Raw genomic sequence first — 245480 nt, 5'->3', positions numbered from 1 at the left:
TGGAGCGTGCGTGGGAGGCAGTTATAAAGGAGACTTGGCCCAGGTACCCCACAGCAGGCCAGAAAAACCCCTGCAAGCACCATCCTCCCAGGTGATCTTTGTTAAAAACAAGCTCTTGTTGTAAATGCAAAATGTACACCACTGAGTTTCCTTAAGGGAATACTGCATTTTTCTCTTTTAAAAATAGCTGAGCCCAATGTCCCAGGAAATCCGTCAATGTTTTGTTCCAAGTAACCAGTAGTGGGTCCCAGAACCAGCATGTAACGTATAATACACAGAGAAATGGAAAAGGAGTTGATAACGTGTGAGGAGAGATATACGGATTTTCAAGAAGGAAAGCAGGCACCAATCCTAAGAGGAACACGAATCAGTCCCTCAGGGAATCACAGTTTGCTCAGTCACTGAGTTGAGCAGTATTTGTGGGTCCCTAGATAACCTGTAAGTAGGCAAAAATGGGCCAGAATTTATCTTCTTATTTTTAAAAATGGTGTGTTAATTCATTTGGCTAATTTATTAGACTAACTCTTAGACCACAATAATTTAAAATAAATAAGTATAAAGTAGATGATCCTTAACCAAAACTAAAGAAAATATCCCTTTTCCCTTCTGCTAACTGGTTGAAAAAATTTGCCTAGGTGACAAACTACGGCATGAACACCTTCATTCAAACATAGACTCAGTGTAACTGTCTTAGGTGAGATTTCATAAACACGCGAGACCTGCAACACAGCGTCACATTTAACTCCGCATTTAGACTGCGTGAGTTTGAATTCCGGCTGTGCCACAAGCTGTGTGATCTTGGTCAAGTTACTCAATTCTTTGAGTGAAGACTTCTTTATGAGAAAAATGGGAAAAATAATACTGATATGAGGTTACTCACAGGCATCAGATAAATTGATCCCATGTAAAATATTCAGCATGATGCTATCGTCTTAAAATTACTAATACTTAGTAGCACCTTCAAGTATGTTTCTAAGTTCCAGTCCTCAGAATAACATGATAAAATACATTTTTCCCTGCTAGCTTCTATCACACCCTCATTTTCTTTTTAGAACGAGTCTGGACTTACGCGAAATTCTGGGAGCTGTTTCAGAGCTATTGATGGAGCAGTGACTCAAAGAGAATCAGATACCTGCTCAAAGCACCGTGCCTTGGACATCGAATCACTCAGGGCGGGTCCTCCTCATCCTATGCATAAAGAAGAAACGTTGACACGCACCAGCCTCACGACAGCAGCATGAATAGCACAGGAAAGGCACAGGATGCTGGGTGGAGCACCACAAAACATCCATACAGTTAATCTCACTACGTGAGCTAAGGGTGACCTTAGAAGCAGAAATTGTAGACTTATATATTTATACTTAATACTTTGAAAAACATGTCGCAAACACAGGTCCACACCAGTGAAGGGAACGCTAACTCTAAAACTAGGTGTGATCAGCTATTTTCAAGTTTTTAAAATTAATGTTTGATTGGTATTTCTTTGTTAATTGGGGAGGATTGTCTGGGAGGTGTTTCTGAGGACCCAAGCCAGAGTTTTAAAATAATAGAGAGAAAAATCTATTTCCTAAGCACTGGGAGAAGACCCACATTTCTCCCCTCTTCAGGGACAGCGACGGTGTGTGGCTCACGGCAGGCACAGGCCACAGCGGCGCACAGAGACGTTCGCTGTGTCCCCTTCCCTGTGTCCCCTTCCCTGTGTGGGGGCCCAGGAAAATACCCGTGAACAACAGTTACTGTTTCTATGCTGCTTGCGATGGGGAGACAGAGTGTGAGCAAGGGATGTTAGCTGTGGCAAATGCCATGAAAGGAAGGTGCAGGTGGGGGACGTGGCGAGTATGATGGGGGTGGTTAGCCTAGCCCAGGCCACCGGGAGGGATTCCCCAAGGACGTCACACTGGCCTTGAGTCCTGGTAAGTGAGAGTTAATCAGGGAAGAAACCAGTGGGCCGGGGTTGACTGTGGAGGCCAGAGGTGTAGGTACTGGCTATGCCATGACCCGATGGAAACTGCTCCAGAAACTGAACCCGACCCCCAGCCTTTGTGAAATCCGGTGACCTAACTCAGAACAATAAGCATCTCTCCCCTGGAAATTTAAATCTTAAGAAGAGCCAAGAGTGGTGCAACCCAAGTCCAGTCATCCGTGGAGATGGCTGTGCCCAGGAAACAGGATGTCCTGCTGCTGAGATGCCCAGAGCCCCCGGGAACCTGGTGGTCTACCTCTCCCCACCTCCGTGAGGGACCAAGCGTCCTCCAGTAAATGGCAGGGTGGGTTTCTGTTGCTTGTGATCCAAGAACTCTGACGTTTCCAGGCAGGGTGCCGGGTGAGCTATACGATAATTCACCTAATTTGACACTCGCAACAGCCTTGGAAGGTTGGCATCATAATCCCCATTTTACACAGAAGCAAAGTGGGGCTCACTGGGTTGCAGTAGCTGGAGCACAGACACACAGCTGTAGGTGCTGACGTGTGACGAGGGCCTGAGTCTCCACCCCGAATGCCAAAGTCTGCGCCTGCCCTTCCACCTCACAAAGTAACAGCGATATGAAAACGTTTTCCTTCGTTGCCACAGGAGTTGAACATTTCCGATGCATGTTGCTTTAAATGACCTCACCAGGAATCGGCAGATACAATAAATTACAACATTCTGTATGATGTTGTATGTATGTATGTGTGTTTATTTCCGTACTTAAAATATCTCATAATCACATAAAACTCAGAGCTTTTATTCTCCTTTCTTTTGTGTCCTAAGTTCTTTTTTATTCCATAATAACAATAATACTGTGCTTGCGTGCAGTTTCGCAATGATTGTAAGTCTGCTTGTGACTGCAAGAGTGTGTTTAGTAGCCACGGTGTTGGAGCTAGAACACAAAAGTCAGTAAAGACTGTGTATGTAAGGAACTGCACTAAATGTCATGGGGGAAACAAAGTATCACAAGTGAGAATTTTCTTCATGACACGCTCTAATTGGACAGACAAAAACTAAAGACATGAAAAATAAAATAATAGATGGCAGTGGAAGGAAGATGCAAAGGTAGTATGCGATTCAGCATAAAACAATGTTTTAAGAGAGATGACTATAAAGTCCTATGAAGGACCAAGAAGGAAAGTGCTCAGATTCGGGGACATAGGACATGAAGAACTGTATGCCTGTTTCTGTCCACAGGAAAAATGTCTTATGTCTAAATACCAACCTAAAATAACACGGGGTCTCCACGATGCATGGCTGACATGCAGTGTATCTTCATCTCAGGGGAGAACTTCCAGAAGTCGGTTTCCAGATTTATAGAACACAACTTCTGAGTGGTCACTGTGGCAACCGTGTCATTTCTCCACTGCTTCTGGCTGAGCCGGTGACAAGTTACACCACTAATCCCGAGTTTATTAAGAAGTGTCATCGTCTCATGTTAGAAATCTCTCCGGAGGGTTTGGTGCTGTTCCCTCAGGTTGATTATTTAAGATTTATGACCTGAAATGGCAAACTGCATTTTTAATCTATCATCAGAGTAGATGATCAGACCAGAAATGACAAGATTTAACACATGGTTTTTCATGCCTAGGACTAACAGCGAAAACTGCGATGCGTTTCGCCACATTCAAAATAAACATGATACATTAATGAATGGGTTTTCTTCTGTCACTGAATAATTGCATGTTCCTTCTTACTAAAAACAAATTATTTTTACTTCCCTTAAGAAGGCTGTGATTAATTGCACAAAATTACACTTGCCTTTAATTGACTAGATCTCCTCCTTTCCCCTGGATTAGTGGGATATTACGTACTACTCAATAGCTTGGGGAAACCGGAAGAAGGAAATCGTCCTCAGGACTGAAGCTAGGTCATGATGGCTAATCTGGACCTGCAGGTGAGGGCCGACAAGGCCTCCTTCCCTTGTTAAAAATCACCTATGGCAAACTGAGCTAACAGTTTCTGTTAGTTCTAATTTATTGGAAGCACATTGGTAAGCCCAAACCTCTAGTCTTGGAAATTTTCACAGAAAAGCACAAAATAAAGGCCAACATTATGAACATGTGGTGGGCCAAGGCTTCGTAAAGACAGACCCCTAAGGCAGTTTCCCACCTTAGCACTGCTGACAATGCAGCCTGGGTTGTTTGGCTGCTGTTGACGGGGCCTGCCCGTGCGTTGTAGGACATTTATCAGCACCCACCCACTGTGTGTCAGCACACAGCCTCCCAGCGGTGACAGCTAGGGACATCTCCAGACATTGCCAAATGTCTCCTGGGGGACAAAACTGCCCTGGTTGAAAACCACCACCCTAAACTGTAGCACTCCCACCCAGCCCCAAATCTAAAGGACACTGTGCCTGGTTCGGTTAGTTGCTCCCCGGCATCTATAATCCTGCTCTGACAATAGAAGCTCCAGCTAATCACGTGGCTACCTAAGGACCGTACTCCCCAGCCTCCCTTGCAGCTAGGTGGGGCAATGCTGCTAAGGTTAGGTTAGTAAGATTTAAGCAAAAAACATGTGGGTAACTTCCTGATTGTGCCCATAAAAGGGAAGGAGATGCCATCCTATTCTAGTTCCGCCTTCCTGCTGGCTGGGTATGAAGATGCTGGTGGGCGCTGGGGCAGCCACGTGGACACGGGAAGGAGCCACTGGCCGCTGAGTGTGGCAGAGCAGCTGGAGCAAAAGCCCCACGCAGCTCTGAGCCCTGAGAGGGAAATAAACGTCTCTCGTGCTCAGCCCACTGTCGGACCGGGGTCTGTGTTACAGCAGCTGGCACTGCATCTTAACAAATGCAAATCCCAACTACGGCTGCATGTGCTGAGTCAGAAAGGCAGCAGTTAAAACAGGAGGAATCGCTTCTTGTCCTTTTGGCTAAGATCGAGAGTAAAATAGGAGGAATTCTTTGCCCCACTGGAATTTAAAGAAGGCTCTACCAGAGTCTTCATCCTTGATTGGAAAACGGTCCTTTTTCAGTCCAGCGCTGCCACCAGGGGAAGAAACCTTGAGCGATTCAGCCTGTCAGAGCAGGCGAATTAACACAGATGATCATGTAGGAAGACAGTGTGCATGGGTGGTCCTTTCTCAGCTTCAGCTGGGACCATGTCTGGGCAGGAGGCCTGCTGGCATGAGCGGATTTGGCACAGCAAGGGCATGCTGGATGCACTCTTCCGTGGGAGAATGAGAAAGACCTGTCAGGGGAGAGGAGGAGCTGGTGTCTGGTCCCCTGCCCAGCCCCACGGACAAGGTCTGACCAACGGAGAGTGAAGGTTCGCAGGCCCCCGTGAGGAAATGGGTGGGGGGTGGTAGTCAGGAAACACAAGACGCACGGGTGACAAAGTGTGCACAACGCAGGGAGGGCGAGTTCCCTCTCTACTGTGGCAAGGAGCACGGCCCTGGCTGCCGTGACGGCTCTAGGTCCTCGATGGTGCAGAAGCCGAGGGAAGACAGGGCCCTGTGGATGTCACTGTGCCTCGCAGGGACCTGCCAGAGAACAGCAGTGCCGGTAGCGCTGGTGAGAATGACTTTTCTTATAAGCACAAATGAGAGATCCCCATGGAAACACCCAAAACGCTGGAGGGCGGGGGCCATCGCGAGGATGAGGCCGCGCATGGTCGGGGGACCCTCACACTGGCCATGAACGCCGACTGTCCCTGCGGCAGACGCCAGGGGACACCTGGGCCGGCCAGCGTTCCAAGCCCCGTCCCCTGCAACGTTCCAGCCGTGACGAGAGTCCAGGCAGTGTTCCGGGCAACGTGACAAAAGCGGAAGACTGTTGTGTTCCTGGGAAAACATTTATCTTTTCCTGATCCAGACGCAGCCTTTCCTCCCTCTCTCTTCCTCCTGAAGGACTGCGGACCCCATTGCTGAAGCCACCGCGGGCCCTGAGCCTCTGCAACCACGGGATTCTGGACCGCTTGTTCCCTGAGGAACGTCGCCGCCCTGTGCTGCAGTGGCTGCGGCTGGGTTTCCTGTCACTCGCAGCCGTGGCTGCCTGACGTGTGGCTACGAGATGACAAGGCCTGGGAATTTATATGACAACAACAACTGTTGCTGTCAGCCCTCCTGAAAGAGCCATCGGAGGCTCGTGCACAAGCAAAGCTCGCTTTTTACACGCTTTGCTCAGCTGCACGTGGCCTCTGCGCCACGTCTCAGGATGTTCTGATGCCCATTTACCCACCTAACGACACTTGTCCTGGCAACACGCAGAGCTACGATGCCCCCCTACTGCTGGGGGAAACCTAAGATGTACACTCACCCTGGAAAATTGCTGGGCAGTCTCGTACAGAACTAAACATGCATTTCCCATACAACCTGGCTGGCATGTGCTCGCAGGCACTAATGCCAGAGAAATGAAAACTTATGTTCACACACACACAAAATAAACCTGTACCTGAATGTTGATGGCAGCTTTCTGTTTATGCGTAAGAGCAAGGGCAAGAACCCAGGAACAGGCAAATGTCTTTCAAAGGCTGGATGGTTAAACAAGCCCTGCACGTCCACACAGTGGAATACTACTCTGCAGTGAAAAGGAAGAAGCTACTGATACACGCAACGGCCTGGAGGGATCTCAAGGACAGTGTGTCAAGTGAGAAAAGTCAATCCCAAAAGGTCACATACGGTGTGATTCCGTTTATGTAACGTTCTGGGAATAACAAAAGGATAGAGGTGGAGAACAGATTAGTGGTCGCCAGGAGCTAGGAACGGGGCGGGAGGCGTAGGATGAGGGAGCTGCCCCGTGGGGATGAATAATTCCGTACCTAACTGTGGTGGTGGTCACACACGTGTACAGCCGGGATGGAGTTGCACAGTGCTGTGAGCTCACACAAACGCGTGCACGTGGCCACGCTGGATGCGGAGTAAGGTCTGCAGTCTGGCTACCAGCGTCATCCTGTGTCTACCTACTGGTATAATATCATACGACAGTTACGTAAGATGTCACCACTGGAGGAAGCAGGGTGGAAAGTACATGAATCTCCCTCGAGAACTGTGAGAAATAAATGTTTGTTGTTTAAGCTAAAAAGGGCACATGGATCTCTACATATTAGCATTGCAAGTTTCTGTGAGTCTACAATTATTTCAAAATAAAGTTTTTTTTTCAAGTCAGTCTTAATCAGAAAAAGGAGATAACCATCCAGAGCACCTTTTCTGAATGGAATGTACAATCACTTTCCTTAAAATTTCCCATGGAGTTTTTTTGGTTTTTCTGTTTTGTTTTGTTTTGAGACAGAGTCTCGCTCTGTTGCCAGGGCTAGAGTGAGTGCCGTGGCATCAGCCTAGCTCACAGCAACCTCAAACTCCTGGGCTTAAGCGATCCTACTGCCTCAGCCTCCCGAGTTGCTGGGACTACAGGCAAGTGCCACCATGCCCGGCTAATTTTTTCTATATATATTTTTAGTTGGCCAGATAATTTCTTTCTATTTTTTTTAGTAGAGACGGGGCCTCACTCTTGCTCAGGCTGGTCTTGAACTCCTGACCTGGAGCGATCCACCTGCCTCGGCCTCCCAGAGTGCTAGGATTACAGGTGTGAGCCCCCACGCCCGGCCTCCCACAGAGTTTTAAGCTAGATAGATATTTTGCCTCATCACCAAAGCTAACGTGACGTAACTACGGGAAGAGAACCGCTGGGCTGGGAGAAAGCAAGCGGGAACAGCACGTGTCCCGTGGACTTGGCAATGAACGGCAGTGAGAGAACAGAAATGTCTGCACAAATGTTTGGTTACCCGTTCAAGCACAGGCCATGAGTCCAAAGGGAAGGTGACTATGAACACAGTGCAGATGTCAATGTTTGCGTCAGTAACATTGTTTTGGGAAACTCTTGATCTAATTACCCTTTACGTATGGTCTGAAGAAAGGCTCTCTGTCGCCCACCACACATCATTCATTTTCCTCTACTGCTCTTGGGAAAAACAAATGAAATTAACAAATCGTGACTACTAAGCAAGTTACACAAATGCCAGATGCACTTTCCCCAGGAAGACAAATTGCACACGGTCACAAGTAAAACAGCAAATGCTCGCAAAGTTCTTAAACTCTTTTTGAGGAGAATAACAGAGAAACTGTTCATTGAGGCGTCCTGGTTCCCTCAAATGAGGTCGCGAGTTGTGACTGAATGTACCAGTTGCCCTTAAATGTTATCACAATCCTCATCTTCATCCAGACGAGGTAATAAAAGGTGTCAGAAAGTTTTCCCTTCTGAAGGAGTCCTCTGGTTATTCATAGAAGTAGCTGTGGATTAGGGATAAATCCCAGTATCAAAGAAAAAGGGGAGTGCAGAGAACTACAGCCTTGAAAACGTTACTGCTGTTTGAGCAGGTGGGTGTTACATAGACGGGCAGCTTTGTCTCGGCAGAACACAGAGGACCCAGCACACAAACCAGTGTCAGTCATCTGCTGTCATAAAGCTTCCGGCTCATTGCTTATTAAAAAACAAAACAAAACAAAACAAAAACTGATGTCAGCCCCACAAGGAAGGGACACATCCCTGATTTTGGCAAAGCCCTGACGTAATTATGAGCTCTCATATGTTTTTAAGTTTCACCTGTGACCTCTGGTAGTTTGCAAACATACAGAGACATGGAAAATATTCTGGAAGCACTAACTGGATTACACGACTTGAAAAACCACATGTATCTCTCCGCTGATCATGGCCTCCCAACATGAGACACACATTAAAATCATGACAAATATTGGCTGGTGAATGAATACCTGAGCAAATGAGATTTCACAGAAACCTCTAGTTTCCACTCTAACTTTAAACTCTACCTTGGGCTTACTACATCATTAAATTGAAATTTCAACGGTAATTTTCAGAGAATGTGAGACATAAAATGGGAAATGCCAGCAGATACGTCACAATGGTTTGAAATTATTTATTAGAATTAAACCTTCGGGGAAAAGGAGAGGGTCGTTTGGGGGGTTTGTTTGTTTAGCATCACGTCTGCAGGAGAACTGCATTTTATAAAAGATGAATTATGACATCAATTTAAGGGCCCAGGGTATCCAACTGTTAGGAGAGACTGGATCAGGGAAGACTATAATTGTGACCATAATTCATATTGTACAAACTGGTCAATTCTTTTATCTTTAGCAGCGGCTGCAGAAAACATCAAAGCTCAATTTCTTTTTCTCCTCCGACTCTTTCCTGTTTTGCTGTGTGACTCATGTGCTGTAGTAACTCCTGGCAGACTTGAAAGCCTTTCTAGGACATCAATTCCCAGGACTCAATTTTCTCTATCAGATTGTTGCAAATAAATCTCATTTTATATCTCAGCTCATAAGAGCAGTGAGAATGCTTCCCTGCGCCTCTGTTTCCCGCCGCTGTGGTTAAGGCTGCGGCCGGGGACCTGATTGTCCTGCCAGGAGACCCAAGAGGGGACATGCTTTCCCTTCCCCCACCCCTCAGCGCCAGTGACAACTGGCTTCGAGGTAGTAAGTCACCATCATAATTGTCTAGCTAGATCCAGCCAACTGGCTTAATGAGACGGAAGTAGGTTGCTGGGGAAGAGGAATGACATTTTAACAAGACGACTCGTGTCAAACTATAATTTATCCTTCACAACACATTTGATTTTTCTGGAAAGTTATCAGAAGCAAAATCGCCATTTCGAAGATGCCAAACACTGTTTGACCCTTTTGAATCACTTCATTACGTCAACACAAAGGTAGGAAACATTCTTAAAATATTTGAAAAGACATGCTAGCAAAGTGCCGTCTAGCTGCCTCGTTCCTGATGGCTCTGCAGCATTTGAGATTTAAAACACTCTCTTTGGAAAGACAGAGTCCGCCGCAGCCTGCCCGCCTGCGACACCGTGCAGCCTGGGACACCGCGCAGCCTGGGACAGCGCAGCCTGGGACAACTGTGCAGCCTGGGACAGCGCAGCCTGGGACACCGCGCAGCCTGGGACAGCGCAGCCTGGGACACCGCGCAGCCTGGGACAGCGCAGCCTGGGACACCGCGCAGCCTGGGACAACTATGCAGCCTGCGACAACTGTGCAGCCTGGGACAGCGCATCCTGGGACACCGTGCAGCCTGGGACAACTGTGCAGCCTGGGACGCCGCGCAGCCTGGGACACCGAGCAGCCTGCGACACCGCCCGCGCCCGCGTCCCCGCCTCGGCAGAGAAGGAAAGGCCCGGACTGCGCCGTCCGTTCGCTCGCTACAAACCTGCTTGACGATTTAAGTGAATCAGCTACTGACATTGCCATCTGACACTGCCACATGTCTCCCCGCCAAGGCCGTGCCGGCGTGCACCTTGCCTGGGAATCTCCGCGGGAGACAGGTCCTGAATGCCCAGCGGGTCTCCGCGGCCGCAGGTTGAAACACAGCACGTGCCCCCGGCGCCACTGTCACCCGGACGTCAGGCGGGCCCTGCGACCCCGCGCCCTGCCCAGCCCCAGCTTCCGGCCTCGAGACCTGCACCCGCCTGGGCTCAGCCCTGCGCTCCGCAGAGCCACCCTCACCGGTTTCCAAATCGCATCTATTCCCACCGAGCATTTTGTCCGTTGGGGACCATTCTGCGGATTGGGAGAGCCAGGGGCAGCGGCCACATAGCGCGTGGACGGCGCTCGGTCACCGCACGAGGCCCCCTGGGGCTTCCTCTGTCTCCTGTCCCCTTCCCAGGTCCCACTGTCTGGGCGAAGTCGCCGCACCCAGGCCGGGAGAGCAGGGCCTCGGCCTCGCCAGGGGGCTCAGCTCCCACCCGGGGGCTCCGGGGCGATTCCCCGAGCCGGCTCCCCGGGGGTTCTCACAGCCCGGTGCCCGCGCTGTGCGACCCCAACCCCGGCCCTGCGCTGCGGGTTCGCCCGGACGCCAGCGCTGCCCCCTCCAGGAGCCCACGCCCTGCCTCGCGTCCCCTCCTGCCCACGCGGCCGCGGGGACTCCTGTTTCCCGGCCCTGCACACTCGGGCTCTGAATTAACTCCGTCACCTTGTCCTTCATCGCTGTAATAGCGTCGTCCTGGCATGAACACGGCTAAGGCCTCTCGGCAGGTAAAATGGGAAAACCGCTCACCTTTGCCCTGCCTGGCTGCCTCCCTGCTCGCCCCGGGCCAACCACGCTGTCCCCACTGGCTGCCAAGACCACACGTCACCCCTCCCAGCAAGGCCCAGCCACCTCCCCGCTGTTCTCAGTGTCCTAGGAATGAGGTTAAGGGACAGAAAAAGACAGTTTCCTCTCCCTCACCTACTTTAGGAAATGACGCATCTTAGTTCTTGCCTGTTCTCAGAAAGAGAAGGGATTTTCCTTTGACAGAAAACACCCCAGGAAGTCCGTCCGTGGCGGAATCTTGCAGAAGCGTCTTCCAAGAATGCAATTATGCAGGTTCTCTCCGACTGGGGATCCTTCACTCTCCGGGGCCTGGGTTTGCCCTGCGGGCCCAGCAGCCGGAAATGAGAGCCTAGAAGGAGCCCGCGGGTTCCCAGGGGACAGCAGACACCTGTCGCAGGCGAGCCCCACAAGCACAGAGGCTGTCCTCTCATTTTCTGAGAGCTAATTGTTCCAAGGCCCAAAGGGCCCCTCCACTTAATCAGTTTCTGCAGAGACTTCATTCCCTGGTAGGAATAGCCTTTTCCTTTGAATTTTTCTTTTCTGATGAGCTTAACTCATTTGATTCCATCTAATTCTTTAATGAAGTTCCATATGGACGCTCGCATTTTCAAACATACCGTCCACTTCTTTTCTGTAAGCGTTGACAAGATCGTCTGGCTCGCTCAGTGAGAGCTGTGCCTACACAACGTCAAAGTAAAACACGAAAACACACAACCAAAACAAGTGCAGCTAGTTGATTTCATCATCACCTGGACAATTAGCTGAGTGCTTTACTGAACCAGCTCGTGGTTTGGTCAGTGTGATCAGCTGAGTCGCTTAAAACCGTCCAACCACACAGATAGCCAAGTTCCAGAAACTCGTCCAGGTGATTTCTGAGTTCTCTTCCTTGAAAAGTAAGCAGAAACAAGGCTCCTCTGAGTTGGGGGGTTGCGGGGACTTCTGCCAACTCCTGATGAAGGTCATATGGCTGAGAGTTGTGCAAAGGCACGTGTCACCAGAATCGAGCAACCCATCTCAGGTACTCACACTGCAGTAAAGGATCTCTGGAAATATAAATATCCAGTCTCCTGAGGAACGTTTAGCTTGTCTTCTTGGAAATTCTGCAGTTGCAGATTCCTATGTATGAATTTCAAATGGATTCAATTTTTTTTTTTTTAAATGGCAAAGGGTAACAAGCTGATTTTTCAATGAGGCCTCAGAGGGCTGTCTTGGTGGCAGGCAGCACAACCTCCGATGAAAAATTAATTGTGAATTGCCATTCTGGGCAGCAGTAGGACCCAGGTGGGGGGCCTGGATTAACTAATAAGCAGGGGTTTTTTTAATTCTAAAATATCTTATTCCAAGGGAACTCTGATCTGACAGAACTGTAACGTAGGTGACTTTTCGTGACTCCCCTCCAGCCCAGCCCTGGAGCTGGTGGCTGCAGCCTTTGCTCAGGGCAGGGACTCCAGGGGTCAGTGGCTGCGGTGAAATGGCCTCGCCTCTTACCACGGTTCCGTCCTTATTGTGTCCTGACCCCACAAACAACACATGCTCAAACGTGGACACACACACGTGTGTGCACACACATAGGCCTCATTTTAAAATTATTTTAAGAAGTTGGCAGCTTAGAAAAGTAACAGCTCACCTCCTCCTTCACAGCCTTCTGTTAATTAATTTCTCCTCTTTTTGGTGGGTTTTCAAATACAGGTATTAGAGCAGTTGAGGGTAGAGGCATAAAAGTCCCTGGCTAGGATGACAGCTGAGCCTTTCAATATGCCGCTGAGAACAGAAACGCCCATCTGCCTGCACCTCAGTTTCCCCTTTTGGAAAAGGAGGGCAGCGGTCTACGCCGGTGGTTTGAGAGGGATGAATAGGATCATGTTTTCAAAATCTCTTTAAGCTTCTCTCTACAATGGTGCCAGCAAAGAACAAAGTATCGTTTTTCTCCGGGCAGAATAATTAAAACAAAATCTCATGAGCCCCATCTCTGCGCACGTCTCTCAAATTGATCACACAGTGATTTTTAAGAACAGAGTGGCTCTGTGTCATTTATTTATAATCGGTTTTCATTGTTACGGTGGGGCTTTCATACCCGTCACCTTCGGGCTCCAGGGGACTGTTCACATTCATTAGGGAAAGGAAAGAGTCTTTCTTTCAAATAAGCAATTTGATTGCTTCAGGAATAGGTCTGTAATTACTGGAGCGCTGGGATGTGTTATTGTTAATAAGATAAAGAAACCAGGCTTTCTCCAAATCAGAGGGGGTTCGGCCTCTTCTTCCAGAGACTGTAATTAAAAGAGGTGGCAGAGATTCCCTGTGCCCCGTGGCAGGGCTGGCCCAGCCTGCAGCCCCCAGGCCGGAGGCGCTTCCTCCAGGCTCGCCCTTGGCAGAATTGGACGGCCCTAGTGCAGCGGCCATTCGAGTATCAGGGGTGGTCACGGGGTAGAGTGAACCCCCACCCCGTTCACATATACGGTGGCCAGGTCAGGGTCTTTGGGTTGTGACTTACCTCTACATTCAAAACAGCGTAAGAGCATTAACCGTGAGACCAGATAAGTCCTTAGAATTTTACTCTTTACATCCAGAGGGATTCAGATTCTAACTGGGTGGACAAAGTCAGGAGGATTTAATATTTTAAATTCAAGAGCAACAAACGTGTGTCCTATTAGCAACGGGCAATACAGTCTTCTGGCTTTGCTTTTGTCTAGTCGTTAGCGGAGGCTGCATGGCTGCCTCTCTGTTCCTACTTCTGGGAGGAAGAACCTGATCGGCCCTGCTTGAATCAAGCGTTCACCTTCTGTCCAATCACCTGCGGCCAGAGAGGGGTCGCATCATACCCTGGGCAGAGCCCGTCTGTGTGGGTCAGCGGCGCTTCTCAAAGGTGTTATGGTTTGAGAGCCGGAATGTTGAGTTTTGGTAAAGATACCCCAAAAAGTGTCTCCAGAGTAGCCACCAAATTCTGGAAACACAGGTAGACACATCATAAATGGTTTATTAATAGCCCAAGATAAAATAGTATTATCTGTGTCTCCAGACTTGGTGGCCGCCTTGTGCGGTAAGGAAGGGAGCGTCTAGCCCTGGAGAAGAGGGCCCGGCAGGGCACGAAGCCATGGCACTGTCATCAGCCGGCGTGGCCATTTATCTGTGCTAACCAGTCACGAATGCCCATGTGGATCATGTAAATAAGACTTAGACATAATAAAGAGATAATTACCTGAGCTTTGCAGTTGCGGCCACATCTCCTCTAGCTACGGAGAATGCTTAGCAGGCTAATTAATAGCACTCATTATCCCGCCCCTGGTCCCCCAGGAAGGATTCCTGTTAAATCCTAAGCAATCCAAATCCTAGTGCTCTGATTTGGAACAAAAGGAACGGAGAGCTAGAGGAGGACCCCAGAAGGAGGGCTGTGCGGCGGCTGCAGCCGGCCGAGAGGGGCCTTCATTAATGACACCTGTTTGAAATAACACACAGGACATGTCCGGCTTCATCTTTAAACTGTCTGCATCCTGATGCTCCTTCCGTTTCTTCTCCAAATACCATAAACAAAGGCCCAGGAGACATTTGGATTGGTGCACCCAAATGACGACAAAACCATCGAGTTTCACATAAATTAATAATTAGCCTTTCTAGTTGATGTGGCAATCCATCAGCACTCTATCAGCAATTGCCATCAGCTCTCTTTCAAAACATGCCCCATCCGTCCACAGTGTCATAGCTCCGCCCCACCTCCACTGCCAACTTGTCACCAGGCTGCCGTCACCCCTCCCCGGTTCCGGAGCAGCCCTCTGGCCCAGCTCCCTGTTTCACCCTTGCCCCTCCCCACGCCACTCTCCAGTGTGATCACTTAAAAATCAGGCCTGGTGCAGTGGCTCAGGCCTGTAATCCCAGCACTTTGGGAGGCCAAAGCAGGATTGCCTGAGGCTAGAAGTTCAAGACCAGCCTAGGCAACATAGTGAGACTCCTCCCCCCCATCCCATCGCTACAAAAAAAAAAAAAATTAGCAGGGCATCATGACATAGCTCACTGCAACCTCAAACTCCTGGGCTCAAGTGATCCTCCTGCCTCAGCCTCCCGAGTAGCTGAGACTACAGGACTGTGCCACTACATCTGGCTAATTTTTCTATTTTTAGTAGAGATGGGGTCTCGCTCTTGCTCAGGCTGATCTCAAACTCCTGAGCTCAAGCAATCTTCTGGCCTCAGCCTCCCAGAGTGCTGGGATTACAGGTGTGAGCCACCACACCTGGCCTAATTTTTATTTTTTATATTTTTAGAGACAGAGTCTCACTCTGTCACCCAGGCTGGAGTGCAGTGGTGCAATCATAGCTCACAGCAACCTTGAATACCTAGCTCACGCTATGCTGGGACTATAGGTGAGAGCCACCACACCCAGCTAATTTTTCCTCTCTTTTTTGGTAGACTCAGAGGTCTCACTATGTTGCTCAGGCTGATCTTGAACTCCTGGGTTCAAATAACCCTCCTGCCTCGGCCTCCACAAGTGCTGGGATTACAGGTGTGAGACACCATGCCCACCTGGGTATATTTTTTAATCACCATAAGAAGTTTATTTTTCTTGCACAAGAAGAAGTACAAAGATATCCTGAGCCTATTGCAGTGGCTCGATAATGTTAGCAAGAACCCAGGCTCTTTTGACCTTTCTTCTCGGCATCTTTATTTAGGATCTTGGCTTATCACATTGTGCTCATACAATGGCTGCTGCATCTCCAGCCATCACACCTGTCATCTAGGTGGGACAGAGGCAGAATGTCATTTGTTCTCCAGCCCCAGCCCCTTACAAACCATGCAGCTGACTTCCTCTTAGATGAAATTGCCCCAAATTGCAGTGCATGGCTCTGCCAGGAGCTCAGTTGACCCGAGAGGGCTGCCAGGCGTCAGAGTAGCTAATTAAAGCAACAACAAGCCAAACCAAAGGCGCAGTGGAGACTTAACCGCACTGGTACCGGCAACAGCCTACGGCTGTGCGATGTGCTGACTCCCAGGGACCGGAGCACCCGCAGGGACGAGGGCCAGCTGGGTCAGCACAGACATGGGGCTCGTGAAGTTTTACAGACCTGGGGCAGGGGGTGGGTGGTGGGTAGCGTGAGGGGGAAGGGCTAAGAGTGGGAAAGGACTGAGTCAGGGTGGAGAAGTGTCTTCCCTACAAGGTTCTCTGCGGCCCCACAGGGAGCCGGAGTGCAGGTGTGCGCGAGGGGGCGATGGCCGGCCCTGCCCAGGACAGACGCGCCTTTCCCTGCGGCCTGCAGGGTAAAGCCTTTGTCACCACCTTAGGTCGGGCCTGGAAACTCACACGTGGGTTTTGACCAGGAGCCAGATTCCTCAGGTGCCACCCGGGCACCTGAAGTGGGAAGTTGGGATCTTTCTTTCTGGCCCCCACGGTAAAGGGAGACAAGAGCACACAGGTGGCCACGAGTGCTGGGGACAGCCCACACCGTCTGTCAAGCAGCACAACTTCCCACAAAGAATGCTGTGCCGTTACAGAGTCAGATGTTTGATGACTCAAGGATACATTTTAAAATTATTTTACATTAGATATGTAATAGACATCAGGTAGGAGAAAGAAGAAATGTGAGCCGGAGCAGAGAAAAAGTTAGGAAAAAGCTCGGGAGGGAGGACGTTGGAGGAGTGGGTGGGGACAGGGACGGATCCTCTGGAGTCCCCAGGAGGTGAGGGAGACGCCAGGCCCTCCCGTGCCGCCCCTCAGCGCTCACAGGGCCACAGCATTGGTTCGGCTGATTTTGGCAGCGGCAGGACAACTCCCTTGTCAGCATCAAAGATTCATAATCCAAAATGAATCTTGCAGTTGTCCAGACTCCTCTTCAAGCAGAAAGTTCTGAAAATGAACGCACCCCACTTCACGTGTTCGTGTACCACCCTGTGCTAGGCTTCGACACGGAGGATCCTGCTCATGAGAGGAAAGGAGAGGGGAGGGGAGGGGGGAGAGGAGAGGAGGAAAGAAAGAAGTTTAACATTTAATTTTTTTCCTGCCAGCCAGAGATGAATTCGCAATTACTTGGCAGACACTTAACATGCACAGTAAGCTATTCTCTGACCCTTGGGTCAGAAACAAATTTCCTATAAACCTGAGGAGGGTCTCTCTCCTGGGTTTTGGCGGGTGAGAAGAGTCCATACCCTGTGCTCCAGGTCTCATTCCTGGCGCAGGGTGGCGGCGGCCAGCGAGCTCCCGAGGTGGCGCCTGTGCAACCTGGAGACGACTCCATTCCCTGCCCAGGTCTTTCTCTGTGATGTGGAGGGAAGAGCTGTGCCACAGCTGCCGGCGAGCGCGTCTCAGCTGCGACTCTGCCTAAGTTGTGAATAGGAAGAGACGCGAAGAGAGTTCGAGTCAAGGCCGTCTGTTTCCCAGCCCTGAGACTCGATCATCTGCAGAGCAGACCACAGCAACACGTGCGGCGGCAGTGCCAGGTGTCTCATGGTGTAAAACGTGCTGACGTTGAGGTCCTGCCCTCCGTGGGGCAGGGACACGACTGTGTGGTTTAGGGTCTGTGAGTGACTCTGTACAAATGGAAAAGTCCATTTCACAATGTTTAGAACTTCCCGTTCTAGCAGAATTAGAAAACTCTCACATTCTTAGTAGCTGACAGATATTTTTTGTTGATGATCATTCCACCGAGAAAAAAAACAATCTTCGGGTTGAGCCATTAAAAAGGCTTGGGTACACGGGAACTGTCCCTTTGTGTCTGTGTATTTGTGTAAGAGCAAACGCTGTCCAACGCGGGCATATGTGAAGGTAACCTGCCGTTTCTGACACTAAGCTGTCAGGGGGACAGAAGAAAAAAGACTTCTTCGAAAAGAAATGCAAATGCAGCCAGCTCGAAGCCAGGGGAGACTTGCATTAAACTGATCTTCACAGTGGCTAAAAACCCGACAAGGGAAATACAAATTTTAACTAGCTGCCAAGCGATTGTTTATTCATGCATGACACAAAAAAACAGGGGAAACTTTCATTTTCTCCTGGTCAGTTTTGAACAGAGAGGCTGTCGGCCCAGCAAGTGCGGCTGCCACACTGCAGGGCCCCATCCTACGGACACCCGGCCTGCACGCGCCACCAGGCTGCCACCCTCCGTCCCGTTCCAGCCAGCCCTGCCCCGTAATTGGTAGCACCTGTTCCCTGGGCCCTGCCATCACCCTGTACTTCCAGTAAGGAAATGTGGAATGACGATGGCAATTTTAACAGGCCACCGTCATGAACTCCTCTTCCTGGGTCACTCACTGTCTGGTGCCAATCAGTAGGATTCTTGGGTCCCATGGGATTTTTCCCATCACTGGTCTGGTGCTAATTTAGTTGAAGTCACTTTAACAAAAAATATTAAGCACTTTGTTAATACGAGGTTCTAGGGCTCTGTGTCAAGGACCATGTTGTCGAATATGATTTAAAAAGTGATGTCAAACCAATGCCAGTCTGGTGACAGTCGTACACATCCCCAGAGCACCTCTGGGTGTCTGGTAACTGTGATGCATATTAATTCATTCAGCAAATATGTGTTTCCATAAATTGCTACGATATTGCTGCCAGGAAGAATGTAAATTGTGCTAAGGAGATAAAGAGATGCTGTGGGGGAAAAGATACGGAAAGATCGGCCAGGAAGGGCCTCCCTGGGGACATATTTAAACTGAGCTCTGAAAAGCGCGCCAGGCCAGCCACGATAAGGCTGAAGGAGTCTCAGGTGGACGCGGACGCCAAGACAGGCTTCCAGACAAGTCAGAGACGCAGCGTGGGCCAGACCCAAGGGCTGCGGAGATCCCGGTGAGGAGAGGGAATTTTATTCGAATTGCAACAGAAAGCCGTCAGAGGGCTTTTAACCAAGACATGATAAAATGCTTTGGCTGCGGTGTGGGAATAGACTCGGCAGAACATGCTGGAAGCCAGGGTCCCGGGTCAAAGGCGTTGCAGCAGCCCAGGCAAGCGACAAGACTGTTCTTCACAAAGGAGCCCCCTGTCCTGCCAGGTTCACACTGAAATCTGGATCAGACGCTAGTGTGTGTGTCGCTGGTGATTTTCAGTCGTAACTTAGCTCACCATGTCCTTAGAACAGCGGGCTCCCTCGACCCACCGTTGGGAACTCTTGAAGGATTTACTCTGATCTACCCACTTTGATTGTGCCCTTTGGGAACAACAGCAGGTATTCAAGAAATACCTGACTAGGGCCAGAATCTGAGGCCATGAAACGGAAAACAATTCGCTGATGACGGTGACGTAGTGCCTAGTTCAGTCCCTGCTCATGGCTGTACCCCCAGCACGCAGCACGAGGCTGACGCACAAATATGTGTTGAAGGTGTTAACGTATTTATCTAGTAAGAGCTCAACAAATACTGCAATTAAACCTGAGTCATCGGCACCGCGACCCACTGAGCTAAGGAGCTTGGACACTGACCCTGGTGTTGGAGACTGTTTTTGTGGCAGGGTGGGAACCCCGCCACGTCTCCTCCAACCTGGGCAGCCTGCAGCCGGAGCTGGCTGCTGCTAGAAGCTTCCTGAACCGCCTGACCTCGGGCAACTCCACCTCTAGCTGGTCACCCTCTCCCAGCCCCCATCCTCCAGAGAGGCCTGCGGCCCAGCCCCCGCTGTCTCTGTCCCCCCCACCCCTCCCCCAGCCCCTGCTCCCCCCCAGTGTCCCCGACCCCGCGACGCCCGCCCCTCTCCCAGCCCCCGCGACCTCTCCCTCTGCCCACCCCCCCCCCGACTCCGCACCAAAACAGGGGACCCTTTGTGGGAGCAATCAAGCCCTAAATCACTATTTATATTTCTTAGAGTAAACTTAACGCTGAGAAAAGGTTCTGGAATGACTGCCCTGGGGACTACAACCCATCTGGAAACATGAATAATGTGAAATTTATCCCTCCACGGATCCCCCACAAGACCAATTACAATATCATCCTTTCCGAGAATTTCTGCCAATTTTTTATGGGGTCACCAGAAAGTTATATCTGAAGTGAAAACTGCGCAGATGTATCCAGGGGCAGTTCTCCGGTGGGGACGGGGACGGGGGGAGTGAGCCCCAGACGGACGTGTGTGGACCCGGGGAGTGAGCCCCAGACGGACCTGTGTGGACCCGGGGAGTGAGCCCCAGACGGACCTGTGTGGACCCGGGGAGTGAGCCCCAGACGGACGTGTGTAGACCCACGGAGTGAGCCCCGGACGGACGTGTGTAGACCTGGGAGTGAGCCACAGACGGACGTGTGTAGACCCGGGAGTGAGCCATGGATGGACGTGTGCGGACCCGGGGAGTGAGCCACAGACGGACGTGTGTGGACCCAGGGAGTGAGCCCCAGACGGACGTGTGTAGACCCAGGGAGTGAGCCACAGACAGACGTGTGTAGACCCGGGGAGTGAGCCACAGACGGACGTGTGCGGACCGGGGAGTGAGCCACAGACGGGTGCCTGGCTCATACTGTGTAGATCGGTTAGTTCAGTGCAAGTGTGGAAGGAAGACTCAGACAGACAACATAACTGAACAGGAATCAGAGAATTGGGGAGGGCAAGTGGCCCCGTGCATGAGCCTGGGGCAGAGGTTTCCGTGGGTAATCACGTGGGATGTGTCTAGAAAGGTACATGTATATAAACATTGCAGAAAACACCGACGCTTCTGGATTTTAAAAAACTTGTCTGTGGTAGGCTGTCTGTGAAACACTGGATTACGTTGAGCAGAATGGCACAAAATGCCTCTTCCAGGAGACCGATCTGACAGTGATAATGGATTAAAACGAGAATGAGGAAGGCAGACTGCCGCAGTAGCCTAAGCATAGGGATGGAAAACATCTATGCTGTGTGTAGAAACTAAAATTTATTTTAAAAGAAAAAAAAGGTGAAAAATATTTCCCAGCTTGAATGGCGACAGGGGGTTGGAATGGAGTAAACGGATGTGGGAACATTCGAGGGAGACGCGACAGGACTCAGTGCACACCTGGGTGTTAGAGGCCAAGGACACGAGGGAGGGAAGCTCCGGGCTGCACAGCCGGGGCCGGAAGGACAATGGTGACTCTAATGAAAAAAGGGGGAAATTGGAAAGAGGATATAATTGGATGGAAAGAAACTAAGTTTGCCTTCAGGCACTTCAAGCTTGAAACACTCACAGAACATTCTAGTGGAAATGAACTGAATTGGAAATTTAAGACTAAAATTCAGCAGCGATGCCTTTCTGTAGAGCCTCGGCCAGGCTGCGGCCTCCGTAACACCAGCTGGATTAACGCGCAGCCTTCCCCGTGTGGCTGTTGCGGACACTGAGAGATTTTGAACATTGTTTCAAGGGTTGTTTAACTTTCCAGAATCATTCAGTAATCCGTTCTTATTTAATGGGCAGAACTCTGAACAGGGTGGGGTGTGCTGTCTCATGTCTGCGGCCTGTGGAGCCCAGTGCTTCTTACTGTAACACGTGCGGCTGGAAGGGTATTGGCCTGTGGGCACTCGGCAAACGGGTGACGGAAGACACACAAGGGAAGTTTGAGAAAATTTGAGTACGGAGACGAACACTTTACTGGCAGTCTCTCTGGTTTGGACGTCAGTGTTGTGCACAAATCCACAAGATTTCCATTATCTGAAGACTCAAAGGAAGCTGCTGTGTTTAGCCAACAACTTACTAGGATTAAATTTGTTTATTATTTTCTCTCTACTAAAAATAGATAGGCAAGTTTTTAATTCTAGCTGCAATTTTTGAAAATACCTGATACAGATGGAGCAAAATGCTAGTGTCTGTCCAACCTTGGTGGAGATGCACAGATATTTGTTATGTTATTTTCCATTCCCCTTCTATGTGCTTGAAGCATGGTATTTCATTTTTTTTTTTTAACTTTCAAAAAAAGATGTGCAGAACAGAGCGGAAGATTGAGATTCAGAGGCTCAGGCAAGTCTGGGAAGATGACCTTCAGAGGTGACAGAGTGACCCCACTTCCTGAAGTCCCTGTCCTCTCCAAGAACAAAAGGCCGTGGTGGTCACCAGGTCACTTGGCCTGTCCAAGGTCCTGGGATGCAGAGGGAGGCAGCGATTCTTTTCTCAGGCTGTGGGTCCCACGATGTCTGTGACAGTCCTCTGAGGTCAGCCACCAGCTTGGGCATCACAGTCCACTGCTGGTGGTCAGAAGTCACCATGCTCCCATGTGGAGAATTACTTGCAACCAAAGCACAGTGACAGAGGAGCCTCCTTTATGTCCCCCCCCGACATGGTGCCCCGGGCTCAGGCTTGGTTTCTAGGACAAGGTCCCTATGTCACTTAATACCATAGTGCTTTTCTGAGCAAAAATACCGCAGCACGCTGTGAGTCTCAGGGACCGCCATTCTCCCTCCAAGGCTGTGTATGTGCCTGAGTGACAAGGAGAAGGGGGAAGAGCTCCCGGTGACAATTCCTCCAAGTCCCCCAGAGGTTTCTAGCTCTCTGCTCCCTTGGTCTGGGCAAGTCGAGAGTCTCTTTCTGCAGACTTTTTTTTTTTTTTTTGAGACAGAGTCTCACTCCCTTTCCCTGAGTCCTGGGCTCAAGCGATCCTCCTGCCTCAGCCTCCCAAGTAGCTGGGACTACAGGCATGCACCACCACACCTGGCTAATTATTTTAAACATTTCTCATAGAGATGGGGTCTTGCTATGTTGCCCAGGCTGGTCTCCAACTCCTGGGCTCAAGCAATCCTCCTGCCTGAGCCTCCCAAAGTGCTGGGATTACCGGCGTGAGCGCCGCGCCCGGCCTTCTGCAGGCCCTTGACAGTCTCTCTCTGACTCACACTCTGGAAACGCGGCACTTCCCAAAGCTGACACCCGTCTCCCTCCGATGTCAGTGTCTCCGTCCCTTCCTGCCCGTCGTGGAATCACCACCATCCCATAACCATCAGCCTCACCAACTGCCTGGCAGCCACACGGGCCACAGCACCGATCCGGCAGGTCGGCTTTCAGACCGAACAGACCTGTTGTCCCACGGGAAAGAAATGCGTCCCGAGGACAACCTGGGGCCGGCAGACTTGTGTAAGGAGAAGCAGTTGTGACAGGGAGGAAGAGGGGACCTTTCGCTCAAGCTGGAACCGCAGGGGTAGCCCTCTCTGATAAAGTGTCCTTTAATAAGGTAAGGCAAACCCGCGTCGGGCTTTCGAGCCTGTGAGAACAGACAGCATCTCGCCCACAGCCCGCCCGCTGGGACCGAGAAGCCCCCTGGGGTCCCATGAGAGGCTCTGGGCTCCCACCCAGCGCCCGGCGAGGAATGAAACCCACTGCTCTCGCCCTGCAGATTGGGCCCGTCTGTCCCGCCGCGACCCGCCCGGCCCAGCCAGCCCGCAGCGCAGTCAGGAACCGCGTCAGCATTCCCGCTCTTCCTTCCCGTGCCTGTCACCTCCCCACTAACACAGCTGCTCTGCAGTCCCAGCCGCCGCACGGCACCGGCTCTGCACTGATCAAATGTGCTGTGCCAAGTTGCCGGGCTTTTCTGGAACAAATGCAATTTAACATTCAGCTCTTGGAGCACCCCCGAAACCAGCCCCCCTGAAGTCTGCCTCATTTCCGTCAAAGCTCTTCAGCCCCACACTCCGCTCTGGGAGGTGAGAGATCAGAGGTGGCAAAAGGCCACCCTCACTGGATCCCTCGTTTCCAGCCTCCTGGGACCGCTGGCCCCCCGGCGCCTCCCGGGGCCTCGGGCTGTGAAGGCCACAGCGGCGAGTTCTCCCCAGGGACAGTCACCGGCGCGTCTCCACTCCCGCAGGAGCCCGCTACCTGCGACTGCCCTGCATCTCCCTTCACGGGCACCTTATGCGGAGACACGGGTGTCCTCTTCCCCGTGCCCAGCGTGTGTCCAGCGGAGCAGGCGGAAGGACCTGGGTCTCCCTGAGGTTGTGACTGGAGCCTGTCACCGGCACAAACCAACTACACGGCCTCCCATCCAAGTCCTAACCAGGCCTGATCCTGCTTAACTTCCGAGATCAGACGAGACTGGACGGACACACACAGGGTAGGATGTCCACAGCCCCACTGCACGGATCTATATTGACTGTCAAAACAACAGAGATAACCTTCTCAGTGTCGCTGCTGCTTATTTTAGAGGCAGGGCACAGGGACGGAGCCCAGGCCAGGCCTGGCCATACGTAGAGCAGAAGAGGACACGAGGTCTCTCTGAAAAATTGTTAAAAGTCTTCCTGGGTTTAGGGGAGAACGAAAGTGCCTCCCGCAGCACCCAGCCTGCAGAGCACAGAGGAACATTCCAGAGATGTGTTCTATGAGCTAAACCAAAGCATTTACAGTCTTGGGCATTGAGGTTGAAAACGTGTCATATCCCCGCGTATGTTCATCGCTTAGTCGTGGCTGAGGTTTCCAATGCCAGTTATGCAAATGTCCGAGTTGAAACAGCGAGCAGCATCGGATCCCGTGCTTCAGCCTGGCCGTGCAATCCGAGCCCCACCCCAGTCGTAGGTTTTGGTAAGTAGCATTTGGGGGACAAAAAGAGGGTGCCAGATCAAAATCCATGTTCGGACAAAATAATAGGAAGAAAAGACCGCAGGTGAAATACCCAAAGGTGGTTGTTTACGGATGTCTCAGATTCTCAAAGCCCCCTCCTGGCAGCTGTCCCTCCCAGACCCCAGACAGCACGGTAAAAACTGCCGGTTAAATCTTGGAGTGTCGCAGGACTTGTAAACTGCACGATTTGTTTAGCATCAAATAAAAACCAGAGCTTTTCTAAATTAAACCAACACTCCTTTCCCTGAGTTTCATCTTGTTTATGTGGGGCATGGAAAGTTGTAGCCTTTCCAACACAAACTCTGCCAGCACCAGCTAATATTAAGTAAATGTGTGGGATCAACAACTGAGTGTTGTTCACATTTTTTCAAGTCCCTCCTGTGCACGGTTCATCAGAATCCAACCCTCTCTCCCTGACTCCCAGCTCAAATTATACGACTCTAGTTTCTTTGGCCACGATTCAGAGGAAAGAGAAACTCCAGAGGAAGGAGGAAAAGAGATAATTACCTAAGCATCGCCCCTAAAATTCCGGTGGTGTTGAATAGGAAGGGCATTTATTATTAAAAAACAGCCCTGATCACACCAGGCACACAGGGCAGGGGCAGGACAAGCATCGTGTGACAGCCACTGATGTTCACTCCTCCTACGACTTCTCCGTTGCCGTAATGGCCCCAGTGATCGCACCACGATGTTTCTGAAGCAAGAGGTCCCAGGGCTGTGTGGGTTTATCTCCTCCCTCCTGCGTGGGCGGGAGAAAGGGCAGCCCCACGCCCAGCTCTGGGTGTTTCTTGCTGTGTTCCCTAGCGGTTCCTAAGGTGGCCACGAGGACAGTGACTCTGTTACTTAAGATGGTCACTGTTGAACCAAGGTCTCCCAGGGCCCAAGGCCTTCCCTGGGAGCAACCGTGACACATGGGGACTTCCCAGGCAGCGTGAAATAGACCCTCATGGGTGACAGCTGTGGCCCCTCAGCTCTCGCTGCCTTTGTGGCTTTAAGTCAGTGCCTCCCCCATGAGACTCCAGCGCGTGGGTGAAGCATCACTGCATTCGGGGGTCCCGAAGTGAACCCCTTGTTTGCAGATGCATGGCTGACACCACCTCCGTCCAGCCATTTGAGGCAGAAACAGAGCGGTAACAAAGACAGAAGAAAAACAGTGATGATAAAAATCACACTTCAATGTCCAAAATGTTAAGAGAGTAGAGATGTCGCTTAAATCTCTCTTGAAATGCCTCGCGATGAGGCCGAGCCAGGGTCAAGTCCACCACGGACCGGGGCAGGCAGGGGCCCGCAGGGAGCCTCATCACCCCCAGAGCCTCAGCGTCCCCAGCGCTCCCCTCTGCTTCAGAGAGATGCAGTCGTCTAGCACAGACCTGACACACCCCGTCAGACGCGGCTGTGCCGTGACCCGCCGGGGGGGGGGGGGGGGGGAGCTTCTGCACCAGCTCCTTCCAGGGCCATGAGAGGAGCCCTGGCCGTGGGTTTGCGTGTGTAGCATTTCCGAAAGGAAGCGATTTTCACTTCACATGGCTGTGACCATTCTCGCTCCACACTCACACCCTGGCTGGGGGCACAGGCTTGGTCTTGCACATCACGGGGACTCGGGGGAAGGGGAGAGGAGTTAGGGACACACACAGGTGGACTTGGTGGCACACGCTCATCTGGTTCGCAGAGTGTGTGTGTGTGCGGTAACCGCCAGTCATCCTGACACAGGAACGGCTTCTGGAAACAGTACTGCCACCCTCGGGGCCACCCGCCCGGCCCAGGCCAGTCACCGCATAGCGATGCGAGTGTGGACCTAAAACACAGGGTAGCGTTCGCAGCCAGAAGCTGGGCTGCGGAAACAAACGTTCTGTCCAGTTTTCCAGCTTCTGTGTAAAGAGAACTTGATGGAGATTGTCCCAAATTTAACAGCCTTAGAAAGCTAAATGACGTTACTAAAGACAACTTTCAGACTTCACATAAGTGAATTTCAATCAACCATGCGAGCGAAAGATGGAATTATTCTATTCTCTCTAGAGAATGAAATTATGAAATTATTTTCTTTAAAAAGGCAACCAAAAATACACAGCCAGACAGTATGGGGGGAGAATGGTGGAAGTATAGCGGGGGTGAGTGAATGAAATGTTATTTTTCTGGGTTTTATGATTTTGCATTATTTGTTAGCTTTTTATAACATGTAATTTGTTGTGAATTCTTTACACATTGTGTCCTAAATACTTTTACGTACGTAACTTTGTAGTCTTTTGCTTGAAGGGGGCTCCCCCAGATTGTGTCAACTTCAGGCCCCAAGAAACCCGACCTGGCTCTGCCCCGACGGCCCGTGCAGCGGTGCCGGGTCAAGCGTTGGGAGAGGGACACCCTGAACGCTGTGAACCCAACGCTGCTCCGCCTTCCTCGTTAGGAAGCGTTTCCTCTGTGTTTGAACCTCTGCCTGCTGCGCCCGCAAGCCCCGCCTCAGCGGCGTCGGCTCGCACGGTCCTTGGTCCTCTCGCCCCTAGAGCCGCCTGGTCCTGGCCCTTCCCCACCGGCCCCACATCGTCCGCCTGACGCTCATCAGCTCCAGCGTGACGTCCACCAGCAGCACGAGTCCAGCAGCTGGACAGGGACGGGGCTCGTGGAGGAAGAGAGGACGGTCACCGGAACTGAGGGGACACCGGTGATGCCTGTTTTGGCAGCCACACGGCCACCAAAGGCCCAGGGGCAGAGCAGCCATTGCGGCCATCGCTGGGACTGTCCTTGCACGGAACCGTCATTTCCACAAAAGAAACTGGCAAAAATGACACCAGAGACCACGTAAAACCAGTCCAAGGCAGACTCGGACAGAAGCCTCGTTCCCCTCTAAGACACGAAGCCCTTAGACGACAGGCTACGGAACAAATGCGACCACTGCGCTCGTTTTAAAATCTATCAGTTCTTGGAGGGGGGGACGGGAACCACAGCTCTTGGCTGCTGACACTGTCTGACCCCGCCTTGGCGCCCCCCGTCGCAGACCATGCTGGCCCTGTGGGCACTGCCACTCCCTCCGCCGCTGGTCCGACGCTGCCGACCCTCCCGCTGCCCCCGAACGCCCTCCGCCCGGCCTGCCGGGTCCTCTGTCACCTGTGGCGCTGTCGCTGGCACCCGTCCAGTGCAGGATGAGGCGGAGGTTTTGTTCCAGACACCCCACAGCTGCAGTGCGCCGAGATCTCACTGGCTTTCTTGGCAGCCACACTAAACTGCGGCTTTTTTCTTAGCAACGACGACATACTTACATGGCTGGATTTTATAGCTCCAAACCCCTTCCGTTTACCACAGATGGACGTTATCTTGTAACGTGGGCTGATTAGTTCAGACTTTCACAGATCTTTCGGGATTCCCGCCCGTGTTGCCCGTGCATGTGTTAGTTAGTATTCCACCCGTGCTCGGTGTCACCTGCAGATACAATAAGCTCACTTTTGGTCGTCAGCCAAGCCACTGATTAAAAAAAACAGAAAGAAAAAAGAAAAGAAAGAAACCCACAAAATGCTCATGTGGCACAAAACTGCAGGGTCCTGTGGTAGACCAATAAAAACCTTCTCTGGATTAAAAAGAGTCAACTAATTAGCAACCTTTGGTTGTCACCCTTCAACTGGTAATAAACCTACCCAACTACCCTGTCCCCAACCCCTGTGAGGAGGGACTGGCCCTCCTTTACGGCAGCCCGTCCCTGAGCCCCCTTTCTAGTTAGAGAATTACGTACTGTGAGTCTCTACTGAGGCCGAGACCACCTCCCACCACGAGAGGTGACAATGCAGCTGCTGCGCCCCCAGGCCCTCTGTACAAGGTGTGGGCAGGCGATCGGCCCCACCACACAGAGGCGTCGTGTTGAGCTCTGACTCAGGAGCCAGACATGCAAAAGCTTTGGGATTTACAGACTCTGTTCTTGCAGAGGGTGGGGACGGCTTCCTACCCCTTCCGGGACACCAGGGTTGGTGGTGTCGGCCGTGCAAGCCTTGGTGTTTCTGAAGGCAGACAGGCGTCCACCTGCCTCACGCACAGCTTCCCCAGTGGGGCGGTCCCGTCAGAAAGGGGATGAATCCATCCGATGCAGTGTGTTTTGGACCCCATGCTGGCTCCTCATACGCACGGCTCCCCTGCTCGGAGCTCAGAGACCCTCTTCCAGTCTTCCCTTCAGGACTCCCTCCGAGGGGCAGCATCAAGCTCACTGATCCGTTGTTCACAGCACCTGCCTTCTGTCTCTTTTTGAAAATTAGAATTACATTTTTCCCATCTCTGTGGGTATTTTTCATAATTCCTCAGAGATCATCCAAACGATTTCTCAATCACATCCGCAATTCTTTCAACATCCTGGGATCCAATTTTCCTCACTATGAAAATACTCTCAATCTCCTCATATATTGGATCTGCTCTTCCTGGTTTGAAGAACGTTCTTTTTTGAGAAGACAGAAAGAAGTGAAGCAAGGGTTGAGGAATTCCACATTGTGTTATTTTTGAATACCACACCACCCCGTTTACACTGCAGCATTTCTCTTTTTTGTTTTTGAGACAGAGTCTCTCTCTGTCACCCAGGCTAGAGTGCAGTGGTGCCATCATAGCTCACAGCAACCTCAAACTCCTGGGCACCAGTGATCCTCCTGCCTCAGCCTCCCGAGTAGCTGGGACTACAGGCATGCGCCACCATGCCCGGCTAATTTTTCTATTTTTAGTAGAGACAGAGTCTCCCTCTTGCTCAGGCTGGTCTCGAACTCCTGAGCTCAAATGATCCTCCCACCTCCGCCTCCCAGAGTCCTGGGATGACAGTCGTGAGCCACCGCGCCCGGCCTGCACTGCAGAATTTCCCCAAAGCCTGTCCACAGCCCTGAAGACCAAGGCAAGGTGCCGTCCCTCTGTCTCTCTGTGATGTCAAATATCTGAACCAAAGGCCCAAGTCCTCAAGCGTAAATACACTGATTATCTCAATCCATTCCGGCTGCTGTAACAAACCCCTGCGTAAGGAACAAAAGATGGAGTCGCACTGTTCACAGCTGTGGGGCGGGAAGCCCAGCGTCTGGGCAGCAGAGGCCACGTCGGGTGAGGGAGTCTGTGCCTCACAGGCGGCGCTGTCCTGCTGCGCTCGCACGCGGCCGATGAGAAAAGGGGACACCATGTCCCTCGGGCTGCTGTTACGAGGGCACCGACCCCACTCACCAGGGCTCGGCCCCCCGACCCAGTCAGCTCCCAAAGGCCCCACCTCTTACTGACAAATCGCTGGGGGTTAGATGTCAACCCATGGATCTTAGAGGGACACAGACATTGGGACCGTAGCGCTTCCTTGGACGTAGCAAGTGCCTCGTGAATGTTGGTGGAATAAATCTAACGAGACCATAACTTAACCCAGACAAACCTTGGCTTCTGAACCTATCAGTCCTGCTTAATATAACTCATTTGTATCTGTCCAGAAAAAGCCTTGCCAGATTATTCTGTTTCTTAAGTTCACGAGTCTTAAAATCATAATATTAAGCTCAATTAATTTGTGTATAAATCTTCACTACTCAGTTTATGAACTGCTCAGCCCTTTAGCAATAGAGTTGGAGGCGAGAAAGGGAAAATGTCCAAGAAAGGAAGAGGAGAGTGAGGACCACGAGAAGACGGAGTGGGAGGAGAGGTGCAACAGTATTTCTCGAATGTTTTTATATCACCCGTAATTCCTGCAAAACCTGTTTAAGCTGCAAGCAGCGACTGGAACTCGGAATTGCAGGGAGGGGGTGAGGCGGGGAGGCTGAGTGGGGTCAGCCCAGGTGGCAGGTGTAGATGGGGCAGGTGAGCGAGGAGGAGGAGGAGGAGGAAGGAGGAGAAGGTGAGATCTCAGGGAAGACAGAAACACGCAGCACCTGGCCCCCTCCTGCCCGCCCACCGCTCTCTTCATGCCCGTGGGAAAACACTTTTCAAAAACTTATTTTTTAGTTCTAAAACGTGCACATGTTCACTACCCACCCAGTGGCTTTAACTGGGCGTTTCCCTTCTCTGTTTACTCAGACAAGATCCCCGAGGGCCACTCCGCAGGCCGAGCCGCCTCTCTGATCCGGCCTGCCCAGCTCAGCCCGGAGCAACCTGTCGGGAGGGTCCTCCAAGAACTCAGGGGTTTGCACCCGGCACCCTGGGGGCGGCACGGAGAGGTCCACCGGTCGGAGGAACCGAAGAGGCCAGGAAGGGCCCAGGGCTCCCTGGCAGAGCCGGGACGTTCCCGTGCGGGAGAGAAGCGGGTCCCTAGAGCACCGCCCACGCCTGGTGCCCACAGCCCTCGTTGTCTTCTAACTTCTCACTGCAGTGACCTGAAGAAAGCGGCATGGTGACGACGCACAGCCTACACATTTTGCTGTAAATGATCCAAAGTGTTAAAATCTCAACAACAGAAACGTACACAGCTCCCGTTAGGTGACAGAGAGCCGTGCACGTGCCAACACCTCAGAGCCATCCCTGTGGCCGGACCGCGGGGAGGAACGGAGGGAGAAGGACCCGGCACGACCCCCCAGGAGGGGGCCCGGTGGGGCTGGCAGCCTCTCTGGCCGGGACGGTGGGGGCAGCTGGCGCTGGGGCCGCTGTGACGGGACAGGCCCAGCTGTCCCCGGACGCTCCGACTCCCGGACGCGGGACCCCCGCCAGGGCCGCGCTGCGGTGACCCGGCTCCCGCGAGGGCGGCGGCGAAGCCACGGGAAGGGCAGCGCCCGGGCACCTGCGGGTGGCCGTGACGCGAGCGCGCTGTGCTGCCCAGCGGGAGCGCCGAGTGTCGCCTCTCCTGCGTGGGGAGAGGAGACCCTCCCTGGGGAGAGGAGTTTGCCCACGTTTTCTGGAGAAAAGGGGCAAACTCGCGGGACACTTTGGCTTTGAGGGTTTAAAGGACGTCCGTGCCATGCCCAGGACGGCAGGTCCCGGAGAGCAGGGTCCGTGACGGTCTGGGGCGCGGGGTGGTGACAATCAGCGGGAATCGTCCCCAGCCAGGCGGGGCCGCACTGCCGCACGCGCAGCGTCAGGGGCGTCGGTCCTACGAGACGCGGTGACCGGGGTCCTCTGCAGCGGCGCGGAGCCGGGCCCCCAGGGCGAATGTCCTTGTCGTGAGGGAGATGACCACGGACCCGCTGGCTGGGGCCTCGCAGGGCGGGTGGTCCCAGCAATCGGGCCTGGCTCTGGGGGGTCGGCGCTCCCAGAACTGCTGCCCCCGGGCTTGGCTCTAGCCTCGGGGGCACAGCAGGGACAGAGGACACAAAATCCGGGACAGGTGCATTCCCTACCCCGTCCTGTTCTACTGCGCAGACCCGCCACTCCCGGGTCCTCACCCGCCGCACCCACCGCTGCCCTGCGCGCCACAGCAGGGGCTGACAAGGGACTGAGGGGCTTCACCCACAGCCAGGGCCGCTGGCCTCGTCCTCCCTGCCTGAGAGGAAGGTAGAGGAAGGCCTTTCACCCAAAGGCCAGCGGGTCGGGAAGAGATGGTGGTACAACCGCTGAGACCCATTTCCACAGGGGACAGGCCCCTCTCCTGGATACCCTTGGCCACTAGGTGTGTTCGGGGCTCTGTCCAGCCCTGGGCTCTGGGTGTGACTTGGCCACACCAGGCTCTGTGTGCCAGCTCCCCCCACCCTAACTGCATGTTGACACGGGACCAAGCCCATCCAGACCCGCCCAAGGGACAAGGAAAGGCATAGACAGGAAGAGGGGGTGGGGCATTTCAGCAAGACTGACCTCTGAACCCCCGGCCCCGTGGGAAGTCGGCGCTTGAACACCTGCTCTCTGGGGCGGAATGGTCACACTGTTCCCACGAGAGACCCTGACACCCAAAGGGTGTGTCCACCTTTCGCATCGTCCACTCTCCACCTGCTCCCATCCTTATCTGTGAGATGTCAAAGAAAAATGCAGTAAATCTAGATATCTCCTTCCTCCCAAAGGCTGGCAGCAGAATCCACACTCTTCTAAAAGGACACATACTAATCCTCATTACCAGATACACGCCGACCTTCTCTGAGGACAAGCAAGACCACGAGAGAAAACCCTCACCAGACACAGTAAAGGACTGAACAGCGCACAGGGGTCCAGTCTGAGACGGTGACACCAGACCAGGTGGCCCTGCCACCACACGGCAGGAACCGCAGAGGCCTCAGACGGGGCTCAGCTTGTGCTCGTCGCGAATCTTGACAGACAGACGCAGCCTTCCTCGCAGACACCTGCCCTGGCCGCGGCCGTGGGCGCAGCTGGGCCGGGCGCGGGTGGGGGGCTGCGGGTTGGCGCCCGTCGTCCAAGCTGCGCACTGCGCAAGTCGGGACCCTGTGGCTTCTCTGACTGTCCCTCTCTTTTTCTGGGCTGTGTGTGATGACTGGTCAGCCCAGGGCAGACGCCTGGGTCGCCGGGGGGCTCTGGAGTCTCACCAGATACCCCGGCCCCACCCCGGGTCTCCCCGCCGTGGGGAGGCCGGAACCGGCCTGGCATCTGCGCTGCGCCGCAGCGTCTGGCATTGCCGTCTGCGGGGTCCGCTCAGGACGTTCCCTCGCGGGAGGGAGAAGCAGACGGTGCCGGTGCCTCGCCTCCGTGTTGTCCTGTCGGGAAAGAAACACGTTTTAAAGTCACCCGGTGTTCTCGATCCCGGGAAATCCCCAGCAGGGTTGACAGACGCCCCGCGCGGCAGAATCGACGGCCCTGTGGGCTCTGTCCTCCCCGCGCCCGGAGCGAGAGATGCAACACGAGAACAGAGAAAATTACTAGAGATGGAAAATCGCATGAAGGGAACAGCCGGCCAAGACGCGGATCCGCAGAGCGACGCAGCAGCCGGTCGGGGCTCGCAGCAGCCCGGGCCGCACCGCGCTGTCCCGGGACGCGAGTCCCGCACACGACCGCGTGACAGCACCGCAGGCAGGGCTGGGGCTGTTCCCGCAAAGGATCTGCCCTCACTGTGCACGGGAAACATCCAGGAAAACATTGTCGTATTTGTACAGCAGCTATCACGCAGTGTTCAGTGAGATTTTTACATGTCAGTCCCCATGTGATCTGCCGGCAGGATCTACACGTCACTGCACACGTTACGGCAAGAACAGAATTTTATTCCAACTTTGATTGGGTCTACAAGATCTTCGCATTCTCTTCCTGAAGAGGAATAGCTTTTTTTTTTTTTTTTAAACAGAAGAGGAAAAAGGGTCAGGACGGCTGCCAAGAACGCCCTGGTTTGCTTCCAAAGCATCTGAGCAGCATCTCGCAGGATGTCAGATGCAGCGTCCCATTCCGGGATTCGGTGGGTTGCTGGTGATGTGAGAAGAGATCGGGAAATATACAGTTCTCCTCGGTTCCTCTCCCTGCTGCAGCAGAGCTGAATCTACTTTCAGAAACTCCTCTCTTGGCGTCTGTGATATGTGACTTATCCTGACCTTCTCTTCCTGTCCTTTTTTTTTTTTTTTTTTTTTTGAGACAGAGTCTCGCTCTGTTGCCAGGGCTAGAGTGAGTGTCATGGCGTCAGCCTCGCTCACAGCAACCTCAAACTCCTGTGCTTAAGCGATCCTCCTGCCTCAGCCTCCCGAGTAGCTGGGACTACAGGCACGGGCCACCACGCCTGGCTAAAATTTTTTCTATATATATATTTTAGTTGGCCAGATAATTTCTTTCTATTTTTAGTAGACACGAGGTCTCACTCTTGCTCAGGCTGGTCTCGAACTCCTGACCTCGAGCGATCCACCCGTCTCGGCCTCCCAGAGGGCTAGGATTACAGGCGTGAGCCACCGTGCCCGGCCTCTTCCTGTCCTTGTTACAAAAAAAAAAATAATAAGTTCTGTAATGGTCCTTTTCATGCAGTTGGTTCCCTGTGGAAGTTTCCAAACTGCAGCCCTTTTCCTCCCAGGTAAGGAGTTCGAGATCACCCAACTGACACTTTTCTGTCACCCCACTTGAACTTAAATTTCGTATTTTCAGCTGCCTGGAAGACAGTTACAGTTTAAATTCCTGGCATCATTTCAAACTCAGCATTTCCAAAATATAACTTACTGTCTTGCCCTGGAAATGCACTTCCCGTAGGACTCCTGCGTCCCCGTCCCCAGCCTCTGCCACGGCCTCGGCCATCCCGATAAGTCGTAGGTGTTATTTCTGTCTTCTGTTTCCTGTGCTCGTCCAGCCACCCGTCCCTGCCGGCTCTTTCCTAAGACGGACCTTGCAGCTCCGCTTCTCCACGTCCCGGCCACCCCCCGCGGTGTGACCCTCCCTGCCTGCCCGGCTTCTCTCCGTGACACTCACCTTGCGCAGCGCGGCCTGTCCGATCTTTGCTCCATGTCACTCCAGTGCTCGGGAACCTTAGCAGCATCAAGGCAAAGATGCCGGGCTCTCAGGACTTGCCACTGCGGCGCCCGGCCCTGCGCTCACCGCAGAACACACGTGTGCTGCCTCGGTCCTGGGTCTTCCGTCTCCTGGCAAAGGCCTGCCTGCCACCCACAGCCTGCCACCCACAGCCCGCCGCCCACTGCCCGCCACCCAACGTTCGTGGCCCCATCCCAGCTCGGCCTTTGCTTTCTCTGAGACTATTCGAAGTTTCTCCATTGCTCGTGGTCTGGGTCTTACAGGCTTCTTGTCTAGAACATACTCCTGTCCTCCTCGACCTTCCCCTCCTCTGAGCTCACACCGACTTGTCGTCTCTGCCTCAGATTATCACAGCGATGCGCCGTCTCCAGTACTTCCTGTAATGCTGACTTTGAATTTTCTCCCCAACCAGACTTGAGGGCAGGGACAACGTCTTTGATTTCTTCCTGCCTCTTGTCCTCTCCTCTTGCTGTCCTATTCATTCTCCACGATCCCACATTTTGTCTCTGTTTATTGTCTATGTTCTTGTAAGCCGTCCCCAAATACTGACGTTGTAAAAAGGTGTTTCCTCTGTATCTCTCACAACACCTATTGTTGTGTTGGCCAAACACCTAGAGGGTTGTGAGAACCCACTCAATAACTATGTAATGGGTTGTGAAATCTAGTAGGACACGTGTGTATTAATTTCAGGTAAATAAAAGGTATGTTTCAGCTCCTTTAAGAATCTGAATCTAAATGGAATCATTGAAGTCTCCCTGTCCCCCCAGTTTAGCTGTGACATCTTCTATCGTCTCCCAGAACCCTGACTATGACTTGATACAACTACAACTAAAGAGAGAGAAAAAAGGAAAAACAAACAAACTGAAAAGACAAGCCGGGCGCGGTGGCTCACGCCTGTGATCCCAGCACTCCGGGAGGCCAAGGCGGGAGGATCGCTGGAGGCCAGGAGCTCAAGACCAGCCTGGGCAACACAGCGAGATCCCACCTGTACAAAAAACATAAAAAATTAGGGGTGCCTGGTCGTGCACAGCAGTCGTCCCAGCTACTCCAGAGAGTGAGGCGGGAGGATGGCTTGAGCCCAGGAGTTCGGGGCTGCAGTGAGCTGTGACCCGGACACAGCACTCTAGCCTGGGCAACAGAGCGAGACTCTGTCTTAACAACAAAAAAACTCCCCAAAACAAACAAAGGGCTTTTTAAATGGACATTTACAGGGAGTAGCTGGTGCTACTCCATTTCTGGAAGAGGAAATGGAATATTCCACCAGGCTCCAGGCTCCACTGCGGGGCAGGAGAGAAGCGGGGCCGGCAGAGATGGGGACACAGGCCAGAGAGGGTGAAGTGAGAGAGAAATGGAAGCAATAACCCAAAACATTGGATTCTTTTCTTTAGAAGAAAAGGAAAAAAAGTGCATTCTCTGGCATATGGAATGATTCAGGATCAAAGGCTGCGACTGATTTTGAGCGTGTTGAGTCTGCTTTCTGGAGGCCTGAGCCACCGGGTGCACTTGGACGGCGGGAGAGGTTATTACAGCCTTGCTCGTGGGAGCCTCGCTCCCTCTGCTTATTACAGGGGCTGCGCATACGCCAATCCCACACGTCTGTCTCCGCGGGGAAATAAATCACAGGAGAGGAGCCTTTCAGTTTAAAGGGTAGAAATTCAAGCCTGACTTTGATTTCTGCAGCCATCACCACATCACAGGAATCCCACAATTGCTACCCCGGGAGCACAGGCTCCGGCTGCACACGGAGACCGCCCTGTTGCCGGGTGGCCGGGCCCGGAGGGACGCAGGCGGCTGGTCTCACGTCCTCCTTCCCGTCCAGGCAGGAACGAGGGAAGAGCTCCTCACTCCTTGCCTCGGGCTTGTGTCCGCGCAGGTTGCCATCGGCCACAGGCTTGACGCTTGGGCACCACGGGGCCAACGTCACACTTGAGCACCGTGTCTCTTAGACTATCTTTTGTGTCCGTCTTCACTTACTGCCCACAGAAGGTCTCAGCAGCCCAGGTGGGCTCATCTGATATGGACTGGTTTACAGCCAGCAGCTGTTTAGCACAGAAGACGCACAAGATTTGGTGCTCTTCTGGCATCTAAAACCTAGAAACAGTGGCTGTGCTCGGCGGCTCACGCCTGCAATCCCAGCTCTTTGGGAGGCCGAGGCGGGAGGATCCCTTAAGGCCCAGAGTTTGAGACCAGCCTGAGCAACACAGTGAGCCCCTGTCTCTGCTAAACAAATAAATAAAACCTAAAAAGGAGTTTTAAAATCAGTTCCTAGCAGGAGATCTTACTAAACCTTGGTAAGAAGGGGAAAAGAAGAAAAGGGAGTTCAAATTAAGACTACGGGGGCGTCGGCTGAATTAGCCCACAGGGACAGTGAGCGGCAGTGAGGAACTTCACTTTGTTCCTGCCTTAGGGAGAGTATCGAATGTGCTTTTGCGATATAATTTATAAGGAAATTGGTTTTACTCAAAAGGACATTTTTGCTTTATGTCTTGTAGCGCCCACGTGCTTTAAAAAAAAAAAAGAGAGAGAGAAGGTAATTCCGTTAAGCTTTCAATTTTCACTGGCAGAAGAAATGAACTCGATGTGATCGGAAAGGTAAGGCGTCGCCTTCGCTGGAACTGACCCTGCTCCCGGGGTCGGGGAATAAGAAGCGCGGTCTTTGTTCCAGAGATGTCATTTCACGTTTAATTAGAGGGCCAGTGTGCCCTTGCTTCTCGCTCTGTAAACCCCAATCTCACCGTGCTGGGAAGACTGTCCATTAGGCTGGCTGTGGGCAGATCATCTGGCGGTCGCCCGGCAGCTTTGGGAGTCACGCGTTGGTGCCAGAGACGCTCGGGACTGGAGATCGGGCGGGTGTCGAATCCACGAGGCCCCAGCAGAGAGGAGCCTGGACGCTGGGGTCACCCCCACGCCCCGCCGCGGGGGACGCGGCAGCCCGTTCAGCCAAACCAAACAGCTGCGGCAGAATTCAGCTCTCTTCTCCAATCTCATCACTTCATCGATGTTTCTGGGGGGCGTGGGAAGGAAGGAACTACTCAAAATGAAAGAAATAATTTCTACTGCTCAAAGTTAAGACGTTTTCACGTATCTGGCAGGGTTTCTAACACAGTCAGGTTCTGTGACCCTTACAAGTGGGTGCGTCCAAACGAGAAGCTGGAAACAGTGTAGCAATGCCACATTCTTGTTTTTGTGTTCTCCTTTTTTGGCTGATCACTTAAAAATAGAGTTTTATTCTCTAAAATGACACTGTCCGATACCGTACTCATTAGCCACCGTGGCAATTTACATTTAAGTTAACTGAAGTTAAATCCAATGAAAACTCCACTTCAGTCACAGCAGCCGCACGGCCAGGGGTCGGTAGCCGCACGCGGCTGGTGGCTGCCGTGGGGACAGCACAGACACGGAACGTTCCCATTTCTTTTCAGGGCAGAAGTTCTGTTGGTCAGTGCAGCTCCAGACAGTACATATGGATGACGCTGCCGTCTCGTGCCCACAGTCACGTGTTCGGAGTGCCCAAACCTCTCCGCAGCGATTCAAGCGTAATTTTAAAACTGCCGCGAGACAGTCTTAGCTACCAATTAGGTCTCGTGATTTGACGGCCAGCTGGGTGCTGACAGATCAATCTCCTTCAGTAGTGGGTCCTTCAGAGACTCCGTCTTCAAATAGAATTGAATTCTTTGAAAGGTAAACTTAAGACTCTGCAGAAAGAGCTGGAAAAAGCCTGTGGTCATAGTGCCAGCAGGGACCCTACGAATTTCACAATCTGTCTTGTTCGCTTTCTGCTCTGTGAGAGGAGATTGGGGTTTTTGTTTTTGCTCATCCTCTTGCCTACAGAAGCTCTACTGAGGGGCTGGCACGAAGGTTAAAAGGCCACTTTGTTCTGCATGAACCAGCGGGAGTGGGTGAGGTCTACGAGCTCAAATCTGCAGAGCAGATACCCCCTTGCTCTCGCCCCTCCTCTGCAAACACCCGCGTGGTGAGCCCGGTGTTCAGCATCTGCGTCTGTTTCCACGGATGGCAGGTCATGTGCTCGACCAGAACTGCTGACAACTCCTGGCAGTTTCCACTCCAGGGGACGCAGAGGTGACAACAACCAGCCCAAGTCCTGCCTTGTCTTGCATTTGTCCTCAGATGAGACCCCAGTTTGGACGCCTGCACCAAAATATCCACCCTCAGCTGATGCTTCCCTTAGCTGCCCCCACGGAAGGAGTCTCTTCGGGGTTCTGCTCCGTGGGAATGCGTGCAGGGGCCCCGGTAAGCTTGTTATGGATCTACATGCGTCTCCCATTTATATCGGAAGGTCTTTCTCATGGGATCCATTGCACCATAAAACAAGCCATTGGTTCTCAATTCCTCAGCGTAACGGTGGAGAAGTCAAAGTCAACTCTTTGTGGAAAGTCAACCCGAGGGCGACCTTGGTTTTAAAGATGCTGTGAACTCTCATAGGAGTCAGCACGTGGAATGACGCTTTCTAAACGATGCCATTTTTTCTGTCTGCTCTTGAACTCAGTGCTGAACTGATTCATCATTCTTACTAAAGTGGGTGTCCCTTGCTAACTTAATTTCAAAAGTCTCATTTTCCTAAAAAATTTTACATATTTTGTCTTCTCCCTTCTTTACTCTTTCCCTTCCAAATATATTACATGGCTTCCGTAGGCGGCCAGGGGCTTTCATTTGTTGTATCTCTTTCTGATGAGACTTTAATGTACGCTAAGTCAGTCCGAGTAAGGGTCTATCTTCAGTGGCGAAGGCAACCACCCTTCCAGTTTCTTGGATTAATATATCTTTTCAGATACCGTGTTCATATGCAAGCTAATAGTGTATTATATATATTCATTCCCCTCTGGATGTTAGCACACTCTACCTTATTTTTTGTTTAACTATGTATCTCAGAGATGTTTCCATGTCTACATATAACTTTCCCACTCCCTTTTACGGTTACACAGTATTCTGCTGCACAGATTTACCATAATTCATTGAACAGTTCCATATCGATGAACATTTAGGTTGTTTCCAATATTTGGCTATTATAAACAATACTGCAAGAATATGGTACTGTCATTTTATATTTGATGATTAAGTATGTCTGGAGGACAAATTCTTAAAAGTAGAATGGATAAATGCATTTGTAGTTTTGCTATTTTCTATATTGCTTTCCCTATATGTTTTATCAAATTACATTCTCATCAGCAAATATTGAGTGCTTCTCATTTTGTCAACACAATGATTTCAAATTTTTTCACTTTCCCAGTTTTATAGATGAAGATCATATTTCACTGCTGTTAATGTGCATTTACATTAGGAATGAGGGGAAATATCTTTTAGTTTGTTTGAATTTCCTTTTTGATGAACTGCCTGGTTGTGGGCAAGCGATCGGACTCCTGTGGGGGCTTCAGCTCAAGGGTGTGTGGTCACGTGAGTCACGCCTGGACACGCGTGGTTCAGGCTGCCATGAAGGCCGCAAATCTCCCAGGGCTCAGCCTCCTCCTTCCTTCTTCCCCGAATCAGTACGTGTCTCCCACCATAAAGGTCACCTGTGGCTTGGACTGGAAATATTTTAACATTTTCTGTATGTTATGATGCTTTGACATATTAAAAAAAAAATCAAAACCTTTCTGACTGGGGAGAGGCTCCTTCAGGGGCCGGCCCATTCTTACAGATGACAAAGGCCCAGTGGGAACATGCCCTTGATATGCAAACGAGTCACAGCTCCTCCACCTGGCCTGGGCACCCCAGGGGACATCCCTGGGCCCTAACCGCCCCAGGGCCAGGTGCCAGGCACCTAGGGACCACCCTACAGCCAGAGCCTGGCGCCATTATTCACACTAGCCAGTCCCCAACTGTTCACCCCGCTCTGCTGGGCCCCCCTGTGGACACGCCAGTGAAGGCAGCAGCCTAAGCCTTTCCTTTGCTCCTGTGTTCTGCCTCCCGGCCACCCCGGTGTCCTTCCCCCATGGCCGTGCGCGGCGCACTGTGCCTTCTGTGTCCAGGGCCCGTGAGTGTAACACGGGTTGTTTCTCCCGAGCTTCTCCTCTGATGGCCACACCTGACTGACCATCTCGTAACATCCAGTAATGGCTCAAGGCAGCTGCCGCCCTCCTGCACTGCAGCCTGGAGCGGGCTGCTTCCTCCTCCTAAAAAGCTCTGCCACAAGTTCCCTTTAACATTTCAGCTTCTATCTCAGCAAGAATTTACCTAGCGGCACGGCTGCACTTAACCTTAAGGGAGACTGGAAAATGAGCTGCTTAACTGAGCACCTTGCCCTGAGATCAGTTTAGGAGAGAAGAGGAAAATGAATATATTATTGAGAGGCAATTCACAAATCTGTCAGTTTTACTTTTGAGTTCTTGTTCTTATGTGTAGAAGCTTTTTATATGTAAAGGAAATCACCTCTTTGCTACAGGAGTTACAAAGAATTTTCTGTTATTCTTTTGACCTTGATTATGGTATTTTGTCATGTAAGTATTTTTCTATAGCTGGATTTATCAGCATTTTTTTATATAGTTTCTGGATTTGGGTTATATTATATTTAGGAAGGCCTTCCTATGCCAAAGCCTCCCATCGTTTCTTCTAGTACTTCTATAAGGATTCAGACTGTGAACGATTTAACTCCAAGGCGGAAGACCTCTTGGAACCAAACTTCTACCTAAGCTGTGAGCGAGAGCGGTGGCGGCTGGGTCCCCAGCACTGGCTGGGACAGTCTGACCCTGCAACAGCAGTATTGAAGGTGGCTCAAAGACTAAGGGCCATCTAGGCCCCTTTAGCTACTGAGTGGATCGTTGCAGTCCAGTAAGAATTTACACTGAGTGAGATCTGAGATGCAAATCTAAACAGCCGTGGCAGAAAGTTATTAGTAGGAAACCAAAGAAATCAAAGAAATGTTCATTCATAAACCAGAGAGAGGGTATTTTTAAACTGTCACATTCACACTGGCAGGTCACTGCTCAGTTCAGTAGCTCCTTCCTGCCCCTGGTGATAATCACTAACGGGCAAAGCTCCTCACTAAGCCCTGGAGTCACGGGAGTTAGGGCCATTCCCTTTTGCTGAGCCTGGACATTGGCTAACCTATAAATATCCTCGCTTATTTTGGTAGGACGGCAAATTCTTTTTCTCAGAAAGGAGTAATTGTAATAGGATGCTACATTAATTTGATTGGTTCAAAACACATTTTGTCTTTTTTTTATATTTACTTTATAAGAGACAGTGTCTTGCCCTGTTGCTCAGGCTGGAGTGCAGTGGTGCAATCATAGCTCACTGCAGCCTCCAACTCCTCGGCTCAAGCGATCCTCCTGCCTCAGCCTCCCAAATAGCTGGGACTACAGGTGCACGCCACAATGCCCAGCTAATTTTTTTATTTTTTGTAGAGACAGGGTCTCACTATGTTGCCCAGCCTGGTCTCAAACTCCTGGACTCTAGTGATCCTCCCACCTTGGCCTCCCAGAGTGCTGGGATTACAGACATGAGGCACCACGCCTGGTCAAAAGTTCACATGGATACACACAAAGAGTTGGAAACATCACCTTAATTTGTTCCTTCTAAATCTAATTAGACCCCGAAAGGCACCATGTCCCAGACTCCAAGAAGCGAGATGAGATGTTTGAAACCAGAGAACGAGGACTGCTACGCGTGCAAACAGCACTTTCCAGAGCAGCGACTCCATCTCCTCCTCTCCACCCGGTGCGGCAGACAAGGCAGAAACAGCAGCAAACTATTAATAATCACCTTGCCCAGGTGACCACAAAGGTAGTATTTGGCAGAGCTACGGTGCAACCTAGAATTCATGAGTTTTAATTTTGATAAGTAATTTGATAGTAACCAAAAGTTAACAGGAAAATATTTTTTAACACGACTTACATGGTCCTTTCATTTCATGGAAGCTTAACGTTGTGGTGAGTCTGCAGACCGTGAGCCCAGCTGAGCTGAGACCCGGGACTCTCACAGGGCAGGTCACAGGCCCGCCACTCCCGCGTGAGGCAACCCCAGCACCCACCTTGGTAGCCTGAGGGGAGACAAGGGAGCGGAGCGTCACAGCACCTCGTGAGACGATTCCACAAACTCTTTCGAGAAGACTTTAAGCTTCTTGGAGAACTGAACAAATAAGGTTTATTAGCTGGAGAGAGAAAATGTGTCACAGTCTCCAAACTGATTCTTGTAGGCACCTTCTGTTGGAGGCACATGCACAGAATTTTTATGAAGTAAAAATTGGGTCAAATGTGTGCCAGGTTAAAAAAAAAAAAGCAAAATTTTAAGGACTGACACAAGGGACACATAAAGGTTGAACATCAAATTTTAATCTCAAAACCTTTTATCCAGTCCTCAAATTATTAACATGAAAAGGAATGATAAGCTGCGATTTTATCATTACCATATCACTGCGTAACAAGCCCTTGTTACAAAATCTCCATCTACTGTCTCCAAAAACCAATAGAAAACCCAGACATTATATTACCTAATGATCTATTAACAGATGAAATTTTAACCAACTTTATACCAGGAAACTATTAACAGAGGTACTTCAATCACATAGCTTAAAATATGGAGAAAAGACAGGTAAAAAATTATCTTAACCTGTAGTAGTCTTTTTACTTTTTAAAATTTTTATAAAATACACTAATTTCCCAAAATAAAGAATATTATGACACATTGGTGTCAACTTACACAGATGAAAGCTGATGCCAGCTTTTTTTTCTAACTAAAGTTCATTTCACCAAACTTTTATATATTACATGAATATCCAAGTATTTTAAAAAAATTCAACACACAGGAACATAATGTACAGTGTTTTATTTTTTATAAAAAGGTTAATTTAGGAATGATTTTATTTTCAACCACACAATGTATCTTTTTAAGACCATGAAGCCTCTTGTCATTGCAAGAAGACTTTAGTTCATATTTCTATCTCCCAGTTTCAATTCTTAAAAGTAAAAAAAGAAAAGGTTTATTTATTTATTGATTGGCCATGAGAAAACCGTGGTAACGACCTTATTCACCACCAGCTGTCTTCCTTCCTTCTGTTTTCAGGACTACCCGGACCCACGACTGCGTGGCCCTGCGATGACACTGGTCGGGGAGGCCAATGACATCAAAGAGCGGATAGAAAAAGACGGGCTCAGATGGATCCGACCACAATTGTAAGGTGTGGGCAGAGTCACTCGCGCCAAGCCCTGCAGAGCTTCGGCACGACAGCCACAGGAGTGGCCCCCGGATAAACCCGTCCCTGCCATCTGTCTGCGGGGAGGGCATGAAAGGGCATTTTCACCCCTGACTCGCGTCATGGCCAAGGGACGCCTTAGCCAGAGGGGCAGCTGCGTGCACGCAGGAGACCTTGGTCAGCAGTGGCTTCGGAGTCGGTGAGAGAACACTGTTTATTTTACACCTCCTGCCTTGGTCGACTCTGGGCACAGACCAACCTCCACAGGAAACGGCAATGAAGCACACGCCATGCACAGTCCACGTGACCGCGGAATCCAGTTGCGCATGCAAGAGGCGGGGAGAGTCACAATGGATGAATGGAAACTTTTCACAGTGTTTCTTACAGCCTTTGACTTTACACGAGCACATCACTAACCACCACTATCTCACAAACGTGTCCCGGGCATGCAGATGGCTCGGGGTAAAACGGGAAATGACGTTTCACAGTCACTCTCAGACAGTGAGTACAACTGCAGTTTTCTCGACTTTCCAACAAATGAATTGAGCTGCTTCTGCTATAAAACTAGATATATTTCTGGATACATTTCTTCAAGGGTTGTGCTTTATTCTTCCCTAATCACTTCACTGATTTCATTCTAGGAAACCTAAAAACCCACAAAATGAAATTGAGGACTAGGTCTTAAGGGTGATTCCTGACCAAACTAGAAAGACGGGGAGTCACTAACCTCTCTCGTCTTGAGTTTCTGTCTCCCTACCCCAGGCCCTTAAGCATACTGACTCAGCTGAGTGTTCCGTTTCCCAAAGAAGGAAACCAAATTAGAGGACTGGCGTTTCTGTCTTAAAGAAGCAAAACATAACCCCAAACTATAATGGTGAGGGGCCGGGGGCCGGGGGCGCGGAAGATGCAGTCTACGTCAAAACGAACCTCTTGCTCTCAACAGGAGATAATCCAGCTTCTCCTTAGCTATCATTTCATAAATTAATAATTTCTTAAGATCATAATCTGAAGAATTTATCTATTATAAGAAAAGTTCAAGTTTAAAAAAGCAAATAAATTAGTTAAGCCTTGTAAACAATTGTCCATTTTAGTTATGTATCTTTAAAAACAGAAGTTTCTCTGTATAGTAAATCAGACAGTACAAGGCACACCTTACACGCCAGATCCCCGGGCGACCAACGCACACAACACCCTCCCCACCTCGCTGGCCGGTGTGACCGTGCCGGGCACCGGGGTCACTCGCTAATCCTCCGCTCGGTGCCCGACCGTCTGCAAGCCCGCACGTGTGCCCTTTCCGTTGCGTTGCGTTGCGCCAGTCTGCTGTGTGGTGTGACGGCCAAGCCTTCCCCCTGCTGGCTCCTCAGATGTTCTCCACAAAGCTTCCCGGGAAGAGGCCGGTCTTCCCGTTACGCTGCAAGGTGCCCTTGAACCAGCCATCCTCTCGCTTCTTATGCACGAACACAATGTCTCCTTCTTTGAGTTCGAGTTCTGCCTCGCTCTGGGGAGGGTAGGAAACCACCACCCTGTGCCTGAGAGAGAGAGAGAGAGAGAGAGAGAGAGAGAGAGAGAGAGAGAGAGAGAGAGAGAGAGGTTTCTGTTAAGCCTGTTCGAAGCGGCGATTGAAAACAGTGAGGCGCTATCGGTCTGCACGAGCCTTCGCCATACACAGACCAGAACCAGCCCGGACCCGTTCATAGACGCTCGTAAAACGACTCAAAACGCAGCCGTTTGCTGCTGAGCAGAGACCGGCGTGACAAAGACGGGGCTGGGATGTGCACATCGGCCCACCGCTGACGGCCCAGACCGGATCCTCTGCGTGACCCGTACGGGGGGAGCCATCCCTGCCCCTTCCTCATGTTCGTGTCTTCGCCACACGGAAGGAAGAGCCGTGTTCCGTTTTCCAGGAGGGGAACCATTTCTGTCATCTCCCAGAAGAGAGGGTGAACTAACTTGCTGGTGCAGCTGGGTTCGGCCCTCTCTGAGCTGCTGCCTCTGTGTTCTTAGCACAGAGAGGTCAGGGGTCAGGGGTCAGGGCTGCCTGCTGGAGGTGAGTCTGGGAGTCTGTCTCTGTCCCTTACGCTGGAGTTGGACACGGGTGAGCAGCAATTCTGAGGACGCTCATCGGCCCCATGTGCCCCATTCTGCCTGAGGCCGGTGGCTCTCCGGCCCTCGGGGGTCAGTGGGAAGCGGCAACCACCACTCAGCACCGCAGACGCCCTGTTAGTTCAACACTGTTTGTCCCGCTGTCCCCGCGCCCTTCCTCCAAAGGCAGAGTCACGTTTCTATGTCCCGCATCCTGTTATCCTCCTCTATCACTTCTCTCCATTACTGCCCTCCTGCTGTTCCCGGCCAAAGGAGACAAGAACGGTGTCCGGCAGCCCAGCTCCGCCACGGCCAGCGGCCCACGGCCCTGGCGTCCAGGCTCCTGGGCAGGCTCCTGCCGCAAGGCTCGGGGACGACCCACGTGACCAACCGACGCCACTGAAAGGACAGCGTGTGATTTCCGCAGCTGGGTCCTAACAGGCAGTGTGGCTTCCACGTCACTTTCCCTTGGATCAGCCACGCTGGGGAGATGAGCCGAGTGATGACGACATCTCTGTGGGGAGCACCAGGAGGGCGCCGGGCCTCCTCCCAACCCCGACCCCGACCCCGACCCCGACCCCGACCCGACCCCGACCCCGACACAGCGAGCGAGTTGGCTCCGCGGAAGTGGCCCCTCCAGCCCAGCCAGGCCCCAGCCGGGCCGACGTCCTGACTGCGACCTCAAGGAATACCCTGAGCCACAGTCACCCAGGTGAGCTGCTCCCCAGTGACTTGACCCACCGACACTGTGAAATAATAAATGTTTACTATTGTTGTAAGCCACTGAGTTTGGGGAGTGATTTGTCACACAGCAATAGGTAGCTAACAAATGACGCGACATCTTTCTCTGTGTGATGCTAATGGGTATTTAGTCACAAAGGTGATTCAGTTCTATTTTTATTTGGTTCTCAAAGTCAGAAAATGAGTTTATAGCCTCCCAAGGATCCACCCTGGACTGAAAGTGAGGGAGGTTATGGCTTGACAATGAGAGCCGGACAAACTCTACACAATTCCCCAAAACTTCGGAAACGCATCAGAGCCTCATCCTTTCACCTCTCCCCGTGCCATAAACACCAGCATGCGAGGCCCGGCCCAGCGGCTCAGCCTGTGCTCCCGGTGCTTGGGGAGGCCGCGGCGGGAGGATCACTCGAGCTGAGGAGTTCAAGGCTGCAGTGAGCCAGGATCGGGCCACTGCTCTCCAGCCTGGGCAACAGGGCGAGACCTTGTCTCTTAAAAAAACAACAAAAAACCAGAACCCACTCATATTAAGAAACACCACAGCAAGAGTTCCAGATTATTACACTACAAAAAGCGCATCTCTGCAGAGGCTAAGTGGCTGCCCAAGCAATTCCTGAGCTCCTCTGGGCACAGGGACCAAATTACACGCCAAGATCCGAAGGCAAAGCACATCGCAGAGGCTGGCTTATCATTTCCAAGGACGGCCCAGCCAATTCAAACATGAACATTCACAGGGCACAGGCTGGGGGTCCCACCGAGCATGGGAGGAGGGGGGTGCCGCAGTGTGGGAGCAGCTCTGGCCTGGGGTGGCTCAGCCTTTGCAGCCAGTCAGAGCGGTTTACTTTGGGGCTGGTTACCTCGGCCCTCTTGGTCTCAGCTTCCTCATCTGTAGGACAGGACCACAGTGGGTTAAAGTATTTAACACGTAGCGTAGTGACACTGTAAGAATTATGCTCTTAAAACAGTGTTTGGCACATAGTTCAATCCCACCATGCTACCCCCCGTTACTGTCATGTGGCTCAGGCAGGCGGGCAGGGTCCTGGCATTGCAGGGAGGGGCCGGGCAGGGACTGGCCACTTCCAACCAGGAAACAAACTCCGGCCACAGCCTGAACAACTTCCTGATAAGACTTGACAAACGTGAGAATGACACGGTTAGGGTTTTGCAATCCATTCTCTGATATCTTTAAAAGCAAGACAAATAATTTCATCATGGATTTATCTGAAGGAAGGATCTAGATGAGAAGATTTCTCAAGTCTGATGTCAACATGCCAAAAATCCGTGTAAAAAAGTAATGATGCAGTTGCCATTTGGGGCAAGTTAAAATTTAAAGCAAAGCTTTACAATTCTGGGGAAAAAATGTACGAGTGACTCAAAACATATTCAGAGTAGATCTCTCATGAGATGTATTCCCTACTGGTTCTCGGCGAGCTGCCTTGAAGGTGAAATGGAACAAAAATAGTTCTTGAAAAACTTGAAGTGAATTAGATTAATATATGCATTTTATAAAACGTACTAAACCAATTTTGTCAAAAAAAATTTTTTTGAGCTATATCTGCTGCTAGGCTAAGAACATAATCTTCCTGCCAAGTTCCCAGTGGGAGCAAATTTTCACTGCTGAGTTTTATAAACCTCTGGGGGCGTGGAATGAGAACCCGTGCGCATAATGGAAACTGTGACACAGGCGCGATCACATGCAGACTGCCAGGTGCGCCAGTAACAGCCTCCACCAGAAACCTGCCAGCTCAGACCCTGGGCTCCAGCCTCGGGAGGTGGTTCACACAGGAATTTCTAATACAGATGCGAGCGGCCAAATACCGGCGCAACTGGCCAACTATTCCAGGCATGGAAAGGCTTTGCCAAGTCGAATGGCTCCAGACCAGCCGGCAGATGTGAGGCACAGCTGCAGGGCCCCTGCCTCCGCTTCTCCACCCTCTGCCTCACGCGGATCGTGCTAGTCTTTACGCGAATAGGGCTTTGGAGACGCTCTGAACCTTAGGAGTCAAAGACGGCTCTCCCACGATCACCGTGCTCCTGCTGATCCACTCCTCTTCACTGTCACTGTCACCATCCTGGATGACGACCTCATTACCAGTCACCTGGTCAAGTCATCTGCCTGCCCTTCCTGCCTCCAGTCTCCTCCTGTCCCCAATCCAGTCTACACAGACCCACGTGAACATGTTCTTAAGTGGCAGCTCTATCTGCAGGTCCCCACTGCTAAACACCACCATTAACAGCTCCCAGTGCCATGTGTGAGGTTACTCTCAGCCTGGTGCGCAAAGCCTGAGATGACCGGGCCTTAACCTCTCTCTAGAGGTGCAGCTACTAGTCTCACCTCGAGCACACCAAACAATCCCCGAAGCCAGAAAATGTCCCCCGAACCAGGACGTCACTTCTCCCTCGCAGCCCCTGGCTCACACAGTTCCCTCCACTGGGACTTTCCCGTGACGATCTCTCTGCCCACCCTCTCAAGGCCTGGCTCCAGTCCCCCTGCGCAATCTGCAGCCCCAGGGCTGGAGGTGATGTCGTGCTTTATTGATCCCAGAGGCCTCCACGTCCATTTCTTACGGCACTTAGCACAGTCTACACTGTACTGCTGCGGTCTGTGTCCCTGCCTCGGTTATTCTGCTGGACCATAAGCTGCGCGAAGGGTGAGATGATGCCAAATGCACTTTCTATGCCTCGTACCACTTAGCACAGCACATACAATACTTCTTAATAAGCATGCCAAGTGACAAAAACAAAAGGCCTAATCGTATAGTAAATCTGTTAAAATGTACAAAGCTCCTTAAAAAGGGATGGAATTCCGACACACGCTACAACATGGATGAACCTTAGAAACACGGTGCTAAGTGAAATAAGCCCCCCCCCCACACACACACGGGCAAATACTGTATGGGTCCATTTATGAGGTACCCAGAACTGTCACTCACAGACAGAACGTAGAACCGCAGCTCCCCGGCCTGGGGAGAGGGGATGAGGAGTTGGTGTGTAATGCACACAGAAGTTCTGAAGATGGACAGTGGGGAACGGCTGCACAACAAGGTGAATGTACTTGATGCTACTGAACTGCACACTTGAAAAAATGGTAAATTTTATGTATGTTTTACCACAATTAAAAAAATAAGATGAGCCAATGAATGAATAAAATGGAAAGATTTTTAAAAGCAGAGAAAAAATGTGCAAAGCTGACTGGGACCTTGGTGGCTGGACAGCCCCCTCCCCCTGTGCACAAGGCACAGAGCTGTGAGGGGACAGCGCGGCCCCCACACTCGGCCCGCAATGGGCCTCTGCCTCTCGGCAGCTGTGCGACCCCGACTCAGCTTTTGTGGCGGTTACCAGGGTGGAATTCGAGGAACCGTCTTGGCACAGAAGGAAGTTCCACTGACATCTGATGCCAACCTGCTTGGTTTGGGCTACGGTATCCCAGCTTCCATCTGAATGGTCACTTGCAATCTTTTACTAGTATAAATCTTCTATTTCCTTAATTTTTCTGGCCTCTCTGGTGTTCTCTGTAATTCACATGTTCTTGTTTCCAATCTCCCCTGGTGTGGCTCTGGGAGGCACCGGTCCCTCGCTCTGGCCTGGGTGAGCGACCACATGCCGCTGTCTGCCACCTGCCGCAGCCACCTCATGTCTGGTTCAATGTCTCACTGGCGAAACCAGCTTGCTCGAGTCCAAGTGAATTACGTCCATCGCTTTGCCCACTGGGTTCATTGTCACCGACTCAAAGAAATTAATCACGCTGGTTAAGCCCGACCGCCTTTCTGTGAATCCATCTCTATCCAATTTGTATGTTTCCCGTGTTCTTTCTAGCTTAATCCCCGACCAAAGATCACAGGTTCTTTTCCAGTTTAGGGGATGGGCTTATAGGTATGTGGTTAACAATTTAATTCCTAAATTAAAAAATACACACAGATATAGATGACTTGCTGTGTCTCCCTAAGTCCTTTATTTTTTTTTTTTAGGAGGAAACAAACAGACCCTGTCACACATACTTTCTTTGATTTGCCATCCCTTCTGAAATATTTTATTTCCACTTTCTCTTTGCAACTGCCTAATCATTTTTTCTCAATCCCTCTAAAATAGAGCCAAATATATTTGTTCTATTATTTCTGCTGTCATCAATTATACATTTTCTGCCTCCAGGATACAGCGCTATTTCTTGCTTGTTTTCTTCAGCCTCTAACACACACAAAGAATCTTCTTGATCCCCGGAGGATTCTCTGGGCTGACACAGACTCGTCGGCTCACTTCAAGGCTCGTCCTGCCCTATGACGAGGCTGCTGAAGTCTCTATACCACGTGGATGCTTCTTTCCACTGACGCGCTGGCTGTCCTGGTCACATCCTCCTGCCTTGGAAATACGTGACAGGGTCACGGCTAGAGAGGAGACCGCAGGCTTGTTCTCATCACAGGCTGTAGATGAATCCCATCTCACACTGTCCCAACAGTACACACCGAAAAATATTTCCAAGACATTCTAGCAGTGAAAGTTCTGCCAAAAGCGCCCCAGGCTTCCTCGATGCGCCGGGGCAAGAGTTGTTGGCGTCTGTGTTGTGAATTGAGGGGCTGTAAGATTCTGAAATGCTTCCTGAATCACACTGATGTGACAGTTAATCTTTCCTTCATTTTTAGCATTAAGTACTTTTCATTGTGTTGAAATGTTTGAAATACAAAAACAGGTAATCCTTAAACTATATATGCTTGGTAGCTTTTAATTAACCGAAAAACTCATTCCCAGTGAGTAACAGAACATTTTCCTGTATGTTTGCTCACGTTTTTCCTGTTGTTTTTACAGTCAGATCTACGAATCCAAGTTCAATGAACACCGCTGCCGCCACTGTACGAAAGAGCTGGGGGAAGCTGCTCTGGCTGGCAATTATGTGTGATATTCCATCGAACATATGGATTATAAAAACATAAGCTTGGGCAGAGATCTTCTCCGAAGAACCCTTTCCCACTTGGAAAAACCGGAATGGTGCATAGAAAACCCGCCGGAGCATCCTGGAGTGCCTGGCCCACCTCTCCCGCCATCAAACCCTCCGCGTTCCCACCCCACGCACACCCCTCGCTCCCCGAACCGTCGTCACCCATCTGCGCCAGCGATTCCGCCCGCTCAGATGATCTGAACCGCGGGAGCCGCTGCTAGAAACGCCGCTCTAAGAGGAAGGGCCCGGAATGCAGCAGCCACAGGGACGAGGACAGCTGGCAACTGAGAAGGAATGCGTGGGGGGACAGGGAGAGTCTGGGCAGAGTGACCGTCACGCACAGCAGTCACACAAATACCACGGGTGACAGGGAACGCAACAGAGGGCCCCTCGGGGCACGAGGGAGAAAGTGCGGATGACCGTCTGGAGGGACAGCGCGAGCCTCTGTGACCAGGAGAAAGACAAGGAGCTAGAATGAGTCCGGGCAGCAGGACGTCCCTGGAGAGCAGGCCGACGCCGCGGGACAGAGGCCGACACCCAGAGCTGAGGGTTAAGTGAATTCTGGACAAAATTTCAGAGCTTGCCCGAGAGCACAGTGGACGAGAGGAAAGATGGAATGATTTCATTTGTAGAAAGCGAACACTTTTTTTAGGGTGATGTCTTATTTCAAAACAGACTTTATAAGGCTTAAACTCCAAAAAATTATTTCACCTCACTATAAGAATACATAATGAATCATGCACTTTGTACACAGGGTACATAGGTTACTGGAGGTTTATTCTTTTCTATTTTTCATAGTTTAAGAAAAAAGTATGCCAAAAAATCACACAGACGGAGGCCTCAGATGTGGTGGATACAGATGTCACATGGCGCCACCTGACACGCAGAGGTCAGGTGAATTTAAGTCACTTGGAAGTGTAATGCTTCAGTAAGATTTCACATCCGCAACACAGGAAATGCCACCAAAAAGGCAATACCTCCACAAATGAGAAATCTGCTTTATTTATAAAATTCGGGTACCGAGGAAACAAAGCTGATAGAAAGAATAAAACAGATGCTACTTGAAACAAATTTATATGTTTATATGTTATGTGAAAATAGTCCACTTAGTGCACTTCAGGGTGTCTTCTTGTGTAACAAACAGTATTGCATTTTTCGGTTTCTATAATCCAAGTACGGATTTGTCTTATTAAATATATTTTCCTTCTTAACACACCCCGAGCACCGAGTATCAGTGTCAAACAACGGCTCCCTTCTCGAGGCCAGAGTCGCCCGAACAGGCCCTGCCCCTGCCGGGCCTGGAGGGGAGTCAGGCTGTGGCTGGGAACTCGCCGCCACACCCCTGGCTCAGGGACAACAAGGAGACCCCCCTCAGCGGACCCCTCTCATGCTCCAGCCCTTCACAGCCAGCGGGCAACGATGTCAACCTTTAATAAAAACGGAAAGGACAGAAAAAGGGAGCGGCTGCTGACGACGGCAGAGGCGAGGAGGAGGACGTGAATACGAGCCCGTTTCTAGCGACTGACAGGTTTCCTCTGGATGTAATTCCGAGCGGCTGACTGAAGACGATAAAGGAGAAGAAGGCTGGGGGGGGGGGACCTCACCCACATAAGAAATGGGAGGAAAAGGGAGGACAGAGGATGCTGTAGCAAGTGTAAAAGAAAGTCAGTGCTTGGTGGTGGCTACAAATTCAGTTCAAAAACATGCAGGAGGATGTGGACCTGTATCTCAATATCAGAAAGAACACCCGGCACACAGCGCCACGCAGTTCTAGCTGTCTGCTGCAATGACACAGGACTCACCTTTCGCAAACGACGGGCCTGGGCTCGCCCACGACGGGGCCGAGGGAGGAGCACGCCTGCCGGGGCGGGGGGGGCGATGGGCACGGCCGAGTCCAGGGAACTCGCCTTCCGGTGGAACGCGTCCTGCGCCAGGGCCGCTCCTGCCGCCACCGCTGCCACTGGGCCGTCCCCGTCCGTGGGGCAGGAGCTGGCCCTGCCGTGGCCACCGCCGAGGGGCGGCTCTGGACCCACCGCTCCCTGCAGAGGCAGCTCGCTGCCACCCAGCTCCATCTCCAGGGTGGGTGACGCTGGAGGCGACACTCGGGGCTTACGTTTGGTGGAGGCGCCAGAGAGCAACTTCAACAAACCCTTTTTCTCTTTCTAGAAAGAAAATAAAAGAATATGAGTTGGAGACGGACAGTACTATCGCGGCGGTAATCTACAGGGCCTTACAGTTTCAATGTTTGATTTGATCTTTTAAAATTATCTCTGTTGATATTTGATTACTCGTAACCTGGCTAGCGATTTCTGGGTGGTGTGACCGCGACCTGCTGCCACGCCTTCTGCCTTTCCGCCTGCACGTTTTTGTTGGTTTTGGACATTCCACTGTTCGTTACTCTCTTTTGCTGAGGCGGGACAGGAAGATAAAAAGGACATAAAACAAAAACCCCACTGATCCACCAATTCACATTTCAGGTTTGGTAAAAGCAGAAGCAGACATTTTAGGATGCAATGGAACTTTCAGATTCTGGACTCGATTTCAAGACATTGTGCCCCCTGCTCTCTAACCACGCAGGGGCTGTCCGTGCTGGAGGAGACGAAAGCCCAGCCTCACGCACGGCTCTCCGAGCCTCAGCCCTGTCACCCACGGCAGTGGCCGGAGTCAAGGGCTAAACCACTTCTCACATGTCACCACCTCGATTAAACTTAACACGCCAATAACAACGGAAGTCAAACCGTTTCTATTGTGCCAGAACCTCCTTGATCAGAAACCCAAAAATAACTCCACAAAATTTTAACAAACAACTTCAGTATATTCATAAACAATTTGATATCCCTTTTTGCAAGCAAATGCACAAGTAAGAGTTGTCCCCAGAAATCTCATTCTGCAGAAGCCATCTCTTAAAGTTTCGTCTCTTGTGATACTTCCCTCTCTTTGCTCTGCTAGGGAAACCAGATCTCCCAAACCCCAGGAGCCAAACCGAGATTACAGACATCATCACTGTTTCGCTCAGATGCCAACTATAACATTAAGTCCTCTGAGTGGAAACACTGCTTGAAAAGGAAACACTTCCCAGAGAACTATCTCTTTAGAAAACTCTACAGGCAAATGGGAATTATTAAGGCCCACTAATAGGGAAACAGAATTATGAGGGACCCACTAAGGAATTTTTCTTGGGAATATAATTTTGTTCAGACTCAGTAAACCCCTTGTGGAAACGACTCTAAATCCACAACACCATAGTTCCAGTAGCGACAGTGTGGCAGAAAAAGGGAAGAGACAAAAGCAATGACTTGCCAGACAAGCAGGCGTCCCAGGGAAACCACACCAGTCGCCACGTACCTACGGCTGCTCACGGCAGTGTGAGCCCCCGGGCCGATCCTGGCAGAGGGCTGGGGGTGCTGGGCAGCAGGTGCCAAGGTCTCCTCTGTGCCTGTGCAGCCTGGCCCCAGAGGACATTTCTCCTCGAGGCCTGGCCTCAGCTGACCTTGCTGGCTTTTGCTTCACCCATCTGAGGCCCCGTTTTCCGAGGGGCTGCTACGTGCGTTCCAACAAATGCCCCCACAAACCTGGGCTCCCTGCTTGAGTGCAGCCACCACACCTGTGACCTCCGTATCCCACCCAGCACCGAGTGCAGAGCCCTGTACAGCCTGGAGACCAAGAAAATAGTGGAAGAGGATGAGACCAACAGGAGGAAGAAAAAGTATTTAGCTAGTGCCAGGGCTAAGGAAATAAAAAGGGGTAATCTGGATTCCCCAAATCCAGAGGAAATATAGCCTTTCTTCCACACGACGGCCAGTGAAGGGGTTGGCCCGGACACCTGCCAGGGCTGCTGCCTCACCCCTTGCCGAGAGCCTGACGTCTGGAGGGCCAAGAAATGAGCTAGCAAAGAATAGTGCCCCACAGTTTCTGCTTCTAGGGTAACAGTCAGCTGTAACTTGAGCTACTCCTGCCATGAGCTAAGAAAGCACATCCTAATCCCTGGAACCCCACCGGTCCAGTGAGAACATCAAGCCCATTGATAAATTACAATCTCAGCAAGCTATGGCTAAAGACATCGCTTAAAAGCTCAGGTCTGAGCACTCATAAAAAAATATCAGATAACTGAATGGCACACAGGGAACAGTCTTTAAAGTGGTTAAGAAGAAAGATGACTTGGTGGATGTAAAATGATTAAAGACATTAAATACAGCGTGCTTTAGTGACTTCTAAGGTTGTGTTATCACCATCAACCGATGCCGACTCTTCATGGAGCAGGAGGCAGAGGATTAGGTACTGGTGGGTGCAGGGGTGGGGGTGGGGGGGCCGACACAGGAGAGACGCCACCCTCGGTTTAAGGAACTCTGCTTTTAGTATCATATTCCGATGTGGTTTTTTTTCCTCGCCACCCTCTAGAATTCCTATTCTGATGTTTTCTATGTTAGCAGAACAATGTGCCACATGAGACAGATAATTTTCAAAATCAAACACTTATGATCTAAAAGCACCTTTGTTTTTTCAAAATCCAACAGCAGAAATGAAAACTATGGATGAATTAATAAAGATTACACTTCAGCAAAGCAATTTTAAAAATGTAATGTTAGCATACATGAAAAGGGGGCATACCTTTTAACATAAACTTCAATAATTCGTCTCTTGTGAGTTTTCTAAGAAATTATTCCCAGATGAAATAACGTTTTATGGTCATAATTTTCTCTTCAGAAGATTTGATGATTTAAAACAGCATCACATATTAAAAAAAAGAACTATCTGGGTCATAAAATGATCAACAGATAACCAAAAGGAATAATTTGTACATACAGAATCATTTCCGAACATCAACTTAATACCTTCCTATCAGTTGCATAACAGAGGATAAGCCCAATATAGAAAATGTCAAGTCAGAGCTCCTTCCCAAGCAAAAATGAACTTTATTTAAGCGACTCACAATTAACAACATTCTACACATCGAGTCTTCCTCCCTACTCCTCTCTTTGCCCTCACGTGTATACGGAAATTAACCAAAGACAGTCTTCCCGGGGCACAGGTCATCAACAATCTACACAGTCAGGCTCCCAGTAATCACAGTCATCGTTCTTAGGTGAGAAATCTAAATAAGTTAATGCATGTGATTGTCTAATAATAATCACTCATACGTTCAACAAATATTTGTTGAAGGTCTAATATAAACAATGAGCTAGGCTCTGGGAATACAGCAGTGAATAAATAGTTCACTTTCTCTAGCAGGAACACAAACGTAGCTATACAGTAGGTGCTCAGCAGAAAAATAAAGCCGGCGAGGGCAGAGAGAAGGACCGGGCGATGCTGTCTGCACCAGAGGGGTCAGGAAAGGCTGCTTTAAGGAAGTGCATGGAGGGAGTGGCCTTGGGGAATTCTAGACAAGGTTCAACACCACCAGGTTCAAGAATCTTGTTAAATGCTTTTACAAGGATTTCCATATTTATTCCTGGCAGCAATGTGATGAGATGGGAATCAATTATTATTCTTATTGCCTAAAATCACACTGCTAGTAAGGGTGCAAGTGGGATATGAACCAAGCCCACACACTTCTCCCGTGAGCTCAGCACAGGCAGCACTTGTAGGTAGGAGCACATCTCAGGGGAGCACTCAGCAGACGCAGGTACCCAACGACGGCGGGTCAGGAAGACTGCTCCCAGCCAAGTCTGTGTGCGGATCTGCACGGCCGAGACCTGACGCGGATCCAGGTGGGGCAGGGGCAGGGGCAGGGGCAGGGGCAGTGACTGAGTCCACTTGACAGGGAGGGTGGGCTTCTCCTTAAGAAAATTAACACAGTGACTAGAAAAAAAAATTCTCCTTGGGGCCACAGTGTCTTATTATGAAAACAGAATAAAAACTTTGAAAACAAAATGATCCTTTCTAATTTAATGAAAAATTTGTTATTTCTTATTGTTTTCTGTGCATGAGTTGTATGCAATTAAACTGTCAATATTAACTGTAAGGATGAGAACATCAACAATAAAATTTTCACGAACTAACTGCAGGCTTTTACCCAGGGGGCCACCTGTTGCATAACACGTATGCTACGGGCATGGCAGCGTGAGTTGCCTGTGCACCATGTGGCTCCCAAGGTCAAGAGACGTGCAAGTTACATATGCCTCACAAGGCCCCGTGCTCAAAACCAGCATGAGTTGAATACAACTCACACGGCAGTTAATGTGTTAAATGGTGAAACACACAATCTTGTTTCCAACAGCAAAGTAAGAACTGGGAGGAAGGAAAATCATTTGAGCAAAGAAAATGATCAGTAAAGACTTTAGGAAAAGTGTTCGGAACAGGAGAGAATGAATAGGACCCTCTGCTTCAGAAAATCAAGATTAACAGGAAAGGTCCTCAAATAGCTCATTAACTGAAGAAAACCTGTGGCTGGCTCCTTAATGGAGAGAGTCATCACAGATTTGGGGGTGGGGGGTTGGGGGCCCACCTGCAGGACGCTGTCTTGGAGGCACACCCAGGACAGGGCAGACTGCGCCAGCCGCTCCTGCTGACGCACTGAAATGCAGGGAAGAGACCTGCACAGCCTCTCTGGAGACCACAAAGTCAGGGGTGGGGAAGGGAGGCACACGGGGTCAGGAGGCACCAGGGGCGGCTGCTCCTCCTTCTCTGGGGTGAGGGTAAAAACTTAGAGAATGTGAGAACAATTACACAATTGTCCTGAACAAAAGGATTCCTTTTCCTGAATGAAAACTCAATATACCAAAATAATATGTTGTATTTTGGTATATAGGGGAAAAACCATATACACTGTAATATTAGTGGTTTTCTTTGAAATCTCAGATCATATTTAGGCCTTCTGTTTGGACATCTGGATTTTCTCTAACTTCTAACTAAATATGTATACTCTAAAAATTTGTCTAAGAAAACACATAAAAATATGTATCTATACACCCATACTAAATATCTCACCAAGACTGGCAAACACATTGCCTAGGAACTAGCTGATCACATAACGAAGCCTTTGCACTGAGCGTGAAGTTAGAGAAACGCCCAGATGAAGCTGTTAAACTGACCGTGGGCCGGTGGCAGAAAGGCCCAGGATTCCAAACAAGTTACAGCCGAGATGCAACACGGCATTTCAGGTGCCTGTTCATCAAACCGCAGGGCGCAGACGCCAAAGCTAGCTACAGACTGTGACTCCGGGACAAAAACCTAGCTTCTGGAGATCCCTGAGACTCTGTGAGACAGGACTTCCAAATAAAATGTCACTGAAAGGGAACAGCCCAGTTAAGCAGCTGCAGCAGCCCGATGTGTACACGGAAAAGCTGAACACGTCTGTGGAATACAGGCAGCGGTCCACAGCAGAGAGTCTGGGGCAGCAGACACGCCGTCATCCGGGGGGTCTACCAGGCGCTGCTGGTGGGTCTGAGTACATGGGTGACGATCACAAAATGACGAGGGAAGACAGGAATCATGAGGGCATTGTCAAATACCAAGATATCTGCTGGAACTCTCAACTAAACTTAGAATCTGACGCATTTTTCCTTGACATGCTGATGGTTTAATCTCACGGAAAGTTGAGAGGCTGCAACTTTGGATCTCATTCTGATCAACCAGGGGGAAAGGCAGAGCTCGACGGGGGTGGCGACGTTCGGCTGGTGAAGCAGAAATATCGAGAACGTGGAAGAAAGCACTGAAACAGAAGCTGGCGACAGTCAGGTTTGAACTCTGAAGTTTAAAAGAGCTGATTTTAAATGTTCAAAGAAAATATATGCATGACCTGAAGCTCAAAAGGGAAGACGCTTCAAGAGGAATGGGAGGGCTCTCAAAAATGAAATTCTAACCACACAATTGCAGATTATCCCTGCAGAGGAAAAAACGTGGAGGTATCTAAAGGTACTGATGTGATCCCCCGGGGGGGGCAGCCTAATGGCTCAAGTTTTTAAAGCACAAGCACAAAAGATCAAGAGAAGAGTCCCTAACAAAGAATGTCACATGGCCCACAGCAATCCAAGAAAGCTAGAGATCAGAATGAGGTTAAACTTGCAAAAATGCTAAAGACAAAAAAAATTTTTTAAAGAGCTGTTTTAAGGTTATGTTTGAAACAGGAAGAACAAGAAACGCAGACCTGCTGGGAAGGATGGTGGTTCTCAGATGGCCAGAAGAAAGGGAGGGACAGTCTTCAGACCGGCTGTGGGGGGAAGAGATTGGGATTGCGAGATCAAAGGACTACTTCTAGCAGGTCGAATGCACCCCAGCGTACGGAGAAGGTTAACAGCCAACATGCAACCAATAGTCTGCAGAGATCCTGGCAAATCCGGGATCTGGGTCAACTCCACAGACAAAGGAGGGCACACGTAGTCCCAGTGTTCAACAAGATGCCAACAAAGCACTTTGCAGACCACGCTGGAAATCCTAGAACAGCATTAAATGAAAGGCTTGTGAGCACTCAAGAGAAGGCGGCGAGACCCTGAGGAGGGGACTCTCTCGGGAGACGCTTGCTGACGGTAAGTAACAGAACTGTGTGGACGGGAGGTCATGAAGGACATGTGGGTCTCCACGTGGCATCTGGCAAGTTCTCCCCTGATATCTCTGCAGGTGCGATGGAGAAATGGAGGCTAAATAACACTCCAGTCATGAGGATTCAAGGTGCTTGAAGTGATAATAATCATGGAATTATGGAATTTATATCAGCCAGAACAAGTCTCTTTAGTGGACTTGGAACATCAAATGAGGTAGTGGATTTAGGAAGGGAAAATCTGAATCCTGTGACATGAAGAAGAGGTGAAAAAAACTTCAAGAATATAGCCCAGCACTCTGGGAGGCCAAGGCGGGAGGATCGCTTGAGCTCAGCGGTTAGAAACCAGACTGAGCAAGATCGAGATCCCATCTCTACTACAAATAGAAAAAATTAGCTGCATAGGGAAAAAAAAAAAAAAATTAGCCGGGCGTGGTGGCGTGCCTGTAGTCCCAGCCACTGGGGAGGCTGAGGCAGGAGGATCGCTTGAGCCCAGGAGTGTGAGGTTGCTGTGAGCTAGGCTGATACCACGGCACTCTAGCCTGGGCAACAGAGTGAGACTCTGTCTAAAAACAAACCAAATAGCCTTAGAACAAAGAAGACACAAGGGGACAGCCCCGCAAATACCTCATGGCATCACACAGAAAGGAGATCAATGCTTTCTACGTGGTCCCTTGAAATAAAGAACAAGGGCTGGAAGGCTGAGCTGAGAGGCCGTCGTCTGGGGCATCTGGGGAGGCTGGGGGTGGGGGCACTCGCGAGGTCGGAGGGGCGCCCAAGCAGAGGCCAGCGGCCAGCGGTTGGGGTGGGTGCCACCGGGATGACCCGCAAGGGCCTGCATTAGCCAGTGCTGTAACAAACCACCTCCAACATGTGGTGAGAGTCGGGTCCCAGGACCCCGGAGTTGGCAGCGTCACCTTCCTTCCGGAGGCCGCTGGGGAGAATGTTTCCTTGCCGTTTCCAGGTTCCTGCACTCGTTGGCTCGCAGCCCCTTTCTCCCATCGTTCCCACCTCTGGCCCTTCCCTGGCCGGACCCTCCTGCCTTTGATGAAGCGCTTTGAGATTACACTGGGCCCACCCGGCTAATCCAGAACAACCCTTTGTCTTGGGCTCTTAATTTAATCCCATCTCCGAGGTCCCCCTGCCATGTAATGAAACATATTTGAAGTTTCCAGGGATCGAGAGGTGGCGTCTTGGGGAGCCAACATCCTGCCTCCCACGGGGACCTTTCCAGCCTCAGAGATGCAGTGGATTCCACACGGGGAGGCTGGGGCCGAGAGCCCTGTCCTCACCAGTGAAACGGGCTCCGGGCACATTGTCCCAAAGCCTTAAAATCTAAACTATAAAAATAAGTCTTTAAAAGATATTAATAAAGTGGGACATGTCAGCTTGAGTACAAGTTCAACGTAGTTAATTATAAACACTGAAAAGATATTAATCTTTTTCAAAAAGTCTCACGTTAACCCAACAATTAAATATTAACTTTTTGGTAGGCTGTAAAGTTTATTTCCTTATAAACTCCTGTTTACAGGCTTGCCCAACCATTTACACGGAGCAACACACATTGCCACTGAACCAGGTGGCTACGAGTTCATGATTACCCTAAGACTCCCCAGTTCTGGTCTAGAGCTTGAGGGGAAATGCACGAAATATTGAGGAAAAAGTCATGATTACAATAAAATCACCCAGACCTATTATCTATCATCTCTTCTCTTTCTGCTCACATTTAATCACCTGTACTTTCTCTTGCCTCCAACTATCTGTCTCCACTCCAACCATAGGTCAGTCTTCCAAACATAGCTTTCTATTTATATTTTCTTTAAAATTTAGCCCCAAATAAGAGATTTCCAAAAAAATCTATGGAATTAGAAAATAACTTTTCCCTGAATTTTAAGTCTTATCTCTCAAGGAACCACGCTGATTATGGTCCGATGTACTGTAAAAAAAATTACCACAGATAACACTCAGCATTAACAGTCTCAACCTCTTCATTTATCAAAGGTTTTGTTTTGTTTTTTTCCAGAACTGTTAACAAGCAAGACTGAACACAGGAAGAGGTGACGACAGCAAAACGGTGAAAGAACGAGTGACCAAAGGGGAAATTCCTCCGTGCAACTGTCGGGGCGAGGAGGAGTGACGTCTCCTTCTCCAGTTTCCCTGACAGTCGACCCCAGGCCTGGCGACCGGGGGACGCTTGAAGGCAGAGGAACACGGATCAAGGTCAGGGGACAGGGTGGTGCCACGTTTGCTCCCCACCGTCCCTCACACCCGGCAGTGACTCCCGTGTGGGGAGCACTTGAAGGACTTGGACGAGGAGTCCTTTCACGGCTGGAAGGGCAGGGAGACAGGAACTCATCTTACTTTACTGTCCTTGTCCGCTCTGCACGCGGAGCTGCTCCCGCAGGCCGGCGAAGCACTGTCAGCAGACGTGGGGAGTCCGGGGAGGATGGTCACCGTCCGGCCACCGGGCTCGTTCTCCAGAGAGGCGGCAGCGATGCTTGACGAGGTCAGGGACGCAGCCGCCATGCAGGCCAGGGAGGCGCTGGCTCGACTGACGCCCGCGGCGTGGGGGGCAGAGCCCGCCGTGGGGGGCGGGGGCTGCGGGGAGGCCAGCGAGGGATGGGGCAGCCCCGCGGCCGCAGGGCCGAGGCAGGTGGCGTTCTGCGCCTGGATGGGCATCACTGCTGCCGTAGGGCGCTCCTGGCTGTGTGCCGCCACTGGTGGGTGACAGGAGGGAACACGGCAAGACTCAACTTTCTAATAAACGCTACTCACCGAAGCACGAGTCATTTCACTGCGTCAGACCCTAATGACAGGTTGCGCTTGCGTTTAGCACGATAAAGAACAGACGGTGGCGGTCTAAAAGCACTCAGTCTTAGCGGGGTTCCCAGGTACCATTTTCCTGCCAGGTCGGCCCTCTAGCCTGTTGAGTGCCTGGAAGCTCCGCTCTGACCTCAGGGCCCCTGGGGGGAGACAGCCTTCCACAGCGCTCAGCACTGAGCCACTTCCTGATGGTACTAGATGTCAGCGTCGCCCTCCTGTCCTTTCCCTTTTCATTCATTCCCGTTCCTTATTAACTATTTCCTCCCTTTTTGTTTGTTTTTCTGGTAGAACTCACGAGCCTTTAGAACTAAGAAAGCTGTCTGAGATCCCACTGGGTCTAGAGCAGACATGTGATTAAGTCCATTAGAAATAACCAGCATGCTGGTTAGCAGAGTGTCACGCCATGGTCACACAGCTAGCAGCAGTGGGACTGACCACAGAAGTCACTTTCCAGTACTGCTGACACGCATAGGATCAGCCCAGTTTCTTTCAGTCATGAGATCTACAGATCAAGCTTGAATTAACGCGCGGGGCGGGCTTAGCCCAAATAAGCAGATATCAAGTGCCACCGACTAGACTGTGCCTGTTTCTATTTCCCAGCGTTGCTCACTGTTTTAATATCACATCTGCTTTCCTCAACAGCTGTCATAAACGGTCTATGTTAGGTCGGTAACCCCTTTTCCCAGCACGTTCCCGTCTGGCTTCCTCCTTACCTGTCCTCACTGCACTGCGGGCCTGGCTGACAGTCATCTGCCCCGTCATGTGCAGCAAGACCTTGGCCGGAGGGCTCGTCTGGATGTGAGCTGCCGAAACCACGGCGGTGGGGACCACACTGGGACTCCCGGCCACGCCATTTCCCTGGAGCTTCTGGGCAGGCCCTCCTGCGGCGGAAGGACTGACCATGGTCACCCCCCGCCCTGTCTGGCCAGCAGTAGACATAGGGACTTTAGCTTGGGAAGCGTTTGTCACCGCCCTGCCAAGACAGAAACAGAGACGGGAAGCCCCATCCATCAGCAAAGCGGGAGACAGAACAATTAATGCAAGAAAAATGACTCAGAGCTTTAAAGACAGAACGTTTTAAAAAATGAATGGAATTATTTTTACAAAGCTTAAGAATAGAAAATCCAAAGTAGTGATGGCCCCGAGGCAGAGAAAGGTCTTGAAATGCCTTCTGAGTCACCAGAAACCACACACCACGCTCTGCTCAAGTTCAACTTTCCAGCCCAAGGCCAACTGTCTCCACCGACTTTCCGGCCCTGGTTCTGCTGCTTCATCTGTGGGACAAGCCAGCGTGTCCCTCACGACACCCAGACTCCGACGGCTTCGCTGCCGTTTCCCACAGTCTTCCTACCTGCCTCCATCCCACCCCACACAGCTCCGGGGTATGTGCACACATGGGTGCACACGCGCGCGCGCACACACACACACACACACACACACACACGCTACTGGAATGTCCTTTCTGGCTTTCAGTGACCTGTCTTAATTTCCTTTATGTTTCAAGATCCGGCACAAATCCTGCCATTCAAGAAGCTTTGCCTAAGGTTCAGGTTTAAGAACTTACGATTATACTGTTTCACATGGATTTTGTCCTTTGTTCTGTTTCTATCACAGTTGTTTATGCTTTGGCTCTTGATCATAAAATGTGGCATATTACTTTTTAATAAATTCCTTATTAAATACTGCTGACTCGGTAAACACTCCTTGAAGGCAGGGCCAGTGTACAACGGTTCTTTCCTGTCCATCCTGTATTTGCTACTTAGTAGAGTCAGCCCTGAACAGCTATTTACTGGTTGAATTTAATTCAATTAGGTCCAACGTAGCTTGGTGTAATGTATTTTTTTATATTCTAAGTTCACTTATGTGGCAACAATTCTGTATACAGTGACTTTCTACTGAGTCAAATACCTCATTAATTTGAACATCCTTAGTATTTACCATGATGCATAACAGAGTTTACTGTGAGCAAGCATCGCTCCAGAGTTAAACAAGAACAGACTTCCAATAATTTGTTTTTGAATCTTATAAAAATGTTTTCCTCCATTATATTCATTTTTTGTTGCTGTTGTTTGTTGTACTTCTCTTATTTATTATTATTACTATTATTATTTTGCACCAAGGAGGATCTATCTGCTGTTTTCTGGATGGGCTGGATCCTGAATGTAGATTTTTAACGTATACAGAAAAGAAGGTTTATATTGATTAAAAATTTGCAAGTCAAATGAAAGCTAACATTCTGTCCCCATCTGCAACAACAGTGATTTTCATTTGATTAGGCGGCTGGCCAACCTACAAATCAAGGCCAACAGCTGACAAACATGTCAGTTCATTAAGCTGTTTGTTTAAAATCAGGGGGTTTGAGGAATGATTTAACAGTTAAACCTGGACCATTAATTAATGGTCAGTGGTCAAAAACCAGGGCTCCCTCAGTGTTGAGTTCATCACAGGTCATTTCACTCTGTTTGCAAAGCTACTTTCCTTAGGGAGCAGTAGGTGGGTTATCTTGAAATAAAGTAAAGAAAATTTTATATATCTAGAGCTCCAATCACCCTATAACAGGATCTCTCAACTCTGGGGACATTTTAGGCCAGATTATTCTTTATTGTGGGCGGCTGCCCTTTGTATTGCAGGAGGTGTAGCAGCATCCCTGGCTTCTACCCACACGTGTCAGCGGCACCCCCACTCCAGAGTGACAATCACCAACACATCCAGATACGGCCCGTGGGGAGGAAAATCGCCCTCAGTAGAGAAGGATCTATGCTATCTTTAAAAGTTCATTTTTGACCTATTATAGAATTACTTGCCAGAATTCAGAGTAATCACCGCATTAATGGAATAAAATATGGATCTAGACCACCTGGAGATTGAGCACTTCTTCACTGTGTGATCTCAGATAAGTTATTTCATCTCTGTGTGCCTCGATTTCCTCATCTATTAAGGGGGTTATGACAGCAGCGGCATCAGTGAATTGCTGAAGGAGTTGCAGTTAATCATTGTGACGCACTCAGAGGTCTGCCTGCCCGGCACGCAGTGAGCATCATATAAACATGTGAGTATTAATTTGCTCTGTTTATGTTAAATACCATGCTTTTTAGTTTCTATAGTAGAAAAATATTGAAAATGGTATAGTTGAGTCTTCTTACAGATAAATTCAAGCAAATAACTTAAAACCCAGTATATTTATTGGTAGAAATCTATAATATCACATATATCCATGTGAACAGTAAGCTAAGAATTTGAGAGTTAGAAGGGATTTTAGCAGATAGAGATAAGGATTTTAAAAAACTCTGGCTACTTAACAGGCAATCATAATGTGAGAAGGAGTCTGCATAGGCTGAAAACCATGGGAAAGAACAAAGCTTTCTGCTTAGAACTTAGGAAACCATCTGTTCTGAGCCGTACCTTGTGACTGGGGCCACGTAATTGCCGGGGAAAACCCCTATCTTGCTGGTGTGCATTGATGTTCCTTTGAACCAGCCATCCTGGCAACGCTCAAACACCAAAAACATCTCCCCTTTCCTCAGCTCTAGTTCATCCTCTTTCCGGGGAGTGTATGGATATATAGCAACATACCTAGAACAGAAAAGAATATTTGATTGCAGGCTGAGTAACAGATGAACCCCAAGATGTTCAAAACTCTTCCCTGGTACAAAGTCTTGAACATTTTGTACAAAAGCAAACAGAGAGTATAATCCTTTAACCTGTAAGCAGCACTGGCACTTCTCCACTGAAGGAGGTTTTGCTGTCTGCATTCTAAACGCAGGAAAAGGCCTTCCTGGTTAGTAGCTGCCGAACCCACCCCTGCCAGTGTGGCAGTGAGGGTCCCCCCAAACGGTGTCTGCGCGGTGTGAAGAATGGATGCAGCTTCCAGCAGTGCCTGACTTGCTGCTAGGGATTATGCACCTACTGGGAAAATTAAGCTCTTCAAATGGCACTTGTTAGACTTGGGAAGTAGCCCCAGTGAGGACATATGGCAGGAAACCCCCCTGGGAGGCGCAACACGCTGCCTTCTACACTCAAGCCGCACCCAGAGGCTTGCGCTGCACCTGCTTTGTGTGCTCAGCCAGGAAGGAGACCGAATTTGAAGAAGTCAAAGGAAAAGAGGGTCTAGATCACAGAGAGTACAAAACAACTCCACAATGCAAGGCGATTGTACCCATGAACACATGGAAACCAGGCAGGCAGCACTAACCTACAGTTCTTACCAGTGCTCTAAGCTGCGTATAAACTCACACAATGCAGGGTCCACAAGAATCTAGTTGTATTCCGCCATCAATAAACTCTCAACAAGATAATTAGACTTTTCTGGATACCTACTGCTGGGGACTTACAGCTTTTTACATTCACCTGCCAACTAGATCTACACCTCATTTGTGTGGAATACCTCTCTGTTCATTACTATCCTAATTCAAGAAATGAAAATGAAGATAAAAGGCTTGAACAGGAGTTGTACAAAAAGTGCAGTTCCATAGACATATACTATCATACCGAAGCAACTAGTGTGTTTCCCTAAACTAAGGAAAGCCTTCATTCAGCAGGATTGCTACCCGGCAAATTCAGGTATTAGGCCCATTCGGTTTCAGCTGTTTCCTAATTATATGCACCACCAGGCAGAAGCTTGAAGAACATAAACCACTTGGGGACCTTAAGCCTGTCACCAGCTCATAGGAGAAAGGTCTTTCTCTGCCTCTGCTGTTTGGACTCAGTTTTAAATCTAGACTTAAGCAGTGATAATCGAGACCCCCACTTACACACTGGGGCGAGTCTGAGGCCGTAAATGTGTGATCTGGTCAGCGGATCCTGCCCCGGGCCGTGGTCCCATTCCAGCAGCAGCAGCAGCGCCTGGTGGGGTGGAGGTGAGGACGGTGGCCGCCAGGAGAGGCGGTGGGGGAAGAGGAGGATTCAGAGTCTGATACAGAAAAAAATAAAGAGGGGGGAAAAAGGGAAGAAAACACTGATTTACATCTTCGATGGAAGGTGGGAGGGAAAGGGAATCAGAAATCCACAGAGCAAGACTTTCCTGGAATACACACAGAGCAGAATCAGCAGGCTACCTTGTATGAAAGTCCCCCTTTAAAAATTCATCTCTTGTTCTCCTTTAAGATCTTAAAGCCACAGCAACCTTTTTAGCAAACAGGTAAGTACTCACCCCTGGGAGGAGGGAAAGAAAAAAATGAAACGACGGCATGTAATTTTAAGATTAATAGCACTTTTTAAGTATGGATATGGACAAGAATCCTTTTGAGGGGGCAGCTGTAATGTCTCGCTGCTTGCTAGCAATTAATCTGTGATTGTTTCTGTAACCTGAAACTTAAACATGACACAAAACAATCTTGCTGCACTGTATCTCAAATCATCCCTTCTAAAGAAAATTTGCTTTGATGCCTGGTCTCCAAAAAGCCCAAACAATAGCAAGCCACAGTCACTGGGCTATTGTTGCTTCTTTTTGCTTATTCTTTTCTTAACTTTGCCAGCTTTTGAAATTTGGTACTATCAAGGCTGGTAATCTTTAACAAGTATACCAGCGAAAAGCTGCTGGTTCCTTTATGGGCACAGCCTAATGGGGTTCTGCCTACAGGATTCCATGCCTTTTGAAAATCAATGGAGCAATTGTTACCTTCTCATCTATAAACCCCAGATAATTCTTCAGGGTCTGTATACTGAAACTCCTGGGAAAACAGGCACACAAAGACCGCCTGAATCCCCACCTCGCCCTCCCCAACACTTTGAACCACTAGATGTAAAAACAAACTCAAAGGAGAAATAAGGAGACTAAAGAATGCACCTAGGAAAGTATATAAATGGCTTCTATGCATCAGCATATTAACAAAAAAACCCCAATGATTTTGAAACATAGCTCGTTATAACCATTTTATTTCTATTTTCTATAATAAAAATTTGAATCTCAACATTTCCTTCATCTGTTAATATACATAGCTCCAGAAATACAGTAAACAGAGTAGAAAAAAATTTCAAATTTCTAGACATATGTTCCAACTGTTTCACATATTAAATTTTTTGCTAAAGTGACTTTCAGTAAGGATTTTTTTCCCACGCTGCAGCTGAAGTTGTTGCAGAAATAAATGAGGTGCCGAGCTGCTTACAGAGTGCTAACCTGGATGGGGAAGAGGTCGGTTCAAAGTTAGAATGTCATGAAAACATCACTCACACTCTCCATACACAACGTGGCAGCATCGGGATTTGTTACAGCTCTGGAATTTGCATGTCCCGGGGTTTAGAGCCTCCCAAACCCCTAAACAGGAGAAGGTCAAGCACTCATCCCATCAGGCCGCCTTCCAGTGACAAAGCGGAGATAAAGATAATCCTAGTAAAACACTCCGCAAATGTGACCCGGCAGTTCACGGACAATAACGCATCCGCGGCTTGACAGGTGAGATAACAAGTCCACACTGTACATGGAGTAGTACACAGAGAAACTGTAAAATTACCACTTAAGTGATGTCCACTTAAATCGTTCTAAACCCAGCCTCAAAACAGTGTGGCTGTGGGAAGGCAAAAGACAAATGGCACATGCTCAAAAAGAAAATTAAAATTGTCCATTGTAGCCTAATATCGTTAAAACAGAGGCTGTAAAAATCGGCCCTAAGAAGAAAAAAGCAGAAAATATCTATGGGCCTGATAAAAACACATTTCATGTTTTGTTAATACAATCTAAAGAAAGATCACTTATCATGACAAAATACACGAAGCCAACGTTTCACGTACATTACTTTTGCGGAGTGAGAGAGATGTTGAGATGCGGCATCAAAGAGGATGCTCCGCAAGATCCTGAGGGATCCTGGGCCTGAGAGAAAACAGTTCTCTACAGTTCTCTCTTTTTGACGTTGAAACATAGATGGTCTTTTTTTTTTTTTTTTTGAGACAGAGTCTCACTCTGTTGCCTGGGCTAGAGTGAGTGCCGTGGCGTCAGCCTAGCTCACAGCAACCTCAAACTCCTGGGCTCAAGCGATCCTCCTGCCTCAGCCTCCCCAGTAGCTGGGACTACAGGCATGCGCCACCATGCCCGGCTAATTTTTTCTATATAGATTTTTAGCTGTCCAAATCATTTCTTTTTTATTTTTGGTAGAGACGGGGTCTCACTCTTGCTCAGGCTGGTCTTGAACTCCTGACCTCAAGCGATCCACCCGCCTCGGCCTCCCAGAGTGCTAGGATTACAGGCGTGAGCCACCGTGCCCGGCCTGAAACATAGATGGTCTTAATAAAACCAGGCAGATTTTTTCCCAGTGCTGGGTAAATGTGCATATGTGTTTGCATGTGTATTAGCACGTGTGTGAGCACACAAAGATAAGAGAGAAAGTCTGATTAAACTCAGATTCCTAGACGTTGCTTGGTCCTGCGGGGCAGGTAAAATGACAGGGCCCTGGTGAGTGCAGGGCTGTGACAGAGTAGGAAGTTCTGCAGTTGCTTTATAAACAGCCTAAACCCAAATAATCTGATGATACGGAAGTTTAAAAGGTGATCCACTGGATATGGTGCTTCAGGCAGTCTGCTACCCTGCAAGACCTGAAATTTCAACAGAGCAAATCGCACGGCCTTTCATTCGCCCCGAGGTGGCCTGGATACCAGCCTATTATTGCATAGCCTGGGCCAGCCCAGATACCAGAGGCCAAGATGCACTCTCCACTAGCAAAAAACATCTATGGACCTGCTATTGTCACATTTTGTTAACAATATTTTGTTCAAAAAACCAGCTTAGAAATGGCCTGCTAAAGGGAAATGGTCATATTCCACCATGCCCAGGTTTTATTCTCCTGACCACTGATCCTGAAAGGTGAGGCAGCACTGTGCTGTAGAAGCAGCATGGGCGTTGGGGTCAGAAAAACACAGACTCTAACTCTGACCCAGCCTCTCCAGCAGCCCTGACTTCCCTCCTTTGCTAGAGCGAGCGCGCAGCGTTTCAGGACATTGACAGGCTGCACTGGCCAGTGGACACTCAGTAACAACTTCAAGTCCATGGGTACGAAACCCCTCCTTTCTGGCGACTCTTTCCTCCTCTCGCCCTTTCGTGCAACCAGCCCAGATAGTGGTTAGATCTGGATTTGGCTGAGAATAGGGAAATAATCCAGTGTGTCTCAAGCCTGGGCCAAGGGCTACCGGCCAGCTTACCAGCAAAGTGCTTTGCATTGGAGTTTTGGGCACAAGTTCAACTGACAATAAAGGGTTTGTTTCCTTCCCAACTGTCCTAACGTGTCCACCTCCCTCACACACCTCCCGGGGCAGAAAAGCAACTGGCAGGATAGACTGAGCATCTGCGGGTCCCTTGGGCAGATTTCATTTAATATTCCCCAGCCCCTCATCATTTCCTTCTAAACATCTGCTTTCCAATCAGCTCACTTTCAACCCTAAACATCAGCATCTCTCAACGGTCTCTCTTTGCACTGAACTCAGGTGCACGTACAGTGGGGATGAGGAAACGTTCCCTCCACTGCGTGGGGGTGCCCGCCCAAGTCAGCAGTGCCAGCAACTCCGGCAGCACGACCACCCATGCGCACAAACTGTAGATTTCCCCTGCCACATTCGATCTGTAAGGAGACAGGCATCTCTACTAGTTAATTGTGTAAATTCTGTACAGTCTCTATGCCTCGCCATCCCAGTCTGAGAGATGGACTTAACGTTAATAATCAGAAATAGTTCCTGCAGCTGCCTTTCCCAGCGCCCGGGAACACGGTAGCAGCTCGGTAACGGAGGCCACTGTCATGCTTCCTGAGACAGGGAAGGCAGAGACCGTCCTCGTCTTCATACGGCTGGCACCTTGCGTTGCAGCCAGAAGATGACAGATCCTGAATGAGAGTTTCATGAGTGAGAAAACTCTCTGTGATTCTACATCCCCATTAGAACAATATGATACAGACCAAGAGGGTCAGTTCCTGAGAGGCTAGAGTCCTTATCTGTTGTTGCCATCAAAGTTTTGACCATATCCTAATCCTTGTTCTGATTTTCAGATCTCTTGCCAATTCCAAAGGCTCCACTTCTACCTCTCAAACTACCAAGGTTGGCGGTCCCAGCCCCCACTTCCAGAGCCTGTCCCTGAACCTGCTGCCAGCATTCGATTCTGCTTAGCTTCCACCATGGGCTACGGTGGACTCGCTACATATTGGTTATTCTGAGAACCTGACATCATTAAACTTTGTTTCTTTAAATAAACACACAAGTTGTGTGTGTGTGTGTGTATAAAATTTTTAAATCAGGGTTAGACATTTTTGGAATGCAATTTGTTTGTAAGTTGGCCATGGGTGGTATCTGGACTCTATTGACCTGGCTACCTTATAACAGCTTGCAGCTAAACACCTCTTGGCTGATATGGAGGATCTGGAATTATTAATCACTTATTTTAAAAGTTCTTCTGCCATTGTATAGAAGATATAAGACTAAGATCTTCTTCATCCTCACCAACAAAATGAGTAAAAAAAAAAATTCACTACTACTCATAGTCTTGAGTTAGATACATATAATGTTAGTTTTATTCATAATGTTAGATATTTAAAATTTTAACTGTTACATGTGAAATGTATGGGTAAATATGCCCATAACTTCATTCTGCGTAAAAGATTAAAAAGTCTCAATTCACAAAAAAAGCACTAGAAATAATTATCATTTTCTATTCTAGTGGTGGCATTTATTACCTATAAATCTGCACCAAGAAAAGCCTGGTTTCTTTTCTAAGCTGCCTTCTATTGCTATCATGGTATTCAAAGTCTTCAGAAACATCTCAAATTTTAAATAGAACACTTGCCACAATTAACATAAGAAGCAGAGGGCACATACTACTGAGATTTTTCCACTTAAATCTAACATATTAAATCCAAAACATTTCTATCAACCTATCAGGGACTAAGTTCTAGACATCTCCTGGGATGACAGATAGCTCTGTTTATAATTAGTTTTTCATTAAATGGAATTGGCACAGTAGACATACTGTTTAATAAACCTTCCTCTTGCTTAACATGCAAGCTTTCATATATAATCCTAGCTACAATGGTTGAATATAAGTTAATTTTTGAATATCCATGCTCTCTTGGGACCTGTCCCATTGATCTGCCCTGCAGTGAGCCCTCAGCTAAAAGCAACTGGCCATTTACTATATTGTAAAATGATTTTCAGCGTATAATGGCTGAAATTCAGCCAGTCTTACATCTTCTCCACCACAGGTTGAATCTTCCTTATCCAAAATGCTTGAGACCAGAAGTATTTTGGATTTTTTTTTTTTTCTGATTTTGGAAAATTTGCGTTACTGGTTGAACATCTCAAATCTGAAAATCCAAAACTGACATGCTTCAATGAACATGTCATTTGAATGTCATGTTGGTGCTTAAAAAGTTTTGGATTTTAGAGCATTTCATTTTTTAGATTTAGGATGCTCGGCTTATAATTAATTTTTCTATTATCAGAAAAGTCAGTCTTTTTTTTCCCCTTAAGAAATCAAGTAGAACTTTTCTATGCAAGGTAGTCATCTGGAAATGGAAATAGCAACTAGTTGTGTGTATAAACTGGGGGTGGGGAGGAGAAGAGAGAGTTTCCCCTGGAGACGAGAGGACAGGATGGTAGTGGGTCTTGGCTCAGGGTCAAACACTTGGGGCGAACAGAATCTCATGGAAATCAAATTGCAATAAAAGTTAACTGAAATGCATCTTTTCCCCAGATGAATCAAGGCAACCTCTCCTTCACCAAACACTTGTACTATCAAGGAAGCTGTAATCGTTCAGGGAACATTTAAAAAAAAAAAAAAAAAAAACAACTTTGGCCTCTAACTACAACATTATTAACTTCCATTTAAATACAAGAACATGCTTAACTCTGAAGGTTTTTAAACATCTAAATTAAGCCAGGCAATAATTCGGCGTTTACTTAAATCCCACCTTGTTTCAAAAACAGTTTTCAGTTATTTATAAAACGTATCAAGACAAAATAAATAAGAAATAAGAAAAAAGAGGCAAATGGAAAATGAGGACAGTAAAACTAGATGGAGTCAACGTTTTGACTAATTACGTTGTGAGCTCCTTGCTGGAGGGGCTACAAATCTGCTGTGAGCATTCTGGCAGAGGGAAATAAAATCTTTACAACACGGATAAAATCCACAACCTAAAAACAAACCAGCTGCTGGGAAGCCTCACCATTCCTGGAACAGACAGCAGAGGAAACCGTAACAAAGAAACCCGGCCCTCCAGGGCATCGCCCGTTACAGGCCCAGCTCGCAACAGCCCTCAACAGAAGGCCCATGATGAGATCAACGATGGTCATGGCTTTCAGTGCCCTAACTCTGGACAGATACTGTAAATCTCACGTTAGAGGCGGGATGCTGAGGCTCACAGAGGCTGAGAGCCTTTCCACGGTCACACAACACGTAAGTGGCTGAACTGGGCTTCCCACTCCGGCCTGCTACTCCCTCACCAGGACACACGGTTTCCCCGAGAGCACCAGCACTCCCAGGCGTGGTGGGCAGGGTGATGCAATGGTCCAGGGACTGGGGCGATCTGATTTAACAACTTTATTTGGTGAGGGGGGGGGGGGTGCTCCAAGCGAGGCCTAATAATGATCTTTTCTGTCTTCATTCGACTCGGTGCTGAAAAAAATAGTCTGAAAATATGAGCCAAGGTGCTGGCCTGGGTGAGTGAAGTCTCACAACTGCTAGTTCCTTGCCAACAATTTTAGGAAGCAGTGACCAAAACTGTTGTGCTTCTCTACCACCTAAACTTGCACTCTCTTGCTTCTTCTTTTTTAGTTTTCTCTGCACGGCGGTCCTCGTCTTTGTGTATATCTCTCTTGGCTGTCCTGACCCTCCATGTTATTTTCCCCTGTTTGGATGTTGTAAAGCAATTAGTGTTTAGACTCTACCTGTAGGACGTTACGTTTTCAAAAGGAAAATCAACATAATGTAAGGGAGCCTCTTCCCAGACAGCAGGGACCTTCAGGGAGCTGCAGCCACAGGCTGTGCCAATAGAAGAAATTAAGGGATGAAACCTCAATGTAGAGATTTGGCATCAGTTTATCCTGTGACTCAAAGCAAACCATTGGCCTTTAGGACCCATTTTCTCAGTATTTCTGTAAAGGTGTCTTTATAAGAAATAAGCAGGATCCAGAAACTCAAAAGAAATAAAGGTTAAGCCTTCAGAAAATCAGATTGCACTTTAATGAAAATTGAATGTATTTCTCAGAGTTCTTCTAATAGCTTCAGGCCACTGATCCTCACTGTCAAAAACTCTGCAGGCTGCAGGCAAGGGGCTGTTTGCTAAAATTAACAGAGATAGCAGATGAAAGACAGAGATCCACCTCCCTCAGCAAGTGCCAACGTAAAGGCAGGTGTCAGGAGGTGGAATGTGCCAGACTTACGTGACCAGACGCCCAAGAGGGAAACACAGACGGGAGAAGCTATACTCACGCCGAGGGCAGCCTGGTACGGAGCCTCTGACGGGAAGGTAAACGAGGGGCCGGTCGTCACGGGGCTGCTCGGGGGCGGGGTCACAATTAGCCCGGTGGTGCTTATGTGAACCTGCCAAGAAGAAAAAAGTTATTAAAGGAAGACTGTATTTAACAGAACAGATTACACTGGCTAACCCTTGGGAAGGCAAGTCACATTAACAATGAAACCCTAAAGTTTCTGTTAATTTGGAGAGTAGAATCCCTTTCAGTTTATTTCACCCAAATTTACTGGTTACCTAATTGGTACCAGGCAATTTTGCTAGACGCTGGGGAGTCGTACGCTGAATGCTGGTCCCTGTGAGGCTTCGCACACAGTGGGCGACCGCTGCTGGCCTTCACAGCGACACCCTGCCTCCTTTGTGCGGCACCACGACTCGAACTGACCTCTCAGACGCTCAGCCCGGTGCTCACTAGCGTCCTAGCCGTGTCCCTGAAGACCCTGTGAAGGTAGGTTTGCCTAAACACTCGCCTGTCTGTCAATACGTTAAATCTACGTGAAAGTCTCCCGGTGTTTGGCTGTCGTCAGGATCATTTTCAGGACTTCCACCTTTCAGTGGGGACGCACGATTAAAACGCAGCTGCCTAGACATGCCTACAGCAGCCAGTTGCTTACCCAACCTTTACAGGAACTATGTCAAGCCAAATTAGTTGTTTTCAAAGGTGTCTTATCCATGATACCACCCAAGATCAATTTACTTGAAAGAAATTGAGTTGTTCAGGTCATTTCATGGCCTGTGTTCAGCTGTTCGGTCAGTTTCGCTCAGGGTGCAAAGCAGGCCCAGCCGCAGGACGCCGGGTGTCACTCGGGGCCGCAGAGCAGGGCAGGGCTCCTGCAGGACCGGCTCCTCCCCCGCTGGGAAGAGAAGCACTGTGGTTGGCTAGTACCTTGTTTCCCCAAGGAAACGATGACACACCAAAAAAATGCAGGTTTTTAATAATAAAAATCTGATCCCAAACAGTCCCCTCAATTCCCATAAATTAAGAAAAAGATTATCAGGACAAGAAAAGCTCAGAGATTAGTTCCCAGATGGCCTGAAGGAAGCTGTCAGTGTCCCCCTGGGGCAGGCCCTACCAAGGCCAGGTAATCTGCATCACAGCGTGTAATTTATTCTCACAAAGAACTCCGTGGTGTTGTGCATGGAATCCACCACCTTCTACAACACGGCTCTATCTATTAGTCTACGTATTGACTGAACCTAAGACTTGAACCCTGGTGGATCCAGCAGGGGCCACTAACTAGGCTTCTCCCCAAACCCTCACCTTCTGCCTCTCCTGGGAACCAAAGTCCATTTCCAATCTAATTTCTAATGGGAAGCGAGGGTTTTCATTCTGGCCTTTAGCTACTTTACCAGTGACTCCATCTACACACACACGCCAAGGACAACCGTAAGTCGGCACCACACGAAAGAGGAAGCCTTTCTCACAAGACACAGTGAAGCTCCCCTCAAAGTGGACATCCCCCTCAAGGAAACTTTCGGGCAGAAAAAACGTACCAAAATACAGCTTCCTGGGCCTGACCCTACAAACATCTGAGCGAGATTTCGTAACTGACTGATGATTCTCCAAAAGCCCCAGGGTGGCAGTCAGAATGATGCGTCTCTAGGCCCCCGAGCAGCTGGGCCAGAGGCTCCCCAGTCACTGCCACCCCGACACAGGAGGGAAGCACTGAGCCCGGGGAATCCTGCGAGTGCCACCTAACGTGGGCTGTCCCTAGCGCCGCAGCAAGGGAAGGGATGACGTCACCAAAGAATGACTGAAAGCAGAAGCACAAGAAACGGGAGTAAACTGAGGCTAAGCAGGTCCCGAATAAACGCCCTGGATGGGGACAACTTAAGTTTCGGTTGGGCTCACCCTTCCCTCATGGAATTGCGAAAATCAGTTCAGTCTGCTCGACAAGAAAGGCGCGCGAAGAGAGGAAAGAGCTGGGAGAGCAAGGGAGAGGCTGGGTGGGCCTGCTTGCTTCCCTTGAGGGGATGCAAAGACGCAGCAGCAACACTTAATGTTACGAATCACTCCTCCACCTGGCAGAGGCCAAAAACACCGCAGGTGTGGTCAGAGGAGCGCCTGAGACGTCCTGGTTACCTGTACTACCATGTGCACTTACAGATGTCAATCACAGGCACCCACGCATGACTCTGATCTGGTGACCCCCCTGGAGAACACAGGCTAGAACTCATCTTCCGATTTGTGTGTCTGAGAGTTCAGCCACCACCCGATACCCACTAACTATCACAGCAGGCCCTGCGCTCCCTTCTTCGGTCCCGTCACCAACCTGCTGCCTGGAGTTTGGATGTGACAGTGAGATCGCTAACTGCCACACAGAAACGTGAGCACGAGAAACTCTCCGCGTGGCGGAGAGGAGGGTGGAAGGCGCCTACGTCCCCAAGGCCTCTGTGGTACCACCCTATCAGCACCCGCCTCCCTCTGGCTGGATTCCACGGGGATGAGAGAAAAATGAATACTAACTTCTTGAGGCCCCTTACTTTTGATTTTATAATAAATGCAACCAAACCTAATCCTAACTGATACATGAAGAGAAAAAAAAAATAAATGGGAATAAAACTGAGGGTAAAGGTCAGCATGAGTAAGGAAAGGAAAACAGCAAAGCGGCAGATCACAGGGGACAGTTCCGCGCGGGGCCGCGGGGCCCCGTTAAATCCGCAGGCAGGTCCGTGGCTGGCGAGGGGAAGAGGAGAGCCCTTCTCAGCCGTCTCACAGGAGCCATTTTCCCAAACACAGGATCTCCACGGTTGCGAGAGTGTGCACTCGCATGCGCTACACATGCTCAAAGCTTTACTGTGGACTGTGCTTCCCTTCAACGTACACAGTGCCCTCGATAAGTGGTGTTTTCTGTAAACGCAGGCTGGGGAAACCAGGCAGCACTTCAAACAGCTCCCATCCTCTTCCAGAAATAACTTCCCCCTGAGGCAAAACCCCAGCACTGAACACAGAGTGAACCACGGGGAGGAGGGTGGGATGGCTGGAGGGGAAACCTTCCCGATGGAGCACAGAAAGGCCTTGTCTCCAAGCCACTCAGACCCAAACACAAACAGCTCTGCTTTCCGGCTCCGTTCCCAGCGTGGGGCGGCCGCGGCGGTGTGCTCACACCTGACGCCCTCAGTTTATCCTCCTCTCTCTTTTAATTTTCTCTGCCGCCAAAAAATCACTGTTCATTCTTTTGAAGCTATTCCCATTCTAAATTGTCACTATTCTTAGCAGAAGCTTGTCTTTTATTTCAAGAAGATATCATTGTGCAAAATGTTGCTAGGCCGCCCGATGAAACGTCACAGTTAAACGACTGCGTTTCCCGTCCGTGGATGGCCATCTTTATTAACCGCTCCCTCCCCCAGCACCCCATGCAAAACCTTCAGTTTCTAACGTCTAACTCAGATCTATAACCCACATCTATTTCTCACACGAGCAGGATTAGTTACGTGTAAAATAACATGGCTCCCTTTCTACCCATTTTTCAAGTGACTCATTCACTCAACAAGTACTTACTGAGCACTTACTGTATGTTTGCCATTCGGAATATCATCAGGGAACAGAACAAAGACTCCTGCCTTCCTCACACTCATGCTCCAGTCCTGTGTGTGCGTGCGTGTGTGTCCTGTTTTCCTCAATAAGATCAAGAGTTTCATGGCCCTACCACCAAAAAAGTGCCATCAGACCACACTGCCATTCTGAAGTGAAGGTGTGTGACTTGAAACATGCCGTCTGAACCTCAAGGAGCAGTGTCAAACAAATGAGGCTCAGAAAGAAATAATTTTTAATACAATTGTCACGGAATATCAAAAACTATATAGTAAATTTTTATTCTGTGGTCCAAAACAGGCACTTGTTAAACCATAAACTTCCTGAGGACCAGGACCATATCTTTCCGCCTCTTTTTCTTTGAAGGGGAAATAACTTCATTTTTATATTTAAAGGAAAAAAACCCACAGCTATACGGTGAAGTACAATGTAAAATCTGAATGAATTTTAGCAACGAAACATGAGATTGGAAAGAAATTTCTTCTTGCAGCAGGCTGCTCTGAATGAGGCTGCCCTTTGAGTGAGGAAAATACAGCCATCACCGAAGTGGATAATGACTGCAGTCCTGTGACTCGGGCAGGGCTACAATCAGGCTTGTTTTAGCCCAGAATCAAAGCCTAACACAGAGGTCCTGTAGCTTACCCATCTTGGCTACACGCTGCCTGGAAGGCTCTAATAGCAAGGCGCTCAATCAACGTGTGCCAGAGAATGAACGACTGTTCCAAGTCACCCGTGCTCTGGTAATAACAAAAGAACAATGTGTGGCTATATTTTAAGACAGTTCAAAGTCCTGATGAACTCAGGAGCTTAAAAAAAAAAACACGCAAGGCCAATTTCTAATCTAAATTAAATGTTTCTTTCCCCCCTTTCTCCGTAACTCTGACCGGGAGGCCCACCTGCCAAGGCCACACGTGCAAGCAGCTGCGAACACCGTGAGTCCGGGTCACAGCTTCTCGACCGAGTCTAGCCTGCCAGGTCCCCCAGAACAGCACGGTGAGTTGTCCCGTAAGACGGAGCGAGGGGCTTGGTGAAACCGGTTGGCGAGTTGGCCCTTCTGTGGCCGAGCCGCTGTCCCTGTGCCAGGACCTACCTGAGAGGGGGCACTGCAGGACAGCCCAGACAGCTCACTGATGCGCGCGGCGGCCGTGGGGTTGCTGGAGCTGATGAGGACCGGGGGGCTGATCTCCATGGAGTGGCGGTTCTGGGACGCCTGGGAGGACTTGTTGGCCATGGTGAGAGACGTGAAGGAATGCCGCTTTTTGGTGTTCTTCTTGGTGTCGGTGTGCTTTGGGGCCGTGCTGCTCTGGGCTGCTGCCGAGGGACAGTCCCCAGCGTCAACGCCTGGCACAGGAGGCTTGTCCCACTCTATCAGCTGCTTGGCAGCCGAGTTAAACTGCAAAAGCAATGACAAACCGACACAGGAAAGTTAGACAATTCCCAAGGATTCACTGAGGTTTATTTTCAACATGATTTTATCCAAAATTTAAAGTTACCACTTTAAAGTTTGCCTGTGCAAATATGTGTTTATTCCATGTGAGATGTCTTTTCCCTCCATACTGGAGTTTCACTGTATCTATCTCACAGGTAGGTATTAAACCAAGAATAAATAATTCCAATGCGAGACTGAAAAGATAAAAAGAAAACATTTAATGAGAATGTTCAGAATGCCTAATTTGAAAACTTGCCAGTGACAAATGAAGATTTTAGCCCCCTGATGAAACTGAGAGAAGAGCAGTCGAAAGGGTGTATTTGCCTGAAAATCCTGGTGCCCAGTAATGGCTGGGTATTTGCTCAGAGCACGACTGAACATTGAAGGGGCAACTTTTGGGTTTGGTAAAAATGAGCAAGAAGACAAAGTATGAAACTACTCCACATGCACTTCCATGTAAATTAACCACCTGCCTCTCTGTAAGCATTTTGGGGAACCTCATAAAATAGTTGATAGAAATTCTAAATCTGTTTTTGTCATATCATTGCATCAGTTATCTTCACATGCACTCAAACTTTAAATCATAACAAGGTAAGACGTGAAATTCAAGTCCTGTTGGCAAGCTAGCTCAGTTTCTTTGAAAAGTCCCAGTGTAGAGGACAAGGGGTCAAAAATCTGTGCACTGCACTGATAGTATCAGCAAGAAAGGAAAGAACACAAGCCTTTTGTTTTCCCCAAGGTAAAATAAAACATTTCCGGCAAGCTTCAACGATAACAAACTGCATGAAACTTACCTAGATATTACAATAATGGGAAAACATTGAGCACATAGCTTAACTTCTCATAAAAAATTGAGATGAAAAATAATAAACTTCTCAAAGGTAATTTAGGTAATACTAAGGAAAAATAGAGATTTTTTTTTTTACCCTTTCAGCATTATACACTCAGCACTTCACAAATGCCTTTATATAAAATAACACCATCCCGTGTTTTTTTCTATCTACCTAAATTGCTTGGACCATGTCTTCTCGCTGTCTCGATGAGACCACCCTACTAGGAGCGCAGAAATCCTGTCCGTCGATGTTTTATGAAATGAACCCGCTTGGGCACAACCAGCTCCTCCGAAGCTGTGCCAACTGCAACTCAGCAGCCAGTGCTTCTGCAGGTGACTGCAAATTGACTGACAGTTTGCTCCTGCGGCTCCCTGGGGGCTTGAATTCAGGTGGCTCGTATGATCTATAATTAGTAGGATAAATCTTTTCCAAAAATGAACCTATCTCCTCTTCAGACTTCAAGGAGTTTTTCCATGGGATAAACTTTCAGAAATAACAGGCAGTAATGCCAGATAACACCCATCAATGCCTGAAGTACCAACGGTCAGAGAGAGAGGATGATGCAGACTCCTTGCAGTACGTGTTTGGGGATCATGGAATGAGCAAGAAGACAAAGAATGAAACCATTCAACAGGCACTTCCATGTACATTAGCCACCTCCCTCTCTATATATATATTCTGGGGCAACCTCATAAAAAAGTTGATAGAAATTCTTAGTATGTTTTTGTTATATCATTGTGTCAGCTACCGGTATTAAAGGCTGGCTCTATTAGAGCATTATAATGGCGTTTGGCCAGGAGATCCAGAAGTAACAAATCCTACCTTGGTCTAGGAGAATCCAATGCCCCAAAGCAGAAAAGTAATGAGCCGTGGTGGGAGTGGCCCTGACTTGCAGTGAGCTGCGTAGGGAGAGTCTCTTTCCCATATGGGCTGGGCATAAGGAGTCTGCAACACTGAAGAGACTGCATTTCCCTGGCCCAAACCCAGCACCCTCATGAAAGGAAGGGCCAGTGCGCCCCACAATGCGGGAGAATAGGAGCCAAAGAACACCTCCTCCACTGTGAGCTCATCTAGACCCCCAGGGACAAATCCTCACAAGCATGAACCTAATCAGTGTGCTGGAATCTGACCATCAACTCCGCACACCTGTTCCGTGGAGTAAGCAGGAGGGACAGGAGTTGAGAAGACTTCCTCCTCATGGAGGCCAAAAATATAAACAGAGGAAGCTATCACATCTACTTGATATCGTGTTTAGATTAATTCTGGGGTCAAACAATAGGCTCCATCAGCTGTGCCTATCTTGAAAGATTCTGAACTATTACCACAGTCTCGTCATGGTCATACCTAGCCAAGTGTCAGTTATAGTTAATACTGTGTTGATATTTCAGGGTTCCTTATGCTGTGCTCTGGTAGAAACATCTGAGCATTAAAGTGTTGTTCCCTATATTTTCTGCTGTTTTTCTTATTAGAAAAATACTGACGCTTCCCTTGTGTCTTTTTCCATATCATATACTTGCCATTAAAATAAATACACATGGAGCACCTATTATGTGCTAGGTGCTGGAGATCTATGGAGGCAGAGAAATGGTCTCTGCCCTTAAGTAGCTTATAAACAGACATAAAAATAACAGCATTTTCCATAATTTCTTACATCTGGCTACTTTTGCTCAATAACATGCTTTTTGAGATTTAGCCACATTGCTCCATGAGTCGGTAGTTCTTCTTAATTGCTGTGTAATATTCTACAGTGTGAATATACTATAATTTATTTATCAGTCTATTGCTGATTGACCGTGGGTTTTCATTCCTTCCTTCCTACAGGTTTTGGTCATTGAGAAAGTGCTGCTGGGAATAAAATGCCTTCTGGTGGACAGAAGCACTCATCTGAATACTGGGGGTATGTCCCGGAGTGGAAGTGCTGGACCACAGAGCTGGCATGCTTAGAAAAATACAGTCCCATGCAGAGGCACGTGTGTGCAAGCAGACAGATCTCAGTGTGGCAGAACTGCTGGCAGACAGAAGACCACAGCTCTAGTTTTAGCACAGCCATTAACTACCTTTGCGACCTTAAGGAGCCACTTTACTGCTATTGCTCACAGCTTCCTCGTCTGTACACTAGGTAGGTTGGAGCCCATGATTTTTACGGTTTTTTAGCTCCCCACATGTATAATGCGTAATCTCACTTTAAACGGACATAGTTCATTTTTCTATTTCTAGTCCTCTACATAGCCTCATATATTGTTTCTGCATTTCATTTTTATGCATGGACAGTAATATTTGTAAAGACGTTATTATATTTTAGATTTCTTCTGAAGCAGGATAGGTAGTATTAAAAACTACTGCTCCTTGCTTCCTTTATAAGTCCCAGAGAAAATCATAAAGTTAAGACTATTTGGTACAGGCATTAAGTAAGTCTGGAGGAAACTTAAAGAGGCTTTAAGTGTAACTTAACCTTTGGGTACAATAGGAAAGCAAAGATCTGACAGTTTTTAATGGAATTTTGATAAAATTCACTTATGAATGTTTGTTTGGGCTCAATAGTGTGGGCTTTCTGTGACATTTATCTAACCATGACCTTTAATGTTAGCACTGCACTCATCAACTGCAAAATAAATTTGTATCCTAAAATACCTTCTTCCAAGCATTTGGTAAGGAACTCTGATAAGACTCCAGTTGGATACAGGGTAAAATTCAGTATACTGGAGCTAAAAGCAGGGACTAAAGGGATTTATTCTTAAAATTCTTATGTGCCTTTTTGAGGAAAAGCCTAAAATTTAGAAAGAATTTGTTTTTGGGAGTTATCAGAAGTATAAAAAAACATGAGAGGAAATACTGACAAAATAATAATTAACAAGGCAGCTTAACAAATAATAAAATAAAACATTTTGTGTGCAGTTGCCCTCTTTGCTGAAGAGAATATGGCCTTTTTAAAAGACAGAGCTTATACTTTTTTAAAGAGAAAAAAATTTCTTAATGAGAACTAAGTTGAACAGGAAGCTTTACAGATGAATCAGTCTCTAGCTTTTGAGCACTAAAGAAAACAAACCATAGGTTTGAGAGGAAACTATTTTGATTCACAAGCCTCTAGAGTATCTCTGAAGTAATCTTTTTTTTTTATAAAAAGCAAATACTTTAAAAATGTATTTTAAAAGTAATGTATGTTGATTATTTTTAAAAGGGAAACAAATAAATAGTGCAGAGCATCACGAAGTACAAAGTAAAAGGTTTTGGCCGGTTCCCCACTTCCGTCTCTCCAAATCCGTTTCTCCAGATGTAATCTGTAATCCCAGATGAACAGCTTAGAACAGACCCTTCTATATATTTCCTGTGTAGATGCTGTTATACATGTATTTACTTTATTAATTTTTAACACAAATGAAACCAAGCAATGCATACTATTCTCTCCCTTAACAATATTTCATAAGCATCTTCCCATGTCAATAGGGACAGGCTGACAGCACGGTATTCCATTGCACAGAGATGTCGTCACTTATTACAGACATCCTGGCATGCTTGTGCAAGCCCATCCATAGGGGAAACTCCTGACAGTGAAATTGTCAAATCAAAATGTAAGCTTGAAAATATCTTTTTTTGAAGAATACTGCCAAATTGCACTCCCAAAAAGCATTGATTTTCATCGTCCCCAGCAGTGTATAAAAGTTCCTATCTTCCCAAGCTGTTAACTGTATTAGGTATTATCAATAATTTTTAAGTCTCTAATTAGTTGGAGAAGAAACTATGTTATGTTTTAATTTGTATTTCTCTTTGTATTAATGAGATTAAGCATCTATTTTTCTTTTTTCTATGATTTACTTATTCTTACACTGTATCCGTATTTCCATTGGGTTGTTGGTATTTTTCTTATAGATTGATATAAATATTCCTTTTATATTACATAAAGTGCTCTTTATATAATATGTATATATATATTCACGTCTATCGAATCAAAAATATTGCCCCAATTTGTTTTTTAATTTTTTTTTTTAGGCAGAGTCTCACTCTGTTGCCCGGGCTAGAGTGCCGTGGTGTCAGCCTAGCTCACAGCAACCTCACACTCCTGGGCTCAAGCGATCCTCCTGCCTCAGCCTCCCGAGTAGCTGGGACTACAGGCATGCGCCACCATGCCCGGCTAATTTTTTCTATATATATATTTTTAGCTATCCATATAGTTTCTTTCTACTTTTAGTAGAGATGGGGTCTCGCTCTTGCTCAGGCTGGTCTCGAACTCCTGAGCTCAAACAATCCGCCCGCCTCGGCCTCCCAAGTGCTAGGATTACAGGCTTGAGCCACCACGCCTGGCCTGTTTTTTAATTTAATGTACGTTTGTTATAAATATTTATTTTATGCATCAATACACCAATCTTTTCCATTACAGCACCTTAAGTTAACATCATACTTTAAAAATCCTCTTATTCCACAATTACCTATTTTTTTCCCTACTATTTTGATGGTATCTTCTTCCTGCCCTTTCTTTTTCCATCTCAGTCTGTGGACCATATGACCATCTGGTTTTGTGTGAAGAGTAAGGTAGATCCAGCACTTAGCACTTTGTTTTTCCTCATGACTCAGCAGTTGTCCTATCACCGTTTAAATAACAGTCCATCTTCTCCTCACGGGGTTGAAATGCCTCCTTTATAAAGCTGTGTTTTAAAGGTAGCACTTCAACATTCTACTGCAACCCTAGGTCCGGGGTTCCTTCCCCCGGTAAGTCAGACACTTTGAAGAGCTACGTGACAGAAATGCATGCCTGTTTACATCCTCTTAGCAGAAATGAGAATATTTTGCCTCACGTTATAGTCCTTTGTAAAATGCTTTTTATATATAATGGCAATGAGGAATTGGTATTCCCACTAGTCTTCTATTCTTCCCTGCAATTTAGGTAACAAGGTTTTTGTTTGGGGATGACCTGAATATAAAAGCAAGCTCAGTCTTCACTTACAACACAAGACTTAGCCACAGAAGAGGAATAACTGGAGAGATTGAGGAGTTTACTCAAGAGTCTTTTAAAATTGATATGAAAGCCTTCTTCAGGCAGCAGCTCCATTTACGTCTCCGCAAATATTTGTTAAGTGAATAAAAATGTTTGTCTCTTAGAAATACTGAGGGAAGACAGTGCAGCCTCTGGACCAGCACTGTGCAACTGAAATACAACACGGGCCACACGGGCCATCTTAAAGTTTCTAGTAGCCACATTTAAACAGATAAAAAGGAATCGGTAAAATTAATTTTAATAATACATTTTATTTAGCCCCATATATCCAACATGTTATCACGTCAACATGTACTCAGTATAAAAAAATCACTGAGACAGTCACATTCTTTTTCCATACCACGTGTTTCAAACCCAGTGTGTACTGTGTATGTAACATCCTAACTCCGTGTGGACGGGCCACATGTCACGTTGCTCAGTGACGACATGTGTACTGGATCTCACAGCTCTGGGCCCCCAGTGGCTCGAGAGGGGAAGGAGGCTGTCCCACGAGGTGGCTGTCTGCCCGAGGCTCACAAAGCAGGAAAACGTTGCTGACCAGAGAAAAGGCGACTGAAGCTACTCCCCGGACCCCTGAGGGCCCAGCTTTCTGAGGCCTCCTAGGCCGTCAACAGTTCACTGGGAGCAGCGCCAGCGTCACTCACTGAAGCAGCAGGACAGCGAGGGACACAGACTCCTGATACCAACCTCACTGCAGCCTACCAGGGAAAAAGGACTTTCAAAGCAGCCATCTCACCACGCTAGTTCAGGAAGGTGAAACATCACTAACTGAGCTCCTTGTTTATTTTCGCCGTCTTCATCTCTGTCCGCCCTGGCTGTTAAAAAATAAATAAATAAGCTAGAACTTTCCTTTTCAGGTTTCTGATTTTGAAATGGAAGGCACAAAGGGAGGGTGCATGTCACTGAGAGCCTAAAAAGAGTTTCAGCTTAGGAAGCTGAACAAAGAACTGTCAGAGGAAACCACAGGAAAAGCCCTGCACTTCACGTGGAAAGCTTTGGGTTAGAGTCGGGTCTGCCCTCGCTGGTTGAGTGACCTCGGCTGAACCACGCAAATCCCACAATGTCAGTTTCCCCAGCCATGTGAAACGGGACGGCAGCGTCAATTCTGCATGCCTCAGGTAGAAATACGCATGGGTTAAAGTGCTTTGTACCCTCCCAAGTGCTACAGGAACCTGAGTTATTCTCACTACTCAGAGGAGTCCCAGCTCGTCAGTACTTGCTCTGTTGCCCGGGGCGAGTCGCTTGGTCTTGTGCGTGCCTGTTTCTCACATGCAACATGAAGTTGGACTTAACGATCTGCAAAGTTTTATGCCTTGGTAAAGTGCAAATACCTTTTCTCAACCCCATACAAAAACATCCCATTCAAAACACTCAACAGGCAGAGACCTCTGTGTCAGGTATAGAGCCCTCAGGTCCCTGGTGACTGGACTCAAGCCTACGGGAACCTCTTACTCATCCAAATGTTTTTTGAGTGATTATTACGAGTCAGGCACAGTACCGGATGGGGGAGAGAGGGAAACACACACGTGCTCTCTGACTGAGAAAAGAGGACCTAGGACATAGCATGATGGATTTCTAAGACTAAGGGTAGGAGACACAAATTCACACGTCTGCAGAGCTCGGGCAGGGGAAGTCAATGAATGAGGAAGGCCGGATGCCACCCACAGTGAGTGCTGGGCACACTCTGGTGACCTGGGAGCCTCTGCCCTCTCTCAAGGGACAACTGCTTGGCAGTGTCAGCTGATTTTTTTTCTTTTTAAGGAAAGCTAGAAATTAGGCTGACATAAATGTCCTGATTTTATATCTTAACAACTAATTAAAACAAAATCACTCTGCAAGCTAAGCATAAAAGTCATCTGGAATCACACTGGCTGGCAGTCTCTGATTTAGGTAGGAAAAAACAGAGAAGAAAATAGCAGGGTAAGAGGAAAAGCAAAAGGTCCTCAGAGTCTACAAAGAGACCTTGCAAAGCCTCCCAGACCAACCATCCAGCCAATGCCCCAGAAATAAAAAAAAAAAAAAAAAGCAAAGAGATTCAGGGAGAGTAAGAATAGTGGTAGACATTATTAGGAAGACAAAATGACAAAAAACTAAGAAAAAGCAGTTAGTGGTACATGGGAGGGCAGTTTCAGGGACTGGAGGGGCCAGAGGTTAACTGCAGGGAGTAAGAAGGCAGAGGCAGCGGGTGGGGCAAAGGATTCTCTTAAGAGTTTTGTCAGGGAAAGGAAGAAACGAGGTAGAACCATAACTTGAGGGCAGTGCGGTCAAAGGATACATTTATGAGGGAAGCAAAAGGAAGGTCATTTTCCTGTATTAAGGGGGAACCAGGGGAAAGGGAATCACTGACACTTAAAACAGAAAAGATATAAATGAGGTGACCAAGTTCCCGGAGGGTGGAAGGCCTGGGAGGAGAAGATATTAACAGCAATTGCAAAGGAGGAGAAACCCTTCATCAAAGTGAACCATGAATGTGCAGAAAAATGTAAAAGAGAAAAGTTCAACCCTGAATGCTAAGGCTAAAGAGGTACTAAACCTGTTACTTCTGGAGCAACAGATGTACAATCTATTAAATAATTATGCTGCTGGGGAGAGAGACCAATGGATATTTTAAAATCGGCCTCTAGGTTCACTTCATCGTGCTTACTGCATCTGACAATACATGAGGTTTTATATGCATGTTTCTTCCTATTTCATATTTGTGCACTAAATGCACATCATAAATCAGAAATGCCCATTAACCGAAAGTATATATTCCAATGACACATTTTATTTTCCAGAACCTGATTACCAGATGTAGGAATACTATGGAAGAAATATACACGTATCTCCAGGGGTTAAATAAGAATATGGAATTGTCATTAAATTCTAAGTAAAAATTTGTCAATGTGAAATGATACACTGACAGCAATTCCACAGTAATGTGTAATCAGTTAATAAATCAGTGAACAGGCATGCCCCTGCCTCAGATACCCAACGGGTGTCTGGGCGTGTACAGGGGCTGTAACAGGGCGACCGCCGGGAAGGAACCCCACACGGAAAGAATATTGTACTGGGGATATTGACCTTCATGACTGCACTTTTAAGATGTTCCATCTTCTCAGCATGTAGAGAAATTTTTGCTCACATGCGTATATGAAGCGTAAGAGAAACAATGCCATTAAACTTTATCCTAAAAACCAACACTTAGGAAAAATTATCCTAAAACTCAGTCCCTTTTCATTATAGAGAAGCTTGTTCCCCATTGATTTAATAATTAAGATGCTTCTGTTCAAGCCATTTAGATGCCACGTATGGACACACATGTCCAGAGCAGTACAAAATATTCATTCAGTCTTCCTCACAGGACAAAAGAAATGACTTAACACTGGTTTATTAAACCGAAACAACACTGCTGATTAAAACCTTAGTTAGTAAGCAAAATTTAGAATGTATTTAACAACATAATATTTAAATAATAAAACTTAAAGGACGTGAAAAGATTATGGTTTTGAGTAATTTTAGATTTTTCTCTTTAAAAAGGCAACTTCAGATATTTGAAATTGTTGAGTATGAATCATTTCTGAAAATTAACCTCTGTGTTAGAACTTGAAGTTTTCATAATTTTTTATGAAAAATGAAAATGGCCTATACACTTTTGAAGCACAGCTGGATAATTATGGCGACTCTGTACCACCCTCAGGGATACCAGTCCCTGTGGGCTCTGAGGCCAGTGCAGGTGGGAGTGCAGAGCAGCCTGGGACAGCAGGAAAGAGACTGTGATTCACTTCTCAAATCCTGGCTATGCCTCCCCCTAAACAAGACTCTTGTCTAAAAAATGGTAAAAATAATTAACTAAATTATGGTTTAGCCACTAGAGTGTTTATTATGTAGTCATAAGAACGGATGGTACTACAATTTGTGGAGAAAGGCAAAATCATGTATGTAATATCATTAAAGCATAAGGGAAAAAATGGAAGCACATTTACCAAAATTACATGTGATGAGATTTAGCGATATTTTGTTTCCTTTCCAAACTTCCTGGAATGTGATTATATTATAGAAATAAAATGATTAAAAATATTCTTTATATAAGCTATGGCTCCTGAGGAATACAAGAAAACAATAAATCATCTACAAACATAACTGCACTCTTAGCACATGCAAGGTCTATAAGAATGGTGCAAACAGGGTATTGTAGAAGTTCAAAGCAAGGAGGAGGGTTCTTTGTGTGTTTGTTTGTTTCATAGAATTTGTTTTGCTGCATAGGAAAATTAGGAAAGAAAGGCTTCATGAGAAATGATAGTATTTATTTAGACCTTGAAGAAAGGGTGAGCTTTCTATGTGGACAGAGAAATATCCCTGAAGAGCTGTAAAGGCAGCAGTCCCAAGGTATGTTTTCCAGGAATGACCAGTAAACTTAGCCAGGACCCTGGGTGCGTGTAGGAAAATGTGGCCAGGTTAAAGAATTTGGGAACCCTACGCGAAGTCACTGTGGATGTTAGATACCATTTGGTCATTATTGTAGGCCTCTGACCAAGGCCATGGAGGAAATCTGCATTTTTATGTTCTATGAAACTACCTAGAATACCGGAAACTGTCCATTCATGCAGTGAGAACTCAATAAACATTAACTGATCTTTACAATCTCAGCTCCCAGAATGTTTTCCTGATAGAAAAGAAAGGAAACTCTTAAATTAGAAAGAGGCTGCTGGCCAGGCGCAGTAGCTCACGCCTGTAATCCTAGCCCTCTGGGAGGCCGAGGCAGGTGGATCGCTCGAGGTCAGGAGTTCGAGACCAGCCTGAGCAAGACCCCGTCTCTACTAAAAATAGAAAGAAAAATTATCTGGACAGCTAAAAATATATATAGAAAAAATTAGCCAGGCATGGTGGCGCATGCCTGTAGTCCCAGCTACTCGGGAGGCTGAGGCAGTAGGATCACTTAAGCCCAGGAGTTTGAGGTTGCTGTGAGCTAGGCTGACGCCACGGCACTCACTCTAGCCTGGGCAACAAAGTGAGACTCTGTCTCAAATAAAAAAAAAAAAAAAAAAAAGAGGCTGCTGAATAGTAGATGGACTATAAATTGACCCCGATAAAGTTCCATACCTAATCTCAACAGCTCCTTTCCAGACTGACTCTCAGCCACATAGATTAAGCAGCTGCCCCTGGAGCTCGGAGCAGCCTTTGCTCTCTTCCCTTCTGTCATTCATCGTGGCAGAAGGAAAAGCAACAATTACTTGTATCAAGCTGGTAACATTCGGAAGATACAAAAACCTGCACCATGGGACGCAGACCACAGTGTTTTAAAAACAAAAAAACTACTCAAAAGCAGACCCCATGTCTTTAGTCAGAATTAAGGATGAAAGTACGGTGCTAAGCAACAGAGCAATGCTCCCTGATTTCTCGACAATATCTCTAAATGCCACTTACAAAAAGTAATTTACTTCAGGTTTGAAGTGGAAATTTGGATGCTAAACAATATAGTAATTATCTTGTTCCAACTTCCCTACAATTTTCCTAAATGTCTTTTATAAACATTGATTTAATATTTTAATTTTAAAGGAAAGGAACACATCCAGAAATATAAATGACACAATATCTTTTTATACAGTTCAATCAACTCTTTGATTGTTAGATCAAAGATTATTATTTTGTCCTTCCGCTATCACTATTCTCTAGAGGAAAGAAAGGCTTTAAGTTAAAAAATAAAGTTAACACCACTATTCTTAGCTCCTCCAAGGGTCACCTTGGCAACTTCAAACTATGTACCTAAAGTTCCACTTCTCATTCTTTGGGACACAGAGAATCTCTTCCAAGTCCTCACTCCACAGAGGAAGGAGCCAGCTCCAGCTTTAAGGCCAGGGTGCACCCTAAGTCTACACATTGATTTCCCATTGTCGAGCCTGATAACATTCTCTATTTTGTAGCCAGAGAAATGTCTCCTACGGTTTACCTATGGATTGATTCTAAAAGCTGAAAACAACAAAGCATACCTCATCAAACCGTACACTTAAATATATTGTATGTAGCTTATAACTCAATAAGATTATTTTTAAAATGGGGATCCTGGACAATAAGGCTACCTACCTCCACTCTAAGCAACCCAAAGGAATAATCTTAAACAGGTGAAAATTCATCTCAGAAAGTAACAAGAAATCTTTTTTTTCTTAACATTTTATTTTTTAGTTGACAAAACTGTATATATTTATCATGTATGATATGATGTTTTAAAATATATATATATTGTGGAATGGGAAATTGAGCTAGTTAACATACTTATTACTTCACACAGTTATTTTTGTGGTGAGAACATTAAAACCTACTCTCCACATTTTTCAAGAATACAATATATTATTATTAAATACAGTCACCATGTTGTTTTGAATTTATTCCCCCTGTGTAACTAAAATTTTGCATCCTTCGACCAACAGCTCCCCAACCCCATCCCCAGGGATTCTCTAGGCAGCCAGCCCTGCGCATCCCCCGGTCCTACCCCCGGTCAGAGAGGGCAGACTGTGCTACCCATCTTATGCAAGGGATTGGAGCACCTGTGGAATTAGTCTGGGAAAATTCTAAACTAGGCATATCCAAATAACTAGTCTAGTTAATAAAAAATCTCACTAAGATCACGCAGCCCCGCCAGCTTTGAGGAACATGACTTTCTGGTGTAAAATATACACCTAGGTAGTGAGTGATGGGAGTACTAGCTGAAAAATTTAAAAGTCAGCAAAATTTACAGTTTGTTTTTAGTTTAGAACTTTTTGTTCTAAGAGTTCACAGGTCGCTGATTCATTCATTGAAGCAGCATTTACTGAGAACCTACTAGGGCAGGCACTGTGCCCGGACCTCAGGACCTCAGGCAAGGAGGCAAACCGGCAAGACCGGGTCCTGGCCCCAGCCCACATTCTGACGGGGGCAGGGAGGGCGGCAGCTGCAAACCACATCAGCAAGTAACTTAAAACAGCTAAAACAGATAGGAAAGAGTGCTGAGAGGAGCAACAAGAACAAGCACAGCCATCATTTACACAGCTCTTGGGAGGTGCCAGGCATTACTCTTCAGTGTCACTGGAATTCATTCACCCTGTGAACAAGTTCTGTACTTCACAAGTGAGGACACCAGGCCCAAAGGCACCCAGATAATTAGTAGGAGAGCCAAGACTCGAATTTGCCGCTATCACAGCCCCACGTGCTTGCAGCAAGGCCAGTGGCAGGAGGCATGACCACAGATAAGGCAAGAGGGGAGTCTGTCAGGACTGACATCGGGGGTGAGACTGAGGAACGGGACGTGCAGCCTTGCTTCCTGGCAGTGACTAAGGAGCAGGACAGCTGTCTGTTAGGCCACTCCTACTTCATGCCGTCTGCACATTATATTATCTATAGCAGAGGAGCAAGTTGCTAAATAACTTTTTTGTTGCTGGAAAAACTGAGTGAGTGATATTTCAAATAAATGACTAAGAATCAAAATAAAATGAGAAACTTAATGAAAATTTATAGTTCACCATAAGCATACAATAACGTCTGAAAAACATCCCAAATCCCATATTTAGCACTTACTTCATTCAGACTTTTTGCTTGCTAGGAATCATGTCATCCTTGTCCAAATGACTGTTAAACTTGCATGAGTCAGCTCCAAATTAATGGGGTTAAAATCTTCCATTGTATTTTATAAAAAACTGGTGTTCTTGAACAAAGAAAGAAGCAGGCTACTAATTTCTTTTTTTAACTGCATTCAGTCCTAACAAAAACTCCCTTTTATACACATCCTGGCATGGTGTCTTCAAGAATTCCCTCGGGCTTCCCCACAAAACTCTTAACCTTTACTACTTGCCAGTTTACTTGAGTGAAGGAAGAGCCTGTCTCCTCTAAGGCTTGACCAGAGAGGGGTCTGAGGAGAGAGTCTCCAGAGAAGAAGGGTGCATGTGATCACAGCAAGAGAGCCCTTGTCTTACGAGCTGGACAAGGACTCCAAGGGACAGAATTCAGGGCCATTGATATAGCCGTTCTTTCCCCTACTGACTTCCCCCAACCACATTATCCTCCGTGCAAGCCTCAGAGAATTCTGTGCTTTACTGTAATAAGCAGAGTGTTTTGCTTTAGTAAGAGGCTTGCTGGCAAGTCCACATAGTACCACCATTGTTTATCACCTTACTGCAGCGCATGTGGGGCCTGCAGTCCAGTCACAGGGTGTCGAGGGAGAACAGGTAACTGAAGACAGAGGGCAGGCAAACCCCAGCAGCGTTTCTCACCAGCTCAGTCCTCCCACTCAGTCCTCTCTCGACCCGCTCCCAGCGCTTAGCTCCTATCAAGTCACGGTACCCACCTACCTCCATAGCTCCGTGTTTGAACCTCTGACCCAGAGATTCTACTCCAGGTCCACAATCCTACCCCAGGCCCACTCTGTTTAGAGTTTCTGCCACAATCATGTTCCTTGGGCATTGCCATTGCCAAAGCCAAGCAGCAGGTGTGAAGGAGGAGCTTCAGCCTCCCTCATTATGCACGGTGGTGAGGCTCCTTTGTTTGATCACTACTCTACTCTACTCTCCTCTACTCTGGGTTATGGTCTAACCTGAGTTCCACACCACTGTGCATGGCAGTGCCAGACCCTTTGAGACATACCATCTCACTCCATCTTCTCAAAACTTCTGGCAGGTAACAGTTTTTGGCAGCACAATGAAAAAAAAAGCAAAAGCACCTAACACTGATGGAGATTTCAATGTTTGTTTACAAGATATAAGAAAGTTATTTACAAATGAATTTTTGTGATACAGGCTGTCTTTATATTGGAGACCGGGCCCTAACACGGGCCAAATATGAATCAGTTTACAGAGCAAGAGAAAGACCATTATTCAGGAAAAAGCCTCAGTTTTTGATTCCTATAGTTTGCGTTACCACATCTGAGGCTGGCCTGCAAGGCAGTTTACATTATTGAAGTAGCTGAATTTTTGATAGGTCGCCATTGAAATATGCCTCGACTTTATTCCCCAAGGGCTACACCGGGCGTCAGGAATGCCCAGATACTCTGCTCCCTACCAGGACCTTCATCCTACGGGCCTGGCGTCAGAGAAATGTTCACAGGCTCCTAGAGAGAGAATTTGTTTACCGTATCTCAAGTGGCAACAACAGAAAAAATATTCTTAACTCTCAGGCAATCCTTCCCGTACATGCTGTATGTAATTCTGGTGTAAATGAGGAAAATGCTCATTTGATGCTTGAAAGAAAAGAGGCAGAAGAACAAAAAGACTTTCCACTTGGGCAGAAGTTAATCTTTTCAACTTAAGTCAGAGTAAATAATCTTAATGACTCGAGTGACTGTGGACTTGCCGTGGGTGGATCCTCTATGCCTGCGTGTGCAGTGCTGCGCCAGCCCATAACAAAACACAGCAATCCTGCGGGTGCAGCACGGACCAAGTATCAGCACACGGCACTGATTAACACCTAACAAGTAACGACAGGCTTTCATTACTAATCTTGCGCTCACCCATGCTCTTGCAAGTAGCCATTCAATACTTGGAAATGCTTGTAGTCTTCCACGACCCATAGAATACATACATGATGTACAGGAAGGATTGCTGGAGAGTTAAGGATGTTTTTTTTTCTGTTGTTTACTTTCAAAGGAGGAAAAAATTATTTCAATAAACAGGAACATCTGAAGGGTATGGACAAAATTCAAGACTCATACATGGTTTGAATTACTTTCCCATGGATATACGGTAGTCAAACTGACTTTTTATGAAAACTTTGGCAATCTCACCGTGTACAGAGGAAATTGAGTGCTGGCTGCAATGACACAATTTGTCATTTTAGTTTTCGGAATCATGCCAAAACAAATGCCTCAGATAAAAAGATGGCAAAATAATGATGGCAGTTTTTCATTTTTGCATGCTTAAGATACATGCCTTGATATTTTAAACAACAGAATTACTTCCAATTCCCCAAACAATCTGCGCTCTCTCTTACTTCTGGCTTTTGCACATGCTGGTCTCCCTGTCTGGATGTTCCTTCTGCCATAAAATGCACCTTTTCCATTTGTCTTGGTGACGCCTATTTATCCACCGCACAGACAGATACACACTATGACCTCACTTCTTCCCAGAAGCTGCCTGTGACCTCACATAACCTTGTATCATCTTGGGGGCTATGCTTCCTTCTCTGAAAATGCCTTCAATTTTGTTTTCAGCAAGAAACTCTTTAAGGACATTTAGTTTAAGATACATGATGTAACAAAGGTCTATTATAAATTGTAACTCCTTAGTTCATTTTTAATTAGTGTTATTTTTTAAAAATAATGTAACAATGTTACTTTATACATACTCTCTGAAAAGACTTCACTGTGTCAGGACTGGCCAGGAGCTTTCTGAATGAAGCTGATTATAAAGAGAGGAGGGGCTAAGTAGTTGTTGGGGTGGGGTGGAGGGAGATTCATTCACTTATTTATTAAATGTTTAGTGAAGGCTACTCTGAGAATCACCATTCTGGCTCTGATAACGTGGTAGACAGCAAAAGAAATCAGCAAACAAATAAACAAATGCACTAATCTCCCATCCTACTTTGGAACTTCACCGACTTTCTGCTCCCAAAGCTGACAGATGGACTAGAACACCACAGGTGACTGGCAGTAGGCACACGGTAACACTTAACAAGACACAGGAATGCTTTTAGCAGGGAGACGAAGTAAAGCGTTTCAAACATTTCATAATCTTCAATAATTGTAGGATAAGATGGAAGAGTTCTTCTAATCCCTCCAGTGATCCGGAACAGGGCACTCCTGGTACTTCGTGTTGTAAAGGACTTCTTAATACTCAGATTGCATAATTAAGATTTATTTACTAAGCAGAAGACCAACATGATTCAAGTTTCTACAGACTAACTCACCTCAACGTATGAGATGGGAAATATTCCTATTTTGTCTGCCAGCATTCCTTCAGCCCAGTTCTCATCCACTCTGCGGATCACAGTCAGAACATCATCCTGAAGAAACAGCAAATCGTTAGTCCACCTGATCCTACTACTTCATTTTTCTTTTTAATAAAGAGACTCAAGTTTTAGGAGTATATGAATAAAAATTCGATGATATATCTTTAGTACGTGAACTAAATGGTAACAGCCAACCTGGTGTCCTTCCAGGCAGCGGCAAGGCTATGAACTCCTACACAGGCTGCTGATTTTGGAAACGTACAATGCATAGTTCATGCAGATCTAGATTATGTCCAGATCGACAAACTGCAATCTCAAATGCCACCCATCCCCGCCTCTTGAATTTGTTTTAGATCAATTCTCAGATGCTTCTTACTTTCTCTCTGATAACACTCCAAATGCCCGTTAAAATGCACATCCTACTGCTGTTCTTTACAAAAAACACAATATTCTCCTTAAAATTCCAAACCATTTTACCAATTCAGTAGATACACTCCTGTGTGCTTTAAAGCAAAGGAATTTACATATAAAATAAGGAAGTAACGATGTTTCATCTTGTTATCCATAATTCAGTACTTTAAAATCCCTGAGTGGCACACACACCCTTAAAGGTAGCTTAGAAATAAATTTAGGCTCTAAATATGAAAATGATACCACATACAGCATCAACCAAAACTCTCTCATATAAGAAGTGTGTGCACAAAATTGCATTCCTTGTGACTTAAAGACTGTTTCTAGGTATTTTTAGCAGCACAGTGAGACAGTTCATGCAAAACCACCATATCTTTTTGCAAAAGGAAACACAAGCAGTGTTCCCATGTACCCGGGTACGGAGGAAGGGCTGGCCAACTGGAGCCATCGCTTCTACCCTCACCTTCGCGAAGGGAAGGCAATCCTTGTCTGCTTCCTTGTCTTTCACTTCAAAGTCATAAAGTGCTTTGCACTGAGGCGGGGGCTGAGGTAACGGTTTAATGATCTGCACAAAGTTGGTGGGGAAAAAGCCATGGATCCCGTTGACTTCCCCATGGTACCAATTTTCATCCACTTGTCGGCGCAAAATGATGATGTCACCTTTGCTGAATTTAAGGTCTCCAGGCTCTTTTCCCTCGTAGTTGTATAACGCTTTGGCACATGGTAACTGAGGTATACCCTTAAAGAAAGAGATAAATGTTAATCAAAGAATGGCCCAAAAATGTCTCTGAAAATATAACTGTATTGTCTTTGTGTTCCAGTCAAGGTGAAATCTACACTTTGCCCCTTGAAGAAAATCTCACATATAAAACTACATATGTGCACTACCAATGAGCAGATACAGAACAAATGTCCACGGTGAGATGAGAAGAGTGGGATGTCCACACACTAGCCACAATGTAGCCTTCCAGTCCTAAGCTTGACTTAGTGGGGGCTTCTGGCCTTGCTTGTTCAAAGCTATTAGCATTATACATGAAAGCATGACTGCTGAGTTTGCCTCCCTGGTATGAAATCCAAGAACTCACAGAAAACAAACTTAATTTCCTACATCAACTACTTTGTTCATTAGGATAAGTTATAAACACTAAAGAGAAAAATTTAAACAGAAGTACTTTTCACTGAGTTACTACCTGCACTTAAGTTTGACTGATAAAAATCAGAGTTTGACTTTTAGACAAACCTTTTCCTGATACTGTTTTTAATGTGGGCAGTAGATCATATTCTCTCATGAACTCACCAAGGATTTAATGAGGCTCTACTCTGTGCAAGAGTCTGGAATACAGCAGCGAGTGAGACGTCATAGCCCCTGCCCTCTCAGAATTTATAATCTCTGAGTGTATAGACATATGGTCTCTTACAATCTGAGAGCATTCAACTTTGTCTTTCCTGGCTAGAGAGCACTCTTAGGCTGAAAAGCTAAGAGATGAGGTATTTAATGTCACTACATTGTACTGTTGTTTTAAATGACAAGATTAAAATTGTGGGTGCACCCCTAAGGCAATTTAATCAAATGGATTAAATATGATACTTCCCAACTGCATTATGGTGCCCATTCTTGAGCACTAGTTGTCACTTTAATATCTCTGGACTCTCTGGGCAATGCTGCTTTCACTGATGCAGAGAATAAATGGCAAATCAAACATGTCTTCAATAATCCACTGAAGGAGATTACACAATACCTGCTTTTTGTGTCCTTATTCACTTATTCATTATCCAGAAAACATTTATAGAGCTTTTACTTTTTACCAGGCAACATGCCAGTGCTAAGGATTTAAAGGAGGAACAAGGAACACATGTTCCTTAAGGCATAAGACATTAGGAATAATTATAATACAATGTATTAAATGTAATGATAGAGATACGTGCACTATTTATGGGGGCAAAGAACATAGGTCTCAGGGGTTTGGAGAGTGGTGAAACGAAACACTTCCTGGAGGAGGTGACATGAGAGCCGAGTCTTGCAGCAAGCCCAGGAGTCAGCCAGGCAAAGCTGCGGTGGAGGAATAAAAGTGCGGGCATGCCACGCAGAGGGGACAGTGCCCGAGTGAGAAGTCGCACGTGGTGCAGAGGGCCTGGGAGTGTGAAGACCGCAGCGTTCCTGCACAGCAATTATGGAACATGAAGACTGGGAGGGAGACAGAGGCCGGTTTATGGAGGGTCTTGAAATGAAAGAGTTTGAAGTGCTGTGTCCTTCAGGAAACGGCAACTCGCTCACGGGTCTGAAGCATAAATGGGCAGGGTAGGACCCTTGCGTGGAGAATGGCCGCGAAGGGGGCAGGCAAGCAGACAGCTATGTGCCAGGCATGGGTCTAAACTAGTTGAATTTTTATTTTTTACAAGTTTAATCTTTCCAATAAAGTAGAGCAATAGTTAGCATGACTCATGTCACTCCCCCTGACAAAAAAAAAAAAAAAAAACCCAAAAAACAAAATGAATCAATGTTTTATACAACCTTGATAGCAACAGAACTTCACAATACAGTATTCAACAATTAGTTTGGACTCTAGTTGGAGATTTAGAGCCTGGCCTACCTATAAACCAAACTTTTTTGCTAAATATTTTTAAGAATAGTTAATTCTTGCTCTCAAAATGCTCCTGGCAGTCATCTTGCCTTGGCTTGGGCCACGTGATACGGTTGGTTAATTGGAGCTGCTCTGAGAGGCCAATGTCCTGGGAAGACGGGAGTTGAGCCTTCCAGAAGGACTGACAACCTCAGACGCTCTCTAACTTTTGGACCCTGTCTTAAGATCTGGGCTCTAATGGCATGACTCCTGTTACTTCTGTCTTGACCTAATCTTGAAAGCAATTCTGCTGTGCCCTTTGTGCCCAGACAGGAAATGCCCACCAGGAACTCTGGTCCTTCAGGATCCTGTGTACTCTGCTCATAGTACATTCAGTGTCCAACCATGTGGGAGGAAGAAGTCTAATTTTTCTCTGCCCTCACAGATGCCCCACTACATTCTCCCCTAAACTGTGTATTTCTTGAAGCCTGGTTATCACAGCTTAACAGTATTTCCCAAGGTAGGTTTGAGGAACTAATGGTGACAGTAAATAAAACAGCAGTAAACACCAGCATGACAAAGTACTGACAAGCACTGCACTAAACTCCACTCCTGTAACATAGCTACTGAGACTTTAGCCAGGCAGTACAGGGTGCTGGTTGGAAGCACAGACTCCACAGCCAACCCGTCTGGCACTGAAGCCCACGTACTGGCTGTGTGATCCTGGGCAGGTTAACCTCTCTGTGCCTCTTTCTTCATTCGGGTTGCTGTGAGGACTTAATGAATTCATATACGTAAATCACACTTCGAATGGCCCGGCAGGCAATAAGTGCTGCATGTGTGAGCCATCATCATCATCATTGCCATCACTGCCCAGTGCAAAAGCCGGCTCACCAGTGACATGAGGCACCTGACAATGCATTTGTCTCCATGCAGCTGGACGCTTTCCCTTGTGGGTGAATTCACATAGCAATTACATTTTTAATACATATTCACTGTATAACAATGCAAAGAATGTTCCTCCTAGGAAGTGTTCAGGATTTTGAAATGTGCATTTCTGAGGCACACATTTGTTTTCTGAGTAGAATCCATTCATCTTCTGGTTGAACAGAAGAAATTACAAATTCACTGACATGCACCGTTTAATAGGGGATGGCATTTTAGATGTGGCTGTAGTTCATCTTGACAGGGCTAATGTAAGGCATTGGAAGCCTGCATGAATTAATTGAAAATCCTATTACAAAGCCGGTGACAAATAACTCTATTCACCATTATGGGCTGTTTTTTCCCCACCTCAATTAGCTCTGTTTGGCCCACTCTGTGCAACTCCATGCCAGCCAAATCCATGCACCAAGACACAGATCCAGCACTCTTAGAAACCATTCTGAACTGCTCCTTGAAGAGATCTGTGAAATTCCAAACTGTTCACAATATGGTTCTTTTGTGACATGCTGATGTGGGAACTGGCGGAATTCACCTCTTTACAGATCACTTCCACACACCAGTGGCCTAATGGACTTACTAACTTTTCCACAAAGCAAATCTACATGTTCCCCAAATCATCGAGTATTCTAATAGAACGAGTGGCAAGGAGAATGCTTATTATGATAACAGTGATATACATTACGGTTAGCTTAGGGCTACACTCCCATGATGCAACTGCAAATCCATTAATTCACACGGACTTGCTAAATCTTGACTGCTAAGGTTATTTCCACAATCAACAACCACAGAGAAACAATCATAAAGTTTATGACAATCTAACCCATGAGCAAACATTTGTGCATCTGATTGTGTTTTTCTGTGTTCTTTTTCAATTAAATTCTAAAAGGCTAGAAAGCCAGTTTGTGTCAAGTTTCCCAAAACAAGGTTTCCCACATTAAATAAAATGAATTCTACTCTGATTTCAAATCAAGCAAAGTTCAGCAATCTTTGAAAAGACTTATTCCCACACAGACTGCAGATGATTAAGGATGAATGGTAAAATGACTTAGAAGAGCAATAAAAGAACACATTTTCCTTTTGCAACATCTGAATAATAAGCCAAAACAATTGGTCTGAAGCCTGGGCCTACTCCAGGGGTAGAGCACGCCCAGAGGGCACGGAGGCACTGCCTTCTCATTCATCTCTTCAGAAAGGTCTCGCCCGTGTCATCAGCGGGCCCTCTGCCCTCCACACGCCCTGGGCAGGCTTTCCAAACTGCTCCTTTCTTCCGCACCCTCTCATCAGGCCAAGGCCCCAGAGGATCTGCAGGGCTTACATTTCACTTGGAGACTTTCACTTGGCTACACATGAAAGGGAGGCTTAAAAGGAGAGAAAGCCAGAGAGAAGCCGACTCTGCAGTCTAACCTTGGGTTTGTGGCTGTCATTCATGCTGCCAGCTTCATCAGAAAGCTGACAATTTAGACAGGCCAAGTATTATGAAAATTGTGCATCTAAAACGCATTTCAGTAAACAGCGACTATTTTGCTCATGTAAAAATTAGTATGACAGTAGACCAGTTTTACATTTCAAATAACTTTCGTTTCTAAATCACATATCCAGGTTGTCTTGTAAGACATTAAAATCCTCATGTGATCTGCATACAAATATTTTTTATTAAATGCTTTATACCTCCATTTCTGTACCATCAAGTGTATTCCAATATATTGGGCAAAATGCTATTTGATGATCTAGCTGAGATTCTAACAGGTAAATAAAACATTCACTGCCAATTTATTTTATAGACTCTAAATGGCAATGCCCAGATATACATGCAAGACAGCCTCTCTAAATTCAAATTCCTTCATGCATTTCTTACTGCTCCATAAAGTAAAAAAGATTCAATGATCTACTAAAAAGAAAATCTATATAGAAGATACTCTTACAGTGGGAACAGCTATAAAATGTGTATAATTTAATAATTTAGTTATACCTAAATTGGCACAAACTCTGGCTGATTCCAACTTGACTTTCAGAAACTTTCCAGAAAGGACTGAGGCACAAAGAAATCACAGTAATAGAAAGTTCCACACAGAGTAACAAGTAGCAAAACGGGTTGAGGAGAGAATTTTTTTTAAATGTCCTTTGTACAACAAAATACGTGTTGGCATTCCCCTACAAAGTAAAATATCTATCAAGATACAATAACAGTATTTCAGGAAAATACTGATTCTTTAACAGTTAAGTCTTAAGTATTGTTCTCAAGATGTCTGGGTCAGATAATCACTCAAATATGATTTGGCCATCACTTGAAATGTTTCCACTTCAATATAACAGACATCCAAGACGAATATAACAAGTTATTTTTGCGAAGCAATTCCAGAAGGGACTGAGAATCCCATAATCCCACAATAGTCCCTCTTTCATTTGCTCTTTCCTTTAACAGTTATTTGTGGGGAGCACTGGGCAAGGGGATTTTCATCTGATGATTTCCTTAAACTTCCATCTCCCGCTGACCCTGAGTTTGCCACATAAAATTTTCTAATCATACTAACTTTAATCAAACCTATCAAGCACTTTGAAGATGGCAGTTGTAAGTAGACAGAAATTAAGAAAAAACATGTTTCTTCATTCACATTTATTCTTTTTTACCCTTGTTCTACTATCCCAGTGTCCCTTTGTCTCGCATACTCATTCTCTTCAGCTTTCTCCTGAAGTGGACTCTGCCCAGCCAGCCAGCCAGCCTTCCTCCTCGACTCCAGACCTGGCGTCAGCACTCTCCACGTGCTCTGTCCACGCCCCTGCGCACACGCAGCCCCTGCTCACACTCCATCTTCTCCCCGCCCAGCTCCGCAGTACATTCCCCCAAACTCATGGAGTTCCTAACCCAATCTTGACCAAACAGCAATCAGCCAATTACCGTCTTGGCCTTGCTGCAGCGGTGGTATGACTGGTTTCCGGAAGGGGTAGAGGGAGAGGAGACAAAGCAGCAGCTTTCTTACCAAACTCCCTGGGCTACAGTCACTTACGTAGCAAAGGTGAGGCTGAAAGAGTATGTTCAAACACCCAGAGAGAAAACGAAGAACAGTTTTCCAAACTTCAAAATGGAAAACTGCTCTTAACATTCTTGGCTAATTTTTTTTCTAGGAACTACAATACAGAAAACAAACTGAAATATGTCTGCGGGGTGTGGGATCAGGCTCCGCCACCCTGATTTCCCTCTCCTACCAGTCCCGGAGGGCCTGAGGGGGCACCCAGGGCATGGTTTGAAAGGCAATGTTGTAGTGGAAGAGGAGGACTGAGGGGCATTGTTTAAGAAATACCTATATTTAGGAGACAGAAAAAACTAGGGCCTAGAAAGACAGGAAGAGAACCAGTAAAACATAACCAGAGCAGCAAGAGTAATTCCTGAAACACGGTTGTGTCCACAGCATCTATGACTTCACAATCTGGAGACAGTTTCCAATTACTTCTTAAATCAAATTAATGTTCTCAATCATGAGTTTTATGGCCCTCCATTCAGGCTGACCGTTCCACCTCATATTTTCCACCCCCAGCAAGCAAATCAGTCTGCTGTCATCACCTCTAACCTCATACATGCCATTCCTCCTCCACCAAAACTCATCAAGGGCAGCCCGTAGCTCCCTCCACCTCCCCGCCTGAAGAGTCTCCTGCACTTGTATAAAAATCATTGTACCTCTGCAGCTGAGAATCATGCTGCATTTCTTTCACCTGCATTTTTATGTCTGTCTCGGGGGGCTGCTTCTGTTGTTTGGAATCAGGTGTAAATGAGGCCAAGATCAAAGGTCTGGTCCTTGTGTGGGTCCCTGCTTCCCAGTCGTGATGGCCGCCTGTCCTCCAGAAGCCAGCTCAGGCACTGCCTCCGTGGGGACCACTCTCCCAGCCTCCCCCACCAAAGGCCGGAGAAGGCGCCGCTCCCGTGCAGGCCCAGAGTGTCTTACACACATTGTCATCATGGCTTTTATCTCACTTTGTTTACAACTCGTTTCCCCTGATAGATTATAACCACCTAGGGATCTGGGACTATGTTTCATTCGTCTTTGTATCATGAACACCCACCTCAGTGTCTGTGAATAAATTCTTGCTGGATGAATAAATGGAAAAAAGAAAAAAAGCGTATGTTATCTATAGCGGGCTGAGTGCTGAGGTGTGGAGGGTAAGTGGAAGAAGACCACATCCAGAGGAGAAGCAACTAAAAAGACAATTCTGTGGACAGTCATGCTTGCCGGCCTTGAACATACAGCACATTATATGCAAACGTACTTATGCGTCTTGGGTACTCTTCATTAACGATACACTGCTGATCTATCCAGTGCCCTTCTAAGAGCACAGTGGGTGCTGGCACTGGATTCTGCGCCGTGGGAGGTGCAGGAGCACCCACAGAGGACTTTCACGCTACTTCCTAGGGCTGCCGGGAAACCCAGGGCACAGCTGCGGCGACGTGAGCAAGTACCGCTGACCAGTGTCCACGTCAGCACGCTCTAGCCACAGAACGAAAACCACGGCCATTCTGGGAAGGCGCCGTTGAGTGTCCTGTACTAAGCACATAGCTGGCATTTGAAAAATGTGAAACAAATTATGCAGCAAACCACAGCAAACAAACATTCTCCTTACAAACTTATTTGGTAGTTATGAGGAAACAGTCATGTAGTTGACATACAGTGTTTTTCTTGGATGGCTTTAAAAGGGGAGTGCCCAACTGACAGATAAATTGTGAAAGAAAACAAATCTTATGAATTTCTTTAAGGGAAGACAGCTACTGAGAGTACAGCCACTAAAGTACAATGCAGGAAATTCATGTCACTTGTTGCCCTGAATATTTGTTTTCTGTTTCATCACGTTTGATAATTATGATTATTATTTTGTAGAGAACAGGAAAATTTACTGGGAAAATTCCCTATAGTAACTTGAGTCACCATCTTGAGGACTCATGGCAAGATGGGAAATATTTCCTGGTAAAAGGTCAAGTTTCTACCTATTTGGAAAACAGATTCCTGTCAAAGAATCTGCCCTTCTCCAGCCACTGTCCCACTCTGAGCCTCCCCCCCCCAACCCTGGGGGAATGGGGCTAGGTCAGAAGGAATGACCAGGTTCTAGGAACTCTGCCTGCATCTTATGTAATCTTTGCATAAACCCAAGAAGGTAGGAGGGTTCAGAAATACAGAGGGAGAGGTCTGTGTGGCAACAGGTTTTAGTATTAAATACAGAGGCCAGGTAAGGCCTCAATCAAATTCAATTGCCTAGTTTTAGTTTTTGTATCCAGTGTTACTTTAATACCCTGGAGGGAGAACGCTCATATTAGATTAAAGATGAAAGACAGGTCATAGTTTCAAAACTAAAACAACATCAGAATAGACCCACACATATATGAACAATTAGACAAATGTGCCAAGGCAATTCAATTGGGGAAAATAAAGTCTTTTCAAAAGATAATTCTGGAACAATTAGAAGCCCATGGGGAGAAAATGAATCTTGATGCCTACCTCACACCATATACAAAAATTAATTTAGCATGTAAAAGCTAAAACTATAAGTTTTCTGGGAGAAAACACAGGAAAATATCTTAGTGATGGAGTAGGCAAAAAAAAAAAAGCCCAACTAACCATAAAAACTGATATATTGGACTTCATCAAAATTGAAAAATTATGTTAATCAAAAGACAAATGGAAAAACTAAAATGTAAACCAAAGACTAGGAAAAATATTACACATATATATACATATAATATAGGTATCTGACAAAGGACTGAAATCCAGAAATAAAAGAACTACTAATCAACAAGCAATTCACTTTAAAAACAAAGGATTTAAATACAGACTTCAAAAAGGAAGAGACATATATACACACACACATACATAGCCATGACAGAGTACCCAACATTATCAGTCATGGACAAATGCAAAAGAAAACCATGATGAGACAGTATGTCACATCCATTAGAATGACTAAAATTTAAAGACGGACAACAGAAAATGTCCAAAATGTGGGGCAACTAGAACTCACATACGTTGCTAGTGGGAGTCTAATACTGTTTGACAAATTCTCATACAGTTATTCATACAGCTACTCCTTGATCCAACAATTCCACTCCCAGGTATTAACCCAAGAGAAATGAAAATGTATGCCCACACACAGACATGTACACAAATGCTCAAGACAGCACTATTTGTAATACCAAACACTGAGAACAACCCAAATGTCCATCAACAGAATAGACCAACAGTGGAATCCCACTCAGCTTTTTTAAAAAATGAATTATTGGCACGTGTGAGTCAAAAGAACCAGAACAAATACTATATAAACACATTTATGACATTGAGGAATAGGTAAGACAAACCTATTGTGATAGAAATGAGAACAGTAGTTACACATGGAAGGTGGGGAGTAAGTCAAACAGTGGCATAAAGAAAATTTCTGAGACTGTGAATTTATTCTGTATCTTGAGTGGGATGCTGGTTATCCGGGTGTAGAAATGTATCAGAACTTATTCTATTATACACTTAAGAAATATAATTCACATATGTAAATTTTACCTCAATATAAAAATATTAAAAAAATAAACCAGTAGCAGCACTTAGGAAAAAAGATTAGAAATGACTACCAATGCCAGACAGGTGACTATGTATGCACACAGAAATGGAGGTACAGAAGCAACACAACGAATAACCAGCTACCAAGAGAATGGCAGAACTGGAAAAACAAGAAATCTAAAGTCCAGAGGTATAGAGATTAATGTGCATAGAGGGCTACTTTTCCAACAGGACGTCCATCACTGAGCAGAAATGAGAGCATGTGATGTATTAATACCGTCTCCGCAACAACCTGGCCCTAGACCAGCACCAGGTGGCCTCTCGCTCGATGTCCAGGATACGTTCTGAATACCAAACCAAAGGAATGGAGAACTGTGGTGTATGTGGTGAGGCAGAGAGAATGATAAAAGTATTGGAAAACACTGACAGACAAGCTGAAGAACTGAGATGTATCGGTGGCCCGGTGTTGGCGTAAGTCTTCAAATAGCACGAAAAGGCCTTACACACAGAGTAAGTCCGCTTCGTATTCACTGAAGAAAAAATACAGGCTTAAACTGATGTGTGCATTACTTAAGTTGGATAAAAGAGCTTCCTGATAGAGTGCTGTTAAATATTGCAATGGATTATGATACCTCTTCCACTGGAGACTTAAAAAATAGGACAGTCTCACAAGTTTGGTTCTGCCCAAAGGCAAAGGAATAGACTATGATTTATAATCTCTAGTAATACTGTGATTTCTTTGGCAATTGAATCTTTCAAAAGAAAAATTTTATTCTTGATGATTCTGTCCTTTTTGGGGCGGAATCTCAAGCATAAAGGGTAGTGATGAGGTATGGGAGAGAGCAGGGAGTAGACATTTGGAAAGAAAACAAGATGAGAACATGAATTAACCTACAGAAATCAAACCAAGCCAGCCTCAGTACTCCAAGGTCTCCACCACCCACTCCCACGTCATTAGGAAAAGTAGTGGTCAGGCAAACCAAGCTGGCTTCTATCTCCCTGGTTTTGCTCTGCCGGAGACGTCATACGTAATACGTGTATTCCCACTGTTATTCTTCAAAGTGTTCTGCTAGTCAATTAGATGTGCAGTTTGCAGAGAAAATGCTGAATAATTACTTCAGGAGAACGTCATTTGACTTTGAAATAGACTTATTACTAGGATACAAAACCAATCCTGTGAAATCCATAGGGTAGAATCAAGGTCTTTAAAACATAAGTCTTTTCATTTAAAAAAGAAAAGCTACTCTACACGTGCATATGCTTTGGAAGTTTGGTTTTCAAAAGGTAGTAACAGAAAACTGAATGTAGCTAAGCTGTACCTTCTTTCAGCTAAGCTCTTTCACCATTGATCAAGTCTGTTGGAGATGATGCCCTAAAAATACCTTGTAAATATCCCGTGGTACTAAAATGAGTGTTACTAGAAGATCCCGATTGCCTTTACTCACTAATTTCTCCATCTTATGACTGTGCAAGAAATGCTACTGGAAACTAAAAGAAATATCCATTTGCGATGAACAATTTTACCAACAGGTAAATTACGATTTTACATCAAGTAGTTTTATTGAAGCTCTCCTCCCCACCCCACCAAAGTATTCCAATTCAAGTATACTGATCACCAAAAATAAGAAATAAGCACAACTTAAGGGGAAAAGGTCTAGTAAGTCATTTCCAACAAGCCCAAATCCAACCTTTTATTTTCCTTTAAATAATTTAACAATAAGATATGAGTAACATGTGTTTTCAACCAAAATGAACTATGATGCAAAACTCATATTATTTTTTATATTTCCAGGTGATTAAATACATAGCAAAGAATATAAAACCAAGCAACCATCCACGTGTGCGTCTGAGGCTACTTTTATTAAGCATTTAATAGATACTGCCTAAGAACATAACAGATCATGCTAACTGCATTCACAATAATGGGAAATTTAAGATAATCAGAAAATTGATAACCAGAACATTTTTGGCCATGGCAATAGATTACAGTTTTTGAGCATCTTCCCAATACATTACATCTGCATATTTAACATTAACTGCCGTGTGAGTTGTATTTAACTCACGCTAGTTTTGAGCCCAGGGCCTGGTGAAGCATGCGTAATTCACACGTCTCTTTACCCTGAGAGCCACAAGAACTATTTTTCAAGTTGCCTATAACTCATGCACAGAAAATAATAAAAAATAACACATTTTTCATTAAATTAGAAAGGATCGTTTTGTTTTTGAAGTTTTAATTCTATTTTTGGAATAAAACACTGTGGCCCCAGGGGAAAATTATTTTTTCTAGTGTGATAGTCAATGTGTTAAAAAAAAAAAAAATGTTTAACTGAATCTTTTTTAGGCAAAGCAGCTCAGCTAGCTTTTCCTATTCCACAGGCTGTGGCTACGCAAGGGCAGGGCTGCAGCCCACCATCGTCGTACCTTCAGAGCCAGCACACAGCAGAGTCAACTGTCAGGGGACCGTGTCCCTGCTGCCTCTTACGTCCCTCCATCCGATATGTGTCTGTCAGATTCATTTTCTCGCAATATAGCTTTTATCAAATCAGCTGTCTGTTCAACCCTTTTCTAATTCCTTCTCTACCAAACTCAGTTTAAACCTTTCTTCTTGGTACTTAAGATCCCCACAATGACCCCAAACTATTTTCTCGGATACCCCATAATGCACTTCAAATGAAAAAACTACATTACTCAAGTGTCTCCCAGGCTATACGACTCCCCCTGCCAACTCTTTCACAAAAAAACACAGGAGACTTCTAGAAGATTATATGTCATGTAAGAAACATGCATGGCTGAATATGATCTAGAAGACATGAAGAAAATGGAAAAGAAATTTAAAAAGAATCCACTGAACCTAAAAGTACGGCAGGCGATATAGGTTATTTGCTTCTTCATAGATCCAACTACACTGCAGTGAATCGTGTTTATATAGTCATAATACTGCAAATGCTGTTTTTATGGCACTTCCATTTTTAGAATCAATCTCTACACACAGCACAGAGTAATTAATTACAGCTACAGAATAGAACCTTATAAACTCTAACAATATCAAAATAACAATACACTGAACAAAAATCAGGAGCCAGGCTGAAGGGGAGGTAGGAGGTAGAAGTCATCTACACTTGACCACTTGGCATCTGAAATTGATACTGTGTAAGCCTGAAGAAAGCCAGAAATGGAAACATATTATTTGAGGCTGCAATGGTAACCAGTAGAATTTAAGAACAGAAAACAGCATGAGCACTTATCCCTGGAAAGCAGGATTAGGGTATGAGAGAGGAGGGATACTCCCGCTTTCTATTTTAGAGTCTTTTGTGCGGTTATGTATTTTCTATTCCTAACAGGTATTGCTCTAAAACTAAAATGCATAACAAAAAGAGGAACAGAGTGTGTAAAATTCTAATGTGCATGCTATAAATGTTAATAGATTATCTTTGCTTATTACATTATTCAGACCTGCAAAGAAGATGAGTAATAATATAAAAGATAACCCATTATACCCAGAATCTGATTTGAGAAATAAAGCATTTTAAATGCAACTGAAGCCGCCTATATTTTTCATCACTAACCAGATAGTAGATTAACTTTTAAAAGAAAAGAAGAAAAGCTAGGTAGACCCTGACTATTTGATATTGACCCCACTAGTCCCACTCCCACTTGCTCCTAACTATTCCCGGTTAGGATATATTCAGTTGCACTAAATAATTGACTCTGGCACTTTTAACACAGTAGCAGTACAACATCAGTAAAACTGCCACTATGTCCCGTGTTATTCCGACTCTATCTTATAATAAATAGACTTTTTAGTTTGCTGTGCTAAGTTTCCGTACGGATACGAAAGTGTAGCAAATGAACACAGCAAGTCAAAGGGTCGAAAAAGAAAACCAAGGCATGAATTGTAATCATGCTCTCTGCTTCTCCAAGACCTTGAGATGCAATTAGCCTGGTTTCACCTGAAGGGCTTACGTCCCGGAGCTGGTGACCCTGAGGGGCTCTATTTACATCATGAAGCCTGCAGGGTTAATTAAGCATGTTAACTTTCAAGAAAATAATACGAGCCGAAATACCTTCCCTTAATTCCAGAGGGCTTAGTTTACTGCACTTGTGAAATGTAAGGCAGCCACTTGACATGTACTTTCAAAAATACCTACTTTTTAACAAACTTAAGAAATCAAAGTGCAATCTGAACTATCATCTATCTAATCATTTACAAGCTACTTTTAAAGAGGGGGGCAGACCAAGTTGACAATGTATGAATTCTGAGAACTTCAGTCACAAAAACTTGATTAATCAGAGACAAGATTTCAAAACATTTAAAAGAAAAGAAAAGAAAGCCATTTCCCTCTTTCTTGCAAAGTATTTTAGAAAAGTAAGCTCACCCCCCCCACCACCAAAGATCTAGCTTTAAGGCTATAGCATTATACTTCAACTTTAATTTCCCGAGTCGATACACACCCACACACACCCCCAGAGAGAGAGAGAGAGAGAGAGAGAGAGAGAGAGAGAGAGATTGTCTATCTAGACACAGAGAGATCTGTATCTAGATACAGAGATATCTATCTCTCTCTATATATATATCTAGAGGGGGGGAGAGAGATCTGTATCTACATCCATCTATCTATCTATCTAGAGAGAGAGAGAGAGATCTATATCTATCTAGACAGAAGGAGAGAGAGGGAGAGAGGGAGAGAGGAAGAGAGAGGACAAGAGGGCAAGGGGGGAGAGGGAGTGGGAGGGAGGAAAGGGGGGAGGGAGGGAGTGGGAGAGAGGGGGAGGGGTGGAGAGAGGGGAAAATAGTGACTAGATTCGTGGCTGAAGCAGCCCTATCCTGATAACACAATAAAAAACCAGGGTTTTTCAAACTTGAATGAGGATGTATGAGGATACAAGCCACTTGGGGCTCCCGTTAAGTGCACATTCTGACTCAGTAGGTCTGGGTGGGGCCCGAGGCTGGGCACTTGGATCAGCTCCAGGGGTGCGATGCTGCCACCACAACCACACTTTGAGCAGCAGTGGGAATCGAGGGTCAATCTCCTTCCCAGTGTCCTTTCTTTCTCAGTTGTCTCAGGGCTCAATCTTCTGACAGTTTCTCTTTTCTATCTAAATTGACTCCCAAGATGATCTCATCTATTTCCCGCTTTGAAAACCATTTATACAAACCATTCTCAACCCTGGCTCCATGTGAGGATCAACGAGGGAGTTATTTCTTCTTTTTAAGTTTTTTAAGGCCGCACCCCAAACCAATTAAATAAAAATCTCTGGGGTTGGGTCAGAAGCACATGGGTTTTTAAAAGCTCTTCAACAGGGCTCATATAAAGAGCCAAGAGAGGTTGATCTACACAAATGATGTCTCCCAGATCCGACCTCAGCTACGACCTCTCCCCTGAGCACCACGTGCCTATCCATACCCCGTCTCGGATGTCTAACAGGTGTCTACAAGATGACACGTCCAAAACAGACCTCTTGATGTCTGCCCACCCCCAGCAAAGTCTCCCCCTCCCCCGGTTTCCCTGTCTCAGTAAACAGCCTCCCCATTCACCCAGCTGCTTGGAGCAAAGGGCTGGGCTCCACGTGGTGCCTCTACTCCCCTTCTCGCACACCCACCTCCGGCTCAGCAGCAAGCCTGCTGGCTCCAGCTTCAGATGCCCTCAGTCAGTCCACTTCTTGCCACTCGCACTGCTGCCGGCCTGAGCCAGGTGGCCGCTGTCCCTGCATGGCCACTCTGCACCCGCTGGAGCCCATTCTCCACACTCTTGCCTGCTAACCTCCCCACAGCCTTCCCGCCCACTGACAATAAGATGCAAACGCCCTCCCGTGGCCCCAAGTCCACCCCCTGCCTCTGCGGACCTTCCTGGCTCTCTCCAGCCTCCCCCCCGCCCTTTAACCTCCCACTCGGGCCCCACTGGCCCTGCTGCTTCTTGACCACTCCAAGTTCTTTCCTGCCTGAGGATCCCTCTCTTGTTTTCCATTCTACTTATTAATAGAATATTCTTTACAGGCCTATTCCTACACGTTGTTCAGGTCTCTGCTCTAACGTCACCTCAGCGAAGCCTTCCCTGATAATTCCGGAACAGCCTCACACACCCAGCATCCACTGTAACTCCTCACGCTGAACTTCCTGCCCTGCTCCTTTTCTTCCTGGCATCTGTCGCTACCTGAAGTTATTCTAGCCTCCCCAAAACACAGGCCATAAGCTCTAAAAACAGCGAGTTTGCCTGCCCAGCACAGGATCACAGCCTACACCCACACCTGGCAAGCTCAATGCTTCCTCACTGAACGCTTGCAGGCCCCTCCCGATTCCTATACTGAAGCCCTGACCCCCAGTGTGATGGCATTTGAAGGCAGGGCTTTTGGGAGGTAATTAGGTTTGCACAGGATTATAAGGGCGGAGCCACGGAGGGTGAGGTCATGGGGGTGGAGCCCCGTGATGGGGTCAGTGCCCCTAGAAGAAGAGACACCAGAGAGCCTCCTTCCCCTTCCTCACTCCACAGGCACACACCCAGGCAAGGCCGCGGGGCACCCGCTGAGAAAGCAGCAGGACAGGAAGAGAAGCCTCACCAAGAACTGAATCTGCCGGCACTTTGATGAGACTTCCAGCCTCCAGAACCGCGAGAAATAAATGTCTGCTGTTTCAGCCACCCAGACTACGGCATTTTGTTACAGCAGCTCAAGCTGCCCAAGTCACTGGTGAAATGCATAAACAAGGCAGTGGGGAGTAAACCTGGACGGGGGCTCCGTGATGTGCCCCACAGCTCTGTAACTGTCCACCCTTTGCAATATCCAGTATCTTCATCAATAATTTGAGTGAAGGTGTATTAGGGCACGTTTAATTTGCCAGTGACACAAACCTAGAGGGGAGCGCTAGATAGCTTGTATGTTCAACAGAAATATGATTTTAGAATATTTTCACAGATGACCAATTTGAACCAAAGAAAGCAAATATTTACTGGGATGAACATAAACTTGCTTGAATTGTTTAAAACCACTTGCACAGGTACAGAACACGACAGTAGACCTGCCTTAACAGGCTGAAGGAAAAAGACTCAAGGGCTTTTGCTGTCTACAAGTTCAGCATGAGCCTCGAGTAACACAGCCGCTGTGGGAATTAAGGGGGACACTGGCTACCATGAATGGATGATGGTGACAACCAGGGAAAGAGATGGTCCTTCCAAGAACTGACTGATCGATGACATCGGCAGCATCTTACCCAGTCTGTGTATCTTAATTTAAAAGGAATATTGATAAAATGATCTCTAAATATGGAAGGGTAAATGGTCTAGTGAATGGTCTAGAAACTATGTTAAAGAACAAATGTCTGAAGGACTTAAAAGATTGAAATCTTGAAAAAAAACCCTGAAAATTATAACAAATTCAGCACGTGTAGAGCATTTTCAATGCGCCACACGTATATTCAGACACACAGGTATGAGGTAGGTGTTATTATCATCGTTACTCTCATTTAACAGGCGCAGAAACCAGGGCCCAGGGAGGCTGTGTGACTTGCTCAGGGTCACACACCTGTCGGTGGTGCTGTGATTCCAGAGCTCACACTCACAATCGGGAAGTTGTCTTTACAAACATCAAGGGCAGACATAATGGAACCATATAAAACTTATTCTTTATAGCTCCAGGGCCTAAAATTAAAACAGCAGAAGGAAGTTGCCAGGGCCAAGCTCACTTCCAATGTAAGGAAGAATGATTCCAGCGATGAGCTCCTGGTCGGCAGCAAGCATTCATGGGGATGCCACCCGGCAAGGGCAGGTCTGGGTCTGGGCTCGGAGGTCCCTCCTCCTCCCAGCACCACTCCCCAGCAGCACGGGTGTCCTGTTCTGCCAAACACCCACCTCAAACCCACAGCACAGGATACTGGGTGGTAATTCTTACAGCTCTTTAAAGCCCTGCTGGTTAGCTACCTTTGACGGGATGATAAACCATCTTTCAGTGCGGAACATGCATGGAACTCAGTTATTGTAAAGAAATAAGGGCTGCCACACCATCCTACGTCAACCCTGCACATGCGGGCACCTGGCGGGCACCAGCACACTCGTAATTGCAGTTTTGCTTATCTCTGTATCCTCCAATTTTAAATTCTTTGAGAACAAATAGATCATTTCCTAAAGATTTCCCCAGCTTGTACACTAGCACTTTATAAACACCCACTAGTATCAAAGGAGACATTTTTCACTCTCTAATGAAAGAAGACAAGCTAAGCAAAGGCCAATACTGCCAAGAACAGATATAAAGAGATATTATAAAATTAAGTACTGAAATATCCCCACACTGATTTTAAAGAGCACACAAATTTGTAAATGCAATAAAAGTACATTAAATAAAGAAACATTGGCGATCAATTCTATGTGTCCATATCACTGAAAGGATTGGTTTAACAAAAGCTATTTTATATGTTAGTTTTAAAAGTAGGCACATTTTAACTGTGTGTTAACGGTGGGATCTACTATTTTAAAAATAAACTAAATATTTATTCAAGCATTTAAAAATATCCCTGTGTTTTCAAACTGCTTACTTTTATGTAAACAAGCTTCCACAGAGTTTAGGGGTTAAAAGACAGAGGAAAGATTCTGTATGTAGTTAACAGATACAAGTCCCTGCATATGTGAATGAAAACACTGCATACACGCGTGTATAATGTGAGCACACACACTCACAAAGCTGATAAATGTAGGTGCTTGGGCCTTGGTCCTCTTAGGCAAGATTCTTGAGAGTTTAAAACAAAATTTAGAAAGTATGGACCCAGCCCGTTTTGCGGCACAGAATCACAGGAACTTGGGGCTGAAAGAAACCTTAAGAATTACTCAGCCCAGCTTCCTCACACCAGGACAGGGAAGTCACTTGAATGCCCCAAGTCACACAGCTGGTTAGCAGCAAGCCAAGATGCAAGGCCAGACCTGGGGAAGAAGTTCTAGAACACAGGTATGTTGGTTTTCACACACTGCGGGCAGGGGACCCTGAAGGCTGTGAGAGTACAGACGCACCGCCATGCAGGAGGGTAGGTGGGGTGTAAATTGAAATTTGTGGCAACAAAATTTACATAGTTTAGGCCTTTTTCCCCTGAATGTCCAGGGAAATCAGTCAAATCGGGCCTAGATTGTGTGTGTGTGTGTGTGTGTGTGTGTGTGTGTGTGTGTTTTCAATAAACTTGTGTTTCCTTGCTATTCCCTAATGTCTCAGACTTTCCCCATCCTTAATTACACAATCCATTAGATGCACAATCAATATAAAAATTGACCGGCTCCTGACACCAGTGTGTGGCCTGTTAAGGACCGGGCTGCACAGCAGGAGGTGAGCAGCGGGCTGGCGAGTGAGGGAGGCTGTATCCGTATGTACAGCCGCTCCCCATGGCTCACATCACCGCACAGGCTCCGCCTCCTGTCAGATCAGCTGGGACATTAGATTCTCATAGAACTGTGAACCCTACTGTAAACTGTGCATGGAAGGATCTAGGTTGCGGCTCCTTATGAGAATCTAATGCCTGATGATCTGAGGTGGAGTTGAAGCGGTGATGCTAGGCTAGCTCTGGGGAGTAACTGCAAATACAGATTATCATTAGCAGAGAGGTTTGACTGCACAATAAATGTAATGTGCTTGAATCATCCCAAAAACATTCTCTAACACCCCTGTCCATGGAAAAATTATCTTCCATGAAACCCATCCCTGGTGCCAAAAAGGTTGGGGACGACTGCACCAGAAAGTAACACAGTCCTGCCCACACCTGGATTACGGCCCAGCAAGGCCTGTGTCAGACTTCTGATCTACAAAACCATAAGTTAGTAAATATATGTTGCTTTCAGTCACTAAATTTGTTGTAATCTGTTTCAACAGCAAGAGAAAACTAATACACCATGTGAACCAGTATCCAAAATTCTTATCCCTTGGCCAGTCTGAGGCCTAATACCACATGGAACAGACATAGCCACACATCACGCTTCTCTTTCAAGAACTTCCCGCCTCCTCGGGTTATGTGAGGACAACTTCAGTAGGACGGTGCACAGTTTGACAACAGAAAAGAAGGCTCTCCTGAAAGCCCTATACAAAGACAACATCGTACAAGCTTTGAGTAAGTTAAATGTCACTTGTTTACTTTACCTCATTCTTAAGAACTACATTTGCTTCCAAGTGAAACAGAATTGACTTGGAATACATTTTGCAGTTCTGCTTGAAACAGCTGGTTGGACTTTTCAAAAAGCATCTTGTCAGAATTACGCATTTTTTTCCTAAGACATATTCCACCCACTAAGTCATACCAGAAGCCTTGGTGATCAGGGTAGATGGCGGTGTGAACACAAATCCCTTAGATTTCCATTCTGCAACGAGTTGCTTAGAGGAAAGTGTGCATATATCAAAGGCCTCAAATGTAATGCTAAAGAAACCTACACAGAGCGTGGCCACATCCATTGCATGGAGGGGCAAGCAGAAATAACAGGGAAAACTTGTGGTTCTGGTGCTGAACAAGCAGCGCCAGACCGTCTGCACAATGGCAAGGGCGAAAGAAGCACATGCAGCAAAATGCAACCCAAGCTTTAACCGACTCTTTCCTTTCCGGTTTCTAATACGACGTGTCTCAATTTGAAAAGGGATTACCCACGAAGAATAAACTAGTCTAGAAAAGAAAAAGAAGAATTAAACTGAAAACCTGCCCAGAGAAAAATGCACCCAAACCGGAAGAGTCTGAGGGCTCGCGTTCCAAGTCCCGCTTGTTATAAATACCGATCCTGCGATCCCGCACCTCGCCGGACTGTTGACACTACGTAATTCGCCAGTTACAATAATAACACTCCAGCTTAACACACTGCTACAACCGGAGGAATTTTAACTACTCTAGTGAATTGCCTGTCACCAGCGACATGTGCGCTGGTCTTCAAAGCAAAAGTGTGGAAAGAAAAGGGATGACCGTTTAGTATGCAGACGAACACGGTCCACAAGGGCGTCTGGCCCGGCAAGGACCTGGGTTCTTGGGGCTCCCCCACCGTTTGCTCTCTGTTTATTTAGTTAATTCAGCCTTTGGTTGTTGCCTTTGTAAGTAAATAATATTCAGTAAAAGTACCTTATATACCCTATGAAATAGTAAAAAAAAAAAATTAATTTACATCAGATTAGTGTGTACATGAAACAAACTCATATTTCTTCAACTTTATAAATTTTAACAAAAACACTTAAACCCAACACTTTCAGACACTTTTATTTTTCAGCTTTTTAAACTCTAGCATAAACAAACAAAATACTTTTCAAAAACCCTCAGCCATCTCAGGCATCTATTAGCATTCCCAGCGCCAGCTGGAGGAAGGGTTCCTTCCACCTGCCAGCGGCCCTTTCTTCTCACTCTATTCACACATTCACTCTGAGGACCAGAGGGTGCTGTATTCTTTTCTTAGTAAAATAAATTAAATCAGAAATGTAGCCTAACCCAGACACTCAAGAAAATCACATTCAGAATTGTGAATGTTCTCAGACGTACTGTATGGGAATGCTCAGTCCCTTCCATTGGGATGTCAAGCATTTCTTTCCTGTTTGAGAACACAGTCCTATGAACTATTAAATCCGCAAGATCATCTATTCCTGCGGTCACCACCCCACCACCCAGGCCAGCATTCATGAAAAAATTGTCTTCCATAAAACTGGTCTCTGGTAGCAAAAACACTGGAGACCACTGATCTACTCCACGTACATTGTTTTACAAAAGAAACAGAATTGCAACCTCTTTTCTCCCTGACTGACATCAAACCACAAAACCCTGTGACACTGAGCATTCCAGGGTGGGCCACTTCCTCCTGCTGCTGCTCCAGACCAAGGGCAAACACAGGACTGCAGCTCCCATCTGTCCAGGGAGCCACACTGAAAATCATGGCCTTTCTGTGTAATTTATCCTGTTTCTTTCCTCCCTTATTTGGTACCTCAGCTTCTCCTTCCCTCCCTATATCTCATGTCTCATATCCAAAATTCTTTTAGCAAACATTTACTTTGGAAAAACCTTGTAAGTCCCCACTCTTGAAGATTAATAAAATCTTTCAGGTCTCAAAGAAATGAAAATAATGGTGAAGTCTGAGGCACCCTGATGATATCTGAGTGTGTAAACATCTCCCAACTCTCTTCCATCTACATTATGTGGATAACGATCTATTCCATCCACGTAAATTTAGTTCCTTACCTTGCCCAAGTTTTAAAATTCATTCTCTTCCCCATTTTTTTGGAACTCTGCTATTGTTGTCCTCTTATTCTCACTCTTCTACAACTACGGTGCCCAAGAAGGGTGGATGCACGGTCTAACAAAAATGGCCGGATACTTACGTGCCCACCACTATGGAAATCCCCTTATCCTGCTTTATGTTTCTCCGTAGTATTTACAGTCCATCCCACATCCATCCATCTGTCCATGACCTTCTATTAGAGACCTATTTCTGTGGTTCACTGTCTGTCCTTCCCACTGAAATGAGGAGGGGGCCGTATTTGTCTTATTTACTGCTGTATCCTCAGTGCGTGGAGCTGTGCCCGGCACACAGTAGGCACTCAACTTTTGTTGACTAAATGGAGTTTTTGTGGCTTATGTGGGAGAATGGAATAGAACATGTGAAATGGAGACTATTTCAGACTACCCAAACATGTGATTGCCAGACTTACATTATATATCCTTGATTCAGTGCAATCAATGTAATAACTTTAAAGTTATTTTTCTTACTTTATAAATGAAAAAAAAGATAATACATTATTGTAGCTGATTTGCTAGAAATAGCTGATTTTTATATTCAAATCAGGACAAACACAATCACTTACAAAAGAAAATGACAAAAAAATTCCTGACAGAGCAACTGCTTGTATCTGAGGACATAATGTAGTGCAACCCATGTGTTTCAACACATGTGCAATTAATTAAGAATGACGAATACTCTTTCTTTTCAAAGTATTCTTAATTTCTTAATATCACCTAGAAAATTCAAAACTCCTTAAAAATATTACGATGGAGATTTTGAGGTACAGAAACTAAGAACATAAAAAAACAACATCTAGAGTTTAAAGTAAAAGAGACATTTTAATAGTTTCTATCACAGACTAATTTGGGGATTTCAGAGCCAACCTTGGTGGAATGTGACTTATTAATACAAAGGGCTCACAGAAAATGTCTCCCCTGCACACCAGTGGCTGGCCTCACTGTTAACGATTCACCTCTCCTCTCCCGCCTCTCTTCACACGGGCCTTATTGTGAAAGGACTTACAGAAGGCAAAGTGCTCAAGCGTGAAGAATAACAACACACCTACTGTCCAGATATTGGGGGAATTTACTGTTTCCTTAAAGAGATTATGCTATGAAATAGATACGTCAGCAGGTAAAGAACTGCTTTTTTCTAACATAAAAGGAAAGGACAAAGGTAGTTTTTTCCAAGACTTTTCAAAACCTGAAATAAAAGAATGTCAATAAGAAATGAGTTAGGTAGGACGTGACTGTTTTTGGAAGCCTCTGCTTAGATACGAGGAATGTAGGAAAGAGACTTTTTATTTCTATAAAATCATGAAGTTTGTGAGACTACAGGTGACAGACTGTCTCCATTAGCAGGGCTAACAGGAAGGTTTGTTCTTTAAAGCAGCAACAGCTTATGTCATTCTTTTTGCCTAAATCCGTTACCTGGGATGTGGCAGTGAGGAGGCTGGCGAGTACCAGCAAACAGTCCTTGGCGACTAATGGAAATTCACTCACACGAATACACAGACTGCGCAGAAGGTGGCAGACACCAGGGCACACCCATCCGCAGGCTCACTGTGAACCTGCACCCCTGCTTCTGAAATCCATTTGGTATGGCAGGAGACCTCTTGCAGGACGCCTATACTTTCAGAGCAAATTATCTACTCTATAGCCAACATGCTTCTTTCCACCTAAATGTTAAGGTGTTTTAGCTCCGCCAGCAACACCAGAGCACATCACACAGACACACAGCAAAACAGACCTGACCTTCCACACATGAAGGTTCTAGAAAGACAGATGGCAGGGCCAGGAGCAGCACAGAACCAACATGGGCTGTGAAGTCACTCAGACCCGGGCGTGAATCCAGGTGGCCTTGCTTCCTCACAAGTGACTTTGCTTCCCCGAGCCTCTCATGAGGACAGCTGTTCTTTTCCCTTTGAGCCATTCAAATTTAACAGTGTGATAATATTCTGAAGAGAACTAAACCTCATGACCTTTACATTCAATCTACAGCAACCACTAACTACCTACGAGCCGCTGAGAAGGAGATGCCTACCACTGGATGAGGAAGGCCGGTGGAGGCAAGATTTCCAACTTCCTAATTACCTGAGGCAACAGACTTTTCTTTCTTTCTTTCCTTCTTTCTTTCTTTCTTTCTTTTTTTTTTTTTTTTGCATCCTAAGTGTGGAATATGCCAAGACAAAGTCTGTGGCCTGGGGTATACAATCTAAATTATATCTTGAATAGCATCACCTAAAACTAAACTGGACCAAGCAGCAGAAAACAGACAGCAGTGGACAAGATCATACTTGTGAGGGATTATCTGAGAGACACAGAGTTTTATTTTCTTGACTCAAATTCTAGGTGTCTCATTTTAGTTTTCAAATACTGATGTTACAGGCCCACCAAGATAAACAACTCATTCAAAAGCCTCTTGCAGGTGTGAGCAGGGGTTATCTGCTTCCTAGAATGAAGTTTCGATTGAAAGGGACAAGGTTTAAGAGCAATTTCAACATTTCCTTCCCTATGTATGAATATTACGATAGTTACCTACAAAGGCTGTTCTCTCACTTTGCTCATTCATTAGGTACCTACCACATGCCAAGCACTGTGCTGAACACTGAGGATAAAATGATGACCGAGGCAGACACAGCCTCTGCCGCTTGGGAGCCCACCTGCACGCAGGGACGTGGCCAAGAGACAGTGGCAGGAGGCAGGGCAGCGTCCACTCCACACCTCCCCAGCTGAGCTACGCAAGATGCAGTGCGGGGTGAGGAAAGAATTCTAACATTTTTAAACAAGGTGCAGTCTCAACTGATCTCTTTAGCTGCACAGAAAAAAAAATTACTCTTAGAGAGTATTATTATTTTCTTTTAGGAAAACATTTTAGTTGTTGAAAGGGGATTAGCAACTACTAGCCCCACCCTCAAAGCTGGTGTGGACAGGGAAGAGAGAAAAGACAGTGAAGGAGCAGAGCCGGGGAAGGGGGGTCTAGGCCGGGGTGGGGGCAGGAGGGAGATGAGCCGACACCACAGCCCCAGCCCCAAGCCTGAGGAGGAGTTTGTTATAATAACAGCTTTGGGAAAATGGTGCCTTGAGGAATGAAGGAGAGGGAATTTTTCCCTGCTTGAGGCAATGAGATCAGAGAGAGGCAGCAGTCATGGGTGGGGAGAATGACACAGGGTAGTCAGGAATCCCAGGGGAGGCAGAATGCCAAGGTTAGAGACCATTAAAATGCTTGCTGCGAGCTTCTCCCACACACCTCCACCTGCACGCTTTCCACCAGCCACCTCCTCCCCAAAACATACGGGATGAGAACTCAAGTCATTTTATTTAATCAGGAGGGAAAGACTAATATCACAGAGCTGAAAGATTTAGGGACCTGCAGGTTAAATAAAAAATTTTGTGCAAGTAATGATAACTTCTATAAAAGAATGCCCTATTTGCTGAATAAAAAGTACCATAGCTTCAAATAGAGTGGTAGCTGGAAAGTGCCTGGACTTACGGTTAAGAATTTATTTAGGCAGTAGAGGTATCTCACTTTATAAAACTGATATTATTTCTCAGAGACTGACTATAAAATGATAGTTTATGTCAAATCCTATTTTCTTTCTTATTCCATTATAAAATACCCTATTCCTTTAGGTGCAAGAAATAATGAAAATTACCCTATTATAAAAAGACCTTCAAGGTTTGTTTATTCCAAAATGTTTTCTTAGAAAATACCAATGTTAATAATAAAATAAAATTTCTGCAGATATAAAAATTTTCTTGACTATTACAATATCCTAACATATCAAGGGAATCTGCCCTTTAAGTTCAGTTTATGGCACGGTCTCCACTTCAAGTTATGTTAAGATTCTCTTTAAAACCTCAAGGCCCCTATATCACATAAAAAGGATTCTTTTTGATAGCTCTTAAACTATTAGGATCACAGCAACCACTTTTTTAGTTTCTGGTTAAAAGATTTAAATTAGCTTGCTTATATATTTTATCACAAATCAATATCTCTCTCTCTCTCTCTCTCTCTCTCTCTCTCTCGTTGACAAGCAACTTTTTAGGCTTAATTTCTTTTTCCACTAGAATAGTCTCCAGCAGTAACAAAGTAATCGAGGTCTTATTAAAAACTAATTACTTGACCAGGCATCTGCAGTCTATAAAATAAAATATTTCAGCAGGTTAATGTCAGATGTAAATAAGTTACCAGTACAAAGAAGTGAATGTGCTTTGGAACAAAGAGGGAATGTGTATGTACCGGGTTGAATAGTGCATCACCCCCACTCCCATTCATATCTACCTGGAACCTCAGAGTGCAACCTGATTTGGAAAGAGAGTCTTTGCAAATGTAATTAGCTAAGATGAGGTCATGCTGGATTCGAGTGGGCCCTAAATCCGATGACTTATGTCCTCCGAAGAAGGCCATGTGAAGACATAGAGAGACATCAGAGAGAGGAACGCTGAGCGACAACAGGAAGACGTTAGAGCGATGCAGGCGCAAGCCAAGGAGTGCCAAGGATGGCTGGCAACAGCCAGAAACGGGGAAGAAAGGAGGACAGATCCTCCCCAGGAGCCTTCAGAGAGAGCACAGCCCTGCCAACACCTTGATTTCGGACTTCTAGCCTCCACAGCTGTGCGAGAACAAATTTCTGTTGTTTTAAGCTACCAGTCTGGGGTCATGTGTCACAGCAGCCCTAGGAAACTAATACAGTGTCTTCAACCGAAAGGCATGACTGGAGACAAACAGCTGCCGTGACCATCCTTCTTAAAGGGAACAGTGATGCAGGAAAGACACACAGTCCTGGCACAAACTCCTCCTTCGTGTCAGCCACACAGCTTTACATCCCTCCCCACTCCCGCCGTAATAACCGTGTCCGCACCTTCCGCGGCTCTCTGTACCCTGAGACTGCTTGAAGGTAAAAGCTAAACCGAGCTACAAAAATGAAAGGCCCTGTCTGTGGCCTGTTATTCTAATAGCACGTCCGTTAAGAAACGATATACTATTTTTCTCTAACCACTTCAGAAAACTTCCCCTTATTTACTGTACAAAAAGTAATGAAAATATCATTTTAATCATTAGAATTCACTGAATAATCTGACAAGAAAAAAGCCCACATGTAAAAACATCAACATACTGAAAATCTTTAAAGCTTTTCTGGCTTATTTAACAATTTCAACCTGCCTGTCGCAGTTCAATAAATTCTAAATGAAAAGCTTATGCAGAAGTGGCCAAAATTGGCAAAATAATTTCTTCCATGCTCTCTGTATCAATTCTGTCTGTGTGCTTCAAGCTTTCAGCACGGAGTGTTAAGCACATGCTCTTTTCTTCTCCAATACTTCGGTGGTTGCATCATTACGGAAACAGCTTATCAATGTATTGCTTGCAACCAACTTTTTCAATGGAATTATGTAGTTACCTTGACATCTTCAAAAAGTTAGATATAGTACATAGAGCAAAAGAAAATGAAAACAAAAACTTCTAGGGATATAATTAAACTCTCTCATTCTAATATATATAAGAATATATATTAGGATGCGCTTACATAGTTATTCTGGCAAGACTCTTACTAGTTCAAGTGGCAGCTTTTCTAAATGTCTACAATGAAGCACATTGTGGTTCTCATGTTTCCATTTCCACTGATGCAACACTGGACTGCACCCAGAAGAAAGCCATATTTATCACAGTAAGCAAAGCAATGCCCTTCCAAAACCATTTCAATCAATTCAGAAAGGACTGTGTGCGATTAGTCTCTGTCATGCAGCAGTAAAGCAGTCAGCACCTCATGCTGATGTACGCTGTTATTTTAGTCCCCGTACGACACTTTCCTTTAAAGATCTGGTATTCTGTTTTGACTGGTGCCACGTGGAGCCGAGGTGGGCAGGTCATGGTGAGTGAGCATGAACTTTCCTACTCCTCACAGGCTCTGGATGTGAAAAGCCAGAACAGCATCCGTGTTAGGAAAGAACTGTGTGAGAAAGCAGGTACACTATTGATTTCCTCTTCCCGGGACTCCTCTACAGATCTTTTGACAGTCACAAAGTTTGTTTCCAGGACTATCAATGCAATACCACAGGTTAAAAATAAAATCAGTACCAGCCCATTCTGTTAGGGAAAGCAGGGTGCAGAGGAAGAGAACAAGCTTTTGGGACCAGGCAGGCCTGGACCCCTGCCCCTGCTCCACCGCTGCTTAGCTGTGTGCTCTCGGGCAGATGTTCAAATTCCCTGGAGTTCAGCTTCTTCATCAAGTGGATTGAGCATGTACATAAAGCACCTCATGCTACTGATGTCTATTCCACTCGATAAATGTTACTTCCTTCTCCTTTTCTCCTCCTTCCCACAGCTAAGTTTAGGTTTAACTTTTAACTTTCAGCAGAAATGCGACAGATGTGTCAGCCTCCAACAGCCAAAGCACAAGGACTCCACTCTCGTAGAGTTATCTGGGGGCTATTTTTTCTTTTAAACATAAATAAGTGCCTGCAGCTATTCCAAGACTGTTATGTTCTGTTTCAGTATACACAGATATGAAGTCTGCAAGTTAAAACTGTCCTTCCAAAATTGTTCCCTCTGGGAACAAATAAACAGATTTTACCCCGTTACAAAGGATGTTCTGGCTTATGGTGGGGCTGAGTAATTGTTCCAGTGTAGGCAGGGTCTCTGCACACAGCCCTGCCAGCCACCCGAAGAAAAGGTCCCTCAGCCTGGGAACTGGGACCGAGTGTGAGTTCTCCACTTAGAAATTAACTCTCTCAGCGATGGAACAAGACAGAGTCTTTGAGCCTCGGGAATAAAGTAGCTATTGTTAGATTCAAAATCTGAACAAAAGGGACTGTTTTCAGGGTTATGTTTTTTTGTTACTATTAGTGGTATTTTTTTTTTCCCCTGCTTTTTCCTCCCAAGATATTTGGTAAACTCTTTTTTCAGCTGTGCTAAAGCAATCCAAAGAATGGGGATTTTTTTCATGTTTGGGCCAGCCTTGTAAAAGGAGACTAGCTACCCCTCACAGCCAGCGTAAGAACTGCTGGAAAACTGCACCAAGAGAACCTCCAGAGTATAAGAGAGAGACGGAGACACACACTCAGGGAGTATGAAGTTAAGATAATTCTCCACCTAAAAATTTTCCTACCCAGCACTCAACTTGTGTGAGTGTGCATTTTAGCCTTTTTACTGTGAAATAAAGCATATACAGAAAATGGACAAAAACAAGATACGCAGTTCCAAGGCTTGTCACAAAAGGAAACATTCATGTAACCACTACCAGGACAAGAAACAGAGCTTGTCAGCACCGAGGAGTATCCCTCCTAATCCTACTAATAACTACACACTCCCTTTCCCAGCAGGTAACCACATCTTGATTGTTACCCATGTACACATCTTTAGACATTATGGTTTTGTTTTGCTTTTCAAAAATGTTATCTAAATGAATCATGCAGTCTATATTCTTTTGTTTCTACCTTCTTTTGCTCCACATTATGTTTTTGAAATTCAACCATGTGATTACACGTACTTGCCAGTTTGTTGCTTTTCATGGATGCATACTACTCCGCTGTGCAATATATGGCATTTTATCCATATAATCTTGGTGAACATCTGAGTTTTCGCTCCAGGTGTTAACTGTTATTCATGGGCCAGGTGCAGTGGCTTATGCCTGTAATCCTAGCACTTTGGGAGGCCGAGGTGGGAGGATTGCTTCAGGCCAGGAGGAATTCAAGGTTGCAGCGAGCTGTGATGACACCACTGCACTCTAGCCCAGGCAACAGAGCAAGACCTTGTCTCAAAAAACAAAAAGATTATTATGAACGGTGCAATAGTGAACGTGTCTTTTGTTTCCTTTTGTTAAGTGTATTCTAAGGAGTTAAACTGCTAGATCATAGGGCATCCATATCAAAAACCTTTGTAGATTATACTCACTTACCAAAGTGACTAAACCTCATGTTCCCCACCAGTTTTATATGAAAGCTCTAGTTACCACGCATCCTTGCCATATTTGGTGGGTGAGTGGTATCTCCTGTGGTTTTATTAATATCTCTCATTTCCCTGTAACAAATGATGTTGAGCACATTCTCAAAGGCCTATATGTCATGTGTTTTAACTCTGCATATTTTAAACACAAGACATTATTATTGTTTTATACGGCCAATAGTTATTTAGAATTCTCCTCACAGTCACATTTCTGACCTCCCATCTGAGATAATTTTTCTCCTACCTAAATAACACCCTTTAATATTTTCTTCGGCTAAAGTCTGTTGGTATCAAAATTTTCAAGTTTTGTTTGTCTGAAAATGTCTTTATTTCACCCTCATTCTTGAAGCATACTTTTGCTGCACAGAACTCTAGGTTGACAATGATTTTCTTTCTACACATTAAAGACGTCATTCCATTGCTTTCTGGATTCTATTGTTTCTGCTAAGAAGTCAGCTGTTGGTAGAATTATAGCTCCCAGGAAAGACATTTGTCCTTTTTTTATCTGGTTGCTTTTAAGATTTTCCTCTTTGGTTTTGCTTTTATCAGCTTTATAATGACATGCCTAGGTATGAATTTCTTTTTATTTATCCTTGTTGGAGTTTATAGGATTTCTTGAGTTTGTAAATACAGATTATTTATTAATGTTACAAAGTTCTCAGCCATCTTCTATTCAAATATTTGTGTTCCACTTTAGCTCTCATTTCCTTGAGATTTCAATTACAAGTATATTAAAATATTTCACCATATCCTTTACATCTCTTAAGCTCACTTCTGTATTTTCCATCCTTTTCCTATCTGTATTTTATTTTATATTAATATTTCCTTTCAGCTATTTTCCATTGTGTTAATTCTCTCTTTGGTTATATCTAATTTGTTGTAATTCTATCTAGGGAGTTGTTCATTTTGGATACTGTAATTTACAGTTAAAAATTCCCATTTGGTTCTCTTTTATACTTTCCAGTTCTCTAGAATTCTTGTCTTCCCTTGAAAATAGTAAACACAATAACTTTAACGCATTGACTGCCACACTAGAAAAAAAAAGTTTTTTTCCTTGGGGCCACAGTGTTTTATTATGAAAATGGAATAAAAACTTCAAAAACAAAATGATCCTTTCTAATTTAATGAAAAATTTGTTATTTTTTATTGTTTTCTGTGTTTTCTCAATAAAAAAGTAATATAAAAACTTGAAAATTAGCAATGTCAAAAGTTAGGTGAAAATTTGAAAAATATTTCATCAGAGTAAAGTGTTTTTCTTGACTTGTCAGGCTTAAGTGTAATTTGAAGGTAAACATAAATATTGACTTACATTCATTTAATCCACATTTTCAGAATTGAACTGTCAATATTAATTGTAACAATAAGAACATCAACAAGTAAGATTTTCACGAACCAACTACAGGGTTTTGCCCAGGTTTTGCTGCTTCATGAGGCCCTGGGCTCAAAACTAGCCTGAGTTAAATACAACTTACATGACAGTTAACATAGTAAAGTCTGTTTCTATAATGCCAATCTGGGAAGCTTCTAGTGTATTTTTTTCTATAGCCATTGTTTCTCCTGGTTTTTGCTAATGTTTTCTTTCCTCCTCAAGTGTTTGCTTAAAGGAAGTCCTCATTTTACACTGTCAATAGGTTCTTGGAAACTGTGACTTTAAGTGAAAGAAACTATAGTAAAACTTAACTTTTTTTATCTCATCAACATTATAATGAAACGACATTGTTTGAAGACCTACTATGTGCTGTCTTGCTTAAATTTGCCGTTTCCAAGAACCTATCAACAATGTTAAATGAGGACTTAACTGTATTTTTGACTGTCGGGCAGACATTGTTTTTACAAAAATGTTAACACAAATAATTTAAGAAATAGGATATTATTTTCTCCTAGGAGGGGATTTAAACTTATTCTTGCCAGATACCTGTGGGACTAGTACTCTGGTATCACTTTAATCTAGTTTTAGGGAATGAGAAGATTAGAAGCTCGGCCTCCATTGTCCCTGAATTTGGCCCCATAATTCTTCACTGTCTTATAACTTCTCCAATGGCTCCAAGCAGACTTTATTTTTATACTTTAATTTGCTCTTCTAGTCTCCTTCAGCAGGAAAATTAACCCCAATTACCTGGTCCACCATTACAGGAAGCTCCCAGCCCTACACTTCATTTTAATAAGCTATTCTTTTACTATATATCCTACCCATATGTTAATCTATGAAATTCATCTCCTATTGCTTTAGTTTTATCCAATAAGACATGCTATTGTATATCTTTAAGTCCTTTAACTAGTTTTGGCTATTTTACTTTAAAAATGATGAAATAAGAAACACCTACAAAAATAAAAGGTGATGTTTAATTCTATTGCTTTTATTTTTAATTATAAAAGGTCCACCCTAGAATAACTTTGCTTATTGCATTGTATAAAATAAACTGTGTTCAGAATAGTATACTACCCTTTAAATATAAATAAGCTTATTAACATTTTACATAAAATCACAAATTAACAGACCTAGTACTCCTATGGCTAATAAATGGAGACATTTCTTTAGCAGTTTTTGATTAGAACAGTATTATATCCCTTTAAAATATAACTAACAGTGGACTCCTGGCTATACAGGACATTAATCAAGATAAAATATACAACGTTTCAACTGTTTTCTTTGCTGTATAAGAAAACTAACCTTGATACACTTGCTCAGACTGCTAAATACAAAGTAACCCCTCAAAACCAGAATGTTCTCCTTTAAAGGAAGAAATGTAAAGGTTTCATAATGCTACAGCGCTTTAGAAAAAAATCAATTGGTACAAATTATTGCATCTAATAAGATTTTCCATGCTTTCTGGCAATATTTCTGAGCTAGAGAAAAAGGTAAATTGCCTTATGGAAAAGTCCAAAACAAGGTCCTCTGTCTCCACTTTTCATTTGCTTTCCAAACCAATCAGAAATTGGTTTTCAGGTTACTGTAGCTTTCAACACTTTAAACCACAAATGAAAGGGCTAATTCTTAGAATACTGGCACAATGAATACTTTTAGCCTCTCCAGTTATATGAATATTGGTGTTCTCCTTCTGCACTGCATACAGTCTACATACAGTACAGTCAGTGTTAAATCACCAGACTTTTCACTCTTTACATGCTGTAATTTTCCACAGGGCTGGTCAATATATAATGTGTACTTGAAAATATACACCTTTGAAAAACCCAAAAATGCATATACTTGTTTGTGCTCCTCTTTCCATATTATGCTAAATATAATACATATATACCAACACATGCATCCCGATTTGCATATTTTGAAACTGATTTATGTTGTCAGAAATAATGCATTCTCTATGGAAATAAATCATACTATTTTTAGAGCATCCAATGTGTATAAATCTTTACAAATGTATATATAATACATTAAGCAAAATGAATACTAAAGAGAATAAATAAAATCACACCTAAACACACTGTAATAATACTGAAGAACATCAAAGAAGACAAAGAGAAGATTTTTAAAAAGAAAAAAGGTAGATCATCTAACAAAGAAATGACAATTAGGCTGAAAACCGACTTCAACAGAAACAGAAACAATGGTGGATAAAGGTTTGTGAAAATATCTTTAGTGCTGAAAGAAAATAAATCAACCTAGACATAAAACAAGAAGAAAAATAAAGACCTACATAAATGGATAAAAACAGAGGATTTATTACCCACAGGGTTTTACCCACTGGAGCTTATGAAGGACACACTTCAAGAAGAAAAATGACCCTAGAAAGCAGGTCTGGCTGGGTATCGTGGCTCATGCCTGTAATCCCAGCACTTCGGGAGACTAAGGTGAGGGATCACTTGAGGCTAGGAGTTTGAGACCAGCCTGGGCAACACAGTGAGACCCCATCTCTACAAAAAACAAGAAAACCTAGCTGGGCACGGTGGCATGGGCCTGCAGTACTAGCTACTCAGGAGGCTGAGGTGGGAGGATCGCATAAGCCCAAGCGTTTGAGGCTGCAGTGAGCTGTGATTAAGTCACTGTGCTCCAGCCTGAGTGACAGAACAAGACCTTGTCTCAAGAAAACAAAGAAAGAAAAGAAAAGAAAAAAGCAAGCAAGCAAGCAAGTCTGAGTCAGAAGGAAGGTAAGCAAATAAGTTGGTAAAATGGTGGCAAATCTAAAGAATAAAACAGTAATGTCTAGGGTTGTTTTTTTTTTTTTTAAAGGACAGCATGTGAAGTAGGAGAGAAGCAACTGGAGTTGTGTTCTAAGATCCCTGTATTATTTGAAAGGGGCTTAATAATCAGGTTTAACTTTAGACTCTGCTAGGTAAACACGGACAATTTCAAGGGCACCATTAAAGGAATAAAAATAGTGCATAATTTCTAAATTATTTAGGAAAACATTAGAGGCTGTAACAAACCTCCAGATTTCAGTGGCTTAACACATCATTCTCATAACTCTAATGTTTGTTTGGCAGATGCTTTTCCTCTACACAGAGATTCAAGGACTCAAGTTCTTACCATCTTGTGGTTCCACCAACCCTTAGGGTCTCATCATCTTGGTCACCCAGAAAGCAGAAGGTGAAAAGGGGCAAGGATGAGGTCCAAGCACTCCTTAAAAGCCCTGGCCCCCAAATCCAAACCACCTGTGTTCACATCCCACTGGCCAGACCTCAGTCCCTGGTAATACATAGCAGCAAGTGAGTCTGGAATATGTAGTGTGTGCTCGAGAAAAAGAGGAGACTAATAAGTTTTAGAGTAGCTAGGAAGTTCTGCCACAGCTTCCAAACCACTGGGAGTAAGAAAACAAACACAATTTAAGCAATTAAAAAAGAAAAAGAATAACGCAGGGGAAAGATAAAAAGGTGAACAAATAGAAAGTACAAGGTAAGACGATAGTAACAACATCAAACATATCAGCAATCACAATAAATGTAAATTAATCTATCAGATAAAAGCTAAAGATTGTCATAATGTATTTTAAAACAATAAATGCCAGCAAAGACATGAAAGATTTAAAATGTGGAAAAAAATATAACAGACAAATATGAACCTAAATAGTTATATACCTATAACAATATCATTTTTAAATGGACTTCACCATAAAAAGGCACAAAGAAAGCATCTACATAATGGTAAATTTAACAGGGAAGTATAATAATTCCAAAAATGTACTTATCTATTAAAGTAGCCTCAAATATGTATAGAGCAAAATTTAATAAAAACGATTAATAAACCCATCATATAGTAGGAGATTCTGAAATATGTTTGATGTAGAAGACACATGTTGTATTGCCAAAGGAGAGTATACATTGTTTTCACATACATACTTTCAAAAACTGTATATATGTTAAGCCACAAAACAAGTCTCAATGGATTTCCAACAATAGGGATTACAGGCCATGCCCCTTAATCACAAAGCAATTAAGTTAAAAATAATATAAAGGTAACCTGAAGATTCTCATATGTTAGGAAATTCTAAAGCATTTCTAAATAACCCATGAGTCAAAGTACAGACTGGAAAGGAAATTTTTACTTCAGTGAGAATGAACCACGGCTCACAACAACGTGGATAAATCAGAAACACAATGTGAATGGGGCAAAAACGAAATTGCTACAGCTAGTGTGTTACCATTTTTTAAAAACTGTATCTACTTATATGGTAAACCACACAACTCTACTTTTACAAGACAAGGGAAAAATAAACACAAGCTCATAGAGGAATGGGACAGACACGTTCACTGGTATTAGTAATGCTCTGACTCTTACGGAGGGGTGGTTTCCCCAGTGGGCACATTAAGTTTCATAACTTATATATACCTTACACGTATATCAAGTATTACTATCTGACACACTGGCACATACATGTGTGACCACTTCAAGTAGGTGTTCCTTTACCATTTAAGAATCACCTTTTAGATAAAAGAGAGCTCAACTGCTATTATATCCCCAGGTAGTGTGGGGAAAGACACTTCAGATCCCAGAACAATCTGTCCATCCTGAGATGGGTAAATCGGCAAGTTTCTGGAGCGTAGTGGGCCAGAACAACTGTGAGGTTTCTGTCTAGAACATTTAACCCTTCTAAGGTAAAAACGATAGCAGTAAGAGAACAAAAATCTTCAGTGTGCCCTTGAACCAGTCAGATACATTTCAGTTAAATAAATTTTAAAAACACTAAAGGATCTTGAATATAAAGAAATTAAGATGGCAAACAATACTCTAGCATTGTCACCACTTCCGATTACTGGTGATCTGAAAAAACTTTTCTATGACAAAGTTTAAAATATATGACCAACACTTTTAAATAAGCATTTTTTGAAATGATTAAATTTAGTGAAAAGTAATAGGAACAATGAAATTTGGAATTAGAATTTCTATTAGAAAAATTACATTTTCGTTTTTACAATAGCCTCTCCAACCAAATCCTAGAATAGCCTTTAATAATTAACAAATACCAGAGCTAACTTATTCTGAGGGGAATTTGTTGATGGGAACAATTTATCTCCACTGGGAAGAAAGGAACAGAGGGGGCTGGGGCAGGGAGGATCTGTAAAAAACAATATTTGCTAAACTAAAAACACATCGGCACACATGGGAATTATTTTACTTCCAACAAGTTCTGAAAGTAGTAACAAAACCAGGGAGAGTTAAAAGAATAATTTAACACTGATGTTTCAGGAATGCTGAAAGAGACCAGGCATTTAGACTTCGTGTTGCTAAATTTGTTCATCTAAAATCTAAAAGGCATTTTCATGACAACAACTTTGCTATTCCTCAGCATTTTGTCTCCTTTGGCAGCTTATTTCCCAAAGTTATAATTCTGTATTCATAATACCATAATCATTTCCATGGTAACTTCCTGTGATGTCACAGAGAAAACACTATTGACTTCTCCCGAGGCTCCAATTTCCCAGTTGAAATCATATGTTGCTTTTCTTCTTTCCAAAGTAAATCAAAGGTTTATTATAAAAAGTACTGGGGATGAGGACTTAAAACCAAAATCCCGTCTGTCATCAGCACAGAAGCAAGCAGAGAAAGCAAGTAGCAAGGATCCTGGTTACAACTGCAAGTACCCACACCGGAGTCAGGCAGCCTGGATTCACACCCAGCCTCCACCAGCTATGACATACCGGCCTTTGGACACACTATCTAAGGTTTTCGAGTTTCAGTTTACCATCTGTGAAATGAAAAAGTATCTTAAAGGGTCGCTGTTAGAATTAAACGAGACAATATATATTAAACGCTTAGCACAGCACCTGGTAAATGTCAGCTCAAAAAGAAACAATCTCAAGCTCCCAGAACTTACAGTTATCTCAGGATATAGAGTTAAAATTAAGTTATTTTTCATATTCACTCAGCAAACATTTATGCAGGGCCTACTTTGTGCCACACAGTCTTCTTTGTGCCAGAAAGAAGGAATTTGTTAGTACCTTGGCCCTAATAAAAACGGCTTCTTTACCCTGATGCTTCAGTTTAATGTTTGCCTCCCTCCGCGGGAGGCTGGTTCCTGGTATGAGACCAACCTTGACTCTCAGCCCTCTCCACCTCTCCCTTGTGCCCACAGATCCCGGCAAATAGAGCACACATTTCACAGCCTCAGACAGTGAGCCTCTGTGTGGACGAGCAATGGCGTCCAGGCCGGGCAGCACTATTTCAACTTACCATCTCATCTGAGGAGGGGATGTGGTTCTTTCTAAAGGATAATTTAAAATGAATAAGAGTCTTCAGCTTGCAGCCAACTTGTAATTATTATTTGGGTTTATAGCATAGTGACAATTGCCTGAACCTCTGAAAACACAACGGTAGTAAATACCTACCTTCAGAAACCAAAGCGTCAGTTAATTCTAAGCCTGTGTAACTGCCTATTTCTATAGAAGTAACATAATAATTTTACCTAGCAACTTCATTACACAAGTGGAGGAACCATTTATGACAAAACGAAAACCTAACCTCTTTGAATTTCTTAGATATGTTGTTGTCATTAGATACTTAAACTTTTTACCTAAAGTAAAGCTTAATAAATTTACCATTATAAATGCTGAGGTGGTCTTCAAAAAAAGAAACCTTGAAAATCTGGCAATTGCATGCTTTCTGAGCATGAAAACAATCTTAAAAAATAACATATAGAGAGAGGAATATAAGCAAGACATAGCATTGTATATCTAGATAGTCATGTATATTCTCCAGAACACTATTTGGGATGGATGGCTCTGAGGGAAAAGGTCTGTAGTTAAATAAGCTTCGAAGGCTCTGAGAAGTTCTGTAGTAAAGGAGCCTGTTTATTTGTATTGAACCAAGCATTTCCCAAAATTATCTGTCCAAGTGCCCTACAGAAACCACCTAAGGAAATACTGCTATTTAGCAAACTCCAATTATGCCACACATTCACAGATACTAAAGTGCATCACAGAGTATTAATTCACAACTCAAAGTAGTTTGCCGTTTGCAGTTCCCTCAAATAAAGATATCCTGAAGTTGTTTTCTAACTGTTCAACAATCCCTACCAGAAGTATGAACTACCTTCTACAAATGTACGGAATATTCAAATGGTGTAAAAGGCTGTAGGCTGCTCTGCCTGTTAGGTTGAGGATACACCTAGAAAAGGATCTGGCATACAAAAATATTCGAATGAATGGCTGAATAATCCCCGCTTTTTTCTTAATCCTAGTCAAGAGGTAACTCTTTGATCTGCTCTTCAGAGACACTAAAGATCCTGTGATTGCATGAAATTGCATATTTAGACGCACACTAAAGAAGAAAGAATACAGGCCTTGGTGCTAAACAGACAGGGTTTAAAGTCTGGTGCAAGACTTACTTGACCTTGAGTGGTTCCTTTTTACAAAATGGAAATTAAAACTTTTTATCCCGGAAGACTACTGTGAAGAAAGTACCTGGCATAATCTTGGCACGTAGAAGGCATTCAAAAAACACTAGTCACCTCTGTTCTTTTCTCCCTCACTCTAACTTACTTTAACCTAATTTAAACTCTGAGGAAAAACGAAGCGAAGGGATAAGTAAAACTTCACGGTAGATCATCAAACGAGATGAGATAAAACCAAACCAAAACAAATCCCACACAGAATATGACGAAATGAAGAGTTAGCTTCTAAAGACTGTAATACTGTTCCTTGTGTGTTTTCCTGAAGCTCCTGAATACTGTAGTAGTTTCTTTGAATTTTGAGGTGTACATCTTCTTTTAATCAAACTAATTCAATGAAACTTCCAACACACAATTTCATTAAATTACCCTATTCTCTGTTCAAAGGTTTTATCACACTCAAAATCAAAACAGCACGTTTTTATGATAAAATAATAATGTCTCTTTCTTCCAACAACCCTCAAACAAACAAAAAAAAACTTCTCAAAGTAAACCAAGATGAATGTTCCATACACACCACAAATAGATATGGAGTATTTAATACATAACCCATTTATACAAATAACACTGAATCTTGCCTGGTTATCACAGATGCCAACTTCCCCCTTTGAAAAGTGCAGACCCATATTTATCTTGTTTCTGACATTTGAAGAAATCTCTAATATTAACAAGTTAACTTGCTGATTAAAAGACTTTGAAGAGGGCTAAAATTTCCTTCTCTGTCCATCAGTCATTAGTAACCTAAGGAAAGGGAGGAGTCATATATTAAAGTGGAAAGTTACTAGCAACGTGGTTACCTGATGTGCTGACAGAGTAACAAGGGAGTCGAGGGAAACAGCTTCATTAAATGAACTATTTATGTTCCAGTAAATCCAGTGTTTTAAAATTTTGACATTTGTTTTGAAACCAGATTCAAATTTAGTACACAGTATTTCTTTGTTGGCAAGACCTGCAAGAAAATTAATGCCAACAAGTCCAGCTTTTTTATACAAGCTTTTTGTGTGTTAGGGTATCAGAGGACCCATGAATCAGGTCAAAATTAACACCACATGTGCATGTCTTTGGAGAAACAGAAATGATTTGTCAGATTTCTATCATAAAAACTAATTTATATTTTTGTAATCCCACTGATAAGGCAGTAATAAGCATAGCAAGCTCTCCCAAGTGCTATCTCTTTTACATTAATAACTGATTTTGAAGACATTTGAAGATCAAATCACCTAAAAATGCAGGCGAACTTCCAGGGAAGTCAATATACTTACCCTAAACTCGGGGGCACGGTGCAGCATTGAGCATATCCTTCTTGGGTTATTTTTAAGCCATCTGACCTCATTAAAGTGTTGACAAATGCTCACCTGTCAGAAAAGCTTCTGCATGTTTTTTCACTCTAAAAGGAGTCCAACGACATTAGCTAGACTAATAAATTTCTATCTTTCCCTTTCTTGAAATTTACCAACATACCATACTGACACAATGAACTTTTCCTGACTCAAGGAAAGAAAAGGGAACCCCAGGAATGTTTAAAGAATTTCTTAACCACAAACAGACACACACACACACCCCCCAAAAAACCCATAGCCTGCCTTGAGAAAATAAGCAAGTATCCAAGGGAGATTTCAAACGCTGCTCTGAAGAAGCAATTCTGGCATCACTAGAGACATTCACATTTTAGACATGCTTATTACCATTTTGGTCCTTTACAACTGGTTCTTTCCTTCACTGCCAACATTAAGAAAACAATATATTCACATTTTGAATTCATATTTTTAAACGGAATGAACAGTCATAAAATTGGGGAGCACAGCAAACTCAGCAGCATTAGTGACATAGCACCTAAGAACAGTCTCTGTCGCCATCGACAACCTGAAGGAATTTAGGACAGAGGTGCTAAAGGGGACTGCCTCACACCCAGAAAGCCACCTGCGCCAGGGGAACGTGCAGGTCGGTGTGAGAACGCGGTGCTCAGCGGAGGCGGCAGAAAGCGGTCGTCATCCTAGGGGTCAGAAAATGCCAAGCAATGCGACAGACGTCACAGCCATCGCCAGAGAGGAGGGAGGAGGGAGGTAAAAGCGATTTGGACTCTGACAGCTGATGCCTAACTCGAGGACTTGCTACTTTCTTGCGCACGGGCTGCCCTGCGGGAGGGAGGAGCTGCAAATAGCGCACAGAGGCCAGAGGGTGGGCGCCTGGGGCTGGGAAGCGGGGGCTGGCATCCCGCAGGCCCCACCGACAAGGCCTCTATAGTCAACTGTAAACAGACAGTAAAGTGATGGCAGTGTTTAAAAAAAAAAAAAAAAAAAGCACCTCATCAGAACACTTCAAAATAACATTAAGAAAAGACGATAAAACCTATGAAATCTTCACTGCTATAAATTTTCGAACTATTTGAAAATGATGCCTTTGAACACCACACATAGGATTCAGTCTAAAATGGAAGTTCCACTGGATTCATGCCCTTTTCCAAAAATTTAGTGACCTGCCCCCACCCAGGGGTCTGCAGACACTGCCCTGGAGTCTAACATCCATCAAAGATTGCTCAAAACATTCGCTTTAAATAAATGAAGTCAACAAACATTTGAGGCAAGTGTTTACTACGTGCAGCGCTCATCACCGCTGCTACCAAGACAAATTACACAAAGCATCCCTGCCCCAAGCTCATGACACCCCGAGTGCCCCAAAGGTCCAACCTGTGAGGGTGCACAGCGGAAGATGCACAGCACGCCATGGAGACGTAAGAGCATGACATCCAGTGTTGCTTTCATTCACCAGTGGGAGACAAAGAACCAGTGAGTCAGTGGCAAAGCGAATGGAGCAATACATAAAAAGAAATGAGACCTGCTAATTTCTGGATATTACACCATCCACTAAACCAAAATTCCTGCATTTTAAAATGAATCACAACAATATACTAAAACTTTTTAGAATTAGACTCTGACCTCTGAATCAACAATACCCTAGGAAGAACTGCAAAGCTCGGAACTTGTCTATAATAGGGGGTCGGCTCCACAGTGGTCTTCCTCATTCTTGAGGCAGCGCTCTGGGGTCCTGCTGCTGTGAACGCTGCTGGGAAGATAAACCTAACTGCAGAGTGTGGCAGCTGGGCCAGTTCCAGCCAGTCTACCTCAATGGAGGACACTTGTTTAGAAAGCTCCCTTTTTTCCTTACTCCTTGTCTACTATGTCAAAAATCAAGACTCAGCAGAGGACAAGAGATGGGCTTGTTTATACAGGTGCCACTTTCCAAAGGGCCCTCACAGGAGCAACCCCCTCCCCACAGGGCTAGACTGAGATCACAAGCCGAATGACACCGCAGGGGTGTCAGTTGGGGTGGGGAGAGCTTTCACAAGGGGAGGAGAAGGAAACCAAAACAAAACCAATGAGCACAGACTCTAGTCTGATTTGCCAGGTTTTCATGTCTGCGGGTAAAATGCTATGCAGTAGATAAAATGAAACATACTAAAGTAAAAGAGCTTCATTCAGAAATGTAAAGATTGAGCCCAGAATTGCTTATTTAAGGACTCAAGTTTTATTTTTTTTTTTCCTAAAAGGAAACCACATTCTTTCACTAACCCTCCATCCCTGCCCCTGCTGCCTGACTCCAAGTAACAGCAGTTTCTGTCCAGAGTTTAAATGACCTCTGCCCTTCCACCCACTTTATCTTCTAGAGGAATTTCATTCATCCTTTTGTTGCCCACTGAAACACATTGTGCCCTCATTTTTCCTCTCACTTTAACTCATATTCCTAAAGAAAATCTCTTAATAGGCAAAGGAAGCATCATGGTGGGGGGGGGGGAGAACAAGATTAAGTCTTAATATTATAAAGTTATAATTCTTTTTAGTAGGACAGACAAAAAAGTTTCTTAAAAACGTGCGAATGTATGTGTGTATGTGCGTGTGTTGCTATCAAGTTACCTTTCCTAATGATTTAGTAAATAAATATTTTCATTCCTAATTATTAAATTAAGAATATACAACCTAAAAGGCAATTAGCCATCTTGGTTATACCCATTTCACCCTGTCCTGGCACCCCAAGGACAAGAGGAGATGACACACACTCAGTTTTGACCTAGAGAGCTGCCCAACGTTCATTTCAAGTCCTTTCCAATTCACGGAAAAGCCAGAAAGTAGAGGTGGGCCTTAACCACGCAGAAACCCCCAGGCATGAGTAAGGATTTGAGTACTTCTCTCAAGATAGTTACTGTGACCAAAACATAAGCTACAGATTGAACAAAAATAGAAATGAGGGAAAAGATAAAAACCACACACAGGAAAAGAATGGTCTTTTAGTCAATTTGTCCTTCAGTTCTCAAACAAGCATCCACTTCATCCAGGAAGCTTTCCCTGATGCCAGGTCTGTTTGCAGTGTGGTCACCGGGTTCCTAGTGCCTTCCACTCCCCGGGGCACTTGCCACCTGCATTCCCACTGATGGTTACTCATCCACCTTCTTCAGCAGAATATAAACAATGTGAGAACAGACACTGTATCTGGCCCGTCATTGTAGTATTCTCAACTTTAGCCCATGGTGAGAATCAGTAAATACTATGAAGAAAATTAAATAATAGGAGTTCAAAACCAGGTTCCACCATCAACTCACACTGTAGCATAAAGATATTCAAGTTACCTTACCTGTAAAATGGAGATAATAAAATAGATAATATCATAACGTACCAAAAACTGCTGGCACAATTCACAGCACTCAATAAATGTTAACTGCTTCCCTTTCTTCCTGTCTCTCCATTAGTTCTCAAACCTCTCCATTCTGGTAAGTCCCTCTTGCCTTCCTTTCTCACTAACTCATCTCTTCTCACCTCCCTCTGCAGTCTTTCTGCCCTTTTATTTCACCCTTCTCTCCTCTCTTGCCTTTCCCTCCCACTCGTGTTTCAGTATTTCCCTTGTGCATTTTCATCTTCTTACCATGAAGGATCATTTGCATTTGAAAACTGTGAACTTTACCTTCTAATTCACATGAAGACAAAGCATTTTATATGACTGCTTGGCTCATACTCTAGATAGGTTTTCACGTATGATTATTTGTAGTATGATGCAAAAAAATGGAGGAAATGCTAATTTTATAAGTTATAATGAAACATTATGCAGATTTCAGTTTATTATTTCCAAAACAGGTCTAAGCTTCTTTTAAAATTAAAAAAAAAACCTAGAATTGCATTTAACTAAATTCTTTATGCAAAATATTTTCTTTTATAATAACATGCATAATTTGGCATAATTATTATTTTATTTTTGTGATGGTGCTTCAATGTTCTCAAAAATAAAAAACTTCCTCAAAATACAACTATTTTTTACAAGATAATGCAAATAAGAACAAAAGACAAAACTCTTATATCCTTAAACCTCAAATCCCATAAAAGGTCTCTACTGTCCCTTGGTAAGCAGGATTTAGTATTTCAACCCATCTCCAAAGAAGGAACTAAAGCAAAGAACGCTGAGCTGCCACCTCTCAATGGAGAACTCAGAATAAACAGGTTGTCACGTCAGCAGGTGTCTACTATGAATGAGGAAATAGGTCAAACTGTACTTAGTACAATTCAAATGAAGGCCTGTGTGCTTCTAGAACATTTTCATAATTAAAAGCACCACAAACAATGAAAGCCTAGATACAAATGCATTTGGTTTGCAGATTAAAATATTGAGGTTTTATTTTAGTATATATCGGGGAATTTGCCAGATGCCAATCAAACTGGCACAACATAATGCTGATCCCATCCTCAAAAATCATGTGGATGAGCCGGGTGCAGTGGCTCACGCCTGTAATCCTAGCACTCTGGGAGGCCGAGGCTGGAGGATCGCTCGAGGTCAGGAGTTCGAGACCAGCCTGACCAAGAGCGAGACCCCGTCTCTACTAAAAGTAGAAAGAAATTATCTGAACAACTAAAAATATATATAGAAAAAATTAACCGGGCATGGTGGCGCATGCCTGTAGTCCCAGCTTGAGAGGCTGAGGCAGTAGGATTGCTTGAGCTCAGAAGTGTGAGGTTGCTGTGAGCTAGGCTGATGCCACGGCACTCACTCTAGCCCGGGCAACAGAGCGAGACTCTGTCTCAAAAAAAAAAAACAAAAAAAAAACCATGTGGATGACTACCACTCCTGACTCCATCTCTGAGATTTCAATGTAATGTTAACTTAAGATCTGTTTTATACATGACTACCAAAAATATAAGAAAAACTGCAAAAGCCAGTGTTACATACTTCTTCTCAAATGTAGCTAATTAATCTTTTCGCCTTTCATTCCACTAGTTTTTTGTTAATAATGTTGGAAAATAATAAATGTTTCTATGAGATCTTTTCTAGTTTCTAAAGGATTCTCTGAAATATTTAATCAATGCTAAAGAAAAAGTTTCTAGTTTGAAACAATGACAAAACAATCTCAGGACTTTTTAATATTTAAGCAAACATCTATATATTTTTTCCCTTTTCATCATTTCCTTCAATTTTTTTCCCTTTGTTTTTTAAGACAGAGTCTCACTCTGTTGCCCTGGCTAGAGTGCCATGGCATCAGCCTAGCTCACAGCCACCTCAGACTCCTGGGCTCAAGCGATCCTCCTGCCTCAGCCTCCTGAGTACCTGGGGATACAGGCATGCGCCACCGTGCCCAGCTAATTTTTCTATACATATTTTTAGCTGTCCATATAATTTCTTTCTATTTTTAGTACAGACGGGGTCTCGCTCTTGCTCAGGCTGGTCTGGAACTCCTGAGCTCAAACAATCTGCCCACCTTGGCCTCCCAGAGTGCTAGGATTACAGGCGTGAGCCACCGTGTCCAGCCAATTTTTTTCCTTTTAAATAGAATTTATTTTCAGAGCAGTGTTAGGTTCACAGCAAAATTGAGTAGAAAGTACAGAAAATTCCCATATTCTCCCTGATGCACACAAGCACAGCCACTGTCCATATTCCTAACCAGAGTTGGTCCACTTGTTACAATCAATGAACCTACACTGACACGCAGCATTAGCACTCAAAGCCCATGGTTTATATTATGGGTCACACTTGGTGTTCTATGCCCTGAGTTTTTGACAAATTTATAACAACATGTATCCACAATTATAGTATCATACAGAATAGTTTCAATGCCTGAAAAATCCTCTGTGTTCCACCTATTCATCCTTCCTGCCCCCAACCTCTGGTAACCACTGATCTTTTTACTGTCTCCAGTTTTGCCATTTCCAGAATGTCATATAGTTGGAATCATACAGGATGTAACATTTTAAGATTGGTTTCTATCACGTAGTAATATGCATTTAAGCTTCCTCCATGTCTTTTCTTGGCTTGATAGCTCATTTCCTTTTATTGCTGAATAATATTCCATCATCTGTATGTACCACAGTTTACCCATTCACCTACTGAAGGGCATCTTGTTTTGTTTCCAAGCTTTGGCAATTATGAGTAAAGCTGCTATAAACATTCACATGTAGGGTTTTTTGTAGAGATAACTTTTCGACTCATTTAGGTAAACACCAAGGAATGCAATTGCTGGATTGTATGGTAACAGCATGTGTTGTTTTGTAAGAGACTGCCAAACTGTCTTCCAAAGTGGCTGTTCCATTTTGCATGCCCACCTGTAATGAGCGAGAGTTGCTGTTGCTCCACACCCTCCCCAGCATTTGGTGTTGTCAGTGTTCTGGAGTTGTGCCATGCTACCAGGTGTATAGTGGTATCTCACTTTAGTTTGCATCCCCTAATGACACACATGTGGAACATCTTTTCATGTGCCTATCTGTCATCTGTATAGCTACTGTAGTGAAGTGTCTATTCAGGTCTTTTGCCCGTCTGTTAATCAGGTTGTTAATTTTCTTATTGTTGAATTTTAAGAGTTCTTTGTATATTTGGTTAACAGTCCTTTACCAGAGAAATCTTTTATAAATATTTTTTCCTAGTTTGTAGCTTCCCTCTCATTCTCTTGACAGCTTCTTTTGCAGAGGAGTTTTTAATGAAGAACAGCTTATTGATTATTTCTTTCACAGATTGTGCCTTTAGTGGTGTATCTAAAAAGTCATCACCAAACCCAAGGGCCAGATTTTCCAGGTTATCTTCTAGGAGTTTTATAGTTCTGTGTTTTACATTTAGGTCTGTGATCCATTTTGAATTAATTCTTCTGAAGAGTGTAAAGTGTAAGGTTTGTGTCTAGACCCATTTTTTGCATGTGGATGTCCAGTTGTTCAAGTATCATTTGTTGAAAAGACTGTCTTTTCTCCATTGTATTATCTTTGCTTCTTTGTCAAAGATCACTTGACCATATTCATATGGGTCTATTTCTGGGCTCTGATTCCATTCCATTGATCTCTTGGTCTTTTGTTTCACCAATACCACAAGGGCGTGATTACTGTAGCTTTGCAGTAAGTCTTGAAGTTGGGTAGCATCAGTGTTTCTATTTTGTTCTTCTCCTTCTATACAGTGTTCTAGGGCTTTTGCCAGTCCACATAAACTTTAGAATCGGTTTGTCCATATCCACAAAATAACCTGCTGAAACTCTGGTTGGGATTGTGTTGAATCTATAGATCAAGTTGGGAAAAATTGACATCTTGATAATATTAAGTATTCCACTCCATAATATGGAATATCCCCCCATTTATTTAGTTGGCCTTTGATTTCTTTCACCAGAGTTTTATAGTTTTCCTCATACAGATCTTGCACATATTTTGTTAGATTTATACCCAAGTATTCATTCTTTTGGGTGCTAATGTAAATGATACTGTGTTTTTAATTTCAAATTTCACTTGTTCATTGATGATATATAGGAAAATGATTGGCTTTTGCATGCTAACTTTGTATCCTGCAACCTTGCTGTAATTCTTATTAGTTCTCAGAGATTTTTTTGTCAATTCTTTTGGAATTTCTACATAGATAATCATGGCGTCTGTGAACAAAGACAGTTTTATTTATTTCTTCCTTCCCAATCTTTATACCTTTTATTTCCTTTTCTTGTCTTATAGCATTAACAAGGACTTCCAGTCAAATGTTGAAAAGGAGTGGTGAGAGGGGACATCCTTGTCTTATTCCTGATCTTAGTTGAGAAAGCTTCTAGTTTCTCACCATTAAGTATGTTGTTATTTGTAGGGAGTTTTTTTGTAGATATTCTTTATCAAGTTGAGAGAGCTCCCGTCTATTCCTAGTTTACTGGGAGTTTTTATCATGAATGGGTATTGAATTTGGTCAAATGCTTTTTCTGCATCTCTTGATAAGATCATGTGATTTTTTTTTTCTTCTTTGGGCTATTGATGTGATGAATTACATTAACTGATTTTTGAATGTTGAAACAGCCTTGCATATTTAGGATAAATTCCACTTGGTCATGGTGCATAATTCTTCATATATATTATTAGATTTGATTTCATAATATTTTGGTGAAGATTTCTGCATCTGTGTTCATGAGAGATATAGCTCTGTGTTTTCGTTTTCTTGATTTGTCTTTGGTTCTGGTATTAGGCGAATGCTGGTTTTATACAATAAGTTACAAAGTATTCCCTCCACTTTAATTTTACAAAGGAGATTGTGGAGAACTGGTATACATTTGTTCCTTAAATGTTTGGTGGAATTCACCAGTGAACCCATCTGGGCCTGGGGCTTTCTGCTTTGGAAGACTAGTCATTATTGGTATAGACCTCTTCAGATTGTCTATTCATTTCTTCATTTTTAATATGGAAATTGCATTATATTTCTTCAGAAACATCAAATCCACAGATTTATTATCTATGAATATGTGGAAGACTCACTTATTTTCTAATAGTCAAGTAATGTAGTAAGTGTAATATACATTAGCTGTATCTATATCCTATTCTGAGGCAGGCAAGAGATAACTAACATATCATTAAAAGTCTATATTCTGAAAAAGCTTCAGGAAAACCGGAAAGTATAATGCTTAAAATGAAAAGATTTAAGCATTTAACAATTATTTTACTATTTGTCATGAGTCCTGAATTAAAGATGTTCAGCTATTTAATGTTTTCTAGAAGATTTTGAGATATTATATTTTTAGCTAACATTTTCTGTGACTATTCTTGCTGACTTTATTGTTACAAGTGTAAATAAAATTATGCAATTACTACTATGGAGCATACAAATATCTGTTCAGAAATAAGAAATACTTTCACCTCTTGTTTTCATTTCAATGATGCATGTTACACTCTAATATATAAGGAATACCTCATGAGGGTAATTCATTGGAAAATTACAGCTACATGTGCAAAGCACTGGAGCCACTGTCTAGTTATTCCACGCAAAAATTCTTTTCGCTCGTCTACTAGATGTGCCACACACACAGAAAGACACACATGCACACACTCACTATATAATATATATATATATACACACATATATATACATATAATTACCTGGTATATTGAACTATTTATTTAAAAGAGTGAACAGTAAACTAATTAAATCAAGTTAAAAATAAAGTTTTAAAATGTTTAGGATAAAGAGTTAATTTAAAAACCCTCTTGAGATGCAGCTACCATATAAAGAAGCTGAGCTAGACTGAGAAACCAAATATAGAGAGAAAAACCCAGGCAGTCTCAGCTGAGACACCAGACGTGGGAGGAAAGACATCCTGGATGTTCCATCCCCAGACGAACTCCCAGCAGACAGCACATAGAACAGAAGAACTGCACAGCTGAGCCCAGCCAATGCAAGAATCATGAGAAATAATAAATTTTTGTTTTAAGACATCAGGTTTGGTGATGGTTTGTTACATAGCAATAAATAACAATACAACAACATAGGGAAAATGTCAGAACTTGGGTTAATAAAGAATTCTTAAACATGTAGTCAAATTTATTAAAGAAAATTCTTCTTCCATCTCTTTTGAATTATCCATTAATTGCTAACTCAAAAATCACCTCTAGAAACCTCATTAATAGTCTTCAGTATTTTTCCTTCTATTTATATTTTTGGTAATTTGATATTTCATTTTTCAATGTAACAAGTTATAATGAAGTAAAATACCATTTAGTACCTTGTGCAGTAGACTTCCTATGGTCTTCAATGTAAAAAGCTAATTTGAAATTTAAAATCTTCTTGGCATTTCTTACGTGGTCAGACAACGCTTAGTTAACCTAACCCTGAGCTAGGCAGGCTGGACAGGACAGCACTGGACCTGACCCAGGAGTAAAGGCAACTGTTGGAAGAGCAGAATGACCTGGGAAGAAATCTAGAAGCCAGCAGGCAGAACACCAAAGCCAGCAGCTGGGCAAAAGAGAACTCGTCCAACAAAGCTGTCACCATGAGGAATGTCTGTCACTAGGTCAGGGAAACAAGAAATCAGGACTCACAAAATCAAGGAAACTCAGTCAGCAAAAGGGCCCAGGACACTAGTCTGGAACCCTGGGGTAACTGAAAGAACAGGAAGTCCTGTGGACAGAAAGGCAAAGTGCAAACCTGAAGGGCATTCAGGACAGTTGCTAAACCAGGGGCTCTGGACAAAGGCATAACACAAACGTCTGCCGGGTCCCGGCTGGACACGCATCAGATGTAACTTGATGGTCAGGCACTGGCCTGTCACAGGGAGGAAGGAACAGGGAGTTACTGTTTAATGGGTACAGTTTTAGTTAGGGAAGATTAAAGAAAAAGTCTTGCCGATGGATGCTGGTGATGGTTGTACAGCAGTGTGAGTGGACTTGATGCCACAGAACTGTATAATTTTAAGTGGTTAAAATCGTAAATTTTATGTTATGTACATTTTACAAAAAAAATAATTTTTTTAAATGAGAGGGAAAAAATGTTTTCTATCGTCACTGATCAAAGCCACTGGGTCTCTTCAATTTCCCTAAGAACCGTACTATGATCTTCCAAATTATCATAACACAAAGAATATTCTTCTAAATTGAACTTCCAGCAAGAAATTAATTCGAATGTGAATGCTATGATCCCTAGGGAGACTTACAGTAGCCAAGGCTTGCACTGCCAGAACTGAGTTTGATGCAGCCATTTTTATCTTAGCCATGTATGTATATGTATGTGTGATGTGTTACACATATTTTATTTTTACATATATATAAAAGATTTATGTGTGTGTATACACACACACACACAAATAAATAAAATTATTTGTCCCCAAAACAAAAACAAAACACTGGCCAGGTGTGAAACTCCTTTCACCCTTCTCCCAGGAGCTGGGAGAGCCAGGGGATGGGATTCAGCCATTCACAGGGGCGAAGGCTGCAGAGCAGGGACCAAAGGCAACGCCACCACCCTCAGTCGAAAAGGCAGATAAAGCCAGTCATTTATGGTTAATTTAAGAATTAGAACGGCATTAACTGCCTTTTTATAGCTGGTTGAAGCTAATATTAAAATGCACTTGTAGGTATACAAAGTAGGTAGTGTCATGCTTAATAAATACATGAATTGATTGATTAATGGAAGGAAGCATTTATGAATAAAAATGTTAAATAGAAGTAATCTAGATGTAAAATTGTGCTTCAGATAATTAGGAGTTAACTATTCTTTGAAGGTACCTTCAACATATAATAATTTACAGCATTTAAAAACTTTCGACAGACTCCACCTTCTAAAATACAGCCCTAACCAAAGCAGCGTGATTCCTCCATCCAAATACAACTCACCAGAAAGCCTCCACACTCAAATTCCTTAATAACCCTTCCTCACATAACAGAGAATTCACAATAAGCTTAGTTACCTGATTTCTCAACTCATACAAAATGAGGAGGAGGAGCTGACAGCCGCAAGCCTAACAGTGAAAAAGGCGACAACTGACGATCTGACCCCACCAAAGACAGAAAAGGCCCAGAGTCTGTATTAGACAGGGTGCAATAAAAGTGGATGTAATGGCAATCCTAAATCATCAGGAAAGGGTTAATTTACGCCCTGTTGTCCTTGTCCAATCATTTCAAGAGTACTTGATGCATTTAAGAAAAGATTTAATAAAATTACAAAAATTTTAAAAAGGGTTCCGTTATTTGATATAACAAACTCCAGTTAACCAAATATTCACCCAAGAGAACATTTTCCTTCCTAACCAATGTCAAATTAAGGAGTCTTTATTTTCAAGTTTTTCCTCCTAAAAGAAACTATTTCAACACTATCAGAGATTATCTGCTAAAAAAAAACTAATGTACTCTCCTCCAAAATCTCTAATCAAATATTTGAGGGATGGCATATAAGGGGCAGCTTGTGTTTGTTCTTCTTTGTGTACTGTTTTCTGTTTCCTTTAGGCCTATTTGAAGGCAGAGGGCCAGCAGACAGCTGCTCTGATTACGCAAAGAATTCAGATTCAAGAACCCTGTGTTCGTGTATTCTTGCTGTTGAAACCAGGAGTTTATAAATTTTTTTTTTTTTTTTTTTTTTTTGAGGCAGAGTCTCACTCTGTTGCCCTGGCTAGAGTGAGTGCCGTGGCGTCAGCCTAGCTCACAGCAACCTCAAACTCCTGGGCTTAAGCAATCCTCCTGCCTCAGCCTCCTGAGTAGCTGGGACTACAGGCATGCGCCACCATGCCCGGCTAATTTTTTCTATATATATTTTTAGTTGGCCAGATAATTTCTTTCTATTTTTAGTAGAGACGGGGTCTCGCTCAGGCTGGTCTCGAACTCCTGACCTGGAGCGATCCACCCGCCTCGACCTCCCAGAGGGCTAGGATTACAGGCGTGAGCCACCACGCCCGGCCAGGAGTTTATAAATTTTGAAGGTGAGAACATTTCTTCATTTGTGTCCCTCTACTATTTTCTTTCATCAAGACATCATCAGAATCAATTATTTACCTGTCACCCTGTATGAAATCATTTTATTTATTTAAATGTCATGCTTTTTATTCCTAGATTTTTATTTTGTCTAAGATGACTAAAATGATACTTGGACAGTTTGTTATTAGCAATCAACTTCCATGCAATCAGTTCAAATTAGCATGTGGTAATCTAAATTTGGGGAAAAACAGAAGGGAGGAAAAAAGAAAAGAAAAAGGAGGAGCTGCTTCTTCTTGCTTCAAAGACATACTACAATTACTTCAAATCCATCAAAGTGAATCATCTGTCTACCACCATGCGTCATTTTCCATTGTCTATTGTAACTAACAGAAACGTAACCAAGGCAAGAAATAGTTTAATTGTAAACCATGCATGATTTTGACTATTTTAATCATGAAATTGAAACCGACATATTTTTCTTGGCTATGAACATCTTATAACTGGAAGAAAAATGTCAAGTGATGTCCACAGCTAGCTGATTCTTCACAAGAAGACTGAGGAAGAATAAATTTCATTTTAAATACATGTTCCTTCACAAGTTCTATGATTAAATATTTACGCTAGCTTTCCTCTGTCAAAAATGAATGAACCCAAGGAACTTCTGTTTGATCCTCTCCTCCACAGGATAAATTTTCCTTTTTCTAGTACTTTCTAGAGTGCATATGTTGGCAAGGGTGGACTGGGGAGTGGGGCAGGTGTTGGGGGTAGGGAACACCTGCTTTCTTCCACAAGAGCAGCCACTGTCTGGCCTTCGGAGATTTTAGCAATCCGCAGTCCCGCCTGCCCTCCGCAGTCTGGGCACCTGGGCACCCAGCTCCAGTGGGATTAGCTCTGCCTACACTGGACTCCTCTGTCAAACAACTGACCCGCAAAGCGCTATAGTTCACCATCCCGCAACACAAAGAGTTAACATACTAACAACCTGTTGTTATTTATTGGTGTGTAGTGTACAAAGGAACTTGAGATTACATGGAAATGCACTCTGGAGTAAGAATCTACAAATACATACATTTTATGAGGTAAGTATTTATCATTTTCAAGAACAAAGTCACTGAAGAGGTCTTGATTATTGTTAGAATTAATGAGATTGAAGGTCAGACACAGGCTAAATTTGTCTTCAAAGCAGAAGTGTAGCAGAATTCTGGTTTAGTTAAAAGTACATGATCTTTGAAGGTCCTGTGTCAAATGGCTGAAACCCAACCTAACTTTAATATGAAAAGGTCTCAAGTGGTTAATCAGAAATGAGAGACACACACTGCATTTCACACTGCTGTCGCTTTGCTGACACGACATCATTCTGTGCTCTCTAGTGAGCAAGAGTAATCCTCAACGGCATTAAGATGAGAGACTGAGCGTGAAACCACAGGCAGGTCGAGTAACGATTTTACTCTTTTTGTCATTTTTCTTTCAAGTGGAAGATTCCTAACACCCTCTGCTTTTGACAATGTTTATAAACAGATCTCTGGGAAGCATCTGAACACAAAAAAATAGGTCTTTCCAACAAACTGTGATAGACAATGAGCCAGCTGAGCCCTCATCCTGTTGACATGGATTTGGAAGTGCTTTTAAGACCTAGTTTCCACAAAAATAAAACTCTTAAAAAATTGCCCAATTTATTGGGTTTGATCCCCACGGATCGGTCATGCTGACAAAAGTTCTGAGAAAAGTTAGAAAACACTGGAAAGAAAAGTTCTGTCAAATATATACATCAGGCTAAAGCCTTCTTTATGATAGCACTTCATTTTAACATACAAACACTATACTCCCTGTAACATGCCTTACAATCTACAATTAAGGCAACATTTTTATGTCTTACAATAAAAAACTGTTAAATCCTAGAGGACACAACACTTCATCTCTTACCCCCTAAAATCTGCCATGAATTTTAAAATTCACCATTCATGTAATATCTGAATTCTACAATTCTAAGAGTCTTTTATTTGAGGGATCCAAAATCTTTATACAGCACACACAGTGAGCTGTTAAGCTCAAGTATGACCTAGTGCTTAGGTGGATGAACAGACTGCAGTAATAACAGCTATGTCACACACCCTGCTAAAAGTAAGTCTTCCTCTCCTCATCCATCCAAACAATACTCCCAGTCTTTCCTTGCAGCATTATCAAGTGTAGATGTCTACTACGTGATGATAATATACATTCAGTCCGCTTGGGTTTTTGTAAGGTTGACTTGTTTTCCCCCAAGGCAAAGCACACGGCAATAGAAAAGCAGCAATGTGGCCATTAGCACATGCTCTTCAGTTACAAATCATTGGGTGTTCTGTATATTTTGACAACTTCCTAACAGGAATTTAAGATAATAGAATCTAACTCCAAATCACTAACATTGTTAGATAAATACCATAACAAAATAATAACAGTCTGCTTCAATAAAAGTGGAATGGTAATCTGAGGACAAATTTCAGTCAGTTTATTGCTTCCCTTGTTAATCTTTCACCTTCTAAAATGCATTTTACAACTAAAAGTGGGAAAGAGCTTATGTTAACAACTCTCTATTTTGTGATACTTTAACTTTTATGGAACATGTTTATTCCTTCCTGCTCCTGACCACACTTCCAACACATGAGTTCAGCCGAGAAAGCGCGGTTCTAAAATGGAAAGTTCTCAGCTGTCCGACTATGAAGCCAAACAGGCTGCTGCGAATGCCTGTGTGGACAGCATCCCCGTCCTGTGTGGATATTTATGAGGCGCAACGTGGCGCCCGACACGGCCTGCCCGGCCGCAGCACCTCACAAGGTGGTAGTGCACACAGTGTGTCTCCAGCTCTCTCTGCCTTCCCAGGGGGCGTCAGTCCTCCAACATGGAGACTCATTTTAAGGCACTGGCCCTGGGCCTTCCTGGCATGAAGACTCAAAGGGGGGCCTTTCTGCCAGGAAGACATAAAAGGACATTATTCCACTGGCAGGCAAGAATGCCCCGAGTGCAAGGTGCTGCGCTCAGCACATGGAAATAACAGGATGACACGGACCAGCAAGCAAGACAGAAACACAAGCCACCACACCTGCAGCATACAGTAAGAAACAAGGAATGGGAACGGTCGGGATGGGAGACAGCATCGTGAAAGACAGGACAGCCAAGACGGCTGTGAAAGGACAGGGGGGAACTGGAGATGCAGATAAGGTACACTCTAGAAAGGTAAGGAATGGGGAAAACCAGAGCAGGAGGCAGGCAAGGTGAGACTGCGCATTCACTCAGTCAGCCCCTGTCTGTGAACACGATGCAGGCACTGGCACCTCCCAGGGGCTGGGGACACACCTTGAGCAGACAGAAAGTCACCGCTTTCATGCAGCTACCTTCTAACGGGGGGGGGGGGGGGGGGGGGGGGGGGGTGGACAGACATAGCAACACATGAATACAGATGTTAATTTCAGGTGGTGATAAATACAAAGAAGAACACTAAGGCAGGGTAAGAGCACAGTGTGTGGGGAGGGGACTCTGTGAGGGTGACCAGCAAGCAGTTGGTATGTCAGCAAGAGGGGAGAGAAGTGATCTAAATGGGGGCGGGGGGCAAAGCGTATACAAAGATCCCGAGGCAGACTGTCATGTTCTAAGAACAGACAGAAGGCCAGTACAGCAGAAAAGGAACAAGGGAATCAGAGAGAGGCAAGAGATGTCGCGGCAAAGGCAAGCAGAGATGAGCAGGAGAGTTTTGCATTAAGGGCACCCCTGGCATTCGAGGCAGGATACTGTGGTGTCCCCATTTAGCACCGTGGCCCTGGAGGCAATGAACGCCGACAGTACCATCCTCGTAACAAAGAAGCCACCACTCACTTCCTGGTGACAGGAAGGGGGCAGTACTTCCACCCAGAATCACTGAGACAGACCTTGTATGGCCTTGCGGTCACCAATAGTTGATATGTCTTGTCCCGAGTGTAAGGACGAAGGCAGTAGAGAGGCATAAACAGAGGAAATGGCACACTGTCGATTGCTACAGAGCCATGATCTAACTTATCTTCAAGAGACATCTCTATCGACTGTATGGAAAACTGACTCCAGCAGGTCAAAGTGGCTACAGGGTAAGCAGGTCCAGGGCTAGTGCAGAAACCCAGGAGATTGTAACAGCTGGGACTGGGTGGTTACAGGTGCCCAGAAGTAGTAAGAGTAGGGGTAATTCTGAAGACAGAGCCATCAAGATTTGCCTAATGTGGCTTCACCCAGTGGGAGCAGAGTATTGAAGAAGGGAAGTCAGAGGTGAGGCTGGAATGGAAAACTGGGGCCCGATCACAGAGGGCCTGGAAAGGCAGCTCAGGAGATGTGTCGTCTCATCCTGTAGGTAACAGAGTGCCCAAGGAGGGCTTCATGCTTTAAGCGGAGTAATCCAACAGCAGTTACCAAAGAGAAGAGACTAAAAAGAGGAAAACCAGTTCAGAGAGAGAGGCCAGTTACCACATTCCTGGGGGTAAGGGGAGCAAGGCTGTGCACTGACGAATTCCAAAGGCATCGCCAAGACAAGGCCGTGCCACTCAATGGCTGACTGACCCCGAGACTCCACCCTGGGCAACAGACGGATGACAGGGCCATGCCCACAGCTAGGTTTCCTGGAGGGAAAAGAGGCTTCGAGAAGAAAGAAGGTATGCCCTGCTTCAGCTTCAGACATACGAGGTCTGAGTGCAGGCCGCCTCGCAGGTGGGAACCTGAGCTCAGGCACAGGTGAGGCTGGAGATAACTGGGAGGGCATCACCAAGGTGAAGGCTGCTGAAGCCATGAGACTGAGGGAGGATCACCACCAGGGAGGCTGAGCACAAACCTTGGAGAGAAGGCTGGGGGCAGGAGGAAGGCAAAGGCTATTTCAAGAATGACACTGTGTGCAAGGAGGTCAAAGGCACAGATGTAAAGGAGGGAGGAAGACTGAGAAAAAGCCAATGGATTTCATGACTAAGAGTCTGGAGACTGTCAAGAGTGCAGTTCTGACAAGACAGAAAGGTGCCTGCAAAGCACTCAAGGACGTGAGTCAGCCAGAGGAAACGTAGATGAGCCTACACTGTTTCTCAAGGCTCGGTTATAAAAGGAAAGAGATGAAAGCGGTGGTAGCTTACAGGAGTAGCAGAGTCGAGGGAAGGTTGTGCGAACGTGACTGTGCATGTGTGTGCACATGCGTCTTAAGGGTGGGAATTACTTATTAATCTGGGGAGCTTAACAAGAAGAATCCAGTGGAAAGCAAGAGGCTGAAGTTGCAGAATGACACAGCCCACTAAGAAACAAGGAATCAGAAGAGATGAGAGAGACACACATTATCCTTGGAAAGAAGAAGGGACAAGGGAAGACAGGCAGGCCTGTGACCCACAGTGGCTGCCACGTGGCTGACAGCCCCTCTGAACACAACAGAGGAGACGAGGAATAAAGCTATATACAGCGACACACTTCCGATAATCACTTTTAAGAGAAACAATATTCTGACTAATCCCATTATTCTACCTAATGTCGTGACATCGGAACAACCAAATGTTGTGACTCACAGTTTGTCTCTTTTGTTTAGTGCACTTCGTGTGAATGAAAGAGGTAGGTGGATAAGTACCGTTAGTAAGTGAATGAAGAAGAACCTTCCAGACAATGCAAATCATGCTATATATAAAAGAGTATGTTTTGTTTCTGAAATTAATAAACTCCCACATGGTTTGTCTTTCACGATCACTTGACATTTACAATTCAGTTTCAAATTCATAAATTAAAAGGATTCTGCTTTTCATGGTAGTTGTCACATCTCTATATCAAGTTTTTTCCTGGTCACCATGACACCACCATCTCATAGCAGTGAAAAGCAAAATATATAGAATGAAATATATATAGAAGCAAAATACAGAGAACAAGGAAAAATTTGATGGAGCTTGTTTAAAAACAAAGCAGCAGCAGGAAACAGACTACTTGAAGTAAGTAAATAATGAGATTGATTACACTCAAAGCCCATGCTAACCCCCCAAACGGGGAGGTACAGAAAGCACATGCCAGCAGCAATGTCTCTAGGTCAGTAGCTTTTTAAACAATTGGCCACAATGCACCATCAGTTTTATAGGAGACCATTTAAGTAATAAAAACCTGTCTTTGTAAATCTCTTTTATGTAGTCTGTCAAAACTGTTAGTGAAGCTAAAGTCTTACAATAACTGTGATTGGGTGATGAATCGAATAGTTAAACCAGCATTAGTCACCTCCTAATTCCAAACCTAAGTTGCACTACCTCAATCACCTAATTGTTTTTAAAAGCACATTTAAAAAAAAAAAAGAGTTCAACTGCAATTAGAAAATGATAACAAGAAAAGAATAAAAATCATTAGACTATAATATCAATCCATAACCTATTTCCAAAAAACTCTGAATTTATTAAACTCTAAAAAGATTTGAAATGGCAAATGAAAAACAACCATTCCCTACTTCATGTATGTATTTGAAAAATGTGTCTCTTGAATAAACTGTATCTGTCACCAAATATTTCATCTTTCACTGATAGGTACCTGGCAAAATGATTCATGGAGACCATCCCTGGACTACAAAAATATGTGGTTTTCTTAACAGGTATCAGGTGTTGACTTGGAATTTATGCTTTAGAACTTGTAATGGAGCCCACAGCAACATGATGTTTCTTTTAAAATCTGAATTAGCATTTGATATTCTGAAACAACATTTGGCAGGGGTAGCTGGGATGCCTGGGTGTTCCACAACATCCATGCATTATTTATTTTACTATACTACCATATTGATCCGTAATTACTCTCTCTGTGAGCCTTTCCCCACCAGCGGCCTGGAAACAACTTGCAAGTACAGAGACTACATACCTCTGGCCACAGATTGGTGCTCATTGAAGGCAAACCTAGTTGCTTTTAAGCAGAATGAAAAAGGGCAATCGGATAGCTACAGTGGAATTTCCCACGGGGAAATATACCCTCCCTGGACACATGAGCAGAATTGATTGCACTTTTCAACTCAGGAAACTCGTAAGGAAAACTTTTTAAAATAATATCACAAGAGTGAATGGCAGAACTCTACACATCATAAAGTCATGAAATGATTCTGAATCCCAAATGCCTAATGTGAATTTTACTAAGGATTTTATTTCCTATAAAAGTAATAAAATGCTTTTTAACTACTATCTTTAAGTAGTTATTTCATCAGTCTACTTTTTCAGCTATTTGTAAGAGCAGCAAGCAGACCATCACTGAATATATTCTAAATACATACTTTTTGCAAGAACTAAAAATCTGCACTAGAAAATATTAACTATAAAGACAGGTAGTCTTCAAATACAGACAGTCCACCTAAACAGATTTCAGCATACATGTGTATTAATTTCCTATGGCTGCTGTAACCAACTAGCACAAACTTCATGGCTTAACACAACACAAATTTATTAATATTATCTTACAGTTCTGGAGGTCAGGAGTCTAAAATATGTATCTCTGGGCTACAATTAAGGTGCTGGCAGGGACGTACGCCTTTACAGAAAATGGAAAAATCCATTTTCTTGCCTTCTCCAGCTTCTAGAAGCTGTCCATATTCCTTGGCTTGCAGCCTCTTCCTCCATCTTCAACGGCAGGTTGAGTCCTCGTCACACTGCATCGCTCTGACCTTATCTTCTGCCCCCTGTGATTACATTGGGGCCACCCAGATAACCAAAATTCATCATCTCAGCTCAAGGTCAGCTAATTAGCAAACTTAATTCCCCTTCACCATGCAACAATATATTCGTAGGCTCTGGGGATCAGGGTGTACATCTGGGGGGAGAAGGCAGAGTGTTGTTGTGGCTACAACAGCACATAACCATCTATCAGTACACATTCTATTTTATTTTTCCTACAGACTCACAGACATACACCATACCCATACAAAAAGTTCTTTGGATTTACCTGCTCTAATTTATGAATTCTAGACTAATTCTAATAAATACTTCCACAAATGTCTCCCCTAACTTAGAAGTTTTAAAACTGTATTTAAAAAGGCAAAACAAAACAACTCTGTTCATGAAAAAAATTCCAGATGGTTCCAAGAGTGTAAACCAGAAAATAGCTTAACCTGATTAAAAAATAAAAATAAAAAAAGAGCACAATAGCCCACCAGGAGAGGAAGAGAGCTCTTTTAGGTTTACAGGTATTAAAAGTTTGAAATCTTCTATAATTACCAGGGTTTATTCTAATAAAGTCTAAGGTTCCTGTCCATAGTTTTAATTCATTCAGCCATAGGCAGGTTGACGTATGGCTACAATTTTATTAAGTTAATTTTATTTTATCTCATAAGAGTGAGTTTTTCCAGGAACTCTCAAGGTCTCCATTCGGTTAACCAAAGACATCTGAACTCTGTCTCAACAGTCACTGCTTTCCAATAAAAATAAATCATGACATTTAAATTTCAACCTCAGTTGTGGGAAAATGGACTCATCTTTATAACTCTTTTTTTTTACTAAGAGACTTACATAGAATAACTAAAGTATTTGAATTTAAGAATGGTTCTTTTGTCAAACAATGCAATTCTCTAATACTTTTGCTGTTCACCTTCTTTAAATAATGATCAGAACAATTTTCTGGATCTTCAAAACAGCAATCTAAATATAATTTATTCTAGAACACACAGCTTTACAACACTTGGAAATGTAAATTGGTATACCTCAAAAAGGAAAAGAAAAACTATTCTGTGCCACACACATTTGGGAAAGGATGCATACTATGTCCCCCTCTTACAGGGTCACAACATGAACTGTTGTGAGTACAGAAGCATGAAATCTCTGTTTTACATCATTGTTTTCCTAACACCCCTACAAATACCCTGGGCTGAGGCAAGGCAGTGAGAAGAGAACACTAATGCAGAACATATCTCCATGGAGTATTACTCCTCTGAGTAAGCGCTCACAGCTTACTCATCAGGATTGGGAACAAAGCCAATCCCAGTTTAGCCCCTGTGGGCATACAGGATGGACAGAGAGGCATCTGCAAATATCAAATGTCAAATCAATGCCAAATTGCAACTATGATTAAAATCTACTTGAAACAACACAAATATGAAAAGCCTCTGTCGTCTCAATTGCATTTACATGAGTGAGTCACTTAAAAAACAATGCTTAATTCAACATGACTTTAAATGGTACATGTCTATACAAACCTACCATGTTTATAAATAGTCCAAATGTATCTCACTCAAAATAGTGGCCCTAAAATAGAGCCATGGATGTCCCATCCACTACACACAAGCAACAGATTTATAAAAAGCATTTTAAAGGGGTTTTTCCTTCATTCACTAAGTAATCAAAAATAATACTCAATTAAGAAGAAATCGAGGTGGATTCTGAAAGAATGGGAAACTTCTTTGAAATGGTTTTCACCGTTTTTCCATAAAATTCTAGAAATATTTCAATCTAAATTAAAAATCTCAACTTTAAGCTAAAAATATTATCAACTGTTCAAATATTACTGACACCCCCCTTTGAAAAAATTCTATTAAAATGACAGTTACTTCTTTAAGTTTATAGTCATTAAGTTTATGCTTATGTATTGTTTATATAACACACTAGGCTCAAAAGGTCAAAAAACAGTGTCGTTGGTCCTACTCCTGAAAGGTGCTAAAACGCAGTGACAGGACCCCAAGTGCTGGGGCACTCAAGACCTTCCCAGCACCCAGGTTTCTTCATCTGTAACCAGGAGATGGTAATAATACCTACCTCTTGGGGTTGCTGTGACAATTAACTGAGTTAAAACACGCAAAGCAGTGAGAATAGGACCGGCACATAAAGCAGTCAATAAATGTGGCCTATTATTATATAATTGTTGTTTTTACTACACTCTATCTGATCATGCTCGTTGCCCCATATTTGTTATTCATAAATAAAAAGGAAAATAAATCTCTCCTATACTCAAGACTCTAAGTAACCAAGATAATTTTTACCTAAAGCTGCTACAGAACTAAACTACTCACTGCTCCATTCAACACAACCAAACTACTCATTTCTGCTCCCTTCCAAATCGTCTGGACAATGGATGCCTCTTTCTACTTCTGTCTGAACCATCTCTCTTCAATTATTGATTCATGCACCTAACATTCACTGACTGCATAGAAAACAGAGTTTCAACACGATCAAAAGACGTGCCCAAGGTCACATAATAATGACTAAAAGGCTAAAATGGCATCTAGAATCCAGGTCTTCTCACTCCACTGGCCCTCTCTCCCAACCCCTTGAAGTTATAATAAAGGGCAAATGTTGCCCCACCACATCTCAGAGCAGTAGCTCCGCTGGGGCAAATGAACTGAAGTTGACTAGTTCGATACTTTCTGACTATTAGCAGCAGGGTACATACGTCATAGCTGAATTAAATGGAGTTGCTTCGGTAAATTTTGATAAACTGTGCTTTAGCCCTGAAAATTGGCTAATATTAGATATTTTTTAACCACTCTTCAGTGATGTCCTTCAAAGTCCCAAATAAAGGTTCAAGCTCATCAGTTTAGCAGGACTTTAGTTTAATCCCTAAACTCTGAACATGTGACCTGCTGATCCATGGTGCAAACTGCTTAGTTATAAATATTAAGCCTCGGTACGTAGCAGATTGTAGTAAACTCTAGTTCGCCCAGAATTAGCAAATGGAATGTTCTGGTTAATTTAATATTCTGGTTACCTGAAATTTAACATGCACAGTGGCACAGATGTCATAGAAGAATTACCAATTTCCAAAGAATTTGAATAAAAGAGTTTAAATGTGATTCCTTACGGCGCTCTCTGTAGCAGCCACTGATAACTAACACTCACTGAAAGCTTACCATGGGACAGGCGCTTTTCTAGGTGTTTTATGTCTATTCACCCGGGTTACACTTTCCTTCATTTAACTCACTGGTAAGTAAGAACTGTCATCGTTAAGTCATAAAAACAAATCCAGTTATCTTGGTTTGTTTTAGTTGTTTGGCGTCTGGAAAAATGGAAGTTATATTTTACCACAATAACTCATTGACTGATTTTCTTCATTGCCTCCAGATAATGAGCAACTTAATCAGCAAACCACCTCCCTGTACCCTATTATTTCACAGAACCATTACTCTTCCATACTTGTCGGCTCTGCCCTTATAAGCTGACATTTCATTAAGAGACATAATTGGAAATTCAGCTCTCAGGTAAGTACGGGGGTCTTCCTTCCCCATGATTTCTCTGCTTTAACCCCTGCCCAGAGCAGCTGGAAACCATTTGTCCCTGTTAGTGACCAGCCGCTCCCCATCCTGTATGCTGAGATTCTCCACGTGGCCCCAGAGCTGAACCGTATTCCTGATTTTGTGGTGGTGTTTTCCTTTCCGACCTGACTCTGCTAACTCAGTCTCTCCATTTAGTCTACCGAACACTCCTGAGAAAGCAGTGCCTCCATATCCAAACTACTCTCAAACACTGGGGCCTCCACTGGGGGCAGTTTTGCCCACCCCCACCTACACCACCCTCCACCCCAGGGAACATCTGGCAATAGCAAATTTTTGAGTGTCCCAATTGGTGACAATTAATCGGAGGGTCAAGGAGGAATGTGCTGCTGGCACCTAGTGGGTAGAAACCAGGGTGCTGCTAAATATCCTCCAGTCCACAGAAGAGCCCCCCCTCAAAAAAGAATTATCCACTCCAAAATGTCAACAGTGCAAGGCTGAGAAACCCTAGTGTAGAATATGATCTCAGACCAAGGGCCACAATCTTCCAGTTCTCACTGTAAGCAAATTAAAACATACCTCTTCAAATATACTGCCATAGCAGCTTAAGAACATTTACTTCATCTAAATAGTGATATTCACTAATACCTGCTTTCCTGGGTGAGAATTAACACATTTTTAACACCAGACTTGTCATGTGACACACTCTGGAACAAAGCACTGTACAGTGTTTGCAAACAGGCTCATACCATTTCCAACAGGTCATTACAATGACATTTACTACAACAGGAAACTACCTGTACTTTTGCACTCTAAGGGAACTTTTATTAAAAGCAATTCCTGGCAAACTGATTGCTATTACTAGGTCACAGTTTCTCAACCTCGGAACTACTGACATTTAGACCTGATAATTCTTTGTTGGAGGGTAGCTGTCCCGTGCATCGTAGGACACACAGCAGCTCTGGCCTCTACCCACGAGAGGCCAGCAGCAACCGCCCCTTCCCCTTCGTGACAAGATGTCTCCAGACATTGCCAAATATCCCCTTAGGGGGCAAGATCATTCCCATTCCCCACTGAGAACCACTGTTTTAAAGGGTTGTTTTTTTTTTAAATCAACTTCTAATTTAACTTTTCCACATCCAGATTTTGACATATTGGGTTTGCTTGGTACAAATATATTTAAAAACTAAGTCAACGAGTTCTCGTATGTTGATACTCGTAAAATAGGATTCCACCTAAAATCCTACTGTGCAAAATAAGAATGAATACAAATGGAAATTTTAAACATTCAACAATACCCAAGCATTATGATAATCCGGCTTACATAATAACATAGTGATATCCTTACAGATTAACCTGATCAAACTTTTTTGTTTATATTTAAGTTTTTAGAGATATCTGTACATGACAAAATTCACAATAAAAAACAGTAGTTAACATTATTCAACATTTGCTATATATTGCTCTTTTAGTAGTGATGTAATTTTTAAAATCATTGTATTGTCAATAATACAATAACTCTGTAAGATTGTTTCTATTACTATTACCATTTAAATATAAGGCAACTGAAGCATAGAGAGTTTAAGTAAATTGCGCAAAGTCACACATGTAATCTGTGACAGAGGTGGCATTTCAACCCAAGCAGCCTAACTCAAGAATCTATGTTCTTGGCTGGGTGTGGTGGCTCACACCTGTAATACTAGCACTTTGGGAGGTCAAGACTAGACTTTAGGAGGATCGCTTGAGCCCAGGAGTTCAAGATTAGCCTGGGCAACATAGTGAGACACCATCTCTACTAAAAATAAAAAAATTAGTTAGGCCTGGTGATCACAGTTCTCAACAACTTGAGGAATGGACATGTATTAATAAATGCATATATTGCCTCTATATTATTTCTCATTATTCCAATAGTAAAATGCTAAATATGCACACTCAAATGCTAACAAATAACTGACTGACAGGCATAAAAGACTGAATAACAAAACCCAGGATATCCTCTGTTACAAAATGACATGGAAAAAAATCTCCAAAAACTAGAAGGTACAAGAGAGATGATTATATTTAATTAACCCAACTTCTGCTTTCTCCTCATCCCCACCAGTAATGCATACATAAACAACCACAAACACACACACACACTCCCTTCTCAATGAACAGATTTAATCTGCCAGCCAACCAGATTAAACAGAAGGAGTCAAAAATGCCATGTCAACTGGCTGTGTGACATGCACAGTAATGTCTACTGACAAACCAACACCTGACATCCAATAACTGGGAATACAATAAGCAGAAAAGGAGTGATGTGATGGGGAAAACCAACCTGGAATGTTCCTAGACACACAGTGAAGGTAATTTGATTAGGAAGGTCATGCTTAGACTCACAGAAGACTTTAAAGAGCATAATCTTCCAAAGGTCATTTTTACCATATGCTTCCTTATTTACTTGGGAGAGAATTAAAACTGATTTCAAAAGGGTAAATGGTGGTAGGTACATGCCCATAAGGTAGGTGCCATGTCAACCTCCAGCATGCTAAAAATACAGATTTCTGAAGTCTTCATTAGACATAATTTTGGTGGAAAAAACAGAGAAAGACTTTCTTAAACGCAGAGAGAACAAAATGCCCGACCTAAACGTTGAGAAAATATCCCATCCTGTTAACAAATAAACTATTCAGGAACTGGCATAGTAAAATGTACATGTGGGGTTTTAGGTAGTTTTAAATGTAGATTTGAATCACAAGGCCCTGAATGACGTCATGATGTGTGAAGTCACGAGGTTCAGGAGGCTCGGTTGCAGTGAAGCACAGCGTTTTCAAAATCTTTCGAAGGAAAGTGCCCTAAGACCAGAAGGGTCAGCAAAACAATACAAGACAGTAAAGATGGATACATATTACTGATAAAGAATTAGCAGTAAGACTGGAGACAGAGTAGACCTCATAGTCTTAACCTGGAAAAAAGAAATAAGCTTATTGGAGATCTGTAGGCCCAGTTTTGGCAAGAATCCTGCTAAATCAATTCAGTGAGAGTCTCCCCCCTGAAATCTGATCACCCAGGATACCTATTTCCTCGTCCCCCACCTTTGAGATATATATATATATAAGCCCTTGGCCTGCCTTTAGCAAGCATTCCCCTGCCCTGATGTCTCCTCTTAGTAACTTTCCATCCCCGGACTCCCTCTCCTCGCACTCTGCCTGTGGGCTGCAGAGCCCCAGCTGTCTTTCCTGTATTCAGAACTGAGCCCTGGCTCTCTCCTCTATTGCAATACCCTAGTGCAACAGTTTCAATAAAGTCCTCCTTACCACTTTAACAAGTGGCAGAATAATTTTTTCTTTAACATCTCCAAGCTTGATCAGAATTAGAGCTACAGCCAAGTCCAGCCTGCATCGGTAAAACTAAGCTCAGCAGAGGGGAAAGAGGCCACCAGGTGTCTTGGGCATGGACAGGTGTGGAGGACTCTGACACTGGGCAGATGAAGTGTGGCCTCACAAGCCATCTTCTCCCTCAGGAGAAAGACTATCGATCTGCCACAGATGCTCTGCTACCCTCCCAACTCACCAATCACCATGAGTCTGTAGGAGGCTCTGTTCCAAACACCCAGTACATTCTCACGTTTGTCCCGATAGAAGCCTATGAAGTGGGCAGGCCTGAGAACTATGAACCATCAGAGTAAAGTGACTTTCCCAGGATCAGAGCTGATGGCAGTGAGGTCAAGAATCAGCTCCATGCTTTCAGAGTGAGTCAGTGCCTTCTTGCATCTGGCACAACTCAGCCAACCAGACTGCCAGGATACATTCCTCCATATCACCTAATTGCTAAATAAAAATTACTCCAGGCTTGTCAGCTTAAGGAATGTTCACTTCCACTCTGAAAACATTTCGCTGCCCTAATATATCGGTATAAAGAATTCTTCTATCAATACCATCTTCCTCCTACCCATATTCGGTCCTGCCTCCTGTCCCTGCAAAAGCAGCATTCGCAGCTCCCCTATCCTTTTTCTTCCAGGTCGGTTTTGAAACTATCTATTTATTTAACTATCTCAGGCATAAGAATTGACAGGTATATGATTTCAAAGTTAATTTTTTCCCCTCCCTTGCCCTTTTCCACTGTCAAGATACCATGTCAGTCCTCCATGCACTATCAAACATAATGACTTGGCCAGGCACAGTGGCTCATGCCTATAATCCTAGCACTCTGGGAGGCTGAGGCAGGGGAATTGCTTGAGGTCAGGAGCTCAAGAACAGCCTGAGCAAGAGCAAAACCCCATCTCTGCAAAAAATAGAAGAAATTACGGCCGGGCGTGGTGGCTCACGCCTGTAATCCTAGCACTCTGGGAGGCCGAGGCGGGTGGATCACTCAAGGTCAGGAGTTCGAGACCAGCCTGAGCAAGAGTGAGACCCCGTCTCTACTAAAAATAGAAAGAAATTATCTGGCCAACTAAAAAAAATATATATAGAAAAAATTAGCCGGGCATGGTGGCGCATGCCTGTAGTCCCAGCTACTCGGGAGGCTGAGGCAGGAGGATCGCTTAAGCCCAGGAGTTTGAGGTTGCTGTGAGCTAGGCTGATGCCACGGCACTCACTCTAGCCTGGGCAACAGAGTGAGACTCTGTCTCAAAAAAAAAAAAAAAAAAAGAAATTAGCCAGGCGTGGTGGTGTAGTGCCTGTAGTCCCAGCTACTTGGGAGGCTGAGGCAGGAGGATCGCTCAAGTTCGGGAGTTTAAGCTTGCAGTGAGCTATGGTGACTGCACTGCACTCTAGCCCGGTCAACAGAGTGAGACCCTGTCTCAAACAAAACCAAACAAACAAAAAACAATGATGGCTTAATTTCTCAGCACCGTCCCTGGTCAATACCTAAATGTACCAGACTATGCTAGTGACATTTGGCTCATTTCAGCAATGCTTCGTCAATCTTTTTTCTTATTTACCTCCCTCTTCAACTTGGAATTTTTGCCTTTTCACAACCACATGCGGGTGGCTGTTTCTGCCAAGACTGTACCAACAAGACTGGTTATAAATCTCCCTACTTCGAATAAGGGGAATATTTTTGATTACCATCACACATCTCTATTAAACGCGAAGGATACGCTGCAGGCTGAGTGCCCAAGTGACATGCAGAACAAAACTGGTGTTCAGGAAGCCAACCGTACGGGGAACTAACGAGAGGTTAATGAAGTGAGCTCTGAATCACAAGTGCTGTTGAGAAAACAAAGAAAGACATCTGTGAGGACGGACCTTGGAACTAGCCATCGCTATTCAGTCCGTGTGTGTATATATGTGTTTTTACTAAAATAACTGCTCAAAACTAGCTTTCATCCAAGACATTTTCTGAAGAAATAAAAAGGCATCATCTAAGCTTTCAAACGTTTAACCATTCTACCTTTGGCAATCTCATTTTCAAACATTTCTATCTTAAAGAAAACAAGTACATTAAAGAATACTCTTAGCACTCTGGGTGGCTGAGGCTGGAGGATCGCTTGAGGTCAAGAGTTTGAGACCAGCCTGAGGAAAAGCGAGACCCCCATCTCTACAAAAAATAGAAGAAATTAGCCAGGCGTGGTGGTATGCGCCTGTAGTCCCAGCTACTCAGGAGGCTGAGGCAGGAGGATTGCTTGAGCCCAGGAGTTTGAGCTTGCAGTGAGCTATGGTGACTGCACGGCACTCTAGCCTAGGCAACAGAGTGAGACTCTGTCTCCAAAAAAAAAAACTATTCAGAAGAACTGCAATTAGCTGAAAACTATAACACAAGATATATCAATTTAAAACTTTTCTTTAAAAGTAATTAAGATTTACAGTGAGAATTACAAAGCACAAACTGGACACTGGAACATCCAAGAGTGGAGTCACCAGGCTATTTAAGACAATCAACTTTTTGAAAGTCAATTAAAACTTCTCAAGGTGCTTTATAATAAACTCAGTTTCACTTAATTATTTAAGAAAGTGCTTTGAGAAACTATGTTCAACTTAGGATACTAATTTGTTTTATGGGGGCGTTTTGGTTTTTTAAATTGACAAATAAAAAATTGTATGTGTACAACATGTTTTAATATATGCATACATTGCAAAATGATATCAAATTGATATATCAGCTCACGTACTTTTTTGTGATGACATTTAAAATGCACTCTCTCAGCAGTGTAAGTATACACGATTACTAACTATGCTGTGCTAACCTGTTTCACGCATTGCCTCCCTTACACCACTCACACCCTGATCCGTGTATTCACCAGACCCAGCTAAACATCGTCCAACCAAGGAGGCCTTTTTAAATACAATGGGACCTTCCTTTTTAAAACGTTTATTTATGGCTAAAAAATTTAGACCTATGTTGGTTGCTCAAGTCCATGTGAAATGGACCCAAACTTAAACATTCAAATTGATACTGGAAAAGCACGCTAAATACTATTTAGAAGGGACTTGAATAGATTTTCTTCAACAAATTCACCCTTCAGCAGAAAGGCAGTGAACTTCACCCGCAATCTGTATAGGATTGTCTGGTCTGATTTTGTGGGGGCTTCGTTTGTGCTTGGAACTATCATTCATGGAAGGAAAGGCCTTAGGGGTCAAGAAGGGAGGGACGTCGGTGGCTGACATCAGTGCTCCTGAACTCCGGAGACGGCCAGTGCATCCTGGAGCGGGGCCCAGATCGCCGCCCTGGAAATGCACCTACACCAGAAAGGGAACGTGGCTACCTTTCCAACAGCAACAGTCAAAAGGCACAGGCTAAACTGTGCTGAAACACCATTCAGGCAACTTGCCGTCACAGCACGGTTACTGGGAGTCTGCACTTCTTGGGAAACGGAGCTGGTTTCCTTGTGTGACGCTCTCAGATGCTTAGTAAATTCAACCCAAGATTTCCCACTTCTCCGGCCCTGCTCACTGGAGCCCCTAAGTCTGTTACCACACATGCTTGTGTGGACAGTAGAGATCGCACAGCATCAAAAAAATGTTTTAAAAAAACATGAAATAAAGTCTCAGGTCATCTGAGAGTTTTGTTCATATTTTAAGTGAAATCTGAAGACTGTATATATGAACAATGAAGATTCTGTGTCAAGAATATCATAAATAGAACCCTTTGGTGGGTAAGGAAGGATCTATAAATTCTTAATCAAATCTTTTCCTATTTTAATTTAAAATCCTTTCTTCTACGGGAGTCAAAATTACAATGCTAAATGATTCTCTTTCATTCTTCCCCAGAGGAAAAATACTTTGCCTAAACTCACCCCAATCGTTCATCTGATGCATAATTTAATCGCAAATATAAAACTGCCTTCACATGAAAACTTTTTCCCCACACAGACTCCTCACTTGTGCAGTGGCCCACGTTCTAACATCTTTGTAATCTTTTCCTATAGAGCAACATTTTTAGGATGAAATTCATTTCCAAATTTATCCCCAGTGGAAAGAGAGATTTTTTTTTTTTTTTTTAAATATGGAACGCTTCACGAATTTGCGTGTCATCCTTGCGCAGGGGCCATGCTAATCTTCTCTGTGTCGTTTCAATTTTAGCATATGTGCTGCCGAAGCGAGCACAAAAGAGAGATTTGAAATATTAAATTCTATGTCCTAATAGCTAAGATTTGCACTTACACTTTGGAAGTGTTTTTCCTCAAACATCAGTGTGCACAAGAATCTCCTGGGAAACTTGTCCAAATGCAAAACTCCAGGTCCCAGCCCCAGGAAATCAGGTGTAGTGGGTCTGGGCCAGGTGCTACAGTTTGAATGTGTCCCCCAAAATTCATGTCTTGGAAACCTAATTCCAGTGCAACAGTGTCGGGAGGTGGAGCCAAATGGGGGTGTGTCGGTCAGGAGGGCTGTGTCCCCACGAATCGATGAGCGTCATTATCGACATAGCAGGTTTGTTACAAACGTGAGTCCGGCCCCCTCTTGCCGTCTCCCAAGTGCTGTCGCTGCGTGACGACGCCTTCCACCAGGCTGTGACTCAGCAAGGAGGCCCTGGCCAGATGTCCCCCCCAGTCTTGGACTTCCCAGCCTCCAGAGTCATGAGCTTAATAAACTGTTTTTGTTTATAGATTACCTAGTCTGTGGTATTGTGTTATAGCAGCACAAAACAGACCAGCACACCAAGTATCTGCACTTTGAACAAACACGTCGGTGCTTCTGATTTGGGTGGTCCTCGGACCAGACTTTGAGAAACAGCGCTGCGTGACAGAGAACTCATTTCTGAAGTCTCTGTCCAGTCATCAAGCCCCTTCTCCCAATTCTATACTTATCTTTTAATTTCACTGGACACCTTCATTAGACTAATGTTTTTCAAAGAAAATCTTTGGAATATTATTCTCACCACAACTACAGACAACAATAATACCAAGAGGCAAGGCATATCGGAATAAGAAAAAACTGAAAAGCTCTCTTGCTCTAAGGAATCATTTAAAATTAGAACGGGATGGGATCTTGATCATTCTAGGCCAATCCCTTCCTTTTAAACTTTAAATAATATTTTAAGCACTCCCTTGACTATTAATTTTGTTATCTGCATTCTCCAGGTACTTCATTCATGCCACAAGGTGAGATGACACCTGAAATTTAAATCCGTCTTCAGCCAGCCTCTTGCACTGGGTTTTCAAGAAGTCTTCCTTTCATTTACTGTGTTTTCCTATTTGAACTCTTTAGAATCGGAATTCTATCTGTTCTATTTATTTCATTATTTTCTAAAAGATGACTCAGAACCTTCTAAAAGTTCCCACCTAACCACAAATGTAATCTGTTGCACTGGCTATGGTAAACTTATATATTTAAGTCACAAATTCAGATTTTTTACTTAAATAACTGTAGACATGGCAAACTACCCTGGAGTTGCCAAAGTCAATATGTTAAGTCTGTCTCTAGGGCAACAGACTAAAGAGTAGTAAATGAGGTTTTGAACTGCATTCCTGTTCATTTCTGATTTAGCAACAGGCTGCTACATGTTCCCATTATGCCCTGGCCGTCCCTTTGTCTGATCTCAAAATTACATAAAGTGATTTTTTGGTTCTTGTCTTACTACTTTTTTAAGACTTCGTTTTGATTTTTCTTGCTGTTCTCACACGTATTAATTCTAACTTTCACTACCAAGTCAGATTTGGCGGCCCTGCCCTACCCAAACACACAAATGTGCATGCGCCCCACTACCATTTTAAAATTTTTCCATGTGAATTGAGAACTGTAAGTATTCAGCAGCTTAATTAAAAATCTGCAAACCCCTCCACACAATGGACCAGTGCTGATTCAGTAAGTACTTTTGTAAAAGCTCTTCCCAGTTTTTTTTTAAGCCACCGCACAGACGATCTCTTTCTACCCACTTCTAGAGTGTCACAATACTTCTTTTTTGTGGACTCAAGAACACACTATACCATCAATGCCAGAATGTCAATCAATCTAAATTCTCCTACACCATAAGTTAATAATTTAAACTCACCTAACTATAACCAGCATTGCTTGAAAGGGAAAGACATGCAAAATCCAGTGTCTTCGCCTAACCAAAATGTGTGTAGAAATAAACTGATATGCGAAGAACACTTAATATTAATAAAATAATACATAGGACAGAATAATGATTTTTTTAAAGTTACACAAGTGTAACTAAGCCATAATAACAACCCCATAGAGCTAAGTTTTTAAAAAGTTTATCACTGGTTTTTTAGCTGCTGTTTTAACCTGCTAAATTCCTTTAATATCTTTAAATTGTACCATTGTTTAATATCTTATTAATAAAAAGGGTAGCATATGAGGCTCTGTGAAAGAAGGTAAAATTACAAAATCACAACAAACCAAAAATATGAGTCACCCAGTTTTTAGAAAAGGTTTTGCAAAATACATGTTACATATTAATACAGATCACTTGACACAGAGGTAAACACCCTACAGTAAACATACCTATATTCTGTAAGCAGATAGTCCATCTTAATGATAGCATGATTGGCATCAAACTTCTACTAAAATAATACATACATCTTGCTACACTACAAATCAAAATCCTAAATTGGTCTAGATTTTAAAAGAATTTACTTATGTTTACCACAGTAAGAGTAGTAGCTTGTTTCAAAGAATAACGTTAAGCAGCAACTTCTTAAACAACTCTATCACTTCCAACTCTGACACAGCAATCTCAAAGAAGGAAGTAAAATGGAACTTTCTCCTCTGAACAAACCTACTTAGATTTAAACCTGTGTCTGCAAATGCAACGTGAAAGAAAGCCCCAATGATTGTGTATTCTTGAGTCACAGCACAAGCCATATTGATCAATAATCTTCATATTCAAATGTCTATGTTTCAAATCTCCAGGTTTATCTAATTCTGCAGTCCCCAACAGTCAGTCCAGCAGAGCTCTGCCAACACCATCCCCCCCAACCCCTATCCGTCCATGGAAAAACTGTCTTCCATGACACTTAGGAAGGGCCCCACACACACAGCAGGCAGGGAGCAAGGGAAGCTTCATCTGTATTTACAGCTGCTCCTCTTCCAAAACTCCCCTCCCCATATTGCATCACCACCTGAGCTCCGCCTACCAGCCCCCCAAGTCTGTGGAAAAATTATCTTCCATGAAACTGGTCCCTGGTGCCAAAAAGGTTGCAGACCGCTGATAAAATCCACCTAAATCCACTATATTTTGATAGCATACAATGTAAGCTTATGTTCTTATACCAGGAATAGCAAAAGCAGTCCAGAAAACAAAGTTCCAATTGGCCTAAAATCACTAGCTATCTATCCTCCAGATCCCATTCTTGCCTACTTGGAGAAAACCAGATAATCCAGTTATAAATATAGCAATGATAATAAATTTCTGCTACAAATAATATGGCTAGAAATACAGCAAGTGCAGCTGAAAGAGAAAGCAAAATCACCGCAGTAGGTCGGTTAAAGACTGTAGCCTTGTAACTGCATGATATTCTATAAAATGAAAATGGAATTTGTAAATCATTTTTAAAGCTACCAGAGACCAAAGGAAGGGCAATGGGGAAGTATTAGTACAAGATCACCTTCAACAGATTCTTCCAATAAAATCGAATGTACTGAAAAGTGGTCACATTCATTTTTAATGAAAGGCAGGCAAGACAATCATAAACATCTATGTTCATTCACCTGTACAAATACCAGTTGCGTAAGTTGAAAAGAAAAATACAGTTTGTCAGGGGTGTCACATTCATTTTAAGTTGCAACAATTGAAGATCTGATGGATATAAAACTATTACAGAAGCCCAGGTGATACTTTTACCTGGCCCCTCTGAGCCATGTGTCTGAAATTGCTTGAGTGATGCACATGAATGGGATGTAGTTGGGCAAGGTGTTACTTCTCCAAGTTTTACTTTGAAACTCAAATTATTGCAGAGCATTCAGAATAAGAGTCAGCTATAATTTATTCCAATGTGGAGCATGAGACAGATATTTCATAGAGAGAGCCCAGATTTCCAAAAATAAGATTATCAAAAAAGAGTGAGCTAGAGAAAATAAATTTTTCCCAGCATATCTTAATATTTCCCTCCAGGTGTGTGGTATAGCCATGATCACTGAAGTATCGAATTCTGACCCAGGAGTATGTGCACTCCTGCTCATCTGCATTCTGTCACTTTATTCTGCTCCACAAACACTGAAGAGGTCATGCTTAATGGCCAAAAAATTCACTACATGCCTAAAGGAGAAAGTAGAAAAAGATAGGCAGGACTGAGGGTGTTACTGTCTATTTAAGCATGCAACTGTATTTTAAACATAATTAGACTAATTGCCTCCCAATCTTAGCTGATGCATCTGCACATGCAATTAATTAGAACTGATTTTAAAATCCCTATTTGGAATCCTTTGTTCCCCACTTCCTACAAATCAAATTACCAAGGAACAAATTTAATTTTTCAACTTTCATTTTAAGAGAGACACAAACTTACATTAACTAGGTCTGATCCACTAATGTAAGTCATTTAACTAGCAATTATTTTACTCTGAAACTAAAAGCCCATTCAAATTTTTTCATCTACAAAATAATTCCCTGGTAAATATGACAATCTTGCAAGAGTGCTGTAGAAAAACTTGAATAATCTCTTAGCTTTTCATCCAAAAAAGGAAGATGGAAAAGTTCCATTTTGGGCCGGGCGCAGTGGCTCACGCCTGTAATCCTAGCCCTCTGGGAGGCCGAGGCGGGAGGATCGCTCGAGGTCAGGAGTTCGAGACCAGCCTGAGCAAAAGTGAGACCCCCGTCTCTACTAAAAATAGAAAGAAATTATCTATATATTATCTATATATATATAGAAAAAATTAGCCGGGTATGGTGGCGCATGCCTGTAGTCCCAGTTACTCGGGAGGCTGAGGCAGGAGGATCGTTTAAGCCCAGGAGTTTGAGGTTGCTGTGAGCAAGGCTGACACCATGGCACTCACTCTAGCCCGGGCAACAAAGTGAGACTTTGTCTCAAAAAAAGAAAAAAAAAAAAAAAAAAGGAAAAGTTCCATTTTGCAGGAAAATTAGAGAAGTATACTATTAAAGCTATCTTTTACCGTGCGCTTTAATCTCTACTGTATTTTTCTACCATAAATCAATAATAGTTAAGGAATTTTAAAAGAACTTTAAAATTCTACATAGACCAGTAAGACATGATGTGCTGATTGGGAAAAGGGCGATGGCGGAAGGCAAAGGTTCAGACACTGAAACTGGAGACGGGGCCAGGAGGGGGTACCGGGCAGGGACAAGGGGAGGGTATTGGGAAGGGACAAGCGGAGGGACAAGGGGAGGGTATTGGGAAGGGACAAGCGGAGGGACAAGGAGAGGGTGCCGGGGAGGGACAGGGAGAGGCAAAGCAAAGCAAAGAGGGAGGGCCGGGCGCGGTGGCTCACGCCTGTAATCCTAGCTCTGGGAGGCCGAGGCGGGTGGATCGCTCGAGGTCAGGAGTTCGAGACCAGCCTGAGCAAGAGTGAGACCCCGTCTCTACTAAAAATAGAAAGAAATTATCTGGCCAACTAAAAATATATATACAAAAAAATTAGCCGGGCATGGTGGCGCATGCCTGTAGTCCCAGCTACTCGGGAGGCTGAGGCAGTAGGATCGCTTAAGCCCAGGAGTCTGAGGTTGCTGTGAGCTAGGCTGATGCCACGGCACTCACTCTAGCCCGGGCAACAAAGTGAGACTCTGTCTCAAAAAAAAAAAAAAAAAAGCAAAGAGGGAGGAAGAGCAAGCGCAAGCCGGACAGGTTTAGGCAGAGACTGCAGCAGGGAACAGCAAAGGCAGACACACTAGCTGGCGGATCTTCCTCCAAGTATTTACCGAGAGGATGAACAGTGGACAGGGTCCGCGGCAACATCAGGGGTGTGCACCTGGCCCGGGACAGAGTGATGAGCAAGTGGTAGGTGAAGGAAGCCACAGAGCTGCTCGCAGGCCCGGCCACATGAGGCCAGTGTGAGAGTAGGTGCTAGAGGCTGGAGAAGGCGCAGACTCAAGACTGCCGCACCTGTGCCTAAGCTCAGAGGAAGGCTGGAATACGAGCAGGTGAACAAAGTAGGGTCACTTGACAAATGAAAGTAACACATTTGGGGTTAGGGGGAACAGCCACAATCTTGTGGACCAGAGAGAATAGTATTACTGTCCTGAAGACAACAAAGGGGTTTCTGCCCTTGTGAGCTGAGTCTGGGGGGGGCATATGCCATTCCTGCAGATGAGGGAAACTCTGGAGCTGACAATGGGAGTAGAAATAGGAAAGGGGGCCCGCCCACGAGGACAGTCCTCTCCCCCAGTGCAGGGCTGGGAGCGGCTCACCTGGCGCTGTCTGTGGCTGTTCAGATGCAGACACTGAGGCTCTTCAGCTTGAACTGCGCTACGACTTCCAGTGACCTCAGAGGACCACTCAACGTGGCTTCCGGTGCTGCCCCATGCTATCGTTTGAATGTGTCCCCTCCAAAACTCAGGTGTTGTCAACGTAATGGCATGACAACGTGAACTCTTTAAGAGGTAATTAGGCCCTGAGGGCTCCTTACTCAGGCTGGCCTGCCCCTCTGTCTTCCCTGGGTAAGCATGTGGGCTCCTCCCTCCTGGGGAACCACCTCGGAAGCAGAGAGCAGCCCTCACCAGATAACTGAGCCTGCTGGTGCCCTCACCTCGGCCTTCCCAGCCTCCAGAACTGTGGGAAACAAACTGGTGTTTGTATAAATTACCCAGTCTCAGGTATCTTGTTATAGCACAGGAATGCACTAAGATACCCTGTTAGGGGATTTGGGGGACATTCTCTAATTCTATGAGGAAAGCAGGCCACGTACCAACACATGTTGAAGCACACAGTCATCTGTTGGTGAAAAAAACACAAGGATCCGTTTCCCTGTGGGACAAGGGCAAGAATGGGAATGTTCAGCAAGCTGTGACTCTTTGAGTAAATAAGTGGGAGGAAGCGTGTGCAGATGCAAGTATGGTGACTGGTGAAACAGTGGCTGCAGGCATGTTTGTGAGTGCCTGCGTCGGGACATTTAACTGAGGTTTACATATGATGTATCTCTCTCTATATATATGTATATATAGCAATGGTCCTATTAGGAAAAGGAAATTCATCTCTGACGTTAATCTTTAGTCTCCAGACACTCAACAGAATCAACCCACAATACGGTTGTATTATTCTGCAAAGAAAAAAATGGTATCTGAAGGCTAATTTGAATCCACACTACATAATATGAGGAAATATGCTCAAGTCACGACACAGCCAAGATTAATAGGTGTTTCCACCCACTCCTTAAACAGTTTTAGGTACAAAAAACAATGTCACTTCTCTTCCCAAGAATATGCTAAGCATAGAAGTTTGCAGAAATGCATGAAAAGTGTTCCTTTCCACGCCCTCATCATCCGGTGTTACAGGTAGCTTTACAAGTACGAACACTGAAGTACACCAGTGCTGTCAATTATGAAAGATTTGTATTCATTTCCGAGAGCTAAAAACAGAGATGCTGCTATAGTTTGGAATCGTGTTGCTCATCTCCTGGTTTAAAAAAAAGGGGGGGGGGGGACTCATGGCAAGATTATTTTTTAAATCATTCCACATTTATCTTCATAATGCAACAATACAAAGTGAATTGCCAAATAAGCATATATGACACTTTAATTTACTCATCTATAAAAACTCTCAGTTCCAACTTAAACATCTGAATGATTAACAGTCATTTTCCTATTTGCCATATTTTTTCAACAGTGAGGTTTGCAGAGTAAATAACACCAACATCCATCAAGTAAAATTCATTCACTGATGTATTTGTTCATGTAAAAAACTCTTACTGAGAGACTACTATGGACCAGGCAGTGTTCTAGCTGCGGGGGACACAGACAGGAATAAATTTAGTCAAAGTCCTGGTCCTCACAGAGCTTACTGCAAGGTGGGGCAGGGTGGGGGTGGAATAAATAAAATATATAATATAATTTTAGAAACATGTAAGTGCCACAAAGAAAAATAAAGCAGGGTGAGGCTAGAAGCTTGATAGTGGAGGGAGGGGCAGGGCTTTTCTTGAATGTGGTGTTCAGAGAAGACCCTTCTAAAGAAGGGACATTTGAGAAGAGACCAAACTGAAGAAAAGGAGTGGGCCGTGTTGAAGCCTGGGTAAAATCAGACCTTCCTGCCAGGCAGGACAAAGAACAGGTGCAAGGCTCCCACACCTTGGCGGTTTCATTAACAGCAAGAAAGTCTGTATGGCTGGAGCAAAACATTTAGGCTTAGGAGATAAGGGGGAGGAAAAGGCAGGTCTCAGTTGTATTGCTTAAGTCTAATGGGCCATTGTATAAAATAGTTTTGAGCAAGAGTGACTGTCACACTAACTGAGGGGCAGGGACACTATTCTAGGAGACAGGCATGAACAGGAAGATTAGTCAGGAGACTATTTCAACACCTAGCACTTATTTTGATATTCTCTAAACGCTTTCACCCTTTAGGTTTTACAGGCGGTGGGGAGCTACTTCTTAAATTTCATTCTATCTAAACAAATTGATGTAAAGACATTTATGCACACTATACCACACATTCCTCTCAGTGATTTTATTAGTCAGAATAATTGAAAACTATTGTTTCAAATAATCTCAGTCAAGCAGCCTTAGAATCACACACAATACAAGATGGCCATCCTCCTCTCTGTTATTATAACTACATGAAAGTCATGTAGGAGTGAATAGTTCTTTTGTCCTTAAACAGGCTATTTGAAAAACAGAAGCATACTGTCTTTTATTGTCAATTCATGGTTCACAAAGCGTCTGAGGTTGGCTTTCGTCCTTCAAAAGCTTTTAATGGACAGGTACATTTAAGCCTTATTTTACGGACTGTGAGGAATGGAATGCACTGGGAGCGGTCCACAGCTCCCTTTTATGAAAGGAGAACGACATCAGCAATGCAGAGTGACCTCACCTATAAGGAATGCATCAGTGACATGGAACAAAGGTGGCTTCCTCCGTAAGGAAACACAATCTGTTTCAGAAAACTGCTTCATTACTTCTGAATGATTTAGAGCTGCATGGTCTACCAGAAACAGTACCACTCTTTAACTTCTATTTGTTATTAACAAAACTGTGATATCATTTTTTGTTCGAGAATTAAACAAAAGCCTTGTATGTTCATCAGTCAAAACTATGTTTTGCTCAGATTACCTTTGATCATATGTGTTTGTGCCAAATAAGTGTATTTATCAGCTGGAGCCAGGAAAGGCTAGACTGTATGCCTGTGAGAGTGAGGGCTCCGGTATGCTGTGCAGAGATTCAGGAACCAGGCAGGATGTGCCAGGTAGAGGCTATTAATTCCAAGTCTCAGGCTGCACTTAAGAGGCCTGCATTTCCACATTGTAGGACATGCTGAATTTTTTAGCTTATGAAACTTATCATAGCTTCCTTTTTCAAACAATGATATCAATGCAAAACAAGTTTCTCAAGAACAGAATGAATTCATTCATGGCTAACCTAGATGCAACAAACAGAACACAGAGTTACTAAAATATTACTTCACTCTTTCAAGACTGTAAAACATCTTGTTACATACTTTCCCCCAAGGTAATATGTCAAGAATTTACTTTCTGGAGTCAGAGATATACATTATTCCATAGGATCAGCTCTTAAAATGTTTTCATGTCCATTTAAAAGTGCTACTAAAATTGCTATTATTTTCACCCTAAAGCTACTAATAGTTGCAATCTAATTACTCCCAACTGTACAAATTACATTATCTAGTATGCAGTTGCCAGTAATTAGTAACTGCATAACTGTCAAATAACACTCAACTGACCAGGAAAATTGATTTTAATATCAATCTGTAAATTAATTTTTGCCTCAATCTATCTTTAACCCACCTACTCTATTTTTTGGCTTAATATTAATATATCCCAGTATGTCTGGTAATACTGCCAAGAAATGGTGACCTTTCAGTCTAGGCACAGAGAATAAATATGTGCTGATGGACTGATGCGTTCATAAGCAAAACACAAGCTCTTTTTTCATACTTTCTAAATTTCAACATATATCACTGAACATAAGGCATGTTAAATAAATCCCAAAATGGCAACACCCCACAGTTACAGACAGGATGGGTGGATTCATGCAGGGGGGCAGTTAAACAAAAATAAGCCACTAGCTAGTTGTTAATAATGAGCACCCTCTGCCCAAATACTACCCTGAGACCACGAAATTGGACAGAGAAGAAAGCCTTGGGGATGTGGAGTAAGGACCTGAGATATTTACATATCAGGCTAATGTGAAAAATAAACCTGCCTCTCAGTCCAAGAAAGAAAGAAAGTTTGGATCACAATGAAGAAACTTAAATAAACCTAGCGACACATGAGAATTTACATAATAAATATTCACACGGAATTCCCACTTCTTACAAAGCTCTTCATTCACAGCATCCCTAGAAACCACAGCGCGACACATTTCTGAAGTTACCAAGCCTTCCTGACATGTTGCTCCTTGAGACCTGCTATTCTTTTAAAATCTACAATGAAACGTTAAGTAGATCTAGCGTTACTTATTTGTAGCGATCAGATAGCATCATCTCCCGAGAACTACTCACAACTCAAGGTATTTCCACGCGTCCATTGTGGTTAAACAGTTGATGCATCCACAAGCACAGAGAACCCAGTCTTGCAGGTATCTGCACCAGCGAGCCTGTGGGCCTCTGTCATGCTTCCTGTCATACTGGCTGGCTTATGGTCTGAGATTGGAAAGGATCCCTGGGGACTAATTTATTCTTCTAACTGCCCTTTTCTTCCTTCTTTCCGCTTTATTCTCAAGAATTTTAATTTAATTTTGAATGTGCATGTTGCCTCTCATGGGATTCAAAGTGTGGAGGTGCTGTACGGCTAACCACATACCTGTGCTTCCTACCACCTACAGGATTACCTACCACAGGAATCGGGACACAGAGGAGCTGCATCAAAACAGAGGCCACTGTCACATGTAACACTGTCACTCCAAAAGAAGATTTGCCAGCACAGAAATCACAAAGTGCTTGGGAAAGATCAGCATGACTGTTGGACAGCTAATTCCTACCAGATCTTTTTCATTTTCGTCTACGTCAGAAGGATGTCCTGGGAGACAGGAGATAACAGACCACATATTTTTACTTTTATAAGGCTTTTGATGCAACTCAGTGGAACGTTCTTGCTACTAAATTAGGAAAACAGGATTTCTAGACCACCATGATGGGTGCACGCTTCGAGGGCCACCCTCAGAGAATGTTATTCAGGATCCAAAGGCTGTCAAGTTTCACGAGGGTTTACCCAGCCTTTAGGTAATACTTTCATTGCTGACTTAAATAGTGGAAAAACGGACGTGATTAAGCTCACCAAAAATACATGTGTGGTTAGGTACTCTCACTTATGAAGATATGGATTCTGGAATGTGAGCGGTCATCTATCAGCCCCTCCCAGAAGTATTTACTGAATTGAACACCTACCACTTTTTCCACAGTAAAGAACAGAAAAATACGGTACAAAACACAAGAGCACTCCCTGCTCTCAAGTTCCTTGCAACTTGGTGCAAGAGACCAAACTAAAACACAATTAATTAGAGAACAATTAAATACCAAACTGGGGTAGAGGATACTCAAAATAAACGTAATAAACAAGTTATGTATGTGTTTCAGATCAAACATCTATTAAAGAAATAGCATTCTGGATTGACATTTTTCAGTTCCTGTTGATAGCTGCAAATTGCTGACACTACCGCAAAGAGCACAGAAACAAGAGGCAACTTAATGAGGAAGGCAGTAAAAACTAACCACTCCAACAACAGATGGGGGAAACCTGAATTTATCTAAGTAGAAGAGAAAATCTGAGGTCTAGGCAAAGTATGACTCAGCAATGTAGTGAGTTATTTTTAAAGATAGGGAACATCAGGATAAAAAAACCAGCAGCATGCTCAGGAGGGTCACGTGACACCCCTTCCACGACAAAGCCAAGCCCTCCCTGGTCAGAACTGTACACCACACCAAGGGCTCTTCTGGACCTGAACCCAAGCAGGACGAGCAAGAGCTGGAGAGTGTCCAAAGGAGAGTGACTAAAATGATTAAAATGTTAGGAAATAGGTCCTCAGAGGAAATGTAAAGGAAACGAGGTTCTTTAGTCCAGATAAAAGACGGCTGGGAAGGGAGGAGGCCAGGGCTGCACGAAAGCCTGCAAGCCCAGGAAGAAGAGGTATAAGGGAGCACTTCTTCTCCATTAAGGATGGGACGAGAGGGATGAGACTAAATTGCAAGGACAGGAATTTATATTTGAGAGAGAAAAAGAACTTCCTGGCTAGGAAGATTAAAAAGCATTGGCATAAGTTACCAACAAGCTTTTGAATGTCCTTTTCAAGAGACTTTAAAAATACAGATGACCATCTTCATAAACTCCTCACCCAGTGTACTTACCCTACAAAATCAGTGACTATTTTAACTATAAATACAAGCTCTTTTAAAAAAATAAATAAACATTAAAAGTTGAAGCATAACAAGGCTCTTCACTATTGCTGCATTTCCAAAATTCATCAGAAGGTTATCAGTTATGTGAATGCATTTGTTTATATATGTGACTAGAACCATTTCTGGTTCTAGAAGTGGTTCTACTCCATAAAAAAGAGCAATCAGGGCCAGGTACGGTGGCTCACACCTGTAATCCTGGCACTCTGGGAGGCAGAGGTGGGAGGATCACTTGAGGTCAAGAGTTCGAAACCAGCCTGAGCAAAAGCCAGAACCCGTCTCTACTAAAAATAGAAAAAATTAGCTGGGTGTGGTGGCACCTGTAGTCCCAGCTACTCAGGAGGCTGAGGCAGGAGGATCGCTGGAGCCCAGGAGTTGGAGGTTGCTGTGAGCTAGGCTGACGCCACTGCACTCCACCCAGGGTGACAGAGCAAGACTCTGTCTCAAAAAAAAAGGCAATCAGTTGGCCTAATGAGATATAAAAAGTAATCAAAACATGGATAAACTAACCAATAGTATCCACTTAAGAAAAAGAATTTTAATGCTAGAATTTAATTTTAATGCTGAAAGGAGCAAGGGTGGGAAGAGTAAACAAAAATCATCCACAAAGGAATAAAACATACCACACACATGCACATGCATTCTCTCCCACCCCCTCCCTCTCTCACTTTCACTCTTATCTCATTTGATAGAAAGATAGATCGGTCTATCCAACAGTGGCATTAAAACACCCATGTGAGGGCATAATAATCTTTCCTAACATTAATCTTAAAAAGTTAGGACTACACTACAAAGCGCACCTAGTTTCCCTTATAGAAAGGCTTAGGGATCTGCATCTTTTCAACATTATGCTAATAACAAAAGAAAAAAAAAAACAACTAAGTCAAAAAACATATTTTTTTCAATTATTTGAGCTATTATCTTCCCCAATCACAAGAAGGGAAGGAGGGAGGGACAGAGGAAGGAAGGAAGAGACAGACAGTGGACACGGTCACAGATGGTCTAACACATGACAGTGAATCTGCTGGACGCTCGCCACGGGGCAAGAGGGCAGGCAGAGACACTGGAGACAACACTGCTCACCCTCCCTTCACGCGTGACGCCCAGACACGCAACCAGGTCACACTAGAGCTAGTGGCAGAACCCAGACTAAGCCACATATTTAGCATCATTTGGAGTCACTGCCTTATGAACAGCTTGATCGCTAAAATTTAATTTGCCTAATAAGGAACAAAAATGTCCGATGGCATTAACATTATAATTTTGATTAATTACCACACTACACACACGTGCGCGCACACGGGCAAAGTTTATTTTATAATATAAGTGTGATATGTAATAAAAGTTCTTATTTCTCTAGAAAGAGGGAAAACTCAAAATACTAATGTTCCTGGAGTCTCTCCTGGGTCCTGGGCATTTAAGATGCCTTACCTCATGCGATCCTCCCCGCCTTGGAAAGCAGATCTTCATCATTTTGCAAATGAAGGAATTAGGCTAAGGAAGTCCCTGCCCAGGAGCCACACAGACGACAAGCGACAGAGGTTCCACCTGACGCTAAGGCCCTCTCTTTTCCATCACACAAGACATTCTCTGTCCAGCAGAAACCACAGAGCACACAAAAAGGAGCACTCACAGGAAAAAATCAACTCCTCTGCCTTTCCCCTGCAAGTTTTTGAAAAGATTCTGAATTCTTTGGGCATATCCCCTACACGTGGTGAAACCTGCCACATCCTGGGCTCACTCACACTGCCCTCAGCCAGGGTGACCACGTCGTTCTGCCTGCCCCGGACGGTCCTGATTTACTACTCCTGTTGACTGCAAAATTACCGGCGGCATCCCTTTTCACTCTCAGAAGTATCCCAGTATAGAGGATAAACGACGTGGTCACCCCACCCAAGGCCCTCACTACAGCTTCCCCCATCCAAGCTTGTCTGACCCCAAGGCAGCTCGGTTCCTTGCCGTTCCTCTCTTTCAGCATAAACACCCTGTCCCTCAGAGCAGGGCTTCTCAAGTCAGCAAAGCTGGGAAAAGCAATATGGTTAGGATATTCATACCCTCCAAGGAGGAGAACATCTTAACGTGAAGACAATCTCTATCTGTTGAAATTTCAAGCAGTGTGACAACTTTATATGAAGACAATACTCAGGAAGAACAGAGGTAGATCATTCTAAGTAGATGAGCCCATCAGGGAAACCAGCCCCACTTGGAGCTGGATCCTATGGTGGCCTCCCTAAACTGTCCTCATTGTTCAGCTCTAGCTCACTTCTAACTGAACAGATTATCTAACAGTTCTTCTGAACACTCCCGTGGCAAGCACAGTGTGAGTTTCTAAGAGGACGCCGGAGGCAGACTGCTAGTGTCCACAGACGACCGTGAGAGCCACATGGCACCAAGAGGATATCCAGACACCAATCTGAATTTGTTCTAAATGTTCGATATCAGGCCCAGCTCAGTGGCTCATGTCTGTAATCCTACCACTTTGGGAGGCCAAGGTGGAGGGATCACTTGAAGCCAGGAGTTCAAGACCAGCCTGAGCAAGAGCAAGACCCTGTCTCTACAAAAAATAGAAAAATTAGCCAGCTTGGTGGTGCACATGCCTGTAGTCCCAGCTACTAGGGAGGCTGAGGTAGGAGATCACTTGAGCCCAGGAGTTTGAGGTTGCTGTGAGTTATGAATACAGTGAGCCACTGCACTCTAGCCTGGGTGACAGAGCAAGACCCTGTCTCAAAATAAAATAAAAATTCAATATCAAAGTTGGCCTTTGCTAGGGTAATTATTTTTTAAATTTGAGGTCTTCAAAGGAACTCAATGAGGCAAACCTCATTTTATAAAAGAGGAAATTATGGCTTATAGAAAGGATTCGCCTACAATCACAAAGCCAGGACTAGAAACCAGGTCTCATTTTTCCACCATATAGGGGATCCTCAACTTCCACACCTCATACATTTTCATGCCTCATACATGGAGATCCAATACTTTTCTGGTGCCAGATTTGTACTTTCTTGGAACTGCTGACATTTCAAGCTGTCACGTGGTGGAGCCTTTCAACCAATACTTGAGTTTCAGCAACATCACAACGGTGTTAACACTTTCAATATCTTCTAATATTCTGGACTTGTTTTTTAAAAATAAGTATAAAGGAGAAAATAAAAGTGTTAATACTAGTATAACTACGACAGGAGTGAAAATATTTAGGCCTTCCAAAAATGGCAAAAATATCCTCTCGGATTTCAACTGTCGGGGGAAAAAGTAAAAACATATGAAATGCTGGAAATAATTTATCACCAATTGTGCTTAAAACACAACTTTAATAATGGAAAAAAAACTGAGAGGTTTGTTTTGTTAACAATGTAACTTTGAATAAGCTGAGCAAATGAAAATTTAAGGTTTGAAATTTAATTTCATCACATATATTAATGTTTAATCTGCGTGTTTAATGTTTTAAAGAACTTAAAAACCAAGCAGTTATATAATTAGGAATGTAAGAATATTTTTAACTCTACAAGAATTCAATCTTCTTGTAACGTATCTAAATGTTCAGCCCTCAAACACTACTGCTCACACTTCCAGGAACCTTCCACAAATGCCAGGGCTGTGTGTATCCCACACTGACATTCTCACTCTGTTGCTGGTGTATTATTTTTGTGGGTACCTCACATAAATTAACACTAGACATGAGGCATCCTACAGCAAACGTGCATGTCCTTTGTATACAATTCTTCATTGCTTAGGACCACTCACTACCTTTTAAAATAATGAAAATTCACTCCTGTTCATTCATTCCTGAATTATAAACAGTAAAAATGCAGTGTTTCAAAGGATTTTTTTCTGGCAAAAAAAAATAAGGAATTTATTTCCTCAGGCTAACAGAAAAAATGTTCAGGCCTGACAGTCCTTGCCTTTCTGCACTATATTTAATGTAACTTAAAGATTCATTTGCACATCCTCCTACTGCTCACTTTTTTCGCGTTTCGCAGCACAAATAATCTACTTAACTGTTACTGTCAGCAGTCTGAAATGGCACCTCCATTCCCTTCCCAACTACCCCGAAAGAGCCACTCACACATCTATCTTTAAAATGGCTGTGTTTACAGCCACCCATATGCCACCATTCATGAAGCAACTGCTACCGTCCTCGTGACGAGGCATTGGCAGGCACAGCCATGACAAAGGATTGCGGAGCCACAAATAGGGTGCCTGGGGCTCTGAATTTTTCTTTTTAAGGTTACTACTTTCAGAAGAAACTAAAAAAATTTTTTTGAAAGGAGCAGAGACATACATACCCCTCATGATAAAACCTTTGGGAGAGTGAGGGAGCCCTCCTGGCAAAGCTGTCTCCAGGCATATTTCCATGCTATACTACGTTGCTATGCAAACGTGGATTGCTGCTACCTGCCTTCCTCGCTCTCCGTACTACGTCGCCACGTGTTAAAACTTCCCTCCCAAGTGTACGTCACTGTACTGTGGGTGCTAGGCTGCTATACCACTGTGGATCCGTATGGAGAACCTTGCTACACACTGAATTACAAAGTCATTTGCCTTTTGACCTTAAAATTAAGAAGGCTTTTCACATATTATCTTAAGTTTGCTTAAACCACATTGAGCAATAGGCTGGAGAGGGGCAGATTAATAAACAGAGTGACTGATTGATGAGGGGTGGGGGGAACAGGCATTCTGCGCTGCAGAGGTGAGTTAAGGAATGAAGGTGTGCAAAGGGGAGCAGGGGTCTGGGAGTGCTGAGGGAGGGACCACAAGCAACAGAAAAACAGGGGCAGGAATTGACAGACTGCCCCCACCCCACGCTTGTTTTTATACTTCTGATTTTACTCTTCTTCACCAGAGCCTAATTATGAGACAAAAAGAACATTTAGGAGCACAACCAGGAAACGCAGCTCCAGGAAACAATGGAGCAGCACAGGAGTCCTGCTTTCCTTCCCCCTTTCTGTTCTACCACGTCCCCCCACCCCCCCCACCCCGTCCCCCCTCTTAGCCACTGGGAAAGTGAAGACCACGCTGCAGGACAGGGCTGTGCACGGTGGCAGGAAGGCAGAAAAGTGAACCAACTACAGAGATTCCACACCAGCTGAAGGGGAAGCCAAGGGAGAGGAGCTGAAGCCAGAGAACAGGGCAGAGGTAGGACTTTTCAAAAAAAGGGCAAAAATAACAGGGATCCCGGCTAAAGCAAACTAGATTTTATCTCTTTCCTCCCTGTCCCTCTAGTCTGCCCTTACCTTGCCCAGCCAGCAACAACAGAATAAATTTTTCTGTCCTTTCTCTCCTTCACCCAAAGGAGAAATTTTTAAAAAAAAAGGGGGGGGGGGATAGTAATATAAATGAGGGAAATGGGGAAAGAAACCCCCAGGCATTGCCAAAAAGAATGGACATTCATCACGCTATTTCTCACGTGTATGGGACCAAAACAACCGACTTCATGTCCCCATTTTGTGCAGCTCTACAGCCAAACACTACTACCATTTTATAATCTTACATTTCTTTTCAATTACTTTGGTTCTCATCCCCCCAAATAGAAATGGTATGAATACTCTTTTGTAAGGAAGACTGATAATTATTTTTATAATGATGATACTATTACTATTAGTAATAATATATCCATTTACACAATCTTCAAAATATTCCCACATCAATTCTTACACTGATCCACAAGACAACCTATAAACAGGCTGAGCAAGTAGTAGCCCTATTTTACAGATTGTGGAGGAAAGGCAGAAAAAGGGGGTTAAGCACACAGAAAACCTCGAGGAAACGTACAGCCAAGGATCTCTGGAGAGTGATCAGCATTCACTGCGCTGTTTATTCAGCGCCTCTCGTGGGCGTGTCCTCTGTGCCAGACACCACACCGGGCTCTCAAAAGTCGAAGATGAACCAGACTCACTGGGAACCCCCAGTCATCCAACCACCCTGCATGGAGCTTAGACCCCAAAGGGTTCTGCATCTCCGTGCTGAAAAAATGAAGCAAGTTGAGGGCAGTGTTGGAACCAGAGGCCACGACTCCTGACCTCCAAACCACACTCCTCCCATAGACTAAGCTGAGGAAGGTCTGGCCTCCTGGTCCACTGTCGTTTGTAAAGGAGTTTATTTGTCCCCTTTCTGTCAAGAAAAAAAAAGGAAAGGAAAGGAAAACCCACAGGTGGCAAGGACAGCGAGGGGTGAATAACCTCTCCAGTTACAACAGAGAAAAGCCTCCCCTGATGAAAGCAGCATGAGAACCCCGGGGAAAACGCAGGATGGCAAGGAAGCATCTGGGGCCAGGCGGGTCTAGGGTGGAATCCCATCTCCATCACTTACTCTCTAGGAGAACTCGGGCAAGTTATTTAACGTCTTCCAGCCATCCTTCCTACACCCATGAAATGAGAATGATAACACATAATACCTTCTCACAGATCAACGTGAGTAGCTATGGAAAGCTACCCAAGTTATATCATTAGTTTGAGGGAACCTCAAATTGCAGAATAACATGTACCATATGATCCCATTTCTATTAATTTTTTTTCTGAAAGAAAATACAAAAAAAAGCTCTTCACAGGGTTCACCCTGGGGATTAGGAATAGAGAGGTGGAGAGATTTTCTCCTTTTCTATTAAATTTCTTACCATGAGTATTACTTTTAATTTTAAAATTAGAAAAACAAAATACTACAGCCATTTAAAAAGAATGAAACATGATAATTCAATGAGTGGTACACTTATGTGCACTTTTCTACATGTATATGTTAATAAAGAGCTTTTTTAAAAAGTGAGGCAAATTTATGGGCTCAGACATGAAAAGATTTCACAGATATATTAAATGAACTATCAAGTAAACCACTGAATATGCAGAGTCTGAAACTCTATTGATGTAAAAAAACTAGGCATACACATATAAATGTATATGAAAAGATCTGCAAGGACACATACACACTTAATAACATTTTTCTGTATTGGATTTTTAACAACCAAAATGTTTTACATACTCATTTTGAAATTTACATTCTTTTTCATTCTTTAAATAATAATACTTCACCCCCACAGAGGGCTGTTGTGAGATTTACGTGATTACAGCTACATGATACTTTATGTGATATAAAAAGGAATCATTGAGCATTTATTTTTTAAATTACCGATTAGTGTGCATCACAGACTGCCTTCCATCCCTGCCTTCCACCCCATTCTAGAGCCCACCCTTGAGCTCACTAAGGAACCTGATTCAGGAATAAAAAAGGTCAGGGATGGGGCAGACAGGAGTCCTGGAGCAAGAGTCAAGGATGAAATGAAGAATAAAATAAGAGGCCAAGAATGTCTGCAACACTGTTTAGCCAAAAAAACAAACAAATAAACAAAAACTCCCACCTTTTCTATTTTAGTCACGCTGAAATATATCGAAACATCTCCCTCGTCCAAACCACCCCGTTAAATGTCCTGCTTAGGTCCAGTATGTGACTACAGATTCCCAATCCCCATCTCTGCAACTCCTGACAGCCGGTGTTTGTACTGAACCGTCCACTCCACGGGGCACATCCTCCTGACCACTCTAATCCACACCTGGTCCATCCTTTCACCACGCACTTGATCCAAGGACCACAAACCGCACACCACCATGAACTTCATCACAGACACTTATTTTATCTTATCCCACCGCGTGGTGCTTCCCTATAGGCTGCCTTATTTGCTGTTTCTTGTGTGTCTTACCAATGTAAACTTCTTGGACAGAAACATGCACAAATGCCATCTTTGTCCTAATAGAGATTCTGGCACACACCTAAGCCTGAAAGCAGCTCTCCACAGGTACTCGCTCTCTGACTAGCGGCCCGCAGTGCAGTTCACAGCTGGCAACAGCTTTCTGCGCCCCACCTGACCAACTCAGCTGTCTTGCCTTTCTCCCCACTGTCCTTCAATTCTCTCTCCACTGCCTTTCCTCTGAGTAATGCCTCAGGCACCACTAAGTCCTGCAAGGCACCTTCTCCAGACTCCTGTTACAGAAGAATCCAGCTTGCTAGACATAAGAAAACAGTAGTAGTTCTCCCCTCCTGATACTTCCTTTCCTCTACCCCAAGCCCTTCTGTGTTTCTGGTATATGATCACATAAACCTCAACTTTCCTACATTATGAAACTATGTCAGGCGGTTTGTGCAGGTGAGGGTGGGGAGGGACTGAACAACCTCTCAAGGGTCCACCTCAGGATGCACAGAAGGCTGGACCGCGGCCAGTCTGTGGGGAAACCAGCGCTGAAGGGATTGGCAGTGGACCCAGAGGTCACTCGGGGGTCAGACCCTTAGGAGCATGTCCACGGTCAGTTATCGGTCTGCTCGGGCTCCCATAACAAAGCACGCAGCCTGGGTGACTTAAACAACAGAAATGTTTTTCCTCACAGTTCTGGAGGCTGGAAGTCCAAGTTCCAGGTGTTGGCAGGGTTGATTTCTAAAGGCCTCTCTCCTTGGTTGGTAGGTGGCTATCTTCTCCATGTGTCTTCACATGGTCTTCCCTGTGTCTCTCTCTGTCCTAATCCTCTCTTCTTACAAGGACACTAATCCTATTGGACTAAGGCCCACACATGTGACCTCATTTTACCTTAACCACATCTTCTTAAGAGGCCTTCTCCCCAAAGAGAGTCACATTCTGAGGTACCAGGAGTTAGGACTTCAAAATAGGGATTTGAGAGAAACAATTCAGCCCAAAACAGCCAACAATAGGGAAAGGGAGAGAAAGAAGGTGTGATGGTGACTATGAAGAAATGAAAGCACACCCGGCATCTGCAGAAGGAACCGTGTGTCCCCCGTAGCTAGAGAGCACTTACAATCTATATCCCACATCTGGCCCTCACTACTTACACACGTTTGCCATATCTTACTCTTATACACACACACACACACACACACACACACACACACGTGTGTATTTTATCTCCTGCGGCTACACTCTGCAGTCCATTGACAGGTATCTGCAGCGCCCTCTCCCAGTGGCTCGTTCCGCCACTTGGCTTTGGCCTAAAACCAGGAGGAACTCTTAGAGGCGAAGACCTGGCGGATTCCCATGGTGACTCCAATCCCACACTCTTTCCTTTTCTCCTCCATATTGGGCAGGAAACACTAAAATTCTGGGAACAAGATGTGTGTCACACATTGGAAATGTCCAAATCCGCTGATAACATTCATTCCACCTCGGCTAAATGCATGAGGAAGCCACATGGTCACAATCCAATGGAACACAGAACTGAACTAATAAACTGAAGCAGCATTCCGCATGTTATCACTTTCAGCCTCGCACAACATGTGGAAACAGGCTTATTGCACCACTTGGTCATGTCAGAACACATAAGGGAGGTGGATGCACCTTTGGGATTTATTTTATAGTCACTCCCATCAGGGAAGTGTCTGGAGGAGCGCATTACAATCTCCATGTGGCTGTATGTTACAGAGTCCTCACTTTTACAAGGAGTGTTTTCTAGAGATAGATGTATTTATCTTTCCGGTACTTGAACTATATATATAACCCTGATTGTTCTGAACACTTGAAAGCAAAAGGTACTCATAACTGCTAATAAGAAACTTTTTTTTTTTAAGAGACAGAGTCTCACTATGTTGCCCAGGCTGGAGTCCAATTCCTGGGCTGAAATGATCTTCCTGCCTCAGCCTCCCAGGTAGCTGGAATTACAGGCATGCATCACGGTGCCTGGCTTAGGAAACTATTTTAAACCAGAAAAAAAGCTGTTCTTTTTATAAGTGTTACATCATTTGCATCAACTCAGACTACTAAATAGTTTTGGTTTTGTCCTCCACCCTCCCCCAGCTCCTGCTTTAGCCACCTCGATTATTTTATCCATGCTATAAGACTCAAGTCAGTTGAGCTTCTTGGCAAGTAATTATTCTCATGCTAAAGAAGAAACATGAGGTAGATTAGGAAAATCAGATAAACCAGAAAAATAATACTGACATAATCAAAATCTCCAAATAATTTACCTAAGAAAAGTAAAGTTCACCTTTAGGAGCTTAGCAGTTCTGATAAATGAGAATTCAGGTAAGTGGCATTATACAATCAACTCTACTTTCAAAGGACATAAAGTGGAATGCTTGAGTTTTTCCTTAAATTCCTTTCATCAGTGTTCAAACATTCAATGCATTCCTCACAACAGGTAAGGCAACTGTGTCAACAACTAAGACACAGAATTCCTATTCGTAGCCAGAAGCTATGCCTTCACTAGTCTAATTAACAGGGAAACAAAACCTCTCCAAAGATGCAAATCTATCCCTTTATAAAGCTAAGCAGACCTGGGTCAGGTGTCTCAGAAATTATCAACTTGATCACTGGTTCTGAAGTTAAAATATTCATAAGTCCATATACACTAATCAAAGTACGAGTCAACTCCACAAAACAGAAGCAATCTAAGACAAGTGTTTAAGCACATCAATTTCCCAACATGCGGGCTCCGAATAAAGAAAGAAGACCTCCCTAACCCAAAGTTCTCCCTATCTTAAAAAAAAAAAAAAAAAATTAAATATGTCAAAAGAAACGTGAAAGCCCAGTGATGAAACTATTTTCTAGTGATTAAAATGACTTACATACTTTACATCTAGTAAATACTTTTATCATTTGTAAAAGATGAGCTGGAGAAAGAAGTAGGAGAAACTACTCTGTTACCATTGCCTGACATCCACATCTGTGAATTTATGCTGTCTAATGTCATCCCAATGCGTAGTTCCTATATTAAATGAAATAAGTCAGTTTTGAGTGTTTACTATGAATATTTGAAAAAAATACTCTCATTCAGATAAACTGCTTTTTAAAAGTAGATTTTACCAATTTGGCCAATTATCAAAATTGCTTCTTCCAACAAAAATGGAATTGTTTTAAACATCTGATGCCCAGGACTACTTTTTATTTTTACAAATATGAGAAAAGCATATCTTATCAGGGACCCATCGCCAGCAACATAATTTACATTTACTTGGAATACCTTACCTTCTGGAAACTGTGTGTCAGTTGTAGCAGCTGGCCAAACAATTAGCTTCATCTAAAATTATTTCAGCCCAAGCCCAAATCCCAAGAAAAATCATTTTGATGAAAATATTTTATTTCACTCATTGTAAAACCCAACATAAAGCTGGATGTTTTAGCACAGTCTTAAGTGACATTTTGTTGCTACAGCAACAGAACTCTGCTACCTATGGCCATGATTTGTTAAGAATTCCTCCAACGAATAAATTCTGTGCTGTGCATTCATAAAACCAATAGAATGACTCTAAGCAACATAAAAATTAAGTCTTGATTTCCTACTTATGATAGACCCACACATATTTATAACATATATACTCATATGTACTACACACATATATGTAATTATTCTCAACTCCACCAAAAGGGTAAAACCATGCTAAATTTCCACCTTAAAATGAGCACCAACAACTGTTGTGTTTTAGATTTCATTGAATAATTGCTACATGTTTCCCAAAATTTATCTTAAAAGATAACAGAGACTATCCGGAGAGAATTTTCAAAACAAGAAAATTCGTTATTTATATCCACTCTCATTCCAAGACAGAAGAAAAAAAGATCCTGAGGTATTATCTCCTATCTGTCCTAGTAAGTGAGGCTTCTTAAGCAATGAGCTGATTTAGAAAACGTGAAGCTAAGGACTAAAGAAAAAACTGAGGACCTAACGACCTTTATTCACCAAACTGCCCCCGCAGGTTACTCACCCTCACTGGGGGGCTCCACGCTTGCACCCGAGGCTGCTGTCCACCCTGGGAGCTCTGCAGATCCTTCGAGCTACAATTAGCCACAGTGCTGCTCTGAGCCCTTAACGCATTTGTGCAGTTGGTCCCACCGCCCCCACCAGGGCCAGGTTTCCAAGGCCTCTGCTTGATGCCATCCAGGAGTCTGACCAGCAGGATGTTACTGGGAAGCTCCTCGACACCGGAGCCGACAAGAGTCCTGCACTCGGGACATCTCAGTTCATTTCGAGAACCCACGATCCCCAGCAAACATCGTTTGCAAAACGTGTGCTGGCAAGGCAAGACCTTCGCAGAAGCATCGAGGCGTTCTAGACACACAGGACACTCCAAAAGATCCAACAAGGCAGATTCATCCATCTTTATCTACTTCACTGAGAAAAAGGCTTCAGAAATGTTCATAGTTGTGTGCATCCCTTAAAATGATTCATGTAACATCCATGTCAGGCTTGGCTCTAGAGTCATGGGGGAAGAAGGGAAAAAGAGACAATTAGTGGTGTTAGCTGGGGAAGAAGTTCACAAAGGAGCCAAGAACCAAAAAGTACACCAAAGTGCTCCCTCTCTGAAGAGTGTAGCTTTGCTTTGGAATGTGGTTCCTAAACTCCAAAGTCAACAATTAAAAACAAAATAGGCTTTCTAAACAATTCAGAATTAACCCCTGAAGATACCTGGGCAGGAATAGCCAGCTATCACAGGATTCCTGTAATAAACATGATTTATGAAATGCAATAAAGAACGTAATTTCTTAAGCTCTGAAAGTGGTATGACTGCCTTAATAAAGTCCTCAACTCACGTGGGAAGCTGAACAGAAGCAATTGAAAGTTTCCTCTACCTGAAATTACTATTAAATCCAACGAAGTTCCCAATTTTTAAGCCACTTTAGCGTTTAGGAAACCACGCCTCAGATGATCGCTTGCGGTAAATGATCCCAATATTAAATACATATGTTTCTTCACTGGTCTTAAAAATAGAACTGTTTCATCTCGCCCAACCGAAAAGAGCTGAAGGTTGACAATTCTAAAGGACACAGGATTTGCTTGAAAGCAGCTAAAATATAAACGCACCCTTCAGAGCAGGCGCCGACAAACTCTGAAACAGATTTCTGAACAGCCTGTCCTAATCCCATTCAGAAAACCTGGCAAAATTAACACCAAAGAATTTGACAATGGAATGTTGGACTGAAAACTGCGAGCATAATATGAAAATGGGGCCATTCAGGAAAAAGCGATGCACTCACCGCGCCGCTCTCCCCCACCGGAATCAGCGTAAACGCGGACGCCGGGGGAAGCGGGCGGGGAGAGCCGGGGGCCCCCACGGCGGCTCCCGCAAAGTCGGGGGGAGCCCGGGCTGCGCCCCCTGCCGCGCGCCCGGCGCAGGTGGCCCGACCCGCCGCGGACACCGGGCCAGGTGTCCGTCCGGGCGGGGACGCCGCGCGCGGGGCTGCGGCCAGGCCGGTCCGGAACGCGGCGCTCATTCTACAGCCTCCTCTCCGCCGCCCGCAGGTCAGGCGGGGCACAAATCTCCCCACACGGCCGCTGGAAGTTTCAAGGACTCAACACAAATGCGCAGCCTCAAGTTGCGAAACTCAGCCCCGCGAAGCGCCGCGGGAGGACAGGGCTGGAGCCCGCGGAGACGGGTCCCCGGGGAGACCGGGCCACCGGGAGCGGCGCCCGGCTGCGCCCCGGAGACCGCGGCACCGCGCCCGGCAGCTTCCCGCCCGCAGACGGCAGAGGCCGCGGGCTCCGCGCCCGCAGGTCCGGGCTCCCGGCCCCCGGGGCGCGAGGGGACAGGGAGACTGGCCGGTGCGGGGACGGGGCACGCCGGGCCACCACCTCCTCCGCGTCCGGCTCGCGGACGCCGGGTCCCCGCCGCCCAGCGCCCGCCCTACCTCGCGCCTCGGCTCCTCCTCTTTGTTCGCGGCCCCGCAGCGGCGGCGGCGGCGGCTGATGCAGATGCGGCCCCGCCGCGCCCGGCGCTCGCGGTGTCTCTGACGCGGCGGCGGCACCCGAGGCTCCTCTCGGCTGCCCCCCTCGCGCGCGCACGCCACGCCGCCGCCGCCTCCCGCGCTCCCGGCCGAGGAGGGCGGAGGAGGAGGAGGAAGAGGAGGAGGCCGAGCCGCAGCCGGCGCCCCGGGCGCGAGGGGGCGGCCCGCGCCACAGCGCCTCCCCCCGGAGCGGGCGCGGCACCTCCCCCGGGAGCCGCCCGCCGCCGGCTCTGAGGTACCTGCGCGCCGAGCCCGCCGGACCCAGGGGCGTGACGGGGGCGGCGGCCGGAGGAGACGCTGTGAGGCCTGGAGTCCGGGAAGCGGGGCTCTCGGGGGGCCGCGAGGAGGACGGTTTGCGGACAGACACCTTCTCCCTGAGGAAAACACGCCTGGAAAATGGAGCCGCCCGAGGGGGAGGCGTTGGGGGTGGCGGCGAGGGCAGGAGGAAGGAGCCTCGGGGCAAGGCCGGCCGCGGCGTCCTCCTGCCCGGCGGCCCCGACGGCCCCGGCGGCCCCTCCCGGGCGGGACCCGCCTCGGCGCGGGGGGCGGGGCGGCCCCGGCGGGAACACGCCCGGCCCGGGGCACGCGCTTGGTGGAGCCCGAGCGCGGTGACCCCGGAGGTCCGAGAGGCGTCGCGCCAGCGGGGACAGCGCCAGCCGGGCAGCTCTGCAGCCGCCGCCCGCGCCCAGGCGTCACCCGGACGCGGACCCCGGCGAGCGGGGCGTTGCTGACCCAGGAGCGCAAACCGGGAGCGGAGGGGCTGGGACGCGGCGGTGTGGGCGGGGGGCCCGGCCCCGGGGGGAGAAGCCCGGCCTGGCCGCGGCGGGGGCTCCCGAAGGCTCCTGCCCGGCGCTCTTCCCTCTGCGCCGGGAGCCGCGACGGTCCTGCCCGCTCGCCCCAGGCGCGCACCTGCACGCTCTGAGGTGTGGCGCTGAGAACACGGCCACGGGCTTCGAGGTTTTCCCAGACTCGATGTAGAGGAAAAACAAGTTACAATGTTGTCATTGATCTAAAGTTGTTATTATTTGGTTTGCATTTACCATCAAGTTACAAAGTTATCCGAAGAACCCTTCCTCACAAGTGGGCAGAACCTAGGTGGAAATAAGAAAGGTTTACGGAGATTATGCAAGAAATTCCTGCCCAGCCACCAACCAGGCTGACAATTTCTCCTCCTCCTCCAGCGAGGGCCGCAGCTAAATCATTCAAGACAAATCAGGATCTCCTAAAGATGAAAAAATTATAACAGCTAAAAATTGTCACTCTGTAAGCCAGGCACTGTGCTAAACATCTTACATGCATAAATTCCATTCTCGCAGCAACCCTCCGTCATCTGTCCCCAGCTTTGTTCTAGATAGATTAATATGCTGAGAGTCATAATGCATCAACACCAAAAATAATATCCCACTTCCCCTCCACTAAAAGTGAGCAAATACACAGGCATTTGAGCTGAGAAAGACAAGGGAAGGAATGAATGGAATGGAGAATTTTTAATCCAATTTGTAAACAAGGCACCCTGGCAGGGACTGCTTGGTTGTGAATCTGAAGCTGTGCGGATGCAGGTGAGGCTTACTGGGAGATCACAGTAAACAGATAAGGATTTATTAATACATCCAGTTTACAGTTATTAACACTGAATCTCAAATAGGTTACCTTCCTCCCCAAGTCATACAGGAAGTATGTTGAATCAAAACTCAACCCCAGCTTTCTGAATTCCACATCCAGTTTTCTTTCCGCCTTTCCCAGGCGCTCTGTTTTGCACATGACTGTCATATCGCCATCCCAGGCAGAGCCGAGCAAGCAGTGTCTCTCTTCCCAAGGGAACCAAGAAACTTAATCATGTGATTACTCTGGAGAACCAGGGACAATTTTTGTTTTGTTCTTATGTTGGTTTTTTGTTTTTAGAGAGAGCAGCACACAAGGTCATAGGTACGTGGTGCCACTCTTGAAACTCTAGGCAAGAAAATCAGTAGTCACATCCATTTTCAAAGGACTGAAGATAATGTGTCCCGAGACGACAGTGGTCAAAGAAGCCAGCGCACATCCCCTGAACGTCACGTGGGACGTGGCTGCAGTTCTTTGAATGCCCCTGGTGCGTGTTCGCTGTATTTTTTAGAACACAGCTCTTTTATTAACTTTAGCTACTGCAGCTGTAAAATGAAGTCTTAGGCAAATTACTTTAACTTCTTGAGCCCGTTTCTGTCTGTCAAATGGTAATAAAAATAATACCTCTCATAGAGGTATTGGACAATTATATGAGACAACATGCTGGTTCTTTGTACATCTCTATTAATAAAGTAAGATATCATCATTATCTGCCAAGAATCACACAGGCAGAGTTATTCTGGGTAAAGTTCTCACTTCCTGGGGTCTTAAAAAAGTTTGGGATAATGCTGGTAATTGCAAAATCCTGTCAAGAGAATATTATAGGGGAAGGGACAGCTGGGGAGAGAGAAGCATATTCATCTTTTCACTTCTGGGAACTCAACATGAAGGAAAGAATGTAAGCGTGTTATGCTTGTGACCCCTGTGACCTCAAGTAAATCCATGAAAAATATAAACACACCCTGGATGTAATAATGACAGCTTAGATTTATACAGTTCTTATCTTCCCGAGACTTCAAAGTACTTTTATGTATATTATCTCATTTATCTTCTCAGCATCCCTGTGAAACAGTGAAGAAAAACACGATTATCCCCATGTTCCAGATGGGAAAAAACAAGGTGTAGAGAAGTTATTGCTCTTAGTGGCAACACAAATCAAGCTTTTAAAATCCCAGCCCAGAGCACTAGGATTTAGCTTTGGTACTGTGCTTACATGTACATATACATACCTGTGTTTGGTTATCATTTTCCTTCAATACTTGTTCCTCCTCCTGTTGCCATATTGGGAAATGATAGCACTGTTTATCCAGTTGTTCAAACTAGAAACCTACGGGTCATCTTTGGTTTCTCCCTTTTCCTCTCTCTTTTCCATCAACAACTCTGCTAGCTTCTCTCAAAATATATTTCAATTTCTCCCCACTTTTCTTTGCCTTCAGTGTACCTTTGTTTAAGCTGCCAACACCCTTTGCCTCTGGCTAAATTACTCCTATAAAAGAAAATAAAAATCTCAGGACCACCCTGGCAACTCCTTATGCGAAAGAAAAGGTAAAGGCCTCAGGCACCTGTGAAGGACCCGCTGCCGACTATTCACTAAGGAAACTCCCTGCTGGCCTTCCATAAGCAAGGCTGTGCAGATTGTAACTTTAGGGTCTGCAGGCTACATCTGTCTCCTAAAACTAAAGTCTGTTCTATTCCACACTAATAATGAATTACGAGTTTATCTTCACAGGTGCAGAACAGAGACAAGATGGGATCAGATGTTCTTCCACCTACCCAGGAACATCTACATAAGTGATGTTTTCTTCACTTCCTGTTTCTCTTCTAACATTCGCCTTATCTTATAGATAGATTTTCCTGGGTCTCTTAAGAATGTAGCCATGTTGTCTCACTACCCATGCTGCCCCTACCTTTTTTTTCTTTCTGTCTGCCCTATCCCCCTTTAAATACTGAAACTCCCAAATTCCCTTTTGGAAAAACAGCCTCAGATTTGTCTGTGGTCTGTGTTTTTCCTGAGCATGTCCTCAACTTTGGCTTAATAAACCTCCTTAATAAACCTTGAATGAGATCTATGCCATAGTCACTTATTTTGAGTTGACACCCCCTTGCTCAAAACTCATCAATTTCTATCACAGTTGGAATAAAAATTGAACACCTTCCATGTCTTATGAGACCCTGTGTTACCTGGACCCTGCACTATCATGTTCTACCATGGCACACATTTACCTTCTTCATAGCGCTTTTTGCTGTCTAATTTTCCAATTTCTTATTTATCGTCCACCTCCCTTACCTGACTACAAGTTCCCTTCCCGAAGGGCCTGGTCTTCTTTACCATTGTGTCCCTGACAGCCAACACAGAGTAGGTGTCAGTGAATAATTCCCAAATAAGGAGTTAATCAAGTATACACTTATATTTCTTGCTATCCTAACGCTACATATATATTTAATACTTCACTGCTCTACAAATAGAAAATCAGACAGGCAATGTTCCAGGTTCCATTGAGAGTCTTTGTTACAATCTATCAATAAGTTTTATATAGAAGATGAGGACATGTGATTCTTCTTCTTACATTTCACAGCTGAGCTGGAGAAATGGCTAAACACCAGCTCTGTAGACCAGACCGTAAATGCAACGCCAGTGTGTCTTCATTCAAGGTCTTAGTTAATAGTGTCACTATATGCTTAGTTCCCCAAGCAAGCAACAAAATGCAGGGCTGTCTTCAGCATCTCTTCTCTCTGATCCTCACCGTCCAGACAGATGATTCAGATCTCATCAAAAGTGCTTTTTAAATCTCTCCTTTCCTCTCAATCCTTATGTTGGGCCTGGTTATCTCCTACTTGCACAGTAACCACTCCGCCTCGGTACTTGATTCTGGAGAGAGCTTTGGAGTCCAAGGCTGCACCATCCACTAACTGGGTCACCGCAGGCAAGTTTCTAATCTGTGCCTGAGTTTCCCCTGTAAAATGAACATAATAATAATAACTACCTCAGGGGTTTTGTGGTGATTTTACAAAAGTTAATAAAAATAAAATTCTCAGAACTATGCTCAATACATGCAATGTGCTTATTAAATGATTGTATTATTATTTTTATAGATCCACTACCTGTTAACTGAATGACTTTGCAAATTTCTTTGATTTTCTAAGTTTCAACTTGCTTATCTATACAAATAAATCCAATATTATTCACTCTGAAAGCTTGTTGTAAGAAACTAATGGCAAAACTCTTGTTGAAAACCCTAGCACAGCACCTTTCTGGAGCATAGTAGGGACACAAAATATTTTCTTCTTGCCTTTTTTTTCCTGTGGATCCATCTGCATGAGTTTTCATATTTAGGGAGTAGACTGGATTATGTCTAAGATTCTTTCCAGCATTAAAAGTTTGTTTCCATCCTAATAGCATAAAGGACATCTAAGGGCAATGGAGTCCCCTCGTATGAAGCTAAGTGGTCCTGAGGCACCATAGTTGTCAGGAAACAGGGCTCTGAGAATTAGAGTCAGGCAAGCCCAGAGAGGCTATTTTGGTCTGCAGTGGTGGGAAGGTGGTGCAAACTCCACTGTCTGGCAAAAAATTTGAGCAGATGGAGTATTTATAGGCACTCCCTGAGGATTTCAGTTCAATCAGGAAGGATGCCAGGGAGAAGTTAGACTGAAGAGTAGGAGGTAACTGAACTGCATCTTCCTCCAGCCTTCCCGAAACAGGTCTGAACATTTGAGGAGCTGTGTTTGACAGTGGAATACCTGGGGAGAGGCAGAGTTCTTAAACTGACTCTGTCTAACCTAGCCTGCAGGGAGTGGTTCTTGAAGTTTAGCACAACCAGAATCACCTGCAAAGCTCGTTAAAAATGCAAATGCCCTAGGCTCATCCCTAGAGATTCTGATTTAGTAGGGCCAGCCTGGGCTCAAGAATCAGGTGAGTCGGTGCCAGGACCTCCATTTGAGAAACACTAGCCTAGACTCGCCCAGAGGCACATTGAAAGGGAAGTAAGCAAGCCAGGCACTGATGAGGGAAGCTAACCTGTAAGGGGCACTAGGGCTGTGGTTCTGCTGAGAAAGATACGGGATCTTAGAGCCAGCCCTGGTTTGCTGGGGACAGTAGGAGAGTGATTGAGCGTTGCCGCCTCCATCTATTCAGGCATGCCCACCCCCACCCTCCCGCCCAGTGCCTCTCCTCTTAATAAATGCTGGGCAGATGTTTAAAAGATACCAGTCTGAAAAGGGAGCCAGAAGATTCGCCTGCCCAGAGAAACACACAGGCTGGCCCAACTCCCTCCAGCACTCCAAATGAGGGAGTCACCCACATCAAGCCTCAGAATGTCCTTTTGTTCAGTACTGTTGGATGTCAGTGAAAACACACCTGAAAGTTAGATGCCCCTAATATATTTCTGACCCAAGTTCACTCAAAGATAAATTTAACCTATACGAGGAAAAAATAATAGGATTTGTTCCTTTATATTAAAAGACTTTTTCTTGTCAAATTCCATTATTTTAAAAGTGTAAATCTTGAAGTGGTCTTTTTGCCTCCAAGCAAACTTTGCCTAACACAAACTATTAGAGAGAGTAGATAAACATCCATAACTTTATCTGACCATCTTCGGGAAATGAAATGCCACAATCTTTCTTAGTAACCCATCTTTATATATTAAAGATTGTTTATCGATTTTCAGACTTCTTTCTTTCTGATCAAATTTAAAGATAAAGATGGACCTTTCTAGAGCATCTAAATAGGCCACCTTAAAAATACACACAAACGGAAAACATGCGCACAAGTTCACTAGAGACTCAAAAATGATGACCCAGCTTTCTTTCTTCATTATAGTATTGGGCAAAAGATGTGGGCCTGTGTGAGTTTATTATCCACCCTGATTCTCACGTGTACTGAAATGCAAGCCATGTTCTGTGATCCCATGATGAGTAGAAATGATCCCGTCATAGCATTTTCTTTTACCTATACCTCTTCACCTTCTCTCTCTTTGCTCTTAAATGTGTGTACTAAAAGCGTAATTATCATCACACCAGGTACTGATCATACTACACTTCATCCGTATTTTTCTGAAAACTTGCCTGAATTCATTAGGTGATTTCCTCCTTTCAATGAAATCAGTTTCCTTAGTATCTTCCTGCCCCTCATTCCCCTCAAAAACCTACACCATAAAACTTTCACCCTAACCTTCACATTATTCCTTAGAATTTCTGTCCTCATAGCTTCTTTCTCTTTTTATTTAAATTCTGTATAATGTGTAAATCAAATAAGCATATCAAGTTTAAAAGGGAAATTTGAAAATCCTGTTTTAAAGTAATAAACATAATTTTAAAAATTAAATTCCTTCATCTTTTTATGCCATATAAATTAATCTGATAGTATATCTAATTTGTTATGAAGCATTTACCATGTGAATACACAATATATAATATATAATAAAAGCACTGAGTAACTCATCAAAAAAATTTAGTAATGGTTGATGTTACTGAATTAAAGCTAAGTGTGACAATACAGAAAATAATGTTTTTAACGATCTCATTCAAGATAATCTCTTTCTCCTGTAATTCAAATGAGTGGCTATAAAGTTTTTTAAAAATAAGAACCCAAGATGGTATCAGTCCGGTTGACATTCTTTCTCTTTGACAAGATTGTAGAAGCCTAAAGATTGAGATAATTTCCTTGTTTTCCATGATGCTTTTATGCAAAAATGATGATTTGCATAATTTCTCTTCAGTCTCAATTGAATTTCTGAAGCTATTTTTCAAGCAAACTTCCACATGTCTCCAGTGTACACCATCTGTCTCATTTCTCTTTCTCCCTTTTTTTAAAGTATTACAATTATCTTGTAACAGGAGCTGTCAAATCTTTATTCCCCAAAGATTCTTTCTTTTGATAAATGAAAAGGAACTGTATATATTGTTATATGTAGTTGTACGAATGTGACGGGGGTTAAGGAAAGGTTAGATGTTCAAAGCAGTTATGGCTACGTTGACATACTGGAGGAAATGTGATCAGGTAAGATGGCTAGAGTTTTTTAATCAAATTCTTTACTCTAGGAAAATGAAGGAATGTTTAGTCAAAAGGTCGGAAGGAGGGGGCGTCTCTTAAAGCAAAGAAGAATTTGCGAATAGCCTAAGAGTTGTGTGGCCCATACTACAGAGCATTAAAGAAAATATGGGGGAAAAAGAGGATGACCTTACTCACAGGCTGCAGATTGCTTAAAATCCTATTGGCATTTGCAAAGGGTTGATGCTTTCACGAGGGGAATCCAGTTTTATGTTTACATAGTAAGTGTATACTCAGCAGGAACTTCCAGGAAATCACATGGATTGCCAAGAAAAAGTCCATATTGAAGTATTATTTAGAAAAAGATTCTGCCAAAACATTAAATAGGCTTTTTAAAAATTGAAGTGCACAAGGAAATGCAGTAGGTAGAATTTATGTAGTACTCAGAGTTTACAACTAATATATTTTATAGCATTTCATAAAACTTTTAGTTGCAACTCAATTACAATTTGTAGAGCTCAGATTACTGAAATCTAGTAAGAAGCTACAGAACACAGTTAAAGCTTCAACTATCCAGAATTTTTGAAGAATGGGTCACTAAAAAAACCGACTTCTACTTGGACAAAAACATTTGAAATACAGTATGTATCCCTGAATTTTGAAATAGAAGACACTGAAAAATTATTAATAACATTTACAGAGGATGGCAGGCCATCATTATAAGTATCAGTTACTGTGCAGAGTAATTAGGACTGTGGACTCAAACAGACCTGGGTTTGAGCCCTGGCTCAGAAGTTTTACTCATGTGACTTAAAGAAAGTTATTTAAGCTTGGTAAGCTGTAGTTTCATTGTCTGTAAAATGAAGATAACAGTACCTACCTCATAAGTGGTTGTGAAGCTTAAAAGATAATACATTCACAGCACTTAGTATATTTACAGGGCACTTAGTTAGAACTCAGCAATGCTTAACTGGTGTTGGTATTATTAGCATTAATGTTAGTGTTAGCAGTAACATGATTATTTTACATTGAGGCAGTTAGTAGTATTTTTCTCTTAACACCAGAATTCTATATTTTAAATCTTATACAGTCATGCAGCGCATAATGACTTTTCAGCCAACAACAGATCAAGTATATCTTGGGGGTCCAGTAAGGGTATAACAGAGCTGAAAATGCCTAGTGACGCCGTAGCCATCATACACCGCAGTGCAACCCGTTACTCACGTGTTGTGGTGATGCCGGCGTGAACAAACCTACTGTGCCGCCAGTCCTATAAAAGTACAACACATGTACTTACGCGCAGTGCGGAGGACTTGCTAGTGACAATAGACAGCCGTGCTATTGGTGGTGTGTTTACTATGCTTTTTATCATTGTTTTAGGGTGTACTCCTACTTATGAAAAACAAGCTATGTGTAAAGCAGCCTAAGGCAGGTCCTTCGGGAGGTATTCCAGAAAGAGACATTGTTATCATAGGAGACAACAGCTCCACGCCTGTTTATTGCCCCTGAAGACCTTCCAGTGGGGCCAGATATGAGGGTGGAAGACAGTGATGTTGATGGTCTGGTCCTGGGTGGGCCTGGGCTACTGTGTGTGTTTGTGTCTTAGTTTTTTTTAAAAAAGTTTAAAAAGGATAAAAGTTTTTTTAAATAGAAAAAACTTATAAAATAAGGACATAAAGAAAAAATATTTTTGTCCAGATGTGTACAACGTGTTTGTGTTTTAAGCTAAGTGTTATTACAAAAAAGTCTAAAAAGTTTTTTTAAAAATTCAAAAGTTTTATAAAGTAAAAAAGTTACAATAAGCCAACGTTAATTTATTATTGAAGAAAGAAGTTTTTAAAATAAATTCAGTGTGGCCTAAGTGCACAGTGTTTATAAATTCTGCGCTAGCGTACGGCAGTGTCTGGCCTTCACGTTCACTCACCGCTCACCCGCTGACTCACCCAGAGCAACTCTCAGGCCTGCAAGCTCCGTTCACGGTGAGTGCCCTGTCCAGGTGTACCATTTTTTATCTTTTATACTGTATTTTTATTGTCTCTTTTCCGTATTTATATATGTTTCCATACACAAGCACTTACCATCCTGTTACAGTTGCCTACAGAATACAACACAGTAACACGCCGTGCAGGTTTGCAGCTGGGAGCAAAGGCCGTCCCGCGCAGCCCGGTGTGCGGTGGGCTGCCCCATCCAGGCCCGCGTAGACGCGCTCCGTGATGCGCTGTCAGCGCCCAAATCGCCTGACGACACCTTTCTCAGGACGTGTGCCCCTCATGAAGCTATGCATGACTGTTCTTACCATCTTTTTTGGTTTTTCTCTTTCTTCTGTTTCTATAAGCACCGGAAGCTGCCCACCCTTTCACTGGCGAGGGTCTGGAAGTGTCACACAGGAGGAAGGGTCCCTGAGGGCCTGCCCAGCCAGGCTGCTCGGTCAGCACCTTTGCTTCTCTGCGATCACCACGAAGCTGCAGACGTCACTCAGGGCGGATTCTCACTGTGAGGAGCGATCCCAAGTCCTCACACGTTCTCAGCCTGCACCTGCTCTGATGTTTGACTCTTACGTTTGGGGTCTTCCCCTCCTACTCACCACCTCCCCACCCCTTTTGACAACTAACCTTCACCTGCGGGTTTTACCTTTAACTCTTCTTGGACCTCTGTTCTCATCTTTTTCTGAGCGTGTCAGTCACTTGTCCTGCTTCCAACCTCGGGTTTTCTCAGATTCCAGCCTTCCCACTCGGGGCTTGGCAGCAGATCTGCGGACTATTCTTCTCACTGTCCCCACAGTAGCATTCTTTCACAATTGCCAAACGGCTAGATCTCGGTAATCAGTTAACCCAGATTGTAAGAACTATGGTAGAGCGATAAAAGTAGCCAAAATGCAGCAATGCCTTCAAGTTCCTCATCTTCCCCTTCCTACCCCGTCCACATTCCGTCCTAACCAATGTAACAGCATGTGAGTCCTTCCGCATCTTTCTACTCGCTCGTGTAATCATAGCAACGTATACTGCAGAGTTGACTTAGTTTACAAAATAGGATTCGACCTTATATATTTCTCTGCATCTTTGTTTTTTCCTTCTAAAAATACATATCGTGGGAATCCTTTTTAGCCAACTGCTATAGAGCTAACTTACTCTATCTTCCTGCAGAGTTTTTCATAAAATGGTTGTATCCCCATAATTTTCCTATTAATAATCATTCACGATTTTGGTTTTTACTACTAAAAACAAAGCTGCAATAAACATTCTTGTTTCTATATCCTTATGTAGAGAATAGATTCTCCAGGATGGAATTTCTAAGTCAAAGGGAATGCATATTTTTAGTAGATATTGCCAGATTTCATACTATAAAACCGAACGAGTTATATATTTATCATCAAAGCATGAAAACACCCATTCCACATCCCCAAATCACCCTTCCTGGCTGTTATTCTTTCAAATTGTTATCACCTTGCTAGGTGCCTTACGATACCTGATTAATGTTTTAGATGGCATTTTTCCTATTAGTAATCTGTTTTTGTTTGTCATTTGGATTTTCTCTTATTTGAATTGATTAGTCTTTATCTTATTTGTTGACTGAAATGAAGGCTGTTGAGGCAGAAACAATCTGATAAAGGTTTATTGGAAGCCAATTGTGAGGCTCCACCTGGGAAGATCGCTAACAAAGTTGAGCGTGTTCCAGAGTCTACTACGAGCTGCAAGGCTTTCATACGAAAGTTTAGGAGACGGGAGGGACCCCTCATACCGGAGCTGTCCTTTTCCATCGGAGGGTACAATACAGAGGTTAAATCATTGGATACAGACTGCAACATATGGGCTAAAATGTCTACGTGCAAAACAATCAGTAACACTTTATGATTCAGAAATAAATCCACATCCTTTTCAGTGTCAGTAGGTTATACATTAATCAGTGCATGAGCAGTCTGAGTGACTCATGGTACAATCCTTCACCCAGGGACAGGGTGTCACTGTGAATCACAAGACCTTCCCAAGGCAGGTGAATGTGGAGGCCTGTTTACTTGTAAAATAAACTGTAAAATGTGACCTATAGGTTATCAAGTTTAATAAGAGCTTTCTGTATATTAAAAGTGTTAACCACATATCTGATATTTTCCCAATCTGTAATTAGTCTTTTCACTTTCTGTATAACTTTTAAATGTTGTTGTCTGCCCCTCATTAGGGGCACCTATTAGGTGGCACAGGCCTTGGATTTGGTGTTGTCCTGTTCGAGCACTTATTTAAGGAGGTGTGTTCCCATCTTCTCACTGTAAAGTTAGGTTTTCTCTCTGTAGTGTTCTCTTGGGAAGTAGTCTGAGACTAAGCGAATATTGTCAAACATCAAACTTTTCATTTATTCATGTATTTATAGATATCAATATGAATTCATGGCTTTAATTTCACTCAAAGGGTTATCTGTGTCACTGTTATTAGTTATTTTGGTGCTTAATTCCTCCCAGTCTGAGGAAGGAGAATGAGAACTAGCAAAGGCAAACGCCAGGACAGGCTGTTGAACTGGCCGGGCTTAACAGGCTGCAGTCAGAACAGCTTCGTTTTCTCCCATTCTTGCCTCAAACACTCTCTGTCAGGAACATTTCCTTGCTCTTGGTGACATTTCCGGTAGGTCCATGACTTTTCAGCCACTTTTGATTCTAACAACAGCCCCAGTTTTAGATTTTGTAGTTCCATCCAATCTAAAGTAAAACCTCAACATCTTATCCATCCAAAGCTTTACTCCCTTCCCAGCTCAGGCCGATTCATTCGCTGCTTTCTGGGCCAGCGGGGAGGAGGGGTCTGATTGCCCCTGTTGTCCCTCTGCCCCCCAGGGGTTCCCCAGGGCTGGGGGGGGAGCATGCAGAGGAAAAGGACCCCTCAGCTGTCGCTGCTACTGCGCCTTCCCCTGCCTGTCACATGCCTCTCTCCTGCCACATTTTCCAATTCTTAAGCTTCCTTGGTGTGCCACAGTTGAGCCTTTGGAGATTCCCCTGGGACATTATCTATCTGGGGGAATCCTTCATGAGAATCAGCTTTAGATATATTTATCCTTTCTACTTTATTTGCTTTCTTTTCATCAGTTTCCATCTTTATTCTCTCTTCCAAATTTTTATTTGGCTCATTTTGGTGTTCTTGTTCTAATTTTTTAAATTAAATATTAATTTTTTTCTTTAATAATAAAGCATTTTAGGTTATGAATTCTCAATAGGAATCATTTGAACTATGCTTTGTATATTTAGGTATGAACTTTTCTGCATCATTGCTTTGTATGTGGTTTGTAACTTCAGTTTTATTTATACTTTGATAAGGTTATTTAGACTATCATTTCTTAGTTTCTAAATTATTAGAAGGTGTCCCTTTTTTATTGTTTACTACTTTTTGGGGGGATAATAATCAGGGAATGTGGCTCATAAAATCTCTACTTCTGTAAATTGGCTTAGATATCCTTTGGAACCAAAGACAAGGTTAACTTTTGTAAATGTTCCATTAAAATACAAAACAAATATAGTTATGAGAGGTAACATTCCATACATTGTTTAGATCAAATTGGTTGGTTGTTGTTTTTTGTTCCTCTGTTTCTGTTATTTATTTTGTCTGAGTCTGAAAAACGTATATTAAAATATCCCATCATAATTGTATTTTTGCTACATTATCCTAATAGATTTTGCTTTATATATTTAGCTACTATATTGATTGGTGAACATGATTTACGATTGTTATGGCTATTTTGCAAATTTTCCTTTTATAATTGCATAACATTTACGCTGTTTGGTCCAATATTAATATTGCCAGACTTGACTTCTTTTGGTTTATATTTACCTGGTGGTATCTCTACAAATCCTCTGAATTTCAACCTTTCTTTATCACTTTGTTTCAAGTAGGTTTCTTGAGTAACATGTGTTTGAGTTTAGATTTTTAAACTACACCGACAGTTGTTGGTAGATATTATTCTACTATCTTCTGATTTTAGAGTTGAAGATCGAAATCTAAAGACAGTCTGATTCTTTTTCTGTGTAAATAACTTGTTATTCCTGTCTAGAAGACCATAGAGTAGTGTCATTATCCTTGGAATTATTGTAGTGAAATCTCTGGTATGTTCCTTTTTTCATCCCTCCTTCCTTGGGACGCAAGGAATCCTTTCTATCTGAAGGTTAAACTCTCTCTTTAGCTCTGTAAGATTTCTTCACCTACTTGTTTAAATGTTGCTTCTCCTCCTTCCATTGCTTTCTTCTCCTTCTGAAGTTCCTACGTATTTACACAATACAACTTCTGGATCTATCTGCTGGTCCTCTTATATTTGCTGTTATGATTTCTGTCTAAATTCTTGCTGTTTTGAGATATTTCTTTCACTTGTTCTTCCAGACCTCTTGTCACTTCTCAACAGTGGTCATACTCTTCTTCAATACATTTGCTGTATTTTTTCAACTTAAAAAAATCATGTTCTTGAGTTCCAGCTACAGCTGCTTAATGCTCTAGTTGGAGCCCCTTGACTGCAATTGCTTTTTCTGTTCAAGTGACCAGGCATTCCTCCAGCGGTTTTGTTTTGCTGGCAACTGCCTGTTCTGGGTGCTCTGCTCACTCTTCCCCTTCTGGCTTTGTGGCTGCTTTGCTGACCTGCTGTGTTATTCACCCTGGGGCCAGGCCTTAATTAACAGCCATCTCATGAGTATGGGAGGCTCCCTGGTCTCTGGCCCTGTGGACAGACCGGGCATCAGCTGGAGATACTTATCCACGCTGCTCTGCTCCCCAGATTCCTTCCCTGCAAAGGTTCACACCTTCTCCCAGCCTCAGAGATACAGACTCTGCAGCTCACCTGTTAGCTGACCAGCCACTCCCTGGGTCCTGCAAGACCGGCAGGTGCTTCTAGAGAGAGTTGTCTCAGCTACAGGGTTGCCAGATAGAACAGTATTACATACAACAGATTTATATGAAAAGAATTACTCATTGTTGATCTGAAATTCAAATTCCACCTGGTGGCCTTTATCTCTGATTCTGTCACTCTTTCAGCTAAATCTGAATGCCCTAGTAGCTGGGTTGTCCTCCCTCTTGTCCTTTCTCTTGTCTGTGGATCCCACAGGCCCATCTCTCTCCGGTAACCTCGGAGCTCTGACCCTGGCCGCGAGGCCCTCCTCCCAAGCCCAGGCTCTGTCTGGCCTGCAGGATGCCAGGGTCCAGGCCCAGGGCAGGCTCTCTCCACAGCACCCAAAGCCCTGCGCGTCCTCCCTCGGCCCTCCAAAGCACCACTCGAGACGTTCACAGTCACGCTGAGCTGGGGGACAGAGAGCCACTCGTGTGCACGTGAGGCAGCTGTGGTGAGGACGTGAGGAAAATGGTTCTTATCCTAGAGCTCTGTCACCAGGCAATCTGTCATTAGGTAGGAAGTCACACCTGCAAGCACTCAGAAAGCCGCACTCTCAGTGTGTTTCTGAAGAGGTAACGTGAAGATGTGCTCCAGCAAGTTAGAGTAAAACAAGAAAGAAGGTGCGAGATGTGAGAAAGCGGATCAAACCAAGGAGCAGCGAAGGGCAGTTGCAGGGTGCTGCCTGTGCAGCTGGCCTGCAGGGGGACAAGGCCAAATTGGAGCCCACAGACAGAACCACAGAAGGGAGGTCTTCATGGGCTGAATTGCACGTGGGAGAAAATGGAAGAACAGAAGGATACGATGAAAGAAAGACAAGCCGAGTCCTTCCAGTCAACTTTTGGGATAGGATAGGATCATCGGGACTGAGCACATCAAGGATCTCACTCAAAATGTACCAGATGCAGGTTCACACCCCCAGGGTCAGGTTGAAATCAAACCGCTCTCTGAACAATGGGATAGGCTACATGTAACAGGCCAACTCATGCAATGAATTCTGTTCAAATTCAGACTTCTGAGGCCTCAAAATAACTCATTTCAAAAACTTGGATTCCCACCTCTGTCCTGCTTCCACTCATTCTAGCTAAAGAAAACCAAACCAAAAAATATATTCTTGATTTCAGTCTGGCTTATAAGACGCTTGGAAGTTGCCACTCTGCCCTAACAACAAGGAAAAAGCAGAACAAACTGAAAAATCAGCAGCTCTTCATAGTGCAAGGTGACCTTACTAATAACCTACCTAACAGAGGAAAATAACCAATCACACAGAAAGTAAGAGAAATAAACTCACAGCACATAATTGCTCCTTTGAAAAGAAAACTCACAACACAACCACCCTCTGTTCTAATTAAACATCTGTGGCCTAACCTGTTATCTCTAAGAGTTTCATTCCCGTAGCCTGGAAGAGCCCTCAGTGGACAGTAGGGTGTGAACCCCCCACTTCAGGTCTCGCCAGCACCAGATGTCAAGGACTCAGATAAAGTCGGCCTCACGGAGAAAGAAAGAAAGATAACAAACACCTGCAACAGCTTTGCCACTGCTTCTGTTATCAGTCTACTGAAGCAGAGGGGGAAAAGCCATTTTTACCCTTTAAAACTCCAAGCGACTTTCCCTCCACCGCCTGGCATTTCCACACCTTCACTCATATGTCGTGGCCACTCCCTCCCTCCCTCCCTCTCTCCCTCTCTCTCACTCTTTCTCCATCTCTCTCTCTTGCTCGGAGAAATAAATAAACTTCTACTTCTGCGTGTCCTAATCACTGTGTGGGAAATCTTTCTCCCCACCATGTACAGGTTTCACACCCTTCCACCTAGATCTGCGAGAGAACTGAGTTCCCGGGGTACACTGCTGCCCCCACGTTGCAGAGACTGAGCGAAACCCACAAGCTGAACCCTCTGCAGCATCCGTGTTAGGCTGGGAAACCTGAACTACAGGGGATGAATTGCTGGAGCCACAGTGTGGACAAGTCAGAAAGAAAAAGCTCCAGGGGGCCCAAGTCCCCTCCTGGAGCTGAATCAAGTCCTCACAGTGACTGTCAGAGAAACCCCCCCCCTGCTTCTGGCAGGAGGAGCGGAAAGGAATCATTTTGAAATATAGCAGAACACTGTGCTCTGAAACGAGGCCTGCCCTCAGGAGAAGCCAACCAGGGCCTAACCTGCTGGGGCTTTATCAAGCCTAACTGACCCGGAAGGGAAATCCCGACTCCAGCACACGCCAGCCCTCCTGCTCCACCTGGGGGGAGGGGACTGAGAAGCACCTATGACGTTCACAGTCCAGAGGCGCAGACCCCTAAAGGCCTGCGACCTACTCCCAGAGCTATAGAACTCTGCCCCGGCCCTGTACCACCACCTCACTAAAGGCCTGTGGACAGCAGTTCCTTTCACCCAGTACCTCACGTCCAGCTAGCAAGAAAAAAATTACAAGACACACTAAAAGGCAAAAGCCCAGTTTAGAGAGACAGAGCAGGCATGAGCACCAGACTCAAATATGGCAGAGATGATGGAATTATTTATGTTAGACCAGGAATTTAAAGCAGCTATTATGAACACACTAAGGGCCGTAATGGATAACATAGACAGCGTGCAGGGACAGACGGGTAATGTAAGCAGAGAGGTGCAATAGGAAAGAACCAAGATCAATGCTGAGATCACAAGCAGGGCAACAGGAATGGAGAGGCCTTTGACGGGCGCATGCGCAGACTACGCACAGCTGAAGAAACAATCTGTGAGCCCGAGCGTACCTCAATAGAAACTTCTAAAACTAAAAAGCAAACAGGAAAAAAAAAAAAGATGGGGGAAAAAAAAAAACAGAACAGAACATTCAAGAACAGAGGGACAACTACAAAAGGTATAACATAAATGTGATGAAAATACCAGAAGAAGAATGAGAAAAAGGAACAGAAAAAATATCTGAATAGTAATGACTGAGAATATATCCCCCAAATTGTCGTCAGACACCAAATCACAGAACCAAGCAGCTCAGAGAACACAAACAAAAAGCCGCCAAAAAATGCACCTAGGCATATAATTTTATGACTTCAGAAAATCAGAGATAAAGAAAAAGTTCCTGAAAGAAGCCCAAGGGAAAAACACTTTGCCTATAAAGGAGCAAAGATAAGAATTACATCTGGCTTCTCCCCAGAAACGACGCAAGCAAGAAGAGAGTGGAGCGAAATGTTTGAAGTATTGAGAGAAAAACACCCACCAACCTACAGTTCTGTACTCGGTGAAATTATCCTTCAAAAGAGAAGGAGAAATAAAGACTTTCTCAGACAAACAAAAATCGAGGTAATTGTTGCCAGGGCACCTACCTCGCAAGAAATGTTAAAAGAAGTTCTTCAGCGAGAAGGAACACGATGTAGGTCTGAGACTCGGCTCTACATAAAGGAAGGAAGATAGTCAGAGAAGGAGTAACAGTAAAATTGAAACTATTTTTCTTGTTCTTAATTCATCTAACAGGCAATAGTTTGTTCAATGTAATAATAGCAACAATGTGTTCAATTGTGTACAGATACGGATTGCGGGGACATTCAAAGGATAATAAAGGAACGCTATGAATGACTCTGTGTCCACAGATTTGATAACCTGGATGAGATGGAATAATTCCTCGAAAGACACAATCTGCCAAAAGTCACACAAGAAGAAACAGACCATCCTGATAGGCCTATACCTACTAAAGAAATTGAAGCAATTAATCAATAACCTTCCAAAACAGAGAGCACCAGGGCCGGATGGATTTACTGGCCAATCCTACCAAACATTTAAGGAAGAAATTCTGCCAATCCTCTACAATCGCTTTCAGAAGATAGAAGCAGAGGGAGACCTAACTCACAACTCATCCTGTGAGGCCGGCACCACCTGGCTACCAAAACCAGACAAAAGCATGAGAAGAAGAGAAAATTATATACCAATATTTCTCATGAATATAGAGCAAAATCCTTACCAAAATGTTAGCAAATCAAATCCAATAGTATATTCAAAGAATTATTAATATATACCACCACCAAGTGAGATTTATCCCAGATATGCAGGGCTGGTTCAACATTTGAAAATCAATTCATGCAGTCCATCACAGAACAGGCTGAAGAAGAAAAATCACATGATCATATCAATAGATGCAGAACAAGCATGTGACAAAATCCAACACCCACTCGTGATAAAAACTCTCAGTAAAGTAGGAACACAGGGGAACTACCTCAACTTGATAATATCTGCAGAAGACCTACAGCTAACATCAGACCTAATGGCGAAAAACTCTAATCTTTCCCGCCAAGATCAGGAACAAGGCAAGGACGTCCCCTGACACTATCGCTTTTCAGCATTATGATGGGAGTGTTAGCTAGTGAAATAAGTCAGGAAAAGGAACGAAAGTATACAGATTGGAAAGGAAGAAACAGAAATGTCTTTGCTCACAGATAACGTGGTTATCTATGGAGAATATGCAAAAGAATTTGCAGTATTGAAGGAGAAGAATGAAGCTGGAGGACTGACACTACCTGAGTTCAAGACTTGCTGTAAAGCTAAAGTAATCAGACCAGTGTGCTGTCGGTGAAAGAATAAACTAACAGATCAATGGAACAGACTAGCTCAGAAATACAAACACATGTATATGTATATAAATATGCATATAAATAAATGTGGTCAAGTCGTCTTTGACAAAGGAGCAAAGATAATACAGTGGAGAAAAGAGAGTGTTTTCAACAAATGGTACTGGAACAACTGGGCATTCCCATGCAAAAAAAAAAAAAAAAATGAATCTAGACTCAAACCTTGTACCCTTCACAAAAATTAATTCAAATTGGATTACAGACCTAAATGTAAAACACAAAACTATAAGACTCCTAGAATACAACATAGGAAAAAATCTACATGACCTGGGGTTTGGTAATGACTTTTAGATATAAAACCAAAGGCACAATCCAGGGGGGGAAAATTGATTAACTAGACGTCCTTAAAACAAAAGATTTCTGCTCCGTGAAAGACACTTTCAAGAGAATGAAAAACAAGCTACAGACTGAGAGAAAATATTTTCAAAAGACATTTCTGATAAAAGACTATTATACAAATACACCAAGTCCTCTTAAAACTCAACAATAAGAAAATAAACAGCCCAATAAAAAAAGAAATTAGGCCACAGAGCTTGACAGACACGTCACCAAAGAAGGTGCCCCGATGGCAAATAAGCAAGGACAATACGCTCCACAGCGTATGTCACCAGGAATGCCACTGCAAACCTCAGTGAGGTGCCACCACACACCTATTCCAATGGCCAAAATCCAGAACTCAGACAACCCCAAATGCTGACTTCGTACTAGTCAGGGTTTTCCAGAGAAACAGAACCAACAGACACAAGAGGAGATTTATTACGTGGAATTGACGCACACAGTTTCAGAGGGTGAGAAGTCCCGCAGTCTGTGGTCTTGAGGCCGGAGACCCGGAAAGGCGGGTGGTGTAATTTACCCTGGGTCTGAAGGCCGGAGACCCAGGGTGACCAGAGATGTAAGCCCAGTCCCAGGGCAGGAGAAGACGATATGAGATGTCCCAGCTCCAGCAGTGAGGTGGAAGAAAAAGGGGCGAATTCCTCCCCTTGGAAAGGGCCAGACTTTCCGATAAAGCACTGTATTTTACTGCAAAAAAAAGGGGGAGAAAAAAAAAAAGAAAGAAAAGCCAGGAGCAAGCGGAATGCAGATTCATACCCAACAGAAACTAGGAGGAACTTAGCGCCGAGAGACGCGATGCCACCTGCTTCTGAGCAGACACTCGCAAGGCCTGAAACCCTGTGAGCGTGAAGTTTGCTGCGACGAGATTGTCACTGTGACCTCGTCATGGTTCAAAGCCTCTCGTTTATTTCTGGTTTTCAGTCATGCTCTTGGCATAGCTCGGATGCTCAAGAATATTTATCGCCCCTGTTCAAGTTTCCAAAGAGGGCAGGATTTGCTGTTCCCTGCCAGGAGAGGGGCATGCGGAGGCAGGACACCTGCTGCAGGGGGGGCGCCTGCCACTCCCCGGGCTGCGCCTGCAGAAGACAGGACAACGTGTCTCAGGTCACGCGTGGCCCGGCCTGTGGCTCCGGCTGTCGGCACCCTGGGACCTCCCTTTCGCGTCCCGTCCCGTCCCTGTAAAGTACTCCCCGCCCCTTCCCCCTTTGGCGAGTGGGAGGACGAGGCCTGAGGTTCTCTGTGGCTGCCCAGTGACGGGACTGGATGGGCCCAAAGGCAGATGCTGGGAGGGAGCAGAAGACCCCAGCAAGCTTCATTTCTAAGCCTCAGGCCCAGCACAGTCTCCTGGACACGCCGCTTCGCATTTGACCCGAGCCTGTCTGTCTCCGGAAGCTCTGGGGTGGAGGAGGAATGAATGGGAGAAGTCGGGTCTATGCTCCTGCACATGCCTGACACTACACTGGCCCAGCCCTGCACAGGCACCGGAGGGGGAAGGCGAGATGGGGGGCTGGTGTTTAGTGGGTACTGAGGTTTAGTTTGGGAAGATGAGAAAGTTCTGCAGAACGGCTCTATGACAGTGGACCTGGCTCATGACATGCTTGTCCCAGGCAGTAGTGATCTGAAGTTGGCCAGAATTCCAGAGATTGGCAGACTAAATCCAAGCCAGATGCATGATTAAGTGGTGAACTGTCCGTTAATGATTCGTCTAAACGTGAGTGCACCGAGCTTCACCAGGCCAGAGCTCTCGGATGCCGCGCAGGGAGACGCCATGCATGGTGCGAGGGCAGGAGGCTGACGGGGCGGAGCAGAGGCGAGGGAGGCCGGGCTCAGAGAGAGGGACAGGGACACCTGCTGACGTCTTTGAAGTTTCCTGAGCCTTTGGGACGTGCTCTCCTCCTGGACTTTGATCATACGAGCAGCAAATCCATTTTTAATTGAACTATTTTGATTTGGGTTTGCATCTCTTGTGACTGAAAGAGTCTTGATGAATACAATGGTGACTCTTTTCATGAAGTGTCAGTGTTGGTTGAGAGTGGCCGGTGTGTCTCTCCACAGTAGAGGGGGTTAACCGACAAAGGTTACATTTACCTGTATCGCCACCACTGCCCTTGAGCCTTCCAGAGGCCCCAGAGCACCCGCCCTGTCCACTCTCGGCCATGCCGCCTCCAGGGGACGGAAGCCACAGAATGAACGTGTTGGGAGGAGTCCTGCAGGGGGGTGGCACTGCTTGTGGCCAAGAAGACAATTCTACAGCACGGAGTGGCTGCCTGGCCCTGGGGTGATCAGACCCTCCCTGCTCCAAAGCCAGGGGAAGATGAGAGCAAGATCCAAACATTTTCCTGCTTCTCCATAGTCTTTCTGTCTCCAGTGCAAAACGCAGAGTGTACACAACATAAAAATTCATTTCTCGCCAGGAGTGGTGGCATGCACCTGTAGTCCCAGGCACTTGGGAGGCTGAGGTGGGAGGATCACTTGCACCTAGGAGCCCGAGACTATGATCGTGCCTGTGACTAGCCACTGCGCTGCAGCCTGGGCAAGACAACGAGTCCCCGTCCGTCTCTACAAAAAATGGAAAAATGAGCTGGGCATGCTGGCACCCACCTCTAGTCCCAGCTACTTGGGAGGCTGAGGCAAGAGGATCACGTGAGCCCAGGAGTTTGAGGTTAAAGTGAGCTATGATGATGCCACTGCACTTTACCCAGGGTGATAGAGAGAGACTCTGTCTCATAAACCAACAAACAATAAAAAGAAATGTATTTCTCAATTCGACCCATCAAAAGTATAGCTTCCCACTGTATTTACTGTACAGCTTTCCATCAATACTATTGCCAGTTGGTCTTCTGGGCTCTCCGTGATTGATTTAATCAGAAGGCAAGGAAGGATGCCTAGAGGACTGTTGGTTTGCAACAGTGACAACTTAGAAATTCCAGGTACATTTCCAGGGCACGGTGGGGATGGGGAGGACCAGCGATGGGCACTGTAGACCTGGAGATCCAGGCAGAAGGTGTTAAGACAAGACAAGGAGTGGGTGGTGCTGGGGACAAACTTAAGCAGTTTCCTGACTTTGCCTACAGCCTGCCCTGACCGGCTTAGGCTTGTTAATGAAAACATTCTTCCTATACTTTTCTCCTGCGTGGTTTTGAATGATGACAGTGCTGTTGATGTGATGCATTTACAACCTTTAACCACAAATGGCACCAATTAGTCATTTCATAAAGTTCAACGTGCGCCAGGACGGTTCCTTATCTCAGTGATCTGGGGCGGGGGGGGGGGGGGGGGGGGGTGGAATTTGTGCCTCTTGCCTGAAGGAAAGTTGACGCATCAGCTCTTCGTCTGGTTTGAGGTGACAGGCAGGGATGACATCCTCTAACTCAAGCGTGCTTGGCTCCAGATGACTCTGGGAAGAGAACACGGCTTGTTCATGTTCATGTTTGTCAGCGGCTCTGCTCCCGGACTCGGCAGCTTCTCAGACGCACAAATTTCCCTCTTTCTTTATTCCCAAACTGATGCAAATGTAAAACGTTGTAACAGATCAGTCTCTTTACAATTTACCTGCTTTTTTGAGTAGTAATGCTGACATAATTTTAGAGAATTGTAATGGTGGGAATACGACTAGGTTTATTGGGGTTTTTTGTTTTGTTTTGTTGCTTTTTGAGGCAGGGTCTGTCGCCTAGGCTGGAGTGCAGTAGCAGGATCACAGCTCACAGCAACCTCACACTCCTGTGCTCAAGGATCCCCCGCCTCAGCCTCCTGAGTGGGTGGGACTACAGGCATGTGCCACTATGCCCGGCTAATTTTTTAAAAATTTTCTGTAGAGAGAGCAACTGGCTGTGTTGCTCAGGCTGGCCCTGAACTGGCCTCAAGCGATCCTCCTGCCTCAGCCTCCCAGAGTGCTGGGACTACAGGCGTGAGCCACTTCTTGGCCTGGGAATATGTTTAAATTGAGCATTTATAGGAGGTGGGGAGAGAGTGCTGAGGTGGTACTCGCAGCCTAACTACAGGAGATTGAGGAATAACATCTGTCAATGACTGTGGAGAGTGTGGGATTTAATCAACATTCAATATAACAAGTTAACCCGCTGTAGTTTTGTGGATGCTTGTAGAAGATATGAGACCTCTAGGGTTAGAGACAAAAGACAATTTGTTTCTCACAGTAACAGCCAGAGCCAAAGTGTCAGCATTTTTGCAGGGAGTCCTCAAGCTCCAGTTCCCACAGGTGACGTGAAGAGAGCCGATGGCACCTGGACCACCTGCAAATGCACCCTGCATCGCACGAGGGCCCCCGAGTCTAGAAAACCTGAGTCTTTGTAAGGGGCCATAATCTCACCTGCCCTTTGCTCTGAAGGGAAATATATCTGTATCTCTCAAGGCCATTGGATAAACACACACCCCTGACAGGTGTACGCAGGACAACGTGCAGAACAGCCATCAGCCAGCACCTGGCTTGCCAGGCATCCTGTGGAAAATCCCTCTCAGCGATTCCCAACCCAGTGCTGCCGCCTCCGCTTCCCAAGCCGGCCATGACAAATCCCCGCAGACGGCGTGTGCTCAAACAACATGGAACTACTCGTGTTCGGCCCTGGAGGCGAGGGTCTGTGGGGGCCACCGTGTCCCCTCCCAGGACCCCAGAGGAGAGTCCTTCCTGCCTCTTCTGGCTTCTGGTGACTCCAGGTGCCCCTTGGCTTGTGGCTGCATCACTCCAACCTCTGTCCCCCCCCCCCCCCCCGGCCTCTCCTCCGTCTGCTGTGCCCCTCTCCCGTGCGTCTGCTGTAAGGACGCTTTCCACAGGACTTAGGGCTACTCAGGTAGTCTGGGGTGGTCTCATCTCAAGACCTTTAATATAATCTCCAAATATCCTTTCCCTAAGTCCGGCCACGTTCGGAGGTTCTGGGGGTTAAGGCATGGACATACCTCTGGCGGGGCCGTCATCGGACCCAACCATCTCGACTTCTGGTCCAGTTCCCATGAACACCCCGCTCCATCAGCCAGACCCACTCACCTGGCCAACTGAGGCTAAAACCAAATCCATTCAAATTGTCCCACGCGGCATTTAATTAAAGCTACTATCATAGGACTCTCAGCATCGGGATGAGGCCAACTTACAGTGTCGACCTCACCCACCCCCAGAGTCGCAGGCTCACGCTGAAACCATCCTGTAAACCGCCGGGGTCTAACCTGGAAATCCAGGTGGCTTGTTCTTTCTGTTTTGACCTCTCACCTGGCTGGAGGCGTTATTCCAGAAAGAGCAGGAAGCCTTAGCACGAGGAGGACGTCTTGGGCAATTCCGTCATTCTGAGCAATCCTGGCCTTACCAGCGATCTGACGCCCTCCAGGCCTCGAGTGCTTTTATGACTGTGCCTGTGTCACCTCGCTGTTCCCAGAAGGAGGCACCCAGAAAGCCCAGGGCTTATCACAGGTAAGTCTGAAGCCACGGCGGCGCGGACAGATTGTTCAGGCCGCGAGAGCAACACTGTGACCTAAAGAGTGTCAGCAATGGCGGGGCCTTCCCAGTAGCTCCGAGAAGAGGTCGAAGGTCCAATTTATTCAGTCTGCCAGGAGTTTCCAGGGCAACACCCACGCACTGTGGCCCCGTGGCCACAAGACGGACGGGTCCACTCGGGGCAGGGGGCACAGTCTGCCTGCGGGAGTCACATCTCCGTCAGACACAGAGTCCTTCGCTCTGCGCCAGGTCTGCGATGGTGGACGTGCTGGCTGTGGCAAAGCCAGGCAGCACGGTGGCTGTCTGGGTGGCACAGGCTCAAATTTGACCCCTGTTGGTCACCAGAGAGGGGCCTTAACGTGAGCATCTCTGTGAATGATCCTGGCGGTTCACCCAGCAGCCATAACTTGTCTTCACAGGTCACAGGTCCCAAAAAAGGTGTCTTGATAGTTTTCAAAGTGGCACCCAGGCCATTGGCAGCAGCCCGAGAGTCAGTTAAAACGCAACCAGCTTCGCCAGAAGGAGCCGGAGTTTAGAGAACGCCTGGACTCCGCCCACCACGGAGAAGGGCCACGTCTGTCCCGGGCTCTGCGTGGCTGGTGCCGAAGTCGGACAGACACGACAGCCCAGGGCACCACCGGGCGCCAGCTCGGTCAGACCAGCAGGGACGCAGGCCCGGCACGGGGAGCCTCTGCCAGCCGCGGCTTCGCTGCAGGGGCCGCGCGGGGATAACACGGCCCCAAAGTCACAGCTGCCGCTTTTGCACGCAAACCCGAGAGGCTGCAGGAGACAGGCCCGCTGTATTCTGGAACACGTCCTTCCCATTTCGCCCTGCCCACCTTGGGGGTCACGGAGTCCCGGTGGCCACCGCAAGCTGGGAACACGGGGCGGAGAGTCACAGGCCTTCTGTGAGTCGGACGTGCCACCCCGACGAGAGCCGCCTTTCCGAGTGAGCCTGCCGGTCGCAAATTCCACGCACGCACTCCGGGCAGAGGCCCCAGGCAGCAAATAGTCGGGCACGGAGACCCGCAGCTCAGAGGGCTCGCTAGGCCTGCGGGCCCGGAGGTGCAGGGGTGTCCCCGCCTGCGGGACGATTCCGGGCGCAGGCTGCGTGGCCCCCACGGCGCGCCGGGGTAAAGCGCCGAGCAGACGCCTCGTGGGCGCAGACCGGCTCCCAGAGTCCGTGAAGGTTCCAGCGTCTTTTTCTGGTGAAGAGGCGGCAGCTTCCCCCCGACTGCTGGGCGACGGGACGTTGCAAGTCTGCCCACGTGGTCCCGAGACACTGTGCTCGGTGAGCAGCTCCTGCCTTGTGTCGGGGTCTGTCAGCTGCGCCTGCCGGCCTAGGCGCGCGGACACCACAGTCCAGGCCCTGGGACGGCGCCATCCACATGGCGAAGCCGCAGGCACGGGAGGGTGCAGCATGCACTCCCGCTGGGGACGAGGGCGGGGAAACGTGGGGGCTCTCGCAGGGCTGCAGGTGTGCGCTGGCGGCCTCGCGGGGTGAACGCGAACTGCTTCTGACCCTCGGATGCCGGCTGCACGGCACAGGAGCCGCTGGCCACGTCCCAGACAGCGCGCCGAGCGCCCTGGTCTGTGCGGTGGATTCAGTTTCAGTCGCAGCGTCTGGAACAGGCGGGCATGGGCCGGCGGCTGAGTGCGGCTGGCGGTCGTCTACGGCGAGCCCCGGCTCTTATCTTTTGCTGTCCATACAGCACCCCTGTAGACAGTCCCTGCTGCCTGTGCACGCTTAACCCGGGTCGTTCTCCCCCCGGGATTCCGTGTTGTTCCTGTTGTGCCCCCCAGGAGGGACCGAGGGACACGGTGTGTGGTCTGCGAGCACGTGTCTCCGGCGGCTCTTCTGAGCCAGGAGAATCCGCGCCGGACTTTGCGGAACGTCAGTAACCATCAATGCGCAGCAGTGGGACCCATGACAACACACGCTGTTTTATTTACAGCCGTCAAATTTGGCAGTGGGCGGTCGAATACCGACCTCAGTGACACCAGTGGCAGTAAGTTCTGACAGCCCCCCACCATCGGACCAGCCAGCAACATGCGCTGAATTGGCCCAGGGGGCCCTGGCACGAGACCTTCCGCTTCTCTTCCTCGCCGCAAATCTTGAAAATTCTGACAGTCCAGCTGGGGGCTGCCCCCGCCCGCAGGAACAGACGGGATAGTGACTTGGGCACCCCGTGCCACCAAGCCATAAAATTTTAAGTCTGTCCTTTCTCCCAAATGTCCCGCACGCTTAAGGCCGCTTGTGGACAGGGAGACTTCAGCTTCTCCTCTAACTGATTTTCTCGGTAAAGCAGTTGAGGTTGCGGCAGAGGAGGGCGGAATCCGTGGGGAAGGGAGAGAGCGGCTGTGAACACTGAACCAGGCTTTGCATTTACCTTCCGAGAGCGCAGCTGCTCGCTCCCCCTGACGCGTGGTTTTGGGCATTCACAAGGCTCTGTGTCGGATGGTGACATGCTTGTGGCCGATGCCATTTATTCCAAGTACAGGAAGAAATCTCTGCCCACCCGAGACAAACCTCAGTACTAGCTGCTATCACGGGGTGGACCTGCGGCTGCCGCCAGGTCGGCAGGGAAGGCCTCACCTCGAGGACGGCCAGCAGCGACCGAGGTGCTGTCTGGGCAGCTGCCTTTGCACTTCCCTCCTCGGGTGTAGCCTACACCACATTTCTGACTCTCCTTGTTAGCAGGCAGTAAAGGGGAAAACCATTTATCGCCCTGTTGACTGTACAATTGAGCCAACATGCTTCCTCCTCCCCTGGAGTCCTTCGGATCCCATTAGCTGACCCACAGGCCCCCACCCTGAGACAGAACACTATCTCTTAGGGGCTTTTGAAAAATTAACCTTTTTATTTTGAGATAACTGTAGACCCACTTGTAGCTGTAAGAAACCACACGGAGAGCTCCCACGAGTCCTGGGCGGAGCTTTCGGCAGCGGGAGCACCCGGCGTGGCTGCAGCACTGACTCCACGGCCCAGCCGCGACAGAACTGCCCGTCCCCACCAGCACGCCGCAGGCCCCCTCTCCACGCCCAGCAACACCTTTCAGCATTCCCGGTTTTCTCTAAATATTCTTTCTTGGCTAACCCGATCCTTCACGTTATCTGTCAGGAAGTAGGGTCTTAAGTCACCCACCTTTCTGGTTTTAAGGCAGATCGGGCTCCAGCTAATGAGACTGTTTGGCGCTGACCAAATGGATGGGAGGGTTTACACCTGTAGCAGGAGACTATTTCACATGTTACTTCTGTAAGTATAAGTAAAATAGCTCCTTATAGAACATATGGAATGGTAACAAAGTAGAAAAAAAATCACCTACCACCATTGCTTAAAAATTCAGTGTATCTTCTTTCTATCTTTTTTCTTTGCTGAGAGAGAATGAGACAGAGAGAGACAGAGAGAGAGAACTATTATTTATCTATCTACATATCTGTACATAAATATATTTTATCACATTCTGGAAATCATTAACATCAGTGAAAGGGACAGAAAATTCTTACACCCTTTCCCTTTCACCTTGACGACAGAAGGGCAACGGAGAGGGCAGCAGGCTTATGGGCAGTTTGTCAGACCACGAGGAAGGACCGTCACCCTCGCAGCAGGGAGGGGACGCCGGGCAGTGGGCAGGCGGCCAGGGCCTCCCGCAGGAGCTGGGAGAGGGGCAGCCCGTCGGCTCCGGGCTCGGCCAGCACCCGGTGGGAGCCCGGAGCGCTGAGGAACGTGCTCCAAGTAGAACGTTTGCAAGAACCATTAGGTTTGTGATGAAAAGGGTCAGAAGCAACAGTGGAAAATATGTGACTGTCCCCTCCAAGGTCAGAGCGTGAGTCACGGTGAGTCAGGCAGTCAGCGTGTCCCCTTTGTCTGCACTCACCTGCTGTCGTCAACCAAGGACACTGCTCCTCCCGGTGCCCGCCCCCCAGTGCCAGCTCTCCCGGGGCTGGTGGCGCTGGCGGGTTCTGCCCACAGAATTCCAAGTGCCGGGCGACCGGTCAGCGCTGACTCAATCAGGCCTCCCCGAAGCCGCAGTAGCCGCCGCTCTCAGAATAGGACTACAGATGCGGCCACTTACGCCTGAGCTTTCTCCCGTGACCTCACGCACTCTACTCAGGCTAATAGTTCCCATTAGATTTTATTTTTCTTACGAGACTTTTACCATAAGAAAAATCCTCTTATAGGAACTAGTGCCATTATAAATAAGTTATTGGCATAAAATAAAAACCTTGTTAACCACAGATGGCCACAAGAGTAAAAGTATTTATACCTTTATACAATAATGCATTCCTCTTTTTATTTTAAGAATGCCTCTTCTCATTTAGTTCATGAGACTGGGATCGACTGAGTTACAAGTGCCAAGGCGAGGGATATGATGCCTAAAAATAAAACAGAATAATTTAGATGCACTGTAGAAGTAATTATAATAGGATTTTATTCAAAAGCTCCCAAATAGAACTATATGCTCTTATGAAACTGTCTGAACACCAGTGCCATCATCTATGAGATGGAAGTAATTTATGCCAACATCACGGGATTGCTTGGATTCCGCAGCGGTGGTAAAGACGAGTCCCGTGTGGTGGTTCCAGAAGCCTCCAGGGCAGGTGCTCCCGTGTCCCGACCTGGCCCAGACGAGTCCTGCTGGTACCAGTCTCGGATTCACTCCCTGGTCCTCAGTCAGGAGAAGGGGGCTAAACTGATGTTTTGTTTTGGTTTGGTGTTTTTGGCTGTAGATCACCGCAGAGTACACTGATGTTTTGAGCTAAACACCATTAACCAGCTGGAGATCATGGACAAGGCGCAAACTCCCCATGGCTCCCTTTATCTGCGAAGTGAGTGTGGAGGAGAGGGGGGCAGTAGCTAGACTGGATCAGAGATTCTTAACCTTGACGGCACATTAGAATCATCTGGGGATATTTAAAAACCCTAATGCCTAGTACCATTATTGTGGTGGTTCTAAAAAAAAAAAAAAAAAAAATCCTAATGCCCAGACCACACCTGAGACCAACTAAATCAGAATCTGTGGGGCTAAATCAGCATCAATGATTTTAAAACTCCCCAGGTGGTTGCACTGTAGAGGCAAGATTGAGAACCACCAGACTAGGTATCTAAGTCACCACTCAACTCCAAAATTCAATGATTCTAAATAAAATATTTGCTAGTGTCCCAAAAAGAAGATTAATGTCATTGGTGCATGGAAGTTCAATCTAAGGACCACAGTGTTCTCCCCAGGGTGAGGATGTCAGAGGCGGAGACAGAGGGGCTATGAGAGGATGAGGTTCTTCAGAGAGGTACTGTGCCTAACACAGTTCTCAAACCTGCCTCAACCATCATCATCGGACAAAGATTTCAACAGGAATGTGTGATGGCTGCAGGTGCAGCGTGGCCTTGGGGCGTCAATCTTGTCTCCCGCACCCTCACTCCCCTCTGTAACAGGTGGGGTTGGACCGGATCACACATCCCGATGGTTCACTCCAGCTGTAACCTGCAGGGACTCTAGTGCAGTGTTTTACTCATAGGAGGGAATGAAAGGTTTGTGACAGTAATATTTTTCTAGGGGAAGATATGGAAATGTGGCTGGTAATTCCAGTGTTTTAAAAGGCAATCAGGCGGGGCACAGTGTCTCGCACCTGTAATCCCAGCACTTTGGGAGGCCAAGGCAGGAGAATTGTTTGAGGCCAGGAGTTCAAGACCAGCCTGGGCAACATGGAGAGACCTTGTCTATACAAAAAATTTTAAAAATGTAGCTGTGTGTGGTGGCATGTGCCCGTAGTCCCAGTCACTCAGGAGGCTGAGGCAGGAGGATTGCTTGAGCTCACGAGTTTGAGGCTACCATGAGCCCCCAGTGACAGAGCAAGACCCTACCACAAACAAACAAACAAACAACCACAGAAGGAAATCAGAACCCTATTATTATCAATTCTGGGGGGAATATTCAAGAAGAAATTTTGTTTTGCACATTTAGAGAAGGATGTTTACTATTTTATTCAAAGCAGCCAGATATCTTAGAGATAAATATCACATATATGGCTTTTAAACTTCAAAAAGTTATTATTTATGTAACTTAACCGCAGCTTTTATGCTGCATTTTGAACCCTTATTATGCTAGAAGTCCTGCTTGCTGAAATTGTGTGTGCAAAAGACAGGCAAGACTATAAAATTAAATCATCTACAAGAATAATGGATTCATAAATCTCAATAGAACATAACATTCTATCAAGAGCAGGCTGCAAGCTGCCAGCCGGGCGCAGTGGCATGAGGCCGTAGCCCCAGCTGCTTGCGACGCTGAGCTGGGAGGATCCCCTGAGCCCAGGAGTTCAAGTTCAACCTGGGCGAGAGACTCCATCTCTAAAAACAAAAACAAAAATAAAAAAGAGCAAACTACACCTCAGAGGTATGTTTCTGTTGACAAATTATAATCACGTTTGAGTTATTACTCAAATTTTAACCAGGAAGTGAACAGTTTTGAAGTCTGTTTTTATGTCTGTACATCTTAATAGGACACAAAGATTCTATATTGACCAAAATTTCTCCAACTTGATCGGTAGTGTTTCTGTAGAATATGTAAAAGGAGTAGTACTCACTTCTTTTCCTTTTAACTGCATGACTATGTGTCTATGTATTTCAATTAAATTGAAAGTTTCTCCCTTTTCTACATTATTTTATAGAGGGTGTGTTATTGGCAGTAAAACTTAAATAGGTTGTAGACTATCGGTCGAGGCTTTACGCAAACTGGAAATGAAGCTATTTGTAGCGACTGGTAGGACTCTGGGTTGTAGCCCGGCAGGGAGCGGTCAGACGCGCGCGTGTGTGTGTGTGTGTGTGTGTGTGTGTGTGCGCGCGCGTGTGTGTGCGTGTGTGTGTGTGTGCGCGCGCGCGTGTGTGTGTGCACGTGTGTGTGTGTGTGTGTGCGCGCGCGCGTGTGTGCGTGTGCGTGCGTGTGCGCGTGTGTGTGTGCGTGTGCGTGTGTCGGTTAGACAAACGTCCCTTTTTAGAAAGTAGATATGAAAGAAAGGGCGGCTGTGGCCTCTGCGCGATCCAGCATCTGGAACCTTCTTCCCTGTTGGGGAAGTTCCCCACGGGGCGGGGTGGGAAGGAGACGATCTCCCCTTTCCCTGTGAAAGCCTGAAAAGCTCAGGTCAGAACAATCCGCACCCGAGCCCGCCTCCCTCGCAGCCGGAGAGCGACCAGCCGCGACCCGCGTCCACACAGGACTTGGAACCGGGAGCGACGACTCAAAGGAAACGAGGCCGCGGGGAACCGGCCGTGGGCGCCAGGTGGGGCCGCACTTCCGGTTCCGGTTCCGGTTCCGGTTCTGGGGCAGCGTCCGCCCTGCGCCGGCCGGGCGTGTGACCTCGTAGCCTGTGGTTCCAGCTGCCGCGTGTGCCCGCGGCGTTCGCAGTGTGGTTTGGTGACGTTGTGACAAAGCAGTATCCTCTGAGCACGACCATTCCCTGCTTGGAATCCGAACCCGGCGCAGCGCGGCCGTGGGAACACGTGGACGGGCGTGCTTTGGGGTGGAAAGAGCTCAGAGAACGGGGACATCCCCCGTTATTAAGACAGTCAGGGGACGTGGGCAAGGCGCTTTGGTCTTTTGTTTTTATTTTACTTCATTTTCCAGTCGATGTTTATTGCCATGAACTATCTAGCCATCTATATATCTCCTATTCTCTTCCGCAACATTTCAGACAGCTTATAAAGAGATATATAACATACCAAGGTCTCATTAAATGTAGATAAAATGTGTTGCAAAGGAAAAAAAATTGATAGAGATATAAAATAGAGCCAGGACTGAAATTAATGCCAGAACATCTACAACGAAGTCCTACATACTTGCTAATCATTAAGAAACAAATTTGATTCTAAGCTTTCTACCAGCCAAACAGGTAGAAATGTGATCAATTATGCAATTCATAGTTAAAACACAAACTATTCACTTTGAGAAATGAATTAATAATAATTTCTCTTTTTAAGATTATTGATTTATTTAATTATAGACATGGCCATGCTCTGTCACCCAGGCTGGAGTGCAGTGGTTCGATCATAGCTCACTGCAGCCTCAAACTCCAGGGCTCAAGTGAGCCTCCTGTCTCAGCCTCCCGAGTAGCCTGGACAACAGGCACGTGCCACCATGCCTGGCTAATCTACTTCTAATATTGTCTGGATCATAATTTTTCCCAAGGCCCTTGAACTAATAGGGTATAGTGTAATGAAACGAGCACAAGTCTCAACACAGGTTGCAGGATATTCTTAGTGCAGTAAGTAGCTGTGTTTGGAGCCCCTGAGGTAGGGAATACCCTTCCCTCTCTTGTGTTTTGCTCATGTATCTGCAACCACATAGTGGGTGCACTGGGGCTGTTCAAGATAAAACGTGAAAGAAGAAAAAGGAAACATACATATGTTGGGTACGGTCTGTGGGCTAGACACTATGCAAGACATTGTATATATCTCTCCTAACTTCAACAAGACTTTGAGGCAGTCCCATCTTACAGATGTGCAGACAGCGTTAACCTGAGCTAGGTCACCTGGCTACAACTCACTTCCCTCTGGAGCAAATTTCATCAGTCTAAGGGATTTCCTCAGGATATAATACTGTTGCATGTAAAAGTTTGTGACCCAAAGAGGCCTCTTATTTGTAACAATCAACTCAAGAGTATTAATATATTAATAAAACTTTAACAAATTTCTGAAGTTCTATGCTGGATACCCTGGGAAAACAAAAGAGAACTCGGTATAGTTCCTTCTCCCAACTATGGAACTCACAATGTAGTGTGTTATCCCTTGTGATGTTTTGATTAGGTGAATATGTATTTCAAATAAACATAAGGATTCTGTTACAAAGTTCTGTGCTCACAATACAAGTTTTTACTCTGTGTTTTGTTACTTAAAGATTATCTTGTATTTTGTAACAGCCTTTGGCTAAAATAATGAATTAGTTGACTCTTTTTAAATTTTAAATTTTCAAAGCTGAAAAAGCTCTGCCCTGGAAATGCATTCCCAGCAGAGGAATGGAGAAGGGAGTAAGCCCCAGAGCACTCACGCTGTAATTCCGGGCCCTTCAAAGCTTTCCCTTCCGGGAGCCAGCTGCAGGACGGAAGCTATGTTAGAGCCAGATTCCCTCGGCCCCGGGAACAGAATGACAGAGTCACTGAGGCTGTAAAAGGCAAAGGAGTTTATTGACTAGTTCGAACTAGGGTCCAAGCCCCGAGCACCAACGCAGTGGTCTCTTTCTATGGGCAGGGACCCCGCGCAGCGGGAGTACAGGTCTTTTATATATTTTTTTTTTTTTTTAGCTCTCTATTGCAACCAAGCGTTTAAGCAAGCAAGCCTTGTATACAAAAGCGGACTTTGGCTGTTAGCTATAAGTTAGGCAAGCAGGCCTTGTATACAAAAGCGGACTTTGGCTATTAGCTATAAATTAAGCAAGCAAGCCTTGTATACAAAAGCGGACTTTGGCTATTAGCTATAAGTTAGGCAAGCAGGCCTTGTATACAAAAGCGGACTTTGGCTATTAGCTATAAATTAAGCAAGCCATCACAGAATTAACTAAAATGTTGTTTCAGTCCTGTTCTACATTTTCCCCCCTTTTCTTTGTTTATACGAGCACTCCTGCTCGTATTTGGTTTATGGGCCTCTTATGTCTTTCATTTTTAAGCTCTGGTATTGCTGTCGCAAAACCATTAATTGTACAGTGTTAACCCGTTCTTTTATAAAGGCAACCAGCCTATTTAGGATACATGGCCCGAGAGTGAGAATGAGCAGGATTACAATTAGGGGTCCTAGTATAGTGGAAAGCAAAGTAGTTAGCCAAGGGGAGCTATTGAACCATGACTCAAACCATCTTTCTCTTTGTTCACGCTCACGCTTTCGCTTTGCTAGTCCCTCTCTGACTTTAGCCATAGTATCTCTAACTACTCCAGTGTGGTCAGCGTAAAAGCAGCACTCTTTTCCAAGGGCCGCACATAGCCCTCCTTGTTGGAGGAATACAAGGTCCAGTCCCCTCCGGTTTTGCAGCACCACCTCAGACAGTGAGCTTAGGGACTTTTTTAAAAGGGAGATGGATTTTTCAATTCTGGTTATGTCTTCATCTACGGCAGCCCTTAGATGGTCAAATCCTCTGTGTTGCATGGCTAAGGCTGAGATGCCTGCCCCTGCTCCTATTACACCCAGGCCAAAAAGGGTAGCCACGGTTATTGCTGTAAGGGGCTCTCTCTTTTTTCTAGCTAACCTGGCTCTGCCTGTGCCCTTTGTCCATGCATCGTATACTATATCTTCTTGATGGTAAATAACCTTAGGGAATACTAACACCTGGATACAGAATTTTTTAGACTCATTAAACACAGACAGACTAAGACATGGAGTCAGGCCTACTTCAGAACAGAGCCACCACCCATTGAGTGCTGGAACGATTCATTTTGTCTTTATAGTCTGGTTTACCAAAGGGTGGATTTTGGCACAGAATTGTGTATGAGTGGGGGTTACTTTTCTTATACAGATTCCACTCTTGGCAACTACCTGAAGTGTTAGCCCGGGGCCCTTGTGGTCCCATATGTAAGATCCAGGGGCTTCTTCCTCTGAGTAGTTGAAGGGAGCAGTTAATCCAACTGCTTCATAGAAAAGGGGTCTAATATTATAGCATAACCAGCAAGCTGTCGTAGCATTGGGGTCGGAGCGATTTAAAGCCCCATATGCCGCGATTAGCATTTTTCATAAAGGGTCTTGTGGCTCTTGCACTTTCCATAGAAGGTTCTTTGCTACCGGAGCCTGTGTTCTGGGGGCCACCTGAGTTGCCTCTGAAGGTATAAGTGGGGTGCTGGTGGGTTTCTGGGTTGTCGGGCACTGGGTATACTGTTTTTCTGTCAGCACCCTATTGGGCCCTACAGCACCTTGGATGGGAGAAACCCGCAGCTTAATTTGTATTACAGTGCCTCGCCCCCCTTTGCTGTGATCATAGAGGGTGAATCCCCAATATAATCCCGTGACCCACCGTCTGTCCTTCTTTTTTTCCTCCGTAAACCTCACACGTACTAAGTTACAGTCAGAGGCATACCTGGTTCGTGAGCACGGCCGGACAAAAGACATTTCGATGAGAAGAGATTGGACCTGCCATTTCCACTCTCCATCATTGGTGATCACACATCTCCAGGATGCACAGTAGAGGGACTCAATTCCCCCACATGTGCGTCTCATTTCCCCTGTTCTAAATCCACAAGCATCTTTGTTCCAGGCACTTCTATCACTGGGCCACACGAGTCAGTCTGGTCTTCAGGGGATTCTTTGGATCTGCTGAGGCCCTCCACTGATCTTGCTGCTGCTCTTGTTCACCCTCGCTGGCAGGTCTCACGTGAGAGTGGTGTATCCAGGTTGCCACACCATCAACCTTTAGGGCAGTGGGGGTGATAAGAATAATCTGAAAAGGTCCCTTCCACCTGGGCTCTAGGGTTTTGTTATTATGCCTTTTCACCCATATCCAGTCTCCCGGCTGGTAAAGGTGCCCAGTATCCTCTCTCTTCCCCTCTTGGGTTGTCTGGTAAAAAGCTCGGAGCGCAGGCCAAATCTGGCCCTGGACTTGCTGTAGAGCCTGTACAGCCTGTAGCATCTCTTTTGGGGCTTCAGGCGCAGCCCCAAAAGTTACTTTTGGCACTACTGGTGGAGGAGCACCATACACAATCTCAAAGGGGGTTAGGCCTAAATGATAGGGGGTGTTTCGTGCTCGGAACAGGGCGAAGGGAAGGAGGGTCACCCAGTCTCCGCCAGTCTCTAGGACCAATTTAGTCAAAGTCTCCTTCAGGGTTCTGTTCATTTTTTCTACCTGCCCTGAGCTCTGGGGATTATATGCACAATGTAATTTCCAATCTGTCCCCAGTGCCCGGGCTAGTCCCTGACTAACTTGACTTGTGAAGGCTGGTCCATTGTCAGACCCTATGTTCTCTGGCAGCCCATACCTGGGAACTATTTCCTCTAATATTTTTTTTTCCACTATTAAAGCAGTTTCTCCTTTAGTAGGAAAGGCTTCTACCCACCCTGAGAAGGTATCTACCATGACCAGTAAGTATTTGTACCCATATTTCCCTGGTCTTACCTCTGTAAAATCTATTTCCCAAAACAACCCAGGTTGCCTCCCCCGTTCCCTGGTACCTGTATGGGTCCCTCTGACCTTCCCCGGCTGCATAACCTGGCAGACACGGCAGTTTTTGACAATGTCCTCTGCCGTCTTCTCTTGTGATTTGAATCTGAGTCGTGCCGTGGCCAGCAGCTGTAACATCTTCTTTTTGCCAAGATGCGTTGTCTGGTGCAAGTGCCCTAGTAGGTGATTCCCTAAGGCCTCAGGGACTATCAGGCGATGTTCTCCGTCTTGGAACCAGCCGTCCTTGTTCGGCGTCGCCTGCAGCTTTTCTGTGGCCCACCTTATGTCCGTGCTGGAATAGTCCGGTTGGGGGGGCATCTTTCCCATTCCAGGGGGCGGCAAGCTGTGTCCGTCCTGGACGAAGCTGCTCCCATCCGTGAACCAGGTCAGGTCGCTGTTTGTGAGGGGGCGGTCTCGCAGATCACTCCGGGCCATCTGGGTTTCAGCCAGGATCTCAAGGCAGCTGTGTTCAGGCATTGTTGGCACCAGATCTGGCAGAAGCGTGGCTGGGTTCAGGATGGCAGGAGTCCAGAATCCGATGCGAGGGGCGTCTAACAGAAGCCCCTGGTAGTGAGTCAGCCTCGCGTTTGTGATCCATCGTCCTGGCGGCTGCTTTAAGATCCCCTCTATGGCGTGAGGGGTGGTGATGTGCAGATGCTGGCCCAGGGTGAGCTTGTCGGCATCATTGACCAGCAAAGCAGTAGCTGCAATGATTTGCAGGCACGCAGGCCACCCTGCTGCCACCGGGTCTAGCTTTTTGGACAGGTACGTTACTGGCCGTTTTTAAGGTCTTAATGTCTGTGTAAGCACTCCCTTGGCTATTCCCTTTCTCTCATCTATAAACAGGTGGAACTCCTTTGTGAGGTCAGGGAGCGCCAAGGCCGGGGCCTCTAACATAGCTTTTTTTAGGGCCCGGAAGGCGTCTCCCATTTGCATAGTCCATTCCCATTTCTGGCCCACTTTACAGCCTTCATATAAGGGCCGAGCTTTTTCTGCAAAACCTGGGATCCAGGGACGGCAGTACCCTACTGACCCCAGGAATTCTCGCACTTCTTGACATGAAGTTGGGGTGGGAATCCCTAACACAGTCTGTTTCATTGCCTCAGTCAGCCATCGCTGACCTCCTTTTATTTTATATCCTAGATAAGTGACTTCTTCTTTGCAGATCTGGGCCTTTTTAGCACTGGCCCGATATCCCCGTTCACTTAGCACCCTAAGCAGGTCCTTAGTGCCTTTCAAGCAGGTCTGTGGGGTTGGGGCAGCTAGTAGCAGATCATCTACATACTGCAGCAAAGTCACTTTTGGGTGGTTGGCACGGTATTCACCCAAATCATCATGAAGGGCCTCATTGAACAAGGTGGGTGAGTTCTTAAACCCTTGAGGCAGCCTGGTCCAGGTCAGTTGCCCCTGAATTCCCCTTTCCTCATCTTGCCATTCAAAGGCAAATATTTCCTGGCTGCGCGGGGCTACTGCCAAACTGAAGAAAGCATCCTTTAAATCCAGGACAGTGTACCAGGTTTGTGTCGGGGGAAGGGTGCTTAGCAGGGTATAAGGGTTGGGAACCGTAGGGTGGATGTCTAGGACCCGCGCGTTGACCTCCCTGAGGTCCTGCACAGGCCGATAATCTTTCCCACCCGGTTTCCTCACTGGCAACAACGGAGTGTTCCAAGCTGACTGGCACTTTCGGAGGATTCCAGCATCTAGAAGCCTTCGAATGTGGGGCATTATGCCCATCTTGGCCTCCTGGGGCATAGGATATTGCCTGACCCGGGCTGGTTCAGCTCCTGGTTTCAGTTCAATATAGAGAGGCGGCCGATGCTTTGCCCATCCTGCTCCCCCTGTCTCAGCCCAGGCTTCAGGAAACTCATGAAGCCAGTAGCTCATTTCCCCTTCCTGATTGATCTTCATGGGCTGATATAGTCTGTACTCGTCTGCCTGAGCCAAGGTCAAGATTTGAGTAACCCGGGGGCTACTGATAAGATTGCCTTTATTATCAGTTATTATTATTCCTTCTTCTTTAAAGTAGATACGGGCCTTTAATTTTGTGAGTATGTCCCTTCCTAATAATGGGGTGGGGCATTCTGGAATGACCATAAAAGCATGACTCACTTGCCCCGAGCTCAAATCTAACTTTCGTTGAGTGGTCCATTGGTAGGGCTTAATTCCAGTCGCCCCCTGTACCCAGCTAGTCTTATTGGATAGTTTTCCAGTAGTTTTGGTAATCACCGAGTATTCTGCCCCTGTGTCCACCAGGAAGCTAACTGGGTTCCCCTCCACTTGCAAAGTTACCCTGGGCTCGGGGAGGGGCACCGAACCCCGTCTTCCCTATTCACTATCTTCTCCTTGCCCTGCTAGTAAGACTCTCTTAGGCGATGCTCTGCTCCCTGGGCCCCCCTTTTTCTTGGGACATTCTCTAGCCCAATGTCCATGCTCCTTGCAGTGGGAGCACTGATCCTTGCCTAGTCTTTCCCTCCGGGGTCGTTCTTTGCCATCTGCCCCTGACTGTCCCCTTCCCATGGCTGCAAGTAGGATCTTAGCCATCTCCTTATTTGCCTTACGTGCCTCACCGGCCTGGAACTTCCTATCTTCCTGTCTCATTCTTTCTAACTTTTCTTCCGGCGTCTCCCTATAGTTATAGACTTTTTCCGCCACTTCCAGCAGGTCTTTCAAAGTTTTCTCACTCAGCCTTTCTATTTTTTGCACTTTACGCCTAATGTCCGGGGCTGCCTGGTTAACAAAAGCCATCATTACTGCCGCCTTGCTCTCTTCTGCAGTGGGATCTATGGGAGTGTACTGTCTGAAAGCCTCCATAATCCTTTCTAGATAAGCCGCTGGACTCTCCTCGGGCCCCTGCCGAACATCCCCTACCTTAGCCAAATTGGTCGGCTTCCGTGCCGCCGCCCGGAGACCGGCCATCAGAGTCTGGCGGTAGACCCGGAGACGCTCCCTACCTTCAGCCTCATTGTAGTCCCAGGGCGGCCATTCAAGGGGAAAGGTCTGGTCGATGACCCGAGGGTTGACAGTAGGCCTGCCGTCCTCTCCAGGAACTAACTTTCGAGCCTCCCCCTGGATTCGCTCCCTCTCCTCCGTGGTAAAGAGAACCTTAAGTAACTGTTGGCAGTCGTCCCATGTGGGCTGATGAGTGAAAAGGACAGAATCTAAAAGGTTAATTAGATCTCTCGGATTATCAGAGAAATTTGCATTTTGAGATTTCCAATTATAAAGATCACTGGTGGAGAAGGGCCAGTACTGATGTGCCTGCTCCCCATCCACTCCCGGGGGTCCCACGGCCCTCAAGGGAAGCGCCCTCACTGGTTCAAGATCTGGAGTTTGTCCAGTCCGTTGTCTAGTGCCGTACGCCGGCCCCCCCCCCCCCCCCCCCCGTCGGAGGCCCCGTCTTCCCCTGGGCCGCAGGAGCCGCAGGAGCCGCCTGGGCCCCCTGGGCCACCCTGGGATCATAAGGTGGGGGTGTATGCCACTCTAGGTCTATTAAATCTGGATATAGATTAGAGTCTGGCAGCACAGGTGACCCTGTGGGCTGAGGATCCTGCACCCCACTCTTCTTTATCTCTTTGGTAACTAGGGCTTGTGTCCTCTTCCTTGATGCTGGCAGGAGGGCCCTTAGCCAAGGTGGCGGATCCTGGACCAAGTCTTGCCAGACTATAATATAGGGGGTTTGGTCCAGATGACCGTGATGACCAAAGACTATCCCTTTTATTTTTTCAATAAGCTCAGCATCAAATGTTCCTTCCTGTGGCCATCCTACCCCGAAGGCCGGCCACTCTGCCTCACACAAAGTGATAAATTTATTTTTCTTTATATCCAAGGAAAGACTGTGTGCCCTTTCCTTAACATTTTTGAAATGATCAATGAGGATAGATAGAGGCGTTGTCTGAGTCTGACCCATGCTCACAAGGGTATCAGGGGAGGGAGTCCTCTCAGGTGTCCGCCTGGCTGCGTCCCTCGCGGGAACTTAGGTGCGTCTTGGCTAAGGTGTACCCGTATAAAGCCCGGGCCCGGTCACTCCTTTTTAGGGGAGTGAATCACCGTTATGCCGTACGACGTCGCCACAGAAACGCAGGTTAGGACCCACTCAGATTCCGTAGCCGCAGCCGTGGAACCTCATACAGTCACACTTCATTCACTCAGTCAGACAGACAGACTTTACCTCTTAGAAGGGAGGGTCGATCCGGAGCCACGCTAGGACTCCCACTACGACCCAGTAGAAGAATGTAAATGCACACTTCTGTGGAGTACTCCAAGCCTGGGGTGCTACAGTGTATAGACCGACACCAAACACCAGGGCTAGTGAACAGAGGAGGAAGAGCTGCACCCAGAACACTGCACCTTCCAAGACCAGGCGCGCCATAGAAGCGAAAAACACAGACGAGACGACAAAGTAACGACAACGGGGGAACAAACAAAGACAGAATGACAAACAGCGGCCCCGGACTTATCCCCGCTCGGGGGTGCCTCCCGCAACACACAACTTAGCCGGCTACCGTTTGGATTCCTCTTCAAACGGATCCACCTGGTTTCGCCTTTCCAAACACCGTTTCCATCAAGTGGCCCCGGACTTATCTCCCCTCTCAGGAGTGCCTCCCACTGACTGCCGAGTGGCCCCGGACTTATCTCCCCTCTCAGGAGTGCCTCCCACTGACTGCCGAGTGGCCCCGGACTTATCTCCCCTCTCGGGAGTGCCTCCCACTGACTGCCGAGTGGCCCCGGACTTATCTCCCCTCTCGGGAGTGCCTCCCACTGACTGCCGAGTGGCCCCGGACTTATCTCCCCTCTCGGGAGTGCCTCCCACTGACTGGAAACCAAAAAAAAGCAAAACCAACCGTGGGGGTGACGGACGTCTCCTGTCACTCCCGACCAGCGACCCACCAGCGCGTCCGCCTAAGTCTTCTGCCGGTCTCTTTCCAGGGCCCAATCACCTACACCGTACGGATTTCAAGAGTTCCAACTCCTCCTCGGATCCGGATTCTGTTCCGGGGGATTTGGGATCCCGGACGAGCCCCCAAAATGTTAGAGCCAGATTCCCTCGGCCCCGGGAACAGAATGACAGAGTCACTGAGGCTGTAAAAGGCAAAGGAGTTTATTGACTAGTTCGAACTAGGGTCCAAGCCCCGAGCACCAACGCAGTGGTCTCTTTCTATGGGCAGGGACCCCGCGCAGCGGGAGTACAGGTCTTTTATATATTTTTTTTTTTTTTTTAGCTCTCTATCGCAACCAAGCGTTTAAGCAAGCAAGCCTTGTATACAAAAGCGGACTTTGGCTGTTAGCTATAAGTTAGGCAAGCAGGCCTTGTATACAAAAGCGGACTTTGGCTATTAGCTATAAATTAAGCAAGCAAGCCTTGTATACAAAAGCGGACTTTGGCTATTAGCTATAAGTTAGGCAAGCAGGCCTTGTATACAAAAGCGGACTTTGGCTATTAGCTATAAATTAAGCAAGCCATCACAGAATTAACTAAAATGTTGTTTCAGTCCTGTTCTACAGCTATGCACACAGTCGCTTCCTCGAGTAACGTTAATCTGAGACAATTTAAGAAAGATTGACGATGAACAGACGTACATAGTTACAGATGACAGACCCCACACTGCCGAGATACCGCCCTGGGAGACAGAGGTGCGGTGTTCACAGGCAGCCCCAGGGCCCACAGGCCTCGTGGGGCAGAGTGAAGGTGCTGACTGCAGAGAGTCAGAGATGTGACAGAGGGGCCTAGAAGGCAGATTCCACCTCTGTGAGCAGAACCAGTCGGTAGACACGGGAGAACAGCGGCTGCTTTGTTGGGAGGTGGGAGCTGGGGAGGGAGAAGCTGAATTTGAGAACCAGAAACCTTTTCCACGTCTAATCTGGAAAAAGAGCCCCAAGTATTCATTCTGTCCAAGCACGTTTTTTCTGCTCTCCTGAATATCCATAGGTCACCTCTAATCAGGTACATTCCATTGTAACTGTCCTAAGTTTCAAAAGCCTAAGAAGCATTTTTGTGCCACCAAGAAAAAAGGAATCAGTTTCTTTTAAAAAAATCATTGTGATTCCATCAGACTGCACAACTTGGAGCTTCGAAGCAATAATGGCGACCAGCTTATGCGGCTAATTAGCTGGTGACCTCGCTCAGTGACGTCAGCGAAGGGCATAACCAGAGCCACAAACACCGCGTTTGGCAGCGCAAGGAGCCGTGACTGCCAAAAGGTGCCGTTTGTTGAAGCGTGAAACGAAACCAGGGCAAGATAAAAGGAGCTTAGTCCTTATAAAAATAGTATTGTTTTTCATTAATGAGCTCTTTTTAATCAAGTGCTCTTAATCAAGAAAGCTTTTCTCAATAAAGTTTTAAATTTCCATTTTCAGGTGAGAACCTTTCTGTGCCAAATGTAAAAGTTATCTGATGAGGCTGGATAACTTGTGTTGGAATATGCCACAGGGAGTTGATCATTTTAATTGCTTTTGCCTCATTAATAAAAGATATAAACTTTATACTGAAGATATATTTTATTTTCTAGAATTTCCACAGGCTACAACAGGCTTCTTTATTCATCTTTTCGATAAACATTTATTGAATGCCTGCTGTAAACCAGGCCCCGGCCCGACACCAGCAGCACAAAGATGAGTGGGACACAGTCCCCGCAAGTGAGACCCTCACAAAGCCTTAGGGAAGGAATATTAAATCGATAATTTTTGTGCAATGTAGGAAGTGCAAAAATTTGCAGTGTGTGTGCCATGTTGAGGGGGCCACGGGGAAAGGAGGAATTAGCACCGTCTGGGGATACGGCAGGCGTGGAGGAGGCCAACGTGGGTTAAAGCGGCCCTGCCAGGGGGACTCCTGACTGCGGCTACAAACGAAAACCAACACCCGAACCGGCACGTACCAAACTTCGGTCATCCTTATACTAATTTAATAATGTCTACCTCCTCTACATCTCATCTATGCCACATTTACTTGATATTATTCTTTAAAATGATTGACTTTAAAAAATTAAGTCCTTGAAATGCTAATATTTTCTAACAATATTGCAGTGAACAATGTGCCCCTCAGATCACATAAAACACTTCTGTGTGTCCTCTCACCTTCAGAGTGGTTTTGCTCCCATCAGTCTCACACTTGAGACTTGCCTGTGACCAACTGCCCTTCAGCTCCTGGAGCCACTCTGCCTGCACTCTGCCCCCGGTGCCCGGGGACTCGAGGCCCGGGCTGGCGTTTAACCCGTGCCCGACAGGTGCGGGAGCACAAGAGCCCAGCTCCTTTTCCTTGGGGTTGGCCAATTTTCCAGGGTTCCCCTGGGAGATCAGACTGAAGCCACCTCTTGCAAAACTTTGCCGTAGGTGGCACACTTCCTTGTCCCACCCCCACCTTCCTGGGGGCACTTCCTTAATAAGTCACTTGCCTACAAATCCTTGTCTCAGTGTCTGCTCCTGAGGAACTTAAGGAACCAGGAACCTCCCACACCCGTCCCTCCCCTCCCGTGCCAAAAAGGAAAAATGTTTATCCTTGTACTCACGAAATGTCTTGTCCGCCTACCTCGGTGGTGCCCACAGCTCGGGGAACACTCATCTGACACTGTTACGTGCAGGTCTACTGAACAGAAAACTCTTAAATTTTCCTTGGCACATACTTTATATTCCTTCCCGAGGAGGGCTGTGTAATACAACTGACTCTCCTTGTAGAAAGCAGCCTTGCCTTTTAGCTACACCATCTCTGTCAATTGGCTTGTTGTCACCAACCCTTTAGCGACACGTTTCCGTCTTCTGCTCATCCGCAGCCCGGAGACGCTGAGTTTGCAGGCCGAGTCTGATTCTCCCTGTCCCGAGCTGAACCCCATTTCCACATGCCGACTGTTCTTTAAATTAGAAAATTTATTCCCTGCCCTCTTTAAAATAGTTCTTTTTAACCTAATAATTCTCTTCTGGCAAGCTTTATTAATTTTTATGAATTACAATTTCTTTGTCATTTTTCTTAATGGGATTATAGACACCTGAGATCATTATAACATACGTTAGTGTTTATTTGCTTATTCTCTCTTGCCCTCGCTGGAAGCCAAGCTCCAAAGTGCGGGACGTGGCTCATCTCATTCTTGCTGTGCCCCAAGGCCTAAAGCAGAGCCCAGCTTATAATAATATGCAAATATTTTTTGAGTAAATTGTGTGAAATTTCTCAAAAACATAATTCCAAATTTAATTCTCCATTAGAATTCTTCCTGTGATTATTAAATAGACCAACATATGTCTACCGTGTTTGTGTAGAGGTGCCTATGACTCTCATTAAATAAAAAATACGATGAGGAGATGGACCGTTAATCTTTCTTGGTCATCTCTGAGGATCTAACGTCTTTGGCAAATCAACTTTTATACCCAAGATATGTATGTGCATATAATTACATTTTATCATAAATAATAATAGCAGAATCAAGACAGTCTGCATGCCTGGCACATCTGATCCTTCTTTAGTCAGCAGATGTGACAGTCAGAGCAGGACACGGGAGGCAGACAGGATGACCTCCCACAAGATGTGCATTTGAGCCTGGATTCACCTTGGTCTCGTGCACCCTGCAGACGCTCTCAGAGTGTTTCCTTTTTTATAAAATGGGGATAATAATAAATGCCTCCTATCTCACAGGATTGTTATAAAGATTAAGCCTGTCGATTTATGTAAAAGCTGGCAGTGAAAATTGTCAGTATTACACAACTATCAGTAATTATGATTTTTTCTTCAATCTTACATACAAACTCTGTCTTTAGCTCATGCACACCTTTCTACTTCCAAATTTGCTTGAAACAGAAGTAGAAATCATATAAGTAAGTAATATAATAGTTGACATTAAAAACCAATTGCAACCAAGTGTTGGATGGATGTGGAACAATTGGAACATTCGTACAGGACCGCAGGGACTGTGAAATTGGCACAACTGCTTTGGAAAACTGCTTAGCACTGTCTACACAAACTGAACATATGCATATCTTAAGACTCAAAAATCCCATTTATAGGTATATACTCACCAGAAATTCATATATATGTTCACCAAAAGACATGTAGAACAGCATTTACTACAGCTCTATTCAAAATATCCAAAAATTGGAAATAGCTCAACTGTCTGTCATCAGTAGAATCGATAAATTGTGGAATATTTTAATAACGAAATACACCAATGAGAATGAACAAAGTAAACAAACTACATTAAGTACAACAAACACAATGAATCTCACAAACACAATGTCAGGCAAAAGGAGACAAATACAAAAGAGTTCATACTGTATTACTCCATTTATATAATACATAGTTAGAGACAAATCTATGGTGTTAGAAGAAAAGATAGAGGTAATCCTCGAGGAGTAATGGTACAATGGAAATTCTGAAGTGCTAGTAATATTCTCTTTCTTTATCCATAGTCTGGCTACATAAGTGTTATATATTCTCTTTTTGAAAGTAATTGAGTTGAACAATTATGACCGGGTACTTTACTGTGTATCTATTTATATTTCAATAACAAATTTACTTAAAGGGCAAAAAATTCAATGAAAGGTTTAAAGAGATTAGATTCAGTGGTGTACTGGTAAACTGGCTTTCAGAAAAAAAATAATAAAAGCCCTGATTTGTAGCATTTGCCAGGTTCTATGGTGTAATTACTCTCATCATGATTTTAGGTTACTAATGGTTTAATAATTGGCTCATAAAAATCCTGAATATTTAATAATCACATCTCACAAGTTCAAGTGCAAGTGTCTTTTTTATAAAATGACTTTTTTTCCTTTGGGTAAATACACACTAGTGGGATCGCTGGATCAAATGGTGGGTCTACTTTTAGGTCTTTGAGGTAGCTCCATACTATTTTCCATAGAGGTTGTACCAGTTTGCAGTTCCACCAACAGTGTATAAGTGTTTCCTTCTCTCCACGTCCACACCAGCCTCTGTTGTTCTGGGAATTCTTGATAAAAGCCATTCTCACTGGGGTTAGGTGCTGTCTCATTGTGGTTTTGATCTGCATTTCCCTGATGATATCAGACTTTGAGCATTTTTTCATGTTTATTGGCCGTTAGTCTGTCTTCTTTTGAAAAGTTTCTGTGCATGTCTTTTGCCCACTTTGTTATGGGGTTGTTAGATTCTTTCTTGCTGATTTGACTTCTTTATAGATTATGGTTATGAGCTCTTTATAGGATTTATAGCATGCAGATATTTTCTACCATTTTTTAGGTTGTCCATTCACTCTTTAATTGAAACTGGAAAGGGTAGGGGAAGGAGGTAAAGGAGAGGTTGGCTAATGGGTATAAAAATATAGTTAGAAGGAATAAATTCTAGTATTTGATAGCAAACCAAATCCAGCTGCCCATTAAAAATACCATTCACTATGATCAAGTGAGATTTATCCCAGGAATGCAAGGAAGGTTCATCATAAACAAATTAATAAACATGATATATCCCATCAACAAAATAAAGGACAAAAACCATATGGTCATCTCAATAGATGCAGAAAAAGAATTTGATAAAATTCAACATCCTTTCATGATAAAAACTCTCAATATATTAGGCATAGAACAAAAGTACCTCAACACAATAAAGGCCATATATGACAAACCCATAGCTAACATTATACTGACCAGGATCCTCTAAGATCTGGAACAAGACAAGAATCCCTATTATTACTACTCCTATTCAACATACTACTAGAAGTCTTAGCCAGAGAAATCAGGCAAGAGAAAAAAATAAGGGCCATCCAAATTGTAAAGGAGGAAGTAAAATTGTCCCTGTTTTGTCGATGACATGATCTTACATATAAGAAACCAAAAAAGCTCAACCAGAAAACTCTTAGAACTGATAAATAAATTCAGTAAAGTTGCAGGATACAAAATCAACACATGAAAATGGATAGTGTTTCTATACACCAACAAAAAACTAGCAGAAATGGAAATCTTGAAAGCTATCCCATTTACAATAGCTACCAAAAAAACCTAGAAAGAAATTTAAGAAATGAAAAATCTCTACACAGAAATCTATAAAATACTGATAAAAGAAACTGAAGAGGGCACAAAATATCCAAAAAACATCCCATATTCATGGATTAGAATACTATGAAAATGATCATAATACCAAAAGTGATCTATAGATTCAATGCAACCCCTATAAAAATACCAATGACATTTTTCACAGAAATAGAAAAAACAATCCTTAAATTATACGGAACCATAAAAGACCCCAAATGAATAAATCAATACTGTGCAAAAGAATAAAACTGGAGACCTCACATTACCTGACTTAAAAATATAGCTACTGGGAATAAAACAGCATGGTACTGGCACAAAAACAGAAATATAGACCAAAGGAAAAGAATAGATAACCCAGAAATAAATCCACGTATTTACAGCCAACTGATTTTTGACAAAAGTGCCAGAACATTCTGTGGGGAAAGGACAGTCTCTTCAAAATGGTGCTGGAAAAACTGGATATCCATATGCAAAAAAATAAAACGAGTATCTCCTCATATACAAAAATCAACTCAAAATGAATTAAAGACTTAAATGTAAGACCTGAAACTATGAAATTACTAGAAGGAAATGTAGGGGAATTGCTCCAGGACATTGGTTTGGGCAAAGGTTTTATGGAGAAGACCTCAAAAGCACAGGCAAGAAAAGCAAAAATAGACAAAATTTATCAAAGTGAAACACTTCTACACAGCAAAGGAAATAATCAAAAGAGTGAAGAGACAACATATAGTATGGGAGAAAATATTTACAAACTATTCATCTGACAAGGGATTAATATCTAGAATCTATAAAGAACCCAAACAACTAAATAGCAAATCATCATCATCATCATCTCATTTAAAAATAGGCACCACTGACCAAAATAATTTTTCATATATTTCAAAATAGTTGGAATATTTGGAGTGTACCCAACAGAAATGATAAATGTTTGAGGTGATGGATATCCTAATTATCCTGATTTGATCATCACACTTTGCATGTATCAAAATATAATATGTATCCCACAAATATATACAGTAATGTATCAATTTAAAAAATAATTTCAGCACATGATATAAATGGAATTTTCAAAACATAGGTCATTCAGATGAGGCATCCTTGCTTGGCTTAAGACCAGTGTCTCATTCTTCAGAGGTTCTGTAATTCAGTACTGTGCCCAGACTAAAACGAACAGTGGATGCTTCTACATCCTCTATGCAGATAGGTTGAAAAAAAAAGTGCCACAAGATATGTGAGTCAATGCAACTGTCTCCATATGTATAACTTTGCACATGATTGATGACAATGAGGGGAAGATAGTTGACTTGGATTAATACATCTACTTCTATGAGTTCGAGAAGAATTGTTTTAGCTGAGTCTAGCTCTAACCAAATGCCTCCACTCCACCTTAATGCAGGGGCAAGAAGGTGCTTCTTACTTGTCTGAAGTTTTAGTGGGCTCAAATGATAGACATTAAATACCACCTTGGATTCTGGAAGAGGTCACTGGGCCATTGTTTTATTTTAAAATTCTATGTGAAACAGCCACAGGAAAAACATGAGATTTTTCTTTAAAAAATAAAAAAATATAAAAGTCATATAAAAACTTTCTGGAATTCTGTGCCACCCTAAATAAATATTAAATAGCTAAAAATGCCATTTACATATAAGGGAATTATCATATTCTAAGTGTACAGTTTAACAAGTGTTGGCGTGTAATTGCTTGTGTAACCAAGTAAGTTGTATTTGGCCCCTTCTCAGCTATTCAACACCCTCCTCCACCTAGTCCCAGACTATTGGTTTGCTTTCTATTACTACAAAGATTAGTCTTTTCAAATTTCAAATGAACGGAATCATACAGTATGTACTCTTGTTTCTGGTTTCTTTCACAAAGCACATTTTTATGACTCAAACATATTGTCCCAACAGCTCATTCTTATTTATTGCTGAGAAGTATTCCATTTCTTGAATATACCACAATTGCTTATCCACTCAACAGCTGATGGACATTTAGGTTGTTTCCAGTTATTGGCTACTATGAATAAACTTGATATGAACATTCATGTACAAGTCTTCATGTGGACGTGTGTTCATTCCTGTCAACACCTAGGAATGAAACGGCTGGGATATATGCAAGGTGTCCATTTAACCTTTTAAGAAACTGCCAAAGTATTTTTCCAAAGTATCATTTTGTTTTCTCACCATCAGTGAATGACAGCTTCCACTGCGCCATTCTCTCAACAGCCTTTAATTTTTAGTTATTTTAGAGAGTCTGTAGTGGCATTTCATTGTAATTTTCATTTGCATTTCCCTAATGAGTAACAGTATCTTTTCATGAGCTTATTTTTTATCCATTCACCTTCTGTAAGTGTATATTTAAATATTTTGTGCATTGTCAGACTGGGTTGTTTGTCTTATTGCTGAGTTGTATGTTTTTCATATGTTGTGGAAAACATTTTTTGCAAAACATGTTTTGCAAACATCTTCCAGTTTGTGATTTGCCTTTTCTTTTTTTAAAGTGTCTTTTGATAGGTAATTTTGATGATGTCAAATTATTTATCTATGTGAGTTCATAATTTTTTAGTCTGTTTAAGGGACTTCTGCCAAACTCAAGGTAACTTGAGTTTGCTTTCTCCCATGATTTTGTTTTTTGTTTTTCCAGTTTTCATTGTATTGCCACAGGGATATTTATTTGGAGTTAATAATCATAAAG

General features: G+C 44.9%; 1 protein-coding gene and 1 non-coding gene across 2 annotated transcripts; both read right to left on the bottom strand.

The window, feature by feature from the left end:
* Window positions 1–43001: 43001 nt before the first annotated feature.
* SH3RF1 (SH3 domain containing ring finger 1) lies at window positions 43002–195035 on the bottom strand. Its single transcript, XM_045552534.1, is given in 13 exon segments — window positions 43002–45412; window positions 53436–53506; window positions 53508–53795; window positions 62471–62826; window positions 63646–63905; window positions 66335–66505; window positions 67684–67841; window positions 75330–75440; window positions 79995–80297; window positions 97005–97100; window positions 97921–98196; window positions 192861–193348; window positions 194782–195035. Coding segments are annotated over 12 exon segments (2652 nt in total). The 5' UTR covers window positions 193254–193348; window positions 194782–195035; the 3' UTR covers window positions 43002–45243.
* On the bottom strand, window positions 168716–168822 carry LOC123638968. Its single transcript, XR_006735538.1, has one exon. It is a non-coding gene; the product is annotated as a U6 spliceosomal RNA (small nuclear RNA).
* Window positions 195036–245480: the final 50445 nt, after the last annotated feature.

The sequence above is a fragment of the Lemur catta genome, chromosome 5 (genome assembly GCF_020740605.2).
Source record: "Lemur catta isolate mLemCat1 chromosome 5, mLemCat1.pri, whole genome shotgun sequence".
In the NCBI taxonomy this organism is placed as follows: domain Eukaryota; kingdom Metazoa; phylum Chordata; class Mammalia; order Primates; family Lemuridae; genus Lemur; species Lemur catta.
This window is presented reverse-complemented; position numbering and strand designations above follow the sequence as displayed.